This window comes from Poecilia reticulata, chromosome 20 (genome assembly GCF_904066995.2).
Source record: "Poecilia reticulata chromosome 20, P_reticulata-male-v2, whole genome shotgun sequence".
Lineage (NCBI taxonomy): Eukaryota > Metazoa > Chordata > Actinopteri > Cyprinodontiformes > Poeciliidae > Poecilia > Poecilia reticulata.
This window is the reverse complement of record NC_088849.1, coordinates 15,140,851-15,421,551: the sequence shown is the minus strand read 5'-3', so window position 1 is coordinate 15,421,551 and position 280,701 is coordinate 15,140,851. Positions and strand designations below refer to the sequence as shown.

Here is a 280,701-nt window from a genome sequence, read left to right as displayed (position 1 = left end):
TTTTACTTTCTCCTTGCCATACTTTAATAAAGATCAGATTTATAGAGGCACCTCTGATAGTTATCCTCTCAACATAACTGACGACCTCACCTGTCAATCATTCTAGCGGGTTTGTCAGCAACTGACCAATCAGAGGTCGCTATTTGTCACGAAGTGCACAGAGGAGCTTCACTTCCGTCCATGTCGAGGTTTGTCACGCTGCTGTCATAGAGATTTGAGGAAAATAACAAAAAATTATGTTCAAATGTTGCCAGTAGGGAATATGTAATCCCGACAGTTGTTACAGAGGACGGAATACAATTTATTAGATTTTCAAAACTAATGGAGTCGGAATAATGCAAGAAACGGATCAAGGCCTGCAGCTGACCTCATGTCCAGTTGAATGAAACTGTGATCGACGGCAACTGTCGCATGTTCTTCTGTATGAAGGTAACTGGTAGCAAACATCCTTTTTTTGTCATAACAACCTTTATAGTCAAGTTTGTTAATACGTTTAGGTAGTTATGCTTGAATTTATGTGGGTAAATTCCAGTGGTTCCTCTATTTGAGCTTGAAAACATGTGCTATTGTAACTGCGATACTTGCATTTTAGCACCTTTTAATGCTAATGTGTATTTCTAAGTATTTTCCTTAAGGCAGATTTTCACAAGCCTGTATCATTTAAGTCATTACTCACTCACTTTGTACATCCGACACTCACATTCAGTGAAACTTTGTGCCCCATTTTTCCTCTGGCTGCGAAAGACTTTAGCTTTAACGTAGATTTGTCTGTTGTTTGCTGCATATAATCTTACAGACCTAACGTAGGACTCGTTTGAGAATTTTCTTGCCTGTTATTTGCCTCAGTGTTGGCTAATGAGGTAAAAAAAATGTATTGGGTAATGCATTGAGTTCCACTACCTCCATCACTGTTTGCCGGAGGTTTGATCTACTTCCTCATGGAGGCGGATGTTACGTCAATTCTCCCGCCTGAGCTGTAGGTCTCTACTTCTTCAGTTACTTGGTCTTTGTTGCTTTTCTGATTAATGCTCTCCTTGTCCAACCCATCAGCTTTAGTGGACTGGCATTTCTTGGTCGATTTTTAACTTTGCCATATGTTTTTCTTCTTCGTGTCATTGGTTGAACATAGTTCGGTGAGATTTTTATAGCTTGAACTATTGTTTCATAACATAATTCTGCTTTATCTTTCTCAGCAACCTGTCTGCCGTGTATCTCGGTTTTCATAATGCTCTTTGTTCACTTATACTATCTAACTAACCTCAGATAGGTCCAAAGACTTCAATATATTTACTTTGAAGGCAAGAGGTTACAATGGATTTTATTTATAGGTACTAAAATACTGAGGTTTGAATGAAAATGCAAACCTGTGAATAATATTTCAGACTGTGTCAATTGCCATCCACCTCACAATTTCACACTTTTATGTTGGTCTATCACTCAAGCAAACATACATTGAAGTTTGGGGTTGTGACAGGACAAAATGGGAAAAAAATTCATAGGATGTAAATTCTTCAGCAAGGCGCTCTGTTGTTTGGCCAGTTATATTAGACACCTGAAACACATATAGGATCTTTATGACGTCTGCTGTTTCGCTCCCATTTCAGGGTGATTTTATTTAAAAGCTTGCGCTTATCTTTCAGCTCAACGTACACATGTTTCATTACTTTATGTTGGTTGTTACGCTCATTGTCTTGCTGAAACGGAGTTTGCCACCCCCAGCTGCAAACCATGAAATTACACGTAGCTGTGACATTTGAATTACCTTGTTACAGCTCTCATTAAGTAGGTCATACCTGCACCTGGGCTGATAAAGCGCCTTGTATCACAGACAGAAACTGCGCCCCTGTCACGACGCTCTAACTGCACTTCAGTCATTATGTCACACTAATTAGATACAGTGAGGGCAGCGATTGTGATTTCAAGATGAGTTGAGAATATGTTTAGAATACCAATTTCAGGAGCTTCTTCTTTTTTTTGTTGTTGTAATTTGACGGATGGCTGGGGAACTAAAAAGGGTTGAGGTAAGACTTGGATATAAAGGAAAGGGTAAAAACGGAGGCAAAGCAGATTCAGTCGAACGTTTTCCTGCATGTGATCTCTGCTTACTTTCCGACTGCTCCTCAGACGAGTGCAGCAGCCTGCACCCCTTGCAGTCTGTTCAGCCTCAGGGTCGTGGTGTGGCTGGCCAGGTGCCAGAACGCGTGCAGGATGGGGGGGGCTGAAGGGGGCCATGCCATGGCGTTGGCCCTTGCAGGCTGGCAGCATTGAGCAGCATAAAGGCATTCAGTGGTGTGAATGTCTCTTTGTCTCAGAGCAGCATGCCAGGCTAGCTCTAATGAGGCAGCTCTTTGTGGTGGGCCTCTCAACATCAAGTGGGCTGGTGGACTCATTAACCTGACTACTGCAAATAAAGCAGGCAGGCACAAGAGGTGCCTATGATAGCACACTTAAGGCCCAGCTGAATCCCCCACCCCAACACCTCCTCCCTGTCCTCTTTTCCCTGCAGTCTCTCAGGCATCCCAGGACTCCTCTGATAGGAGGAAACCAGCCTCTGGCCTATTTCAGGTGTCCCAAAGAGGGATGGGGAGTGATTTCCTCCTTTTTTATCCAGTCTCCTTCACACCTTGAACTTTAATCAGCTTGACTCTTTATTTTTTATTTTTACTATAATATATGAATGAAGCAGTCTTGCACGTGTAGTGTCTGGGGTTCAACTCCTCATCTCTGTAACTTTTCTGCATGTCTGACCAGCACAGTTAAAGGCTCAAGTTTGATGGATTTAAGTCACAAACAGCCTGAATAATGTCAGTCAGTAGTATTTAGGGTTGTTGAATGATTTGCTCTTGTTAGTTGTATTTTTCTACAAGTCCACATTTTTTTTTTTTAAATAGATTTTTTAAGACCTTCATCTACAAGACCAACCTGAGGCTGTACAGTCATTGCATGGTTGATAGGGGGGAAATGCAAAACCATTGCAATCGTTTATTTTTACGCTTTCCACCAAAATGCATCTTTAAAAAGAAACGACAACATTTTGACAAATATTAGTGAATCTTCAGCAACGTCTTATAAAGACGAGCATCCCATTAAGCACATATCATCACCCCTCTTCCACCAACCTTGAAAGTTGTTTTGGAGTATTTGTATGAATTTCACCCCACATTGTGATCTGGCCAGTTGTGGTTCATTAACTGAGGGGATGTTTTATTTTAGTTTAGAGAACAGAGACTTACTTTGCTCCCTTTCAAAGAGAGTGTTTTGTCTTGTTATTTTGCTTTAATGGAAAAAAAAAAAACCTTTAGTGTCTGAGGTGTAACTTATGTTTTATTAGTTTCTCTCAGCATTTCAGAGTCTGATCTTGTGGGGATTTTCTTGGGGTGTCCACTCCATGGAAGACTGGTAACCTTTTTACACGCATCGTTAATTTCTGTCTTTGGTGTTATAATCCTGCCTACCATTTCTGTGAGTTCGGAAGGCGATTGGCTGCCCTTTAAAATATTTAATGGTGTCAGAGTGAAAGGGGGTGAATATAAATGCAATGCCATGATTGCCAGATTTTAATATGCAAAACATTTTTATAGCCGTGCATCATTTTCATTCCACTTCACAATTAAGCACCACTTTATGTGAAGAAGGTTCACATGTGGAATATATTTTTTTTTTGTTTGCTTTGTTCTCTTGTTTTATTTTATAAATTGCAGCATTCTGCAGTGCCTTGCAGAGCGTACATTTCTTATTCCTTTCACTGTTGTGTTTTCAACCTTTGTAAATATTGGATAAAGCTGCACAATTTCAGCAGATCTTTCCTGTCTGTGCTGTTTTCTGTTGCCGTTTTGATCTTTATTCTTTCATACCAACATATTTTGACTGTCAGGTGATCTTTCTCGGGCGTTATTGCACCTCTTTTCCGAGCGTGCTGAACTGCTGTCAGTCTGATTTTTAATTTAATCATTAATGAGTCCTGTTTGAATGTTTTAAACTCCATAAATCATGCAGCGAGTTGATAAACTTGACTTATTTAGGTCGGGGAGGCTTTTTATGACTTGTTCCCCCAGCTGATGCTGGATTGTTAGCGAGTCTGCTAAAGAAGATTTGCTCGCTCGTTTTGATGAATATTTTTATGGTGGCTTGGAAGTCGTGTCGCTCACCGCTGAATTATGTATCCGAGTGAAAGTGGGTCATGAGCAGCTGCTTCTCGCGCACCGACAAGGACGGGTCAGAGACTCATCTCACATTATGATGGTTTGTTTTATATTTCTCATTTTTATTTATCTCTCATAACCCTGTCGGTTATCAAGTATTATGGCTCATGGGTGTGAACCTCTCTGAAACTGATTCAACGTTAATGTCGTGTACTATTTGATGTATGGGCCCTGGAATTGCTCCGGCATTTGGTCAGATTGCTTGTATGTAGATTAGATTCATTAGATATTCAGCCCCACTATTTTTCATCATGTTTCCCCACACTCATTTTACATCCTCCCATTGTCCTCTCAGCTCAGTAAATGATTTTAATCTGCCGATGCTGTGTACCCTTGATAAGCCGCGCGCGGATCCAGGCAGAGCTGCGAAAAGGCAGGAAGAGGCTAACGGCACAATAGGAGCTAATCGTGCAAGCGCTACATTTTCTGAAAAGGAATATTCATACCAACATCAAAGGGGTTACCACTTCTGACACTGACAAATTGCAGATGAGGTTTCATTAATTAAGTAGGCCACTAATGTTTATTTAAATGAAATTTATGGTTGCATTATTGATCTGACACAAGGCACACAGAGAATCTGAGCAGGGCGACGCTCTGTGAGGCTGTGGATGTGGGGGCAGGGACAGAAACATGAAGGAGGAAGAATCATGGGGGAAGTTCTTGGTGCTAGCAAGTCAAATTTTGCTATATAGATGTTCTGAGTAGCATGAAAGATGTCCTGGATGAGCCCCTGCATAAATACTATGGTTTTTAAGAATCTACTTTCACTTAAGAATCATGTGCACAAGTCAATAAATTGCGGTTTTACCACCTGTTTTAATTTATGGAGGTCCACTAATGATCTGCTTTGAGTCATTGATGTGCTAGAAGATGAACCTCACCCTCTGCAGTGCAGTGTACCACTTTCTTCGACAGAAAGTCACTCCACAGCATGATGCTGCGACCACCATGCTTCACAGTAGCCAGCTGATGACTGTTTTTGTCCAGCCATGAAGTTTAGGCCAGTTTAATTTAATTTAGTTTCTCCTGGTTTCACAATGTGTAAAGTAAATTTTGGCAAAATTTGAGAGAGCTGTCCACTCACTGCACCAAAGGGCTGATTGATGAACTGCTTCTTCTTCCAAAAAAAAGACTGGACGTCCACTTAGTGACTGTTGGGTTCTTGGTTACATCTTTGTCCAAGGTCCTTCATCCCTGATTATTCAGGGTCAGGCAGAAAGTTGAAAGACTTTATCCTTTTCCAAATAATGGAGATCACTGTGCTGTGCATGACGTTAAGTGGTGCAGAAATAATTTTGTCTCCCTTCCCAGATTTGTTCTTCGACTTAATCCAGTATTTGAGTTTTGCAGATAATTTTTTTTTGGCTTCAATTATTGGTTTCTGCACAGATATCTACTCTCAATTGTAAAAAAAATATGTACACCATAAATACAGTTGTTTAATCAATTGGAATATATTTGAAGCTTCAGAAACATCTAAAGTAGGAGCTTTGTGTTTCAGCATCTTTGTAGTGTTCTGGAAGTTTGTTCCAGATTAGTGGAGCATAAAAACCGAATGCTGCTTCTCCATACCTGGTTCTGATTCTGGAACCAGATTCCTAGAAGACCAGGTCTTCTTGGTCAAGAATTAAAAAGAAAACGGTAACACCCGGATTATTTTCTTATCGGAGACGTCTCTTTAAATAAAACAAATGAAAAATCCTTATGTTTTTGATATTCAATCAATTACAAATCCCTTTCCCCCAGATTCATGTCTACTTAATTGTTATGATTATTATATTAAATGATGCAAACAAGAATTGACGGAAAATTTGCTCACTCTAGAATAATTCTGTAACGTAGCAAAACAAAAAGTGACAGAGTGTGAATACTTTCTGGTGGAGCTGTAGTTTTCAAACTGTATTTTTAAAATCTCTGTTCAGTGTAGAACAATCCAATTTTAAGTTTTAACTGCCCATGTAGCTTTTGACGGTGAAATAGGCCTTTAGTTTTCAATCGAGTTGGTCATTTTGAATACCAACTTGGGCATCATTCAGTCAAGGTGCTTTTGTTTGGCACAACATGGAGAACTGGTAGCACAGAAGCAAGAGTTATAATTCCAGTCCACATCTTTTTTGAAGTTCTTGCACCGCCCACAGAAAGAAAGAATGACTCCCTGGGCAGTGGGCCACATTCCTTAGATCATAAACCACCATTGGATCTAAATGTACAATGTTATTGCCTTCTTGGCAACCACAGGCTTAAAATGCACATGCAGTCTCCTGCATTCAGTTCAATGGCAGAGACTCATATCTTCTGCAACAGTTCACTAAAGGTCTGAAATGTATTTACTCCAGTGACTGCAGGGAATTTCTTGCCGGAATCCAGAAAATTCCCATCAAGGAGACAAATCTAACCTGATCGTGTCTGCACGCGTTCATGCACATGCACGCTTTTTTTTTTTTTTTTTACGAGCTGCTCATACATGCTTGGCACTGTTTGTCAACACAACAAATGCAGACGAATTGCTATTGACAAGTGCGCACAATCCACCGAGGGCTACTGAGAAGACTCAATAAAATTGAAGGATAGGCTTGTTGAGATCCAAGGCCGTTCTAATTTCCTATAATAGACTCCTCTATCCTTTGAAATGTGATTTAGGCTGGAGTGGTGGGTTTCAGTGGTCTGTTAGCCTCTCTGTCTATCGCTCTTCTCCGTAATGGACAGAAGCGAAGTCACAGACAGGTTTTTACCAGGCATACACACACACACACACACGCACACACACGCACGCACACACACACACACACACACACACACACACACACACACAGCTTGCTGTCTGAAAAAAAAAAACTCGACTGAAAAAAAAAAGCATCCTAATTAAAAAATCTCTGAGTCTTTTGTTTGTTATAACAATATATACACAAACCATGTTTAATTTGTGCTACCAGTAAAGATGTGTAAAAATTTACCTTGTATACGTTGTAGCGTGATTTCGAAATGAGAGAAATTAAACATTTAATTTTAACACGTAGGAAATAAAAAAATAAATACTGCCCATACTAGCTCTGAAGATTTCTGCCTTTTTTTTTACGACGTCACTGATTTTCACTATTGATATCCAGACCAGCCTGAGGCATAAGCAAGCTTTGCCACGTTGGTACTTGAACTAAACAAGTGAAACTCATGTGGCTTTACTGGAAACAGTGATATATTTCAAGTGTCTATTTCCTGGTTATTGTTAATGATTATGTTTTACAGTGAATTAAAACCTCAATTTTATTGCTTGTACAGTAAAAATATGATGCACAATAATGAAAAACTAATTCTTTCTGCACACATTTCCCTCCTACTCACGTTCCGTTAATCTGCTTTGACTTTGAGTCAACAATCGTCCTATAAATGCCACATCAGGGTCATGAAACATAACTTCTGTTAAAAATACTTTTATTTTTTAGTATGCAATGAATGTTTTTACTAAGATACTGAAATATTAGATTTCCACCAGCTATAAGACCTAATCATCAAACTAAATCACTATGAATGTCATTCACCAGATTTTGAATAAAACTCTGATGGCTCCTTTCAAATCACCAAATTTCCTGCAGAATAATAACAAAATATGACCAAATAAGCACAAAAATATGTCAACAGACAAAAAACAAAATTCTTGCATGTCAAATTTCCAGACCTAAATCCGACTGAAAACTGAGCTATGGGTTTTTTTTTACAATATTTTTTTAATGAGATTTTTTACCCTTATAAATAAACATATGTATATTAAAGGTTGTTCAGAGAGATTATGCTACTTCAGCAGCAGATATATTTATTTTAAGGTTTTTTGCTCAGCTTTCCCAGCATTTGAAGCATAATCCATGCTAATGTGTAACCATTGTGAGTGTGTGTGTATGTTTTAGCATTTCTCACCTTGTAAGGCCCATATTTCCAACAAATACTGTGTTGTGAACCGACTTGTCTTTATGGTAACCAATGCCACATTCGAAGAAGATCTGTTTTGTTGTTAAGGGTTAGGTTATGGTTAGGCATTTGCTGATAGTGGTTAGACTTGGGGTAACGGTTAGGCTATAGAAATGAGTGGAAGTCGATGTAATGTCCCGATGAAGATAGAAAGACATGTTGTGTGTGTTTGTGTGTGGAGAGCAGATGAGGCTGTTTCTGTTCTGCTCTTCCTCTCAGGCGGAGATCTGATGGCAGGTCCAACGGGATGACTGCCCGCCATCTGTCCAGGTATTCCTCTCCGCACGCTTTCGCCACACAGCTCTTTTTAGGTGTCTGAATTTGTGCTAACTGTGTCTGTGTCAGTGTGTGTGTGGGCGTCTGTTAACGTTTATTTTTAGCTTTCGTTGCTCTCTTCTCTCAGAAACGCAAACCAGTGGAGCTTTAGCAAACTTCAAAATCCCTAAAAAAAACAATTCATCTCCCCTATTTTTTATATTTTGTCTCCTTCAAACGCATCCAGCATTAGCATGCACGTGATTTAGCATCACATTTCTAAATGTGAAACAGAACGAGACGTTGCAGAAGTGGAGTTGAGGCGACGATGCAGCGTGGTGTTTTGGTGTGTCAGGTGGTGACTGACGCAGGCTGAGGTCGACCTCACTAGGCAGGAGCCCAAGCTATATTATCAACAGGGTATCTGTCAGCACGCGCTGCTGCAATGTTGTTTATCTCCAAACACACACACACAAGTTCCTAATATATTCAAAAATACATGAGCACACAATTGAAAATTTAGCTTGAGGTCAAAATTTGGGATCCTGATGGACTTCATCCAAAGAAAGCAGAAATTTTTCTGGAAGATGTTTTAATAAAATTTTGGCACAAGGATTGATTTATTTATTTCCCAGTTGAATTGTGCAGAATAAAAATGTCACAGACTCACTTTTTAGGTCTCTAAATTCAGGCATCACAGAGTGCTGATTTTACCAGCCAAATTTAAATCATCTTCACCTTCATTCAGAGAAGCAGCATTTACGTTTTCCTGCACTGTTTTTGCAGCAACGTCACATATAATCCAGACAAATTCAACTAAGGACATTTTCGACATTCGAAATAGATCAAGCACCTTTGTTGAATGACGCTTTGAGTGGCCCTATCTACATCATCTCAAAGCGGAGTAAAAAAAAATCTTCTGGCATGCTTTCTTTCTCTTTTTTTTCCGCAGCAAGTCATGCTTCATCAGAGCGGCGCGCTGGTTGACCCACTTTGCTTCAACATTTCATCCTCCTCTGTCTTCGAGGGAAACGCTGTAACTCGACGCCTTTATGGTCGTTGGAAAAATGAAAGCGAATCGCTCAAATGCTTGTGCAGCAAATGCAACAGTTACATTATAGATTGCAAAATGACGGCGTTTGGATGTACATGGAAGAAACTGCAAATTCCCCACAGGTAAAGCCACTTTAGAGGTGATAAAACGCTTCCTTTAGAGGTGATGTTAAAGACAAATCTGTTGGTTGACATCAGTTATCGCTCTCTTCAGCAGCAATTTGCCTTTTTTTTTTTTTTTCCTTTTTACCCCTGCTGCTACCTCTGTGTACACCAACAGCTCATTGGAAGCATCCCAGATTTATATGTGAGGATGGAAGGATGGATAGAGAGATGCTGAGGAGGAGGAGGGGGATGGGAGAGAGAGGTGGAGGGACGCAGCAGCTGGCTCGTTTTTCCCTGTCATTATCCCCAGTCGCTGTTTCAGAAAGCCCCCGTTTGATGAAAGTCAAATAGTACACTAGCCCTGATTATGTGACAACTGGAATTCGCCTACTTAGTTAATCCTGCGCTGCGGTTTAGATTTCAATTAATTTCTCTGCGGTTTCTCCATCTTCCCCCAAGGGGCACGGTGATGGCGAGGCTGGGTGTGGGGGGGAGGGGATACAGTATGATGGAGAGGGTTGGGGGGGAGGAGACGCCATATGTTGAGACCTGAGATGGCGAAAATGCCTGCACAGCACATTGAGATATACCGACCAAAGCATGGGAGAAGGGATCGGCCTGGTTTTTCTCTCTTTAAAAACGTGAGCCGCTGAATATTTCCACAGCCTTTTTTTTTTTTTGTCTCTCTTGTTGCTGAGGATTTACTGTATATGTATGAGGGCATGTCTTTTTTTTTTTTTTTCTCTGAGGGCATGTCTTAGTGCTCAGAGAGGCATGTAATACTTACCAGAATGTGCACTGAATGTTTTCCCTGATGCGTTTGTGTGTTAATCTGAGCACACGTGACACATTAAAAAAAAAAAAAAAAAAAGGCAGCATATTAATAAAAACCCCGTAGAGAATCAAACCCCCAAGGTTGTGATTTTCCGGCATTAGTTTTACGAGGGGCTGTTTAGGCCCGCTGAGCCTGCTGGGCTGACAGAACAATGCCTCTGCATCGCCACGCTCCTCCCTGCTCCTCCTCACGTCGCCTGGCATTCCTTGACATTATGATGAGGGTTTGAGTTAGAGCCTCCTGGCCGTGTCGCCGTGGTAAATCTGCGGCCATATGGCTTACGGCCAAGCCGGGGGTCTGTGGTGGAGGATGGATGTGTTGGGTGAGCCTGGTGTGATGCTGCCGCTCATCCATTTAAGACCTGGGCGGGTATTTTTTCACGAAGGGTAAAATATGACCTACAACACTAGCATTTACACTTTATCAGGAAGTGCGCCATCGTGTAGGATAACAGACAATTTTTTTTAGTTCTGTCCGCGTGTAGTTCTGCTTGGCTAGGCATTGACGCTCCCCACCACCAACGACGGAGGTGAAACTGTTGTCACTGACTCGCAGTGGATGCTGAGACACTAATGATGGTTGGTTTCCAAGCTCAGCTCTCGGGGTCATTATTCAGAATGCCACTGTGAAGAATAAGGAGAAGCTAAATGGACTCACAATGACAGAACAACAGTTCTGAAAGTAGTTGTAGTATAGTGGTTAGGGCTGCTGCTGTCTGTGCAAGATGTATGCAGTACATGCAATGAAAGTTGTTTACAGCAGCACCTAGCTCACTAATGTGAAGAGGCACCTCATATTGTGAATAAAATGAAAACAAGCACATGACAAAATGTGGAATTAGCTAGGAAGAGTATAAACAATGTTTAAATGTATGCTGACATTATTGGGCATATCTTAAAAACAAAAACTAAATGGAAAATTGCTAAATAATTAAAGAGTAGTTAAAGAGAGACTGTCTAAGCTTCCAGATTCTCATTGCTGTGACAAAGCAACATCTGAAATGACCATGGTATAATTTTGCAGATTTAACCTTCTTATCAAAGCTGTGATGTCTTACGCCTTGAATGATTGTCTTTTCATTGAAACAATGGCAGGAAAACAAAACAAAATGTGCTACTGGTCATTTTTATTTTCTGCTCACTGAATTTTTTATAAAAGTTGGTTCATCAAAGATTGCCTGTGTCGGTGATGTGTGCCCTTTTCCCGAGTGGTTTCCACAGATTATTTGCCGCGTGGCATTGAGTTACAAGCCATCTGTTGTGTCAGGTTTGGTTTTATAGGCTATTTTTATCAAACTTTAGGAGCCCATAAGCAGACCACAGCCACAGTAAAAGATGACATAAAACTCATGTATGAAGATGCAGCCATCAGGGGCGTGTCTTTGGGTGGATGACGAGCCAGGCTGATTTATTGGCGAGACTTTGTTTAGAGCTGTTTAGAGTATCAGTTCTAGCTCTACCTGTTTTCCTAATTATCTAGTCTTAGTAATTTAAAGAACATCTACCAGGTTCATCTGAAGATAAGATGCAATTAATGTCTTTATCCCCTAGAGAGACATGGAGTGAGCTGGACTAGCTTTCTAAAAAAAAAAAAGTATTAACACCTCTTGACATTTTCCATATTTTATCTTGCACAAACCTGCATTTTAATGGGATTTAATGTCAGGCCAACACAAAAGTAGTGCCTAATTGTCAAGAGGAAAAGACACAATTTTCATCATTTTCGAATATTAAAAAAAAGGAAGTCCACACACTTTATTTACACTGGATATGTGAACATTTTAATCAAACACTTGAACACCAATGAGCGTCGCCCATATATAGATACTCCAAAGATGCAACAATATACAACAGAGGTAAATAGAAAAAGTGGAGTATTTGAATTTGCCTTTGCATGTAGGATGTAATATTTTGGTCCAACCTATAAAACCATGCTCTACCTCAGGCCGTCCAGAACCTTAGTGTTGTTCTGGTCCAGATGTCCACCAAGACATCATCTGTGAGCCTCCTTTGATGTCGTCACGGATGAGCACAAGCACGTTTTGAGTTGTGACTAAAGGATTTTATGTTAACTGAAAAAGGATAGCTTATAATACCTGGCAGTTTTATTTTTAATTTGGTGTTTTTAAGCTCAGCCTCTGCAGGTTCATATTTTTATGTGGAAGCCTTTTGCTCCTTAAACTTCCCAGTCCTTGGTGCTAATATGTAGTACTTTTTTTTTTAGTTTTCCAGATCTGATCTTTTTTCAAAGTGTTCCTTTAATTTTTTTAACAGTCCATTGGAGTATCTGGCTATTAAAATCATCAAGGTTTAATCTTTTGTTTGGAAGGCAGTGCATTTATCAGTCAGCTCAGGGTTTATCTTTTCTGACGCACTATAAAGCCAAATGTCAGAAAAATGCTAAGCTACACGGTTGTATCAAATAGATGACAGGTTTTTAATGTATTCTCAGCTTTGTAATGGCAGCTATCCTCCAGCCTTCATCCTCATTCTCCTCAGATCCTCTGCATACAAGCGGCATGCTGTACTCAACATGCATTGCAGTGCGTTTCCTCCTGCAGCAGGATACCTTCTGCACTTCTCCTCATGCTGATTCAAGGAAAGTGCAACCTTTGCCTTGGGCCTTAATTATGTTCAATTTGCCAAGCTGGGCCTGAAACCATTGGGGGGTGGAAAAGCTCTCTGACCTATTTATGAGCGCAGCCTTTTTCTTTTCCTCTGACTGAGACGGAACCCAAAAGACACAAGAAGAAGAAGAAGAAGAAGTGATGGTTCCACAAAAGCAGATTGAATTTAGAGATGAAGTCGAGGAATAGCATTCTTGATTGTTTATTTGCTTCCAAGCTTCCTGTTTAATTTTAGTTTTTTTGCTAAACAGCTACATTAAATCAAAATTTTCAACCTACAGCTCCGCCGTCTCAGGTCTTTGGCTAACTACGTATCCATGCTAGCTCAGCAGCAGCTAGCGATGCTGTTATCTCTGACCCAGACCGTCTCTATCTCAATAGAGACTAAAGAAGCTTTTTCCAAACACATGATTGGAAGTAAACACTGAGGAGGCCATTGACCTTTCATTATGGCTCCTGATAAGGCCAACTATCTCGCCTCTCTACTCTGTGCCCCAAATGTCAAGTCACTGTGTGTGTTATAATTACCCTGAGTTGGTATTTTCCTCTTCTTTACGTTTCAATGTACGGAGGCCAAATTCTGCCAGTCGAGGTTGGTTCAGGAGACGGGATGCCACATGAGACGGGTTCTGCTAATTTAGCTGTTCACATGATTTTTTTGTTTTTGTTTTTCATTTCCATTTCCTCCAGTAACGCAGCATTTTCTGAAGGAGCTTTCTAAATACAAGAGGCAATCTCAGCACTCAGGATTTACCTCCCCAGAGTCAAGAGCTTGTAGTTATATTCTCATTAGGCGTTTTCATGCATGAACAAATAAACAAATGCTAATAAACTCCTAATTATTTTCTCACAGCAGATTTTTAATGGGAGGAGTTTTGAATATTCATGTATGACCAAAAACTAGTGCAATTATTTCCCCCTTTGCTGTGATGTCGGAGCGTATATCATTGTCGTTATTGTTATTTTATTCAAAAAGAAGCATTTTTCCTTGGAATAAAATGTTTTGAGCAAACTCTTGGAGCTCTTGAGAATCGACACGAGCCTCTTGAGGTTAAAAGTTTCGGTTTCTGGAGGTAAATTTTTTTTTTTTTTTAAAGTAAAAAAAAAAATCAGACTGTAGCATGTAACCAGTTTTTGCTGGAGGAACACCCTCTGACTCTGCTGCGTACGGCAGCAACATTCTGACTTTGTTTTCTGGTGAAAAACATGTGCATCACTAATGCAATTTGATGCACTGGTCCAATTGCGTGGAAGAAGGTAGGCCAATTTCCCTGAGTGTCAGACGAGGCTTTTAAAATGTCACCCCGCCTTTTTTCCTCTTCGCTCTTACACAAACCTTTTAGAGGTCCTCTTCGCCGGCTCGGACGATGACGCATCCGCGCTGTTTTCCAGTCCAAGGTGTTGCTGCTGAGACGTTTGGCAGATTGGTGACTGATAGCCTTTCAGACAGCCTGCATGCTTTTGAGGATGTTATGTACATGAGTGGTCACAGTTGATGTAATTGTGCAGGGTTGTGAGTATGTAGTCATCTCGTAGCAGCCATCGAGATGACTACCTAGTTTGGCTTGTTGACAGACTACTGATTCAGATAGCACTTGTCTTGCTGATGTCGTTGCCGTTTCTGCTCTGAGCACTGAGCAACATTTAGAGGCAGGATATTACAATCTACACCGTCTTCCAAGGACTATTCATAGTCTTTGAACTTTTCCACAAATGTTCATGTTATCGCCACAAATTTAATATATTTTGCTGGAATTGAATGTGACAGACAAAGGCAAAGCAGTGCATAACTGTGAACTGAAGTTTTTTTTTTTCAAATAAAAACCCAGACATGCTTGACTGCATTTGTATTCAGCGCCCTTGAGACTTTGCAGAATCATCTTTGACTGCAGCTATAGCTTTGCATGTCTAGAACCTGACAATTTTGCTCTCTTTTCTATGCAAAATATCTAAAGTAAGATTAGATAAAGAGCATTTGTGAAGGCGTCAAATTTTACATTTGGTTTAGATTTTGACTTTTTCAATCCTGCTGGGCGGTAAACTACCACTTTTGCAGCTTGTAGCAGATTTTCTTCCAGTGATCCCTGGAGTTAAACTACACCCATTTTCACATGAGCTCTGATCAGCTTCCCTGTCCCTGCTGAAGAAAGTCACCCCACAGCATAATGCTGCCCTCACTATGTTGTGTTCAGGGTGATGTGCACTGTAAGTTTTTCACCACAAATAAGTGGTAAATTGACTGCATTTTACAGTACAGACTCTCACACTCACAAACATTTCTAAACCATTAGGCAGGTTGGTAGGCAGTCGCCTCCACATAATACTCCACATGTTGCCCCAAACAATGAGTGTGGCCTGCAAGTTTGATCTCAAATGACCAGAGCACATCTTCAAGAAATTACCTGTGTACCCTGATGAGCTTGTGCAAAACTGAAAACACAATGTCTTGTGTCATTCTGCTTTGCATTCTTCCAGAAGACCAGATTTGCAGAGTGCATCACTGACTTGTTGATTGATTCTCCTACCTGAGACATGGATCTCTGCACTTCCTCCAGTTACTACAAGCTTCTTGGTTGCTTCTCTAATGAATTTTCTCCTTGCACAGAATTCGGTTGGCAGGTTCTGCAGTTTGAAGCTTAGGATATCGTCTTATATTCTAATTAAACTTCTCCATAGCTTCTTTTTCTGGTCTGTTTTCTGGGTCCCTTGGTCTTCATTATACCGTTTCTTCTCTAATGTTCTCCAAGAAACATCTGAGTCCTTCACAGAATTACTGGATTTATATTAGAATTAATTTACACTCAGGTTATACTAATAATTAGATTAATTTAAAGGAAATTGACTGCACTGAATTTAATTCAGGGAATTATGTATAAAATGGAGCTGAATAGATATGCATGCCACAATTTTGAGATTTAAATTTGTAAAAAAAAAAAAACCCAAAGTTTATGATGGTCTGTCACATATATTATAAATTAAATGCACTGAAGTTTTGATTGTGCAAAATGTGAAAAAGTAAAAAAAAAAAAAAGTGAATGTGAACGCATAAGACACAGCGTGTCCTGTGTGCGTCCCGTTATATAAAATGACGCCAACAACAAATAGTTTTATTGTACAGACTAGCATACAAGGCATTAAAGGAGGGAAGGAAAAGAAAAATTGCAGAGGAGGGGAAAATAACTGCTCAGATCTTGTCCAGTACAATAACTCGTACATCACATGGGGCGATGTGCAAATTAGGACCGTGGACTCAACGCGCGCACAAATAATTAAGTTGAAATATTAACGACTGGAACGTCCACACAAGTGTGCAGCTTGTGATCAATTTGGGGTTAATGAGTAATTTATCTCAGCCCAATCCCTCCTCTTCTTCTTCTTCGTCTTGCCAGTTCATGCTGCAAGGAAAGTTTTACCTGACGGGATCCTCCATACAGGGTGGATGAATGTGCAGACAATCTCCCCCTTCCCGAAACCAAATTAATTCACCCTGCTCAGACTTTTTGTTATTCCCATCTAGGGATCGGGCTTGAGGAGCTCATTTGGTCTCTTATTTGTGGTTTTAGCTAAAAGCCCACACACAGAAATGACCTCAAAGGAGACCTTAACATTAGTTATTTTATTTTTTGCAGCTGTGGATCATGTTCACTCATTATCTACACCGTTGTTGCTCGGGTGTTATTTTTGTGCAGGGCATGACACCTGTTTACACCGGATGCGCCTTTTTCTCTTTTATTCATTAAGGATCTTCGCCTTTATTCTGAAGCTGATTAGGTCTGACCTAAGCAACCTAGTGCTGCTACATCCAATCAGTTTAATCACTCAAACTCCTGCCTGCCCCCCACCTTCTTTACACTAATGGGCTTTCCCTGCTTCAGTGACTTAGCACTTAAGAGGTGGGAGCAGGAAGGGAGGAGGGAGGGTGTCGCTACTTTAGAAAAACCCTGTTAAAACTTCTTACGAGAGTCAATAATGTCCTTCAGTTTACACACAGCTCATGTATTTATGAAGAAACGCCCAGTGCCATTCACAGTTGCCCATATAACTCAGCTGCCAGCATGTCTTTGTGTGAATTTGCATCCCCCCCCCCAAAGGGCAAGCAAATTAATGAATATTCACACTTAATCTATAGCCCACGGCAGGCAGGCATGCATTATTCATAGGTTGTTGCTGTTTTTTGGAATGGCACACACGCATTGCAGATTTGTCATCACAAATCATAATTTTATTTGCTCCCTGCTTAATTTTTCTGACATGTGCAAGCAATGGTTGCACTTGTTAAGAGGTACCCAGAAAATCACAGGACATTTAGCACCTAAAATGTTGATAATCTAACAACTAAGATGGATGGCAATCTTTAAAAGGTTCGTGCTTCCCAAAAATTATCGTGGCCAATCAACTTTTCAACGTTTTGTCACGTCTCCCATTTTGAACGTCTCCCAGAGCACTGATCAATCCATCATCTGAAAATGGAAAGAGAATGGCAGAACCGCACATCTGCAGAGACATGGCCGACTTCCTAAAGTGACAGTATGAATATTAACTACAAAAGCAGCAAAGAAGTCCAAGTTATCTCTGAAGAAGCTTTAGAGGTCCACAGCTTTGGTAGGAAAGCCTGTCAATAGGAGACCCATTGGTTGTGCACGCCAAAATTAGGCCCTTATGAAGTTTTCGTGAAACCATGTCACACAGTCTGACATTTCCAACATATTTTAATAATGTCCAGCATAAAAGTTGAAACTGTCAGACATGTTGACTATCCTTCTTCCTCTCTTACCTTGCAAATACATTGTCAAAACAAAAAAGGAAGAAAACCATTGTTAGAAGAAAAAACACAAGTTTGTTTTGCGATTTCCCTAAGGCAGTTGAAAACTAGCACCTAGTCAAAGTCTGGCTCTTCAATTTAGACTCTCTGGCTAAGACTTGAAGATGGCTGTACTTTGAAGCTCTCCATACAATCCGACAGAGATTAAGAATTTGGAGAGTATTCGGTACCAGAAAATTCAATGTGCACGTGCACACCTCAAAATCTTCCAGCTGAAAGACTATTGCATGAATGTTGAGAGCGTATTGACTCGGGGGGGCCTTTCATAATGAAATGCACACAGTTTGTGGCTGTAATGTAACAAAAAGTGAAGAAGCTCGGGTGGTATGAATACTTTCACATTTTCAGGCTGTTAAGTTTCATTCATTTGCTTGAAGGGTGTCTGAGGAACGTCGTTAGAGGAGATTTAATTAAAGCGTTTCATCTTCACTGAGGAGTTTATCAGTGGGGTTTATGAAGTTAGCGTTATTTTGGTTTGAAATGTTTGCTCTTTTCCTGCGGTTTGACACATTTCAGCATGCTTCTCGGTGGGGGGAAGGTCTGCTTTGCTTTATTTACCTTCTTCCTTTTTACCGCTGCCACTTGTGCTCTCTGAGATTGGCAGAATCTCTCATTTCCGCTCACATCGTATCTACACACCACCAGGACACGAGGAAGCATTCAGTTTATCTGCACTAAAACACCAGATACTAAAGGGACACGGAAAGCCAGACGGCAGGTGCGCCCTAGATCGTTCAGATCAACAAACCAAACACTTCGCGAGGCCCCGTTCTAGCCATTTGGGCCCCTAGCAGAGATATGACTGATGCATTCCTCTGGCCAAGGTTTGAAAATGGGAGCAGGGCGCCAGATTGAGGGCTGCAGGGATTGGAGGTGAGTGCAAACCTGTGCATCAGCATGTCTTAATCCCAGAGAGCCATAATCTGGGATTAGTGATCCTCTCCTCTCTGGATCCTGATTAGAGCATCTGCTCATGCAGCAGCCTCTGCAGCAATGGCTGGCACAGCCTCCCCAACACCTGTGGGAGGAGCCAAGGGCGGCCCTGATTGGTGGAGATGGCGGATAAACTATGCAGTGACAAGAGTTGCCAAGGCGATCATGCTGGCTTTGCCATGATTGGTTGTGTCAGAGCTCAAGATGTGTGCTTGTCCTCGGAGGAGCATTAGATCTCTCACTTATATAAACAAACCTACAGCATGTGGGAATGATGTTGAACACGCATGTAAGCCAAGAAGCTCTTTACTGGTCGAACCTGCAACGCCAGTCACAAAACACTGTAAACTCATTGGTTGCAGAAGCGGTATTTCATTTGTGCACGTGTGTGTTGATTGCTAGATCTCGTCATTAATATACAGCCGCTCATGGGTTAGTCTCATTCCCCTGCTCACTGGCACATGGTGGAACCATAATCCAAAGGGTCAGAGGTCAGCTGCATGCTGTGTGGCTGGTTAAAAGGGCAGATGGGACACACACAAGCGTGGATGGACACACGCACACATACACACAGGCGCGCGCACGCACACACACACACAGGTCGGCCTCGCGCCGCCGGGTTGGTTTGAAGGGCAGATGGGTGCATTGTTTCATCATAGCTGCAGCTATTGGGGGCGGCCATATTGTCATTGAGAGGACACTCGGTGGGTCAGGCTTACAGAGGGGAACAGCTAGTTCATTAGGAGACTCTTGTTTTTTGAGCTTCCTGGAAACCAGTCAGGCACCATCTACACCATTTAGATCTTAGATTTTTCATTTCTATGTTCTGTTTTTGATTTTTCAAAACTAAATTTGTGCTTTTCTACATATTTACCGCCAGCCACCTTGGATATTTGAGGTGAAAAAGCTCAACCCTGGTCTCATCAAACACACAGTTTCAGTCCCGTAGCTAAGTTTGCATTTTTAAGCAGCAATTCTACAACCAGTTAAAAATTATTCTCCGGATAAGTGCATTTACATAATGTTTGGGACTTATAATGAATATTTCAAAGTAGGATTATGAGGTTACAATAGCGGATAAAGTTATTTCAGAGTTTTTTATGCATCTCTGCAAGAGGTGCCAGCACTCTTATTGTGGGTCTGGCTTTCTTCAATCTGGTCTATCTTTGCTTTTTGGGTGTAAAACCGTAACTCAGCTGAATTGTTCCTCCCCCCCTCTTCATGTTCTCATTTTTGCTGTAATCCACTGGAGGGTTTTGATGAAACACAGAAATCAGTTTCAGTACAGAACCCACTGAAAGTGGCAAAGTGTTATTATATTGATTCAGTACAGTAACATAAGTTAAAAAATCATTTTAGTGCAACTGTTGGGTCAGGCTGTACAATCAATAACACACGCGCACACACACACACACACAGAGGCACGGCAGCTGTTGGCAGAGTCTTTTCTTTGTCCTGTCTCACAAATACAATCCTCATCAGTGGAACAATCTCTTTTCTGCAAACATTGTTTACATGGTTCATTTTTACCCGCAGAGAAAAAAAAACACTTTTGGAGATTTTAAGCTGCTTCCACTGCATTTCGACTGCAAATGTGGTATTAAGAATATTGCAATTTTAAGTAATTTAATACATGCATAATCTGCTTTTGCTGGATTAGTCTTCCACATTAGAACAAATCAGGAAGAACACAAAGGGGCAGCGACTCGGAGGTCTAAAAATATACGCTCTTTTATCTACCGCAACATCAGCCCCAGTTTTTAGGAAGATGCGCTTCGAGTGATGAGGTTCTTGTTTTTAGCGGAGATGCAGGAGAGCCTCGTTAACATACAGAGATAAAACATCTGAAACGGAGAAACGCATTGGATGTACAATGACTTACGAGGCATATGCTTTGAACTTTTCTACACTTAGTCAAAATTATAAACATTAAGGTGTTTTATTGAGATTTTAGGGAATGTTGTTTTATTATAGTTTTTATAAGAAACCTTTAAGGCTTTCACAGAACAAATGGACTTAATCTGAAATGATGTGACACACAGATGGACTCGTTTTACTAATTAGGCGACTACAGAAAGTGATTGGTTGCACTGGGTTTTATTTATTTTTACAATAGGGGCTAAATACATATGCAGACCACTCTTATGAATTTTATTTATAAAAAGCAAACAAAAAAAAACATGTATCTTTTAACTCATTTTCACAATTTCAGCTCTGGGAAAAACGAAGAGCCCGCTGCACTGAACCCCATTGAAAACATCCTGGTTATTCCACCAAATATTTATTTCTGAACCCTTCCTGAGTTAAAACATTAGTATTGTTGTTTCTAAATGAAAATGAAGTTGTTTTCTTTGAATTACTCGAGGTCTGAAAGCACTGCATCTTTTTCGTTATTTTGACCTTTTCTCATTTTCTGCAAATAAATAACACATTTTTCAGAGACATGTTGTCAGTAGTTCATAGAATAAAAGAACAATGTTCATTTTGCTCAAAAATATACCTATAAAGAGGAAAATCAGAGAAACGGATAATTTTGCAGTGCTCTCAATTTTTTTTTCCAGAGCTGTAAATGTAAATTTACAATTTCAAGAAAATGCCTCCTTGTGCCTGGACAAAAATATGGCAGAGTTCAAGGGGCATAAATGCTTTGCAAGGCATTTTACGTCTAATCCAGTTGCAACCGTTAGGGAGAAGTAAATCACGAGGAGCAATATTTTTGCAGAGACAACTCATGTGTGAAGAGGCTGTAAGGGCTGTAAGCAGAGGGTGACAGCCCTCGGTTAGGTCCATCAGAACCACGACTCAGCAAGCTGTCAGTCCCAGGACAGCGAAGGGAAAATGGAATGCATTTTATCCTCAGCCTCCTCCGGGTCAATTGTGACAGGGTTGCCCCTCAATTACCAAGTATCAGCATCTCTTCTTGCCTCCCCTCTCACCTTTCTTCGCCTCTCCTCCTCTCTCTCGCTGCAGATGGTCGGCGTTTCTGCGCGAGAAGCACGCAGGGAAGGAAAAATAAGGACGGGAGAGTGGGGGGCGGGGTGGCGAGCACCTACAATAGGACGATTCTATAGTGCAAGACAAATATCATACGCATTCATTGCCTGGTAGGTTGTGTTGGACGTATCCGCTCATCACAAAGGGTCTGTATGTTTCAATGATTTCACTGGAAACAGCGACTGTCGCCACAGATGTATACCGGCTATTTTCCCTGTCAAGCATCTTCGCTTTAAGCGAATCTGATACAGTTAATGATCCTAAAACTTCATGTTTTATGCATTCACCTTAGCTAATAAGGTCAACTAGCAGTGAAATGGCTGACAGGAATTTATGCATTTTAATGCAGCAGCAGAACAATAGGCACACGTCGAGCACAATGGGGCGGATGGAGAATCAGTCAGGGAGCAGGCAGTGCGACCAGCTGGAGCCCTCTGCCCTCTGACCCCCCGAGGTCACCAACCGCTACACTTCTCTTTCATCCACCTCTTGCCGGTTGACTCATGAAAATGCAAAAAGGAGAAAGTTGCTTTGTCATACAGATAACCTCGACACGTGGAGGTCTGATAGGAAATCACTTCGCCGTGTTTGCAGGGGCGCCATCGCTCACGCCGCTCCTTGACTCGTCGCTCTCGATGCATTTGTGATGGAAAGCAAGGTCAGAGTAACGCAGATGGATGGGGCCGTGTGTGAAAGTCAAAACAATATAACTGGACACCGCTTTTGCTCAACCTTGACCCCCAAGGAAGCCCTAGAGGGAGCTGCCCAGAGGTCGTTAATTTCTTTAATGTTAGAAGAAAAGCGGCGTCCGCAGCAGAAGGGGACTTTAACTGTTACCTATCTGCTAATCCGTTTCCGAGCAGTGACTCGAATGCGGCTCTCATTGCTATCATGACGAACAGACCTGCCTGACACCAGCCCTCAGCATCCTCACCACTGAGTCTCACAGACAACTGAGAAGCATCCAAAAACAGCTGCAAAGCAATTCAAACTGTGCAAGAGCGACTCAGCTGCCACATTTGTCTCCCTCTGCAATTTAATGGTTGTGGGACGTTAGCAGGTGACGGGGCTGTCACAGAAATAGGGCCTCAAGGCTTTTGAACACCAGGACATGCTATTAGCCTGGAAATACAGCTGGATTTTAAACAGGAGAGCTACAATATGCTCATACTTGGTTTGTGAGCTTTTCCCTTCCTCTATTAGACATAGACTAATATGATTTAACATAAATGTATTTTAAATTATAGTTTGGTTGTTTGTTATATTCTCTGATGCTATTATTACGCCACGGGTCCCTTACCAGTAGTGGGAAGATGTCATATTGTGAATTTGTAGAAAAGGCAACACATTGTCAGAGCAGCTATCAGACTGATGTTGGCTAACATTTCTATATCCATTCTATGTACATGAATAATAAGTCATCTACCCTGCTAGTGCCAGCTTTTCTTGCTTGAATACCTTCCTGGGCAAAGTTTCTCCTTTTGTGCTTGAGAATACAGTGAGAGATTTAATTATGGACAGGTAATCCACTGTTGAGAATAAATCATTCTGTGTTTTCCTTCCATTTCTTTTAGCCAGTTGCAAAGCTAAAGATAAAGGAAATGACATTTTTGGAAATGCAAATGAAAGCTGCGGTTAAAGGATATGACACACTAGGGGAACGTCCCTCTTTAGGGTGTAGCTTAGACAGAGGCTAACAAAGGAAGATGCCAAGAGTTGCTTGTTGCCATTTTGTCCTGCTAACTTCTAAAGGTAGCATGAGAAATGGACCATCTGTATTTTGGTATTAATAAATGGAATTCATGAATTCAACTCACTGACTCTTCTTCAATCTCATACATCAAGCATGGAGAACGGATAAATTATCCTCCACACCACATAAAGATTCTAGAGGATTTTTTTAAATTTTAAATCTAAGCCGCCTTTAAAAGTGTCATAAACTAGGTTTTTGACACCCAAATCACCTGAAAATAATTTTGCATGGTAAGTGGGGTACTGTGTACTGGACCTAAGGTTGCTTATATAGGGCTACGTATCACTTTTCTTTTGTTAGGCTCAAGCTGGACTAGATCCTGAACTAAATATCAAAATGGAGAAGGAAATTAAAGTGACTTTGAATGTTGAGTGGTGTTGCTACCATACAGGCTTGTCTGCATATTTAATCCATGACCATTTCTTTGAAATAAGAGAAGCTCCATTGTTTGGCTTTATTTTTGACCGATGCGAATGGGCAGAACTAGTTGACGTGGTGAAACTCTCAGGATTTGTGCGTGTTTGTTTTTTTTTTGTTTTCATTGGTGTTTGTATTCAGATTACTTCGTTGCTTTTTATTTATGTTAGAAAAATCTTGTCCATTCAGTTAATTTCCCTGTGCTCAATATTGTCAGAAATATGTTGCCATATTATTTAGTTTAGTTACTTATTTTTGTGTCGTCTTCTTTGTGCATTTGTATTTGATTATCATCGCCCATTGCTGGATTCTTCTGATTTCCTTGTTCCATGGCCTGATATCTTTGTGCCATGCTGTGCGTCTTCATTTTTGCCTGCCTTAGGTCCAACTAGAAACTACACCGAATAACACAGCGAACAAATTGCAGCTCTTTCCAATGAGGGCATGTGGAAAACCATCTGTGAATTCACGACACATTCTAGTAGTGAAGTGGATGGGGTACGCATTGAGCAAGAAGAAAACTAAGGCTGTGATTTTAAACACCACCGAAATTAGACAGCATAGCTGGAAAACATTGACAGCAGTGACGTTTAGGTTAGAGTCCCAATTTGGCATATAAAGCACACAATGAACGGATTCACCTTGCCCTGCATCAGTGACTCAGGATACTGGTCTGGTAATGGTGTGGGGATATTTTTTCTGCAAATGGTTGTCCAGTCCAATGATAGCAAGTTCTACTGGCTCTGTCATTCTACCCAAAAAGGAGTAAACCCTTGGATTGTGTATCAGGCTGTCAGCTGTCCAAGGGGATTAAACATAGTGCATTAATGGGCTTTTCCAGGTCTTGTAGTGCCAGAGATATGAATATTTTTAATTTCTTAGCCTTTCACTTCCATTTTGTACACTCACAACAATATTGAATCTTTCTCCTACAAATGAGGCACAGTTACTGACAATGTCATTTTAAAAATACAAACTACGCCTTTGAGGTAAGCTATAAGATTTAGCAGCGGCGTTAGCATGAGCTCAGCTGGGTTTCTGTCCTCAACACACACAGAAGAGGTATTGACTCTCTCCAGTGTCGGATTCAATGTCTATCTTTTCAATCTGGTAGCTTGTCCATGAAGCTCAGCCCTGGGTTAGCCAAGCATTGTCAAGCAATTCAGAGAGGATCGGCTTGCTCATGCTCCCTGGAAGGCGGCGGAGACAAGGGAGAGGCGCAGATAACTAACCCAAACATCCATGGATATCTCCGTGGCCGACTTCCCTGGTCTTATATTTCCAAGGTTTAAAAATCAATAGAGCTACTGCTGATGAAATTTGCCGCATGAGTGCACGCCGGGGTCTGGAAAGCAGTCCTGAACCGAGGTGTTTCCACGCACCCCGCCCGTATTCATTTTTGTTCCATTCTGTTTTCAAATGCAAAAGGGATTTCGCTTCTTTTTTTTTCTTTCTTTTTTCAGCAGTTTATTTATTTATTTATTTTTTTTGCTCTAAATCCAGCTTTTTGGACGGCCCAGGGGCTTGAGTAAATGTGATCGATTTCTACAGAGTGTGTCATCCAGGCCGCCCTTTCAGAAGTGGTTTTGTAACAGAGGCACAAAGGCGCGTGGAGCCATCATTCAGCACGGCGCTTTTCATTGTTCGTTTAATTTGTGCTGAAGGATCCAGGTCAGGCCAGAAAGAACCCTTCACAGGTCAGAAGTCGAGACTTCTCTCCCATCAACCACAGGCCTGAGCGGGAAAAAAAAACAAAAAACAGAAGCGCATAGGCGAGACGGGTTATTACGCACTAGATATATAATTCCACAGACGTTTCTCTTCAATTTCTAATGCAACTACGAAACTAATAAGAATTGAATATGGCTGAAATTATATTTGCTCAACAGAGTTTGCAGGAAAGGAGACTGATGTGAGTTTGGATAAGAGCATCCAGCGTGGTTATTGGTCGGACAGACTTTGCCCTAGGAGTTGGTCTGGAATCCGTTTATCGCCGTTTTGTTTTACTTGGCCGTTCTTGCGTTGGAGGAGGATCTTTCAAACCCGAGAAGCTCAAAGTCAACCACAACAGCCACTAAAAGGATGTAGGTAGCTAATTCACTAAGTCTACAACACGGATCGCCTCCTGACTGAGAATATTCTCCTCATCTCTAATGTGCAACAGCACACAGCAGCCTCGCGGCCACCCTCTCCTGTGAAGGAGAATTAATCTGCTCCAAACAACCTTTTATTTTCTCTACACAACTACTTGTCAGCTTCTACTAAAAGCAATTTGTTTTTGGCTCCCTTCTTCTGGCTCATGCAGCAGGACGGAAAGAGCACCGTGGCATGCTGTATGAAAAAAAAAAATAAAAAGAAGGGTGGAGGTGGGGGGGGTGAAAAGCAGGGGGGAGTAACAGTGCTTTAATCTGATTAGACCTGGCTAAAATCCCAAACCGGGACTGAAGTGCAGTGCTTGTGGTTTCTGAACAGCTTACGTTAAGTCTGTACCATGGAAATAATCTACTCTTAAAACCCAGGAAACAAATCAACTATGGTAAGGACATAAGTCGCTGTCATTACGGAGTCATTAGGAAAAAAAACATTTTCTGGTAGCGTGCAGGTCGTCTGGGCAGGCAGAAGGGGGCAGTGTTTTTATTTTTGTGTGTGTGTGTGTGTGTGTGTGTGTGTGCGCATGCACTTTTCATCATGTCTCATGTTTATTTTCCTGATGCCTTAAATGTGCAGCATAAAGCTAGATTGTCAGTGCGTGGGCGTGTGTGTGTGCGTGTGTGCATGTGTGTGTGCGTTTCATTTCTTTTTCACAATTGTTTTTCCGATTTGTGCCCTTGCATTTGCTCTCTGCGGGGCTGAGAGCAGGTCTGTGTTTGCATGTTTCTCCGCGCTGCTGTGGGAATGCAGGATGACTTCTCTGGTGCTGAATAATGAATCAAAGCATGGGAGAGGAGCAAAGTCACACTGCAGCAGCTTTCCTAGCTGCACTGCTTTAGTAGAGCATGATGTGTGAAGCCTGGAGGAGGCTTTCTCTAATAGGCCTGACTATCACGTCCTCAACCACCAAGTACCAAACGGCAAATTCTCTTCAGTATGATATCTAATGCAGGCTCAAAAAGCAGGCGAAAACCAAAACTCCTTTACCAAGCAGTAGCATTTCTTTTTTCAAATACAACTGACTGATGGTTAGAAGTGAAATGATTCTTTTAGGTGACTAAAGACGATGAAATTGGATAGTAGGTTCACAAGAATGATACAAAGCAAGATTATAGCTGAATCCTTTCTGTGGATGCGTGTCAGTGTTTTCAAAAACTTTAGAGCTGTGTCCACCAAACGGGCAGAGATTTTTGAAACACACAGAACAACTTGCTCACATGCTGCGGAATTATATCTATTTAATTGAGAGTATTGTAGTGGCCACTAGCATTTACATATTTCACACTGAACTTTAAACATAATAGATGCAAATTTTATAGATGCGATAAATTGCAGCTGGTGCTCTCATGGTTGCAGCTTCTGAAGAGGACAATGATACGCCTGACAGTACTGATTCTGATGAGGGTGAGAGATTTGATGAACAGTACTTTAAGACCAGCTGTAGTAAATTGGAGGACTGCTTTACTTCTAATTTCAGCAAATTTTTCTACTAAAGTTTTAGAGTAACATCCTACTGTAATGGGATATGTAGTTTTTTTGTTAAAGGTAGCAAACATCTCATTCACTTTCAACTTTTACGCTAATTAGAAGAGATTGAAACCGGAGGGCGAGGCTGATGAGTGGCAGACAGTTCTATGTGTGGGAGCCGAGAACAGATAGAAATTTACTAAAAGTTATGCCTTTATTTCTCACTGTCTTTAGCGTAGAGCCTTTAAAACCATAAAATAAAATCTGAATATTTTTCTACATAAACTCTCGTGCTTTGAGTGTTACATTTAAGTTATGATACCCCCCAGATATTCATTTCTCTCTACCTGTTGGTTCTCCGTCACCCAGGACATGCAAAGATATAATTTAAATAGGCCATAACTTCTGTTGTGAGCTGTTGCAATAAATCAATGTTTATGAGGAATTTTATTAATAGGAGTTACTAATTAAGACTTTTGTATTTAGAAACTTGAACTTTTTGCAAAGGTGTAGCAGAGATCAGATCAGTCAGACTGAAAAAAACTTGCATCTAAGCAACATTTGAATTTTACATGTTGGTGTGCTCTCTGGAATAAATTAAGAAAATACTTATCAGTTTCTCTAATGTTCCTTCTTATAGGTATATGCTTGAGTAAGATGAACATTGTTCTTTTTTTCTGTGAACTAGTAACATGTCTAAGAAATTCCATAAATGTAGTATTTATTTGCAAAAAATTAGAAATGGACAGAATAAAAAGGACGCAGCACTTTCAGGTCTCAATTGATGCAAAGTTCATATTCATTTAGAAACAGCCATACTAATGTTTGAACTCAGGAAATGTTCATAAATGAATATTTGGTGGGGTAACCAGGAGGTTTTCAATGGGGTACAGTGTAGTGGGCTCTTCATTTTTCCAGAGCTGCATATGTAATAGAAAAAAGTCAAATTTATAGTTGGAAGAATAGTTGAGCCAACCATCTTAGTCGACATTCTGTCAATGTAAAGTGGTACAAAAAAGTTAAATTTAGCAAGCAACTATGCATCACCCTTTGACAATGAATTGCACGTTTCATTTCTGTGCTGATTTAAAGTTTGTTTTTGTGAAGAAGAAACACAATTTTCATATTAATACTTTAAAAGTGCGTGTGTGAGTGTGTGTTTACTTGTATGTAGTCTATAGAGGTCTATTATAACCGATTTCATCACCAATTGGGAGATCTTTTGTGGAACGTGAGGGACATTTTTCTGATCTGGGTGAATGGTTTTCCAAGTAGAATGTAATCAAATAAAAACGATTGTTTATTAAAACTGTGGCATGTCTTTAACTTGTCAAGAGTTGCTATGGTTACCAATCATTATCTAGCCGTCTTAAGATTTGTTAGAATTTTGTTAGCAACCAGTAATTCAAGAACAACCAGTTCCTCCAGAACAACCAGGCAAAAGTTTGAACAGACCAACCAGAGGAATTAGAAAATTATTGACTATAATTCAAGAACGACCAGTAATACCAGGACAACCAGTAAAACCAGAACCACCAGTAATGAAGGAGCCAGCACTTAGTGCAGGGGTGCCCAAAGTCGGTCCTGGAGGCTCGGCATCCTGCATGTTTTAGTTCTCTCCCTGGTTTTACACACCTGCATCAAATGATGACTCATTAGAGGCCTAAGCAGAACACTGACTTGAGGAGGAGGTTGTTACAGCCACTAGGGAGAGAACTAAAACATGCAGGATGCCGGCCCTCGAGGACCGACTTTGGACACCCCTGACTTAGAGCAAGCACCAGTTTCACAGACCAACCAGTGGAACTAGTAGATCTATGACGGGACCCAGTATCTCAGAGTTCTACTCTGGTACATGGTCTTTAAAACGATCCCTGCCCATGTACCGACTTTTCTCACAACTGACTGTGGTTACAGGTTCTCCTGGTTCTCCTGTTCCTATTTAGCCAGACTTTCTCGAAGCAGAGCATTTTCTTGAATCAACTCCTTGTACTCTCTGTACAGGTCCTTGATTCTTTGGCGGTTTGTCACCTACTGGCTTCGGAGATTGTCTAGTTCTTTCCAGAGATCGTCCATTTCTCTGGACTGGTTTTATCATATAATTATTAGGAATTATCATGAAACGCCGAAAACATCAGAAATGTTCAGAAAACAGACTAAAAGCTTCCCAAAGCATCATTATGGAAGTTTAATTAGCTGACATGTTGTAGTTTTTATATTAGTGTGCTGAAAAGGCATTGCAAAGGTTTCAGTTTTGGTGTTTTCTTTAATGGAATAAAGGTTTCATGTGTTTACTTAATGTTTTACTAGTAAAAGTGTGGAACTAGAGACGATTAAATTTACTCCTGACTTGTAAAAAATTGAATACCCCTTTAGATTAGAAAGGATAGGGCGTGAGGCTAACGTTTTAGCAGTTAGCCAGTCGTGTTACTCTCATCTTCCCTACAAATCATTTGTAGTTTGTCTTGTCTCTCCATCAAGTACCCAAAGGCAATTCAGAAGGGAGATTCAAGGGCTACTTCCTTCCCTTCTTCATGGTAAGAGTCTCAAAGATACAGAGTGTCGAGCTAAAGCAAACACACACAAATCGTTGGTCTTTGGGAAACAGCTTATACTTACATTGCCACAAAAAAAAAAAAAATCATTGGTTGACAACACAGAACACTACAAATTGATCAATGGGAGTGTCATCCAGTCTGTATGGGCTTTTGGATCTGGAGAACGCTTACTATTAAGTGTAGTTCTTTATGAAACTTGTTACTCTGCTGGAGTCGATTGCCGCTCTAACTCACCAGAAGTCTTCCTCCGACGCTGATTCCCTTGAATCATTGCTTCATGTCTTCCTCTGCAGCTGCTCCTTCAGTGGTGCTTTGACACCGTCACTCTGGTGCCAAATCACCACACAGCCTGTCTGTCATGGAGAACAAAGTGATGAGCCAAAAAAGCAAAAGCTTTTGATCAAATGGTCTGTCTATATTCAAACTCTCACCTACGGTTACGGAACATGAATCAGGACAGAAAACAACGAGATGCGAGTGGCTGAAATGGGCCGACTCCACGGGGGGGAGGGCTGGAATCAGCCCCTTTGAAGGGAAACGCAAAATAGGACCACAGTTCCTTTGCATCAAAAGGAGGCTGTTGAGTTAGTTGAGGTGTCTGATCAAGATGCCCTCCGTACGCCTCCCTTTGGAGGTTTTCAGTGTAATTTGCTGAAAGGACAATACACCTGTTCTGAACGGGAACACTTTGAAATTTGCCAGAATAACCTTGGAGTCTTGTTGGAGAGAGGGATGTCTGTGTTTCCCTTCTAGACAAGAAATATCGTGGTGTTTTATTATTGCATGCTAGTCAACAACAACGACAAGAAAAAAATGCTCATAAAAAAACAGAAAAGAAATTCGGTTTCCGGTCATTTTCTAGTGTAATTTAGAATAGAACCGCAAGTCGGGGATCCACTGCAGCCTTCTCGGCTCGGAGCAGAAGCACAAAGAAGCATCTTCCTAATGACACTATTAAGATGTTTTACTACAGCCCACCATGTTGTCAGCTACTGTGTTTCATTGTCTCATTATTAGCCTCCCAACGCCGGGCAGATTTCAATATCAGTTTGCTCTCATTATCTCTTTTCTCTGATACCGTTTCATTTTGCGCCAGCTAAATTAAATGTAAAAAAAAAAAAAAAAAGCCCATAATGCAATATTGCTGCAGGAGAACATGGCGGCTAATTGTATTAGGCTGAGCTGTCTGCGGAGTTTGCAGTGGCTATAGACCCCCATCACTCTCCTGCAATTAGCTCTGGCTACTCCTCTCAGCAGCAGGTGTTGTGCTGCATGTGCCAGCATTCCAGCTGATTACCTAAGCCAAGCACTGCGCGCCGCTCCCCATCCATCTCGGTTAGTTCGCCACCACAGAGCCGCAGTCACATCACTATGGAAGCTGCAGACGCAAGGTTTTTTTTATTTTTTATTGGAGGGGGGGGCATGCACCTTGCTGTCACACTGGAAGCAGGGAAGGCCGCTGAGTTGCAGAAAGGACTGATATGACGCTGTCATGTTGCGAGCAGAGTGAGACTAGTGAGCTGAAACCTTGGGCTTGAAGGTTGTGGTGTGTCATTGTGACAAGCAAGGGGGAGGATTAGGAAGAGTGGGCTCAGAGCAGTGGAAGTAGAGGCAATGAGTTTGCACACACGCACGCACCCACGCACACACACACACACACACACACACACACACACACGCACAAAGCAGTGGGCTGGCAGCATTCCAGCACACCCTGACAGCGGTTGGACTAACCAAATTGTAAATTTACAAAAACTAAATTACAAAGCTTGTGTACACACACTGCCACATGAGGGACACAGTTTTGCCTTCTACTTGATGTTAATCCCTGCTCCTTTGAACTTTTTTTGCTTGAGTTACCACTGCGTCAGTGTTAAGAGGGAATCCAAATGGCCGACGTGAAAATAAAATCCTGTGCAAACAGGTGAGTTTAGTTTGCTATTTATGCAGCATTTGATGACTTCACAGCATTTAAAAGCAGAAGCAGATTTATTTTGGTCACACTTGAAGAACATTTAAATATTACATCAAGGGAAAACATTAGTGGTCAGTGTTAAATGAGCAACTAATTTGTTTATTATTATTTCCACTATTCGATTCTGAATTCACATCTGTGTCATAGGTTGTGCCTGCGAGTTTCAGCTGACCTTCACTTGCCTTCCAGGAATGGGTTGGTGTTTTATTGACTGTCATGGTGGCCCCGCTGCGCCGCGGCGCTCAGCCCCCAGTGTTAAAGAGACACCGTGTTTCAGACATGGCTCCCTTGCTGAATCGCTCCAGTTTATATGGCCTCAGTGCAGTCGATCCACCAGAGATGTTACATAAGTTAGAGGCAGCGCCACTTGTTTGATGAAGAGTACCAGAGGAGGAAATTAAATAAATGTTCTTAATCACTGTAAATTGTTTCGCTTTCCTCCCAGACACGTTATGTTTTATTGTGTGCTTTGAGAAACTGAAACCTCACCAGGATTTCTGACCGACTCCCACCCAGTCATGCAGTTAAAGCGGCAACAGGGAGCCTCCTTCAGCGACGGGCCGCACAGTTGAAGGGTTGCCCTGTCAGGATTGCTGCCAATTACCCCGCAGAACAAAAGCTACAAAATGAACAAACAGACACAAAATACGCCCAGGCACGTGAGCATGGGCTTAATGTGAACACTTGGTAGTCATACAAGTGATTCCTCCAAGTTCCATTAAGGCTGTAGGCTCTTTGTAAACAAGCTTGGTTAGTCAGACAAAACTTATGGATTGAGATGGGGAGGGTGGATATAAAGGATATGCCTTTCATGCGACTGAAAGGTATATCCATGTGTTGTACCGCATTCTGTCAAGGCTTGATTAGTATGAATTACTGATCTACATTTTTGGATTTGGGATCTCAGGTGACAATAAGGTATATTGTCATCTGGCAACATCCCATTCACTGTTTGTGGAGATTAGGTCACGACTGCTTTCTGGCCAGTCAGACACAGTGATACCACAGTCGTTAAAGTGGGTGGTGGGACTTTTTGCAGTGTGGGCTGGTGCCAAAGTCCTGCTCAAAATAAAATCTGCAAAAAGCCTGCCATCAGAGGGGAAGCGTCAAATACCCAAAGGTTTTCTGGTAGATAAGTGCTCTGACTATGGACTTAATAAAAAAAAAAAATCTAAAGCAGCTTGGAATTTCCCCCTTTTTTTAGCCCATTTACATCAATAATACATTGATATTACAATATACATCAGCACTTTTCATTGGTTGTATGTAATATTTACATTTTCTGATTTACTCTGAAGTCTTGCAACAGAAATGAAAGATCGCTCTGTGTGTAATGGATCTATGTGAATTTCAGTTTTTAAACTGAATTACTGAAATTAATCAACTTTTCCATGATCTTCTCGTAGTATATTGAGGTGGAAGCACGTCGCACAATTATTCATAAACTGAAGCACATATCACATTAAAAACCACCTATGCGAGTTACGTCAGTGGAAGATTTACTGTACCTAAAATGTTCTGCTGTCTTGCAGTCTGGCTCTGCTGTCCAGTCTGCTGTACTTCTCATATTATCATGATAATGTTGCAGCTGGTTGAGTCGCTCCAGCTCACATCCAAAGAGACAAAGCACACTCATCTCTCTCCTGGTTAATTGCTGCGCATGTTAGTCCAAGTAAGGCAACCCTCCCTTTATATTAGCCCTAAACCAATTTCCATCTTATCACGCTCATCTATGCCGAGTCCTAGCATGTGGAATCGAGAGAAAATTACTCTCCGTTCCTGGAGGAAAATAGTGACTCGTCCGTAGACGGCTCAGCATTGAAACGCTCCGTCACCGAGTCAGAGGTGCCTCGGAGGTTATTGTTCGACTTCTGGACAAGAAGTGCAAGCATTGTTCCATAGTTTCACTCCATTATTAAAACCATACAGCCATTAACAAGAGCATGAATAAATAAGGGAAGGATGCAAGCCGAATTGTTCTCCTGCTTCCAAAACCTTGAGTAAATCTGTGTAAATATTTAATGTCAAATCATTTTAGTCTGTTTAATCCAAGCTTATGCAATTAAGTAAATGATGCTGAGGTTCTGCTCGAATCGAGATAGTTTTTGTTTGAAAAACGCGTGGTGTTTTCAGTGCGATTCTGCTGTGTTTTTCTGTGTTTGCTCATTTTATTGGATATACAAATTTTTGCATTTGCATTTAAGTAAGATGTTTGAAACAGAACATGCATTAAATTTTATTCTTGGAAGCTATACTTGGTAAAAAAATGTAACACTTTAAAACGAATGGTTGGAATGAGTGAAGTGGAGTGACTGCAACTTTGGAGATGATTTTGCCATCTTCTCTATTCTTCTCACTATGCATGGTCCTCATGCAGCCAGGCTTGTTGCAGCTCTATTTGTATTAAATGCGTTACCCTAATTATTATTGCTCTAACGGGCAATATTAGCAGGTGGCTGTGCCTTGCAAAATCATTCATAACTCTAAATGTCTGCATATTTTGTCACTTTTAGACTTTTGATATATTTTAATGGGATTTTATGTGTGCAACTGAGAAGTGGGACAAAATGTTTTCAAAATGCTTTACAAAACAAGATGGTCAGAGAAAATGTAAAGAAGAATAAAATTAGAAAACAAAGATTTGAGCTGAATTTTTTTGGGTTCTGTTTGATTTATCATTTAACGATGAAAAGAGCAACAACAACAATCCCAAATACATGTCCGCCAAAATTGACAATTGTAAACGTATATAATTTTTAAACGTATATATATATATATATATTTGAGGTTATGCTTCTGCAATGCCGTTTGTGAGAATGTATTTATCCTCTGCATTCAATTCCTTGATGATTATTGCAAAACTAGACAAAATGTTGTTGGATATCAGTTATTTCTATGCACTAAGTATTAGTCTGTGAGCTTTAGTGATGAAGAGCTGTAATAATAACGTAAGTGAGTGAGGAAAAACCATTTGAAGGGACAATTATTTTTCTTCCAGGCGGTCTGTGAGTGGGAGGACAGCTCAGCTTCCTAGGTTACAGGCACTGAGTGACAAAGCTCGTCTTAGGAGGCTGCTGGAGCCGTACTCAGGTCCATGATTGATCCACTTGCGGTTGCAAAAAAAGAACATAATTCTTCATATACAACTGACACCCTCCCTTTATTTACTTTAGCAACTTACTGTATGATATATTCATTGTGACAGAGATTGTCAAGCGCTTCTTATGGTTACTCTACTGTACAGTGGGACTGCAGAGATTTAATGATACTAATTGGATTAGTTTGGATGTTTAAATATTCATGGGCACGCATCACCTAAATTGGACAAACAAAAACCGAACCACAATGTGAAATCAGGGGGATTAAATGTTTGACTTGACGCAGCACGGAGCTGACTTGATGCGATGCATGGGTGACAAACTGAGACATGCTGGAGAGATGACATTAAACCTCTCAGGTGCAGTCAAAACAGGTACCATGGAGCAACTGCTTCACTCCAGTCACGCCGAAGAGAAACCTCCTCCATGACAGCACAACTCGGTGAGCTTCCTGAAGTCCTGACACTCAGCATGTGTGCGGGGAGCTGTGTTTGCTCTCAGGACGTATATATGTTTGACAGCTCCTATACAGACTAACACAACTTCCAGCATGAAGTCTAAGAGCTGGGAAGGCAGACCTTGAGCTGGTATCGTCAATGGCTGCGAGGGGTCAGTGTCCTACCCGCTTGTAAACCTTAGAGCAAAATTATACAATTTGCAAAAGCGCCGATTGAACCGTTTCACCTTTTGTCACATTACAATGACAAACTTCAATGTAATGTTATTGGGACTTCGTGCTGTAGACCAGCAAAAGTGATGCATTTATAGAGTGTAGGGAAAAGGAAATCTGATTTTTTTTTTTTCTTCATTACTATGAAAAGAATAGCCTGCATTGTTGTTAAACCCCTTTTACTCTTATATCCACGAATAAAATTGTGGGTAATAATTTTCTATCAGAAATCGACTAGTTATAGCATTCTTCTTTGTGTAAATTAAACTCAGTATAAATCCAAAGGTGCAGTTTTTTTTTGTTTTTTTTTAGAGAGCACTAGTGTATAAAGGCACGTAGCCGACAGGTCAGGGTTGCAGTTTTGGAGGTTAGGAAAACATTCATGATTCAAGAAGATCATGATCAATCTGGAAGAGCTGCAGAGAGCCACGGGTCAGCTTGGGGGAATTTCTCAATTGTTGTGCTTTCTACAAATGCTGGATCTCATGGAAGGGCAGACCAAAAAAGTTATAGATTTCTTCAATCTCAAAACTACGCTCTCCTCTGTGTGTCAAAATATGAAAAGGTTAGTGTGGTATGGACACTTTTGCGATGCTCCTTAGAGGACAAAGTGCCCTCACTGACACAAATGATGTCAACACAATGCTGAGAATGATCCAGTCTGGATATAATTTCACCAGGAGGAGATTCAGGAGTAAAGGGCAAGATATTCACAAGTCCAGAGTAATTGTAATTTACGTTCCTTCATACAGTTCAAACACAGTCATCAGCAGAGAGCAGCATAAAGCTCTGTAGATTCCTGCTTCTGGTGACACGAGATATGTGCCACTAACGAGTCATAAATGCTCTCTGACACTATGAGGCATTCAAACAACATAAACTATGAAAACAATCATAGCTTTTTTTTAAATGATAGACCAGCTGTAGGGAATTGGAGGACTGCTGTACTTCTGATTTTCGTGTCTTAATTGACAAAACCAGTATTTTACAGCAACTTCCTACGGTTTGAACTATAATCTGCTAAGAAAAGTGGTAGGACATCACACCTAAATCTTTATTATAAATATGCGTTTAATATTTTGAACCAGGTGAAGAAAAAAATAATGCTTCTCATCGCTAATTTGTGTTTTCCACTGCATCCACTTTGAGGAATTTAAACTTGTCAGAAACGTTTCAAAACATTGAGGCTCTAAGCCAGTCCAATAATTCTTGCTTGAGTTTTAATGTGTGGCTCACAAATTATAACACCACAAACACGGCGCACTATGAAAACGCTGCTCTCTTTACTTGTGGTTGTGTAACTGTGTTAGACTGCAGACTTCATAAAAGCCATTTTCTGTAGCCGTTACTTCCTGCAAAGGTCAATCCATCATAAGGTCAACACCAACACACACAAATCAGCTATGGACTCAGACTCACACGTAACCTGACATGCAGGTATTTGAACTCGGGAAGGAAATCGAAGTAAATAGAGAAAACTCGCATACGAGCAGGAAGAACATGGTGTCTGTACGCGGAAACGTTCCAGGCGAGTTTATAATCGAGCTGTAAACGGTGGCATCTTGGGGTTGCTGCATCCCTGTAACGTTTGATGCTGCATGCCAACTTCTTGGACGTAGACGTGCAAGGCGAAAGTATTTTCTGTCCTAATATGAAAAAAATAAAAAATACACGTGTAGAGTTTAAACTTGTAGGGAACTTAAGCTGCAGTTGTTTGGTCTGATCAGATGATACAAAAATGTAACTTTTAGACAACAAACACATTAGTAAACAACTGCTACATAGTGTCAAAAAGCACCACTGTTAGTGTGCTGGAGGATCTGTGATGCTGTGGGCCAGGTTGACTTCTGAAGGCTAAAGGAACAAATAACAACCCATTGAATCACTGGGTCAAACATATCCTGTCTTCATCTGGTTTGATTAATCTCTATACATCAGCATATTCTTTATTGAATAAATGCACTCAAATTAAAATTAAAGATATTTCAGTATGAGATCATCATACTACCGCAATGAAAAACTGTTAATGTATTTCTGTGCTGTTTATCCATTAGCATACATGCAGTGTGTTCCAACTTTCTAATATATATATTTTTAAGTTTATTGTGTGTGTCTCACCCTAGCGTACTAATTATCCGGATCTGAAAAACAACATAAGTCATCTGAAAAATGTTGTATCTTTATTGACTTTTTAAGTAGCCATTAGCTTGCAGGTATCCTCCCCGGGTCCAGCTCATCTACATGTTCACCTGCGCAGGGGAGGTGAGATCCTCTGATTCAGCAAATCGCGGGTTTCTCCTCCCGTCCATATTATCGACGCTGCCGGAGGGCCGTGGAGGATGCCGGGGCACGAGGCTGCTGGGGGCGGAAAGAGCCGGTGGATCCGTCGGGGGCAGGGCGGGCGGGCTCTCCGGGCTGGAGCCGCAGATTATTCTGGAAATTGCCAGCTGCAGTGTCTGCAATCAGGATCAAACCGGTTCCGGGTGGGGGAGGTGAAAGTCACTGTCGATTTTTGTCAAGCCAGCCTGTGCCTGCGCATCTCCCGACTGAGCGGGATGACATTCACTAAGGCGACGGTGGAAATGTCCCACCACCTCATTCTCTCCTTAATAATTCATCCTCCTGCCTGGGCTCCTCCGGCTGCAGCCGCCCTGCCTGCCTGCCTGCCTGCCTTTAATGGAGCTGGTGGTTACCAGCGCTGACATCTTAACATTCGAATAATACAGAAGACTCCAGGCTGGAGTAAAATCAATGGCAGATCGAGAAAGCATAATGAAAAGCAATGCACATCCTGCAGCCACCTTCCCAGCTGTATTGCTGAAATGCAGCAGCCCATCCAGGATTCCTCCCATTGTCACACAATGATCCTCACTCTCACCCATCTCCTCATCTTCGTCTCCTTCCTGTATCCTCTTCTTTTCTCCTCTTCAGCTCAGAGAATTGTAGCTTTCCTGAAACAAGCAGCAGAGCCATGAGACACACCCTGATTGCACCCTACTACTGGAGCTAACGCTCTATCTCAATCCATATTTCCCCAGTGTATGTACCGGCTCTTTGCCACCAGGAAGAAACACAGAGGCAGCCATTTTGGAACAGCTCTATAGAGGTTTACGTAATGGAGCCCTGCATGGGTCGCCGTAGACAAAACGCGCTGCACCAAATCCATTTCTGTTTGTGCCTGTGATGCACTCTGCTTTTCCTCCCGGGTGAACGTGGCAATTTTAGCAAAATTTCAGTCATTTCTGCACTCGGAGTCTGAGCTAAGCTGATTTTGAATAACCCATGAAGTTACCGCGAGAGCTAAAGAGAAGCTCACCTAAAAGCAAGACTCACGGGCGAACAATGCAGAAGGAAGGTGTGCAGTTTATTTCAGCGCTGATGGTGGGGGCGAGGGGCCGTGTCTGCTTGTCTCCAGTGATGCGGGGTTGATTTCTTTCGGCAGGCCTGTGAATGCCCCGAGGCGACAGGGATAAGAGCCGCAGAGGCAAGAAGGTGCAAGAGAAAGAACCTGGCCTAGGGAGACTCTGAGGCACAAGTGCATGGAAGCCATTAAAAATATAACACGAGATGAGTGAAGCGGTGTATATTTAGCAGCGCAGCCCGCCACGCTGTGCTGTTGCGTTCGTATGCATTTGGTCACCGCAGGAGCTCGAATCAAAGCTGGAAAACGGTGAAGGATGAAAAGGAGCGATGAAGCAAACGGAGGTGTTTATCGGCTGCTGTTGTTGCTGCCGGTGTGTCAAAGAAGAGCGCCACGTCGGCGCGGCGTAGACTTCCAGCGTGATAAGAAGCCGTGCGGTTAGGAAATAAAAGGGGAAGTTGGTTTGGTGCGTAGAATAATAGATGCAGGGAAGATATTCCGAATGTGGGGAAGAAAAGAGGACAAAATTTTAGCACAGGAAATCTATGTGAAGATATGCCGTCGCTCTGCTCTACTGCCTCTATCCCATCACAGTTTAGTTTCATCTTCTCTTCGTTTTGCCCCCATATCAATGTTTCTTTTGTTGGCATCTGTACTTATGCGCCACGTATTATGCCTTATATTTCCAAATGGCAATCTGTAATGGCATCTTGACAGTTATAGTTAAAAAGTGATTTTTTTTTAAAATTGATATGTAATTTATTAGATTTAAAAAGATGGTAAAAAAACATCTATGCATGGACATTTCTCTTGATAACCTAAAGGCAAATCTTTTTGAATTATGTATTGTTATATCCGAGCCACTTTGAATAACCGTGAAGTATGTGAGGGTATGTATGACCAGAGTTATTGGAATATTTCTGCCTATTTAAGCTTTAGCTTTAGCTCCCAAACAGGTAGTTAGCCTGACCAATAATTCTTCTATCTTGAATTTGACACTCCTGATTACTGTGTGCTGTCCTGTTTGTTCCTTCGCTAATAGAAGTTATAAAAAGCTATAAACTTCAGCTAGTTGGTTCCAAAGGTTAAAGTTAATGGCTGGTCAGAAAGCAACCAAGACTAAAGTTGACTACTTCTTCGAAAAACAACACATTCTCAAAAAAAAGAAATGTCGTAGCCAGAAGCCAAACCAGTCAAACCAGGACTGATTCATGTGAAATATAACAGAACATTTTGCTTTTCAGCTAAACACAATTCAAACTCTATTTTTAATCATTGATTGAATTGATTCTTCACCCCGCCTCACTGACATCCTCCCTAAATGTCCCTAACTTAGTAAAAACTGCCACTGACTTTTCCTGGCAGGAAATTTGTAGTGAAACCAGACAAATATTGCACAGTGTGTTCCCAGAATAAATATTGGCTGGATGTTTACATTTAACTGTAAGTCTTATTCTGAGGGGGGTGAAGGTTTGAAGGTACAAAGTTGCAATCCACCCCAAAAAAAAGGCGTACAGTCCCCACCTTTAAACTAAAAAAGAAACAGGAGAATTTGGGGGTTTTGGTAGATGATAAAATACACTGACGCCAGATAAAGATGGCAAGATAAACTCGTTAGAGAAAGGACAAGTTTTATTTCTGTTTCATACTGTCATACAATCTGAAATTTCAGATTGAGTACCGTCTGAAACAAAAATGAAACTGTCAAAAACTAAATTGCAGCTTACAGACAAAAGATAATGTAATTTTATATTTATACTTAATTATTCTGTTTTCACAACATTTTTCTACGCAGGAAGATTAGCATTAACACACCGCTTCCTTCTGTTTCCAGAGTAAATATCTTTCTGTCTAAATAACCATGAGGTGTAAATGTGATGACACATAAAGCAAAATGAAGTTTTTGAAGTTGGGAGTTTTAAACTATCAAAGCTACTGTCAAATTCAGGATATTCTGTAGATGTATAAATAGCCCTGCGATGTATCTAAATGTAATTCAATAGGTAGGAAAATACCAATAATAAATCAAGACTAAATATTAGGTTTGATTCCCCCACCATTTACTGCATGTCTTCCCCTTCTTCCAGTCCAACCACTAATTAATAAAAGCTAAACTTAAATAGAAATAATAAAAAAGAGAGGAAATAAATGAGATCAAGCTGATACAGGCATGTGAATAATCACTGAAATATAAATTATGGATTAATACAAAACGCATTGTGCAGCATCCCAAAGTAAACAGCTTATGGTGGACGTGATACAGCGTCACTCGCTGAAATAGTCAAAACAAGAACTGAGTGCACACTAAAGCAAAAAAAATAAAAAATAAAGGTTTTTATTTAATCTTGAGTTAGAAGTTTTTAAAAACTAGGAGCAAGTTGAGTTTGGAACAAAACATCAATGCTAGAAATAAACGTGTTTAGTCCCACAGCTCAGACTACCTCTCCTCATATGATCTGCGGTCAATGAAAAGATATAAAACGGCTTACCTGACATATAATTTTTTCTTAATCTTAATTAAGAAATTTCTTAATTTGTCATTGTTTTAGCATGTATTCTTCTCCTTCTCGCCATGAAATTTCACTTCCCACTCCCTACACTTTTATGGCCATTGCTTAGAGCGCGACATAGAAATCCATTATGCTCACAGGCATTTCCATTCCGTCTGCTGATGAATAGTAAACGGTGCTGGTAATTACAGGGGGCTTTGCAGAGTGTGATTGCTGCGCAACAAGGGTCAGCAAGAGCAAGGTTTAAGGTTCTTGATATTTGCTAGAGAAATAAATATAACTAAGAGGTGTGACCATTTCCATGAGATTAACAAAGATCAGGCCTGCATTTTAAAGTTAGAGTTAGCCCTGGAGAGTTGAGACAATTACACATCTTTGGGACTGGGAGATATGGAGAGGGGGGGGGGGGGGAGAGAATAGTTCAACTTCGTTAAAGTGAAATGTGTTCCTCCTACTTTAACCAAAACTAGCAGTAACCGCTGTGTGACCAAATGTTTGACAAATGAAGCAAATTGCCTCACAGCATACAAAATAGCTTAGTGGTGATATAATATTCAGCTCACCCCATGTCCTGCACTAAAAGGAAACCCTTATTACTTCAGGAGTTACATTATTCCCTCAACTTAAATGACACTTACAACTGCTTTTGCAAATTCTGCCTTGCCATCAGTAGAGGGACTTGTTAGAGCCTTGCCACGGCAGACAATAGGGGAGAGCATCATCCACAGTGAAATCACCATTTTAACATAAAGTGCAAGTGGATGCCCCTCTTAACAGCAACGGTGGAAACATCAAAAATTGAACTTAAGGATTTGATATTTAAATTGCGCAAAATTTCTCGATGGAGCGAGAAGACAAGTCCTCATCCTGCCTCTTCACATGTGCAATTTAAATCAGCAGCTGCCAGTTCCGACTCTCGACGTGCAATCAGATGTGCTGAGGGGTCATGAAATATTTTCAGCACAAACTTGTCCATTTAAATATGAATAATACACAGGGAGCGCGTTGTAATTATCGCCCTCAATTATACAAGATATCTGCATTTATGGATTTTCTTGTGAAAACCCGAAAGGGAAGAATTAAAAATTGGAGGAGGTGGCAAAGGCAGGAGCACGGCGAGCGTTGGACTGTCATTTCGCTTTACAGCTCGGTTTTAAATCAATATCAATTAATTATCACGGGTACTCCAAGCTGATAAATGCCTTTCATCTATCACTACACAGATCAATGACCTCACTGTTGCTCTGCTTACATTTATTTTATCATGCGGCTCGATCAATTTAAAAGACGGTGTGGACAATTTACGCGGAAGATGTATGATGAAGGAGGATCGATATTATAAGCAGTGAACGTGAAGAATCCACTGTAAAGAATTCGAAAACGAGGGCTGGAACGTCCCGTCTGGTCAGCCATACATCACCGCCAGACTTCGGACTTTGGAAAGTCAGTTGGACAGCATGTGAAGTTTAGAAGTTGATCTTTGCACATTGGCCGTGTTTTCCTGTCTCACAGCAGCTGGAGTTCGTGTCTCATGTGGAGTCATTTTGCACATCAGCATGCAAAGACCTCTGGTGTCGCGCAGCTAAGAACCCGGCGACCTGCCTGTGATGGTATCTAACCCTTTGGGTCACCATCTACTGGCCGAGTCTGACAGGCGGCGCCTCGCCTTGACACTTTACTGTTGACCTCTGACGTTTTATCTGAGAGCCTGGTTTCTAGAGATGTGTCTTAAATCTTTAAAAGAGATGCGAACCTCCCCTAACATTAAAGCTTCGCGTGGATTTGAGGTGAAGCAGGAGAGTGAAAGGTGTTTGGATTAAGGTTGGATTGACATCCCAGTGAAACAAAGTGAGAATAGAAAATGTAACGGGTAAAACTGAGGTTAAAGTACTCAATTAGATGCATTAACTTTCAATTTTTATTTTTATTTTCCATCAGTGTGTATGATTTATTCTGATCAAGGTTTTTCATGAAGTTAGCACATTTAATTTAAATAGCATAACATGGTTGCTTAAAAACGTTCGGGTCTCATTTTTGTTTTTTTGCAGATGACATGATTCTGTTCGTGTCTGCAGGTGATGACCCTCTGCATGGACTGGAGCAATTCGCAGCCAAGAGTGAAGCGACCTGAACGAGAGTGGGCTCCCTCTAGTTTGGAGGAGTCTTGGTGTCTCGGTAACAGGTGGTGGTAGGACAGAAAGGGATATGAACAGACAGGGTGGGGCCTCGTCTGCAGTAACAAGGGCGACGATCCGGTCCGATGTGGAGAAGAACGAGCAGAACCAAAAAGCAAACCTCTCTAAGTGTTCCAGCTCTCATACAAGTTCTTTCATTTGAATTGTGACTGAAAGAACAAGATTCTGAGCAGATAAATGTGAATAGTTTATCCTCAAATGTTTCTCTGGTATGTAGTTTATTTCTTATTGTATTGGAAGCTGATTGAATTTCATTCAGCTGTGAATCGCTGTTCTGACGCCGGGCTACTTACGGTCTGATATAAACAGCATCAAAGAGCCTGCAGAGGAATTTAGACTGAGACGGAGGAAACGTGCATCCAGAACTAAAGTTGAATGATTTACATCATCACATAGTTACATATTAAAATGATCCAGTCAAAGTTCAGGCCTAAACCAAACTGAGAAAACGTGACATGAAAAGGAACGTTCAGAATGTTCTCCATTCAATCTGACTAAGATTGAGATGTCACGTAAAGAAGATAAAAGCATTTTCTGTCTTGAGACAATAATTTTTTTTTTGTCATATTTAATTTTTAACTTTGTGGCAAAGGCTGCGATTAATTATATCAAAGCGATTTCTTGGTTTTCTATTTTTAATAAATTTGTAAGACGCTTCAAAACTTTTTTTCCACATTGTCATGATGGGGGTATTTGTAATATACAATTTGGAAAACGGGTGTAACATAAAAATGTGAAACAAGTGAAGCACTCATTACTTTCCAGGTGTACTAAAGTTTGGTTATGACGCCTGTCAGTATTACTTTTGTGATTTTTTTGTTTTGTTTTTCTGATCAAATTCACTTTTATTTCAAAATGGTTTAAGACACATTGATATGGAGATGCAAATTGTGATATTTATAATAACCTTCCCTACTGTTAGTTTTCTAATTCTTCAAGTCGTCAAGAAAAAAAAAGATTCTTTCAGTTGTATATTTTAATAAATGTCATTACGCCTGAAGCAGTTGGAAGTTTCCAATTTGCTTTTAATGTCAAGAACAAGGTTGTCTCTACACATTCGAGCCAGGAAGCGTTGAGGTCACTTCAGATATTTACTTCATGTGGACATAATGGATTTCTCACAATAGTCTAATAACCATAATTATACAAGTTACTATAGAAACCTCAACTATAAAGGTTTGATTTGTTTTGTTTTAACTCCTTGGCAGTTTTAATTGCTGTGATCTGAGATGAGAAATGACTGCTGGCATTTTGGGAACCACATGGTCAGCCGGCTTTTCAAAGTATGTTTGTATTTAATGCAGCTGAACCCCAGAAAATGCAAATATTTTTCTCTTTCTCTTTAAATAAGATACAAACAACTTGGTTAATCTGCAAAATTAAAAGTTTGTAAATACTAAGTGTGAAAATGAATTAATTAGCTGAACTAAAGCTGGAAACTTTTTTAAATTGTTTTAAATTGAAAAAATAAAAATCAGGGTCATTTTGTGGTCAGTTTAAAAATGAGTCTTTTTTTTTTTAATGTTTTGTTGCTCTTATAACCCTGACCATGAAGGCACCGGGCTTTCACTTGTATATCCTATGAAAGAAGTAAAAAAAAAAAAAAATGATTGAGTGAACAGAGTTTCCGATTAAAAACCTTTTTAATGAAAAAGCAGTAAGTCATTGAAGTGGTTAAATTGAAAATATATCTCACACGGAGTGTTATAATTGCCAGAGTTTCATAACTTTCAGCAGACGGACGGTGTTGTTCCCAGGCGTTTCCTCCACTTTCAGGACTTTCTGTTGGGTTTCAACTCATTTTTCTGCCTCTGAGCCCACAGAGGACACGACTTCCATCCACACATCGGAGGCGGCAGGTCTCAATCGGTCATGGTGGCTGGCCTTCTGGCCCCGACACATCCTTCACTATTACAGAGCTATCGATCGCTTAATTACACAACGTAGGTCAAATTTCCCATGACAGATGATAATGTGAAAAACAAGGCTGGGAACAATACAGAAGGGAGGCAAAAATAAAAATAATTTAAAAAAAACTAGCAAAACTGAGGAAACTTGGGAAAAGCATGTTGGATCACCAGGCTGATTTATTCACATATTTTGGCAAAAGAGTTTTGAGGCTAAGGTTATGTAAAAAGTACAAAAATGCTCCTCCAGAATAATTTTGGATAAAGTTGGTAGAATTTCCAAAAACACAAAATCCTTCAGAGATTGCAACTTTTTTTTAAAGTTACTTCTCTACAACCTTGAATCTCTACTTTAGCTGTTTGAGATTTAGGCTATATTACACAGCAACAACATTTTTCATTAAAGATACAAATACATCTTTACAAAAACACTTTGCTATTTTAAAATGAACATTTAATTAATTCTGTCTGAGCTTTTGGCATCTAAAAGTGATGTCGAGAGCACTGATCTCAAAAAAGCCGTGTCAAGGATTTGTAGCTTCTCTGCAGGACAAAATGTCTCCCCAGATTGCAGCAAAAGCTGCTACTTGCTAAGAAAAACAATAAACCTAATGCACTGTCAAAACGGTGAATGCAGTGATTTATTTTTGTGTGATGGTTTATTTCAGACAAATACAATTTCTAAGTACTTTGAGAGCTAACGATGAGGTGATAAACTGGTGAGAAGAGAAAAAACAATATATGTTTTAACAAGTCTTAAATTATTCCATTAACAAGAGAGAAATCACTAGATTTAACCCTTGTTGGGGGGGGTTTTCTCTAACTGCACCATTCTACTCTTTCCCCACCGGATGTTTTAGAGAGCGTCATTAAATCATAGTCATGTGGGGAGCAAGCGTTTAGGTGCCTCCTAATTGCCACAGGAGATTAAAGGACTCTAGAAAGTCTTGTAACCTGTACTGTCAGCTTCATTCATGTATTTTTTTCTCATTATGTACAAAAATGAGTCAAAATCAAAACGAACAAAGCCAATACAGAGATCCGTATAAATACCAAATTACTCGAGATAAATCTCAAAACCAAAGTGACAAAACACCACTGAACTCTCTTGTTGTTTTAAGGTATTTTATAAAGTCTTCGGAAAACAGTATTGTATTTATTTTAGCATTTTTACGACTATTCGTCCCCGTAATTCATAAAATACTCTGCTACTAAAACAAATTTACAGGCAATGATCTAAGTGGATTTGGATGAAATGTTTTGCTTGGGTGCAGATTAAATAAAATGTCTTTAAAATGGCAACGGGTGTATTTACTTCCTTTGATGCCTACACAAGTAAATAAATTTGTCATTTGCTTAATATCACAGGGAGAAGTGAGGCTTTTATGCTGCAATACCATGTGGTAAAAAGGTCTGTTCGCTGTCAAAACATGTAATTAGCACATGCCTTGATGGCATCCAGAAAAAAAGATACGGGACAGTTTTGTTTTTAAAGGAAGGAAACGTGGAACTTGGAGCACCATCATCAGTGTGAACTTCTGATTTCTGTATGATTGTCAGAAAACATGTCGGCATTCAGAAACTTCAAATATGTTTTGACAAAATATCTTGCATAGGTAAAAACTCGAGGTCAAACGCCGAATTGACCTGAACCGTCTACTACTGAGTAGACTCAGTTTATGAAAAAAATAAATAAAATAAGACAAAAACAAATGTTAGGACACAAAATATTCCAATCTAATCAATAGTGAGGGGATTTGGATGGCAGTGATAGCATGTAATGCTGCTGTGTGTCTCATCACAAGCTTCTTGTACAACCTCACTGTGGCCTTATCAGAAAGTGCCTCCTCATCTGCTGGACCCAAACGATCTGAGATGACACAAATTTGTGTTCACTCGTCATAATGAACCAGACAACTGCACGGTTACTTCCTGTCCGTGTTATTTATGTGTTGGATTTTTTTTTTTTTTTTTTTTTTATGAGCTGAGCTATTTTCTGCTCCCACCCCATTCCCCCTCTCTCTTTCTCTCTCTGGGTGGCGCGGCCATCCGTCAGGCGAGCTGCGGCTCTCCGACTCGCCTGCGCTCGCCCACGTCCTTCAGATGACCTTGCCGCTCCACGGTGCCCCCTTTCTCCGTGCCGCTAACCTCTTCGTACCCACTCACCCCACCCACCCACGGGGCTGTGCAAAAATACACACCACACGCACACACTGTCATCCTGCAAATCAATAGCACGTCAGGCTGCAGGTCAACAGCAGGGAATTTACTGAGCATGCCCAATCACGTGGAGAGGCCCTCTGAGAAAATCCATTGGGCTGGTCACACATACGCTGGGATGTGGGGGAGTTTTCAGCGAGGAGCGGGTTGCGTGCAGTAAACGTGGTATTCCGATGACGCCCTGCACGATTGGGAATGTTTGATCCTGCAGGAGCCTGAACCTATAGAGGCAACACTTGTATCCTCCTCGTCGTCCTCCGTCTCGCTGCTGAAGAGGAGCACCTATAACACTGCAAGTTTGCCTCTGCCCACATTAAATGCAGAAATAATCCAAACGCGAGGCTTCAAAGCTACCTCTGTTTTATTTGTGATTACATCCTGTAATCCGAGTTTTTAGTTTGGGCTTCAAATCGTAATAACCCTGGAGATGTGTGGCCGTTCTCCACGTGTGCATGTGTGGGATTTACAGCGTCAATTCCCCTCATATTTACATGACAGAACATGAGTCTACATTTCACCACAGCTCTTGAGTCTCGATCTGCATCTGTATAAAGGATGACCAGCAAGATAAAAAAACAAACAAAAAAAAAAAGCAGTGCGAGGCATCATCTTTGCTCTATCGGTACCACTCCATTCCACTCATCAGTCCCCGGGGCCAGAGCCGGAGCAGCGGGATCAAAAGTAAAATCAGAGCGGAGAGCTGTATCCAATCATGTCAGCCGACTAGGTCTCTCCCTACACTGTAGTCTGGCAACGTCCGGGGCTGAGGGCGCTGATCTCTATCAACGGGGATAAATTCAGTCAAGCCTCTGAAACGTGTGGCGGTGGACCTCAAGTGATTTAAATCATTAAAATGAGGCCAGCTGCATCATGCACGCATGGCGGCGGTGGCGGGGGATGGGGGGGGACAGGCTGGTGCAGAGAGAAGAGTGCCATCATCTGGCCCCTGCTGATACATCCTTCCTGCTGCGCAGCACCTGAGAGCGGAGAGATGCAGCAGCAGATCTATGTCTGCTGGACTCTGTCGGTATTTGCATGCGAACGCTCTGGTCTTAAAGGTACGACGCGCAACTCTCGCGTTTCAATACGCAACAAGGTCCGGTCTATGAAATCGGCAGAAAAGGACAACTATGAAGGTGCGTCAATGTGTGTAAAATGTCTTGAGGAGAAAAGGCACGCACGCTGACGGTAGTGAAGCAACAATAACATATCAAAGGTACCTTTTTTTTCTTTCTTTTTCTAAATAACAGAGCAGCGTCTGTCTGCAATCGTTATTCAGGCCTCAGAGCAGCTGATGGTGTGTTTGTGTGCCTTGTCGTATAATAGCAGGGTTACAGGCGTGTGTTTGTGTTCATTCAGCTTATTGTAAAAAAGGTTTACCTTTAATTGAAAAAAAAAAATCGTTACAACTCCCTTGCACTCGCCTGCTTTCAAAAGGATTGAGAAATTAATCGACTCAGGTTGGTGTTCAACGTGGAGGTTTCTTGAGCATTTGAACTTGCAAATGTTTCTGTCACACAACAAACACAGATTCTAGCAGAAATACTTGAGGAAGACGCTGTTCAATTTGAGAATAGGGCAGAAAAAATCCCTAGTCAATCGCAGGAGATTGTTTAGTTAAAAAACGACTCCAAGAGGCTCCACAGGAAATTTTTTCCACTCATGGACATAAACTGAATAATGTCTTCCTTTGAACACAAACGTAAGAGCCACATTTGAACGTAGTTGTGAGGTAATGTAACGTTGTTTTATCTGTTTATTGCTGTGTCTAAAATTAACATTCTTGTTACATCCACAGCAGAGTGGAATGTCAAATTCTTCTTCCAGCACAGAATGGGGTTTCTCCCTTTCACTTGGATTGTCTCAAGTCGATTTTTGACTCGGCCAATCAGCAAACAGAAGTTGTGAAAACAATAATGTCGAGTTTCTGCGCTGTTTTAGAATTGTAGTCTGTCTGTAGTTTTAGCAATAGCAGCGGAGGAAGCGAATGAAGCTCTTCAGTCCATGTCTGCCAGATATTTAATTAACGTTACCAGTTAATCAGATCGCCACTTCTCTCTTCGCAGTGGATGATGGTTGTTTGCAGCGCAGGTAATTTCCTGTAGAACCGGCACATTGCAAGCGTCACGGTCAAACGTTAGCAATTGGGTAAAATTAAAAACTTCCAACACAGTCCACGTCTCCAGGAAGCAATCGTTTCTCAACAGCGGAGAGCCACTCCCATTCACAGGTGGACTTCACATTGTACTGCTGTAAAACCCTATGCTCCACGGATATAGTTTATGCTCAGTCTTTACGTTTTCCTGTTATTAAATCAGAAAAAGTGAAAAAAGCAAAGCCTCTAGTAATTTAGATATTGTTTTTTTTTTGTTGTTTTCTGTGACCTCCTAAATTAATCGCTGATTCGTCTCGGAGTAATTTTGCTCGGCTCCTGGGAATCTTCCCCACTGATCCATGTTTTCTGCATCCTTGGATAATGGCTTCCACTGTGGTTCTCAAAGCCTTATGACTTTATATCTTCCTCTCCAAATTAATTGATACGAATGATTTGACTTCCAATAGATTAAACTAATTAAATTGTTAGATGATCTGCAAATACTTTTTCACAGCACTCCCATCTGTTATAAATGATTCTTTCCAGCTTGCACTCATTTCACCGTTGTGATTTTTCCCACCTTTGTTCCTTATAACCCTTTTAGGCTCTTTAATCTCTCTTGTGAGTCACAAACTTTCCTTGCCTTGAAATATAAAGAATGATGTCTATTTAACAGTGTTGTTTCCTCTTAACTCTGACCTACTGTTTGCAGATTTATTTTTTTTGCCTTACTTTGTTGTTTTTTTTCCATTTCTGTTTTTCTGTTTCTAAGACGCACATTTAGACCGTGCAGCTGCAACGACACACGTTTGCTCCGGGATCAGTACAGTGTCCTGATTCCTACAAATATTTCCTACTTTTTTATTTAACTCCTTTTGCATTTATCGGTTTCATAAATCCTCTCACTTTGTAAATTATTGAGCAAATCTGCCTTTCACTGTAACAAACCGCCTCCCTTTGTATCTCCATTAAGCCGTTGTAACACAAACAGGTGTTATCTGCGGCGCAGACAACAAAAACTCACACAGAAGCATCTCGGTCAATCAGCAATCACTGGCTTTTTTTTTTTTTTTTTTTCCCCAGCATAAACACGCCTGTTATACCCGCCAAGTTGTGTCAGTGTAAACAGCCCAGAACAATACACTCTGCATTTCCAGCTGCAGCAGCTCCCCCTGATTGGCTCGATCGATCGTCGGAGGCATTTGATGTTATAGGAGGCGAGGCGAGGAATATTGATCGGAGGATAATCAGAGTCGAGCTGGCTCGGGTCCTCTTCAATAATTCAAGGAAAGGATTTGGGTGAGATTCCCTCAGATCGGAGGTGTGATGTACATTTCATAGCCTGAGAGCTGGGGAGCTGCAGTGAAGCAGGGCGTGTGTGTGTGAGTGAGTGTGTGTGTGTGGAGTTTAGGGCCTTGAGGGGTGGAGATGGAGGTCACATGAGCTCAAACATGAGATACCGTTCAACCAATAAGACGCAGCAGAATTGCAGTCGTCTCAATGTTAGGAATATGAAGGAGAAAAAAAACTGCTCCATAATTTGCATATAATGTCATGTACGTACGTATATGTGTGCTTCTTCTCGTGTGTATAATTGGGCACTTTTTTCTCTTCTGTGGCTTTTTGTGCTGCCTCACCCAGAGGAGCTTACGCTGTAGTCCAAGCATTGATTTTCCTTTTAACACATTTCAGCTTTCTGTCTATGACTGAGCCAGTTTTACTGGCTCTAACGTTGCTGTGAAACACTTACATATTTCACCCTTTTTTTTCTTTCTCTCTGCAGTAATTTTAAATAAAGATTTGGAGCGATGATAGATTTGCACTAGAATCCAGGCAGTTTTACTTGACCATCTGGGTAGGATAGTTAAAAAAAATAATTTTCTTTTATTAGTGAATATATCATAACTGCATGCTGTGTGGTTTAGCCAATTTAAAAACACTCTCCAGTGTGGAAGTTGTTACCGAGTGACGTGAACAATTTTCAGAGTCGGCAAAGTTGTAAAAAGATATTCTAATGTAATATCTTTTCATATCTTTATAAATGTATAAAGAACCAAAAAATAAATAAACTATGCTTTGGATCCATGATATAATATGCATAGAAATAACACGCTTACATTACAAACAAAACAGTTTTCTATTCACAAAAGGGAGAGCATGTTAAGCAGGTTTTTTTTATAGTGTAAATTTCTTACTGAATAATACATTTACACCTATTTTTCTGCAAAAACCTTGACAATCTATGTAAATTACATGCTAAATCTTCTAACGTCGATCTGTGCACATCGATGCCGCGCCGTGTCCACAGAATGTATGTGGAGCTATTGAACAATGGGCTACAAAATAAGCAGTGCGTGTTTTCACAGCAGCGAAATTAATTAGTATACAAAACAGAGGATTGTAGGAGGTGTGTTAAAAAATCCAAGCCAAGAGACTTCACAAAGAACAGACGTGATTTATAGAAAAGGTTTCAGGAGGAGGTGAAAAACGCCCACGCAGAACTTTGTGACCCCCCCACTCCCCTCTCTCCACAGACGAATGTATCACCTTCTGCTAATCATTCTGTTGATCATACCACTTTACTGTGAAAATAGGTTTCGAATGTGCCTTGGGTAGCCACCGTCCACAGATGCTCTTCGCATTCCACTGACCTGTCCTTCGGATGCACACGCTTCTAGTCACTCACGTCTACAATATGGCTGCTGTCGCTGTGCTGCCTCTGCAAAAAAAGGTCACTCGGGCGGGAGGGGGGGGATGCCGCCATAAAGAGCGGTTTTCTGCCCGACGCTTATCTCCTAATCACAGCAATTATCACGGTTTGTTTGTTTGTTTGCTCACTGGACTGGTGCATTAGAGTGTTTGTATCCTGCTGACCGCTGCAGACATGTCAGCAGGCATCTGGGGAGGGACATTGCAGCTGGAGGGCATTCTCACTGCAGTTGTGTACTATCTTACCTTCAGTAGATAGATGGATGGATAGATAATATATACAGCGGTGTAGCACTTTATCAGATAATCACCAGCTTTAATGTCTATTGTCGTGGTTTTATTTGACAGACAAAATGAAGTTGTGTATAAGGAAAAAACATATGTGGTTTTCAAATTCTGTTAGATAAAAAAACTAAAGAATAAAAATGTAGCCTGCTTTTGTAATTGTCCCCCCTTTACTCGATTCCCTAAAATGAAAACCGCAAGTCCAGCTGCAACCAGACATGTGGAAGGAAGGGTCTTTGGTCTTAGTTGCACAAATGCTGAACATTGTGTGTCAGAAAGCACATCACTCTAAACACATCGCCCCTTTAGTAAAACAAGGTGGTGGGAGCATAATGCTGTGGGATGTTTGGAGATTGGGCAGGGGGAAAGAAAATCCGGAAAAATTGTAGAATTAAAATGTTAAAGGTTGAAAAAATGTTGGAACTGAGCCAGAGATTTAACTTCCTGCCAGACAGCAACCCTAAGCATACAGCCAGAGCTACAGTATCATGGAGTGGTGTAGAAAAAAACACATTCATGTATTAAAATGACCCAGTCAGAGTTCAGGTCTCAGTTCAGTTAAGAATCTTAAATATTGTTGTTCACAGATGCTCTCCCTTCGATCCGGCTACGGCTTATATATTCTGTTATCGCCTTTTTAGATTGTCCTAAAAATAACACTGACTAATTTTTATCCATCTGTGTTTCTCTGGCATCTAAGCCTTCTCTTGCTCTTCAGCCCCCTGCCTTTGTCTCCTTCCCCACCTCCAGCCCAGACACCTCTAGAGAGGAGACAAACGTCCTCTTGCGAGCTTTTCTGTCACCTCTTACCAAGAATCATTCCTGCATGCGCAGTCTAATTATCCCACGGCTGCTACAGCGCTGCTGCTGCTGCTGCTCTACAGCCATCTCCAGCGCCAGCAGGTGTAAAAGCAGGGCTTTTTCTCTCTTATTTGTTGTTAGAGCACGAGATCTACCTGGCTAATTATAGCCCCTCGCTGCTGAAACAGGCACGGACTCACCAGGATCATGGAGCACGCGATGAAGGGGAGTCGGGGGGAGGAAGGAGTTTATTGTTAGATATTTAAAAGCCAGATTTCTGCTTTAATCCATCTTTGTTTGTTTTTTTTGTCAGTACTGGAAATGCGGGATGATATTTGAGTCTGAGCTATTTCACTGTTGCTCTAACTGGAGGTTTTATTTCCTAGATCGACAGTATTATACTAACATTACTCCAGCCTACACGGCTAGGTTCAACACAGATTGACCTTGATATGGAAACTGTAGGTGAGCTCCACACTCACTCACACACGCACACGAACACGCACACACACACACTAAACGACTGTGACCCAGCATCTCTTCTTTCTATCATCTCCACCTCTTCTCCCGCCCCCCTTCCTCCATCATCATAACGGTTCTCTGAGAGGAACCTCGACGGTTTCATGCTGCATCATTGACACACACCGTGCAGTTCTGCTCCCCATTGTCGTCCTTCCCCCTCACTCATCCTCCTGCCCTTTTATTCCTCCAAAGTCCTTGATTCACGTATATTCTGCTGAAGAGCTCCTATACATCAGGCCGGCAGCAAGGGAGACAAAGACAGGCCGCAGTTAATTACCTATCATTTAGAGCAGATGGCTGCAGACGATATGTAAATGTGTGTGTGTGCATCTGTGTGTTTGTCTGCAAGTGTGTGCTTATGCGATTGTTTGTATGACTGCATATGTGTTTTCAGATTTGCTTAGCAAAAACCATTAAAATGGTGTGAAGAAGTTTTGCAATTAAAATGATGATGCGGATTGTTTTGCTCCATCAAGACGTGTTAATGACTGAAATCATAATTACGAGTTTTTGTTTTAGGGTTCCTGCATGTTCGTTTGTGCTCAGCGGCCTGTTTACTTCTGAAGAATAAAACCACAAAGTGTGTTTTTATTCAATTTAAAAGAGCCCTTTTTGTGTACGTAAAAAACAAAAAAACAAAAAAAACAAGAATTTGGATTTAAGCTGTCACAACAAAGCAACTTGAATCTAGGCCATGTGAGTCAGCGGAGAGATTCGTGCTTTGGTCTTTGACATGCTCTAGACAGAGACGACAGAAATGTTTCCTACGGTGCGAAACATGCAGAAGTTACAGCGCCTTTCCACAGTTGTTGGCATCAGTTCTAAAAACGTGAAACAGCCTCCAAATTAATTCATATCTAATATCAATAACCTTATCTCGTGGAAAAACCAAACGATTAATTTGAGTAGATTTCTCTTTTGTAATAAGAAATAACTGGGACTTTTTATTTGCTAACTTATTTGTGTCGCAATCAGAATCCGGTTTATTAAAATGAGACACTGACGAGGGATTTGTCTGGTAACTTGGGAAACAAATATATAGAACAACAGACACAGGAAAGATGAACCACACACAAAAATCTTGTGTCTCAATTGCTCACATTTATTTTTGATAAATCAATTCTATTGTTTTTTATTTTTGAAGTTGCTATAAATTGTGTGTAGAAGCGAGAGGATGTTTTTATTTCCTGTCCAACAGAAGCAAAATATGCATGAGTAAAACTGACGTGCATGTTTCTGCATAGTGTCCAAGAAAGCCTTTCACAACCATACGCAAACTATTGCACACTTATTGATTTGCTTAAAATGTACATTTTGAAATGCTTGGATTGTCTAGGAATTTTGGTTTCCTTGGGGAATAAAGTCGATGTGGCACAGGTTCATTTAACCGGGTGATCTATTGAGAACAGATTTGTATTTGCATAAGGCCCCCTTTCTTTTAGCCACTCCTCAAAATGGGAAAAACAACAGAAGATTTCATTCAACTAAGGTAAGATGCATTCTGATCTGCATACGTCACAAAACATCCCTAATTAGTGGGATTATTTCACTTGCCAAATGAAGAATCTAAAACAGCTGGAACTGACTGACAACACCGGTTTATATTTCTGTGCAAGCAAGGCAGAAAATGTAGAAAGTTGTTTTTGAACTGCATGTGATAGCGTGATAGTGTGAGGTTACACCACTGCAAAAATAGATGGATTTATTTGAAAGGTTTTGACATGAATTTAAACTAACCATGGAGGAAGCTGTATAAGTTGTTAATGTTTATTTGCAAAGTTAATGCTTGCTGAATCTGTACTGAATCACAGATTAATGTTACAGTGAACTCAGTGACACAGGAAGGCATGTAACCACAGAGGGAGTGTGTGGTCTTCAGATCAATAGAACTGCATGAAAAAACTATACAAACTATACATTAAACCTCCTCCATGCCAACACGTTCTCACCAAAACCTGCACGGATAGCAGTTGCCTCTGTAACGTGTGTGTGTGTGTGTGTGTGGAAATAATCTGTGTATGTTTATTCTCCACCAACACACTCAGCAGGAGCCTGCGAATATAGCCAGCATGTGTGACTCTAAGTTTTCAGTACTGCAGATGGAGACCCACTAATTTACTCATTATGGAGATTTAATATGGGAGAAAACTGCAAATGTGACCACGTAGCATCGTCCCCCTGTGTGTGTGTGTGTGTGCGCGCACGCATGTGTGTGTGTCAGTTCTTCATTCAGCTTCAGCTCAGATCCATCCGCCCTCTGCCACTTTGCACGTGGAAAATTAAGTGATTACTTTTTTTTATTATCATTATTTGCACAGATTAATTTTCTTCTTGCTGGAGCTCGACTCCATCGGTGCAGCAGCAGCATACAGCAGCAAGTGGAGCTCATTCACATGATGGTTAGTTTTCTATTGGCTCCCTGGTGAGCGGAGCTCTTTCACAGCTCTGAGGAGTTAACGCTGCTTCAGGCCCTTTATGGCATCCTGGGGAAAGAGAGCAGTTTGGCTTGGTGTGAATAAAGATCTATTTACTAATTCAGTCGGGTCCAAGACCGAAGAATGTTCTGTTGAGATCTCCAGTGATAAATCCAGTCATTTTTCCAAGTAATTTATTTTCCAGCAGAAATTTGGTTAAGCAGACGTTTCTAACACAAAACAGCCACATTTGTTGGTATTTTTTTCCTTTTTTTTCTTTTTCGGAAACGTTTCATTTTGATTATCTGATGAGTTTACGACTTCAGTCAGTTACGTATCTGCGTAGAGTTTATTTAGACGAATTACGCAACAATCAGTAATGTATCTAGTTAGGTTTTAGGAGGGTAAAACAGGATAAGAACTGACCATCTTTTAGTCTTAAATTGTAACAGGAGGCCCTCTGCTGGCAAATGGAGTAACTGCAGTAACTGTGCTGTTACTCCATTTACTCCAGTGCAGTTACTCCTGTACATTCATTTTTTTATTTTTATTTATTTTATTTTTTTCAGAGTAACCATCTTACCGGTAATTATGAGAACTACAATAATCGAAAAAGCATGTTTTTAAAAAATTTTTTTAATTATTATTATTTTTAGCCTCATCCTACTTTCCTGAATGCATGTATATGAAACTATGTGATTTGTAGCTGTTAGGTACAAATCACATACCTTAACAGCATTTAAGGTATGGCAGCATTTCTTAACAGCATTAAGAAATGCTGCCAGAAATCCGGCAGCATTTCTGGCAATGCTGCCAGAAAAAGCAGCATTGCTTTGCAAAAACAATATATTTTTATAAATAGAAATCTGCAAAATGTGGCATGTTCTGTTATTTAACCCCCTGGAATTAGAGCAGCACGTCTTCAGGGGTTTGTTTACGTCAACTTTGCACGTACAACTACATTTTTCTTTGCAAAATATGTCAAACTGATGCAGATTAGATAGAAAGAATGTGTGAACGTCACTTCTCTATTTTTGCCAAAGATTTTCAGTGGAATTTAGTTTTGGACTTTGACTAACTCATGATTATGTTTTGATCCAAAGAACAAACATCGCAGATCTGATTGCATGTTTCCCACTATTCTGCTGCTAAAAAGAGAACATTCATCCCTTTTGCTGCAAGGATAGAAAGCTCCATCTACTCCTTCTCCTCTCCCTGCTGAAAAGGAAAGATCACAGAGCATTATTCTGCCCACTGCCACGTTTCATGGTGTGCAGTGTGATATACTGAGGTCAAATATCTAAAGTGAATGTGTGAACCTTCAGGCTGCATGAATACTTTCACAATGCAGTACACCCATTCAACTCTGGTCCAAAAGGAAGCACTTTACAATGGGTAAAAGTAACTATCACTGAAAATTAGTTGCACAGCAATACGAAACAAAAGAGGATCGATTCTGTTTGGCTTTGGTTCAGCAGAGCCCCAGAAGGTTGCAAGCTTATTTATCTGCTATTAAACACCAAACCGACTTCTTATTCTAACCCATTCTTGTGCTCATCATCTCCTTTTCCCCTGATAAATAATAATAATAATAATAATAAACTCACGCACACAGTATCTCTCTCATCCACCTGCAGCATAAAAACTGCGGAGCTTTGATCCGGTCCTGCCTGTGGTCTGCATCTCTCCCGGAGCAGAAAACCATTACATGCACTTTATGTGACAGATGCACTTGTCATGCAGAGGGAAGCTCAGATCCCTGGCAATCAGAGGTGTCGGGAGATGCCTCCAGAAGCTGTATTAATATTCATGAGAGCAGGAGCTGCCCTATGATGTAATTGCGGTAGCAGCGAAGGTCAGCGGCTTCGCCCAGCTTTTGCACAACATCAAACGTATCAAAGCCCAGCTGTCCGGGCTCCACTTTAGGTTTGGTTATGATAATCTCTGTGTATTTCGCAGACGGAGGATGACTGAGATGAGAGTCTGTCATCAATTGTGTTATCTTCAGACTTTTTTTTTTTTTTATGCCATCAGAGAGTCGGATTCTCGCTCAACGACGACTCTCTCCTGTTTTCTCTCGCTGGACACGCATCACAGCAGGCGATCGGGGCTTTTCATCCTCAAAGCAACACTGCTTACAAACCTCAAATACACCCATGTGGTCAGTTTCCAAGAGGGCTGTGCCTTGTATTCATGTTTCCCTCTTGGCTTGAATGTGGCGCTTAACATTTTTGCCTTACATCGTAGCAAAAACATCAAATGTTGATATTTGACAATAAACGCACTTCTTCCTCAAAAATTATAAGCCTCGTCAACAGTCCATGTTGGCCTTTGTTCTCATGGATCATGCTGGCTGGATGTGGTTCCAGTCGTTCTGCTCCCTCTGTGATTCCCTTAGTGTCACAGATGACTGATAGAACCAGTTCAGCTCCTTCCACAAAGGCTGCTGCTAGACCCAAATCTGCCACTCCACGTGACTTTATGCATAATAATGCGTATTTGGAGCATTTAACATCAAACACTTAAAGTCAAACACTTTTATGAGGTAATTAGAGTCATTTCAGTCTGTTTATTCCAACACCCCCAAATGTCAGTTTGTTATAAATGCAAGAGCAAACTTGACTGTAATGTTTCGAAACAAATTCCTGATCTTGAGGACAGCTAAGCAGGTTGTGGTCTTAAATAAGTTCCCTTAGCACATGCTAATAAGAAATGATTATTAGTAGATATCTTTAATATTTTCAGGCCATGTCCACATAAAATAGACACTTTATAAGACAATATTTTCATTTGTTCTTTCTAAGCTGTTCTGCATAATTCCTAGATAAGATTAAATTGATATCTTACGTCATCCACAGCCAGAAATACCTCATCCCAGTTAGTATTGGGGTTCATGTGATGATGTAGTGATAACAAACTTTTACAGGTGCCTCTTATTGTAATTATGATGGTTTTTGAGATAAATTTGAACACTGGCAATTGCTGTGATGTGGCAGTCTGATGTGGAAAGTGCTACATGATGCTTAAAAGTATATTTGACATTCACGTGCTGATTTCTGTCAACATCTGATGGCAAAAAAAGTTATCCCATCTCAGTACATTAAGGTGAAACAAAAGCTCGGATCGTTCACAAAACAATTATCACGTAATTAATCTGGCATTTAATAAACTGCATAAATATTCAAACTCAATCTCACTTGTAAAAACAAAACAAAAAGCACAAATTCAGTAGTGTCATTATTTATTAGAAATATGAAGCCAAAATAGAAAAGTTCCAAACTTTTATGATGATTGTATATTATTCAGAAATTTAATGATATTTGGTTTTAATTGAATAGCTTTGATCATATTCTACATTCTGTTAAAAGTATCTGTAAATAGTCCATTTACCATTCGGTAATCACATTGTTCTGCTCAAATGTTTCTGGGTTAAGATCCAGTTAAATGCTGCTCAGTCCAGCAGTCTGCTTCCTTCTACTCACAAGGCAGCTTTCACCTTAGAAGTTTCTCAAGTTTTGCATTAAAGTGTTTTAAAGAGCAACAATGTGGGAAAAAAATCACCTGAATTGGCAGTGTTATACACTTGCTGTGCAGTATAAACTAACATTTCCATGAGCTCCTGTCAGAGCTAATAACAACATAAGTCGTACGGAGATCTCCCAAAGGGCTGTTTGACTATGCCAGCAAAAAGAAGGGCGGGGGTGTCTTAATGGGTCGGAGGGGTCAGTGGAGTTTGAGCTGGCGGCTCTCTGACTGTCTCATCTAGTTGAGCTCTTTAGGACACGTCCAAGCTTTCCCTCTGATGTAAAGCTTCATCATTAGCGCTGCTGTTTTATAGATCAACATTAGATGAAGATGCGGATAGGATGTCCGGGAGAAAACAGAGTGCAAAAGACAGGAATTGGACGTCCGAGCGAATGCTTAGTGGTGGACCTGTCCCATTGCTGACATCAGCAGAGGCGGGGCAATTCCCTGGGAAAACGATGGAGGCACATAGAGTAGGTGGAGGGAATGAAAGACGGGAGGAGGGAGGAATAAGAATGGGCGTGCAAGGGTTGTAATTGGTTCGCTGGCTGCAGAGGATGGAGGCTCAGAGAGCACCGAGCCTTTAATGTCTCCACCTGGCCTGAACAGTAGGATATGAATATATACATACACCATATATGTTACTGCTGAGCTTGGACTCTCCAGGTCTCAGCAGGCAGCGTGTCCTATTTCATTCCCTCGCACCTTTCCATTTAATTTCAAATGCATTACATCGCAGGCCTTTCCGTTGAGTGCTACCCCCTGCTGTGCACAGCCTCGATGTGAATGCAGCGTAGCGGTTAGGGGACCATTCCTGCCTTTCGGTCCAATAAGCAGTCAGCCTGCAGCCTCTGTCCCCCGACTATCATCTGCAGAACATCAGAGCATGGTCCTGCTATTACTTCAGTCGCACTACAGCTGACCGATTGATATTTATGACGCTTTGGTTACATTATAAGTGAAGCACAATGAAAGTATGGAATATTAGTGGATATAGAATGAGCCGTTATGATCAACTGCGCTACTTTTTTGGTTTCTCGTTCTGTTTTTCGTATTTTAATGCGTTCACTTTTGCTTTTCTGTGCCCCTCATACTTTGTCAAGCTTCATTAAGAGTTTGTATATTTCCACTTAATCAAGCATCCACTTTCTTCTGCAGTCCCTCGGATGCATAGAGACGATATCCAAAAGGCCACTCTTCTCGCAGTTCTCCAGTGACAGCTGTGCAAAAAAAATCTTTCTTCGTTGTAGAACCATGGCTTTGGATTCAGAGGAGCTTTGTCTTGTTTTGGCCACGTTCAGCTCCGCTACGAACTGCTCCGGTGCACGTTGAAGGTCGTAGCTTGAAAATGCCAACAGAACCACATCGTCTGCAAAGAGCCAAGTTGAGACTGTGAGGTTCCTGAAAAAAACACTTTGAGATTTAAAAACTGGATGTGAGAACCTGGCCAAGAACAAATTTGATGGTGTGCTGAGAATGTGGACCCTGCTTTAACTTTTGAGGACTAGATGAACCTTATTGCTAATCTACTCTTAAAGCTTGAAGCACACCTTACAAATTTGTTAATCCCTTCTTGAATCCACTAAATGCATTTTCTGCTGTTTCTTCTTTTTTTATTTATTTATTTTTGGTCCAAACAGATTCACAAGAACTGCAATGCTCCCAAATTGGTACATTTAAAAAAAAATCTATTTGTTTTACAAGGAAAGCCAAAATCTCACATATTACATTTCAAACACATCCATAAGTGAGCATTTAAAATATTTATTTTCAGACAAAAGAAGCCACCTAGATCTCAAACAATGTTGATATTTTCTGTTTTTGGAACAGAATAAATTAGCCTCTAGGCCTTTCCATGTTTCCTCTAATGCTGCTGTTTTGTGAATCATATAAGAATTTCACTTAAAATGATTTTTGAAGAGTGTTTTTGCAGCGGTTGCTGAATACGCCACCTTCTGTTATCAATTGGATTGTATAAATCTTGCTTTTCTCTTGCTCATGCAAATTTTCTCCCATTTGTTGTTTCTGGATCCAGTTGGCTGAATGAGGTATTAGCACAGCGGTCAGTGGAGGGTTGCGCCGAGCAGCCTCTTTGGTTATTATTCATAGAAACACAAATGTTTAGTTGAGAAACTGCTGGCGCAACTTTCTCATGCAAAAGTGGTGAAATTAAAAGAAAATGTTGGGAAAGTTTTGGTTTTTTTTAGAGGTTGGAAGTTCACTCTTATGACGGATTCAAACTTCTCCCTGATTCCCAAAACTGCCATCACTCCGGCCGTTATCTGCAGTTTCAAAATGAACCAAACATTAAAGCTGTGAGCCAACAAGGACAGTACCACTTTATTTATTTATTTATTCATTTGCTTGGACTTTGAGCTTTTAATTTAAAACTTGCAACAGCACAGTCAGATCTCTTTAGTCTGAATGTGCCTCATTTTAGCAAAACTTCATAAACTTTCAAAAACACACATTTATTCTGAGGTGCTGCTTTGGTTTCTAAACGGCATGACGGGTTTTGCTTTTATATTTGCTGCCTCCCTGTGGGCGTTGCACACAATAACGGCAATGCAAAAAAAAAAATTCATAATTTCTCTTTGAACCTGGATTCTTAGCTGAAACTTCACTCAAGTCAATAGCAAAAATACATAAAAGGCCAATTATTTTAACGGACAAGCTACATATACTCACATCAAATATCGTCTTCTTGAAAATTCTTTGCCCTATTCAACACCTCCATTAACTAAATAAAAGAAAAGTGTGCAAATAACTATGCAGTCCTCTTGCATTGTGTGCAGAACAATACATTGTGTACAGATTTGATCTGGAGTATCTCAATGTGTTGGGCAAATGCTCAGTGTCTACTTTCACTTCGCAGATGATGATATCACCATGGAAACCATGGAGACACACAGCAAGAACGCAGAAGCATTGCTGTCGATCAGAATCAGCCTTCCTCAAACTCTGCTCATTATTTTATTTGTCTCAGCGAAGGAGTTAGAACCTTCCCGAATATTCAGAGGAAGCTCTTTTACCTTTAGCACAACGATGTTTAAATAATTTCATATTTAATACTGGCAACAAACTGTCGCTGTAGATCCATTACGGAAGAGAAGACGAGCAAAAATGACACCGCCGACACTGAATCTTCACTCTTTGTTCCCGTTTATCGCCTAAATTAGGAACAGCCTGTTCAAGAGTGCAGCACAGCAGAAAAAACTGTTTCACTGGGTTTAATATGTCTTGGCTGGACTTTAGTATTTCCTTATTATGTTTCAAAAATGTGTTGAAATGCCTTCAGGTAATTCAGACAGCCAGAACTCTAATGAAAAATTAAAGGAGGGATCATATTTCTTCAATTTGAACTTTTATTCAATTTCTCGCTTTTGAACCCAGAAAAGAATAAGGAATGATTCTTTTGACACATAGAGCAATAAATGTCAATGCTGCATCTTTTATTAAAGAACTCCTGGTTGCACTCAGTTTCTTGTGAAAGTGTTCCAATTAAACCTTTTCACTTTTTTTTTCCCCCAAGGAAAATCATACATGCTATTCCAAATGATGCACAATCAAACATGTGAAGTGTGTGACATGCACTTTGTGTTTAGTCCCCTGCAAGCTGAAGAGTTTTGGAGTGTGTCTCCATCAGATTTGTGCAAAGTTACATTTTGTGTCAATTTTCCTTTACAACAAAGGTTAAACTTTGTCAGATTTGTAAAGTAGCTCCTGTAAATATAATGTAAGTATTGACAGTAATTTTCACTTGGATTTAAATTAAGGTTTGTGTTGATCCAGAACTTACAATTCCTGAAAAACGCATTTCTAGTTGTAACATAATAAAATAGGAAAAATATTCATTTTAGCACTTTGGCTCTTTATGCCCTTGCCTCAGAAGAACTAAAAAAATAATAATAATTTCATTGAAACTCTTTCTAAGTTTCTGCTGTTGAAATCTGCTGTGAATGAGAACCTGAAGCAACTTTATCCATACATTGCAGCACTTGTTTTCCTCACACCTGAAATGACTGCCATATACCAGTGCACTGAACACATCAATGTGACAGTTTAGACTAACTGTATTACCCTGAGACTGTCTATGTCATCATAAAGTGGCTTTGTGAGACTGAGCCAAAGCCGCTATAATAATTTAGAACATTGCTTTAGCTAAAATATCCACTCTGACACATTTGTTTTGTTGAGTTATTTAAGTTAAAATGAATTAATATTTAAATGGGAAAGCAAAAAAAAAGTTAGGAAATATAAATGCATTCAATACTTAGACCTGGAAAGTAAAAAAATTACATAAAGCCTCATAAACCCAGCCAGTTACATTAAATTGTTTATGTACAAGTTAATCTTCGTGAGCTAAGCTGCCATGACAGGAAGTCAGGACTGTGAAAGACTAGTTTGGACCGTTCCCACAGCGTTCCCTGAAACACTTGGCCTGTCCGCGGAGACCACTTTAGCATTCGTCCGACTTGCCACCCGTCAGTTAACATGCTCATCAATCGCACCAGCGTCCAGAGAGGACTTCCTGACTGACAAGGCCCAGAGAGCGAAAGCCTTGCGAACACGGAGGAAGTGCCAGCCCAGAGACTGGAGCTCACCTTGCCTTGAGCCAGAGAGTTGATACGTCTTCACTGTGACTGAAACTTCAAAGGCATTTCATCTCCACATGGAAGATGCTTCTTCTCTCATCTTCACTTCACAAAATCTGTCTCAGGAAGGACATGTTGATGCTTTGGAGAGGGTTAGGAGGAGGTGGGGTGGGGGGGATAAAAAAGTTCCCATGAACTCTCTTGAAACATGCTTGACCACATTAACGATACAGAGGCTGTTAAAACATTAATGAGCTCCTTTGATTCCTAAATGTTAAGAAAAACAAGGAGAGTAAAAAAGAAACGGATCAGCGGTGCGTACAACAGAACAACAAACCTTTCTCTGTAGCACTTTTTTTTACATCAATGCACAAGGTCAAATCTACATCACATCAAAGGTCTCTAATTAAATTACTGTTTTGCACATTTGAGAATGAGAGCATTTTCTCGGGATCACACACAACCAGTAATTGCCACGGCATTGTAAGGCGAATAAATGCCAAGTTTCCTTCCCGGTCTCTCTCTCTCTCTCTCTTGTGTTCACAGACAAATGAAAGTGGGAGAAGAGTGGTCTTTTCAAAGGGCGCCTGCCGGAAAAGAAAGAAACAAACCTGACAGATGCACAAATTAACACACAGGAGGGGAAAAGTCGTAATCCAAAGCCTCCGATGTTATAATTACAGCTCTTTCTTGCTCCTTGAGACACATAAAGGAGGATTTCTCTTACTCCCTGCTTGCATTTTCTTTCTTCATCTCCCCTCCACCTCTCACAGCACAGCTTGGCGAGCTGGTATTAATTGCTCCAAAAAAGCTGTGGAAGAACAACAAGTGCTTCTCATCCTGGTATAATTGTGTCTGTAGGAGTTGAGGGGGGGATGGGTGGGGGGGAGGGTGCTAGAGAAGAAAGAAGGCTTCATTGCTTACAGGAAGAAAAAAAGAGATTTGTACTCAGTCTGTGGTTTGGCAGGAAAGAAGAAGAGCATTTGGTACAATGTGATATAATGGCGCACTCTAGTGGACAGAGAGTGAAGGTCTATTATTAACAAGTTATTAACAAGCATGTTGTTGCGTAACTCCTGAAAGCACCTCTTGTGGATTTAGCTGATGAAATTAAGATATTCTACTTTTCAGAAAATCTAGCCACCACTAACATAAGGAATCATTTTTACTTAAAATCATATAAGTTCAGGTGAGCCCCATTTAGCATATTAAAAGTACCTTCAGAAATAAACTTAAGTAGGTTTTTAGCCTATTTTTTTCCATTATACCCATATTTCTGTATTATATAATTGTCTTTTGTCTGATGTTATATTCTGATTTTAGATGTCACGTTTTCATTAGTTGTAAGTGGAAAATCATTGTAGTGGAAAAATAAAGCATCTTAGCTTTATTATTGAAATCAGTTTACGACTTTATTCTGTGGTGTGAAAGAAAAAAGGATCCACCAGCAAAAATAAAACACCTCCAAAACTTCTTTGTATTTTTTTTTTTATGTGAGGTGAGATCAAAATTTCTCAAGCCGTCATCAAACATGGTTAAAGAGTATCAATTCTGGAATAAAAAATGTACATGTAATCGCTTTTTTTATTTTAAAAAGAAAAATGGGTCAGTTATTTATATCATTCTCAATCATGAAAGGAAAAAAAAAATTTTTATTGGCATTAAAGTTATCAAATCCTTATAATTCCTGACCAGATCTTTTGGACGTTTTCACTGTTATTGTGATGATTTACCTTTGGTGACACAGTCAAGTGATTGAGGCTGGAAGGCCTCTTTGCCATCACCCTTATCAGACTGTATTAAATACAGGTTCAGACTCTGCCAGGGCTGCTTCAGTGTTAACTTTACAAGAAACATTTTAAAAGATTAATTTTAATTAGTTTTGAATCTGTCAGAGTGAATAACTTTAGCCTCAACTATGTCCAAGTTCTGTATTAACAGTATGGGGCTTCCCAGACTGGGAGGGTTTTACAGCCTTCCTCTAAAACTCTGGGGTGAGGCAGTTCCAGTAAGCAAGTCGTTTATTTACAGGCACTTACACAAATTGAAATGTATGGATCTGAACTGCAGAATATTTCAAGGAACTAAAATGTGATATCCTCAGAAAGTACACAGTGTAAAAGTTTAAAGTCCGAGGAAAGGAAGTCACAACACAAAGACGTTATCAGCGCTAAACATAATTCATTGTTTTATTTAGCTAGTGAGTTACCAAGAGGAGAAAATAATCACATATTTGCATTTGATGGTTCTTTCTCTTCCTTTTTTGTTTTTGGCTGAATCTCCGTCCGGCCGATTAGCTGACCGCGGAGGTTCTCCCAAAAGTTCCAACGGGTCGTTTAGCACGATCGAACCTGGGGTACAGTTAGAGTACATCCACATCAGAGCAACGACGGTCACCAAGTCTAACTCTGGCAAAGCAGCGGGTTTTCTCCTCGGACAAATGCACTTCAGAATGACAGAACCACAGGAAAGAAAAAAGAAAATAATTAAAAAACAAAAAAGGTGCGTAAGCCGGCGGTTCACCAGCCAGCTGCATAATCGTAAGCTTTTCGTACACAGAAAAAGATGCAGAAAGAAAGGGGGCAAGGTAGGGTAGGCCCTACGATTGGTACGATTGTGGCCGTTTCCTATTTACGTCATCCCACACCCGTCAATTTCCAGACCTCAATCTGGCAGACTGAGTCAATTTCCACATCTTTAATTCTCTTTGAGGCCAGATCAAGCTCACCAATATCCCAACCATTTGAGGCGACAGTAAAAAAAAAAAAAAAAAAAAAAAAAAAAAAGTAAAATCGGTGAAATCAATGTCTTCTCTGGTTAATCTGTTAGAAGCTCACAAACGAAAAATAATCAAAGAACAGAGTTAGCTAGTTAAGGGTATTGGCAGAGGCTGCTTAGAAGGACTGAAAGTGCTTAAAAAGACAGAGTTTCGAACAGATTACGCTCTTTTTCTTGTGAGACAGGAAAACGGGGGTCTGATGCACCAATCAACGGATACAGGATGAGTCCACCTAATGTCGCGCTCAAGTCTTCGGATACGTTGTTGTCTCGGGAGGACAGGCCGCGACAGTCCCTCCACCGTGGGGTTAGGCTAATTTGATTTAAAGGTCCTTCATCGTTAGTGTTGCGGAGGGTCTGCCTCAAGGTCACTGCTTATTCCTGCTGCGCTCCTGGAGGACGAAACACACACAGACCAGCAGTTAGCGAGAGCGGAGAAAGAAAGGTTTCAAAGCCAGCCTCGTCAGTGAGATTGACGCTTTCTGCCTCATTTCATCCAATTAGGATTATTCACAAAGGAAAACACTGAAGAAATTACACATTCGTTAAAACACAGTGATGCGTTTGAAGCAATTTCCTGTTGATTTCAATGGTTCTGAGTTACAGCTAATGAAAACCCAAAATACAGGTTCTCAACTTGGGAGACCCACCAAAAAAGGATCTTTAATACATAAACAACCTACTGAATGTATGTCCATGTACTGCATTATGCATTCAATTATAAATAGAGCTCATTGTGCATTAATTATCAATAAGGTGCGACACAGACCCAGAGTTCATGCTGTTTTAATAGCAACCTTTAGCTCGTATCTTAGTCACAGAAGCGCTCCACTCTTAGTGAATATCCCCCTCAAACTTCTGAAAACACTGCTTCAAAAACCAATCAAAACAACCAATCAGCAACCGTTTCTTCAACACTTTTTTCTTCCACTTAATTTTCCATCGTGCTGCAATAAAGTGCTCTCTGGACAGCTAACTTCTTTAGCAGTGACTGTTTGAGGCTTACCTTATGGTGAGTGTTAGCGACTGTCCGCTGGACATCTGTCATATCAGAAGTCTTTCCCATGATTCAACAGACAATAACCTTTCTGTGCTGAAAATCTTATTTTTTGATTAGTTTTTTTGTAATATAAAAATTTTCTGAGAAGCTGAATTTTGGGTTTACATTAACTCTAAGCCAGAGTCATTGGTATTAACAAAAAATCTATACACAACATATGGAATGAATGCATATAATACTTTAATTTAATTACTAAAATAAACTAATATTTAAATCACATTTTAGCTTGTTTGGCGTTGCTTAAATGCAGAGAAATTATACTGAAGAAACTCATTTTTAATTTGTAAACATATCACCTAAACTAGAAGTAATGAAAAGGTAACACTTCCTTCCATACTCATGTAAAAATTATAAAAAAGCAATTAAGAAGAGAATCAATACCACTATTAGCAAGCAAAGCACCGAATGGAAGTCTGTAACGGCTTAATGTCTTTTTGCGTGACTCATCTATGAATTGTATTACTTTAAGACGTACATTTATGAGTCTATCCTTTTCCTGTGTGCCATTTTAAGGCCGATCTATTTGCAGACATAAAATTCAATCGAAATGGTTTTCATTTGTTTTGAGATGCGTCAAAAAAAAAAAAAAAGTACTGCAATTTTATTAGCATGCAGGGAGCACTTTCTGTTCATCAAACAGCTTTTGCTATATATTGCTCTGGAACAGAAAACTGCTGTTCTTGTTTATTAGGTGTAGGTGGGGTTTAATCAGGCGGGTGTAATTTACGCAGCAAGATTTTACTTCATCAAATACCCGGCACATTAGTGCGGGAACTGGACATTCAGCAGGTTGACCAAGATATTTTGCTAGCTGCAAGTTTTGGTTATGTGTACGCAGGATTTTTTTTTTTAATACCTTAAAGAGCAATAAGAGTGTTTGCATGTAGCCTCCCAGGGAAATATGTTAATATATAAATTTGATAAGCCACAACATCAAAAGCACTTACAGGTGAAGGGAATTAAACTGCTCATCTTGTTTCAGTCTAAAAATTCATACAGGGAAATGTTGGCTCCATGCATTCGTGTGGTTATTACCGCGACACATGCCAGCCAACCAACCAACCAACCAAGCTACACCCCCTCCATGGCAACAGTCTCCCCCGACTCGAGTCTGCAGCATTGCAAAAACTATTCAGGAATGCATGCAGGGAACACAACTAACAGCCCAAGGCGCTGACAGCAACAGATGCACTGGAAGAAGCCAAATCCATGGAGATCCAGAACTGGAACCCAGTGGACCCTGCAGGTCCAATGCCAGCAATTGTCAACAAATCACTACAGGACGTATGAAGATGCCTTCATCTTGAAAATGTGGCACTTACTTTTTTTTTTTTTATTCTGGTTGAGTTCAAACTTGTATTTTATTTTGTTTTTTTTATTATTATTTTAATGTTTAAAAAAAAAAATACCACAACTCTCCATTTAAAAAAATAAACAAGTTTTTAATTTTCAAATTAAACTTTGCAATTGTACATCGCTTCACATGAAGTCTCCACAAAACCGACTAAAGTTTAAAGTTGCCAACATGACAGGATGTGAAAAAGCACAAGGAATCCTGTGCTCTATATTATGTTGAGGACATATTTTACGTTAATTCCAAGTACCTGAATTGAAAAAAGTAATTACTAAGATAAAAATACAAAGCACATGTTTTAAGTTAAAACAACCAGAGAAGGAAACCGACTAGAAAACAGGAGAAAAGAGTTAGATCCCAAGGAATGAACTGACAAAATAATCAGCCATGTTTACACTGTCAGGAGACTGCTGTCATTACTTTCTGCTCGTAGCCCGAAATCTCATGTAGTCAGGGATAAAAGGAGGCGGATATTCTAAACAAAACATCACGCCGTTCCTACAATGTCAAATATTCAATGGCTTGTTACAGATTAAAAGAAGATGAATGCCGTGAAGCGTCATGTGAAGAACAGCACAGGTACAAAACATTTTTTCCCCCTCCCATTTCTCAGACAAAACAGTGCTCTCTTTGAGGTTGACCATATCAGTTCCCTGGGAAAAACGCAGAGAGACCCAGGCCCCGGCAGTAACTCAATCCCCAGATGGCCTGCGACAAAAAGCCTCATGATATTTAGTCTATACAAGGTCTGCAGCTCAAATCAATGTAGTTCTTCAAGTTAAAATATAACCTGACTGAGCAATTCATCACAAAACTCATTATGCAATTCATCTCCTCAAACTAATGAGAAAAATGTACTTTTCATCCAAATAAAGTTACTTCTTAAGATCTTTTCAATTATGAAATCGTGCGCAGTACCAGCTACATATTAAAAATGGACTCGATATTCAATAAAAGCTCCAAATAAAATTTAGACGCAAGGTTATCTTTCCAATCAAAACAAATAACACAAAGAAGAAGAAGAAAAAAGAACACACCTTGAGATGGTGTTGGGAAAAGGTGTTGTTGCACAAGCCTGACATCTTTGAAAGGCTGGGTAGGACAGGCCAAACAACAGGCAACAATTAACCTTGTCAGGTGAAGAAGGGCGAGGCCTCGACCTGCGCCGATCCCGTCATGTAATGAGGGTCAGGGATACAAAAGCAGCACGGCTCGACGCCTGCGTGACGCGGGATGAAACCGGCTTCCTACTGACAGTTTGTTTTCAGGAGCCTGAAAACATTGACTTGAAATATTTATGAGAAAGGAACCGAGTGCATATTAACAAGGTCAACAACGAGGAGTCAATACAGCGTCAGTGCAGCACCAACATTTGGAGAAACAGAGAGGGAGGGGGTCGTGTGTATGTGTGTGTTTTATGGATATAAGAATGGATCCAGAAGGACACTACTGGAGACATAATTCTCTGGGTTTTTTTTTTTTCTTTTTACTTCCATTTGTATTACACCATTATTACCACTATTGGGACATAATTAAATTTCCCCTCTGAGGATGTTAAACTAAGGGTGTTTTTCAGAATGACAGCTCAATGTGATTAAAGAGCTTCATAATATATTATGCAAAATATATATATATAAAACAAAAACTCTGCTAACTGTGCCAGGGCACATTTTAACCACTTTGGAGCCTGGGAGCTTATGCTGTTAAAAGACTAATAAAGCATGAGGAGTCTGTGGATGCCTGGGAGGGCTTGTAGTTCAAAAGTAGATCCAACTTTATGTCTGCCTTTGTCTGGGAAAACAGAATGGCAGGAATGTGGGTTATTTCAGGAAACACGACAGTCACCTAACTCCACTTGGGTGACTCTTAGCAATCTTAACAACGCCAGATGGCTGACGCAGGTTCAGGGTTTCCTGAACTTGGATTGTGAGTAATGGCGAAGCGTCAATCTGCAGACGGGCCTCGGGGAACTTCCATTTATTGCAGACTGTCAATGCAGCCGCTGATGTTACAACCTCACATCAAGTTGAACGACATCGGCTGATTATATTTACAACAACCAGCAGAAATTCAGAAATACTTGGCCAGTTTTATTTGTTTTTTTATAAAATGGCCAACAAGTTACATCAGGAATGTGAAGGAGCCGTTTATAAAAAAGAACACACAGTGGAGACCATCAAAAGATTTTCTACTCAACATCCTACAATGGTGGCGTCTGGTCAGCAGCTGATGCTCCAAGGCATGGCGCCCAGATATTGTTTTGGAAAATAAACGACTGCTTACCCAAACGACTGCTTACTTCTGTCATGGGTACAAATACCCATGACAGAAGTCATGGGTACAAATACCCATGACAGAAGTCATGGGTACAAATACCCATGACAAAAGTCATGGGTACAAATACCCATGACAAAAGTCATGGGTATATATTTGTAATTGATCCCACTTCGTCGTACTTTGCCAGACGGAACCAATCTGTTTGAGGTGCCAATGGAGGCGTGGTAAATGACAAGACCCACCGGAAGTGTGTTCCCTTTTAGGCTCAATAGAAGGTAATTTATCTCACCTTTCTCAAAGCTTCCTCTTCTTCCTGACGTTTCTCATAATGTGCAAAGTCATCAAAGATTGAGGTGGTATGCTTGTAAGTGGCAATAACTTTAAGCACTTGTTTGGCCTTCTCCAGAGGCACTTCCTGAGTGTCCCTGGAGTTGGTCACTGGCTTGTTGTCATTGTTCTCCAGCCGGATGTGACGCAGCTGGTTGTTGGGCACATCCTTGATGAAAATCCACTTCACCTCAAACTTGCCCTTCCACTTGTCCTGAGACCAGACGCCTGCGTAGGCGTTGTAGTCCACTGGCGATCGCATTTCGGCCACACCGCAGAAGTGCCCACTACCGTTGACGCTGAACAACAGGTACAAGGGGCCCTTGTTGCATAGCGAACGGTAAGCACTATCCAGGCGCTTGTTTCCATGTTCTGTACTGCACCAGATAGAGTACTTGATTGAACGGTGGATGTCATCTTCTGAGTAGCTCTTGATAATGAAAACACGTCCATTTTTCAAGTTCCAGTCAAAGTCTTTGGGGTTGTAGTTGTTGACGGTACGGAGTTTCTCCAACACGGGGTGCACTTCTCCAGAGCAAGGGGAGGCACTCAATGGAACTCCGCCACCCAGACTAAAGCCCTCACCACGGTTCCTGGGGGCAATCCAGCGATTGGGGGGTGGGCCAAGCTGCTGAGGTTGTTGTTGATGAAGGTGCTGTGGGAGGCCAGGTTGGGAGGGGAGGTGAAGGTGAGGAGGGCCATGGGACAGAGGCTGGGGGTGCTGGGGTGATTGTATAGACTGGAGCTGGAAAGGCTGGTGTTGATGCTGGGGTTGGTGCGGAGGCTGCGGGGGCAAGGGGTTCTGCAGTAAGGGTTGGGGCTGTGCAAGGAGTGGGGGCTGCACCAGAGATTGTGGGGGCATCATAGTCTGAGCTAACGGCGGTTTGTTTAAAGAGCCCTTATCGTCCCAGGTACCAATGTTCATATTGTGCTTAATTGGGGGTGGGGGAATGGCAGCACCTCCCCCCATCCCCATGTTGGCTTTGGTTTTGACCTTGGGTTGGGGTTTGGCCGGTTTCTTGGCGATTGCTGCCCAAGTGGCAGGTTTAGGTGGTGCAGACGAGTTGACAGATGGAGGGAGATTATTGGCCACTGTGCTGTTCATGCCCACTGTACCCCCTAAAGGTGAGCCAACGGTTTTGGTGACAGCTGCCACCATGTCCGTACCCAGCTTTAGCCCCGTCATACCCTGCTCAATGCTGTTCAGCACTGGGACCTTACCGAGCTGGGTGTCACTTCCAAAGCCCGCCTGTCCGTCTGCGATTGCCCGGCCCAGTGAGCTGGGAGCATAGCCGTAGCTGTTACTGTAGACTGAGCTCTGAGTTGACTGACCCTGAGAGACACTGGTTCCCCAGGTGGAAAAGTCTGCACTGCCAGGAAAGAAGTTGAAGCCATGCTGCCCGAGAAATGGAGGAGTGTTTCCTAGGGCTCCTGGCTGACTGAAAACACCGTCAGGGATAAAGTGCGGCTCCCCATTGCTCATCTGTCCATAGGTGGTAAGGTAGGGCATAGGTGGATCTCCAGCTGTGGACCAAGCAGCCTCTCCCAGAGAATAAGGAAACCCAATGGATGGAGCATAGTAGCTGGGCATGTAAGGATCAGACATTGGTGGATAGCTGTTATTCTGCATGGCACAGAAAGACAAGAAATTGAAAGTATTATTCAAAAAGACAGATGCTTTTGCATTTTATTACTGTTTAAGTATACGTAACAAAATTACATTTTAATACATTTCTTTTTCAACAACTCTGTTTTGTTCTACTGCCTCAGTTTAATGAAAAGCGCTGTTCATATGAATGCATCATAGCATCTGAGTACACAACATTGGAAAACATTTCAAAGAGCATCTATTAATATTACCCTGTCAGATTTATAGGTAAGGCAAACATCAGAGTATCACCAGTCTTTGTATAGTTTTTTTCTTATTTTATTTTTTATTTCACTCACTCTAACTGAGATTAAGCTATTCTGCAATGAATAGTGGAAAAAATTGACCAATTCTAAATTTCACAAATCTGGCTGAGGCTGCTACCCACGCGACCTGACCCCGGATAAGTGGAAGAAGATGGACGGATGGATGGTTGAGGCATACTCCAAAAGAATTGCAGCTTCAATAAAGATGGTTCCAAAAAGCACCGACTCACGGGACTGATTACGGATTCATTTTTTGTTTGAAAAGATTTTCCTTCCACTTCACAATTGTGTGCCATTTTGTCGTAGTCTGATTCAGGGGATATGAATAATATCTCATTGAACTGTATCCTAGCCGTGTACAACAGAAGCTAATAATAACCTATGTTGAGACATTGGAAAATAAAACTCTGAACTTGGAAATAAACATACAGAAGGCACTTTAATTGAAATACAAAAAGGGAACTCGAAGTTGACTTGTGAGTTTGATTTTTTTTTTCTTCTTTTTTTCAGAATAGTGGCAAAATTATTTTGTGAGTTAAGTGTAAAAAAAACTACTACTTATTAAAAATGGCTGTGGCAATCCTTATCCTAATTTAGGCATTGTGTATTTTAAAAAGTACATTACCTGATTTGTCTGGCCGCTTAGGTAAGGCTCAAAATCATCATCATTCACACCATCCTTTTGATGCATGGATCCGTTTTGCACTAAATATAAAAAGGAGGGAAAAAAATCTAATATAAGTAATTAGAAGAAGCTGTAATCCCCAAGCAGCCATGATGTCAGATGGCTACATTTTGATCACAGGTATGCTCTGCTGTGTTGTGTCAACAATGCTCCAGGCTGCAGTTTGGACTACAGTTCAACAACACTGTCAGCAAGTAATAGCACAGAATATCATAACCTGCAGTGGCTAGAACTCCCAGTCAAAGCCTTACCTTTATTTCCTTGTCCTTTGGTTCTCTGAAACAACAAGTGATAAGATATTAAAACACACTGGCAGAGCAGACAGACACTATCCTACAAATATAACACCTAAAGTGAGAGCTTTCGCCCGGATGTTAGCATTTACAGGTTGCTTCGTCTTACTAACCGGATGTCAAACGCTCTGACAACCAGTAAACGGTGCCGCATTGGCAACCGGCTGCAGCCGGTGTAGGTTGGCAGTACAGTTGGCCTACCTTTCAGCTAACAACCACCACATATCAAAGACTTTGTAGCCTGTTTGATTTGGCACAGTAAGCCCGTCAAACAGTGGTCCGTAAAGTTTTATTTCGTCCTCAAAGCTAGCATACAGCGCAGCTACACGAACCTGATCGACTGTGGTCGCAGACATCCTCCAGGAACCGAAACTGCTCGCTGTTTTGTCAGACTGTCCGCGGCTTCTCTCTCCCCCCTCTGCTTGCTCGTCTCTCTGTTTCTGCACTTCGGTGCTGCTTTCCTGGTTCGTCTCTCCTTCTCGTCCAATCACTCCGTGAACGTTACAAGGCGGCGTTTTTTTTTTTTTTGTTTTTTTTCCCCTGCTGGGCTAAGATCTGACGACGACCAGCCTCTTCCAGCTGCTTCAGGCGACTCGGTGTCTGCTAATGAGAAGGCGTCAATCAGCGCGTCAGTGTGACCGAGAATGATGTTTAATCAGTCAATCTGAAAGTGATTGGAATATCCCTTACTATTCCACAATGGCGGATAGGCTCTTTACTCCCGCTTCCGTTCCGTCCTGCTGCTCCGTGACCTTCCGCCTGTGACGCTCTGAGTCATGTTACAAACTAACGCTTCACATGACAGTCACAAACACACAGCAACTTTTCTGCTTATTTTCTTATCTTTACTGTTTCATGCACTCAGTCTACTACCTGCCATGCTAACCGACAGCAAAAACACAGCTTTCTTAGCTTAAAGCATCTGTTTCCCAACCCTCTTGAGAGATTCTGCAATAAAACAGTATAAAACTACAGAATAGTATGGAAAGCCAAATGTGCCAGAATCCAATAAATGATTAGATCATCAAAAGCATATTTTTTTAATAAATATCTAACTTTTACTCAGGATTATTTTAGTTCAAATTAAAATTGAGAATTATAAAAATTTACCAAAAGAATTTAAATGTATTTATTTAGTCAGAATAGAGTGCATTCACCGGTCAATGTAGCAGTAGATTAGCATAAGTAACACTATTTCATTCATATCGTTTTATATAAATCATGTAGCTATATTTCCAGATCTCAAACAAAAGTTCTCAACAAACAGACTGAAATATATTTATGGTGGCAAAAGTTGAGTTTTGGTCAAATACGTTATTGTGACAATTTATTCCATGTCCAAAGATACAACAACTACATATAGTCATTGAGTTTTAGTGTATATACATATATATATATACACTAATCTTTGCAGGGTCTCAAAAGAGATGATGTCGCTCTCCAGCAGTAATTGGGCGACAAGCAATGCAACCTGGACATGCCGCCAGTCCATGACTGGGCAACACAGGGACACTCAGGATAGACAACCATGCACACTCTTATGCCTAAGGGCAATTTAAAGTAACCAATTAACCTAGTGTGTTTTTGAGCTGTGGGAGGAAGCCAGAGTACCCAGAGGACTAACGCATGCACGTGGACTACATGGCATGCAAACTTCATACAGAAACCCCATTCTTATGGAGAAGCATACATACACAGGTTGGTATACTCAGACACACGCAGTGTTTAGATTCAGGTGTTTTCAGACATTCTTGATGTTGGGCTGATATTGCAAGTACACATCTTGCAATGTATCTTTCAGTGATATTGTAACTGTTATTGTTATAAATGTTTATGTTGTCTGTCGATATATATATATATATATATATATATATATATATATATTATTTTTTTTTTTTTTTTTTTTTTTTTTTTTTCTGTGCGGGAGTCATGCGGACAAAATATCTGAGAGGTGCTCATCTTTTCTGGTTGTCAGAGCATATACTGAGAAATGGTTTAACTTGAACTGATTGCCCAGTCTTTGGCATTTTAAGAAGTGGCACACAGAGCCTAATGAGGTAGCCATTAACACTCACACTAAGGATGTCTTCTCTATTGTCTATAAGTTAAATTCAATAAATCATATCATATTGTTGTTATTTTGTTCTGGTGTATATCCAAAACACCTGTGCCCAATCCAAAGAAACTTTCAAAAATCAAAAGTATTTCTCAGCATAAATCAAATATCCAAGATTTGGTGGTGTTGTTATAGAATATAAGAATATAATACTACAAACCTGGTTTAATTTTAAGTTTTTACATCCCATTGTCTCATGTTTATGAATCTCTATAGACATGTCTCTTCATCTTTCTATTGACTCTTTTGCTGTCACTTTTCATTTGAAGTTCTCTTTTGTGTTCCCTTTGTTTCACAGTGCTTTTATCTCTCATTGTCTTTGCTTTGTCTTTTTGTGTGGCACAAGACTTATATCATCCTAGACTGAGAAGATAACCAACAAAGAACCCGCTACTTCAAAATGAACACCTTCAACCTTAGCTAAAATGTTCAGCTTTTTTCACCTGGCAAAGTCGATTGTCTTACAGCGGAGTAAACGAGACAAAAACTGAGCTGAAAAGAAGCTTGTTTAAACGAGCCAAGAATGGTCTACTGTGGATGGCACAATGAAGATGGGAGAGGACCTCTTTCAATTTCACTTTAAATCAGCCTACTAATAACCCCTTGTTCCCCAAGTAAAGGGAACTAGAGGTTAATCCTACTAAAATTAAAAACAGATTAAGGTATCATAGACATAATTATCAGGGTTACACTTAGGGTGCTATATTTAGAACATTGAACTGAAACTTGATCATTTGACAATTTCATCACCCTCTCTATTGGTTATTTATTGGTCATCATACTGGCACATGTTTACAGAAATGGATGGACAATTAGCAAACTGTCTAACCACAAACTCTTGGTTAAAGCAGCAAAAAGCTATAGGACTATTTTTCCACAAGCAGCTTCAGAGCCATGGGGTCACAGACCCCCCATTACTGAAACGTAAACCACTCTCTTAGCAAACGAGAGTTGCTACAGCTTTTCTCGCGATACTTCGTTAGTGTTCGCGGAACAGTATGGCAGCCGTGTCGCTGAGGTCCTGTAGCAGAGGACTTTCACTAATGTTACGAAATGCAAGGGTCGCAGCTCTGCCTTCACAACACCTGCAAGGTTTGTGCAATTCCTTTCTACTTTTAGTATTAAATTTACAACGCTCAAACGTCCGTCAAATTGAAAAATAAGCAAGAGGGGGTGTGGCGATTGTGACGTCCTTAAAAATGTAGGGAATGTGAACTAAAGGCGTGCAATATACCTTCCAACCGTAATCACTGCTATTCTTCATTCTTATAACAGCCTTTAACGTCATCTGAAATTATTATAGTGTTTTTGAACACGTTGTGCATTAATTAGCTTCGACTGGGGGTGATAACGTGCTGAAATGCTGCCATGCTTTAACCAATTTTCATAAAATGTCTGCCAGTTTACGCTTTATCCAACATAGTTTCGTCTTTATGCCATCTTTGTTGCCCTTTGTGTTGACATTTTATTATAAAACGCATTGTTCGGTAACTAATAACCATGTGCTGTACAGCGGACAGACGACACAAATCAACAGTTCAGTATGCATCCAGACCAGACCTTCCAAAGCTAGCTTACAGAAGGGTGAAGGGCAAGAGCCCAGGAGTGGTGTTTCTGCCAGGCTATGGCTCCAACATGAATGGCCAGAAAGCCGAGGCTCTGGAAGAGTTCTGCAGGTCGTTAGGGCACTCATACCTCAGGTAAGTCACCCAGACCCATCACAGAAGACTGCACGTAGACTGCTGAACAGATCTGAACAAAATACATCTGGCACGCTCTCGGATTTAGCACCGCTTTTACAACATTTACTTTTAAACACTAATGTGTAAAGGTTTTCTGGGCACAACTCAAAAGGAGGAGACCCCTTAGAACAGGGGGTACCCAAAGTGGGTCCTCGAGGGCCGGTTTCCTGTATGTTTTAGTTCTCTCCCTGGTTTAACGCACCTGCATCAAATGATGGCTCGTTAGAAGGCCAAAGAGGAACATTGACAAGCTGAAAAAGTTGTTACTACCACCAGGGAGAGAACTAAAGCGTGCAGGATGCCGGCCCTCGAGGACTGACTTTTGGGCACACCTGCCTTAGAAGATCCAGAACTTGCTGGAGGGACTATACACCCCTTTTGACTTGGGGATGTCTTCCACATTAAATTAGATGTTGCTATTGAGGAAAAGTGTGTTTCGTCTCCGCTGGTCATAGGGCAAGAGATGGGGTACGCACTGGGCAGGCTGCCGGTCCATGGCAGGGAAATGTAGAGATGTACAGGAAAGACAACCATGAACTAAGAACAATAAAGAGAGATCAGTTAAGCTAACAGTCGTTATGTTATGGACTTTGGGAGGATTCAGAGTACCCAGGGAGAACCCATGCATGCACAGAGAGAACATGCACAAAGACATCAGACCTGAAGTATCTTCTTGCTGCATTGCAACAGTGCTACCAAATGCAGTATGAGTACTTTTGTGATGAAATACCAAGTATGCTGATTCATTCTTTTTTCCATTACCTTGCTTAACACTCATACGCCGTTTGTCTGGCTTACCTTGTGTCAATCATGGCCAAAGGTTTTGGCAGTGACACACATTCTGTGTTCTTTTTAACAGCTTTGCAGTCAGATGTCTCTGTTAACACAGAAAAAAAAACAATTTATGTAAATATGTAACATTTATTTGAAGAATTAATATTTAGCATCAACCTTCTTCTGAAATTCACTTTGACATTCAGAAATTCTAAAGAGTTTAGTTCTTGGGCTTGATCACAATTTGTTAGTTTCTGAAGTGCGCATGGCTTCTCACAGGTAGATCCGGGAAGTTTCTTCTTCTAGTTGTTCTCGGAGGATCTGATCACAAATTTTTTTAAATAAATAGGAGGTATCAGGAAAAAAACTGTGAATGTGAATCTATGAATGGCTTGCCATGATCTTATTTTCTACTTCTCACAGGCATCTCTTGTTCTGCTTCTGTTCTTTCAGGTTTGACTACACGGGACACGGTGCTTCAGAGGGAGCGCTAGCTGACGGAACAGTTGGTATCTGGAAAAAAGATGTTCTTTATGTGTTAGATGAGTTAACAGAGGGACCGCAGGTACATATTGTTCATCCTTTGATTTTTTTTTTTGTTTGTTTTGTTTCAATTTTTACTTTTGGACAATTTAAGCAACATCTAGCTTCATAAGTTTTGTTTGACTCTTGAGAAAAACAATATAGTAAGGATTTCAAACAGCTTTAGACTCATAAAGGAAAACCCTTCTGTCTTCTAACTCTAGGTTACATCTCAACACAAATACATTTCAAATTGTAAACTTTTCAGCTTACCCCGTAAACGGAAACGGTATTTTTTAGTTGGATAATGGGGATTATTGGTTTGAAAGACCTCCTGAAAGCAAGAAAAAACATAAAAAACACACATAAAAGGAATTGGAATCTAGTAAAAATCCTCACTCCTCTTGAACTTTTCCTAATTTTGCCATCTTATAACCACAAACAATATTTTTGGGGGGAGATTCTGTGTCATAGTCTACAAACGCTAGTGAGATATTTAAAAAAAAAATCTTTTGTTGTTTTTACCACTTCTCCAGAAGATGGCGCTGTTTGGTCACATATTGGATTAGTATTCTGTCACCATTGGCTTCTGTTTGTTTTCTTTGCCTAATTTATTTATTTATTTTTACTTTGTGCTTTCAAATGTTTTTTTTCTCTCATATAACTCATTTTGTGGTGTTTTTTGCTTCTTCTTTGCAGGTCCTGGTGGGATCCAGTTTGGGCGGTTGGCTCATGCTGCTGGCCGCCATCGCAAGACCAGAGAAAACCGCTGCACTGGTCGGCATCGCTTCTGCTGCTGACCACTTAGTTACGGCGTTCAACTCTCTTCCATTAGAGGTGAGACCATGTTGGATCACGCTGTACATCAGCTGTGTTTCACAATCAGATTATTTTTTCTTTCTTTCTTTCAACGTTTTGTGTGATCTCCATATTTAAAACCCACAGACTCGCAAGGAGCTAGAGGCCAAAGGCGAGTGGTCACTGCCCAGCAAACACACAGAGGAAGGTTTGTACAAGTTCAGCATGGACTTCTTGCGTGAGGCGGAAAACCACTGTGTGCTTCAGAGCCCCATCCCCATCACCTGCCCCGTACGGCTCATTCACGGCCTCAAAGACGAGGACGTGCCCTGGCACATCTCCATGCAGGTCGCGGAGCGCGTCCTCAGCCCCGACGTGGACATCATTCTGAGGCGGAACGGCCAGCACCGCATGTCCGAGAAGGACGACATCAAGCTCATGGTCTACACTATTGATGATCTGATAGACAAGCTGACCACCATGGTCTGAAGAAGGGAGAGAGGAGATGTTCAGGATTTGACTGCTAGCTGGGAAGTCTGCCCTCAAGGAAAAATAACCAAACAACGGCATGTTGCTCTGCCAAACGTCACCTATGATGCATCAGTTGTTTGTTTTTTTTTTTTGTCCTATTTTTGTCTGTCATCTCATTATGTTGCAAACAGTAATGAACCCTAAAATGTTCAGGTTGCATTTTCATGTTTCTGGTTGTTGTATTGAGAATTATGATTAGCCGTCTTTGTTGTCATTCTTACTGTTACACTGTTTCCCCTCTATCTCCTAGCATACACAGTTTTCCTGTGCCTTTATATCCAGTTTTCACCTATTTTTTGCCAATAAAACCTCTGCACACCAGAGTGCAGGTCGTAAGTTTCTGAAAGTCGACACACTCTTCACGAAGCCGAGTTAAAGCAGAGTAAACATAATTGACAGAGGGAGCATTTTCTAAACTTTGACCTCTATTGTAGAAAGAATAAAGGGAATATTCTTTTAGTTCTATATTATGAATACTACGCCAAGAACGTTTTTCCCCTAGGTCTAAAATTTTAAACAAACTAACAAGAATTTCTGACCAATTTCATCTTGATGGTGTTAAACAGAATAAATGCAGGTAAAGAAGAGGGAAAGGACCCAAACTTGTTAAACTGGTTTATTTTTCTCATGAAACAAATAACTTTTGTTTTCGTTTTTTTACATTCAAACTGAGCCTTTTAGAGTCTGACATCAACTACACAGTTTGGAAGTTTACATACATTCATCAGTGACATGAATGTCATTCATTTGGAGATTTTGCAGATGCATAATGTTGCATTTGATACACATTCGTAAATGTATGCACATACCCCCACTAATATCAGCTGAATATAAACATTTATTTGCAGAAATAATAGAACTCCTTTAAATTATTGGGATATCATGAACCTGGCTTCTATTTGTAGTTTATAACTTTCTTAGGAAGGTTTTGGTAGGTTCGATCTCACTCTGCTGCATCCATTCCAACACTAGTTCTGGTTCGGGTTTTGAGTCCTTGTCCAGTTGGAAAACTAAGTTGTGTTCAAATAGCCATATTGGAGTAGATTTGAAATTGAGCTTAAAAAGTGCAACATACCAGCTGCACTGACAGTAAAACATGAGCATGACACTTTTACCGCCATGCTTGACACTTGGTACAGTGCTTCTGACTTTAAAACCTCACCTTGACTCCTCCAAACGTTGTCGTTGCAGCAAAGTAGCTCAATCTTTGTCTCTGCTGACAGTAAAACATTTTTCTTTCTTGTTTGACACTTTCTCTGTGTCTGTAAATGTAAAGTTCACTACATCCTGGAAAGTTAAGATAGGCATGACCTTTGTGGCTCCCGGACATTAAGATCAATTTCTTTTTATCAGAGAATGACAGTTTGGTTCAGATGCGGGAAACTTGGACACATTTGAGTGTCTCCACATGATGATAATCCCAAACGAGGCTGATATTAAGAAAATCAATCTTTGCATAGATTAACCTTAGTGTTTATTTCCAAGAACATCAGCTCCTTAGACGATTATCAGATGTCAATGTTTCCTGCACTTGCTGTCGGATGATAGTTTATCGTGTGATACACAAATATTGGCTCTTCAGTCTCATTTAAAATCTTGCAGAAGCAGCACAAATGAAGTTGCAGCAATCATTTTGGATTAGCTATGTTTCAGATTTCACATGGACTTTTTGATATCAGTTGTATTTTGGATCATATGACAAGTGTTGTTTGTTTTTTTTACATCATCCTTATGAGAAATGAAACAGAATTTAGAAATCTTATACAGTTACTGGAGAAACAACAAAAACTCAAAACAGTGTTACTGCAAAACAACTAAATCAGGACATTTTTGTCTCATTTACATGATCACTGAACAATAACATAAAGTGCAAAGCATTTATCCTGACAGCCCTGTGAATCCTGGCTCTGAGCTTTTACTATTTGCGGTTTTCTGTTGCGGCCATCACAGGTTTTATTTTATTCTTTTTCTCCACATCCATCTGAAGCCTGCTGTCCTCTAGTCACTGAGCGGAGCAGCTGAACAGTTGATTATTAATATGTAATTGTCCACTAGCTGCTCTGTGTTTAATGGGGCAAATCAACCACTTTCTCTCAGCTCCTCTCGACTGCACCGCTGACCTTTAAGTTATGACTGAACTCTGTAGTTGGTCATTTTTTATGCTCATGTCTAAATGTCATTTTACAGAAGGACGCTAAGGGAAAGGATGAGAGTGTTTTTGGGAAGAAGCTACTGTGCCATCCTCATGTACTGGAACTCCTGGTAAGGATGTGTAAATAAAAAAATATATATTATACGGAAGCAGCATATTAAACAAACATCCCATGATAAGAAATAACTATTTTACAAAAACGGTTATCAAACGTTTTGTTTTACATTGCTCTTAATTTTTTAGGAACTTCTAATTGGTAATCTTTAACTCACTGTTTCCAGGGTAACGCAAAGAACTATTAGTTTTAACCACTTTAACTGGGTTGAATGAGGATCAAGGCTTGTCTTGCCTCAGTGACGAGGATGCTAAGGGGAGTAAAAACGCCCACAAAGCTCAGAATTAAAGAACTCAGCACAGAGTGGGATCCTGGAGTCAGATTTCCATAACAACCATAAGGAGTTGTGTCCATGCCAACCAGTTGTTTGTGGTTGGAAGAAGATGCCTTCTCTCCTGCTATCACAAGGAGTTTGCCAAACTCTCCTTGTACTGTGCTTTGAACTGTGTGCTTTGGTCATTTAAGACAAACACTCTATTTTGGCTCAGAGTCAAACAAAAAAAATATGAATATTTTAGAAAAAGATGTTACAGCTTCTGTTGAGCATGGTGGCGGATGCTGTGATGCTGTGGGCCTGTTGTTGAGTGCAGACATCATGACTGTCTTTGAAGTATCAGGACGTTCAAAGAAAAAGGTCTGGTGGAACTACAACAGATCATCATTAGATCTTTCAGTGGGACAAAAATCCAAAACTGCATGACAAAACTGACGCAAGGTGGTGGGGTTAGTGAAAGAGAAGACTGGAGAAAAGAACCCAGAACTCTGAACTTAGAGATTGTTCAACAGGAGAAGTAGTCAAAATCTCTCCCTCTCTCTGCTCTGATTTTGAAATGTGTGCAATCTGTGGCTCTATAGGTCCTCCACATGGGCTCTTATCACGGTGAACTTTTTTCACCGTGATACTTCTTTGCATCATTCTTTCCTTCCTGTCTTCCTTCGTACTCTGAAAGGCTCGGGCTTTTCAGTTTTTTTACATTAAAAAATGAGTTCAGAGTTTTTCAGTTTACTGTAATAAAATAAAACATTTCTTTCAATCATTATTTTTTTTAGCACTTGTGCAAATAAATGTGAGCGAGGAGCCAGTGATCAAATCACTGAACTGAATTTAGCTGACTCTGAGGACAAGATCATTTTGTGGGGGTTGTTTTGGACACAGAGCCGATCAGTATTGGCTTGCAGACAATTGATTTGACGCATTCATGTGGCCTTGCTTGCTGAGGGGCTGAGGGATGGAGGGGGTCACTTTGCACACAGCTGAGCAGGCACTAACACACTGACCGCCATCCGGGACAGAGGAGTCACGTCGCATTCCGCTGCTGAGCGTCCGCAGGGACCCCTCCACCCCTCGTCCCCCTCTTGGTGGAGCTGGTGCATATAAAACCCAGCGAGTCGACCCCTCCCGGACAGAGTGAGGTCCAGTCTGGCCCGGAGGCGCGCTCGTCCTGCGCTTTATGGATGCTTCAGCACTTCAGCATCATCGTCCTCTGCTCTGAATAAGCTCAGTGTTGGGATACGGGACACCAGTGATCGCGCTTTCCTTTTGCAGTAAGTGACACATTTCATCCTTGAAAACTACTGACAGCGTGTTTGCCATATGTGAGGCGTCAATGTTTATGCAATCGATGCAATATGTCGCAGCTTTGTGTGCGCAGCAGTTTTTCTTTTTCTTTTTTTTTCTTCTTCTTTTAATTCAAACAGTTCGAAGAAACGGCAAGAATGCGTTGCAAAGACTTAAAATGGAAGGTGAGACGTTTTAGAAGAAAACCTTTATTAACTTGGAAAAACTGCTCATTTCTGAAGACTCAGAAAAGATCACGTTTACGTCACAGCGGATCTGACATGATTTTGCAAAACACAGTTGCACGCTGTGATGCGTGTGATCAGCTGTGAACATGGCTGTTCTGTGCGATTGTGAAGTTTCTGCATACATTCAGTGATTTAATTTGCGTCACTGTCCACTGTAGGTCATATGAAGCAGCATCACTGAGCCCAGCCAGCCGGAAGCAGGTTGTTGTCATAGCAATAAGAGAGCTTGTCCTCGCTCGGGACGGCAGCCAGCAGACCACACCCTTCTTTTTTTCAATGCCTCCACAGATTTGCAGCAGATTTCGTGCAAAGCATAGTAGTAAAAATATTCAATTAAAAGAATTACACGAGTGATAAAGCTCAGCTTAATCACTGAAGTGATTGCTAAATTATTCACTACTTTCATTTAGTTTTATTACAGTCATAAATTCGAGGTTTTCTAGCGGGTGTTTAAGTGACAGAACAACATAAAAAAGAGCATGAATGTAAACTCAAAGGAAAAATATGGTTTTCAGTTTAACAAAAATAAATAAAATCCAGTGCAACCAGTAGCATTTAGAATAAGAAATAGTTTTTCCTGTGAAATCTTATTTCAGTACGAATATAGCTGTTCTGTTTCGTGGCCACCAGGCTCCATCCCCATGATGAAGCATGGTGGGGGCATCAGCATGCTGTGAGTAAGCTTTTCTTCAATATGGAAAGGGAGGCTGCTGGAGGTTGCAAAAAAGGTGAGACTGGGTTCAGAGGTCCTTCTAGCAGGACAACCCGAAACATGCAGCCAAAGCTTTGACTTTGACTGTAATGGTCCAGTCAAAATTCAGAGATTCTAGAAATTCTCAAACAGCAGGTAAAAACTTTTGTCAACAATCTTTATACAATCTCATGGACTTTGAGCTATTTTTAAATATTTTTTCTTAATTTTAGTCTTTTGATTAGTAAAGCTAGTACAGACAAACCCACACAACAAAAGATAAGCAAAGTTGTTTCTGTTTTTATTCTCACTTAACTCAGTCTGTAACATCTACTTCCTTCAGGACAGCTGGACGTCCACACGTTGTTCACTATAGATTCTAAGGAAGGCCTGCCATGGCGAACCGAGGGCCCAGTTACGGACTGAGCCGCGAGGTGCAGGAGAAGATCGAACAGAAGTACGATCCTGACCTGGAGCAGCGCCTGGTGGACTGGATAGTCGCACAGAGTGGAGGAAACCTGGAGAAACCGCAGCCGGGAAAGCAGAACTTCCAGACGTGGCTGATGGACGGAACGGTGAGCGGCTGCAGTCCCTAAAATAGATATACTTTGAATTATTTAAGATACAACATAATAGCGCTGACAGATATGAAATGGCTGCCACATGATGCCCAATTTATGTGCCCTCTTACTTATTGCGCTTAATAAAAATTGTTCTCAAGGTAGAGATTTAGAAAAACTGTTTTACTCACTAGTTTTATTCAAAAAGTAAAAAACCAGACGTAAAATTTTAACCTGCTATCTGCTAAGTCTTTCTGTGCACATTCTTAGGGATTTTCAGCATCTTAAGTGAAAAACATTATTGTTGCAAAGACTTTTTTCTGAACTCCACAACAGGCTGTGTGCTGCTGTGACTTTTAGCTAAATGCTGCAGATAAACCTGCTAAGACAAATTTTTCAGAAAAATCCATGAAAGCAAAAACCAGGGGGAAATTGGTTGATTTCTTCACAAAAATGCAGCTGCTTAGATAAAAATGCATCCTTCTTACAAGTTAATTTAAGGTAGCATTATTTTATTTTTTTACATTTTTATGAGAATTTTAAATACATTTCAGTTTTAAAAGCCAAATTTAATGTCTTTTGTGCTCTTTCCTGAGGAGCAATAAGTAAGTAAAACTTTATTTATAAACCACCATTCAGGGTAAGACTCACAAAATAAATCCAAATTTATACAAAGGTAGATTTAAAAATATAGTTTTTTTTAGCTCTCTTTTATATGCATGTTATTCTGGCAGAGATTTTAAATGTCAAGTAGCAAAAGTAGAAACTCTGTGAATCGCATTAGATACCAGCAAATACTGAGAGTCTCATCGTGGCTTGGCGCCGAAGGTTCTGTTCGCAGGATGACTAAGGCAGACTTCTGTCCTTCCTCTGTAACAGATTCTCTGTCGACTCATAAACAGTCTTTATCCGCGGGGCAAAGAACCCATCAAAAAGATTCCTGAGACTCAAATGGCCTTCAAACAGATGGAGAAGATCTCCCAGTTCCTGCAAGCAGCAGAAGCTTATGGAGTCACAACCACAGATATTTTTCAAACCGTGGACCTCTGGGAAGGTGAGGACATATATGTAGCTTAATTTTTTTTTATGTATCTTTACAAAAAGCCCAATTTCACTTAGATTGGATGGAGAGGTCCGAACTTTAACTGGGCCGCTTTAATACAGTAGTCTCTGAGCTGTCCTGCTGGAAGGCGGATCTCTATTCCTAACAGTTGTCAGGTTTTCCTACCAGGACTGTCCTGCATTTAGCTTCATCGATCTTCCTAACAGTTTGGGTCAGCATTCCTGACCCTGCAGAAGAGAAACATCCCCACATCATGATGCTGCCACCACCATATTCCACAGTGGAGATGGCATTTTCAAATATCTAAGGGCTTCACAGAACAGCTGTACTTATGTTAATATTAAATTACACACGCTAAGACTCTTGTTTACTAATTGGACGACTTCTGAAGGAAGTTGTTTGGAATAACTCCAAATGCATGCAACATTTTTCATTACTGAAAAACTGAAAACTCTGCCTCCTTTCCCTTCATTCATCTTGGCTCATCTTTGTTTTGGTATGTCATGTAAAGATTTAACAAAATATCAACAAAATACACTGAAAGTGTTTGAAAAATAATTGTACCTATGGACCCAATTTCCCCCAAAACTCTGATCATCTTCTCTATTTCTATTAACGAAAATCATTCCCACATGATGTTGCTGCAACCATATTTTATTATGCACGTTTTCTGTTAATTTATCTTCACATTTGGTGTTTTGCATGTTGGGCTTTTTTTTTTTTTTTTTTAGCTTTTCTGTTATCTGACCAGAACATTTTCTTCCACATGTTTGCTGGTTATAGGAAAAGACATGGCAGCAGTGCAAAGAACCCTGATGGCTCTGGGAAGTTTGGCTGTCACAAAGGACGACGGCCAATACAAAGGTGACCGAGACTGGTTCCACAGGTACGGAATAAAAAAATAAAAAAACTCTGAAAACATCAAAAACTCACCTTCAGAGACCTCACACATGTACAACCCTCTTGTTGTACACGCACAGGAAAGCCCAGGGGTACAGACGAGAGTTTACTGAAGAGCAGCTGCGCCAAGGACAGAGTTTGATCGGCCTGCAGATGGGCAGCAACCGTGGCGCTTCCCAGGCCGGCATGACGGGCTACGGTATGCACCGTCAGATCATGTAGACCCCCCACCCCCTCTAATCCTTGATCTCAGACTTTGTTTTTCTACTAATCCCACAAATGCGGTAGCCCTAAAATAAAACTCTCCTAAGCTTTGCCACACCTGCCATCTTAACCTCAACTTCCCTGTAATTGCTGCTTTTGCCCAACACTGTTTTCCTTCACTTCTTAATAAAATGATGTCAACTACACTGCAGATTTATGTCTTCATGCTTCTTCTGTATTATTCTCTCTTTTCTTTTGCCTTCTTACCTCCGTATTATACTATTTGTTTACACAATGTGTATTTTGTTTTTATTTAATTAACTACAATAAAAGCCATCTGTACTGTACACTTGTTTACAGAGATACTCAAAGTGACTGTTAAGGCATGGTGTATTGTTATTTATACATATTTCCTATATTTTGATGATCATAGACTATTCTGTTCCTGTGTGATTCTTTAGCCTTAATCCTAACAAGGCTCAATCAATGACAAAGTCTCTGCGGTTCTGCCTGAAGACTTGTTGCTGTTTCTTCTGTAACCAAATCAACCTCACGTTGTGCCTGGTTATGGGACTTCAAAGGCTGGTTCCTTGATCTGCTGGTATTAAATTATAGATGAGCGTCATTTGTTCTGAGCCATGCCCTCGTTTGTTATCTGTTCCATATTTGTTCATGCTGTGTCTAATATGTGCACGGTGCAACATGTGAATGTGCAGTAGCCAACACGTTTGACAATAAAAGGTTCATGGTGCCAGGTAAACATGTTGCTTGAATGTGCACTGTTTATGTGTGTTCTGTTTGTATTTTGGAAACCTATTTATATGTGGATGTGTGTAAAAAGGATTACTGGAAAAATAAAGTATGAATAAGCATTTTTGTCTTCCCTGAGGAGAGGTGAATGCCGTGTGCTCACTGCAGGCACTGAGTGTTTTTTCTCCTATCTTGGCTTTATGTTCCCGCTCCTCCTTTGCCGCCATCCTTATTGTCTCTGCTCACTGTGCACAATCTAATAAAGTGTCTGCACAATTATTTGGATGCTGGTTTCTGATCCGAGCCAGAATAACAGTAACCTTTTGTTTAGCAGCATGAGTAGGAAATCAAATCTCTCAATGCTCTTCTAATGATGTTGAAGGCTCATCTTTCCTTACTTAAGGGGAAGGAATTGAATCATTTGAGTGTATATGTTGCCAAAATCAAAATTACACTGATCAAAGACCTGGTTTAGAATTTTTTTAAATTAATTTATAGAACTGGACGCTTTAATTGCAGGCCTCTGAGCTTAAAAGGTACGCAAACATTTAATTCTAATTTGGAGAAAGAAAAGGAGGATGTTGTCCAAAAAAATCTCAACTTACGGGGGTCAGTAATCAAAAATCTTTATCAGTCATTCATAAATCAACCAAGGAACACAGCAGACAGGTCAGGGTTTAAAGCACCTCTAGGTTATAAAACAATATCTTATCTCAGACGATCAGGAAATGGAACAAGTATGACACAAATACTTGTTCCTTTGGCGTGAAATATTTTCACGCCAAAGGACGTGAAAATATTTCAGCCTATACAAAGATAGTAGAGATACAATATACCCTGAAGTACTACCAGCTGTGAAATCAGGATGTGGTGGTTCTGTACATGGTACTAGCTCAGAGGGTCTGAATAAAGGTGCAGGCTGCACTTTTCAGATTTTAGATATAAAAAAGTGTAAAAACCATGCATAATTTTTCTTTCATCACCTTCATACAGAACATAAAATTAAGGTTTGTGGTTGTATTGTGAAAAAACTGAAACATTTTAACTGCATACTTATTTTTGTACACCATGTAAACACATGAACTGAACAACACCATAATTAAATGTAATTGGGGGAAGGTGAACACAAAGTAAGTGAAACCCATTGACACATGGTGCCATGATTATTCGAGATCAACAGGGAAAAACAGCTTTAAATTAATTAGAAAAGCCAGGATGTTCAGGATGTTTTGACTATTCATAGTTGAATGCCTCTGATCAGGTTCATGCCAGCTGATCTTCTTTGTGTTGCTCCTTCTTAATGGTACATATGAAACCAAAACCCTGCTAGCGCTGGACGAATAAACGAAGTCCAATCAGTGTGGGCCATCAAGCCAAAAGGCAACAGCCTTTTAATCCAAAGGTCACTTCATACATCAGATTATTTTTACTGAGCAATAAATTAATATGAAATCTGCCAGTGACATGTCAAAGCGTGTAACTACTCGCCCAGGGATAATGTCTTATTTTCTCCTCTGCACAGACAGGCAGCTCAAGTGAAACTATTTGGTCCTCTCTATCTTCCTATTCTCAGACACTGTGAGTCTGAGCTTATTATTAGCCTCAGACGGACTAGAGAAGCATCTGAAGGGACACAGGCCATGCATAACTGATGGAGCACAGTCAATAACTAAACCATATACAGTGACCAATGAGGATGCATTTGTTAAGCTTTGCCCTGCCTGTGAGTCGTTGGCTTCTCTCATGCACGTTGCCACTGTTGCATGTAGGATCTCGGGGGTCAGCCTTTTGGGTAATAGAAGTTACTCCGTGCCATGCTTGAGCTTCTAAAAGTCTAAAGGTACAGGTACAGTATGTGCAATGTCGCAGATAAGCTTTAGGGTTGCTCTCCTGCTCCTGCTCTTGGTCGTCAGATGCGTTGCAGAGGAAACAACACCAAGTAAAGGCTGCATTTGTGGGTATCCTGGAATACCAGGCGATCCTGGGCACAATGGTTCACCAGGGAGAGACGGTAGAGATGGACTCAGAGGGGACAAAGGAGACCAAGGCAAGTTCAGAAGAAGACTTTTTAAAGGCTTGACTGTAATGCGACTTGAGCCATATTTAATAAAGTGTAATATGTGTTTCAATATATTATCATCAAAGTGTTGATTGCAAACATTTAAAAACAATTTTGTATTGATGTTTCGCGTAAAGGTGAAGTTGGCCCTTCGGGACCAGCCGGTACCGATGGCCTAAAAGGAATCAATGGAGACACAGGTATGTATTCAAAATAACAACATTGCAATAAAAAACAAAACAAAAAAAAACCAATATATTTCTGCTTACTTTAAAGCATTACATTGAAGTATCTACCATTTACTTGCAAAAGTATTCATGTCCCTTGAAGAACAATTAGAAACTTTAATGTATGTCATCGTAATTTTATGTGGCAGACCATTTTGAAGCAGAGTCTAAATATCTCATGGCTTTCAACATTTCTTATTATAAAAATCTAAAAGTGTGTCATCAACACCTTCACAACATTTACTATTGAGGTAACCTGATTAGTGAACTGCCAACACTTTACAGTACTGCCTTTCACTGCAAATACAGCTGTATGTTTCTAACCAGTGTTGCACACCGAGGGATGTCTGCCAACAGCACCTTTCAAGTTTTGAAACAGATTCTCAGTGAGAGTAAAGTCTGGACTTTGACTGGGCCGTTCTAACACATGCACTTGCAGTGATCCACACCCATGTTTAGTCTTTTATAACCTCAAACAGCTTTTACAGGATTGCTCTGTATTTAACTAACATGCATCTTCCCATCAATTCTCACCACTTTCCCTGTCTCTGCTGTAAAAAAAAAAAAATACTTCCCCTCAGCATGACACAGCCACCATCATTTTCCACATGGTGTACCCAGGGTGCTATGTTTTTCTGACATAAACACCATCTCCTCTTGCCACTCTACCCTGAAGTCCAGATTAGTCAGGTTCATGGCTAATGGTTGTCTATAAATTATTCCACCAGAACTGGTGTAAAAATTTTGAAAACGATGCTCCTGTTTAAAAGTTACGTACGGCATTGTATCGATTTGTCATGTAAAACAAAATGACAATAAAATACACATAGGCTTGTAATGAGTGTCGGTTTTCACTCCTATTTTTATTTATTTCTTTATTCAATCTCTCCAGGTGCTATTGGTAATGTTGGGCCTAAAGGGAAAAAAGGAGAAAATGGAGAAAAGGGATCTCCTGGAAAAATGGGGCCCCAAGGAATACAGGGACCAATCGGCATAAAAGGAAGCAAGGGAGAACTTGGCTTGCCAGGACCCCAAGGACTTAAAGGAGATTTAGGCCCGCCAGGACCACATGGTCCAAAGGGGGAAATTGGCCTCAGAGGTGACAGAGGTATTCAGGGGCCACTGGGACCTCCTGGTAAGCCAGGGCCTAAGGGAGAATTGGGTGTGCCGGGTCACAAAGGCAACATTGGTTACCGTGGCGAAAGGGGTTCTCGGGGTGAGAAGGGTGAAAGCGGCGAAAAGGGAGAGTCTCCTGTCATCCCCAAAAGCGCCTTCTCCGTGGGACTCACAGCGCGTAGTAAACTTCCACCAGCCAACTTTCCGATCCGGTTCGACAAGATTATTTACAACCAACAGAACCACTACGACTCACAGACAGGGAGATACACGTGCCCCGTAGCAGGCGCCTACTTCTTTACCTACCACATCACCGTCTTCTCCAGAAACGTGAAAGTGGCCCTAATGAAGAATGGGGTCAAAATCATCCACACCACGGACAACTACCAGACCAGCGAGGACCAGGCAGCAGGGGGCGCTGTGCTGCACCTGGACGTGGGGGACAAAGTGTGGCTGCAGGTGGTTGGAGGAGAGCTGTTCAACGGGCTGTATGCTGATGAAGATGACGACACCACCTTCTCTGGGTTCATAATCTTTGGGTCTTAATTGAAGATTTTCAACAAAAATCTAAGATAAAACAAAATTTAGTGTTACTTCGATCTAATTGTGATCCAATGAAATTAATTTCATTCAAAAATTCAAAAATGGAGAAAAAGGGTCTCCTGGAAAAATGGAAATTATATTTCAAAGTAATTACATTAAAATTAATTTGCATTTTGTTTCCATTATTTCAGACAGTAAACAGCTACATTATCTACATATCTTCTGCTAAATAAAGTTGAAAGGATTTTCCAAATAAGATGAAAGTTATACAAGTGTAACTATTAGTAATTGTCTCACCTGAAGTTGCAAATAAGATATTTCCATTGTACAGAAAAGTTTATGTATGTTTGTAAAATATGCATTTAATTAATTACCAAAATGAGTTTTCATCAAGTGATGATCTGTTAAATCCTACAAAATTACATCAACCTGTTCAGGAACTGTAAATGGAAATTGGCGTTTTTACTTTAAGCTTGTATCATGCATGTGTCCTTTCAAAAGGTTAATGAAGTGTTGTGCATTGTCTCTGTGCAAATAAATTAAAAACCGTATAAAGAGTTTACACGTTTATTTCAGAAATACTGGACAGACAAAGCGTATCAAAAATGTGCGAGCCTATGAAATTTCCAAATTGAAATCTTTAATATTGTCCTGTGATTGTTTTAAGAATTGCTTTGATGTCCCCAGGACAAGAAGGTACTCTCAGAATCCGCCAAAAAGATGTTGGACTTGTGGCCAGTTCAGTCACATGCTGCCTGTTGAACTAAGCTGGGCACCAGTGTTGCAAAAAAATTGCGCAAAAGGGTTTTTTATTTTTATTATTCTAAGTAAAATAGAGATAAGTCACAATCTCTAACAATGAATTTTAGACCTTGGAAACCAAAACAAAGCTGGTTGGGAAGGCAAACATTACATGTACATTATGAAATGAAACCCATCAGGAACAGAACATGCTGACTTTGTGGATTTAATGCCTCTGTTAAACAGTGTCATTGTATAAAGGACAGTGACATTTTTCCTTTTGTATATGGAAAACTTCTGAATTATCTGAATCATAACTGGATCACAACACTGGAACATTATATGTCATTTTTGCTATCAAAGAAATAGACAGAGTAGCTATGTTAAGCCTTTTGTTTCTTCTTTCAATTGATTTTATTATTATACATTTATTTATTTGCATTTGTTTAATATTTTACTAGGTTTTATTTTGGTGCCAGTGATGTCTCATTTTGGCTCTTTATCAAACTATTTCCAGTGGAATTGTTTTGTATAGGTTTTCTCGTGTTGCATATAGATTTGGAGTTTAAAAAAAAGTAAACATGAGTTTATTAAATGATTAATCAGACGACAGGAATGTCTGGATTGTATCTTTTGTCTCACCTTTTCGTTGTCTTACAATATAGAACAATCACTTTGTTTCTCTCTGTGGAATTTAGGGATGGGCATGGAACAGAAATGTCCATGAATTTAAATTCCACTGGTGTGATTCAGTGACATGACGCGAGAAAGCCAGGACAAAACCAACTGGAAAGCCTAGTCTTTTTTTGTCCTACTCGTGTGCAGGAATTGTGGAGTACCAAAAATGCCCCAGTTTAATAAATTGGTCATTTGTAACATTTTGCTTACATACTCCTAAAATATGTCAAAATCTATACATTAAATAAACAGTTTAATTTATTCATTTTTGCTTAAATACACTTATAGTGTGACACAAATCTAATTCTGTGAAACATGCAATTTGTGTTTTACAATTTTGCCTGTGAAACTAGTTTCCAAAATCACATCAAAGAAAAAACAAATAACAACAAAAAACAAAGAGCTTTTATATGTTGTCATTTGTACTATTACACAGTGAATTACAGATAAAAAATTGAATTCATACTGATAAATATTACAACTTTAGTGGGACACATCTGTTTGATGTGATTATCATGATTTCAAAAACAAAATATGAAATTTAATATTAAGTTTTGAACCGCACAAATTTTCTTAAATTAGATTTTTCTAAAAAAAAAAAAAAAAAATTATATTAAATATTTTTGAATTTCCTGAATTGTGGCACTTTTGGTCTTCCACAAGGAAGGCGTAGCATTGCGTTTCGAAGTGGGCGTGGCTGTCTGATTTACTATTGGCTGTCAGCCGGACGGTCGCACTGTGGTCAACCAGTAACCTCCATCGTAACCTCTCAACGCCCCGCCCCCTGCAAACACAGCAACAAGTGCACTGAGGATGCTCTCGAGCTCAAATCCTCTAAAGACTCACTGGAGCTGGACTCCCCATTGAAATAACGAGCTGCATCTCAGTAACGTCTAGCTTTAACACGCCGCATGATTCTTATCAGTGCCCATCACTGTTTTACTTTGTTTCGAACGAGTTTTACCGGTTCGCGAAAGTGAAATTAGAAACTGCGTCGCTTACGCAACTCTGAAGAAGTTTATGAGTTAGTTAGCTTCAACTGCTAGCTCAAGAAGTCAAGGAGCCGTTTGTCTTCGGTATGCTGCAGGGTGACTGAAGAGAGGGGAGAAGAAGAGGGAGAGCGCTTGTTGGGCTTTTTCTGTGCCCGACATGAGCCTAGCAGAAGCCAGCGACCAACCCGCTAGGAGATACAGTCTGCTTCGGTATGGATAAATAGCAAAACAGCTGCTCTGTCTTATGTGAGAAGAAGAAGAAAGGTGGAGGACATCAGCGACTATGAGCAGGGTATGTTTTTATTGTTTCTATTCACCAAGACTTCAACAGCGTTAAGGCTAAAACACTTTAATTGAAAGTATCTGTATTGTTTCACCCGTCGGCTGCAGTGATTTCACCCTCTGCCTGAAAAGGGACCTGTGGGGGTTATTGTGGTGCATTACAGGGGTGGTTGTTATAGTGATGTGGGAGATGCCAGGGTGTGCAGGGAGTTAGTTAGTGAGCAAAGGAGGGAGTGGGCTGAGGGCCTGCAAATACAAAGAGCTCAACCGTTCAAGTCTGTAAATTAATTCACATGTGAAAAAAAAGCACTTAGGGTCTGAATTTTTATGAGCTTGAGGAAACTTTTCAGTGTAATCCACACTCATGCTTCCAAGACTTTAAGTTTATAATTAATTGAAAAGTTTGATCAGTAAGTTAACTTTTGTCGTTTTTTGTATTGCAAAGTGTTGATGAGTTAGATAAAAAAACACACATTTTTATGCATGCCTGGTTGCATGTAATCCTCTCATCTTCTGTTGGATTAAAACCTGAAACTTCTATAAAAAAAAAACTCAGCATAGTTTTCTCCCCCAAAACTCCTTCTTTAAAAAAAGAAACACAAGATTAAAGTGGAAATTGTAAATCCATCTCCAGTTAACCTTTTAGACATAAACATCAAAAATAAATTCCTTCTTCTTCTGAAATATTATAACATAACTGTTAAAGTTGCAATACTGTTATTGTAAATATGTGACTTATTGTTATTTCATTTGAACTTCTTACAAAAACTCGGGAGAAATGAGTGAATAAAAGCATAGTGGTTTAAAGTGCAGGGGCTTACTGTGTAAAATATTATTCTTTTTAGTTGCAGCAATTAAAATTCAATGGCAAAAATTGCTTTGACCTGCCAACAAAGATTTTTTGCTGATTCCAATTCCATTTAGAAAAATAATGTCAAAGGATATTGGAACAACATTCAGATATTTTTCCGGACCTTCTGATGGAGTAGTCACTATGAAACAGTAACGATGTCCACAGCAAAAACTCTTGCTTTCAACACAAACTGGTAACACTAAGTGTAATGCATTCAATAATAATAATAAAAAAGAAAATTAAACTTGAGGGGTTTTTTCACCTAGCCAAAAATCAGGGCGAAGCAACTTGAAAATTGTCTAATTTCTGGCACTTCTTTACCTTTTTTGTCAATATACTCTTTATAGAATAACAGCGTACAACAGCTAATATTAGCATACAATGTTTTTAACAGATAAACTAGTTTGCAAATTATCATTTTGGGCTGATCTTGTCCTATCAAGAGACATGGGTGGCGCTACTTTAGTTTCCCTGGGCTTTTTGCAACCAGAAAACTAAATTTGCCTTCTTTATAGATGAGGGAAAGCGTAGTAGCCTTCTTTAGGCCAGCTGACCTGTAGTGTTCAGCAAGAAGTCGGAGAGGGAGCCATGCACTACAGTTCTTTCTGGCACTTTTCTTAAAAGGACTTTGAACCTTATGAATGTTATCAAACATTGTTTTTGTGGTCTTTAAACCACAGAAACTCAAAACCCTTGGTTTAGCTTGACTCTAAGAACCATCCCTCGCCTAGTAAAATTCAGCAAAATGCTATAAAAACTCAAAATAAAAGTCAAATTTAAATGGGCAAACACATGATAAGGTGTAGAACTCTACTACTGAGGGTAGACTAGAATCAAATGTCAATAAAAAGGGTGGATTTTCAGTGGCTCTTTCAGACTTTCCAATTCAGTAAAGTTGTTTCATAGAATGGGAGTGACTGCTACAAAGGATCAGTCACTTCTGTTTTCTTTGAGTTTGACTCATGGAGCACTTAAAAGCACTTAATATTTGAGCCAGGAGTTCTTACTGGAGGATATGAAAAGTTCCTTTAGATAAACTGAGATCAGCTTGATCCCTATGAACTACCAATAAACCCTTTATACCAGTAAAATCAAAGGTCAAAGTCCTTATGCCATGAGTTTTAATACAAGACTTAACAACTACAATATAATTTTAGTGTGGGCTGATTTCTCTATTTGTAATTTAGCATTAACTAATCAAAACTGATACGTCAATCCGTCTTTCTGTTGCTTCCTCATCGGAAACATTTAGTCTGAAATGCTTTCGTGGAGCTACTGTCAGGTGGCCAATGATAGCAAGGTTTGGTGGGGTGTTCTCCTCTCCAAGCCCTGTACATTGTGTGGTTTTGGATTTCTGCTCGTCTGTCTCTGCGACAGTCCTCTGCGGATCAGGTGAAGTGTTTGGCTCCCTAAGTGAGAGTGGAGGCACTCCCTGGCTTGGCCTCCACCTGTACTTCCCACGCTATAGAAGAAGAGGCGTGGTGTTTCCTGAGCTACGGGGGTTTGCCAGATCAAAACTCAGAAACTGGGTCATGCACAAATATGACACTGTTATTTGTGGCAAATTGATGTTGATTGATCCAGACGGAACATATTTTAGGATCGTGTTTCTGTAGATTGTAATAAAAATATGCAAGTCCGCCTACATGTTTGGCCCCAAAATGAAAATCAGAAACCAAGTGGGTTATCTTGTAGCCTTTATCTCCTTCTTTTATTAGTATTTTATCGCGTAGAAAGCACACAGGCCAAGTCGCCCCCTGCAGTCAAGCCCTTTTAGCTCATTCAAGATCCTTGGGTTGCACTAAATAACTAAGTGATTCACCTGATTATACCGTCGTGTCGATCAAACAAGTCCTGCACACACACTGGTAAAGCTTCTCTAATGAGATTCAGTGGAATAGAGAAGGATGAGGATAGACACACTCCCAGCTGTGTACACTGCACGCTCACACGGTCGATTTCTACTCGCTGACACATCTCATTCCAACCAGAGGCGGGCTTAAAGGTTGATTTCCAAGCATGAACACTAAAAAAGATTTTAATGTGGACTCACATCAGCACTCAGAGCAATACAGTGTTGCCTAATCCACCAGGATACTTGAGCAATCCGAAAATGTGAACTCATGCGCTTGGAAGATGAAATAAAGCATTTATTTCTTTCTACTCAGCATACTGTAAAAGGATCTTAACTCACACCAACTCCTGTTTGCGCACAGTGATTAGCTAATCATCCAGCCTGCTGAGGCGACTGTCTTCCTCACTGCTTTGATTCATTATGACAAACATAAATGGAGACAGGAATGCTGACATCTGACCAGAAAATGCTGGTGCTCCAGGGGTGGTTGTGTCTGTCTGAGAGCTAAGACGGCAATGAAAAGTCCTTAGTGCCCCTTAATGCTTAGTGTCTGGTGTATTTTTTTTTCTCTCTCTCTCTCTAAATCTGTAGCTCAGTTAATTTTGACTTAATGAGTTTGAGTCGCTCCTGAAGCGAGACATACCTCTGCAGAGCTGAACTTTGTTTTAACAGGGTCACTTAACGTTACGCATTTATGATTCCTTACATAACTGCCTGCCTGGATCCTCTGGTCAAACAGGAAGGGAGGAGAGTCCTTCTAAATGCTTTCCTCCCACAGCTACATGGGTGTAGGCAGCACCGCACGATGCAAGGAGATGCTCTGAGTAATTGCTTATCTTTTTTTTTTTTTTTTTGGAATGCAGTTTTAGCTTTTCGACTTCTGTGTGTATGTTTACATTTCTGTGTACGTGTACTTCCTCTTCTCTGAGAGTCTAATCTCAGGGTGGCTCCAGCTGGTTCCTGCCGTGTGGGTGTTTGTATGTGAGGAGAGATGTCGTGGTGGTAGAAGGGAGGGGGGGATCCTCCCTGAGCTCTTAATTAACTCTGGACCCAGGCCTGCAGCGTACCGCTCCCATCGGCAGATTAGGGAGGAGAAGCCAAGGAGAAGCATGTTAGCATTGCTTTAAAGTAATGTAGAAATAGACAGTGGCTGTGAGAACAGTGCCTTGCAAAAGTATTCATACCCATGAGCAACCACAAGTTTCAATGTGTTTTATGATTTGCCCATTTTTCTTAGCCAGATTGGATGAAATGCATCATTTTAAAGAATCTGAAAAGTGTTTAGGTTCGGGCTTGGAGGGGACCGTTTAAATTCATGTGTACATTACTTCTAAATCCTTCCTCTGTAGCTCTGACTGTATGTTCAGAGTCCCTGTTGCACTGGAAGGAGAACCCTCACCCCAATCTCCAGCTTCTGAGCGTTTGCTTCCCTGTAGCAGAAAGGTTTCCTGCAGCATGATGCTGCCAGCATCATGTTTCTCTACTGCGATGGTGCTTCCTGAGTTATGTAGAGTTTTAGTTTTGCTTCAGACAATGTTTTTGCTCGTAGGCCAGAAAGGTTCATTTTAGTCTCACCTGAGCAGAGCTTCTGTAAACAAACTGTAAACAATGTATCTCATGACTTTCTTTCAACTATGACTTCCTTTTTGCCATTAATGCTTTCAGCCACACACCAGGTGTGTGGCTGAAAGGATTAATCGGATTAATTGTGATAAATTGATTACTGAAATAATCAACTAATTAAGTAATCAAATAATTGTTAACTTTAGTAATGCAAACTCAAAAAAGGCCATTTGCTGAAAGAACACCACACTCAGAACGGTAATTAGGCCAGAACTGTACAACAATGTATACATTTTACATTTACAATAAAAAAAATATCTTTGTCTATAAATATGTTCTACCCATTAATCCTCAAGTGGCATTTTTAGCTTCACCTAGTATAAATTCGGTTAAAAATATATTTTCTCTTCAATTATTAATCTGTTAATCCAAAAAATAGTAAACAGGTCAGACTTGCACTGCTCTGATGTTGATGCAGGAAGAAAGGGCTGAGCTTACCACATGTTGATGTTGGAAGTATTTTTAGCTCCAGAATCATCTTTTGCTACAAATTATCAAACATTCACTAAAGGAATACTTTATTGCATTTTGGGCAATAAAATGCACACTATCTTATTTTAAAAATGAATTTAATTATTTGTTTATTTATATTTTTTTAAATGTATTTATAAAATTATATAAAATATAGTGTAGCAATAATCTTTTTTTTATTGACTAATAATTAAATAGCAAAAGAGTAATGAGTAGGACTTATTTACAGACTAAGATAAAAAAAACTGATGCAAATGTTTTTCTTTCAACAGGCATCTTTTTGCATTTGTTTACTCCAGTTAACAATTAATTCATTGCTAAGTTAGTTGACAATTATTTCTATAATTGATTCATTATGATTAATCCAATTAATTGTTTCAGCCCTACATGAAAGTAACAAAATCAGACAACTTGCAGGACGAGTTTGATAGAAAACCATCTTGCTTTTCTTTTATTATTAAAAGGTGACCACCTGTCTCACCTTCATTCCTCTAAGCAACGCTGCCAAGAATTAGTGGATGCCAGCTGGCGTGTGACAGTTGGCGCCTGCCGCAGGAAAGAAACGCATCACAGGCACTGCAGGACGGAGCATGTGGTAGAACGGCTGAGTTCTCAAAACAAAAACATGCTACTCAAGCTGTGGGCATTCTTTCCCTATCTTCCCACTATCTTTCAGCTTGGGAGCCAGATGGACGTATTGATCCTCTATTTTTCCAGTTGCAACTCAGCATGATTCCTTTGCAGGCGGAGTGGGTGAGTGAGAGCACAAGGAGACAATTCAGCGTAGTTTTGAAAGCAGCACATTGTTGGTTGGAGGGTGTTCAGTGTCTGTCAGCAGCAGTGCTTGGCAGCGGTGGCTCTGTGTTTACATAAGTGTTCAGTGTGATGGGGGAAACTTGGTTGAAGTGACAGCAGATTCCACAGAGAGGTTGATTGAGAAAGCTCATCTGCTGCTAAACATGCAGAGGAATGCAACTATGAAATGACACACGGAAAAGATTAAATCGGGTCCTTTCCTCCAAATCTGACAGAGTTTGGTTGTTTACATGAACGCCATTTTAAAGATCCTTTCTACAATAAACAACTCTCTTCTCTTTCAGTATCTTTAAAATTTCAGACCTGGGTTATGCTGATAAATTTGCATAGTTTGTTGCTCAAGATGCATTTCAACGTATCTCTGTCTAGGAGAGAAACATCCCTAAAATCTCAGATTAACTTTCTTTAGATGCAAGTCATAGACAGCTCAGTTACATGCTACTTGACTCTTTTGAATGTGTTAACTGAGCTAAGCTAATAGCTAACCTACAGAAGGAGGTATTACACTCATTCACAGTGTCTGTGCTGTCACAAGGTGCTGGCTAATTCTAGATCCCTGCAGAGACCCATCTGTGCTAAACTAGAGCTTTTACTAGAGCCGGTTCTTAGCACAAAGAGCCATTTCATTACATCCCTAAAACATTTAGGTGATGTAATGGCATGTCTCTGAGCTGCTTCTCTTGACTCTGACAAAAGATGAAATTTAGCTGTTGTGCTAATCATTGTGTACTGTCCTAATCAAATAATTAAAATGATGAATCAGACTTAGTCTTAAATGTTTTGTAAGAAGCAGCTAGCACCTATTCTTGCTCTGGAGCTTCTTATATTGGGTGTTAGGGGTGATCTCCATTCCCTCACGAAGCCACTTTTTTTACTCTGACCACGTAAAGAGTTTGTTTCATATTGGGATCACAACACACTGCTGGAGCCAATAGGGACAGAACTGCTAATTAAGCGTTTGCGCTTTTTAAAAGGGCACACACCTTTATACCCTGCAGTCAACTGGGGGTTAAGTGCATTGCCATGTGACAGGAGGAAGCTGAAATCAACCCTACAACCTTTTGATCACAAGACGACGACTATACAGAGCCACAGTCGCCCCTGAGGACCCACCATCAGTCATGAGTCACCAAGCAGTTGTGTTGAAATGATGATTAGCAGTAAAATATTAGATCTAAACTGTGGACAGCATATTATTGGCATAACTCATAAAGGATGTAAGAGCCATGGTAATTAAAAGTTAAAAATAGTCTTATGGTAAATGAGCTACTTGGGTTTCATTAATCCTTTGTTTAGCTGGTTTGTTAAGTGTCTGCATTCCTAAGTGTTAGTCGGTGGACTAGTGAATGAAATGTTTGCTACGAACTTCTAAAGCATTTCCTCGTACAGACAGCTCAGCGCTTCCACTTTAGAAGAGCAGGTTCTAAAGTTTTACTCATACTAATGCTGGTGTAATTAACACAGATGTCTTAGAATTTAAGTATATTAGAAAGTAAACAAGTGACAATTGGAGGCATTGATAAATGCTTTCTAGTGTGATGTGGTTATAAACGCATCACACTAAGAAACGGGCAACATTCAAAAGTAGGGCTATTTATCACTTTCATAAAAATGGAAACATATGTGCATGTAGAAGTATTAATTTCCCTTAAACATTTTTACACAAACCAAAGTACTTTATTAGACCTGAACAAAGTAGTGCTTAATTGTAAAGAAGATTGAAAATTATACCTAATATTCAAAATGTTTTACAGATACTTACAACGATCTGCAACAAGATACTGTTCTCAGAGTAATGTACAGTGTGCACCTCTTTTCGCTTTGCATTTTTGTCAAAAAGTGTTCAGAGCACCCGCTCCCAACTCACCTGAACCAAATATCTGAAGTACCTTGACAGCACGCCATTCAGGTCTGCAGAGGCCTGATAACAAGTCATTCACTTGATTTATATTGTTGGAGAAGGGCTTCATCTAAAGTTGCAGGATATTTTCTCTCGCTGACTGCAGTCTGGTAACGGATGGCCTTGTCTTAGTAGGTCTGGTCCTGATGATGTGTTTTTTTCCACTAACAACCTCTTACCAACCTTGGGTTAATGCAGTGCATTGTGGGATTAATTGTTCTTATGCTGGCCTCTGTAGTCAGTCCAACAATCTTTTTATTCCTTGAGTTTTCTTTTCTTTTCTTTTTTTTTACTCATGATATGAAACACATTAATTATTGGAAAAATTATGGTATGGTGTCTTAATTCCTGGGGTCAATATAATTTGTTTTTGTAAATGTTTATTTATTGATACTGTAAGTATTTGTTTTTATTTTTAAAATAGTCATTATATTGTTGTAGATGGTGGTGGGATGTTAAAGTAAAAGAATGGTCGCTGAAACAGATTGTGAAATTATTCCATTATGTTCATTAATCTCTCACTAGAAACACATCCTGCTATTTTATTAGAAAAAGCTTTAAATAGTTTAACACCATGTAGGAAACACAAACCATGGTGTTGACACGAAAAGTGAAGAAATGTATGAAAACCTTTTTGAAAATGTAATTTTGCGGACCATTCAACCTTTCCCTTCACCTTTACCTAATCTTCTGTGAAATCTGGAGCAAAAAAAAGGGCAATTTATTGCATTAATCACAATGGATTAGCAGTTTTCATTGCTTAGTCACGCTGCACTTCAAAGCCACAGCATTAGCCACTGCCCTGAATCAGACGCACGTAAAGCTGTACAACCCCCCAGCCTGGGCCTCTGCACTCCTGGGACATTGAAATGCAGCACCAAGGACAAATCCATGTTGTGTTCTTAGTAAAATGGCTTTCACTTCTGGAGCCTGTCCACACTGTGGGACACTCACCCCTCTGTCTCTCTGTTTCTCCTCATCTCTACTCATCCATGACAAACGAGGAAGATTCTAGACAAATTTTTATGCTGCAGTTAGGGTGACGTTATTTCAGTCATATTTTTTTTATTGCATGTGGCTATTTCAATCGTAACACTTGTCACACTTTAGATGACTGTAATATCAAACATGGATAATTACTTACCAATAAATGTGTATTTTATCTGAAAGCCTGCCTCAAACATTTCCATGGAGTTTTTAGCATTTGTACTGTTTAATGGAGAATAAATTATTTTTAGTGTTTTAGATTTGCCATATTTTTCTGACTATAAACTGCATCAGTCAAAAAGTACGTTGATGGAGAGGGAAAAAAATCATAAGTCTCTGGTTAACATGGTATATGAAAAAATAAACACATAGAATCCAACAACAAGCAAAGATTATTGGGGGAAATGTCACATTAATATTAGAGTCTACATTTAAATAAGTAAAATAAAACAAGTCTAAAACAAATATGCTAATAATAAACATAATTAGCAAGACATGTCACACTACACACTGGGGGTAGACTGAGCTCTCTCTCTCTCTCTAAAAGTATTGAAGTCCTAACTAGGATATTTAATGACTGAACCGTGATTTCAAAGGAGAACTGTGAACAGGGAAGAAAAGGCAGAGATTTACTCAAAAATTAAGAACTTGGGATGAGATGTGGAGTGTATGATGGTAAACAAATAAAGGTGTTACCGTGTTTCCCCAAAAGTAAGACAGTGTCTTATTTTCTTTTTATCCCCAAAAGCCCCACTATGTCTTACTTTCGGGGTATGTCTTATATTGGAAAAAATTTTTCGAATTTTTTGTTTTAACCATAAAATTAACATTTATTAACAACCTGAACAGTATTGTATTACCGTATTTTAAGCAGGAGGCGGCAGTGACAAGTGCAGGGGACGGCGCGGTGACGTATGGAGATGGGGACGGTGCGGACGTGGGCAGGAGGCGGCGCGCAGCTAGATGAGAGGGAGGCGGCAATACCCCCATGTAATATAAGTACGGCTTATATTAGCCGACCCCCCTGAAACCCCTGATACGTCTTACAATCGGGGGGTGTCTTACTATCGGGGAAACACGGTAGCAGGACTGCTCACACTTTTTGCTGTAGTGCCGTCTGTATGCTCCAGGTTCGTATTGCAAAACACTTGTTGAAATGGAATAATTGCTGGAATAATATGTCGCCACTAACATTTCCTTGCAGTATTTTCTCATTTCCTGGAGTCCTCATTAACATGGTTGGGTTCAGCTTTGTTGTTTGATGAAGGCTTTCTTCCTTTTTTATTGCTCTGCTGCGAGGAACACCTTTCCTTGCAGCTGGCCTCGCACTTCCACTCGGACCATGTCAGTTTGCCCTAATCAACCAAAGGGAAACAGTGTTGCATATATTTTTAGGCAAAGCATAAAAGGGAGTTTAAAGTTAGGCAGCAAAAGAAACTTCAGAGATTAGACCCTTAAAAATGTTTCTGTTTTTACCCCAAACACTGGCTGTTAACAGTTGTTTGGCATTTTAAAAAGATTCACCACTTTAACCTTACAGAAGAAGAGTTACAGAAGAAAGTGCTCCAAATAATGTTCTTTCCTTCAAAACGAGTCCATTGCAGCTCTTGGTTCATTTATATAAAGACAATCTAAAGTGTAATATTCTGAGTATGATAATGTACTACATTTAGACTATGGGTTATTTTTGCCTCAATAAACAGAATCTATCAAGCTCTTTGGGTATGAAATGTCCAAGCCTAAATATCAGTTTATGCTAAACACGTTTTTTAGATGTGCTCTAGTTGGCGAGAAAATACAATTGTTGTTTTTTCATTCTCCATTGTCCCTCAGTTGATAACTTTTGTTTGTTTTGTAGGCAGAACAGAAGGACAAGGTCTTGTCCCGAAGTGAAGACCCTCTCCAGTGTCTGCACCGCCCAAACCCCAACCCCCTGATCCGGAGCAGACCTCTGAGTGACGTTTATCCATCGCAGGTCGTCGTTGACAGGAGCTCTGTCCCCTACCTGCTGTCTGGGTGTGGTGCCCAGGTACAGCCGGTGGGTGCTGCTCCGATCTCTGACGAGAGCAGGATAAACGGCATCAGCCCCTCTGCCTGGTCCAACCCTGTGATAGGTCAAGCAGAAGTAAGGCCTCATAACTCAAGAATTATGAGGCTGTTTTCAAACTCCAGGAAGGGCGTCATCCCTCCTAGTAGTCCTACTGCCGACTGTCCAAACAATGACAGCAACGGCGGCCCCCAGCCGTGGACCGGGCTTTCAGGGCTGGGTGTGGTGGACTCCTTCAAGAAGCTACGATCGTCTGTACTGCAAGGAATTCAGAGTAAAGGGGCAGCAACAAGCAGCCTTGGACAGAATGTACCATTAGCGGATGTGGAAATGCCAAATGGATCAGCTGGGAGCAGCTCAGAACGTGAGCCAGCTGACGCTGCTCATCTTTTAACGACTGCAGAAGGAAATCTTGTATCAAATGGAAGTTTAGCTGACCAAAAATCTGCAACGATTGAGCAGTACGGCTCAGATATTGAGGACTATGATGATGAGGAAGCTGAAAGTGGTATCACACGCAATTCCCGGTTTTCCAGAAGCATGAGGAAAGCATACGGGGCAGGAAGAATCACGTTACTTGATACAAAAAATGGAAGAAGTGACAAAAATGACACTACAAGCAGCACGCAAATACCAAATCCTTCATTAAAGGTGGACGTCCAGACAGAAACCCAGAAGGAAAACATTAATGTGAATGTTCTGAGCAGATTCAGTAAAAGTGCAGATAACCTGCATATATTTAGACGTAAAAACCATTGTCCAGGTCCTCCATCCCCACAGGAAGACCCTCAGAGGATCACATTGTCAAATGGGACCCCAAGCATTCAAAGAACTGCCAGCACTTCCTCAGTGGACCTCCGAGGCAGGAGGAGCCCGACGAAGAACAAGGGGCCAATGGTCAAGCTAATCGGCAGCATGACTGACCTAACCGGCCGACGAAAGCAAAGTCCGTCCCCAAGTCCCACGTCTCCATCTCCCATCTCCCCTTTGAGCCGTCTCCACGATGACTACTCTCGCCGTTTGCCTTGCCTGCAGAGCAGCGAGCGACAGCGCCGGCCCGTAGCCGTCACCGCTCAGGTCAGCTCTGTCAGATGTACTCCCCTCATTCACGCCCAGCCTGAAGACAGCGCAGACCTGCAGTCGCATCAGGGTGTCGCCGACCCACTTTCCTCAGGGCCCAGAGAATCACCAGAGCAGATTTCAGCTGATATCTCTGCTCAGCATGAGCTGCTGCCTGCTTCAACTACCAGTAATGCTAAACAGATGGTCGAATGTGTTTCACCCCCACTCAGCGAGAGAGAGGCATTGCAACAACAACCTGACTTTGCCTCGATACCAAATGAGGTAAGATCTGCAAACTTTATAAATCACCCTGGGTGATGAATGTGATATGAAATCATTTTAACTTCATGACTCTTTCTGTGCAACTTTATCTCTTCCTGGCTCCAGAAAACGTGTCTTTATGATGAGAACTTTTGTGTTGACTGAGTTTTTCACTCCTGATGGGGTTACAGCAAAACTTCCAGTTCCAAAAAAAACTATTGAGTTTAAGCTTTTATCTTAAAGTACAGTGATCCTAATGTTACACTGCAATCAGAATCAATTCAGCAAGATATAGGAGCTTGTTTTAGTTACAATTCCTTAATATTGTAAGTTAGTTTTGTCTTATTTCAAATGCACTTAAGATATCTGCACCAGAAACTAGGCCAAAATATATGGTAACATTTTTTGATTTTGCAGTATGGAAAAAAAAATTTTTTTTATCTGTGCTTGTTTTTTTTTGTGTGTGTGTGTGTTTGTTTTTTTTTTAAATATGATTACAATTCTTTGAATTTCTCTATAGAAGAGAATGTCCCTTTTGTTTTGTGTTGAATTGGCTGGTCGATGTGTAAGGAAGGCCATACTTTTTTTAGAGTGTCTGGAGATCATTCAGGTTTTGTCTCACAGGGGAATTCAAAAGGCTGCCACACAAATGATTCAATGTTTATTCCACCAAATGAGAGGAGGTAGATGGCACTTCAATTTATCTTCAAAGTGGCACATCTGGAGCAGACGCTACTTTCTAATATTACGTCCTCTTAGTCCATCTTTATGTAACTCCACAGCAGGTTACGATGGGCTTCAGCAGTGAATTTTCTTTTAAACCTTCCTTTATCACAGCATATATTTTTAGGGAGTGGACAGAGCTGGGCGTTCCTCCTGGACGTTGATCTCAAACACAGATGTAAGCTGATTGTGCAAAAATGGATAAATTATGCTAAGATTTAACTTCTCATCTGTATTGAAAATGTATTTCGCATTGTTGAAAGCTGGGTTCATAGCAGAAAATTAAGCAGTTCTATCAGCTGTGCTATGAAGAGTGGTCAGATATCCAGCCAGGTATGCAAGAAGATTGGAAAGAAAAGTTAAATGATGATTCATGTATAGATTTGAGCCTATTTACATAATAAAATATGCTTGGCTTAGAAATGTATTGAAGTTATTGTTTTATAGGACTGAAAAACATGGTTCAAAGGGAAAATTACAGCTACAAAATTAGTAAGAATTTATTTTTTTTAGAGAGTGGGAGTGTGTGTATTTCTGGTTTTGTGTGGGGAGGGGTAAAAGGAGACTCTCCCAAGGAGGCATTTATGCAAGAACTTCCTCTGCCTCAATTTTCCATCCGTCCGTCCGTCCGTCCATCCGTCCGTCCGTCCGTCCATCCATCCATCCGTCCGTCCGTCCATCCATCCATCCATTTTCTTTACACCCTTGTCCCTTAGTGGGGTCGGGAGGGTTGCTGGTGCCTACCTCCAGCTAACGTTCTGGGCAAGAGCCTGGTTCACCCTGGACAGATCTTGTCCCAGAAAATCATCCCATTCATTATACATATTTTCACTCCAGATTGTGTAATCCAGTCAGGTCTCCAACTGATTTTTGAAGCAGTGAAGGAGCGCACTTCAGCACCTAATCCACTCTGTTAAAAATTTTATATTTCTTAGCTTCTGAAGAAATATTTAGATTTACAGTGCATCCGGAAAGTATTCACAGCTTCTTACTTTTTTCACATTTTGTTACAGCCTTCTCACAAATTGTGTGCAGAATTAAAAATTCTGTGTATATTTTCCAGAGGTACTCTGAAAACCTGCCCTTATACATTTTATAATAGTAAAAAAAATACACGTATGCCATTTAAAACAGAAAGGAAATTTATTTTTGACACATTGTCATAACCCATCTACGTTTGTTTAACCCCAAAGCTAAAATAATGTGTATTTTGCATGACCTCTAATGGATTTGTTATTCTGCTTATAATCAATTAAATGTAAACAAACACTCTTTCTTACATTTCAAAGAGGAAAGCACTAAAATCTTCTTTATTGTTATAGTATATTCTGATCATGAATGACCTTTCTCATCAGAATGGCTGTGACCCTTATCTTAAGTAAAGAAACCTCACTCATCTAAGTGTGAAGTGATCTTTGATATATTCTCATGGTGATGTAATACTTCTGGGTTTACTGCACGTACACTTAAAAAGGGAAAAGTCCAAAGTCCTTATTGATGTCAGATAAATAAGAGCGAGGGCACAACATGGACTGTTCTTGTTAGACTTGTTTGATTCCTGCAGCAGAGTCACATGCTGACGTTGGACCCTTGGTGCTGCCAGGCGCTGTGAGGGAGCAGGGGGAGTTAATGATTAGGCTTTGTTTATGATTAGTGGCCATTGCGCAAAAAAAAAAAAAAGAAATCTCTTTGTGGTTCTGTTTCAGTGGGAGGGTTTGGAGGCTATGACTGAGCAAAGGCTTTCCGTTAGCTGTTGCTCCATATCAAAGTACAACGACATGAACGCGAGGCCTTTGACAGCTGACAGCTCCCCCAAGTAAGCAGGCCGTTAAATGCAGGAGTTTAGCAGAATAATTCTCTGAAGTCGGGATTTTGTTTTTAACGATGGGTTGGAAAACCACATTCGTGTTCTTTAGACATCAAGGGGCTTCTGAAAGGAATTTAGGGATTTGGCCTTGAGGAGCACCGGTTTCCTAGTTCGGCAATGGTGCTGGTGCTATGTGTGCCATTCCAGTGTATATGCCGAGGTCCGGACCCAGACCGGGAAAAACCAGAGGTGAGGTTCAGTTGTACTGGAAGCGTTGTCGTTTTACCTGCTGAGAAATCTCACATGATGAGTGTTAAAGGAGTACATTAGAAATTTTTGTTTTAAGCTTAAAAAGAGCTTAAGATGCTTCTGATAAGCAAATAATTCACTTTAAAAATGTTACAGACGTTATAAAGGTCATTGAATTAAATCTTTGTTCTGCTTTGAGATCCAGTAAAGTTTGTAATTGCTTTGTTTTACCTTAGCAGCTTCATGTTTCTGATTAACTAATGTTCCAGGTTTCCAGGTAGTTTGATCCAAATCTGTCCAAATTCAAAGTACAACTGGTCAATCTATTGTTGGAGGAGTTCTTGTTAATGATCACATTCTGTGTTTTGCAGTCCGGTGCTCTTTCTCAGACACATTTTAATTCCCTCCTTGTCATGAAGCTACATAATAGAGCTTTAACACAGTTGGGATGAAATAGTTTTGTGGAAATATGCTGATAGTAATACAGCTTTAAATTAAATTGACCAGTTCTGATGCTATTAGAAGACGTTTGATTGTCAAATGCAGCCACAAACAAAAGCAGAAGGCACTACATTTTAAATCTAGCTGTATTTTTAGAGGATGTTTGAACATGTTTCTCCCCTTGGTAATGCAGAAGGAAACATAAGTTTCCCTTTATTTGTCCTTAGGCTAAACGTGTAAACTTCAGATTGTATGGTTTTGGTCTTTTTGTGGTTTAGTTTGTCTCTTTAAGTCGTTACCAGTATTTCATGTTTTGTCAACTTCCAGCATTGCACCCCAAGGTCTGCTAGTAATAATAGTACTACTAACAGAATCATAATCCTTTTCTTTTTTTTTTTACTTGAGGCTTTTCAGCATTTATCTGTTTGGCACAGACATAGCTTCCCTCAAATCTTCATAATAATGGTCTTAGTATCTGAATCTCAGATGATAAGCTCATCTGATTTCTCCTTGTAAGATGAGCATGAAGGCTGGGTATGTGTTTGTTTGAAAATGTAATTCAGTTGTGACTGAAGTAATGTAACACAGAAGACATTGTGTGTGTGGGATAGTTGATAAAAAGTGAAAAGATAAATCATATACATGATAAACTGAAACTGATCATTAAGCTGCATCACAATGAGAAACAAAAACGTCTGTCGAACAAAAACTGTGTTGTAAACTTGTTCAGAAATTGTCCTTGGCCTAACAACTGTTATGTCAGAGTTAGAGTTATGCTTTTATTTAAAGTTATCATAATTTTACTAAAACTAAATTGTATTTTGGTAAAGCCCAATAAAAAAGATTATCGAGAAGGAGAGATGCTGTTTCTTGATCCTTGTTTGGTTTTAAGATTATTGTTTTTTTGTTTTTTTTCAGGTGAAATCCCACCTTCAAGAACAAGAGTCAATTCTCCAAACAGACAAAGTCTCCCCAGCGGGCAGCAGCCCACCTCTTGACCCCCCAGCATGCCTCTCCAGCACACCCGTATCCCCCACACCTCCCACAGACGGAGCTGCAGCTTCCACAGAATCCGCCTCTGTCAAGCCCAGACAGAGGAGCGGGCGGCCCAGACCTCGGCCGATCTCCGACTACGCCCAGCTCGTTTCCAGGAAGCACTGCATCCCCGAGGAAGTAGCAGAGACAAACTACGAGGAAAGGACACAAGATGCGCAGCTGCAGGAAGATTGCAGGTCCAGTGGGAACGTCAGCAACCCTGACAACTGTAGCCTTAACGGGGAGGTTCAGAGACATCGGCCCGTCTCGGTGATCGGGGCCGTGGATCTGTTCGCTGCAGATACTGAGCTAAAGGAGGATCGCCTTCCTTCTGTAAGCTTTCACAACTTGTCCCCAGCAAATGGTTTTCTTGTTGTACATTTGGGATTAAGCTATCTGTCCAAAAGATTAAAATGATTAAATCATGCTCTGATCTAGATGCCAGTATAAAATGCAGTGCATTAAGCGACATTGGGCTTCATTTTGAAGGCGTGTTTTTTAGATACAATATAACATTTCTATATATTTTATTTCTATTGGCTACTTTACAGCGATTAAAACCTTTAGACAAAGCAAGAACTCATTCAGACTCCCCTCTTTCAGGGAGGCCATGTTTTCACAGCAGCCCAAAACAGATCATACACACTGGATTTAGTTATGTTCTTTTGCACTGTTTACATTTTTTACATCAATGATAGTTTTCTCCTAAATCGCAAAGAGTGCGGGCTGAGGCTGATTGTAATCTTTTTGTTCTAATCAGCAGCTTTGTGACTTGATCTCTTTAAATCCTCCATGCTGCTTCGTTAAGTTCCAGGTTGCATTGAGCATGTTGGAACCAAAAACTTTGAGATGTAATACATCTCATAAAAATAAGTGTCTAGAGGAGTGTGGCTTACACTGCTGCAAATATATTTTTCATTCATGCAAGCATTACACTGAGATACAATACAAAACAATGAAATGCAGCAAATTAGACACATGAAGCACAAAACCATAAGGATAACAGCTAAACATAACATAACATAACACCTTGGAGCTGACACAGAAAAACAAGTGTGAGGAGCACGATAACAAAAAGCAGAACATCCCTGCTCTGTGAAGGTTTTTGGAACTTGTAAAGTGAGCCATGATTACTAACATTCAAGAAAGTAGGTCTGATAAACAGAGAGATAGCTTTTGCGGAATGGCTTTGTATGTAAATAATACAAAGCTTCTCGTGTTACAGAAAGTTCAGTTTTTAAAATATGGAACACAGTGGTTTGTTTGATTACAGATTATTCTTAAAGTGGTGTAATGATGAGAATCAAGGGGTTTGTGAGTGGAGGATGCTGCTGTACCAAAAGTGAAATCAGTCAAAAACATGGTGGAAAATTCCTGAGATGAATCTTTTCCCTGAAACAGTGGAAAGTTTGAAATATTTTAAAGCAAATCCGGTTTCTGTCAGCTATGTTAACAAAGAATCAACTCTCTTTTCAAAGTTTAGTTTTTCATCAAGCCAGAGGCCCAGATATTTGTAGTCTGACACTCTCAATTATTGCTGTCAATAAAAATGACTCGTTCACTTTCATAGAAAATCTTTCTGGTGCTTGTAGAAAACCGCTGTCAAATGAAGGAGCATTTCTTCAATCAAATCACGTAATTCCCGAAGATTTAAATAGTTGTTAAATAGAAAAAAACAGCAGAAAAATACAAGACTTTATCATCAAAATGACAACAGAATCAACAATCATGCTATAAGATGTAATGTTGATTTAAGCAGAGGACAGAACGAAGGAGAACACCCAGAAACTGGGAGAAAATAACCCTGAACACTTTCTATTCTATTTTAACACGTTATCTACCAGGGAGAGAGATAGGAAAGTTATTTTAACCATAGGGAGCTATTTTTGTGAAAGTGATAAACACCATTCAGATCCACTGTATGAAAGAAAGCAGCAAAGTATGCTGTGTGAAACCGAAGCAATGTCATTTAAAACTGGGATGCCATGTTATTTTTGCATTTCATTCTCTAAGAGACACGAGGTTTAGAGACGACTGAGATAATGCAAAGCAGGACCTGATTGTTTCATCAACTCCATGTGGTTGTGAAACTTTGCACTCAGACGTAGTTCTTGCTCAACTCAAAAAGTGTAAACAAAACCAAATGAATTGACGTAATTAACAGTAAAATCAGCATTCTACATATCTTTTGCTCTGATAAACTTTAATAGAATGACGTCAAAAAGTATTTGCCTCCCTTAAATGCTTCACGTCAAACGAATTTTGTAGTCCAAGACAACAAAATTCCTGCTCAGTCTGCTTTGGTGTGCATTCCTGTTTAGTCTGCTTTGGGGAACATTCCTGTTTAGTCTGCTTTAATCAAACTATGGCTTGTTTGTCTAGAAACTCCGGTTCGTTTAGGGAAGTGTTAATGCGTAATCAAATGCTGATGCGGAGCAAAATAACGAACTCTCAGCCGCCTAAAAACATAGATCTCTGTTTGGTTGAAGTTAACTCTGGTGCAGTTCAAATGCATATGTGAATGTAGGCAGATCGGAGGACTCTCCAAAAGCAGGAAGTGGACTATTGCGCAGGGCATTTTGGGTAAATTCAACCAAAACAAACCCACTTTTCTATCGCTAGAGGGAGAAATGGCTTGTGGTCTATAACCAAAAAGAAATCCTCCAATTGCTAAAATCTGACTCCACTTTATTTTTGTTTACTTTCATAAAGAAGGAAGTTGCATTCGGTCTTCTTTAGAGGTTTTCGCCTTGTTTCCTTCAGCAGGTCTTGGTGCAGCACCACCACAGGTGAGAGGGAGAACAGATTTTTCAAAGGAAAGTGTGAAAGAGAACTACACCAGCTGAAAATATAACAAATGTTGCAGTTTTGGTTCCCAAAACAACAGAGTATACCGGACTATCAGATGAAAACAACCAAACAAATCCCATCAAGAATTTATAGAGTAACCAAATATGAGTAATATTCAGTGTTTCATATGCCCACTCTTCTTTGCAGCTATCAATTCAGTCCTTTGTTAAGAAGCAAATACTTTTTCACGGCGTGTCCAGTATTAAAGGAGCCAAAGAATTACTGTAGCAAATACACAAGAAGCCCAAAGTGAGCAGCCTGACTCTGTATAGGAATGCTAACACAGGCTGTGTTATGTGTGTGTGTGTGTGTGTGTGTGTGTGTGTGTGTGTGTGTGTGTGTGTGTGTGTGTGTGTGTGTGTGTGTGTGTGTGTGTGTGTGTGTGTGTGTGTGTGTGTGTGTGTGTGTGTGTGTGTGTGTGTGTGTGTGTGTGTGTGTGTGCGTGCGTGTGTGTGATGATGATTTATGGGAGTAGCTGGTGAAAGCCAGAGAAAGTGAGCTCTTCCTAAATCCCTGGACTTTTCCTCTTGTTATTACTGCAGCCTTTGTCGCGACCACCAATCCCCTCCCACAAGGTGCCCCCCTACAGAGGAGTGTCTGCCAGATTCCGACCCTGCGCTCTCTCCCAGAGCACCCCGATCGGACTGGACCGCGTGGGGCGGCGCAGACTCCACCGAGTGCTCAGCGGTGAGAACCGGGCTTGTTTTTGAGAAGATTTAACAAAAAGTTACTCTGTGGGTGGGGGGGGGGAGGGACAAAAAACAAAAAAGCAAAAAACTGGGGCTGAGGAATGTCAGCAAGTATGTTGGAGGAGAAAAGCTGATAGAGATAGATATGTTGCTTGTTTCCCACACGTGTTCTCATTATCTCTGGATCCGCGTTGCAGCTGGTGTGTCTGAGTGTTCGGCGACGCTGGATGACAGCGTGAGCGAGGAGGAGGAGGAGGAGAGCAGCTTCGAAGAGCTCGCTGATGGAACACCCTACCTCCAGCCTGGGGTGGAGCTCTCCGTGCTCAACGAGGTGACGCAAAAACCCCCCACCAATTTCTGCTTGTCTCGTTTCCAGTATTTGGACATGTTTCTAAGATGTTTGGCCTCCTCACCGTCCACATGTCAAGAAGTAATCTTACATGTCGGACACAGGCTCAGCCTCCGTGTAATTGTACGCTCCTGTCTACCCGTGTCCTGTGCAGTGGATAATCTCGGGCCATGCCGTGTACGCCGAGGCTCTCTGGGACCATGTGACCATGGAGGAGCAGGAGCTGGCCTTCAAGGCCGGCGATGTGATCCGCCTCCTGGACGCCTCTCACAAGGACTGGTGGTGGGGCAGAGGAGGCGACAGGGAGGCCTGGTTCCCGTCCAGCTTTGTGAGGGTAAGTGGACTTTCTGAACCTGCCCCCTTTGACATGTTTGCAGAGAAAAAAAAGACTCTCAACCCGGCTTAGGCCCAAACAAACAGCTGAAGGACCGGAACATAAGAGGGTCCAGCTGGTTTCTGTGGCGATGGGAAGTGACTGACAGCTCGGTCTTAATTAGTGAGGCTGTGGTAACCATGGCGAAGTTGTGATTGGCCGACAGTCGTCTGCTGCGCAATGTCTTGTTCCTGAATCAATGTTGTTGCCATAATAAAGTAGTCACTGTTCCCCTTTTAATTGTTCAAAACCTGTGGAGACAAATATGAGTGAGAGATAATTTCTGTTTTTAGCTCTAATCCTGACTTAAGTTTGCTCTCAAATAGATTTATTTGATTTTGGTTCTCAGGAGGTTTAGTTGCGTTTGCGTTGGATGCGTTTCAGGTCCGTGTGAACCAGGAGGACTCGAGCACTGAGAGCGTGGAGAGCGTGGCGGACCAGGAAGAGCCGGCCCCCAGGGATAAACCCAGCACTCAGCACAGGGAGCAGATGAGAACCAACGTGGTTCAGGAAATCATGAACACTGAACGCATCTACATCAAACACTTAAAAGACATCTGTGAGGTATTGTGGTTTTTAATTCATATCATCATTAAGATTTTAATAACACAAGTGCAGTTTTCAAATGATGACCACCTGTGAGTGACCGGTATTTGGAATGTTGGTCTGACAACACGAAGTAGGTTAAAAAGATCTAGAAAATGCCTTGTAGTGCAGATATCACTGCTGTCTGTCTGACAAGGTTTCCAAAGTTATTTCTACGACTTTGGGACATCAGTGAAACACAGTGAGAGCCATAATGCAATACCGGATAAAAGATGCTGCAATGGTCAACTTTCTCAGGATTGTTACCAGAATTAGTCCAAGAGAGCATCAACAACTCATCCATGAGGATGAGCAGACTGACTGAGCAGAAACAGCGTCAATGGGGGAGATCCACAGTGAAAACCACTTCCTATTAAAAATGAACACAAACGTCATCTCATGTTTTCCTAAAAAAAAAACCTTGATCTCTTTATAGCTTTTGGGACAATATTCTGTGGATTGACGAGACAAAAGTGGAAACATTTGGAAAGTTTGTGTTAGATCTGTTGTTAAGACGGCATCCTTTCAGAAAAAGTACATCAGTCAGTTTTGTAATCTTCAGCTTAAGCTTATGCAGCAGGAGAATGATCTGAAGCACACTAACAAGTCCTCTTAGCGACTTGGAAAAATAAGCTAAATGAAGATTTTGTCTTGGCTTAGTCAAAGTCCGGACTGATTTAGATTTTGTGGGATGACTGTAAGTAGGCATTTACTTTTCACATAGGATGAGCTCGGTTTGGATATTTTTTTTTAGATATAATCATTTTTAAAAATGCATTTTGTTTTAACTCAGATTGAATCCGTTTGATTATCTAAAACCTTTAAGTGTAACATGAAAACAAAAAACATCTAGAGTACACATACTTTCTTAACAGCATCATCTTTGGTTGCTGCAACCTGTGAAAGTAAATCTTCTTCAGTAAAAGCATGGGGTACTTTTCTAGCACCCCCTGTTGGTCAGAACTAAAACATTTTTAAGGCGCTCTGTCAGTTTAAATACAGGGTTGGTGTTTGTGTTTCAGGGTTACATCCGTCAGTGCCGGAAAAACTCCAGCATGTTCACAGAGCTGCAGCTGAAGACGATTTTCAGCAACATAGAAGACATCTACAGATTCCAGAGGCAGTTCGTCAGGGAACTGGAGAAGAAGTACAATAAGGAAGAACCGCATCTCAGTGAAATCGGCTCCTGCTTCCTCATGCAGGTTGTGACCATACATGTGAGAAGCACATCTCGGTAGATCGTGTCACAGAATCACTTTTAGTCATCCTGGACTGTTTCTCTGCTTCTCTGAAGGGCGAGGGCTTTTCGATCTACTCCGAGTACTGCAACACTCATCCTGCTGCCTGCGCTGAGCTGCAGCGTCTCATGAAGATGGGCAAATATAAGCATTTCTTTGAGGCCTGCCGCCTCCTCCAGCAGATGATCGACATCTCCATCGCTGGTTTCTTGCTCACACCTGTCCAGAAGATCTGCAAATACCCGCTGCAGCTGGGGGAGCTGCTCAAGTACACACCCAAAGACCACAGGTAGCATATATGGAAATTAGATAGTATGCATAACTTCAGCTCATCAGTTACAAAGAGAAGCTGTTTCCCTACCTCACCACCGGTTTTTGAGTAGATGTTTACTCCTCTTGTCATTGCAGGGACCACGCCGGTGTCAGCGAAGCGTACGAGGCTATGAAGAAGGTGGCCAGTTTAATCAATGAGAGGAAGCGGCGGCTGGAGAGCATCGACACCATCGCTCACTGGCAGGTCGCCATTCTGCACTGGGAGGTCAGACTTACCACTTCAGATGTCATTTCAGTTATATCCTGTCAACTTTGTGTAAGGAATACGTCCGGCTGTGGTGCAAACGTTTTGACTCGCTGCAGGGCCCTGACGTGCTGGAGCGCAGCTCGGAGCTGATCCACTCCGGCGAGCTGACCCGCGCCGTCCGGCAGGGTAAACCGCAGCAGCGCAGCTTCTTCCTGTTCGACCACCAGCTTGTCTACTGCAAAAAGGACGTCCTGCGCAGAGACCTGCTGCACTACCGAGGACGTCTGGATATGGACGAGATCGAAGTGGTGGACGTCGCCGACGGGCGGGACCCGGACCTGGGCCTGACCCTGAAAAACGCCCTGCGGCTGCGGAACGCCTCCACCCTGGAGTTCATGTGCATGATGTGCTGCAGGAAGGTGGAGGACAAGCAGAGGTGGCTGGAGGCCTTTGCCAAGGAGAGACAGAGGGTGAAGGAGGACCAGGAGATGGGTGAGTTATTCGGCGCAGGCGGCGAAACGTCGCTTCTGCGTCACAGCGACGCAGCGGATGTTTGGATCTGAAGGTGTGTTTTGTGTGCAGGAATAGACATCAGCGACGAGCAAAGAAAACAGGCCATCGCTAATGCCAGAAGACCAAAACATGGAAAGATCAAAAGTAAGGAAAATTGTTTCTACAAGCTGTCAAACTTCAACTTGTTTTAATGTTTTTATTTAAATTTTTTCCTATTTTAGCCGTAGGCTACGCCGACTCTGTCCCGCCACACCAAAACCTGCCCCCCCTCCAGCAGCGCCACATCACCATTCCCACCAGCGTGCCTCAGCAGCAGGTGTTTTCTCTGGCCGAGCCCCCCAGACGAAAGCCTTACCACCTGCTGTACAGCATCACTCGCAGCGCCTTATTCAGGAAATGAGGCTCTCTTGCGCTAAACCGTCCCAAAAACTCAATGAACATTTTTTATTTTTTTTTCTAATTTGTGTCAACTGTTGTTTTAGTGCCTGTTTTTCCTAATGTGTTTGTTTTTATTGCTGAGTGCCTAAAATTTAAAGAGGCATCATAAAAGTGTTAAAACTGTCTGTACTCGTGTTTTTGTTTTGTTTTGTTTTTTTGTTAAAAATGCTGCTTTTTCCAAAACAAAAGAAAAAAAAACCCAACCTGTTGTTTTAATAATTCCAGCTCACAGATATATACTTTAAATTAATGACAACGACGTTTTGTCTGCTTTTATTTCCAGGAACAAGGTTTTAGTTTGTTGCACAAGGGCTGGGACGTTTTTTTTTTTATTTGCCGAGTTTGTCAACTCCGAGCACAGGAGGATAAATGAACTCCTCGCATTCATATAACTGTGTAATATTGTAAATAAAACTGATGTACAAACACAACTGATGTGAATGGATGTCATTCTGATTGCTTATAAAGATGATAGCAGGTGAATGTTGGCAAGATGATGAATGAAATCTTAGCCACACCAAACCGGAGTGGAGGTGGGACCTTGTTAAGTTCACCTCAGCGTCACTCAGATCTGGTTTCAGACACCTGCTGGCTGAGGATCCCAACTGTTTCGCAGTTTGCCCTCGGCCCTTTGTCCTAAAATAAAGAGAAAAACAAACAATGAAGAAACAAAAATCGTGCGTTGGATGATGATGGCTTGATGGGATATCTGTGCCATGAGCACGAAGGGGAAGGAGACGGAGCAGACAAAAGGGAACGATGGTGACAGACCACACCAGGACTCGGCGAGTGTAAGTTGGCAAACAGTTTTATTTTAATTCAGTCCAGTTGGAACTAGAGAGAGAGTCTGGTTAACTGTGGCTTTAAGCTGACAGGAGGAAGGATTCTGCCTGAAATGTTTGAATGAACACCTGTTTCATTAGAGAAAATATTTGTTCTTAATGATAAGTCATAAAAACTGCAAAACCCTCTTAAATTATTAGGCACTGGGTTTCCATCTTTTTATTTCTCTGTTACTCTGTACCTGATCATCTATGATTTAAGACGGTAGAGAACTGTAGCTTCTAATTGTTTCTTTGCACATTTATCCCAGCTAGAATAATAATTATTTAAGTTTAAACTCATTGGGGGTTTTCTTCAAGAATTAAACGTTGCTGCTCTGATCTATTCTCACACTTCCACAATTACTTGCATTAATGTTCATGTTCTGCAAGTTACAGAAGAACCTCACAACCATCAACAACCTGCTGGTGTATTTCTGGCTAAATGTTCAATCAAATTTCCAATATGAAAAGTTAAGAATTCAGTTAACTTTGTTGTTTTGGCTTCATTGTCCTGTTTGAAAACCCAGTTGTGTTGGAGTTTCAACCACCTTGCTGTTTATTTAATGTAGTTCTCTTATTATTCAATAATCTTTGTGCAGTTCACCAGTGCCACTGGCAACAAGAGAGGCCCTCAACATCATGCTGCCACCATCGTGCTTGACTGTTTGCTCAGTTTTCATAGATTTGAAAGCCTTTTTCATGCCCCCTTATACACACTTATTGTGGCTAAGCAGCTCAATCTTTGTCTCCTCAGGATAAAACATTTCACATGTCAATGTGGGCAGCAACAAATTTCAGCTGAGCTTGAAGGTCGGTTATGGAGCATGGGCGTCTTTCCTGGACAGCAACTTTTTAGTGTCTATTGATGTAAAACTGACCCATCCGCAGACAGTGACACTGCTCCAGCATCTTCACTGTCAGGCTTGATTCTTTATGCTGTTTGAGTCAGATAGTTTTAACTTGCAGACGTTGATCTAACAAAACAATGATCCCAAAGAGACGCAATTATTCCAAACCAGGGAAGCTAATTTCTGACTGGAAGCGTATCTTTACGATTCAGTGTCTGTTTGGGTCTTCACTGTGTAATAGTTTTCCAACTCATGGTAAGTTTTATCACTGCAAGAACAGCTTGGTGTAAAATGCCAAATGCCACTCATTTAATGAACTCCAGATGTATTTCCAGAGAAAGTGCTCATAATCTTTTTTTTTACCAAAATAGGCTCATGTTTTGAAAAAGTCGTTGCTGGTACTGGTGTACTTGATAAATTTTATATCATAAAGTTTCTTACAGATCGTCTTGGAGGAGTTGTAGCACACAAAATAGTCAAATAAGTACAAAAAAAAAATCCTAATTTTAGGCTAGATCAAGGTGGAACTTCATCTTTTGTAAAGGTAGAGAAGCTTATTTAGGTTTTCAGGTTATCAAAGTTGAATATTTACAATTTTACTGAATATGAGAAAATGTATCAACTAATTACAAGAGTTCAAGTGAAGTGGAGTAAGCTAAAACACTCTAAATGACCTTTATCTAAATAGTTAAATTATATACACTTCTTATAAGATTCGATGTTGTTTTGCTTATAGCTTTTCACCAGAATTTTGATCAGCGTTAAAAGTTAATCCAGCTTGCTTTCTTAGAAATATCTCAGATAATTGAACTTGTGTTGTTCGGCTGTGAGAATCTATACTCTTGTGATGGATTAAGTACCAGCTGCACCGTATGGGATGACAGTGAATGAATAATTCATTTGCACTGGGTAACTCAATGAGTGCTGAGTGTTACATCTGATGGCGATTGTGTTGCGTTCAGATATTTCTCCTCCCTAGCATCATTTTCAGCCGACACAAGTCTACATCACTGCTGATGCACAGTGTGCTCTGATGAGCCATAATTCAGGGCGGAGTCATGTGAACATCTTTCTCTAACTCTCGTCAAGAGGCACTTTTATGTTCATTGTGTCATTTCAGCTCCATCTACCGTCTTCTAATTAGGATCAGGCCTTACATGAGTGACCACTGAAAGGTCAACACGAATGGATTGCTGCAGTCGAAGCGGTTTGGGATTAATTGGATGTGACTGTGTGCCGTCCCTCCCCCCTCTTTCCCTGCTTCAGATTGCGGATGTGTCCGTGGAAGTGGCCACTGTGGACCACACCCTCCGGAAGCTGTGCAGGATGTACAGGAAGTCGAGGCGGAAGCCCAAAGGACTCAAGAGGCTGTGGGCGTACCTGCTGAACGTGCCTCACATCACAACGATCACCGCGGCCGTGCTGTTTGTGGTGGTGGTGATCATATGGTCACTGCTCTGGGTCTTTATCTGTAAGTGAAATGATTCACAAAGGCGTGGTGCAAAAATCTTGAGCCGTCAGTCATTTTTACAAACAGTGTCTAAATTTACGTCCAATGACTGGCAGAAGTATTCAGGGTTTTGTTTTCTTTCTTAACTCTGTTGCATTTTGTCACATTAAAGACACAAGTATTTTATTAGGCCAGACCACCATATAATACTGTGTGACATGTAGGAAAATAATGTGACAAAATGTGACAATTTTGGCATGTCTTCGTTTTTCAGCTTTACTCTGATAACCCTAAATAACACGTTTTGAATCTAATTGCCTGCAGAAGTCACCTAAATAGTGAATAAAGTCCGCTTATGTGTAATGTAAAGTAAGGTCACAACTCAATATTATGAGCAAAACAACAAAAAACATGAAAGGCCTTCAGAAAACTACTAAAATTTGAGGCGGTTTGACACATTTCCTGATGTGACCTGTTTGTTCCAAACTTCTACAGATGGACTTTAATCTGATTTGCTCAGTCCGCAGGGAAAGCTACAGCGGAGCGTATTTTGCCGGGATGTTCCGTGTTGCCAACGTGGAGTTCATCCCAGAGTACCGCCAGGCGGAGTCCCATGAGTTTGTCTCTATGGCAACCAAAATTCAACAAGTGGTAGGTGACTCTAAACAGCTGGTGCTGATGTAAGGGGGGGAATGCACAGCTAAAATGCCGGTGTCTCTCAGGTGAGCTCTGTGTACAGGACGTCCTCAGTGGCCAGACTCTACAAGCAAGTGGTCATTTCAGACCTCAGGTACGGGAGGACTGTCGGTCATCGGCACTGTGAGCCGTAAAGACGTCCTCTGCAGGTGTCTGCAGCTCATATCTGAGTCTTCTCCCCCTAGTAACAACAACAAGGGCGGAGTGTTGGTGCATTTCTGGATGGTGTTCATCGTCCCCCAGATGAAGACCACAGCGATGCGAGAAGATTTCATAGAGGCCATTCTCAGAGACTCAATCAACACCAACCTGAAGAACCGGTCTTCTGTGGGCTTCCTGCATGAACTTCCAGTTGACATGGACTCCATCCTCATCAACGGTGTGTTTAAGTCTCACTCTGAATGTTTGTGTTTAGATGGGCCACGCATTGGTACTGGTACTGAACCGATCTGTATTTTTGCAGGAGTTCAGCGTTCAGATTACTCATCAAACACAGCAGGTAGGGAGCAGCACCTCAGGTATGTGGGGTTCCTACACAGTCTGGAAAACATGGAATTTGATTTAGGAATTTTACATGAAACTAGATAAAAGAAAATTACTGCATTTGCAGACGTTTATCCCCTTATCTTCAAGAGGACCCATCATGCAAAATTCACATTTTGCACTTCCATTTTGGGTGTTTACGGCTTCTAAAAACAGTCCAAGCTTAAAAACAACAACAAAAAAAACCAGATGTTTTTTCTTTTTTTTGTTCTTTTTTTTTTTTACCGAAAAGATAATGTTTTTTGGTGTCTAGAAAATTAGCCATTTCGAAAACTTTCCGCATGCAACTCCTCAAATCAGCAGGCCCTGCACAGTTACCTAGCAAGTCAAGCTGAGCTTCAGCACTTTTGGTTTACCACTATATGAGCTGTATAATGGCTGCTGGAAAAGACAAGTATTTTGTTATTGAATTTCCAAGTTCAAGTTTACGTTTGTTTGTTGTTGTTTTTTTAATGGGACGATGTACATTTACATGCACAGATGTAAATATTTGTACATTTACAATGAGTTTTTGCAGAAAATGTAATGAACATGTTTTGTATGGATCATAAACCTATCATAAAATGTTCAGAAAAAAAAAAGTAACATTTAAAGCTGGGCACGTCTTCCTTCCTTCCAACCAACCTCTGACGTTTTCATTTTTTCTAATCTTGACCTCCTGCCATACAATCACCAAAAGGTGCCACATTCATGCTTTCAAAATTGAAATCAAGCCCTGAAAACTTTGGACTTTTAAGTCTTGAAATGTATCTAGTTCAGAAATGAATCGTAAATGGAACCCTGGTCGCATGAATTAAAAATGTACTGCAGGTCATTTTTTATCTCTCTCAGACTCGCAGTGCGTTGATAAGCTGTACGCCAACCTCCCCGGAGCCAGCGTCCCGCTAAACGTCTACTCATCGTGGGGAGGCGTGAACTGCCACGTGAAGCTGACTGCAGTGCCCAGCTCTCTGATCCGCCTGACCGTCACCTCGTTCCTCATTGAGCCCACTGACTGTGTGAACGACGCCCTGACCGTGTACGACGCTCTGCTGCCCATGAGAGGGCGCATTCTGCACAGGTGAGACTGCAGCAGAGGCATACTAAGATTTATTTTACCTCTGGTGATTAAAAACAGCTCAACACACTTAAAATATGTGTTCATGTAAATGTTTTTTTTTAAATAATCTCATCTTCCTTTGTTGGTAGCTCCATATTCATCATCCTTTGCCAAACATATTCACTCTTCCTCCATCTTATATTTTAACTGTTATTGATGTTTATTTTTTTCCAAGCTTTCGTGAAGACATGCAATGTTCTTATGAGAAACGCAGATATGTCATTTTTCGGAAATGAAGATCAGGTTCCATCCTTTGTGCAACTGTGCATTTCTTGTTTTTCATCAATTCCTTGGTGGTTAAGCAACCCATGCCATCTGTTCTGAAAGTAAATTTTTCACGGGTTTTCATGTGTTTGTGCCTCAGGCTGTGTGAGCCGGTGTCCAGCTCCTTCTCCATCGTCTCTACCTCCAACGTCATGCTGCTGTCCTTCAGGATGACCAGTGACAGCAAGAGCTTTAACGGACACTTTGAAGCCGTTGCTGAGCAAAGTATGACACCTTACTCATAACAGGGGATGTTTTATTGGGATTCTAATAACATGTCTGAAGCAAATCGAATTAAACATTTGAATCTGACAATTAATGATCAAACCAAATACACAAAAGTAAAAAAAAATTGAACCTGAGATCCAGCAATTGTAAGTACAACTGGAAGTAGACTGCAAGGAATCTTAAACCAAGGAATGAACTGAATCTGAAAGGCAAAGACTTAAATTCACAATAAATAAATATACTTAAATCGAAGGTCTGACTTTTCTACTAATTTTCAGTGTTTAGTTATGCCACTGCTGTAAAATGTTAATTTATTTTAAGGCTTTTTACCCTTCTCAGAGTTGTGAATAAATGTTCTGTAAAATGTTATAATTTTTAAGCATCTCCATCAAGCCATTTCTGTGTAAGACACAGAAAGTGTTATATTTAGATAAAGCTCAATGAAATTGGTCATTTGGACACTTTTTCCACATTAACCTTTGCAAAATATATACAAAGTCTTTTGGATTCACTAGAGGGGGAAAAAAGATTTTGAGTCAGTTTTAAATAATATCGATTCTCCTGTGTCTTTTTCAGTTTGTATGTCTCAAATTGAGACCAAGTTGGAGCCTGATATCAGTGGTCGAATCTACAGCCCGTTCTACCCGAGCCTGCTGCCTCCACAGTGTTCCTGTAGCTGGAGGTTTAAGGTGGACTTTCTCATTAACTGGCATTTAAACAAATGCATGTTTATTGCTTCTTTTTCAGTAAGTGCATTCTACACTTTTTTTTTTTTACAGACTCCAAACTCTAAATTAGGCGTAGCTCTGCTGTTCGAGAACTACGCGTTGAAACCTGAGGACATAAAAGGCTGCGATAGTGGCTGGTGGAGGGTCAACGAAGTCATGTATGTGACTGCAGCTGCACCACAGAGAGCATTTGGCCGTCCTGAACCTGGCTTGATGCTTTTCTGGAAACCTGCTTCCTCCTCTGCAGATTCTGCGGCATGTACGTAGGACACCACACCGTGTTTCGGATCCCTGACCACAGTCCACAGATGGAGTTTCGCTGCAGCTCACCCAACTCTGCTCAACCTTTCCAGGCTTCATACTACAGTTACAACATCAGCCAGCGTAAGCACTGCACAGCACAAACCTGATTCACTGGAACGACTAAAATAAACACCAGAACATGTTTATTCGCTGAGTATTTAGCGAATAATTAAATCTGTGCATATATCTGTGTGTCCACCAGCGTGTCAAGAGGGCCAGTTCTTGTGCACCACTGGACTCTGCGTGGAGAAGAGTCGACTCTGCGACGGCCTGGATGACTGCCAGGATGAGAGCGATGAGGTCTTCTGCCGTAAGTCGTTTATGGGTTACAGGGAAAGAAATTGGGCATTTTTAGCAAAACAATTTTTATTTGCCTGGATTAACTGTAAGAAAAATTGTGCATTTCTTCACAGCGAGGCCCCCAATAACCTGCAGCACCAAAATCCCTCCACATCCTTTGTTTGTATGTAATGGAGAGATGGACTGCTCTGATGGAGTAGATGAGATAAACTGCACAAAGGGTGAGTGTTCTCCATTGATTGTTTTTTTGAAGAGAAGCCACCTTGCCTTTATGTCCTGCAGACCTTTGACCTGTGGGATCGCGAAATTTCAGAAACGAGCTGCTCGGCGATCAGATACCGGTGCAGGAGCGGATCCTGCATCCTGAAGAAAAATGCAAAATGTGACGACATCCCCGACTGTCGGGACAACAGCGACGAGGACGACTGTGGTGAGAACGTTATTCTTGTAAATGAGAATGCACTGTTATAAAGTATTCAACCTATGAACGTGTTGGTGGCACAGCACCGATACGTCAGACTGCAAAAGCATTCAAACCCGTTGAGCTTTTCTCACTCTCTTCCCCACAACCACGAACTTTGCCGTATTTTATTGGTGTTTTATTTTGGCTGCACAAAATAGCCCACAATTGTGAAATGGAACTGACTCATGAAAGGAGCATCGACCTGAAAACATTCGATTACATGGACAATGGTTGTAAATAAACATCATGCTGTGGCAAAGCTTTTCCAAAGCAGGGAAACTGTTTGATGGCAATTTTTGAAGAAATCCTGTCAGATGCTGCAAAAGGCATGAGATTTGTACCGAAGCTCACCTTCCAGTTGGAGAACGAACCTTTTTGTGACTGAGATTATGTTATTTGGGAAAGATGAATCAGCAAAAATGTCAGTGGATGAGGAAGTCTGGGAGAGACAAGTACCAAAAGACTTGCAGCTATAATTGCAACACAAGGTGCTTCGACTCAAGGAGCTTGAATGCAAATGCAGCCATCACAAAGTTTAAAAAACATTTATCATGCTTATGATTTTACTGAAAACACTAACGTCTGCTGACACAGGCTTGAATAAAAAGCTAAGCCCATCTGTTCGTCCCTCTCAGCCTGTGGCCTCCCCTCCCCGCTGAGGAAGGTGGACTCTACGTCAGGCCTCGATAGGATTGTGGGCGGGGTTAACTCACACGAGGGGGAGTGGCCTTGGCAGGTCAGCCTTCACTTTGCAGGCAGCTTGTACTGCGGCGCTTCTGTCCTCTCCTCTGATTGGCTCGTCTCAGCTGCCCACTGCTTCAGAAAAGAAAGGTCAGTCCCCCCTCGTCGCCGATGAAGCAAAACCGTTTCCTTACGTGTCTTCTTTGCATATAAAGTGGCCTCACGAGAGCTTCTGAAGTGACCCCTGACCTGTGTCCCTGCAGCCTCTCTGACCCTCGCTCCTGGAGTGCCCACCTCGGCATGCTGACGCAGGGCAGTGCCAAACACGTTGCAGAGATCCAGAGGATCGTGGTGCATGAGTACTACAATGCGTACACTTTTGACTATGACATTGCCCTTCTGCAGCTGAAGAGGCCCTGGCCTCCCTCCCTCTGGCCGCTGGTCCAGCCTGTGTGCCTGCCCCCCTCGTCCCACACAGTCACAGACACACACCGCTGCTTGGTGACCGGGTGGGGATACCGATCTGAGGAAGGTTGGTGACATGACTTTGTTAGTGCTAAAAAAAAAAAAAAAACTAAAACAAAAACATACCATTATTGATAGAAATTCATGTTATTTTTAAATTTTTACACTCAAATATTTTTGTGATCAAATGTCTTAAACAGTGTCTCTAGAAAGTGTAAGTAACCCTGAAGAAATGCAAGGACTTTCTGAAATAACATACCAAAAGAAAATAAATAAAGAACATATTTAGGGAAAACACACAAAAATGCAGCTTTTTTTTAAAGCCACTTTGCAGAGAGGTTCTCCTTGCATGAAGGCATCAGTCAGAGGAAAAGTTTTCCACGATGTGTGGAAATATTTCCTTTATTTTCCATATGTATGTTTAAGATGAGTTCTGCCTCATCTCAAAGAAATGCTCCATTTTCAGCTGCTTTTCTGTGGCCAAAAGCTTTGAGACAGGCTGAAATTTTTATTGTTCACAAACTTTCAGTGTGTTTAGATGTTTTAATAAGATGACTGTGTGATTCCATAAAGAGATTTTATACGTTATATTATTGGGAAATGGACGAATTTTATAAGAGTTCAAGGGTTCTCGGTTAGATTAGGATTTAAGGCAGCTTCTTGATCATTAATCCAAAATATTGTTACATAATAATCATGCTTACCTTGTCAGATGGTCCTTCATCATGCTGGTAAAAACATTATTTAATACTCATCATGGCTTTCACTGTTTGTTTTTTTCCCACGTCCTTCAGAAAACTTTCTGAATGGGGCTAAATCAGAGAAAATAGCTTTACAAGTAATTACGGTCCAATCATGGTACTTCATTTCAACATTTTTTTGGAGACAAGTGTCTTCAGTTCTTTTTAACACCAGAGTGACCAGGAATCCACCTCACTCTGCACGCAGAAACCCTCACACCTGGCTGCTGCCTTTCCTGATCAAGCTCTTTACTGGTGGCTACACAATCTCTTTTTGATTGAATCCTCTTTAGGATACTTGTCGGACTTTATTTGGCAGCCTGAAATTTATTCACAGCAGATATTTCACAGATGACAGTAAAATACTTTTCTAATGTGGGGTTTGTGTTTAAAATATTCTTTGTGTTTTGAAATTTACTTCTGACATCAGACAAGCTGTAATGCTGATAAATCAACAACATTTCTGTGAGTCTTAAAAACCTTTTGGGTACAACTGTAAAGTGTAAGTAAATCCTGCAGAGTCTAACTCGACATCTTATCCCTCTTTTCTCAGATAAGGTGCTGCCCTCTGTGCTCCAAAAGGCAGAGGTGTCCATAATGAGTCAGACCGAGTGCAAAAAGAGCTACAGTCCAATCACCCCGCGAATGCTGTGCGCCGGCCTCCCCTCCGGAGAGAGGGACGCCTGCAGGGTAAGGTGGCATTTCATCACCTGCGGCTCCATTGAAACCTCTTCGTTACTCATCTTGTAGATTTTTGTAGAGTCTTTTCTTGTTTCCCAGGGGGATTCGGGTGGTCCTCTGTCCTGCCAGGCCTCAGACGGGGGTCGCTGGTTCCTCATAGGGATTGTGAGCTGGGGGTCCGGCTGCGGCAGACCAAACCTGCCTGGGGTCTACACCAGGGTCACCAAGTTCACCTCCTGGATCTACAGCCATATCAGCTGACATGATCAAACCCATGTGTCCTGCTCATTCATTAATAAAAAAACATACATATAACACCCTCCCTGTGCGTGATGCTTCTGTTGTTGTTGTTGTGTTCCTTCTGTTGGGTTGGATGCAGCTCTGCAGCCTGCGGAGCGTTCATGGGCTCCAATTGTAATATCTCCCACACGTTCTCCTCAAGCTCTCTTTTGTCCCTCTGATCTGAGACCTTTGCATACACAGAGAGCAAGTTTGCCCACAATATCTGTCCAACGGATGGTTGCTCGGATAGTAGCCTTTCATAGTGGCCCCATTGTCCCTCGCACTGCATTCTGGGGCTCCGTGTGACACCTGCCGCCCTGTTCAGGTAAACGGGAGGCGGTGAATGCACCTGCGTGTCTGAGCTCCTCAGCTCAGATTTCTGCTCCTTCTTTTTCCTCCGTTTTTTTTTTTTTTTTTTTGGTCAGAGGAAGCAACAGTGGGGATTTCCTCTCTTTCCCTCCCTCTCTCCATCGTTTCTATGTCCGAGGTATTGTTGCGAGTCACCTCTCTTGGAGCTAAACTGGACTGTGCTATGTGGACTCTGCCCCAAAGCAAAACTTGTGAGGTGTACTGTGTCTCCGCACACGGACACTCTGGCTGTCCAGCTATACAGGTAAGTCATCACTAAGAACCTTTCTCTGCAGATTAAAAAGCTTCCAAAGACATTTTGTACTCTCGATGTCTTCACTTATTCTCATTCAACAGCCTGCTGTTGATATTTAACGTTGCATTGGAAAGGGAATCATATTTACAACCCGTCAAACTAATTGAACTGCATTTAATTGTGAAATCCACAGGGGTCTCTGCCTGTGACACTTGGACTGAGTGCTGACATTGCAGGCCGTGGGAAACAGAACCATTCAGGCATGCTTTCCTTCCCCCAGAGAACCAACTCTAAAATGTTTTAGGGAATCATTAGAGTGTAGACATCGACATCATTGCAGTCAGTAAATCACTCCCTGTACGGTTATAAAATCTAGTTCACATTGATTTTGAGGTTCCTTTTTATCCACCTCTCTCCTGCTGTGCTCAGATGTCAATAAGAAGCAACATGAGTGGATATTAATGCTGGTGTCTAAACATTAGCAAAGTTGTAAACTGATTACAGGAGTGAACGACGAGAATAGTCGTCGTCGTTGCACAACAACTGACAACTTCAGGAGCAATTTAAGTGTCTCTAATTTAAGTCTTGCATGTCTTCATCCTCAACATGCAAGACTGTTTGGATGTTTTTCTAAAACTGGGAAAACGTTAGAAAAGACCCTAATATTTTGGTGCAGGCAAAAAAGAAAAAAAAATGTTGGAAATATTGCTGTTCAATTGTCTAAGTGTAATAATAGTCCCATAACCTGGTGTCCAGCATCATGCTTAGTAACTGGATGAAACTGAATCTAGTCAGCCTTAAATACAAAATAAGGGCTCAAGTCAGAAAAGACAAAACAGACTGTCACTGATCCAGTTTTGAAAAAAAGATGTAATTCAAAGTATCATCTGGATACAAACAGAAGTGAGTATTTAATGCCCTACACCAGGTGTCAACGTAGTGAATGTCATTTTACCTGCTCACTGTGATGTATGAGTGGCCCTAGAATTGATCTCTCAACATCTTTAGGTTCATGTAGAAATGTAGAGGAGATACTTTCAGCTTTTCTTGGCAAGTCTAACAATTTGTGAACAGTTTGTTCACAGTTGGAGTCTGACCAGTTGTTTTCTTTCTTTTTTGTTTTTTCAAAGACGCAACCAAATGCTTTTGAGAGTTTAGTGAAATTAGTTTTTTGTTGTCCAGAGCAGCAGTTCTGCATGTTTTATGTTTATGCCTTATGCTGCAGTCGGGGCTTAAATGGATGGTCGACTGACAGGCTTCTGCAGCACTTGGTGGCATGTAATCATTTGAATTACAGTAGGTCCAACCTGAGGACCAGTGTTGAGAAAGCCTAGAATCATTCAGATCATTAATTAATTTTATGGATGCTGTAGTTATATTCTGTAGATCTATTGTATGAGATCTCATTTTCTTTCATATCTTTTGCCCTAAAAGAGAGATGGAGAGTTAAAGCAGTCCACCGGCTCACTTGACCCCTCCTTGCCAAAGTCTGAGGGTCCGGTGGGACAGAAGACAGAGAGCCAGGCAGCGTCATCGTGCTGCTCCTGGAGGAGGCTTGTGTTAGGCCTCCTACCATTTTTACCTTTCACTGTTGCCATTACACTGACTCTCAACTATTTAACATGTGAGTTTAGATTCTGACGTTTAGTCAGACCTCTCCTGCATCCTTGAACTGTATTTATTTTTAATCTCGCTCCATGTAAGTCTCATATCTCCGGCGTTCCTGTCTCCCCAGCTCCGTCTTGCTCGGTGTTCTTCCTGGGCAGCAGCGTAGAGTTCCCAAACCTGACCTTCTCATTAGAGCTGACCGACCCCGCCTCCCCTCAGTTCCGCCTGCAGGCTCAGGCTTTGGACCATTATGTAAGTGGAAATGCTGAGCTGGTCTGTTGTTGCATTCCCTCCGAATCACATGCGGTTCTTCTTCTTTTAATATGCCTCGTTACAACACAGCACCAGTGTTTTAATGTCACTTTCAAAAACACTGCTGCCCTCTTCCTCTCCTCTCTCCTCACATTCTTGCCTGTGTGTCTCCTCCTTATCTCCTCCATCCTCCCATGTCTGTTTTTTTGTACTCTTCCCTCTTCTGCCTCGCTCTGTCTCTCTCTCTGTGTCTCTTTCTGGTGGTGTTAAATGTAAAGCTGAAACAGGAGCTGCGCATAGTGTGTGTGAGTCAACGGCACCCCGAGGGACCGGGTCCTTTCAGGGGCCGAGGACAAGCCTGGCATTTGTGAGGCCTGCGAGGCCCGGGCAGCGAGAGTGAGAGGAAGAGCAGTCCTTCAATAAAAACATTGTCTGTGAAGCTTTCAGACAATTGGCCACTATGTGTGCAGCACACTACAGAGAGCGGATGAACCAACCAGGGCAGGGCAGTAGGGCAAGGTGGGATGACAGGAGGACAAAGATAACATCCGGGGGCCAGGGGCTGATTTTTGGAGCAAAAGGTCAAGTTGATAGAAGGGAATTCCCAAACTCTGAATCAGCCTAGTTTGGTACTTATGTAACCTCTTGTGAAGCGAGGTGACGTCTCAATTGTGTTTACAGGGTACTGTCACTTATTATGCTGTCATTGTGTCAGATTTCTCAGACCTTCTGGTTGTGATCTGCTCTGCATCCCCAGAACCAGAACCAAACACAGAGAAGCAGAACTCAGCGTTTATGCTAAACTAATCTGGAACAAACTTCCAGAAAACTGCAAAACAGCCAAAACACTGAGTTCCTTTAAATCAAGCCTAAACATCCACCTGCTTCCTTTGATTAATAATAACTGGAACATTGATCAATATATTTGCTTGATGATTTTTGTGATAGGATTTGACACAATGTAATGTTTATTGCTGGTCTTATGTTTTTAAAGTGTAAAGCACTTCGAACCGCACTGTTGTGAATATGCTCTTCAAATAAACTTAACTTGTAGTACCTTACAATGAAAACCTGAAAAGGTACTGTGGAAATGTATTCAGTCCCCTTCACTCTGATACCATTAAATAAAATCCAGGTGAAAGATCCTTGTTTGACTGTAAGTGTAACGATGTGGAGCAACACAAAAAGGTAAAAATGTGAAACAAGAAAAGGAGACACAGTGAACATATAGAAGGGTGGAGACCAAAAATTAACCTTTTGAAATAAGTGCAAAACACCATGTGTCATTTTCTCTCCACTTCACAAGAAGACACTTCTTTGTACACACAATTAGAGGATTGTGTTTGAAGCTACAGAAACTGTGAAAAAGTTGCATGACCACTTCTCTGTGTTTCCCTAAAACAGTTCTCAAAACTCTACGACTCGACCCCGTGGAGTTCTTACTACCTGCGCTCAGGAATCACTGCCTTCAGGTGAGCCGAGTCTAAAATAAGTCCAAGAAAGAATGAAAGTGCCCTCCTTGTCTAGAGCATCAATCGTCTTACTTCCTTTTTGTGTGACAGTGAAGGAGAGGAGGGGCTTGGTGTTTTCTACTGGAGTAAATTTTCAGCCCCACACAATGTGGCCCTGGAAATCCAGAGCTCCAGCCCAGAGAGGCTGCAGCGGAGGCTCCCCGGTACCAACAAGGTGGTGCGGTACAGCCGCAACGAGCAGCACTACTACATGGAGCAGGAGGACGACACGCTCCCCCTACTGGGTACAGCTCGTTACTGCATGTTGTAATAAAACTTTTTGCTTTGTTCTTTTTAGATTGCTTTATGTGTCTTTGCAGATTTGGACTCTGATGATTCTGATTCAGAAGACAGAATAGACAAAATGAAAAATCCAAATAGCATCCAGGGAGGAAAATGGCAGCTTGGGTTTCAAGGTGAGGAGTGTATAGATTTCCTGTGGAAAAATGACAGGAAGTCATCTTTGCATCCTTTTACATCTTTTTTTTTTCAATTAAACATTCACCATCACGTCACCAGTTGGGTTTCATCTGGTTAATTTCATCCTTCTGTCACTTTCTAGCAATATCTTTTGATCTCTACGCTAAATACGGGAACAACCGAACCTTGAGTCTTGTGAGTCCCAAGAAGCCATACTACCAGTGGCGCCTGCGTGTGCCCTCGGGTCACGTTGTACGTCTGGTTGTCCTGACGCTTCAGGGTGCCACGCCTGGAAGCTGCACAGCCCACAAGCTCTCTGCCTATGACTTCCTGCTTCCTTTGCAGAACAAGATCATTGCCAGGTTTGGAGCGTTTTGTGAATTTGAACATGTGTTTTGTCAGACTGCATTTTCCTTGAAACCGTCACGGTTAAATATTGAACTGTTTCAGATGGTGCGGGCTGCCGGTGTCAGGCTCATCTCCGGTCATGAAGCTGACCTCCTCGGGGAATGTGATGTTGGTCACCTTCTCCTTTAGCAGGCTGAAAGATGGAGCAATCTTCAAAGCCTACTTTCAAGCCATCCCGAAAGCAGGTAGGGCAGGTAGCTCAAAATGAGACCACACTACCTGATGTTTCAGGGCTACCTTATCTATTATTTCATTCCCACTTTTAGAATAGTATTTGATATTGATGTTGCTGTTAATTTGGTGAACTTCCTCATGTTAACGTCGCCCCCTGCAGGCTGTGGAGGCTCGATTTCTTCATGGAACGGCTCCATTTCCTCACCTTACTACCCCTCCTTCTATCCTCCTAACATAGACTGCACATGGACTCTACGGGTGAGCTGGACATCACCGCTAACGCATTCGAGTTTCAGCATTTATTAATAGAAGAAGCAGAGAGGGAGGAAACCCTCCCTTAGTCTGGCAGCTCACACACATTCCAACCTCTGAATTTTAAAGTTTGGACTTTGCTGTTTACTTTACCAGGTGCCTGTGCCAGGATATCTGATTTCGATGACAATCGTGACTTTGGACATTCAAGATTCCCCGTCGTCTGACGGCTGTGAGAAGGACTGGCTGGACATTGCAGGGGTCAAGTGAGTTGTGAAACTTGAGCACTTTGAAAATGTTAACTTGTTAAACATTTTTTATATTTTGTCACATTACAGACACAAAATTCAATATAGTAGATTAATTTATTGTACTGCGGAAGTGGAAGAATATTGATGCACAATTTTTTTAAGAAACTGGTTTACATTTTTATTCAACCCCTTTTACTCTAATAGCTCTAAATAAAAATCACAAAAGTCTCTACTAACGTCCTTCTGTGTGTAATTTAATCCCAGTAAAGACAGGAATTAAATGCTTTGTGAAGACGTTTTGTTAGAGGACATTAGTAGAAAAATAACAGAAGTTTTTAACACCAATCAGTCACTTGAAAATGAGAAGGATGTAATAGCAAAGTTACCAAAACATGGCAACAAACCTAAACCAGTAAAACAAAGAAAACACAGATCAGAGAAGTAGCCAAAATATCTGTAGCAACTCTGAAGGAGTTGAGGAGCACGACAGCTCAGGTACAACAATTTGTTGGCAGGGAAATAAAAAATAAATAAAATACACCACACTTTTCAGATATTTGCATACAAATTTAAACCACACTGTGAAAACATCCTTCCACTACACAAATACTTACCACTTTTTAAATAACCTTAATGTGACAAAATGTGGAAATGTTTGAGGAGTGTCGTTCTGTAACTGCCTTTAAAATGTTTTATGTACTTCATGCTTTTCGTGTCTGATGAACATCTTACTGTTCACATCCAGGCTGTGTAATCCCCTGTCAGAGAGCAGCAGAAAGAGAGTGTACTCCTCTCCTCTCTCCATCCACTTCCACTCTGATGAATCTCTCACCAACCAGGGATTCTACTTGCTGTACCGAGCTTTCTCTCCAGAGGGCAGTAAGTCGGACCGAACCCGTTCACTCCACTATACACATTTTAATACATTTTGCACAAACAAAATATTAAGACCTTATTTTCACCTTGTTATAGTTATTTATGAATAATAATTGTTTCATTTTCATCAGTTTAGAAGAGTAAAAAAACAGAAAAAACACTTCTCAAGTTTCACTTGGTGTTTTTCCAAGCGTGCCCTCGCCAGTTTCGCTGTGGAGACGGACGCTGTATCCCTCTGAGGAAGGTCTGTGATGGAGTGAAGGACTGCTCAGATGGACGGGATGAAGCTAAATGCTGTGAGTGTCACTGGGAGAAAAGAAAAGAAAAGTTCTTTGAACAGTTCTTTTCTGTTCAAAGAACTACACTTTGAACAGAAAAAATGTTACCTTATTGTGCGTCAAAATTTTGGTCCCAAACTCCAGTCCTCCAGGGCCGGTGTCCTGCAACTTTTAAATGGCTCCAATATGAATTCTGTGGAGCTTAACTGCTTTACATCCCTAAAATATGTGTTTTATTCATAATTAATGTACATAAATTCTTGTGTTTAACTGAAAAACACATTTTTACATTGTAAAGTCTCATGAAAATGTGTCTGGCTTTTGTTTCTGCACCTTAATGTGAAACAATCAGCATCCTGCAGGCCTGGGGAAGTGCTCTGTGGGAACGGTCAGTGCAAACCTCAGAGCAGCCAGTGTGTTGGTCAGAGCAGCTGTGCAGACAGCAGTGAGGAAGGCAGCTGTGGTGAGTAGGCAGCACACTTATAATGTACCAAAGAGAGCAGGCACTTGTTTTGTTTGACTGGTTGTGCTTTTTGTTTTCTTTTTTTGTGCTTTGCAGGAGTTAAATGCTTCCACGTTTGTCCCAACAAGGTGTGTTTACCAAAGTCATCTGTGTGTGATGGTGTGATCGACTGCAAAGACCGCAGTGATGAACTGAACTGCACCAGAGCATGTGAGCGTTTATGTCAGCGCTGCTGTTTGACACCGGCCGTATTTCTAGAGGAATAAACTTACTCATTCTCTTCAGATCTCAAGAGTTGCTCCGTGGCGTCCTACAAATGTGCCAATGGAAAATGTGTCAGCAAGGTCAACCCTGAGTGTGACGGAGTTAAAGACTGCTTCGACGGCTCTGACGAACTGCGCTGTGGTACATCTCGGGACTTCCCACTTTTTTTCAGCTTTGTCATTGTAAAAGGTGAAGTTCTTATTGATTATTCTGTTTGTTTTGTTTTGTTTTTGATAGGATGTGGCACCAGGCCTAAGAAGCGGACTAAGATAGTCGGGGGGTCTGACGCTGTGTTGGGGTCGTGGCCCTGGCAGGTCAGCCTACAGATGGAGCGCTATGGCCACGTCTGTGGAGCCACGCTGGTTTCCAGTCGCTGGCTCATCTCTGCAGCGCACTGCTTCCAAGACTCTGACGCCATTAAGTGAGAAAGACGACAGAAACCCCCTCGCCTCATCTTCCTGCCTCACGTCTACATGCTGCATTCCCGCTCGTTGTGTCTGCAGGTACTCTGACGCTCGTGCGTGGCGGGCTTACCTCGGCATGCGTGTGATGACCAGGGGAAACCACGGAGGAGCGACCAGACTCATCCGTCGGATCCTGCTCCACCCCCAGTACGACCAGTTCACGTCTGACTACGACATCGCCCTTCTCGAGCTCAGCGCTCCAGTTTTCTTTAATGACTTGGTGCAGCCGGTGTGTGTTCCTGCTTCCTCACACACCTTCACCACCGGGACGAGCTGCTTTGTCACAGGATGGGGCGTTCTCATGGAGGACGGTAAGAGCTGCTCAGCAACTGAACTTTAAGTTGACGGTTTCAGGGCATCCTGAACATCTTACTTTTGTTTTTTTGGGGGTTTTTTTATTCCAAGGTGAACTGGCGTCTCGTTTACAAGAAGCTTCAGTGAAAATTATTAATAGAAAAGTCTGCAACAAGTTGTACGATGATGCTGTTACTCCCAGGATGCTGTGTGCAGGAAACCTGCAGGGAGGTGTGGACGCCTGCCAGGTTGGTCAATTTAATAAAAGGATCTGAGAACATACCCTTGATCCTGACAAATCTGATTATTTACATTTTGGTGACACAATGCATTGTCTTAAGCTGCTCTTTTACATGACATAGATTGTACAGGGTTATCTCTTTATGGATATTAAAACTCTGTGCATTGTGTCTTTGACTATGTTCCCAGTAAACATCTTTTTCCTAAGAGCTTTTGGCAAGAAACTGATCAAATCACTGGAATTGTATATTTTTCTGATCAAGTCAAATGCCTAATATACTATGATTTATCAGAAAGCGACCTTACCTCTTAATCAATTTGTCAAACATCAATAAAACATGTTTGTTATAAATCAGGAGTGAAGCAGGATATTTTCACCAATTACACCAAGGTGTATTTTATTTTGACTTTTTATCACTAAACATCACTCTGTAATTGTAATTGACCGTGTGATCCGTCTCTAGATATTGCCATAATAAACCATTTTATATGTGAATCACTTTTAAAAACAGCAGTCGCAGCTGATCAAAGTGATGCACAACAAAAACAACATAAAATAGGGAGAAGATAAGAAAATAAAATTATAGATCAAAGCAAAGTGAGCACATTCATAAGCAGCTCAAACAGTGTAATAACCCGGTGGATTTTTTTTTTTTTAACAAGATGTGAAAAGTTAATATTGTCACCTTGACACGTTTTTTTGATGATTCCTCAGGGGGATTCAGGCGGTCCGCTGGTGTGTCTGGAGCGAGGAAGACGGTGGTTCTTGGCAGGGATTGTCAGCTGGGGCGAAGGCTGCGCGAGGCAGAACCGCCCCGGCGTCTATACCCAGGTGGTCAAATTCACCGACTGGATCCGCCAGCAGACCAAAGGTCAGGTCTGACAAAACATGAGACTCTGACGAGGAAATAACTTCAGCAGGCAGTGGTTTGAGTACTGACCGCCACATTTTTGTTCAGTCACTTTTTGGGAATTTGTTCAGTGCCACAAACCAACCAGCATCGTCACAATCTGCAAGAAACAAAATGTTGACATGCACAAACATTTATTTTATACTTGATTAGATTGGCAAATGAACTTCAAGCGTAAACACAACATCAAAATGTTACAGCTAGTTTGTTTTTTTTGTTTGTTTTTTTTAATGGGGTTCTGTGGAGAGGCTAAAGTAGTCAGTATCTTACTTGCAGATAATTTTCTCAACAACCCTGAGTTTGCAGAAACTTTACTGCAAAGTTGCAAAGGAGTTTCTACTGTATGTCTTTGTTGTTTAGTTTATATGAAAAAAGAGTGCTATGTCTGAATACGGAAGAAATTTCTCACTACTCAACTTGTTTGTAAAAGTCCATGTTGTCTTGTTTCTTATTAAAACATTACACCTCTGCTCCTCCTGCTACAGTTGCTGATATTTTTCCTTATCATGTAAACTAGTCTCTGCCAAACTTGAATGATCAGGATAGATATTTACCATCTACATTGTTTCTAACAAAATCTCATTGAAGCCTATTGTAATGATCGTCCTCAATTCTCATCTTGTCAATATTCAAGACATGTTTTTTTCCACCAAATTAAAGGTAATGTCTTGTATTTAATGTGAAAAGTCATCACCAGATGTTCATCTATCGATTCGTGTGTGTACTGTAATGTTACTGCGATAACTGATTTACTGTTTTCTTCTGGATTTTTATTTTTGTTTGTTTGTTTGTGAATTTGCAGAAACTTGAAAAACTCTAACAACTACTTTAAATTCAATTTCTTCTGTCTCACCCTTGATTGGAAAGAAATTCAAAATTCAGCACTTCGTGGAAGCATTATTTTATTATTTATTTGCATGTCTTGAAAATGAATATGTTGATAATAATTATGAAACTTTGTTGTTGCAATTGACAGTTTTTACTCCAGCAGAAGCCTGTGATGACCTCCCCACAGAACCCCACATCAAATAGTCCCTTAAACTTTGAATGTGGAGTGTATTATTACCGATTACACTGCTGGTCAATATTGTAGCTATCATAAAGAAATTAATTTAAAGTTATATGCTAAAACATACGTAGCTTTCCATATTTCAACAAGGAGGTTGTGACAAAACCTCAAATATATTGGAATACATGGATGTAATAAATAGTAGCTTTAAATTACTTTATTACACAATAGCCAAGATGCTCAGTTTGTATGTTTTTTATTGCTTAGTTTATATAATATGAAGCTACCTTTGCCATATTTGTAATTAAAGTGCAGAAGCAAACAGCTTGAGAAGGAAACAAAAACCCCAGCAGGCGCTCGGCTCTTATTTGGAAGAGATTTATCACCACTCAGCTTGTTTGTAATGCTCCGCTGTCTGTTCCTTCTTAAAACATTTACACCTCACTGTCCCTCTGATATTTTGCAATTGGCACCTGAAGTAGCGTCTGCCGAGAGTGAATCATCAGGGCAGATGTTTTCCAGTAAAATCTCTACTCTCCATTACTTTCGATTCTGTCAAAATTATTATTTTTTTTATTACAAATTGTTTATTCACTTGTATGTGGAAAAAGTCGTCTCCAGATGTGTTTAATCTACTTGTCTGCGTACTGTAATATTACTGTGTACTGATAACTTCCTGTATTGTATATTTGTTTTGTTTGTGCATTGTGTATATGTGTACCTGAGCCATAGCTACATGTTGAATATACTCTGTAAATGCAGGAGGAACTCAATAAGAAGAGCACATCTGCCATCCTGTAACTTATTTTATCTTTTAAAACAACAATTAGTTGCTGCTTAAAATGAAGTAAAATCATAAGTGAAACTTGTCTTTTGCAGGAAAATGTTTTAATTTGCCTTTTCTTCTTCTCTGGTGTTTCAGCTCGTATCTAAAGTGATTTCTCAATTAATTAAAACTTAATTCAAGCTGATTTGTATAATTTAGTTCAAAAACTCAAACTAATATAGATCCCTTCCCTGTAGATTGATGTATTCCATGCATTTGTTGTTGTTGTTTTCTTTTTTATGAATGTAGTGTATGAACCCAAATGTTAACATACATTTATGAAATGTTATGATAAGGCATGCAAGACGGCTAACTTCACAAATGTCAAGCAGACAGTCACGAGGAGTTCAAACCTCACAAGTTCATTGCTAAAGAAGCTGGCAGTTCAGAGAGCTGTCTCTAAATGCATTCATAGAAAGCTAAGTGGAAGGAAAAAATTTGTTTACAACCAACAGGTTCAATTCAAGAGTTTGGGGGAGATTTAGAAATATTCTGCAGCAGCTGGAGTCACAACTTGACTCACACAGGACATCGGCTGTCAAATTCCTGGAATTAAAAGACTTCTGATAATCTGAACCATCAAAAAAAAAAAACATATCACACTCAGTACACGTATTTTCACCTCAATTTTTCATAAAATATGTAATGACACTATGCTGTTTTTTTTTATATTTTGCTTTTGACTTGTTTTTAAATACATTTTTAAAAAATTCTGTAAGCATTTCTACTCCAAGACAGCTGCTTATCAGAATGCAGAGCCATCTTGGATGTGAATCTCACACCAGGGACAGGATTTGCCTTCAAGCTTTTAAGGAAATGTCTGTTTAGTTAGAGGTTTGAGAAATACTTCCCTGTTTGTCATATGAGTTAATCAGTCTGCGCAGGATGATCACATTCCAGGTCAGGGTAGTGATGACCTGGAAAAAGAGCTGCAACCAAGCATTTTGTGCATATATGCCGCAGCTGCTTCTTAAAGTTTTTGATGATAAAAACTGATTCTGCAGAAAGACGGATGCAGGATTTGACTAAAACATTTTGCTTTTTATTCTCTGTTAAAAACAATCCATTTTTACTGAAACATCCTCTTGTCCGCATTTACCAATTTACACAAATCTCCTCCTTTACTTTTAGGCCCATTATTGATTTTTTGATTTTGTTTCTTCCTGCTCAGTTTTAATCTGAATTGTCCTTTTAGTGAGACTGAATAAAGTCAGCCGTCTGAACTGACCTGTGATGACATCAGTGTTTGCAGAACCATGTACGTGCAATTCGCGCTTGCATGTGGCACTGTTTTTTTTTTCTTTTGTTTTTTTTAAAGGCATTTTCCGTTTGCAATGTGAGAAACTCATCTGTCAGTTTGATGATTGAGGAAGCGAATCGCAAATTCCCAGTGCCTACGTGCTGCTCAGCCCGTCTACCAATCAAGGGAGCAAGATGGGAGCGCAGAGCAGGTTCATGATGCAACCTGCATGCTTTTATAATAATGATAATCATCATCGTCAGGTTCCCTAATACAGACTGGGCAGAATGCAACTTTAACAGTTAGTTCAATAAAACTGACTCATTTAGATGCCATAATATTTTCTCATCAGCACCACACTGATCACTTGACCACTCAGGACTGGGAGGATACTCCTTTTACGCACAGTGGGTGTGTCAGTGGACGTAACACAAGTCCGCCATCCGGTGACCGCAGTGTGGGAACAATATAAAGTGGCAACACGATCCAGAACGATGGGAAAAAGTTGCACTGGAGTTAAAGCTTGGCGTCCTGTGATTTTCCACAGCCAGCCTCAGGAAACTCACCGTCTCCATTCACTGACCCAACAGTCCTGCATGAGCGCAACAGCCCGCAGCGCTGCGCCACCGTGGAGGGAGGGTAACACCAGCAGCAGCGAGGATAAAACGTCTTTTGTGTTTTATATTTGAGAGACTGCTGCGTCGGATTCAACAGAAATGATGCATTTTATTCTTGTCTGCCTGTTTTGTGGATTTTACGGCGCTTTTGGAAAAGGTGAGAGAATTCTTCACTTCATGTTTTAAGAAGTAAGCAGGGGAACCACTGGTTATTATGACATAAGCACGATACATCTACATAAAGTCAGAACGTGTCTAACGAAGCTTTACGCACAAGTTTAATTGAAAACAAACAACGAGAACAAGGCAGAAAACAACATGCTCACTAATGGAATAATCATTTGCAACACTGGTTGTTCAGTCTGAGTAGATCTGCTGTGCACGCAGCGTTTTGAGGGACATGACCGCTCTCCAGTGTGAAGGAGTGTTTGGATAACGTGGACCCCTGCGCTCCGGCTCCTTGTGCGCTTGGCCCCAACTGAATGGAAACAAAAGAGCGTTATTTCCTGAGTCTATTGGTTTTGATATAAAGGAAAGAGGGGTCACGATCACCAGGAGGTAAATAATTACAGTAGAGGAAATGGGGGTTAATTTCATGCAATTTGCCAAAAAGCCGATGGGTTGTTTCTGCGCTCAGAGGATCTCTGGAAGATTTTTCGAAGCATTTGGAGAATGAAAAAGTTAATATAGCCTAATAGATATATAAATGATTATAGAAAATGCTAAATAAATTTGTTTTTATATATATTTTAATAATAAGATGCACATTTTACGCACATATTTGGGCGTTAAGAACGTTTCTTGAAGTTGATGTAGATGCACAGATAATGCCATATTTCACTACAAATGCCAACTCCGGACACTTTACAAGACAGCAAGTCCAAATAATGTCTGGATACGGAATCTAATCAATCAACACAATCCAGTAGAGACAAAATCAACTGATTTAAATATAAGAAATATGTAGAGTAATCATTTATCATTGATTTGTTCAATATTATTAATTTTATGTTTTGTTGTCTTTATATTTTTTAAAGGCTTTTAAATAGATTCAGCTCTTCTGTTAATATATGTACATATTTTTAAAGGACCTGATTACGTGTCCACAGTTATGCTAATTTATCAAGATTTCCCAATTCTACGCATAATATTACATTCCCAAAAAGTTTCATAATGACTTGCACATTTAACACAAAATTCAATACATTCAAAAATGACGCAAATACGTGCAATATAAAGATGAGTAGCGAGCAATTTTCTTTGAAGCCTTAATTTTACATGTAGACAGATGGGAAAAGAAGTTTGGAGCCTTATTGGTCGATTATTAACGTTGTGAGCTTAATTAAAAAAGGAAGCAACTGCATGTTTCAGATTCCTCTAATGGGGACTTTCCAGCTGAAAGTGCTAGGAAGCCTAACACCGTGTTTATTCTTATCCAATCATTTCCCTTTTCTTGTAGGCTTGTTATACATCAAATGTAACGTTTCATAAATCTATTAAAGCTCTTAACAAAAGGTGATGCCATTCTCGTTTGCATCAATATTTTCAACAGTTACCTGTCCCCGCAGAGGCATAGGTAACTAGTAAGGCGCATCCTCCAAAAAGATCTCTGTGATTGGCCAGTTTCAGTGGTCTGAGCACTGAGCAGACTCATTGCCTTGACTCATGACAGTCTAACGCCCCCTCATTGGGAAAATGAATGCCGAATTAATCATTAGTGGGTTTTCTTATCTTCTTTGGTCTGGATGCAGCAGCCGCATGTTAAGTGTATGCAAAGATATTTAAGATTTAATAGAAAATCTGAAGTATGAATATAACTGCCAACAAGCCTCCCCCCCCACACCCCCACACAAGAAAAAGAAAAAGAAAAGAAAACAGGTAGGAAATTACTAACTTCCCCTTCATCGTCCTCTGTGTCATTGTTTGCTGCCCTCTCACACTCATCCCACTCAGAAACCCAAGGAAATAGTACAGGAAGTGCTTGCATTGTGAGTAACACTAAAATGGAGCATCCACTGGGAACAATTGGCAAGTAATAACTCAACTAACTGCCTTAGCAGCCATTTGACCACTAACAGAGTTACAAGATGTTTGGGATTTGGGCCAGAGACGGGAGTCATCTATTTCCGAGTGAAGGATGGATGTTTCCCATGTTCTGAGGAAGGAAGGGCGGACAGATGAGTGTCTTCAACTCTAATGAATGAGATCAAGTGGAGAAAATGCTGCAGTCGATAAACAAGAGGGACACTGCTTACGCATTTCCACATGACCTGGTTGATTGGAGAGCAGAGAATCAATGCTTCTCTCGTTTCTCTCTACAACCTCTGCAGGTAATGAGCAAAAGGTGAGGTTCGGCGTCCCGGTCCTGGATGTCAACAGTACACAGGTGGTTCTGGAGGCCAACAAAACTTTGGAGCTCAAATGCAGGTGAGTTTCAGGTATCAGAAGCAAAAAAAAAAAAAAATAACCTGGTAACTGATGTGGAAAAAAATTATCTCAACGTCACCAACAAAACTCCGACCTGGATAAATAAACATGATCTCTCTTTTAAGACTTTAGATTCAGGAGAACCTTTGAAACCAACTTTTTTGAATTTTTGTTTATTGGGTACATTTTTAGACCTTTTCCTGAATCTCTCTGAATTACTGCAATTTTTGTTCTCCATGATTGAAGACGAAAGAAACCGGAAATTTGATCTTAAAGAAATGCTTTAAGAGTTTTGAAGCGAGGTCTTGATGTCTCTCTAGGCAATGATCTCTCTGCACCTTCATTTAGTGTAAGAAGTAAACCAAATGAAGCCACCAACAAATTTGAGGTGTCGACCATCTTAGCACAACTCCAACCTCAAAGGAAGTGATGCTTTGCATTTGACGTTTATTTAAACTGAAGCTGATGATTGCTATCCAAAGAAAGAAGATCATCAGTGGTACCTGGCTACTTCCTCCGTTTATCATTTGAATAACAACCAAATTTAGACATGGCAACACTATCTTGGTACCATCATTTTAGTGCAAATTCAGATTAGTTGGTTCTCGATGCTGAAGATGATAGTTTGTATATAAGAGACTTTTATCGTCTTAAAGCAAGTTTTAAGCTGTAGGTACTTTAAGCTGCCTTCATGTTTGCATAGGATAGTTATTTACATTGAAGTTAAAAATGCAAATAAAGTGAGGTTAGAAGTTCTCATTAGAAGAACAAGCAGCACCCCCTAAAAGATAAGGTCAGGTCTCTGTTCCATATCCAAAATGGCTGTATTATGTGTAATGTTGCAACTGTAGCTAATTTGTTAGCTTATCTCATTATTTGTTTCTTGTAAGGGTAGTAGTACACAGTACTTCCAAACATCTGTTTGTGAAGTTGTTTCTTTGGCGTTTTAAGACATAAAGTGGAGCAAAGGCTTCCCAGACAGAGGGAACAATCCACACTGCATAGGAAACGGGGGGCAGTTGTGGTGCATCATCAGTAATGAGCTTCCTGAACCGATTCAACTGTTTGGGAACGACAGCAAGGATACAATCTAAATGTTACTCTGGATTTCTTCTAATTTATCTCTTAAATATCTGCATATAAAGAAAGAACAAAGAAAAAAGCTGGAAATCAACTGCCAAGGCAATGACGAGAACAGAAAATAAACCGTTTTTTAGCCGTTTTCCTTCAGTTTTTACTGTTAGAAAGCATCATTGCAGCTTCGGGTGAGTCTTCTGCATTCAGTCTGATTTAGAAATAGCTACAAAAACTGAAAAATAATGAAAGTTCAAAGCTTCCTCAGGTATTAGTTTCTTACTTCAGCTGTATGAAACCTGACAAACGGAACTTGGATTGTGTTTATAGTCAAAGCAGCTAATATACAAGTGAGGCAATGAAAAGAGTAATGTCTTTTTTTACTTTGTCAAAAAACAAAAACCCACAACATTTTCTGCTGTCAGTAAATTTTTCCTGTAGATTATCGGTGGTGCCACAGCTAAAACCTGTGTGAAAGTGGTCCAGTAGTTTGCATGAACCTCTCTGTTTTTCAGACCCGACTGGTTTTAAGATGGTAAAAGTTCAGTTTGGCCTCTCAGAGTAGCCATAGACTTCAGCGTCATATTGAAGCTAATTTGTTTTTCTTCCAAATAAAGACACGCAGAGAGTTGCTTACAGTCCAACTGAACCTCTCTTCAAAAATCCCAAACTACCTCCAAGCCTCACATTAATTTCAAGCCCACTGAATGCAGATGTTCCTCCTTGCCGGTTCTGAATGGTGAACCATCCTTAGAACGTTTTCAGGGACAAGATGAAAGTGTTTTCTCAGCAAAAACTGACCTCGGTGTAACGTCTGTCCAGGGGTGACCGGGAGCTGTCCTGGGCGTTCCCCGGAGGCTTGGGCCGAGATCAAGTGAAAGTGGTTAACTCTCGTTGTGGGAAGACGCGCCAGCACTTCTGCAGCAACCTGCGGGTCAGCCGCAGCCAGGCCTGGCACACCGGACTGTATCGCTGCCGCTACAGGCACCAGACCCAGAAACAGCAGTCCCTCTATGTATATGTCACAGGTAAGACAGGAGGTGTCCATGATTTCATATTTAGCAGCTTTTCACCATCTCGAGGAAACCCCTCGCCTCCTCTGGCCCATTGTGTATTCCCTCAGGTTAAACAGGATGCAGTGTGTGCTAAATACAGACCAATGCCAGAGAATCAATTATATCTAAACACTGTTTGTCTCAACAATACATCCTCCGAGATGGCTCTGGCGCAGTTTCACCCCCGTTCCTCCTCCCCGGCCGTTCCTCTCTCCTCACAGGCCCGGCTCCCTAACAGCTATATATAAAATCTTTTTTACTTTCGTTTCCGTGCTACCTCGCGGCCAGGAATAGCCCAGCTGCTGAAAGGCTCGGGCCCTGGGCAGAGTTTCCCAGGGCATCAGCCTTATCTGCTCTGCTCAGCCTTGCTTGGAGCATCCTGTGCTTTGGGGAGGAGGGAAAAGGGCTCAGAGGGGGAGGGTTGTACTGGGAGGAGATGTTGCTGTGTCTCTCCAAGGTGGCTGTGTGTGTGTGTGTGTGCGCGTGTGTGTGTGTGTGTGTGAGGGTATGTGTGCGTGTGTGGGGAACTGAGCGGGATGAGATGGATGCCAGTGATTCAGTGGTATGCAGGGGCAGAGGAGGCACGATGTCTGCCCCGGCCCGCTCCTCCCTGTCCTGGAAGGTGACGCTGCTCAGCTCGAGCTGGGCTCGATGCCAGGGTCACGGGGCATGCTACTGTTTGGCCAAAAGGACTCTTGGGGGTCATCAATCGCTCGGGTCACCATGTCCATTAAGCTTCAGACTTGGCCTGCCGCTCCGCTCAGACGTTGCCTCCCTCCTCGAGCCTTCTATTAGGAATCAAAGCGGGAGAAGGAAGCGTTCAGTCTTACTAGTCCTTGGGGTACTTTTGTTCGAAGGTTCAGAGATTTGCTTTCCTTGAATAACACCCTACGGTCACAAACAATGCAGCAAGTAACACCCACACCTTTGAATGGCAAAGAACTGCGACTGCAGGCGAGCTGAGAGAAGCGGAGCAAACACAGACAGGCTGTTTGATTGCTTCTAAACAATCTGCATGTTTATTGTTGACAGCATGCAGTCGTTTTTCAGAATGGGGTTTCGATTGAATGGGTGTGGGGGACCGAGTGTCTGCTTGTTTGTTTTCAGTTATTGTTAAAATACTTGGAAGTCCATGTGTGATTGTTTGTGTGTCTCAGCTATTTTTTGCCCTGCATGACAACAGGGCTTCATTTTATGAGAAATCAGAAAATCTTTCACATTTCCAGGTACTCAGGGAGTTCGAGGGATACTTCAGAGGTTCTCTGTCGAGGTTACAACCTTATTTCTGCAATAGATGGGTCTCTTGGGATGCCTAAAATTAACATCTAGTTCAAGAGCATCCATGCCAAAAAAATAGCACAACTCCAATCACAAAATTACCTTCGTAGTTTGTGATTATTTTCCTGTATGAAGCAAATGGAACATGTAAAATGTTTGCAGTTAAAAATATTGTCAAATGGAAAAGGAAAGTGGTGTAAAAAGCAAAAATGTCAGGTTTTCAGCTTTTGTTTTCAGCACATGTGTCACACAGGAAAATGTGCGCACCACCTCCACCTGTGATGCAATTGCAAAATTATCAGGATAAGTGTTGTGACTGTTTTTACAGCTTCTTAAGTAGCATCTTCTTGCTCTATGAAAAAAATAGGCAAGTTTTCCACAAATAATCTGGAGCTGTGTTGCACAGAAAAAGAAATTAATATTTGAACAGGTGAATTTGTGAATACTGAGATAAATAGGTAGTGGGGCACCATACCTTAAAAAAATTTGACATTTCTTCAAAAATATGGCATACATATATACTCAGCCCTCTTTACTCTTCTGCCATCCATTGAATTCAGCCTAAACGATTCACCCTGTGCATTACTGAATCTCAGTAAAAAGGAAACTTTTCTGTTAAGGTTTGTTAGAAGCTTTTACTGCTGCTTAGAATCAAGTGCCATGTCATTTTAGCGGCCTGCTGCTGATGCTTTGAATTTAGCTTGTTTTTGACGCTGTGGAAGAAAAATGCTTTTGTGCTCGTTTTGTGAGTTTCTCATGTGTGTTCCTGACCGCAGTGTTTGGGTTTCAGACAGCCGGCAGCCGTTTGTGGAGCACACTGACATGAGCCCGACCGTGTTGTACATGAAGGTGAGGGAGCCGCTGGTCATCCCTTGCAGAGTCACCAACCCCAACATCACCGCCACTCTGGTTAAGGTCAGTCACCTCAGTATGTGGACATTTTGCCAAGTTGGACTCTCTTTTTAAGTCCCTTTCATCTCACGTCACACTTTGTCCTCCTCTGCTCTATCACGCCCATCACGCTGTGTGAACATCTCATCCATCAGGGTTTACATTTACACATACACACACACACACACACACAAACACACAATACACTATCCAGTTGTTTCTCCTCGTCCAGATCATTCACCACATTGTTCTGGTCTTGGCAGCCAGTTACTATCAGGCTTGCGTGTCCATTTGTTTTCGTGCATTTGCGGATATGTGTGAAAGTGTGTGCCGATATGTTTGTGAGTGTTGGCACTTGACTGCTGAGTGAAGAGCGGAGAGGGGGTGGGGGTTGTAGAGAGAATTGCTCAGAGTGCTTGTTGTCTGCATGAGTGGGTCGTTTTTTTGTGCCCCTTGCCCGGTTTTCACCGATGACTTCCGATCAAGCAAGAAGCGCAGTTAGCAGGGGGGTTTTTTACCTCTGGAAACAGGATGTTGGCTTCGGGGTTGTAGTAGGGATGAGAGCTGATGACTTTCTCCATCTGATGCCTTAAACAGATGGCAGGACTGGCAGAGGAAGCTGAGGTGGCTACTGTTGACCCAAGAATGCAGGCTATTCTCTTCAAGCACGGCACGGCACTAAATGTAGTGAGGAGCAATAATGTTCAGCAGAAGGTTAAGGCAGCTTTGAACATTAGCATGCGAACGGTTTAATCTTCTATCTGAAAAATGGCAAGAGTTCCCATTGGCTTTATGGTTGTGCTCAGGTGGAGACAACTATTAGTCATGCATTACACAACTGCAACTTTAATGGAAGAGATGCAAGAAAGCGAATCTGATCAGAGCACTTTGCAAAACAAGGTGCTCTGATCAGACCTAAAATGTAACTATTTAGAATTGTGGAAAAACTCCACAGGCCTCTGGAGATGCAGAGCAGACCAGAACCAGAAGACCTGAGTGTCTGGAAGGTTGACATGACAACAACATCTTTTATTTTGTGCTGTCATTGAAGGACCAGAGAAACGTCTAGGATTTGGTTTGCAGGAAATGCAGCATCGGTCCTTGCATGTCACATTCACAAATACACCCCCACACACACACACACACGCACACGCACAAACACACACACACACACACACACGTTTTTGTCCTGTCTCCATCTCCTGACAAAGTATTTGAAACCACAAAGTAATTTGTCTAAAAATAACTTTCCCTGCCTCCCCTGCGCTTCGCCAGTCCGAACCAGGAATGTCTTTCCCTGTCGCAGCTTCTGGAGTGTTTTTTTCCTGAAAGGACTTTGCACTCTGCCTGCACCTCTGCTGTGACCCTTCTCAGCGTGAACAATGCCCAGGAGGCTCTGCTCTCTCACTTAAGCCGTGAAAGCCGGGCCTGGGACATTGGGGTTGAACCGGGGTTCCAGTCCAAATGTCTATATCCTGTAGTAACAGGATGCAAGGAGATGGACTGGAGTCACGTTTCACATATCCTGACGCCTTTTGCTCCTCCTCGCCATCCCACCGCTCCAATCTCCATCCTCCCTTCTGTGATGTACAGTACGGGTGAGAAAGACGGATGTGAAAGGGGCACAGAGGGCACCAGGGTGCCTAGACGGGGAGTCACTGGGTTCAGAGAGAGGATGTAGAGGGAAGCATCGACTTCACAGGACAGAGAGGAGAGGGCACAGAGGTCAGCGGCGTCTTAAAGGGTCGCCTCTCTCTGTTGGAGGGGGGATATCAGCTAGTTCACACTGCTGATCCAAGAATGGGGAAAGTGTGTGTGTGATGGTTCTGGTGACGGGGGGTCCAGTCCCTTGAGAGAGGGTGGGAAGCTTCCACTATGTCACAGAAAAAAAAAAAAACATTTCCTTGTAGCTGCCTCAAAGAAAACAACAAGGTTGTCCAGTTACACAAGTGTCCATGGTGAAGACTTACAAAACCAACATTGAGCCTGATGCCAGATTTGTTCTCCCAGATGGGGGAGACCAAAGGGGCCAATTATGAAACCAAAGATTTGAGTTTTTCAAATGAGGCGACCATCACAGATCAGCTGCAAACTAAAGAGAAATTAAAATAAAGGTAAAACCTGAATCAATTCAAAAGGAGTTATTTTTTTCCCTTTCCAAGTAAGTTGTGAGGGATGCAGTGAACATGCGGAAGAAACTACTTTTTTGGCCTTGATGCAAATCACACCCATCCCATCATGAAGCACAGCAGTGGCAACATTAGGCTGTGGGACAAGATGGGAAGTGGAATGGAGATAAAAGGAGGACAATTTAGACTGAATGAAAACAGAAGGACAAACATACAGCGATGGAAAGATAAGGACAAAACATGTCCATGTGTTAGAATGGCCTAGTCAAAGTACAAGCCAAAACGCATACGTTCTCCATCCATTCTGACTAAGCTTGAGGGTTTTTTTTGTTTGTTTGTTTGGTTTTTTGTACCTAAGAATTAACCTAAATTTTAATATCAGTCTTTTATTTGTAAAATATTTTAAAATCAAGGGGTTGTTTTCATTCCACATTCCAACTTGTTTTGGTTTATCACATAAAATATAAATAAAATGAAGAAATGTTTCTGGTCGAGTCAAAGTGCATACTTTTGACAGACACTGGATAAAAGCCCAAATTTCTTGTAGCAAAAATTACAACCTTTTTTGTCTTTACATAAAATAGGTGATTGTATAAATATTCACCCACTTTAAAGTGACTGACCTAACTCAACAGAGGTCCAGTCAGTGGGTGTTAGCAGTCTCAGCATATGTGGAATAAACAGAGCGCGTCTTAAGTGAACATTTATGCAGTCGCTTATTTTACGTTAAATGTTTTTATTTGTCATTCTTTTGCAGAAATCAATTTTCTCTTTGACTGAATTCTTTTTCATACATCATTGTTTATGATTGGTTTTGTGAAACCAAGAAAAAAAGGGTAAAATATCCAGGGGAGTGAATACTATTTGCAAGCACGGTTTTCGTACATAAATACCACAAAACCACAGAATTTCATTCTGCAGTGACTCGACTTCTCCCTTTACCTCATGTCTTTGTGAGAAATCAGATTTACTCAATGACAGTGTGTCACTGTGGCGAAGTAACACATGCGATTGATCCCTCGCTCGGTTTGCCTCCTCCGCAGTATTACGGCAGGCCGCTGAGTCAAGACCAGAGAAATATTCTCTGGAACAGCAGGAAGGGTTTCACCATCCAGACGCCCAACTTATCCTACATCGGCCTCTTCCACTGCGAGGCCGTCGTTGATGGAGTCAAGCACAACTCACGTGTGTACTTTGTGCACAGAACAGGTCAGCTTCTGCAACACTCTTTTCTAAACATAATTCATGTTCCAAAAGTTTGTTCTCTAAACTATTCTCTGTTTTTTTTTTTTGCTTGTTTTTTTTCCCCCTCATTGCTCTCAGTGAGTAACATCACAGAGGTTTACCTGAACACCAGCGGATCTGTGCAGGCCCTGAAGGGGGAGAGGCTGGCTCTGAACTGCACTGCCACTGCAGAGCTGAACACCAGAGTCAACATCACCTGGGACTATCCCGGAAAGGTCAGAGCTGCTTTCAGCCGCCCGCAAGCGGGAAACAATAGAGCTTTTGGTTGGGACTCGGCAGAAACTGGGATCCTCCTTCTCAGTCTGTGGGACCTAAAATGTGACAGACAAACTGTGTGAGGTTTATTGATTGTTTACATGCAGAATAAAGAATAAAACACAAGAAAAATATAAATTTTTACGTGTTTGTGTGCGACACTTATGAGTAGTCACTATCTTACCTGGAGTTCAGAACAATCTCAATTTTTATTGAGATCTTTAAAGTGCCAACAAAATCAATAAAAACCCAGAAAACATCCACAAAAGTATTACATTTAATACAGATTTGTGTCTAAAGTTTACCTTTAAAACACGAAACAATATGAACTAAAATCAGTTATTTGCTTTTTGTAGTAATTTAAAAATGACTTTGCACTTCATGAAAACTGTTGTTTATATTTCTCGCTCTTAGCTCCTCCCACAGAGGGCACATCCCACCACTTTTCTCTCCTATCAGCTAAATTCAAGTTAATATAGTTTGCTTAAAGGTTGCAATTAATAGTTTGAACAGGGATTAGCAACATTTAATTCCAGTGATGCTAAAGTAAATGAAGAACAGGGAATAAAAACCTTTTTATTAATTTATCAAATCAGCCAGGGATTTATTTTATTAGACAGTTTAGCCTTGTTTCGTTCTGCTTAGATTACTAATCTGAGTTGAACTGAGCATTTATACACATGTGTAGTTTTTTTATAAGTAGTACAGCATTTGTGCATGAAAATAAAAACTCCTTAAAAACTAAACTTGACTGCACGGCACTTGGTTTGGATGAGCAGCATGTTAATTTTGATACTGTTCAACCTCCAGAGAAACAATGCGGGCTCCAGCTTTAAAAGGCTGGTGAGGCACCCGATGCACATGCTGTTCTACAACATCCTGACCATCCCGAAGCTCCGGCGGTCGGACCGCGGCGTCTACACATGCCGGGTCACCAGCGGTGAGCAAAGCAAGCAGCAGAAAGCCGTGGTCACAGTCTACAGTAAGTCCCTCTTTATCTCCTGACATTTTGATGATCTGACCTCCCACTCATGTGTTCAAATTCTCCAAAAAGAGTTGCAGTTTGAGCTTCCCTTCTGCTTTCTGGGTGAGTCACCCACGAATGAATGGGGTTTCATCGTGTCTCTGCAATTTCAGATCGCCCATTCATCCGTCTGAAGCCTAGAAATGGATCAGTGGTGGAAGTACAAGCGGGACAGAAATCCTACAAACTTTCCCCAAAACTTCGGGCATTCCCTTCCCCCGAGGTTGTATGGTAAGGATGATTTTTAGCTTTCATTATGTGGATCAGCCAGGCTTCCTTCTCGAGTTAAACATGCAACTCTGGAATCCTTAAAAATCCTGCAATTGTACTTTTCTTACTTTGAATTAAGATGTTTTTTTTTATTATTATTTTGTCTGAAAATTTTTGGAGCGCAGCTGTATTCAATCCTCGTTGGTTTGAAACCTTTAAAAATAAATTACCTTCAGAATTTGCCAAATTAATAAAGAGTTTGTTTACTAATTAAACCTTCCAGCTAGTCAAATTGAAAGGTTGGAACATCTTGGAAGAAGGTGCTCTGGTCAGAAAAGAACAAATTAGTAAAGAGTGGGCTGTATGCAAACATCTCTCCCACATGATATCAGCCTCACATATGGTGGTGGCAGTGTAATGCTGTGGGAAAGCTAATTGACAAGCAAAGTGGAGCTGCTCAGAAGTTCTCCATCAATCAGGATAACAACTCTAAACACACAGCCAGAGGTACAGAGAAATGGGTTGAGATCAACTATGGTTGATCTATTAACTGTGATTTTGGGTTAACTCATTAATGATTGAACAGCAAATGTGCTTAACAGATTTTTCTTTGTTTTGTTTTAATATAACTTGAACCAGGTGAAGCTAAAACTATCGATTACTGAGCTGGTTGACTATTATTAGTAATACAATAATATAATAATTAATTCATCAGGATTAATCTGATTAATCATTTCAACCCTATTATTTAGTTGGATATGACATAAATGTCTAATAAAATACATTTGCTGGTTGTAAAGCAGAATAATGTTAAAAGTGCAATAAGCATAAATATTAAGGAAAAACTGTGTTTTTAGCTTCCAAATGATGTCTTTCCATGAACTCTGACATGTAATGACACGCAGGTTGTCATGGAGCACTTTGAGACGCCTCACAGCTTGTTTCTGTCAGGTTGAAGGACGGCCGGGTGGCAGCGGAGCAGTGCTCCAGATACCACATGGACGGGACTTCCCTGGTCATCCGGGATGTTGCAGAGGAGGACGCGGGGAAATACACCGTCCTCGTGCGGATCCAGCAGCACGCTCTCTATCAGAATCTCACTCTCACGCTTCTAGTCAATGGTGAGGTCCGAGAAATTCACTGGAACATGAGAGCGAACGTCGTTCTTGCACCTATTAAACCGCTTTTTTTTCGTTTTGTTTTATTTCCTCTCTTTCTTTCTCTCTCTCTTGACGTTTGCTTCTTGTTGTACAGTGAGTCCTGAGATTGGTGAGAAAGCAGTGTCGTTGCAGGACCCGGGCTCTGTACCACGGGGGAGCAAGAAATTGCTCCACTGCACATCCCACGGAGTCCCCCCTCCGCACATTCAGTGGCTCTGGCATCCGTGCCCATCCAAAGGCCTGTGAGTAGCCCAGCAGAGCAAACTTAGCTGAAAGTCCAGATTATCATCTGAAATATGTTAAAACGAGCTCAACTTGAACCAGTAGACATTTAAGCTGAGCTCTACCCAGTCGTGATTTGACACAGTGGACTTATAACTAAACAAGAAATGAACCACAGAAAATGGATAAGATTTTATGTGATAGTCCAACACAAAGCGGTGAATAATTCTCTGTCCTGTTGTAAAGTGAAGAACAGATTGTCTTCCCATCTATTCCTGCTGCAGAAACGTATTGCCATAGCATGACGCTGCCACTGCTGTGTTTCCTAATGGAGAGCTCTGCAGCTGCTCCAAAATTACCACAGAATATTGTTTTATAACCTAACTCTGCTTCAAACTTCTCAACATCTTTCTCTCTGACCCTCCTCCTGCGTTCTTTGGTCTCCATCGTGACGGTTGTTCACTATTTTCTAACAAATCTTAGAAGTCTTCAGAGAGCAACTAGATTTATATTGAGATTTAAATCTCTATTTACTAATCATGTGACTTATAAGCACAGTTAGCCTGAATCTTAGGGTATCAGAGTAAACAGGGGCTGAGTACAAACGCACACCACATTTATCAGATTTTCCCTCCACTTCATAATCGGCTTTGTGTTGGTCTATCACATGAAAACGGCAATAAAATGCGCTGAAGTTTATGTGAGTTAAAAAGTGTGGAGAAAGTATAAATACTTCTATAAGTCACTGTCGATGTGTAATGCGTCTACATTTTGACAACAAAAGCAAAAAGTAACGCTAAGAATTGTTCTACTGTAAGCTAGTTAGCGTAAGTGGGACCGTTTTTGATAAACGAGACATGTTTTGTCTAAGTCAGCATGTGCTCAGACGCCGCTTCCTCTTTGTAACCAGAACAGATGCCTTTTAGGGCCTTTTAAGTGCTGGAATGTGCCAAAATGTGTGTGTGTGTGTGTATGCGTGTGCGCGTGTGTGTGTTAGCTTGTTTGTTTGCGTGCATGTTCCTACATGTATGCCTGGGTGTTGTCATGCTTGTGTTTGCATGTTTGTTTGCTCATGCTGCTCTTTTCCCATATGTTACGTTTCTGTTGCTTTCCAGTCTGTTCTTTTCCATATGTTTGTTTAAAGTGCACCTACACATGCAGCCATTCATACGTGTGTGAATGCGTGTGTGCGCCTACACTCACAAAACACGGTACACAGTGTATCTCAGACTTGAAAGGACAGGGAAGAAAAAACACACTTCAATGGAGGCCAGTTCCGTGCTCTCAGTCACGATTTGTTGGTTTCCAAATCAAACGCTATGATTTAATGAATTTCCTGCGCAGGACGCAGAGTGAGAGGCCTGTTTATTATTGTGATTGCACACTGCATCCTGTGATGCTTTTTTCTTATATCTGACACACACTCTCATACACAAAGTTCTCATGAGAAATGGCCCGGCCCGCTGACGGGGAGAGACAGCCACTGAGTCAACACTGAGTGTTAAAGCAGCCACCTTGGCAGGAACACTGATTAAATCGTTCTTGGAGGTCAGAGGCTCATTGTGTTCCTAACGACCCAGTCAGAAAGGTTAAGTATTACCTGAGAGCTTCGCAGCAGCCGCCCACAGTCTCTTCCCTCCTCTGAGACACACTGACATCATCAGTGTACTTGACCTGTGACCCTGGCACTCTCAAGTGGCGCCACACCACGATGCCTTCACTTTTCTTCCAGAGGAACTCAGATTAGAGACATGCAGGTTTTATTTTCAAACCCAGTGACAGTAAATGGCAATAAAACATCACTGCTGCGCTAAGTCTCACTTAAACAATGTAAAGTTTTTGTTCTCTTCACCTCAACTTTGAAGACTCATTAAAAACATATTAAAAACCCACAATAGAAACAGAGTTTGAGATTGAAATAATCCAGCGTTTGTTGTGTATTTTGGATGTAAAAGTGAGTGTCTTTGTTTTTTTTTAAGATGTCAAATGCAATCTGTTTTATGTGAAACTTAAAAAAAACCCATTTGGTTAGAATTAATCCCATTTTTTACCACTTTTAAAATCATCATCACTTTGCAATTAAAGGAACAGTTAAGAGTTTTTGACACGAGGTTCAATTAAAAGGTTAAACAGTTAATATTTTACTTACAGGAAATGACTCTCCTGGAGTTTTAATTTCAAATTAATTTAGATTTGTTGGACCAGAAGGCTAAAGGGGCCAAATCCTTAGAAGACCTCATTAAATCTGTTAAAGGTCATGGAAGTTTAAGCTAATGTTAATTTCTAAACTTTAAACCTGTCGTTAAGTTTTCATTGGGTTATATTGTTATCTACAAAGAGAAAGATAAATATTTAGACAGAAGAATGAAGCTAGGTGGTGTATCACCAATGCTGTTCCTGTATAAAACTTATACTGGAAACATAACATTTAGAGCACTTCCAACCAGTAAAAATGTTTAATTTCAACCGAAGGTGAAATAAAAAGCAAAAATACCAGTGGATTTTTTTTTTTTCAGTTTTATTAAGTGGTAATGCTAACCAGAAAACCTTCACATGTGTTGCTAACAGGAAGTTCTTTGCCTCTTAGCTACATTTGCTATGTAACTCACACGACATCATAATTATTTTTAACCACTCTGCTTGTTTTTAGATTGGAGAAGTCTAAGTCTAATAAATCTGACTTTTTGACTTGAAGAACTCCAAATGTCACAAGAACTTATGGAAAACAGAATTTTATTAACATGTTTCATTAGACAGTTAACCACACAGAAATCGGAAATGGCGAAAAAGAGCAGTGCGTTATGAACGATCTTCTTGTCTTAAATATGCACCCTGACTGGAAAAAGTCAACCATTTCTGTTCAACTATCTGACATAAAAGTAGAGCGACAAATAGAAATGCATATTTAGCAGTTTGAATAAATGCAATTTCGTTGGTTCAAAGACGGCCTTATTTTTTTGTGTCATGTTTGTTCTCAACAAGTTTCATACAGGAAGGTCGCCATTCCCCAACTAAATTATCATTGAGTCCAGAGTAAAATGATTAACTGCAAAACGCAATAAAATTTAGCTCTTTAAGCTACTTAGATGTTTTTGTCACAGGAGGTAAGATATAAACCGTATTGAACCTTTTAATAGAACCTCACTTTTAAATTAACCTCGAAATAAATTAAACAATGTAAATTAAACAATTTTCATAAATTAAAATAGTTGAATGTCTCAGTTTTCATTTGGCCTCAGCTAATTTAAGGTCCTTTGTGAAAGCTCTGTTCTGGTTCTGCTTCAGTGTTTTGCATTCAGTGTGTCTCTAGATTATTAGTGTTGGTTGGATCCTCACAAGGCCCCTTGTTCTTTGCAGCCCCGCTGCACCACGAGCCTGACGCCGTGCTGGAGGAAGCCCGGGGACCGTGGGCCAGGCTGGGCCAGACTGATGGGTGGCCTCTCGCCTGGGTCCTGAGTCCACTCCTGGGTCTGGCCCTGGGAACCTCGGCGCTCTTATCTGGCCCTGGCAGGAGGCGCACTGGGCTTCCTGTGCAAAAATCAGAGCGCTTTTCCTCTCGTTGTTTGGCTTCCGCTCCGACGTGAGACGCTTCCCAGCGGCGTGATTGTCCCTTCGTCTTCAAACGTGGCACAGTCCGCTTCCTCAAGAGCTTGATCTATTCTTGAGTGCTCCCACCCCACCCCCAGACCCCTTCCCCCGAAACGTTGCTGCCCCCCCACATACCTCTCCAGCCTCCTTCCCTCACCAGCTCTGCCCTCCACAGCAACCCGGCATCCTCCACCTCCACCGAGGAACAACTCCCCAACCACTTCCCACACAGGACCTTTCCACCTCCTCACACATCTCCACTACTGCCTGAACCCTCAGTGACAATACCACCTCGTGATTATCCTGCTGAACTGTAAACCGAGGAAAGAGACTTGAAACACTGCTGAGCAGTGAAGACCAGGAAACACAGGAGGATGACGTTAAGCAAGCCATAACATTAAGGATATATGGACACCTGCTTTACTAGTTATTTATTTATTTACATGATTTGCCAAATCTAAGTCCCTCCCCTTTGTCCGCCTGCCCTGTAGTTTAATGCTTCTTACATTTTACACACTATGAGCCAGAATAAGTGCAATTCCATCTATCCACCAGCTGCATTTCTCAGAGCTGCTTTGCTTTTTTTTTTGTGTCCTAGAGTGGTACTATATTGGGTGCACGAACAATGCTTGCAAGACCCTGATCTGATTCTGACATCCACAAAAGCTGTGAGTTTCTGTCTCGATTTGTAGCAGCCCCCGTCGACGGTTTAAACACGTTTTGCCTTCAACGGGTGAAACAGGGGAGAGGACAAAGCTTTGTGTCGTTCACTACGGGCTGCCTTCAGTTCTCTTTCAAACAAAAAGACTGACGATCTGCAGAAGCCTACCATGTAGGAGGTCTGCACAGACCAGAGACTATCCTGTGTTATCCCACCCCATGTTAAAATGTTTCCTTTTTTTTTTTTTCTATATCAAACGGTGTCAGTATAGCATCCCTGTTGCATTTGTAATGGAAGTTAAATAAAACCTACGTGTATGAGTGGATCCTGCAAACCAGTTTGAGAGGATGATGAGTGTCGTGAAGCTTTCAGCGTGTCCATCTGCGTCCATTTGCGTAAAGTTTTGTCAGTGTGCCTGTGCCGTATGCATGTGTACCATTTTACGGGTGTCTGCCAATGTGATTCATTCTCTGTATACAGATGTTTCTATGAGTAATATATGAATCTAATATTTAATAATTTTATACAACTAACTTACGTAAGACAAATGTCAATATTTGCCATCTCTGTATGAATCTGTTAAAGCGTATTGAAGTGTTATATCATTTATTTGTGGTGTTTTGTTTTGCATTAAAACATGCTCATATTTGTGTACTGGTTTATTTTGCTGGTGTGGTTATTTTTGGATTGAGACGGGAACATCCAGGGACATTCAAGTGTATTTCAGGCTGCAGGTTAGGACAGGAAGAAAGGACAGGAGATGACCACACACACACACACACACAAATACGCATCACTCTCACACGCAACTTGGACTAGAGTCCATTCATGTTTTCAAGCAGCGGCTTCTCACCCTGTTGGCAGGCACATACTGTATGAATGTGGTATGTCTGCATCACTTTCTGCGTCTAAAACTCATCCATCCGACTAATTTTACTTTTCAGCGCTAACTTTGAGAGTGGATGCTTCTCCTGTGAAGTGTGGGAGAGTAAGCTGGTGAGACTGGTGAGGTGCGTTTCCTCATGCGTGCACGATGTCATGCACAGGGTGGGTCGTTTGTGCAGCCACACACACTATCTTGATGCCAAAAGGAAGAGCAATCAGGGAGCAGAGAGGAGCCAAGCTTAGGGAGGAGCTCAGGGCAGACGGAGCAGAATGACGACAAAGATCCAGGAAGAGACAGAGAGCAGTGACATATCCCTAAACAGGCAGAGGATCAGCGAACAAAGTGGAAGTGATGGTTTACAGTGAGGATGTCTAAATACAGAAGGTCGAGTTATTTTAGGCTTTCGCATCTCCAGGGGTTCTGATTATTGCGGCTCTTCTGTGACACTTGGTGCGGAAACCCCTATCATTTTTTTAATGATATGAAAACAAGGATTTAGTGACGTATCCCGGGTGTAAAATACTTAATTTAATTTTACATTAAAACGGCATCATTTACCATTCAATGATTTTGAAAAATATTTTAATTTTATTACATTTATTCAGCCAGGTGACAAATAGCAATTGTTTCTAACAGAAAATCTGTTTAATTGACACCAAAGACAATTTGTATCCAAAGCAGTTCTGTCAATTTTTTATTATTATTTTTGAAAGTCTGTGAAATTTAAATTTTAATCTATGACTTTCCTGGGGTTTTAATATATTATTATAAAACACAGAGAGCCTCCTTTCACTTAGCCACTCCGCAAAATGGGAAAGACAAGAAGACACACAAAACTATACAGTTTGAAAGATGTTTTCTGGAGAGACAATTTGATTATTTATCTTACTGAACCAACAACTATTATGTGTGCTGGAAAATTATTTGGTGAAAATCTACTCAAGTACTGAGTAACTGATCAATATTTAAAAATAAAATATTTAAAAATCAGTCAAGTGAACATTTTGGTAAAAAGACAATAATTCATATAAGTAACAAAAAATAAAATCCAAATCTGTTTCTTTCAATATAAAATTTATGAAACTTTAACAAAAGCTGCTGGTGTGTGACTGGCAAATTTTTGGTTAAAACATGTTTGTTTTTTATTCAGTGGTTAGAGAATCCAGAAATTTTACACAATTAAGAGTAGAGATACTTCATAATAAAATTACTCAAGTAAAAGAACAAAGTACAATATAGTAAAAATACTCCTTTTTCAAAAGTCACTCAAATGTAATTTATTCGATATAACTAGTTGCTATCACAAGGTTAATACATCAGTAGTAACGATCTACTAGGATAAAGCTAATAATTAGTTAAATCTGGATGTGTTTTATTATAAATATTAACTAATGTCATTAGAAATAATAACCTGTGAAATTGGACCTAAACAGAACTCAAAAAGCAATGTTGAAATGAGACGTCTGGTTTTAAACAGCCAAGTTGTCACTAAGCATATTTTCAAAAATTTGGAAGAAGAGTTTTATGTCAAAACAATTTTGTTAGTGGAAAATGTTTACAATAAACTTACTATCAAATTAAAGTGTTTGAGTCATAGCATTAAAATCATGTAAAATCAATTTTACCTATTGCTAAAAAAAAAGGCATTTAAAAATTAGACTATTGGACTTAAATTTTGGAGCTCCATCACATTAGCATATTTTAACAATAAGCAGCCTGCTTTTAGTTAAGCGCCAATACCTATTTATTTTATTTGCCTAAAAGTCAAGAAAGACATGCAGTTTGTCTTTTTATGTTACGTTATTTGGTTTAGATAAATAAAACTGGCCACCCCTTTAATCACATTGTCACATTTTCCATGTCAAGAACAGAACACGTACGTTTCCAGCATCGACTAAGCTTAATGGGAATTTTTACGGTTCTTCCCTTGTTCCTGGGCCATTTGGTGAATTTTCCTCATCATCGTGAGTCGATATGCGTAAAATGGGCGCAGCAGCGCTTCTTGCGTAAGCACCGGTTTCCACCGGTAGGATGGTGCGCAATCTATGGATTTAGACGTGTGGGAGTCATTGAGGGACAGGAACTCCTGTCCTGGAAATGTGGGATGATTCTTTTTTTTTTTAAGAATGGAAGGAAGCTTAATGGCGGAATGACAATACCAGCCCGCATCCTTCACAGTTGAACTGGTGTTACCTCAGAGTTCACAGCACCAGCTTGCCGAACGGAGAGAGAGAGAGAGCACTCTACTCTGTGCTATTAATAAAAAAACGGCTTGGTGATGTTGGATCTCATCAAGGCATTTCCCCCCTGCTGAGCACAGCTGGGAAAAATACACCCACTCACACACATGGAATTATCATATAATGTCTTCTGTCAACACAGCTGAGTCTGTGTGCTTCTCCTGCTCTTCCTTCAAGGTGTCCGACATCCTCCTCCTCGCAGTGGAGCCCCGTGACGGAGAGTCTCCCTGCTGCATCTGCGTACAACCACATCCTGAGTGTTACTCACACGCAGGAAGTCCTTCAGGGGAACAAGAAGGTAGGAGAAGCCCTAAAAAAAATCCCAACACGCTGGAGAAATACGGCTGCAGTTTGTTTACGTTAAATAGAGTACATATTTGTGTTGTAATTTAAACAATACATATATTCTGAGTTTTATATACGCTTACAGGTGCACCTCGAGAAATAAGAAAATCAAAATGTTAATTTGTTTCACATATTCTATTGAAACACTAAAACGCATACAGGTACATCTCCAAAAATTGGAATATTGTGTTTTATGTTTAAATATCACTTAATTCAGAAAGTGAAAATCATAGTCTATAGTTATAGTACAAACTGTGACATAAGGCTTAACACTTTTTTCTTCCACTCAACTTTCCATTGCATTGATACAGCACAATGTGAACAGCCAGCTTCTTTGACAAATTACCTCATGTGGTTCTTTTTGGGGTCTTATGAAATCTTCACATTTTCTGAGAAAAGGAATATTTTTCAATTTTCATCATCGTCAACACTAACAGAAATATACACTCTAATTTCATCACTCTGGATGTGATAAATCTATAATTGTCTCCACTACCCTAAGTTAATCAAATAAATAATCCCTCCAGGTGTTAGACGATGACTATAAGTCGGACAGGAAGTCCAGCCCTGTTTCTCAGGTCATTCCACGGAAAAATAGGCCACAAAAAGAGAAACAAGTCTGGGTATTTCAGCATGAACGTTCCTTATAACAGCAACATGTTCATGAGGATGTTTGGTCTCCGACAGACAGTGGGGGTCCTGACTGTTGCAGAGGCCTCGGTGTCTGGAGTGTACCGCTGCCTCGCCTCCAACTCTGCGGGAACAGACCAGCTGGATGTTCCCTTCTACGTCACAGGTGACTGAGACAAAACTTATCACGATGTAGCTGTGGTATTTTTACTTGTAGTGCACATGCAGAAGGCCTTTAAGCTCTTTTCTTACTGTCCTTGTAGAAAAATCCAATTAAAGATGTTAAACTTTGTTTCCATTTACTCTCCTCAATTATGTCTAAGAACATGAATGGTGTTTTTGAGAGCGTTTCACCACGATGTCAACTCAAAAAGGCGATGTATGTCACTGCAAGTGTGATTTTTTTATTTATTTATTTTTTTAATGAATCGAACAGGTAAAATAGGAATTAAAGCGACGTGAAACTGAAAGAAAACTGCTCACAGATTTGGGGAGGAACAGACCGACTGCAGCGAAACACTAAAGATCAGAGATCTTAAAATAAGCAGGTATATGTGGCGTACATGCATCACTGCACTTTGCAGGGTTGTTTGTACTGAAAACTACATTTGGGTCAAGCAATGCAGGTCAAACTGTTTTCTGTCTTTTTTTTTTTTTGAGTGTTTTAATGGACTGTGTCTAAGTCTGGAGGCCAGACTGCCTAAATGTGAGCAAGAGCGCAACAGGAACCAGTGGCTCTTATCGTTCCACTTCCCCGCACAGCGAACTTCCTTGGACTGGCAGGTCCGCTTTATTTCGGGAGGCCTTGGGGTGTTCGGTAAAGATAAACACTATCTGCCATCAGGAAACTCTCAGGCCGTTTCCACGGGAAGTTTCAAATGGCTAAAGTAAATAAAAAGCCTTTTCACTGTATTCCACTTGCTGTTTTTGCTCACAATAGCCATTCAACATTGTCATCAAAGGTAAGGAGAGCGGAGGAATCTGCTCCGCTGGTGTCAGGAGTCATGACAAGAAACTGAGAAGGCTTTTTCCCGTCAAACAGCAGATCTGTAAACTTTCCTCACCAAGCCGCGCTCCTTTTTCCACAGACGTCCCAGAGGGCTTCAGTGTGAGCCAGCTGGAGCCGGCCAGGGAGGGTGGGGACCTTCACCTCGCCTGTTCTGCAAATAAGTACCTGTACACAGCGTTGTCATGGCGAAAGCTGAATGACACAGGTGAACCCCGCACTCCGGCCTGGAACGTCCGTCACCTGGAACCGGGGGAGTTCTCCAACACTGTGGTCCTGATTTTGACGAACCTGACGGGCGGGGACTCTGGGGCCTACAGATGCTCCGCCCAACATGTCGTCAGTGGGCAGGAGAAGCACCTGGACACCCAGGTGGAGGTCACAAGTGAGTCATTGTTTCCTCACGTTCTTTTGCCAAAACATTGCCGGTGACTTACATCAAAACCTGAAATTTTCTGCCATTCAAATTCATGTTCAGTTTTAGAAAAGCAAAAAGAGAAGCAGTGAAATGTGACACCTGAGGAATAAATACAAAGCTGCTTCTAAATCAATGCTCAGCAGAATTAAAGCTGTAAGTTGTTCAGTCAGGCTTGTCTTTCAAAGTCTGACTGCTTAGCACTAAGCATTTCACTTTGTATTCCCTTAAAAATATAATTTAAACACAATACTAAAAGCATATTAGTGGTATATATAATGTACATTTGCAGCACAGGAGGCTCCATTTTATAGCTAATAGCAGCTATGGCTTTATAGCTTCTAATGTGTTTTTCTAATATGTTGCCAATTAAGCAGATTTGAGTGATCATACATTTTTACTATTTTTTAAGAGGTTTTTTTTGTGGCTCTAGTGGCCTTTATTTGAAAGTTCTAGGACAGGGAATTGGGTAATGAGAGAGAGGGAAAACGTTGCATGTCTTTCCTGCCGGGATTCGAACCGCATCGAGGACTAAGGCCTCCTTAAGGGGGTTGTTGGAACTTAAATCCTATGCCACCACCGCACCCCTACTTTTACTATCTTAAAACAAAGATAAAATAATTACAGTGCTAACATTGTAAACTGCTATTATTCTTCAAATGAGTGGTTACAATTATAAAAACAATAGTTCACCAAAGTTCTCCGAGAGGTTGCCAAGATTTCCCCCAATAACTTACGTGAAAACCTGAGGTCAAGATTACAAAAAACTTTGATTTCACTCTTTAGTGAAATCATGAAATAAATCTTTTGCTCTCTCTCACTCCTAAAAATATATAGAGGACATGTTACTATACATCTAATAATTAATATAATACATTATTTTTACAACAGTAGAAATATTTGTCGCTTTATTGGTGAAATTGCAGTTTCACCTCTAGTTCCTGAACCTTAATCTTCTAGTGAGAGCTAGAAGGTGGATAAATGGGGTTGAAGAAAGGCTCTTGTGCATTTTGCTGTGTGTTATTTTTATTGCGTCCCTCTAAATCAGTTTAATATTCTCTGTTTAGAATAATAGGTAGTGTACTTTTTGTTTTATAAGATCAGACCCTTGCATGCAATCAACCTCCACACTCTCCACTCTCGTGCAATGATCTTGTTTCTTGGGAATCGGGTTCACCTCAGCTTCCTGGGGCCCCACCCAGACGTAGCTTTGCTCCTGCGCTCCAGCTAAGCACCTCTTTCACGTGGGAATGAGCTTTTGTGCGGAGGAAGAGCACACAATGGCACTTCCCACAATGCCACATTTACAGGCCCCTGCACAGAGCTGGAGGAACAATCAGCCAATCAGACACTGTCAGGCTCCCCCGGCCCCCGCTGACAATCATCAATTGTTGTCCAGGAGGAAGATAGGGGAAACAACAATCAGTCGCAGTGGTTAAGTGACTTTTCTCCATGTCTTTTACTGCTGTTCTCTACACAATCAGGGTAAACACGTCAGCTTCCTCCCTCAGGACCCCCACAAGGGAATTACTAGAGAGGCAGAGGGTGACCAAAAAAAAAAAAAAGTAAAAAAAGAAGAAGAAAAAGCGGGCCGCTGGGGGTGGAAAGAGGAAAAGGGGGGGGGGGGGGATAAAACCATGGGGATGAAAACATTTTGGGAACAACTAGTGGTGTGTGCATTGTGGTTTAATTATAGTGCAGGACAAGCTGCATTCAAGTCACCGTGAGCCCCATCCTTATGCTGAAATAATGCATTGTTGTGTCTCTGGAAAAAAAAAAAATCCCATTTTAAAATAAAATTGCCCAGGAGGACTGAAACTGCAGCTGACTCACAGGTCAAAACCAAGGTTACTTTTGATTGTGCAGCAGAGGACAATTATTATGAAAAAGTGGCTCACGTCCAGGAAAGAGTGGGGTGGGGGAAATAACATGAGTCTTATTTAATACCAGTTGGCATTTATTCTATGAATAACTCAGTCAGTTCTAATATAACTAATATATTAAAAATCATTTAAGATCAAATTAAATGCACCAGAAGACAAGCTTAGACTTGCAGTTCACTTATTCTCACTAAGTCCTACTGTAAATAAAGCAGTTAATGAAACATGTTCTGTTGTCACTGCTTTCTCAGAAACCCATTAAAATACATGTTTTCTAACATCTAAATTAGCTTCCCTAATTTTGTGACTGCAGTTTAAATAAGTCAAATACTTGTTTTAGTTGCCTTGCAGATTTGAAAAAGATTTAAAAAACTCTTATATTGAGTTACTTAATTGTGAAGTGGAAGGAACGTATAAATGTCAGCTGAAACTTCTGCCTATAACCGTTTTAATGGCATCTCGCTCTTCTTTCAGCTCTGGAGCCTCCTGTGCTGCTCAGTAATTTGACAGACCGCACCGTGAACGCCAGCAGCTCCGTGGTTCTCAGCTGTGAGTCTGAAGGAATCCCTCCGCCAACCATCACCTGGTACAAAGACGAACAGGTTCTGCAGCAGGGGTCAGGTAGGAAGAACATCTCAGACACGTACATTTGTGGGCTGTAGTTTTTAAGACGTTTCCTTCCCACTTCCTTTATCAGGCATCGTCTTGTCAGAAGGAGATGGGACTCTCCACATAGACAGAATAACGGTCGACGACCAGGGTCTGTACACGTGCCTGGCCACTAACGACAGGGGGTCTGCACAGAGCTCTGCCTTCATTCGGGTCAACAGTAAGTGAAGAATGTGTTTCCTTCGATGACTGGCCGCTTGCTGAAACGTAAAGCTAGCGCACCTCCTTATATGAGCATTTCTTATTGTGCATTGTTCCCAGCAGTATAAAAAAAAAAAAGTCGCACAGTCTCGATTTGCACACACAGTGCAGAACACAACATCGTTTCATGTAAAACTTAGACTCAGAGGTGAGTCGTGTCAGTTCTATTAATGGGACATGATGAATGTCATGTTTCTGAGTAAACATTGATCAAAGTAGGTTCTAACATAAACGCATTCTGCCTTTTGTTCGGTTTTCCTTATTCACACACATATGGGCACACACGCACACACACACACACACACACACACACACACACACACACCCACACAAACACACACACACGTATCCGGAGGTGGGAGAGGAGATGGAGCTTGCTGGAAGCACTAGTGGCGGACTCACTTCCCAGTCCAGGTTTAGATAGGGAAGTGGTGTGCGTGTGCATGTGTGCGTGTGTGTGTAGGTGTGTGTGCGTGTGTGTAGGTGTGTGTGTGTGTTGTGTCCTGATGAGCCAGGAAGGAAGCTGTCTCCCGTTTTCATTTCCTCCGGAAGGGCCCGGCCCGCATCTCACAGAGTCGCCATGCTGGACTGAGCTGGGCATTTCTTCACCCTCCCATTAAAAAAGTCACAATAATAAACTGGGCGAGTTAATGGGAAGAATGGATGGAGGTTTTACAGATTACAGCTTGATGGTGAAAATGGCAATAAAATCAGGAAGAAAGATATGATCGTCCAGGGGTTATGTGAAAGGATTTGTCTTCTCTCTCTTTATAATCTGCTGTGATAGGAAAAAATATATTTTTGGTTTGTAGTTTACACTCGTTATAGGCATGAATTTGTGCTAATTTGGGTCTTTTCAATGCTCAAATGGCCGAATTACATTCTCAACATGTAAAGGTCAACAGTGGAAATGTTAAAAAAATTTTATTTTTGTGTGCACAGGCGTATCAGAAGTCTCTTTTCTGGAAATTCCCACACTAACATGTACGTGTGTGGTGGCCACTCTCTTCTGGCTCTTGCTCACGCTCTTCATCCGGAAACTGAAACAGGTGAGGGGCAACAAAAACATTGCTTACAATTACGACAACTTTTTTAGGGTGGATCTGTCATGGACGCGTTCCACTTTTTATTATTATTACTATTACTATTATTATTATTGTTGTTGTTGTTGTTATTATTATGCAAAGCTTTCGTATCAGTTGATCCTTTTCATATTTTGCTAAGCGTTACAACAAACTTGTATTTTCCTAGAATGGGGCAGTTTTGCATTTTGTGCTGCAAAGCAAAAATGAATAAAGGTATAAGTCAGAATTTTACTCTGCTTTGGTCTTGGTCTCACTCAAGCCAAGCTAAACTGGAGACTAGCGTTAGTCTCCAGCTAAGCTAACCGCTTAGCTTATCTGGAGCGATTAGACTCCAGCGATAGCTTTAGTTTAACCTCTAGATCAGTGGTCCCCAAACTTTGTCCTGTGAGGGCCACATAACTTTTCCCTTTTCTGGTGGGGGGCTGGAGTCAGTTTGTAACAGAAAAAGTGTGACAATTGCAGGAGTGCCTAAATGTAAAAAATTATTGTTTTCCAGAAAGCACAATCAAATAACCCTCTCTGGATTCTTCACAGGACAAAAGTCAAGAAATAAATAATAACACTATTAATGAACTAAATGATTATTAAACAACCCTCTCTGGGTTCTTCACAGAAAAAATCCAAGAAATAACATTATTTATGAAATATATAAACTATAAGCTGAAACCCCAAAGTTTTTTAAAAAAAAACCAGTAAACATACACATATAAGCCGCACCGGACTATAAGCCGCAGATATTTCTGCCGCTCCAGGTTTTCCGCAGCGATGCAGCAGAAGCAGAGGGGGGCGGACACCCAAAATTTGAGTAATAACAGGTCAATTGAATATCACATTTATTACGGTTGAAAAAGAAAAAGTTGCCAAGTTTAGATGTAACTGAACTGATTACGGTAGTTTCCAAACGGCAACTGTAACAGTAAAAGTGCTGATTCTTTGTGTCTGCTACTAGCATGTGCTAAATAAAAATAGGCGCTTTCTTCTTCTTCTTTAGATTTCAACGGCAGCTTGCATCCATTATTGTTGCACTACTGCCATCTATTGAATCCTAATATCTATGCCTCATTTAATGATCCCAGTATTATTTAAAAAAAACTACAAATCTTCTTTTTCCCCTCAATGCTATTTAACTGATCAACAACATTCTCAAATTTCAATTCCCTATTAAAACCTAATTCCATTTTAATGGGCGCTTTCTTCTTTTATTTCCAATTTTGACTTCAAATGATTCACTTCCTGCTAAAGAGCCTCAGGGTGTTTGAAGAAAAATCTTCATATAGCCGCACTGGGCTATAAGTCGCAAGGTTTAAAGCTTAGGAAAAAAGTAGCGGCTTATAGTCTGAAAAATACGGTAAATGAAAAAAAATCTAAAAGCTCTCTGGTATTGTTCAGGGAGCCGGACCAAATGTGGAGGCGGGCCGGATCCGGCCCGCGAGCCGTAGTTTAGGGACCACTGCTCTAGACTAAAGCTAGCGGTTAGCTTTAGTCTCCAGTGAAATCTAATCTAATCTAACGTGAGCTGCATGATTTTTTTTTCTCCTGTGAATATCTTATTCATCAGAACGTGGTTTTGTTTCTCTTTTTGCTCCAAAGCCCAACATTTCCGACCACAAAGCAGACTACTTATCAATCATAGTGGACACCGGAGAGGGGCCCATAGAGGAGCAATGTGACCGCCTGCAGTATGACCCCAACCAATGGGAGTTCCCCCGGGAGCGTCTCAAATTAGGTACGCTTCTTTAATCTATCAAAGATGTATATTTATTTCTGTGTCGTAGTCTTCTGTGGGATCAGAGCGATGTTTGGAGCTCAGTGGGGAAACGAGGAAGGTGTTTGTGATCACACAACTGATAGAAGGATTTTCTCATCGGTCTTATCTGGTTATTATTGGGAGTGACTCTCATTCCACTAATCAGACTCTGCGTCTGTGTCGTCTGTGTTGGGCTAATCAGCTGCAGCGTGGAGTATTCAACTGGTGTTTACTGGGAATAATCAACTCCCTCCGCGATCAGGGAGGGACCCGGTTAGTCCAGACGGTTGATGAGGTCTCCTATCAGCGCCTCCCATCTGGAATGGATGTGATTATTAGTAATTAATTGACACACCTCTTGTTTCCGGGTCTCTCGCACGACCCCCTCTTCAACAGGGAAACCTCTCGGCCGCGGAGCCTTTGGTAAAGTGATCCAGGCGTCCGCGTTTGGTATCGACAGCTCTACCAGCTGCAGGACTGTGGCGGTGAAGATGCTCAAAGGTGCTCACCTCATCTTTTTTTTTTTTCTTGATCTTGACTTCAACTGAAAAAAAAAAAAAAAATCTGTCTTGTTTTACTGTTCTACCTTTTGTCCACCAGAGGGAGCCACAAGCAGCGAACACAAGGCCCTGATGACTGAGCTGAAGATCCTCAATCACATTGGAAACCATCTGAATGTGGTTAACCTGCTGGGGGCCTGCACCAAACCAGGAGGTGCTTTGTTTCGTCCAGCTTCTATGCATGCTTATTTCTAAGTGCACAGGTCAGGATTTCAGCTGGCAGCTTCTAACTAAAGGTTGACGCGTTGCTTTTGCATGCAGGACCACTGATGGTCATCGTCGAGTACTGTCGCTTCGGAAACCTCTCTGCTTTCTTAAAGAGCAAGAGGGACGTGTATGTGCACGGCCGGGTAAGTGTGAACAGCTCTGCAGCTATTTTCTGTGGTTTCGAGAGATACCTCAATGCCTCTTCTGGTGTGCATAATTGCAAAATCCGACCCCTAAAAAACTCACTTCTGCAATTTGTTTGAAGTATGAAAATGTTATCGCGCAGAACATGAGTTTCCTTAATTACTGCACACATTTCCGGATAAGTCAAATAGCGCTTGTTACCCGAAATGTCCAAAAACAACTCTAGTTTCTTTTAAATCAGGTATAATAAAACTGAAATTTGATCATATGAACTGTCTGTTTCTCCTCCTTTAGCAGGCAGGTGGGACAGAGGCACCGCTCAGTTTTGTTTCAACCCTCTTTGACAGCCAGAGCAGCATCAGTGCTGAGTTTGGTGATACAGAAGAAAAATGTCCCGGTAGGACCAAAACTTTCCAGACATCTTCCTAAATGTATACTTAATCAGATTGGTTTTCATCCCAGTTTTTTTCTCCTATAGATCCCAAATCCCTGTCCTCCTCCTCTCCTCTCTTCCTCGAGGATCTCATTTCCTTCAGCTTTCAGGTGGCGAGAGGAATGGAGTTTCTGGCGTCCCGCAAGGTTTGATGTCGCACAAACTTCAGTTTAATGAAGTTAAACTTCTCACAGTAGTTTGCTGAAGTTCTGTGACAGAACTGGTTCAGCCGAGTCCGGCTTATAGACTGCCTAGCTCTCACACCACCTTTTCAGTTCTGCACACACATTTTCTATATATAAGATCGGAACTTAGTGAAGGTTCCAAAAGAAACACTGACTTTATTTCCCTTTTCTGATTTGCACTTTACTGCACGATACTTTGACATACTGCTTTAATGTTCCCACATGATGTTCTTTTCTCATAAAAAACATCTACTTTGTGAAGTCCACCAGTCCCTCCTGCAGCAAAAAAGCATCTCAACATGGAGTTACTGCCCCCATACTTCACTGTCGTAATGGTGTGATGGTTTCAGCAAGATATAGGAGCAAGTAAATAATTCCTTAATGGTGACTTTTAAAAAGTACTAGCTCCTCTTGCAGATTATTTCACGTATAAAAAGGCATTTCTCCTGTAAGTTGAATAATGTGCCAGTCAAACTAGTACTTCTTTGTCAATATTAAGGAATTATCAACTTAAAAGAAGCTGGAAAGTCACTTGTATGTTAGTTGTGTCTTATCAAGTGTACCAAGGTATTTTCACTAGAAACTAGACCAAACACGCTTGACGAGATTTTGTGCTTTTGCGATCGTTTTTCAGCGCCACAGGATCAATTTCAGTGTTGACATTCTCTCCCCAGTGTCAACCAGCCACTTCACAGGATCTGTGTTTTTTTCCTTTCTGGGATCGGCTTACACGTTTTGCACCAAAACATGTTTATCTCGTCTTCTCCTGAATGAACATTCCCCTTGTGCTTCTACTAGAATGAAATAACCCTTAATGTGTGCAAACATCTGACTCTGGAAAAACGACATTTCTCTCATTATTTCGGAGACGTTGATGATATTCGATGACCTAACACTGCATGATGTGGTTTGTATTTTTACTGGAGTGCTTTCTGTGTGCCTTCATCAGTGCATCCACAGAGATCTGGCTGCCAGGAACATTTTGTTGACCGACAATAAGGTGGTGAAGATCTGCGACTTCGGCCTGGCCAGAGACATCTACAAAGACCCGGACTACGTCAGGAAAGGAGATGTGAGTAGAGGAACGCTTCTATGATACACCTGTTCTTCTTCTCTGTTTGGCTCTTGCAAAATCGGACGCAGTTTTCATTTTCTCTCGCGCTGCACTGTTTAAAAGCATTCACACCTGAAGCGCAATGATCGAGTGCAGCTTGAAAACAAGAAATGAAAGTTTTGTGACAGTTTTATCAGTGACGACTTCCGTGTAAGTGTTAGTTTTAGTTTAGTTTTATCACGTACACAAAATCAATGCATTACATCAAGACAATCGACAATTGAAAGCCCAGACTATCAGGCAAGACGACATTTCAAAGAATGTTGCTTTGCTTTGGTGAAAAAAGAGTCACATTTTAAAAATCTGAATTTTAAACCCTTGTAATGCCCGAATTTGATACAAATTTTGACACAAGTTCAAATTGGGGTCAAGTTTGACGCAATAGTTAAATTTTTTTAAAGTGATTTTCACTTTAAAACTGACTTCTAAGATGAACACTGTTTAAAATGTTATTTCTTTTCACCATCAGATATTTCACCTGATACTCAATTTCAATGAAAGCAAAGATTTTGTTTGCATTTTTGAGTTTTAAACTCCGTTTCTTTCTAGGTAGTTGCTTAATCGTTGGTTTCTTCATATGTAACGTTGCACTGCAGACATAACTTTGGCTCAGCACCATTACAACGCTTTTTTTTTTTTTTTTTTTTTAGAAAGGATTTGTTTTAAGCCATAGACGTCTGCCTTGGCTTTGGTCTCACTCAGGCCAGCCAGCGGTTAGCTTTAGCCTCCAGTGAAATCTAATCTCTATGCTACATCAAGATGCCTTGCCAGCTGCCGTAGGGCAAAATGTTAACTTCTTATGACCTTTTGAAGACGTGTGCGGCCTTTTAAACACTTAAAATAAAATGTGATTGGCTCACAGGCCCGTCTCCCTCTGAAGTGGATGTCTCCTGAGTCCATCTTTGACAAAGTTTTCACCACACAGAGCGATGTGTGGTCCTACGGCATCCTGCTGTGGGAGATCTTCTCTTTAGGTAAGATGCCTGTGGCTGTGCGAATCCACAGCTCTTTCTGTTGCGTTGTAATCACAGGATTTATTTTAAAGTTGTTCTTAATGTGTGTGTTTTTGTCCAAAAGGAGCCTCTCCTTACCCCGGTCTTCAGATCGATGAGGAGTTTTGCCACCGGCTGAAGAGCGGAACGAGGATGCGAGCGCCAGATTACAGCACACCTGAAATGTTTGTAATTTTCTTTTTTTCTTCTTCTTCTTTTTTTTTTTTTATATGCAACCAATAAAAACTAAATGATGAGTGATTTGAATGACTATAGAATGGTTATTTCATATTTCTGGGATCAAAATTAGGTTTTCTACATATTTATTTTGCCAGACATTAATTTTCCTCTCATGTCTCCTGAGACATGAGAGGAACACAAATCAAAACACAAATGGAAACATTTAAGACACTAATTATCAGATGAGTTCCATGGCTCTAATGAGAATGTAGTTTTCCATGGATTGTTGACAAGGGTATGCATATTTTTTAACATTACAATTTAAAGATAAATGTAGAAAAAAATGATCATACTTTTACAATGTCTTATCTTTTGAGAGAAACTGGTTTCATTTCCTGTCAGAAACTTCTTCTGATAGGAAATATTTTAATTCACTATTTTAATATTGAATTAAATATAGATCTGAGTGGGGTGAGAATAATTTTTTACGCTCTGTGCTCTTTACCTCACTGATACCTTTCTGTAAACCTGAGATAAGCGAATATAAGTTAATTTTTACTAGGAAGGCCGAACATCTTTTCAGGCTCAGCTCAGCAGATCTGATATTAATAAAACTCCATACTGAAACTGCAACAAAAAATGTTATTCCAGCATAAAACGTTTTTATTTTATTCTGCTAAAAAAATTGTTTATTTTACTGTTGAATGATTCAAAGAGTAATTTTTTTTAAAGTACCAAACACCTGGCATTTTAAAAGTGCTTTAACAGAACTTTATCATTTTTATTGTACTTCAGAGACTTCTTCCTCTAACAAATTTAGTGCATTCTTTAAAAAAGGAAGAAAAAAAAGAAGACACAGTAGGTGTGTCGAGTAAATATGTTGCTAAATATAATTTACACAATGTCAGTAAAATACAAAAATGTAATCAGTTCAGTTTTAAAAATCTAGGGTTAACGTGTTAGGCGTCCTCAATCCAGATTTCTGAACTGTCCGTTTAAAATTTGAAATGTTTAACATGAGCAACAAACACAGAAGATTCAATCAGATTTACAGCATAATTAGCTAAACATGTTTTTGTTTCTTCAGTGTAAAAGGAAAAGTGTGTTTTTGTGTGCAGCTACAGCACAATGTTGGCATGCTGGGAGGCGAATCCTTCAGAGCGACCCACCTTCACCAACCTGGTGGAGATACTGGGAGACCTGCTACAAGCCAGAGTCCAGGAGGTCAAGCATTAAACATTTTCTGTCTTTTTCTTTCTTTTTGCTGCAACCCCCCCCCCCCAAACATTTCTAAAGTTTAACAAACGTCCTGTTCTCCAGCAGGATGGGAAAGACTACATTCCTCTGGAAACTTTTGTGAATGGAGATCGCTGTGAGGCCTTTAAGGAAAACTCAAATGCTGTCACAAACCTGAGGTAAGCTAATGTGGTGAAAATGCCAGAAATGCAGGTGAAATGTTGGGGTAGGGAAAAATGCAGAAAAGGAAGTAAAGTGAATGAAGTGGCTGTGAGGTAAACAAAACTGAACAAACAGAGATGTTGAGAAAGTAGAGAAAAATTCAAACCCTGTTTTTGACGTCAAACCTCCAATTTCACCCAGCTACATGAGGGGCATGGCCACACTTCAGACTTTTGAGGAATTACCCTGTGAGGAGCAAGACGGCCGTGATGTAAGACAACACTTTCACATCTGCTCAAGCTCTTTCCTGGAAACACAGACACCAGTCCGATGAGCTACATGTTTGAATCTGTTCGATTTAGGAGGAGCAGAGCGACAGCGGGATGGTCCTTCCTTCAGAGGAGCTGAAGCACATGACGGAGAGTAACGCCAAGAACAAGAAACTCAGCAGGTGAACATCACAAAAAGCATCTGCACACCTTTTCCCGTATATAGAGTAAACGGAGTCCGGCTGTGTGTAATTTAAACCCGGAAAATTTACATTCATTCTGTGAAAACATTATAGATTTGCTATAGAACAATAGCGAACAAACAGCATCACAGAGATGGGAAGAAAGATGGCGCTAAATGCAGGGCAAACAACCCAAAACGTTCAGTGCTAAATTCAATTGGTGGAACGTGGCAAGACTTGGAAATTGCAAATTTTGCAAAGAAGGACGAGTAAAGATTTGAGTCGCCACAATCAGAAAGTTGGTAGAGAGGAACCCCAAAAGACTTGCAGCTGTAAACGCAGTGAAAGTGGTGAAAGGTCTTTAATTCAGAAGGTTGGATCCAAATGAAAGCATATGCTCATGCATATGTTCTCCTTAGTAATAATATACATTGTGTTGGTATGTTAATAAATAATTCAATAAGCTAGATTCAGTAGTCTGTGGCTGCAACTGTTGAAGGAACAGGTCACACATGTGTGACTCAGCAGATTGAAACCAAGCGCACAAGAAAATTCAAACTTGCATAACATTAACACACATGAAGTCATCGATATATGTGTGTGTGTGTTTTTGCTTTAGGTTCTTCATGTTTTCCAAGTGCAGAGACAACCATCCGTCCTTCCTGCGCGGCAACTTCTCCGGCCTCCGTGAAGACGAGCCCGCCATCTTGCCCGCTGACTGGGACTCAGACGAGGGCTGCTCTCCTCCTCCGGACTACAACTCTGCCTTCCTCTACCCTTCCCTTTAGCTTCGGATGTGTAATCCTCCGACATCCTCCAACAGAGTCCATGCATCAATAACCAGCCATCCAAGAAACTTGGTCTGCTTTCACACTTTGCTGTTTGCGTCCTCTACCTCATAGTAACGCCTGCTGGTATTCCCATAACGTCCTCTTCTTTACGTCTGAAAAAAAAATCTAGAGCAAGCTTCTTTTTTTTTAAAACCAGAAACAAAAGGAAAAAAAATCTCCATACGCATTAAGTTTCACACCAGTTGTTTTCTCTGAGCAGCTAATCTTCCAGATCTTACGTAGAGCTTATTGTATTGGTACCTCCTGCTTTGTGAAGAGGAGCATTGCTGTATTAAATAACAGTTCCTCTTGCACAACTGCTATATGCTGGAAAAAAAAAAATATTGTATTCATATAAGACAGAATGAATATCTGTATTTATTTCTACTTTGTAGAAAGCATTAAACATTTATGGGTGTATTATTTTTATTATTTAACCCAGAATTTACACTGGATTATGTTAATGTGCCTCTATATCTATCAGTTCAACAATAAAAATCTACTTTCGGTGAGGTCAGAAACTGAAATACAGATAATTTTTAATCTGAAACAGTCGCCATGACATTTAATTCATTTCAGGAAAGTGCCATGAATAAACTGCCAACTGAGATAGAAATTAAGATTAAGGATTATAAAGATGCTATTAGTTGTTGTAAAATTTCAAATGTCTCACGTTTTTATAGCTTCATTCACAGATATTAAATAAATGTATAAAATGCCATTCTTTTCAGCTTGTTGGTTTCATTTTCCTACAGCTGTCAGTAAGATATGAGCATTCATGTATTATCAACTGGGGGATTTTTTTTTATGGTGTATTTTGACCATAAGTCTCCCAGTTATGAAGCAAACAATGTTCACCGTCTTAGAAAACAAGGACTAGAAGCACAAGTTTGGGTTTATGGAGGATTTTCTTAAGTTATGCAAAAAGGGTTAAGATATATAAATAAACTCCTGCTGATATTTGGTTAAAAATCAAAATAAGTTCCATATTGATCCCCAAGCTTCTGGTCTAATTCTGATATTTGATTGCTCTTCCTATTAGAAATGTCAGAGCTTGTTTAAAGAGGTTAGTTTCCTGACTTGGCTTTTCAGCCGGGTACCTGAACATGAATTGTGGTTGTGGTCATGGCGTAAGAAAATAATTTATTCAAAGTGCCAAACGTCAGCCTGATTCGTGAACTTTTTAACCACATTCGATGAACCAGATCAGTCTATCAAACTCCTCGGTGGTTGAAGTACGGAGTACAGTGGAGCGTTAAACAAAAGTGGTTCTGAACCAGATAAAAGATTTTACTGTCTATTATTCTTGCAATGTTTGTGTCAGGAATTCAGCCAATTAAAAGGAGCGTTTTTGTTTGGGATAAGAATTAAAATGTTAGTTATCCTGGATGGGCAGTACAGTTGATCTTCTTCTATAAGAGCATGCATGTAATATTTTTAACCTTGAGAAGCCACAAGAAATTCAAACCTTTGCACAAAGTTCTTCAAAACAATCATTGAAGTTGTTTGAAATAATAATGTTGCACATCAATATTACATTTGGTATTGGTTTTATGAAGTTTCCCTATTTGAACTTGGATTTACTTTCATGGCAATAGTCACATTTGATAATTATTGTCTGATTTACTTTCGGTGTCAGTTTGTGTGAATCGTTTCAGGAGTGTTCAGGTTTCTTCTTGCAGATAAGTCAGTTTAACTACATAGTGTAAAACTATATTATTGTATCACGAAGAATTATGTCTTTTTGCTCCATACTGTATTAAGTTCAGCGATAAAGTTGCCTAAATGAATAATCAGTGACTGGTCTGGGATTTTGTCCAGTTCATAAACAATATATAAGGTTTCAAAACGTTCTCCCTACTCTTCTAAACGTGTTGCACATGTTGAAATTATTTTCCAACTTGTGACTTAATACATAAAAAAATATTGGTGCAAAATTTGTCATCCGTAAAGATTTATCCAACTACAACTCCTGAATTACCTTTGAAAGTCAAATAATTATGAATTCAAACTGAATTCATCTCCTGAATGCGTCTCACTCGTCACAGACTGTCCACACTGATGAGGAACAAGTTTTAGTTTTAACTTATCAGATGATGTGAGAAAAGAGGCAACGCTCATGTTGCGACAGTGAGTCATGAAAGTCTACGGCTACAGCACAGACGGCGTGAGAACAATAACCGTACTTCTAAAATACTAAGAGCCTGCTTTTCCAACAAGTTTGTAATTTTAAACACAAGGTCTGTCTTCTACAAAATATTTGTTCTACAAAACTTGGTTGCTGTTGAGCAAAAATAGAAAAGATTACTTATGCATAGACGGACAAAACTGCAATTAATTTCCATTAAAATAGCCCCTTATATGCAAAAATGTTTTTTATTAAAACCCATCAAGTCCTCCACACTTGAGAATAATACACTGTAAAAACCTATTTCCTACACCTGGTTCATCCTTCTATAAAAACAGCATTTTACATCATCACACACTGCACTTATTCACATTAAATCCCATGACAACCACACTCATTGAGCGCTTTTAAAAAATCTGAAAAGTGTGGTGTGCCTTTCCATTCACTTTCCTTAAATCCGATTAGCAGAGTTGAAATCCATTGCAGCCAATTTCCTCTAAAAGACAGCTAGTTGGTAAATAAAGTCCACCTTTAACTACACTAACCTCAGTATTAATCCAGGTGTTCTGTGAAGGTTTAAACATGGTGCTTGTAACAACAAAATGTCTAAAAGGAACCAGCAGAAAAAAACAGAAGAGCTCTCCGATCAGCATCAGTTTTGGTATTCTTTATTAAAATACTGCTGTACACACAAATATTGCAAAATATTTGAGACAAGAACACAAGAGGGGCATAAAACATACTAAGATGGTGACTGTAGGTGTGTTGCTGTGAGGGGAACTGGTGGGGGGGGGGGGTTTGACCCTAAAGGTAAATGGAGTGTGGTATAATGTGGAGTACAGTGATTAAACACTGACATCACGTTGGCTGAGTCCAAAGGTATATGGGTGTGTTTGTAAGCCTGTGTGAGGGATTTCTAAAGCACCACATTCACCAAATTTGTTTTATTCTTTTTCCGTTCATTGATTTCACTAAGAGAGGAAGTAGTTCATGATCCAACACAGCTCCCTGCGCATCTGTTGCCCCCCAAGAACAGATCATTTCATATTTTCCTTAATATTTAGAGAAAATGACAACAATACAACAATGGTAGCGTAATTCGTGTTTGTTGACTATTGTGTAATAAAACAACGGTGTAAAAGAAAAAATCTAATCATTGGTTTTAAATGAGACTGGATTAAGCTTCAACAGCGTTTTTTTTGTTTGTTTGTTTTTTTCACCTCCGAATTAAAGTAAAAATGAAAACTGATCTGTGCTTCGGGGCAACATGAACCGCCTGACGGCATGATCCCGACAATCAACAAAACTTTTAACAACCTAAAACCTCCATCTGAAGACGTCCCGCCCAATGACAGCCAAAGACATTCAATCATCAGGGCTGGGAGTGAGGGAGGGAGGGGGCTCCGGCCGCTTGTCATCCTGAGAGAAAATCCGAGTGCGAAAGCTGCATCTCCAGCCTGTTCGTATCTCATGATCCTAAAAAAAGTCAAATAAAACTAAAAGTCGGTGTGTCCCCCGCACACCCCGTCCTCCTTCGCCTCCTTTCACCTAAAAACCCCAGCTGGAATTGGTCCACAGAGTATTAAAGAGCAACAGTGAGGCGAAACCTGATTGGCCTCCTGTGCAATCTTGCACAACAGCTGAGCAGAGAGAAAAAAGCAGCTGGTTAAAAAGTCGCAAAGTATCAATTTTCTTCCAAAACTAGACCCCCCACCACCCCGCCCCCAGCCGAGGGTCGAGTGAAGTTTGGGATTATAGCACAAAAAAATAAGGAAGATAAAGACAGAGATCGGGGACACTGGGGGGTGAGGAGACCAAAGGAGGGGGGGACAAATTAAGGACATTCCATGAAGAGGCAGCTGTGGCTCGCTGACCTGAAACAGCCACAGCAGAGTCCGATAGCCACAAGGTGGCTGCTGCATATGTAACATTTGAGCCTCAGGAGAAGACATGTCTTCCTCAGATCCTGGTCCCAAGCCCACCTATGTCCGCCCTCTCACATACCCGCGAGTATGAGCCTCACGGTCTGCTGTAGAAAAACATCTGAAATCCATTCTACTCCCCCACCCCCAGTTTCGCAACCCTTCCCAGCTTCCCAAGTGGTTAGTCCTTTCAAACAGGGAACCGGCAGTCGAGGCTGAGCTGGGCTGGCCCGTCGCAGCGGAAGCCTCGAGTGGCGTGTCCTCTGAGTGCGTCAGAATGAAGGGGTGTGGTCTCCAACCGGCAGAGAGGGATGTTTCCGTGTCCATGTGTGTGTGTGTGTGTGTGTGTGTGTGTGTGTGTGTGTGACCTTTAGCTCTCTGTGCACCCAGGAGGCCACTCACGATTTCATAAAAATAACAAAAATTTAAATCTTAGTGCATCCTCCTCCACAAAAAACGAAAAAAAAAAAAAAAAAAACATCCCCAGCTGTAGAAATAAACAATAAAAGCAGGAAAAAATGTTTCTCGTTTTGTTCCCCAAAATTTTTTTTAAAAAAAATGTCATTCATCACAGCTTCCATGTTAGTCTTATTTTCCTCTTCTTTTTTTTGTTTGTTTGTTTTTTGTTGTTTTGTTTTTTTCCAATTTTCAGCCACAAAAAAAATATATATATGCTTTACAAAAGTGGTTCCTGGTGGACAGGAATCAGTGTATGTGACTGAGGTTCACGAAGCCCCGCCTCGCTGCCTTCGCTGTGCTGATGTCTGAGAGCCTGGTCCTCCGCTGTAGTGCAATGGTGCGCTCCAGGTCTGGGCCCCATAGGGGGCGCTACAGAGAGCCAGCGGCTGCGGCCTGCAGCTCCTGGAAGGTGCTGTCGAAACAGCGCTTCAGGTCCGAATAGGTGACCACCAGGACGCTCTTCTCATCCCGGGACACCAAGCTGATCTTCTCAGGAACACCCGCGTCCAGCTGGACACACACACACACACACACACACACACACACACACGCTAAGTAACAGAAAGCATGACAGGAGCGGACACGTGATCTGTGCTCAGGGACTGAACATGCAGAATGTTTGGTGAGAACACATGAGTACTTCTATATTCAGACAAACATTGAGCTGAAAGTGTGATTTTGTCAAGTACTTTAAGTATAGGTGTAAACAGATATGGTTAAAAAAGAGGAACAACAAGATCTAGTGATAAATCTCATTCTTATATTTCAGAATTTAGAAGTAGCTATTCATGAGAATCACTGAACAAGCCAAGCTTAAACACTTGTTCGCTATGTAGGACCAAAGAAGTAAAACGGCGAGGTTTGTGATTTTTGTCAAAGAAAATCAAGTAAATATAGTGTTTGACTAAAAAAGTCTTTTTTATTTCCAGTCTTCTGCCACTGCTTGTTGGCTTTAATTGCGTTTCTTATTTAATGGAAACGCGGCAATTGTGAAATTGCATTTTTTTCGACATTTGCAGAATATTTTTTTCCTTTCTTAAATCCATGTTTTGGGTTCAGCATCAGAATCATCTGAGCATTGAAACCTCAAACTTTACACAAAGCCAATTTGGTAAAGCTAAGTGTCAAAATGTCATGAATATACATTTATTTCTAGACACTATTCAGACAAGTTATCACACCATCTTAAAAAAAAAATCAGAAGCCTCTCGTTCGATTGTCAAGACTGTCTAAATTGTAGCAAGTCTGACTTTTGAGAAAAAAGATGTCTCACGTCTGGTTTGGCCTTTTTGTTTTAATTTTTAAACATCTTAGAGACAAGAACTTAAAGCTTATTTTGTTTTATTTTGGAGCGATAACTACTGTTAGGACTGGACAAAAAAAAAAAAAAAAAAAACATTCTACAAGTTTAATATTAATTTAATCTGAATTCATGTGACTGAATTGAAATCTGACTCGATTTTATTTTGATTTTTAAAATGGAAATATAGAGACCTGGAACTTATTTGACCTCAGATTTCAGTATCTTATACTGTTTTAGTAACCGCACTTTGCCGCCGTTGAATTAAAAACACAAACGTATTCGATGTATTCAGCTGCTGAATTGCAAAGGAGAAGTTTTCACTGACTTTGTTGAGGCAGGAGACAATATGGCTGAGGTCAATCCACGGCGTCCCCGCCTCCGTCACCTGGTGGAACAGGTGATCCCGGAAAAGCTTCAGCAGGTAGCGGTCGCCGGTCTCCGACCACGCCGGGTCCTTCTGAAACCTGATCACACAGCACAAGATTTACGGAGCAGAAAAAAAATAAACAAACACCAAGAGGTTCAACATCATCCAGAAAAAGAGGTCATGATCCTTACTCAGGCCGTTCGTTGATGGTTCCCAGTTTGGCAAGCAGGCGGAAAAGGCGACCATTTTGCACCTCCTGGAAACCAAAACCAGACGTTCTGTATTAGTCGACAGCTTCTATGACAATTATTGAATGTCAAGTTTTAACATAAACGAAATCTTTGAAAATTATTAAACAAAATGGACGTTAATAGAAATGGAGAAGTCCAGTGAACTAATTAGAGTGCCTTCTGGTTTAATAAATATAAACGTATGATACTAAAAACAGGAACTGCTCCACATTTATAAGTAAATTATACTTTTGCACAGTGAGCAATGCTGGAGCGCAAGTGAGGAATAACTGCCCAAAGAGAGAACAACGTATGAATAAATAATTGTGGTCTTCATGAAGAAAGCACGTGCAGGCCCTAAAAAAAACTGAAATGTTCCCAGAAACTGAAAGTCCCATCGTTTGACTTTCTGTCCAAACAAGGTGTAAAGTCCCCGCTTCTAGCAGCTCCCACAAGATACTTCCTTTTTACTAAAAACAGAGCAGAAGTCACCGCAACATACTTCATCATTCATGCAGCCTCATCTCAAAACCAAGACAACAGTGACAGAGTAGTTTTGATGCAGGTTAATTATCCAGAATGAAAACTCTGTTACTTTTCCCCCTAATGCTCGGCTTGAGTTTCCATCGGTGCAGATCCGGGCCTTCATAAGCTGTTTAAAAATCAAAGGTTAATGCTGAGAATGCCGTTTGCTAAAGATGCAAACAAGATGTTGACAAAACCCTGTTTCACCATGAGGATGATGTGGATGTAGGGTGAGAAGCACTGATGTGTTTATATGTAGGTCAAAAGTGTAATTTTCCTCTGGTTATTTTATATAAAATTAAAAAAAAATGTTGTACTCCACAAAGTGGATTTTTATGTGTGTATATATATATATATATATATATATATATATATATATATATATATATATATATATATATATATATACACACATATATATATATATATATATATATATATATATATATATACATACATACACATAAAAATCCACTTTGTGGAGTACAACATTTTTGTACTTTTTCACTTTACAATTACATCCTACTTTGTGGTGTTGTATCACATTAAAAATAGTTTTTTCTGTTATATAGTAATAAAGAGCTAAAATATTTAGTAGTTTTGCAAAGCACGGGCGCAATAAATTATTACTATTGCCAAGAATAAGTTCCCTGAAAACTTCACGACATAATTTGCATAGCCGGCGTATTGCAATTAACAGATGTGAAACTAAAAAGATTGCAGGAAAATGCAGATATTAGATCAATGGTTCAAATTAGCCAATCAGTACTGAGAATTATGCAAACGTTCGTGTTGCTTGGTTTTTAAAAGTTTCTCAAAAACGACCAGCCTTAAAAACTGCTACATTCCCAACCACAGCTTCAAGAGTGACCCAACAGCAGTGTGGCAATGGCCCACAAAACACAATTTGAAAAGGAGCAGAAGTAAAGAGAGGCATGTGAACCCCAGTGAGTTGTTGGTATTGATGCATGCAAGCAGTCTACAACTTCCAACAATATATAGGAAACCACATGTTCATTTTTCACGCTATAGCTCCTGAATGTTTTGAGTCCTTCTTAGTTAGGTTCTTAGTCACCTCTGAAGACTCAGTGGAAAGAAAGCTAAATGTGCTAAAAATATCTGCTGCCATGATTAAAAACTTATTTTCCCATCCAAGACACAAGACATATATGTGGCACATAAAGAGGTTTTACAAAAGGAGCTATGGCTTTCATCTATTTGAACCGTTTGGAGCGCTGCGCGCATCCAACGCTCTCCACATGGACACTGAATTTAAACCAGACACGCCTGACGCTCAAAATGTGTTTGGTGTGGACACACCAAAAGCGCACACACGTCGAACTTGAAGCATCAGACGTGTTTTTGACACGCATAACGCATTTGGTGTGAACGGGCCGCAAGTGTCCTTCTGACAGAAGCCGCCCAAAATTTCCCCTCAGCTGAACTGAGCAGTTAAACTGTGGGAGCTGCATGAGCCTCAACGTTAATGCTAATTTGCTCAAATTTCCATATTTAAAAACGTGGATGGTTTCCCTTCAAACGATGGCTTTGCTCTTTTTTCATTGGACTGAATCAATTAATCAAGACTGTGAGGATTTACTAAAGCTTAAAGTGCCACAGCAAATTAAAATCCCGCTGTGATGAAAATGCGGAATTGCTAATAAATTAGGAAATGACTTATCTCCTTCTCTATGCAAGAGCTGCATTCATCAAAACAATACACTTCTGATGTTGTCAACACCAAAGACCTTTGTTAACAAAAGCCCTCCCAAGGCAAATAAACAGTACACCTAGTTTTATAGGAGGAGACATTGAGCTAACAAAGTTGAGCTGATAAACAGGAAACCCTCCCCACCGTCATAGAAACCAGCAGATTACAAGCAGGTTTTAGCAGTAGCAGGCGCAACAGATTACACATGTTAAGAGGGGTGCTTAAATGTGCAAAACTCTACGTATCTGTTCAACAACATGGTTAAAGCAAAGCCAGAACCCAAAATGCATAAATGTAGGTTAGAGTACACAAAGAAGCTGGGTGGATCCGCATTAAACCAGAGTCCAGGAAGGGAAGAGGAACTTGAGGCATGAAGGGGGAGAAACATGCAAAAGTTTCAGGGCAGTTATTTCACACATTCACACTAACATGGGGAAACTAACTTTTAGCAAAGATGTCAAAACCTTTTAATAAACTGTACAACATCCTGTATTCACAATCTTCCCTCTTTGCTTATTAAGCTCTTTCCTTGCACAGCGAGCATCATCCATTCACCAAGTTTCACGTTACCTTGGCAAGGTCCTCCTCGATGACGTCATTTCGCATCTGCGATGCATCGAGTTGCGTGTAGAATCGTGCCCCAATCATGGGCATGATGTCATTGACGCTGCGCAGCCGAGACTGATCAGTCAGCAGATACCTGCGTTCACAGGACAGCAGGTCAATGCTCGAAAATTAGGCGAGCTCTGTTCTCTAAAAATTTTAATATCAAACACTATTTTTACACGTTTGTGTGATGAGTCGTTACTCTGCTACAAAGACATCTGGCACCTCAAACAAAACATGGCAAAATGAAAGTTAGGAGGTTTTTCACTGTAATGGTCCGGTACCTGCGTAAACTGGGTTTTTATGATTTGTTTTAATATTCCAGCAGAACATGGAGGAAATAAACGTTGACCTTAATGCACTTTGTAATTAGGAAAAATTGATGTGAACATGTTGTTCTCCTCTTCAAAATGCAGAAGAACAGAATGTGACACTTGGGTTTCCTCAACTCCCACAGCGTTGCGCATTACGCCTGTACATTTCTAGTGGAGTCTTTCTACAATAGCCGTTTCATATTGTGATTTTATTCACTCAGTCGCTGCAGTTTTAAGTAAGCCATTGTTTACCTGCTTTGTTTTATCCCTAAAGTTATTGTTTGAGGAAAAAGACCAGACATTTCTTTTTCAAAACTAGGTGATTTGTAAAGGTTATTTTCTGAAAGGTGTGGTGGGCATTTGCTTTAGCAGCAGCTCAAAGAGTTTTGGGTTATCCCTCCACCAGACGTTCACCTCTACAGACTGAACCTGTGGCTTATTCGTTTTTCCAAAATGGCCCAACCCGACGAGGATAGTATGAAAAGCATTACATCAGTTTCTGTTTTGCAACAGATTCTCAGTTGTAGTGAAGTCAGGAATTTGACTGAGCCGTTAAAAGTTTTCTTTAGCAGCTCCAGGCCTGTGTCTAGCATAGAAGCTAAAAAAGAAGATTATGTAGAAGACTATATATGATTAAAGACTTTTACTTTGCTTTAGATTCAATGGCCAATAGAGGACCGTAGTTTATTTATGAAAATATGACAAAGGCCTCCATTTCCTGACCCTTTTTAGATGCGAGGCTCTCTGCTTTCAGTCATAGGTTCTTCTGGGAACCTAAACATGAAAACTGTACAAAAACATTGCTTCTTGGAAATATTTTTCTTTTTATTCCAACTGATTTCTACGCTTGTTTTTTGTTTTTTTCCCCTGCGGTGGTAATTGTTTGGAAGCGTCTCTAAAAAGTGGTTTCGTGTGACCTACAGTGTTCATGCACACCCTCTTACAGAATAAGGTTCTTGAGGTCTGAAGAGTAGTTTATAGAAACCAGCTCCATGGCCTTCTGCAGGTTCTCCCTCTGGATTCCAGCCAGCGAATTACAGGCCAAAGCCAGCACCACCTTGCCCAGGGAAACTAGATCTGCTTGCTGCGTGGCAAAGACACACAGATACATCAATGTTGATACAGCGTGACACTTAAGATTTTTCAACACTAAATCCGGATGTTGTTTATATCACGGGGTAAACCCGGTTGTTGCATAAGTACCTGGTATTGCGGCATCAGGGCAAGATGATTGGTCTGACTGTTGTCAAATGTTAAGACATCAAACACCCCGACGCAGTTCACCCGTAACCTTAAGATAAAAGACCTTCATTAGTTTGCCTGCGTGTCTTGTGCCGAGTGATTGACACGACTCGGTGGTAAAAAAAAAAAAAAAAAAAAAAAGGAAGTCAAAAGTAAGCATCTCTGTTTAACATATTACTTTACAGGAAGCCTGATTTTAAATAACATAACTGATGCGGCTGGGTTAAAAGCCATCTAAGGTGAGCAGAATCAGGCTTTAATAATAACACAAGCGGACGATTGATGTAGACTAAAAGTGTCAATACCTGGTTTTACCAGTGATGAGTATTTTGCTGGGGTCCATGACCCGACAGGCAAGACCGGCCGTGTGGATGGTCCGCAAGGCCGAGCTTAGCTGGACGATGTAGGCCCAGATCAGCGACTCCGGCAGAAGGCCTGCATGCTGCCGCGGTGGCGGAGGTTCATGTTGCCCTGTGCAAGATTAAAAAGAAGAAGAAGAAAAAAAAAACTGCTTTATCACACAGAAACAGATCTTTGAGGTAGACATTTCTGATGAACTAAACCTCAAACTGTCAGCTTCCTCTGTGATAATCAACAGATCTGTCTGGCAGATGTAATATCAGTGGTGTTAGAAAAACACAGAGAAACATTTAGATCAGTTCAATTTAAATTTAGGGGTTAAAATTGATCTAAACTATTACTTGCAAGCAGCTACCAGTTTAGCCGAGTGTGAACAGAGGTAGACATATTTAACAGAAGATTATGATTTATTTAACTTTATTTTATTTTCTATCAGTGGAAAGTTTTTCCTTCAAATCTAGCCAGCAGCTGTGTGCAACGGCAGCAGCTGAGAAAGCGAAAGGGTGTGAGCTGTAAGAAATATCACAGTGTGATGCATATGGCTGAAAAGGAGTTGGGCAGTTTTACACTTCATGCTGGGAGTTATTTTTTAGCATTTTCTCCTCGTGTTTGTTCCCTACAGAGCGCATAGAGGTTTCTTATCAGTTTCTGCTGCAGACTAGATCTACGTGAGCGTGGTTTTGCTTCCTCTCTTCAGTCATTCCTGTAGGCAGTCTGATCAGCAGCGCCTGCCCGGGATCACTTTCAGCCACAGTTTCCTCCAGATCCACAAGTCTTTAAAAGAAACTTGGCAGCCAACTGTCAAACTGGAACTACAAACAGCTCCCTCAAAGAGATCGTTTGGGTTTTATGGCGTAAAGCTCGCTGGCAATATCATCAGTAACAGTTCCCGTACCTGTGGTGGAGAGAAGCGCTAGCTGCAATGAGTTACTAGAAATGTGAAGAAATACCTCAGAGCGGTGGATGGCTAGCGCCTACTTAGACAGTGACATTTTTAATGATTTTCTCAGAAATTAAGTTGATGTTACTTAATTTCTGTGAATATATTCATATATTCACAGTTTTTATTTTTTTATTTTTGGTACACCTCAAACACAGAAATGTGCCATTTCACATGGTCAATAAATAAAAGCGATATGCCACCAAATATATGAGAAACAAAGCTCAAATTTTCTTTTGTATGTTAGATTATTACACTAATTTATTATAACTATGATGAAGCCTTCGCTAATCTTTCTGTCATGACAGATTATTGATAAACTGTGGACATCGAGAGAAGTGGAAATGTTCCGAGAGACCAAAATTATCATTACAATGTGCATCTATGGCACTAGAAAATCATCAAATGATCATTAGAAAGTAACCCATCAATCAGTTCCTTGCCATTGTGCTTTGCACACATTAATATAGCAATGACGTGTACAGATGTGTGGCGTGTCTAATGACTTAAATATTAGAACCAGAAGAGATGTCACACTGTGTGCAACAGAAATCAGTGTTGCCAAGTTGTGCAGAGAAAATAGGCTTTAATTACTTTTACAAAGCATCCTAAATTAGCATAATATCACAGTTCCTGTTTATTGCCTTTACAGTAAGCAGACCTTCACCTTACCAACCGCCACTTCTGAGTCAAGACAAACATAATTAGATCTTTAAAGCGTGCAACAGAATTACTTTGATGCAATACCGTCAGCTTCCTAAAATCTTCTGACATCTCAAGAGCATGAACGTAAAAGCCAACACGCCATCATAGAGTCGCTTCTTTCTGGAGCGTCTTGGATAACTCCTGCCACTTCCAACTTTAATTTTAAACACCACACCAGGTCTGAGAACAGCCAACCTGTCCCTCGTTCAGTAACAACAGCCACACTGAACAGCATTGCTGTTTTGCAGCTTTACTGTCAGCTGCATCAAGCTGCCTTGCCCAAATCGTTTCAGGGAAAATGGTTGCAGTGGATAATGCAGTCAGGCGCCTCAATTGACCTGATTTAGCAGAGTTGCACGGCCGTTCTTAAGCTGAGTTAACTATCTGTTTTTGTTTTTTGGCAAAAGTCTTAACTTATTATGCTGTTTACCTTCCCCTGCTGAGGATTCATTTACCTTTTCACAATCTGAATGAGGTCTATGACATCTGTCCACCTGAGGTTAAAAACGTCACATCCAAACTGTCCCTTTAAGACTCAAATAAAACATTACATACATGTTTGGTATGAGCTGGTCTAGATGCAACACCTCCGAGACAAAAACACACATCTAAATAGATGCATAGCAATTACCTCATTATCAAACAAGTCAACAAAAGCTGAATGTGAGAAGCAGAGCGATGATGTGTGGTGCCTGAGGTGAAGCTGATTCTATTTCAGAGCAAAGAGAAAAAAAATATATGAAAAAAAAAAAAAAAAAAAAAAAAAAAAACTCACCCCACTTCCTCTTTGTGAAGTATGAGTCCGCCGCTGGGTCATTAAAATGCCTGCTGAACATCGTTTCTGCACCTGCATGGAAGTCGTATGAGAAGACCAGTGCTGGGGAGACAAAAAGAAAGGAGGGGAGCACAAAAGTAAGAAGTCAATAATAACAACAGAACTAGATAAATAAGGTTCTTCAGCTGACCTGAAAACACATAAGCCCAGAATTTTACAACAGAGCTCCACATTTATGACCACAATCAACATCAGCCTGAAACACGTTCACAAAAACATTTATAAAAAAAAAAAGGTAAACAGACAGACACAGGATGTGCACTGCAAACTAATAGCACACACTCACAGTGGTCTCCAAAGGCCTTTGTGGTGAAGACCTCTCTAAGTGTCACCGTGTTTGAGTGCTGAATCTTCTTCCACATGTCTACCAGCATCATACACTTTGTATTAACAAGGCGGAAACCTGGTCGGTTGAAAGAACAAGAAAAAAACAACAAGACATTTAACATGTGTGAACAAATGTGTGACAGCACACCTACATGAAGAGAGTTTGTTACTGTAAAGAAAGAGAAGAAACTCCAGCAGCTTATGGCTCATAGCTTCATGCTTGATATTTTGGGGGCACTTTATGAAAAGGCTGTCATGAGCTACTCATATAAAAAAAATAAAAAGATCAATATTCTGTCAGTGCTTCACGTTCTGTGTAAAATGTACACATTTATTACCGTGTATCCTCCTCAGGCAGTATGGCAGGTCATCCTTGCTGTTGACCGCCTTGTAGCAGGAGGTGATGTAGCTGAAGTTGCTGGTTTTCTGCATGCGGTTCGGCGGGGGGAGAGGCTCGAGGGGAAACAGGCTGTGGTAGCTGTCCACTTCAGACGGTACGTCTAAAGGAAGCAGTTACCAAAAGAAGTCAGGACACTGATTACGCACATACAGACACACAGTAATGCCACAAAAAAAAAAACATTCATATCTCTTGGAACGTCACGTTTTGTCACATTAAAATCAGACTTCAATGTATTTCAACCAGATTGTAAGTGATTAGATCGGTACAAAGTGGTACTTATCGAGAAGGTTAAAGGATAATGTCAGATGGTTTTGATTTTTCTGGTTCCAGATCGAAGGTTTTGACACTTCGATCGTAGCTCAGGCTGTATGTTTAGGGACGTCGTCCTTCTATCTTTCCATCACCCAACATTTTCATTTAGGTGGATGGCCACGTATCGTTACGTTTTCAAGATTCATTTCATGTTTTTTAAAGACGACTTAAAAGAGTTCTTTGAGAAGTCTGAAGCTTAGTTAATTTTTTATACCCTGGCCATGTTATAAACATCCCGTGAATTATATCCTTCATCTCCATGCTTGGTCCTCATGATGTTGTTTGCTCACAAACGTAATCCTGCTTTTGGAGCGCTCTCCGGCCCACTTGGCGGTACATCATCGTTCATTTCAACTCAACCAAGACCAAGGCTTTTAGGTAGACCAGAGTTTGTCACTTGGTCCGCATCAGACATCAAACTGTTTGATTAAAGTGGATTAAACCAGGTTGGTGTGAATGCACCCAAAGTCCATGCCACACTCCTCAGATTTTTACCAGAAATAATTTCAGAAATCTATAAAGGTGCCTTTTCCTGCCGATTTGGACATACACTTTTTGGTGTGGCTCTATCTCATAAAGTTCAAAAAGAAAAACACATCAAGGTTTGTGGTCAAAGCTTTTTAAGGTGCAGCAATTAGAAATAAAATATTGAAGAACAATCATATTTTAATCCTTAGAATCGTCAATTGCATATTTTATAATAGGGAGGAGGAAAAAAAAAAACTGTGATTCATCATGTTTTAGCAACCACCAGCGACGAGACAGTCTACCTGGGTTCTCTGAGTGGTCGATTTGGGCCATGGTTATCAGGTGCCTGTGAATCAGCTCCTGATTGTCGAAACAAAACGGGAATTTTCACCAAAGATCTCCAACACAAAACAGAAGACAGATGCTGCTCGGTGAAACTGCGAGGAGGACAACTTAGCGATCGATACCTGTCGGAGCTCATCAGCCATGAAGAAGGACGGGGCATTGGCTTTCGGCTGCATGTAAGCCACATGAGGGGCAGTGGGGGGGTAGATGTGGAAGGTAGGAAACACCTGCAAGAAACCAGACATACCAGCTTCCCATTTATCAAGAAATGAAAACCGTGCAGATGATGATATGAACTTTGTTGGGGGTTTTGTTTTTCCAATATGAACTTCTAAGACGATGTGAAAGGAGGAGGAAACAAAACTTTGTCTGCATTAGGTGTCAAACTGTAAGCTCATTAAAGAAATAACGCGTTAAAACCTAGTAGACCATAACAAAATGAAACGAAGTGTCAGAAAAAGAGAGTTTGGGACTTTTAATGTGTCATGTTGCGTCTTTGAGATTGCTTAAAACTTGTATTTCAGCGTGCGTTGTGCTTTTCGTACCATCCCTGCCATTGGCACTGGGGTGTTATCTGTGTAGAAGTACGTTGTCCCGCCTACGGTCTCTTTCTGGATGATGTGGGCGCCCTGGTCGGCCGCAGTGGTGGGCACCATGTAGTTGGCGGGGTTTGGGGTATGACTCCGTCGACGAGGGGCAGGTGAGGTGTGAGGTGTGATCTTTGGGGAGTGGAGAGGAGATGATCCAGCAGACAAAGACATACCTAAAAATAAAAAATAAAAAAATATGAGTCTTACAAAATACTGGCCAAAACAGGTAGAATAGTCACAGTTTAAGGAAGTTAACATGCAGGTCAAATGATAAAATTACAGATAAGCACATCCTACGTGGTATTTAACAGAAATATACCCTCACCTGGCGCCAAAGCAGCTGTGGAGCCACCGAGGCCAGGATGAGCAAAGAGCGGAGAAGGGAAGGGCTGAACCGCAGACTGCGTCATGGCAGCCATTCGCGGAGCGCCCTTAGGGATGAACTCACTTGCAGCGGGGTTAGGAGCCTATTGGTATGAGTCAAATATAGAAGAATTACGTGAACAAAAATAGAGACGATGTGAGGCTCAGGCTCCAAGAGCCGCTTCATGTAAACACACAGCTTCGTTTTCTCACCTTTCTCCTCTGGGAAATGCTAAGAGCACCAAAATCACTGAACAGTGACGAAGTCGAGGAGTTTACCGGATCTGTCGGGGATCGAGAATTACAAGCTGAGCTTTCAGTCATCTCAAGACAAATGTTATCTGGTCTGTTCAGGGAGTCTGTTCGTTTTAGACCAGCTTTCATGGCCAAAGGCACAGACATCCAAGATACCCATAAAATCTCATTACTGGCAATTTGCAGTCAGAAACTGAACAAAATAAAGACACAACGCTAAACTGTTAAAGCTGGATACAGAAGATTACGTCATTATGACTATTATCAGGTATTCAGAGAAATTTATTTTCATTACATTTTGGAGGCAAAATGCGAGCACTTTCTGGTTTGTTCAGATAAATCTTCAATGATCGCATTAACTCAAAGCACCAAGTTTTTTCACTTGTTTTGTTGTAATAACGGTTTCATTATCTCTATATCTTGAAAAAACTTCATGTTGCGCTAACTTGACAGGATAACCAAATATTTCCTTTATATTCAGATTTAAAAAATCTCAAGTTTTCCCCAAAGACAACGTGCTCTAGAGCTCCTTTTGATATGATAAAGGCATCAGTTACAATACCAAGACCTCAGACTTTTGTCATTTTCATCTTTTCGTTATCTCCTTAAAACTCTTACACACAATTGGTGGAAAAGTATACATTTATAAAGTCATGAAAGTTTCTCCATACATAAAAATGACAAAAGGTAATTTCCACATATTTCCATACGTTGCAGGAACTTTGTGAGGGAGCCTTACCATGAGTGCTGTGGCTGAAATTCTTGGTACCATCATTGAGAAGACTGGGAGAGCTGCTGCTGGTAGTCATTCGCTAAACACAAAAACAATTGTCACAACAACAAAAAGTATTTATATAACCCACATTTATGTGCATCATGAATCCTAAATACTAACCGGTTTCAATTACTGTCCAAAACTCACCTAAAATGCATGCAAACCATTTATTTGTAACTCTGTGTAATGCAATATTTATGCTGTAACATACAAATGTAACAAACTTTTTTAGGATGGAGGTAATTATTTCAAATATTTGTGTTTCATATTATAGCAACAATCTACAGTTAAGATATTGTATTACACTGCCATGTAAAAAAAATATGAACATATACTTTCATACTTTTCTAAGGTTAAACAAAAACATCAGATGTTTCTAGCAAAGCCTTAAAACTAAGTAAATTAAACATAAAACATCTTTCTTTTAATGACATAATGGCTATTGAATTGAATTTGTATAAAACTTCAACTGAAGTGAAATATGTTTTTCTTTACATGCACAAATATATTTTTTTGTACATTTTTTTAGATTGTTATATTCAGCCAGTTTTCCTCAAAGCAAAATTATTAACTTTAACTAACCTGGGAAAAAATTTATAGGTCTTTCTAAATTTCGAGAGTGCCTCAATTATTTGCTTAACTAAAAGAGATTTGCTGATCTCTTTTAGTTAAGACACACCTGAAAGCAACTAACTGCGACATAATTGCCATGGGAATCATAAGGGCGCGTCTACTTTTAGGAAGCTCTTGTTGAGCCTTAGTTCAATAATCATGACACCATCTGTTATGTTTTGCCTTTCAAAAGCATAATACCCATTAAAAAACTAATTTACACTTACTCATTTCATGATTTCAGCCTTCATATTTGGTTGGGATTTTTTGTGATGGATCATCACAAATTGTGACGCAGAAGGAAAATTACAATTACTTTTCTTTATTTTTTTATTGAAACTGAAAAGTGTGGATGTTCTGGTTTGGGCAACTTGACTGTGAGAGCAAAATGTTTTAGCTTCTGATCCCAAAGAAAAAAAAAACATCTTCAAGGTAAACTTGCTTAAACTAGTTGACGGTTAGACTCAAGATTTGCACGACATCCTGATTTGTTGAGTATATATAAATAAATAGATGCCCAGGCACTTCACGTGCTATTGATCTTACAATTCTCATCTCAACCAGGATAATAACTTCCCAATATTGGAAACCTAAATAACAACCCCAATGTCGATAAAATAAAGTCAGATTTGACAGGACAGAATATAATGTGCCAATTAAAGAGTTCAAAGGCTACAGGTAGTCAAACCATAAGTCTTGTATTTGTCTGAAACGATACCAAGACGAAATTAAGACTTTTATAGATTCTTGCAAAGTAGACATCATGCGATAAAGAAGGTAGCTGTGTCAGCTGTTCTGGAGGTTTGTCATATAAATCAACTTCATGAATTAGATACATTTCTGAAATACACAGGGCTTAAAAGATCTGAAGGGGAAAATGCACTGTCTACAAAGGATAAACAGAGGGCAATTTCAAAATGGAACTGGAAACATGTGAAAACACAATGAAGCACCAGAGGAAATGTACCCTTTCTGGGTGGAAAATTTGCTGAGATTTTTCAGAAGTCTTCTGCAATGTAAGTTTCTACACAGAAAATTGCTGTGTTGAGGCAAAAGGGGGAAAAAATGCAAATTACATCCAAATGTTTGGTCTTGCCCACTGATCCTCCAGTTCTGGACTGACAGAAATGAAGGATTAGGGGGGGAAAAAATAAATTAACCATTTCATTTATATTCAAAACCTTAGATTCCAAACCTTCAACTCTAAACGGTGAGGAGAAAAAGTGTTTTGTTTCATTGGAAGCCTGTAAGACAGCACTTACCAGGAAGTGGCTAACTCCCTCCCTTCAACTGAAGACTGGACTGATGTGATTTACCTTTTTTTTTGTGATGAAGAAGCTGTCCGTTTTCAGACAAGAGGTGGAAAAATTCACACTCTTCTGGGAACTTTGGACTCAGTATATAACCTGTAAGATCAGATTTTTCATAACTAGGCTGTTTTTTTGGGGGGGGGGGGTTACTATTAACCAACTTTCTACCTGTGTAAGATGCTACTCTCTGTTCTAGTAGTTCAGTAGTTTTGTGGGGTTTTTTTTAAGTTTTAAGAAAACTGTAGAGTGCATTCAGCCAAAATGTAATGCCCACAATTTCCGAATAAAAACTGCATATTAAAAAAACCTGAAAAGGATGGCATGCATGTGCCATTTTTTTGTCTAAATAAAACCCAGTGAAACTAATTGCTTTCAGAAGTCGCACAAATAGTAAATACATTCCACCTGAGTGTAGTTGGATCTCTGAAAACAACTGCTCTGTGAAGGCCTTAGACATTTTTAAAAAATATTAGCAAACATCACAAAAACCAAGGAATACAGGGATAAAGTTGTGGGAAAATATCAAGAACGGTTTGGTGAGAAAACAACAGCTCAAGCCATTCAATCCATCGTCTGAGAACAGGAAAAGTATGGCACACCTACAAAGCTACAACGAACTACCAAAGACATGGCCGCATTAATCAGAAAAGCAGCCAAGAGCTCACAGTAACTCAGGAGAGCTCAGATGGTCGAGAATCTTCAGACAGAGTAATTAGTTGTACACTCCCCAAATCTGCTGTTTATGGCAAAGTGGAAGGTCACTGAACAAGTTGAAACAAAGATAGAAGAAGTTCATTCTGAAGATGGACACAGCAACAGGTGGAAGACAATGCTCTGGACAGATAAAAATAAGGGAGACTTTTTTTTTTATTTACACGCAAAACAGCATGTGTTTCGGGAAACCAAAACCATGTAAACACCCTCCCTAATGTAGAAGAATGACATCGTCATCATGAGGGGATGCTTTAATTTAATGACAGGGAAGCTGGTCAGACTTTATGGGAAGATGGATGGAGATAAAAGCAGGACAATCCTGGAAGAAAACATGTTATAAGCTGCAAATGAGCTGCATCTAGGGCAGAAGTTTAGTCTTGCAGGAAAACAACCTCAAAGTGGGTGCAAATATCTGCATGCCATTCTTCTCGGTTTTTCTTTTGAATCTGTATATCTTAAAAAAAAACAGTAAAATCCTATATGAGTTTTTCCCTTTGCTTCACAATTCTGCGTTACTGTGTGTTCCTTTAATAGACCAGAAATTCCAGTAAGGTATCCTGAAGCATGTGGTTGTTTTCTGCAAGATTTTTTATTTATTTTTTTTAATCGGATTAAGCGGATATCAACACTTTTGAAAGGTACGGGATTCTCGGTTTTTAGACTTAAATAAATTCTATTTAAAAAACATCTCAAAATGAGTTTAACTTTGTATTGTTGTCTTTTTTATTATTTTCTTAGTGGGTATTTCTTAATCCAAGTAATCCACGATAATTGGGAAAATTTCTGATTTTAAAATTCATTAAAACACTGACTTACTAGATGTGATAATAAGTGTTGTAGTAGAGTCACATTTGGTATCCTCAGCTGACACCGGAGGTGTCTTTAAATGTGTTTTAGTCGCCTCTAGTAGCAGCTCCATAAACTAAATAACCCCAACAAAAAACAACAAGAGCCTTTGGTGTCTTAAATACCTTCAGTTGATTTTTTTTAAAGATGGGTGTGTCAATATGTTGTTTTATTGATATACTGACGTATATCTTGTACCTGCATCATTGTATATTTCGACTCTGCAGGGCTTCCAAACCCATTGACGCCAATGAAGCTGCTGCTGAAATAAGAGTTGGTGAGATTGGCGTCGCTAAGGGCTGGACCCTCCATCCCTGGGACTGTGGACGACAAAACATAAAATAAGAGTCAATACTGACTGAAACCAGATTAATGTAACATGTAGTTACTTCTGCGCAGAGGTCCCAACAGTGATTACTATGAAAATGTGTAATTACCCAATTACAGGGCTAATTATAATGCATGTAAACACTGTAGACTCTTTCGGAGACAGCCACAAGGCGATATGCAGTAGATGTCTAAAAAGTTTTTATCACTGGGGGTTACTGATTTCCGTGTCCTTAAGTGTAAGTCGACCTACACAGTAACTACTGCACACCGAAACGTTTAAGTAAGTGTTAATTACAGTGTTTACCCCGAGAAAAGGGGCCACCAAAGAGCAAAAACAATGACAGCTAGCACTGCCATGCTAATGATGGCAAACGTAAGAGTTTTATCATCTATAAATGCACATAACTTTTAAAAAAAACCTGAATGATAACTAATATCGCAAGTACTAACATTTATTTACACATTGGAACCGAAGTCAGAAGTGAAAAAAGTTTGAGAAACAATCAAAGCAGCTAGCTTAGCTGATGCTAACTAGCCCACCCAGCTGTCATACAAAAACAACAGGCCTCACTCTGAGCTCCAGAAGTATATTTTTTCTTAAGCCTGTAATAACGGAGCCAGCGATCAAAGCATGTAAGCAAGTCAGAACTTTTCACAACACAGCCGAATAATACAGAAGCAGCTATGTACATAGCAAAGGGTTTCTATGTGCAAGTTAAATGTCAAGCACGCTGTTGTGAAGTAAAAAGGCCCAACTGAATCCTCGGACTAAATTTGAACATAGATCCGGAAGGCCCTTTGGAAAAGTCTGGCTCAATCAGCCCACCCTTGTGTTGCTTTGCTTAGTCTACTCACTGGTTAGCAGCTGCCCCTCCAAAGCCGTGCCTGTAGGCCCGAGTGCTTCGCTTTTCTTGGACACTCCAGTCCCTCCACCGCCTGGGCAGACCGTCGCCGTACCACCGAGGGAATACCCCGCTGGCGTCCCGCCACCTCCGGCCATGGGCAGCGGGACGGGGCTGCCGCCACCTCCGTGCAGCGACATGCTTCCCATGGAGGGATCCTCGTGCAGGAACTGGCACTCATCTCCGTAAAAGCAGGTTTTGTCTTTCGCGTAGTATCGGCAAAACTTCACCTTGACACTGGGTATCCCGGCACCCCCGAGCGGAGCAGCGGAAGGTGGAAGTCCGCTGTTCATGGCACCGCTGCTGCCGCCGCTGCTGCCGGAAGATACTCAACCATAGAGAAGAAGCGGGGAGCTAGCCTGCTAGCCAGCTACTTTACAAACACTTTCCCCTCAAAGTAACGGATCGAAATCAGTACAGCTCACGGAGAACACCGAGTTCCTCGCATTATGAATATAAAATGCATTTTGTTTTAAGTAAATATGACGGCATACATGAGGTCCTGCTCGTCGTTGGTGTCGCTATCCATGCAGCTGCCTTCCTTGCAGAGTAGCCTGTTGTTGTTTTCTGCTCGCACTCTGGCTGCTGAGCTACAGAGCAGTGAGTATGGCTCTGCATCCTGGGTACACCAGCGCTCACCTGCTGCTAGCACAACTTGCAGCAGTTATATTCATAACAACTAATGGGATTTACTGTTTTATTTTTATTGGATAATGGAAAAAGAAAAGAACAGGAATGAAGAGGAAAAAAAGAAGAAGAAAAGCGATGCGTTTTAAACACTTCAATAAAATGTGATGCAGACATGTTTCAAGAAAAAAACAAATATATTAAAAGTAACTGGATAGATTATATTACGGTCAGAACCAGCCCAATGCATACTAAAACTAAGCTTAAGCTTGGCAGCGTTACCAGTCAGTAAATGCAGCAGGTTTGGTTTCCTAAAAGCATCATGAGAGAAACAAAAATGATTCCAAAAACGTCTTCAATCTGGTCAGATGTATAGTTGCTTTTATTCCACAATCTAGTCCATTTTCTTTTATTTGGGCTTGAGCTCCAGAGCGAGATCCGCCATTCCAGTTGATTTTTCCTACTAGGAAATAGGACAAATCCAAATGTGTACTATTTGTAGTTCCCAATAACGCAGCATAATTCTGCTCTGGGCCTAAACCTTTTTGAGCCAGTTCTAGTGGCGCATGTAGTGCTTCATTGCAGAAACAAGCGTATTGGCTCTCAGATAAGTTGAAAAGTGCTAATATGGATTCTTCATTCTATTTTTTCCACATTTTCTTCTTAAAATCGAGGGTTGTTTTTTGTATTTTTACAAAAAAAATACATATTCACAGGTTTATCATATCCTGTGAATATGATAAACTAGGCATTATAATAATCATTTGTCCCATCAGGAATATTTTCTGTGGTTTCAATGTTTAGATATGTTTTTCATTCTGCTTTTTGAATATTCCGGATATGTGACAGAAGTCAAGGCGGAAGTCTTTGCAGTAGTGCATTACTTCCTCTTTCAAAACATACTGGTTCACATCCCGCACAGCAGAGTGTCACAGTGCCGTCTAAGGCGGAGTATGTAACTCAGACTGCCGGAAAGCTTCATGATGCGGAGAAAGAGATACACGATTGCAGGTAAGAGGAGGCATTTAAGTCTTTTACTAATGATGCAAAACTCATGTACATATTTGGTCTAATTTGTAAATATTTATGGGTTTTTTTCCCCCCAACAGTTTAAAAATGACCATATATGTAAAATTCAGACTTGACTTGACTGAAATGTGTAAATATTGGAAGTTTTATTTGAAGCTTAAGCAATGCAATGAAAAGAATAATACATTAAAAAATGTAAAACTTGTTTAATGTGAATGCAATTTATTTGCATTCACTTAGCAGAATTGGGTAGTAATACATGCAGGCAATTACAAAAATAAGGAACTCTACTTAGTCCACTAAAAAATTATATGTACTTGGTAACATAAATTATTAATCCTGTTAATATTATCATTAACACAATAAGACATTTTGAAATGTTCAATAGTCAGATGACTGTATTTTAACTTTTTTTTTGTAAGTTGCTGTTTTCTATGCACAAACACACATCTTGTAAAAAAAAAATTGTTGAAGTCGCACATTTATTTTTTTAAGTATGCAATTTTCAATAACTGCAGTATTTTTTATGTTGTAAGTTTTCCATAAAAAATACATATATATATATTTTTTTATTTTTTTAATCTATTACCTTAGTTTAAATCTGCTGTCTTCTATTTAACTTTAGCTTGCTGCTGGCACATCTGAGTTTTTCCACTGTGGGACAATTAGGGATAGTTCTATTTTTTTTTTTTACATGATTTTTATTATTATTTTATTTTAGCGGACATCTGACGTTACCTGATATATAAAAGTGCTAAAGTTACATCCTCAATGTTGATGAAAGTACATTGCTGTTTTGACTGTGCTATTTTTATTGGACTATTTTGGTTTGACTGACTGTAAGTCCCAAACATGCAGAATGCATTATGTCTTATTTAAAATACTGCAAAGTTAAAAAAGAAAAAGTTAGTTCACAAACATTACAACTGTGAATGCTTGTTTAAAAGGAACAGTTATGTTAATAGTTTTTTTTCAAGTACTAGAACTTGATTAATTTATTTTTATTCCAATGTATATCATAAATGACTAGAAAGAGGCATAAGCCAGAGTTGTTTATATGAACTGCATTTTGGTCAAAGTTCAATCTTTGTGCCAATTTTAAAATTATTTCACTCAGATCACAAATATTAGATTTTTTTAGTTGTGTTTTTGTTTTGGGGGGAGTTGCCAAAGAACATTATGTGTTAACTTTTAAGTTATGAATTTCATAAAACTGCAACCAATTTGAAAAAAATAAAAAATAAAAGGTAACAGTGGTGAGCGGTCTACCCAGATAAGTCCGAGTTCTGCTTTGTGGGTTGCAGGTAGTTGGGTAATGTTAGAGTCACTCTGCTGGACAGACGACATGATGGCACCATCATGTCTGCAACTCACAACATTACCTGACCCAAGTCTGTTCAGATTTCCCATATCATATGAAAATGTAATGAATATGTTCAATAATGAATACCGTTTTTTTTTTTCATGTGTTAAACTGGTTGGAGTGATTTGAAAATCATTCTTCACAGTGCCTGGCAAAACTGTTCCCAGCCTTTGGACCTTTTCATATTTTGTCAAATTACACGCTTAAGTGTATTTTATTGGATTTTCTTGTGACAGACCAAAACTAAACCTGATTGCGAAGTGGAAGGAAAGTAAAAATAAAAAGACTGATAAATGTGGCGTATATTCAGGACCCTTGAGTCAACTCTTTGCTGTTCACTTTTGGATATAAAATTATGTGCAAAATGGTGCAAGTTTGCTGTTGTATGATCTCTGCAGCTCGCCCAGCGTTACAAGGCCGCTTTTCTGATGAATCGGTCGCACTAGTTTTAGTGATTAAGAGATTAAGAGAGGAATGAATAAAACATTTAAGGTTAAAAACTACATGTTCTTTCCTTTCTACTTCGCAACTACGCACTACTTTGCATTTGTGCCGACATGACTTTCCGACACTTCGGACATTTATTGTGAATTGGCGCTATGTACAGAAACTGAGCTGAATCGGATTAATTAAATACATACTGAAAACTTACCGAGTTTTATTGGTTTCAACTCTAACTTAATGTTATTTCTGTTTGTCGTTTCAGCTGCTCTCCTGCTGTGTGCTGTTAACGCGCTCTGCTCTGACGGTGATGCAAATCAGAAATGTGTGTCGAGCTGGGAGGTAAAAGAAAAAGCTTGTCAACATTAAAATGGGGCGTTGATGTTTTAAAAGTGACACAAATCAAGGAAAATGTTTTGATTTTCTTCAGAAATAATACATAAATTTTGAAATATCATTGATTTTTTTTCTCCTCAACAAACTGAGAAAAATGACAAACATCATTTGCTGGCTTTGCAGATTAAATTGTAAGTTAATACTTACAATTCTGGGGGAATTGTAAGTCTTAACTATTTTCCCCCCACAAAACCATATGTGTTTTAGCTACTGCAGCATATCCTTTAAACATTATTATTAAACAGGGCTAAAGATTACATTAAACAAGATGCTTGTGGGACTGAAACCAAACTGTTTTGCAGAGAAGTGTGTGCAAATTTCCATTACAGAAATATAACAGGCTCATTACCAACAGTTACTTCAAAAGACTGAGGGTAGTTATTCCCACGAAGGGGCCAAAACCAATTATGAAGTTTAGGGAACAATTGATTTTTTATATAGGGCCATGACAGTTTGTATGGATCGTTTTCTCAAGAAATGAAATCATAATTTTAAACGGAAAACTCATTTTCATCCTGGTCATCCTGGTGTGATATAAAAATTAGTTTAACCTAAAACATCTAAGCAAAAACTCTCTGAGGGGCAAATACTTTATCGCAACATAACGAGACGTTGTTGCAAGATTTACCACTGAACCCAACAATTTTCTAAGAGTGACATGTTTGGAGCTTCTGTTTAAGGGGATAAAACGCTGAGTTTTGCCTTCCAGGCGGATTGCTTTCAGCCAGCTGACCACCTGAATGATCCTGATCCTGTCAGCCTGAAGTTGTCAGCCGGTAAGAAACTCCTCATCTCTCTAGAGGGCCTTCCTGATGATCCTGTCTGCCAGTGGGGGAAAGAACAAGGCCCACTGTGAGTGTGTTTTAGGTCAATGCACTTGTTGATGGGTCTGCTTCCTTCCTTTATGTGTGTAAAGTTTGATGTTTTCTTAAACCTCTTCAGAAACAAGTGTGTCTCCATGGTTACACCAAGACTTTCAAGGACTGATTCTGGGATGTACAACCTGACCTGTAAAAGTCAAGAGAAGACCATTTTCTCAAAAACTGTTGATCTTCGTGTTGTTGGTGAGTCGCAGTTTCATCACTTCTCATCTTCATTAAGACTCAACTAAAAAGAGAAGCATAAAACTACCTTAATACAGATAATTACTGGATTTAAAATTATGTTAATCAATTTTAATCACACGCTTCCTAGAACGTCCCTCAAAACCAAAGATGTCTCTGGATCGTATGAATGATCAATACACGTCTCCTTATTTTAAATGCATCTCTGAGGGTTCTCCAAGGCCCAGTATTGAATGGTCTCGGTAAGACAACTAGATGATCTGTTCATACATGCATAGTTTTATCATTTCACTCTCTGACTATCAATGTTTCTTCTCAGTCCATCCTCAAGGGGAAGCAGAAAAGATATTGGTGATTGGACAGCAGAGAGCTCAGCCACAACTTCAAACTATGCGGAGAGTGGAGCGATGTGTTGTGCCAAAAATGATGAAGGACAAGAATGCACCCAGCTGTATGACTTTGGTAATTACAATAAAAACAGACACACATTAGGAAATGTTTTAACTCAGAGTTAGCCTGACCAGAGAAGAAAAACAGCTCTCATCTCAGGATTATTCTCAAATTAAGTTAGAAAAATATAAATAAACACATTAAATAACTTGAAGTGTTTTATGTTTCAGACTTAAATACTGCTTCAATGAAACCAGACGAGGTTTCTAGTGTGACCATAAGTCCCGGTGAGCCTTTGGTACTTCGCTGCAGAAAAAATTATGATTCTAGTTCTATCTGGGAACATGATGGCAAGGTTTTGGCGGAAACCTGTGCAGGGAATGAGGTACAGTGATGAAAACTGTGATTTTTGTTTTATTGAGACCCAAATACAACCACATTAACCACAGATTTCATCTCATTTCAAAAAAATTGTACTACATGATTATGATTTCAATGTTTTTCTTCCAGATCTGTATTAAAAAGTGCAAATATGTGGAGAGCCACATGCTGTATGCCTTCATTAGATCAGTTTCCTCACAACACAACGGCACATACACCTGCAAAAACTCAGGCGGAAGTAAATCTGTGGATGTTCATGTTATGGGTCAGTATCAGTACTTTACATGAACTATAACTGTTATCTTGTAATAACTACCATTTTATATTTTAATTAATAATATGCATCTGTTGAACATTTTATTTTCTTGTCTCCTCAGCTGAGAGCTTCCTCTCCTCCCAGCTGCCTGATCAGTTTGTGACAACTCAGAATATCTCCTGTTTGGCAGCAAATGTTTCCTACCACCCAGTGCTGCAGCTCTGCTACTGGGAAGATCCTGATGGGAGTTTCACTAAATGCATCAGAGACAAGACAGCAACAAAGCACAGGTAGTTTTATAAAGCAATGCCTCATCATCTCAGAATAATCATTTTTCTAAGATAATTATACTGTAATATGAAGTTTATCATTAAAATATTTCTAAATGTTGTTTTTCTGTTGAGGATTTAACGTACAGTGACATCATAAAAAAATGTTGGTCTTTGCCAAGGGCTGTGTTTTTTTTTTTTTCAGTCTGAAATGTGCCGTGTAGATTCACATCCAACCCCTTTTCTCAGATAAGTCTAAACCAAATGCTTCTGAATTTGGTTTAGACTAAAGTCCACCTGTGTGTAATCTATCATCAGAATAAATTTGTATCTATTTGTTAGAGAACATTAATAAACAAACAGCATCATGAAGACCAAGCAACCCTTTCAACCCCTTGCTTTAAAGTATAAGGCTGTTTAGAAGGTTGTAAAGCCTTTTTTCCCTAAGTGGAATAAACATAACTTATAGTCTGTCGATGCTGTGGTTCTATAAAGTACATAAAATGTACTACAAATCAGATTTTTTTTATTAGTACAAAAATTAGAAAATGAAACGTCCCAACCCGTTCACTTCACAAGACCTCCTGTGCAGCGTCACACAAAATTCTAATAAATATATTAAAGTATTTATTTAAGTGTGGAGTTGAAGAAGTTCAGTGGATATGAATACTGTTGCAGCAAACCTGTAGCAAGCATGTCTTGAAGGGAAGGATGGGCTTGATGTTAGCGAAAACAGCTCAAAGCAACTGGTAACCATTGGGGTTGAGGGCAGGCAATCTGGACCTATCTTAAAATATGCATTGTGTCGACCCAGAGCTCCTCTGTTTATAAGTGTATTAGACTTTAAAATAAGATGTAAGCAATGTTTTAAAGAAAAGCTGGTCAAAAACCCTCCGCAGTGATTTGAGAAACTTATACAGACATAGTTAAGGCTGCTAAAACTGGTTCTACAAGGATGTACTTTGTTTATTCCACTTTTCACTGTTTATTATCACTGGATGGTAATCAACTTTCGAAACCTCATACTGGTTATGTTGCAAACCCCAAAAGGGAAATTGTTCAGCTTTCCTTTTACCATATTAATCTGTTGGATGTCACTATTTTCTTAGGACTGTGAAGTATTGTGGACCATTAAAGTTTGGAGTGTATAAACTACACCTGGAGGCTGGAGGCAAAACGGAAACAAAGAAAACAAGTGTTTGTGTTGTAGGTAGGTAACTTGTGTGTCATTGTTAAAACGCAAATAAATACAGCATCACCTGTAATTTAAAATTTCCCTTTTAGAGAAACAAGAGCCATCAATTAAGAGCACAGATAATTACCTTTTTGTTGAGACTGTGAGTGTCTTGCCTGCTAACTCTACATGGTCAAGTTTATCATCCAGCAACAGGTGAGTAATACGCAGCAGCTCTGGCCATGAGACATCAGTAGGCCTGATTGTTGAAGCTCAGTGATCTTTGTCTGACTGCAGCTCTGAAACAAACCCATCCTGGGAAGTGATTGAGAGTAATAATCACTCAGTTTCTGATGGCTTCTGTAACCAGAAACTCACCAGCAACATGAGCACAATAAATGTAACGGTTCCAACAAAATTTAAGTTTTGCTTGACGGACCGAGCTGGGTCCAGGTGCAGTGAGGAACGTTATGTGTTTCCAACCCCCAAATTCCAAGCCTCCACAGGTAAGACAAGATCATTCACCCTCGACATTCATTCAATAATGTTGCTATAGCTGCCTTCTGCCATGTTTACATATTTTTAGCTCATCAATCTTCTGATGGTCACTTAATAATGCCACTGAAAATCGGCATATTGGCTCTGCTCCTGGCTCTGGCATTAGTCTCATTTATGCTCGTGTACTACATCAAGAAAAAGGTATGTGTCGTCGCACACAGCATCAACACAAACACAGGTAAAACCATAGAAGACTCTAAATCATTTTGGTTTTCAATAGAAACCCCAATATCAGCCTCAGCTTCAGATGATCCAGATGGTTGGGCCTAACGACAACGACTACATCTACATCAATTTCAAGGACTTTAATTACGACAAGAAATGGGAGTTTCCTCGGGAGAACCTGGAGCTTGGTAGGAGTCAGACTAAACAGAATACTGCAAATACTGTGATAATCAACTCAAAAACAGTTCACTACAGTTCTATCCAATCAAATGCAGTCAAATATGGTGGATTTGTTATTATGAAATTTATGTTGTGGACACGATGACATGAGAAATGTGATTTCATTTTTTTCCACAAAGTGTGATGAATGTTTATCATGGGTAAAAATAATGTCGGTCTTGTCTGAAATGTAAATTTTTGCTTCAAAAAACTAAATTACATCTGTTTGGTTCAAAAATCAATCCCTAGCTACTAAATGTTAAAATGTCTTGCTGTAAGTGAGGCATCAAGCTACCAGTATGTAGCTCTGCATGCATGAACCGAACGCAACAGTACAGAAAAAAGTGAGACTACAACATGCTGCTGTGGTTACACAGAGAGTTCTCATACCAAATATACATCTGTGAATCATACAAATAAAAGACATCACTTCCTCTCATGGATTTATTTTCTCTCTTTGTTTACTGGATACTCTGTTTACCGCTGTAATCAAACCACACCAGGTGTCACTTGTGAATAACAATAATCTTAACATCAGTTTTCAGAGCATTTCTGTGTTCCTCCCTCAGGAAAAGAGCTGGGCTCTGGAGCTTTTGGCATGGTGGTTCAGGCTACAGCTTATGGCATCAACAAACCTGGAGTCTCGCAGCAGGTGGCCGTCAAGATGCTGAAAGGTCAGCAGGGTTTTTTTGGGTTTTTTTCACAAGCCAGTTTCAGAGAGCCACAGATGCTTCTTCGGCCGCTGATATCTATCTTCACTCTGCAGAAAAACACGAGTCTGTGGAGAAGGAAGCTCTCATGTCTGAGCTCAAGATGCTGACTCACATCGGTCAGCATGCCAACATTGTTAACCTGCTCGGTGCATGCACAGAGACGGGTATGTTTGCAGTCTTCTGATGAGTTGAATAGCAATTAGATACATGCAATGCAACTTTATGGTAATTAAAAAAAAAACTCTCTGTAGGACCCGTATACCTGATTTTCCAATATTGCTGTTATGGAGACCTGCTGAACTACCTGAAGAAGAGCGGTGATCGTTACCACAAGTCTGTGACTGATGCCTTCAGCAGGGACCGTTTCAGCAGCCTGTACAGCAACCTGCAGCCCAAGAAAAACTCCAAGTAAGAATAAAAAAAAATAAACAGGAGGAAGTTTGTATTATTTATTTTATGTACATGCTTTTTTTCTTTTTGGCAAGTCAAAGCCTCACTGGATAAAGTGCATCAGCATTATATCATTTAATGTTTGTTTTCAGTGAGCTGGTAACAACGGATAACTACATGCCCATGCATGGCTTCGCCACCAGGGGGCAGGAGGACATCGCTCTCATCACCATCAGCTCCAACGACATGGAAGGTGAAATGCCACATCAAGAAACAGAGTGGATAACTAAGAATGTGTCGTTATTTAAATGGATTTGTAATTAAAACGAGGTTTTGCCAAATCCAGAATTGTGCGAGAGTGAAGATGATCAGATGGAGCAGCAGGCCCTCACCTTTGACGATCTGCTCAGTTTTGCCTTTCAAGTGGCCAAAGGGATGGAGTTCCTCTCCGCCAAGAATGTAAGAGACAAACTCTTCACTTGACTCAGTGAAATTAGATGCAAGCCACACTTCTCAGATTGGTACTTGTAAAGGACGTTAACGTTACTGTTATTATTATTATTAAAAGGATCAGTGGTGTGTAAATTCAACAACCGCTTCATAAGAACAAAACTCAATTTCATCTGGTTTGGTGAGTGATGTAAAAGCCAAGTTAACGATTGCTGCATGCCGTCTGTTTTTAGTGCATCCACCGAGATCTAGCGGCTCGAAACGTGTTGGTTACAAAAGGCCGGCTGGTGAAAATTGGAGACTTTGGGCTGGCTCGAGACATCGACAATGATTCCAACTATGTTGTGAGAGGAAACGTATGTGATCTGATATTAATCTTACTTTATAACATCAGTGTGTCCAGTCTTGTTTCTATTTACTTTATAATGGTGGTGTTTTTTTATTGTTCTTTTTATAGGTCCGTTTGCCAGTTAAGTGGATGGCTCCAGAGAGCATGTTTCAGGGGATGTACACCATGAAGAGTGACGTCTGGGCTTACGGCATTCTGCTCTGGGAGATTTTCTCACTCGGTACTTTTCACAGAAGATCACTGAAGCAATACATTTTGACCGCACGTAAAGCTTTTATATTGTATTCAAAATACACTCTTTTCTTCCAGGCGTCACTCCTTATCCAGGTGTCAAAGTGGATCACAAGTTCTACTCAATGATTGAGAGAGGATTTAAGATGGAGTGTCCATATTATGCCAATGATTCTGTGTAAGTGTCTTTACGCTGGGCGCTGTCTATCTGTCAGTCAGCCATGATAGCTGATTTTATAATCTAAGGTTCAGAGCTTTTCCTTCCAGTTAAATTCTTTTCTTTCCCATATGCAGATATGGTATCATGTGCAAGTGCTGGGCTCTGGATCCTAACAACCGGCCATCTTTCTCCAAGTTAGTGGACTTCATGAGTGGCCAGCTGATGGACATGGAGGAAAAGGTATGAAGCAGCAGAGAACAATCAAGTGATTTTCACTTGATTTCCCTTTTATTGTCAACAATTTTATGCTTCTGAGCAATCTCCCTTTGTGCTTTTTTTTTTTTTTTTTTTTTTTAGCTCTACCAGATCATGCAAGGCCATGATTTCAGCGACTATCAGAATGCATCGACCATTGGGGACATTTCAGCACTGGTAAAAGAAAGCGAAACCAAGACGGTAGCAACCAATGACTACTGCAAAGCCAACCAGAGAGAGGAAAGCCAAGCTGAGGCATTACAGTCAGAGGATGCAGGCGAAGACGAGGAGAAGGAGCCTCTGAAGCCGTCTAATGGAGAGTGACCTCCAACTCAAGCTATTTTATCTACACCATATATATAACAATCTACCTATTCTGCTCATCATATTACTTTTTATTAAAGTAATACACTGGCTTTATATTCTTTCACAAATATTATGAGCATTTTAGATTTAGATTTGCTTGATTGAGCATTAATATATGTACATAAAAGATTGTAAGTGTCCTCAGTGCAAAACTGCATCACACAACATGATGCTGCCACCACCGTGTTTCACAAGCGGGGATGGTGTGTTCAGGGTTATACTTAGTGTTGGTTTTTTTTGCCACATTAAATACTGTGGAAGTAGTTCAAAATGTTCATGATGTTCTGTTCATCAAAATGATCAAAATAACATACTGGTTTTGTTATTACTATTTTCCACATGAGCATTTTCTCCTTGTCTTTATGTTGAGTTACACTTGTTTTATGTAGAATTTAATATATTGTTTTGTTTTTTTGTACTAACACCTGCATTTACAAGGATGCTTATATGAACAAGGAGATTTCAATGGTGCAGCTAAAACTGAAATGCACTTCTCAGTATGAATAAAGCGTTGTCAGTGATATACCGTAAATTACAGACATACATGTTGTGATTATAATGAAAAAATAAAAGAAAACATTAATACTGATCAAATGTTGATGTTAGGTTCACTTGTATATCCTTACTCCTGTCAGTTTTAATATTTGGATTGAGAAGCACCGTTAACTATTACAAGCATCTTAAGCTCATTATAATCGCACATATATATCAGTTTATCATATTATTTTATTAACTCTACTGTACTTTAAAATATCACATGTTACTGCACTGAAATATGTTTCATATAATAAAGACAGATTATCTGGAGTAAAGATGTTTTCTTTTTTTTTTTTTCCATAGAGTTTGCAGATCTCAAATGATTTCATTTTATTTAAAAAATGAACTTATTTAAAGTAATATCCAAGAGATGGCAGAAGTGCAGCACTGCTGGATGCAAGCTGCCGTTAAGAATGCAAGAAGAAGAAAAAGTATGAATGCTCACAGTCAGGGGCGCCGCCAGGAAGCATGGGCCTCCTGACAAAGAAATTGTTTGGGCCCCCCCCCCCGACCAGCTGCTGTTACAATTTTTTGAGTCTATTTGACCCATAAAAAGAGTCACAATTTTAAAAGCTTGCATCTGCCTTGCTTTCTTTGGTTCAATACTGAAAATTTGCACAATATTTACTGCTCATGAATTTAACATCCAACAGTCCGCATCCAGTATGCAAGTAGGTTGCTTAAATTTTTTCTATTAGTTTTAGATACAGAAATGTCTCCCCATGAGCAACAGTCAAAAGCAACAAGCAACTACACATAAAGCAATTCAGACTTTTTAAAAATGCTATGTAGTTGCATTTTATTCAAGCTGCAGTACATAACTAATAAAAACAATGTTTTCTCCATATTTGTTAAAGTTATCAAGATGTCATAGCGGTTTGGTATGAGACAGATAATTTCTGAAAACAATCTCCTCCATCTCCTTCCTGAATTACTATTACTGATTAAAGTAATGCACCGGGCTGACCGAAACAACCAATCAGAACTAGTAGGACGCTCTTAGCGCTGTCAATTAGCCTCATAGGAAATAGATTTTTCACAGATTACCTCTCATACCATACTGTCGCAACATAATGACAGTTTTTAAAAAATATGTAAAAAAAAAAAAAAAAACATTTTATATAAAAGTGACATACTGCAGCTTTAATTTCACTCAGTAGAGGACGGGTCAGGAGGGACGTGGGTCAGAGCTGTTGCTGACTGACTCATCTGTTGTTAAGTGGTAAAAGGTACAAGGGACAAGTTAAATATTTGAATATGTTGGTAATTTTTTCCATAATTCATTGAAAGCTAGTGAAAAGGAGGCAAACAGTAGTTTGTAGCTAAGCTAATTATGCTAAATGTTTGATAATCTCACACAGTCTACTCACCTCTCTTGGAGAAAAACTGGATTATAATTTAATTAAATTAAAACCTGATTTCATAACTTTTCTTAGCAGCATAGTAACAGCCACAATCGTTCGTGTCTTCCACTGGCTGCTGCTAACAGCGTCACTCTGAAGCTCTCCAAGGAGGAATGAACCATTTAACGCATTTAAATTTTTACTGCTATAAACAATCTTTGAAAAAAACAATATGATTAATTTTCTAACTGACAGGGCCCCGATTTTTCTTTTTTATTTATTTCTATGAACAAAAGATAAATAATTAAATTGTGGAGGGCCCCCTGTTGGTCAGGGCCCTTAGAATTGTCATCACTTCACCCCGCCCCTCCTCACAGTCTTTACTTGCCCACATTCTCTACAGCAGGATACGGGAGCTTCACAGCGCTATCTGATGCGGACTTTTGTAAACCAGATGCCAGGAAGTCTCAAAATGCAGAGAAAGAAACTTACACTGGCAGGTAAGAGGCAGCATTCAAGTATTTTACTTACACCAAAACGTAAGTAAAAGATTTACTTTTTACTTACACCCAGTTTCGCAGGGGCGGTCAGACGCCCCAGGCACCCCGTCTTTTTGGTCGGGCTGTATTGAAACGAAATGTTGTTGTGCTTCTGTACAGTAACAATGAAAGCATTCTGATTCCGATAGAGCAAAAACGATTCAATTATTTGGTGAGTGCAATAAAAAGAATGACAAAGTAACAGATCAATATCAGTTAAGCTCACGGGGAACATCTTGAAGAGGAAATGCATTTGTTCGAAGTAAATGCGGCATACGTAATACCTGCAGCTGCCGAGCCTTTTTCAGAGTAGCCTGCTGTTTTCCGTTTTTCTGCCTGCGGAGCTACAGAGCAGCGAACATGTCTCTGCATGCTGGGCACACATATTCAGAACTGTCATCTTATTCGTTCCGCCATAACTTTAAAACTTTTTGTGCAACAATCAGAAATGTACTGAATTTGTCTGTCTTGAAAACAAAATATAGCAAATTCACGTAAAGTCAGACAATACTTTGGAAACATTTTTTTTTTACTTCTCATAAAATTTCAAACCTAATTTAAGTGTAATTTTTTTTGTCTTTTCAGCTGTTCTCCTGCTGTGTGCTGTTAACGCACTCTGCTCTGATGATGTTGATAATCAGAAATGTGTGTCCAGCTGGGAGGTAAAAGAAAACGCTTTTTAAACTTAAAATATGATGCTGATATCTTCAAAGTGATAGGAATGAAAACATTTTTTTTTCCCTCCAGGGATAACAAAATGTATCTTGAAATATTGGTTTATTTGTTTTTTCAGCACAAAAACTAAATGCATATTGTTGTTTTGGTTTTTGCTGAGCAAATAACATTTAATACAACTTTTGCTATTATTGTCTGATTACAATTATGAGGAGTTTGTACATATTTAGCTAAAATGTGTACTTTAGTTATCATAACCTGGTATTTCAAAATTATCATTGCACAAGCTAAGCAGCTTAAAATAAATGTGACACCAAAGACTCTTCTCTTCAGAAATGTTCTAATCGTCAATGTTTTGTTTTGTTTTTAATTGTTCTAGGCAGGGCCTCATGTTGACAGGGACAATGGGACAAGTGGTTTTTCACATAGGGCAAGGATAGCTTGATATTTGATTATTTTCTTAATAAATCAAATCATCATTTTAAACAGCAAATTTGTTTTTATCCTGGTTATCCTTGTTCATACTTTATCACAATATAAAGCAACACCATTGAAAGAATCACAAGAAGCACAATAATATTCTCTGTCAAGGAGGATTAAATGCTGAGTTTTGCCTTCCAGGCGGATTGCTTTCAGCCAGCTGACCACCTGAATGATCCTGATCCTGTCAGCCTGAAGTTGTCAGCCGGTAAGAAACTCCTCATCTCTCTAGAGGGCCTTCCTGATGATCCTGTCTGCCAGTGGGGGAGAGAACAAGGCCCACTGATGAACATGTGAGTGTATTTTTAGGTCAATGTGCTTGTTGATGGGTTTGCTTCTTTCCTTCAGCTGTGTAAATTTGACATTTCCTTAAACCTCTCCAGAAATGGAAGGGTCTCCATGGTTACACCAAGACTTTCAAGGACTGATTCTGGGATGTACAACCTGACCTGTAAAAGTCAAGAGAAGACCATTTTCTCAAAAACTGTTGATCTTCGTATTGTTGGTGAGTCGCAGTTTCATCATTTCTCATCATCATTAAGACTCAACTAAACAGAGAAGCATAAAACTACCTTAATACAGATAATTAGTGGATTTGAAATGATGTTAATCAATTTTATTCACACGCTTCCTAGAACGTCCCTCAAAACCAAAGATGTCTCTGGATCGTATGAATGATCAATACACGTCTCCTTATTTTAAATGCATCTCTGAGGGTTCTCCAAGGCCCAGTATTGAATGGTCTCGGTAAGACAACTAGATGCTCTGTTCATACATACATAGTTTTATCATTTCACTCTCTGACTATCAATGTTTCTTCTCAGTCCATCCTCACAGGATGAGAAAAAAGATATTGGTGATTGGACAGCAGAGAGCTCAGCCACAACTTCAAACTATGCGGAGAGTGGAGCGATGTGTTGTGCCACCAATGATGAAGGACAAGAATGCACCCAGTTGTATGACTTTGGTAATTACATTAATAACAGACACACATTAGGAAATGTTTTAACTCAGAGTTAGCCTGACCAGAGAAGAAAAACAGCTCTCGTCTCAGGATTATTCTCAAATAATCCTGCGATTATTAGTTAGAAAAATATAAACGCATTAAATAACTTGAAGTGTTTTATGTTTCAGACTTAAATACTGCTTCAATGAAACCAGACGAGGTTTCTAGTGTGACCATAAGTCCCGGTGAGCCTTTGGTACTTCGCTGCAGAAAATTGTTAGATTGTAGTTCTATCTGGGAACATGATGGCAAGGTTTTGGCGGAAACCTGTGCAGGAAATGAGGTACAGTGATGAAAACTGTGATATTTGTTTTATTGAGATCCAAATACAACCACATTAACTACAGATTTAATCTCATTTCAAAAATATTGTACTACATGATTATGATTTCAATGTTTTTCTTCCAGATCTGTATTAAAAAGGGCAGACAACAGAAGAGTTGCATGCTGTATGCCTTTATTAGATCACCTACCTCACAACACAACGGCACATACACCTGCAAAAACTCAGGCGGAAGTAAATCTGTGGATGTTCATGTTACTGGTCAGTATCAGCACTTTACATGAACTGTGACTGTTATCTTGCAATAACTACCATTTTATATTTTAATTAATAATATACATCTGTTGAACATTTTATTTTCTTGTCTCCTCAGCTGAGAGCTTCCTCTCCTCCCAGCTGCCTGATCAGTTTGTGACAACTCAGAATATCTCCTGTTTGGCAGCAAATGTTTCCTACCACCCAGTGCTGCAGCTCTGCTACTGGGAAGATCCTGATGGGAGTTTCACTAAATGCATCAGAGACAAGACAGCAACAAAGCACAGGTAGTTATATAAAGCAATGCCAAGTTCTCAGGCAGCTTAATGAAAGGTCATGTCACAAGACAAATTTTTTCTTTTTCAAAGTGGAGTGGAGAAATGCGCTACAGATCAGGTTTATTGTGTTTGTAAAAAAAAAAATACTATAACAAAACCAAATGTCTTTGTGTTTTCACTTCACAGTTATACAAGTCTTTCTAGTGTGGTGTCACACAAAATCCTAATTAAAGCTTTAAAGTGTGGGGTTGTATCATGAAGAAGTTCTTCTAGCTAAACTGAATGAACAACAATATTCTGACAACCAAAGACTTGCATGTTAGCAAAAGCAGCTCAAAACAACTTGCAACCAGTCAATCTTTGGGCCTGTCCTGCAGGCATGGCGGCGACCCAAAGCTCCTCTGTATATAAGTATATTAGACCTTAAAGTGAGATCAGTCTGGTCAGTGGGACACAACCCCTCTACAATGATGTGAGAAACTTATACAGAAAACATACTTATTGCTGCTAAAACTGATACAACAATCTCTTAAATTATAGGATGTACTCTGTTTTTCACACACAGCTTCCCCACTTTTCATTTTTTATTACCATTGGCTGGTAATCTACTTTTAAAGCCTCATAAAGACCAGATATTTCCCAAGAAGGGAAATTGTTCAGCTTTCCTTTTACCATATTAATCTGTTGGATGTGTCGATATTTTCTCAGGACTGTGAAGTATTGTGGACCATTAAAGTCTGGAGTGTATAAACTACACCTGGAGGCTGGAGGCAAAACGGAAACAAAGAAAACAAGTGTTTGTGTTGTAGGTAGGTAACTTGTGTGTCATTGTTAAAACGCAAATAAATACAGCATCACCTGTAATTTAAAATTTCCCTTCTAGACAAACAAGAGCCATCATTTAAGAAAACAGATAATTACCTTTTTGTTGAGACTGTGAGTGTCTTGCCTGCTAACTCTACATGGTCAAGTTTATCATCCGGCAACAGGTGAGTAATACGCAGCAGCTCTGGCCATGAGACATCAGTAGGCCTGATTGTTGAAGCTCAGTGATCTTTGTCTGACTGCAGCTCTGAAACAAACCCATCCTGGGAAGTGATTGAGAGTAATAATCACTCGGTTTCTGATGGCTTCTGTAACCAGAAAGTCACCAGCAGCGTGAGCACAATAAATGTAACGGTTGCAACAAAATTTAAGTTTTGCTTGACGGACCGAGCTGGGTCCAGGTGCAGTGAGGAATTCCAAGCCTCCACAGGTAAGACAAGATCATTCACCCTCGACATTCATTCAATAATGTTGCTATAGATGACTTCTGCCATGTTTACATATTTTTAGCTCATCAATCTTCTGACGGTCACTTACTAATGCCACTGAGAATCAGCATATCGGCTCTGCTCTTGGCTCTGACAATAATCTAATTTGCGCTCGTGTACTACATCAAGAAAAAGGTATGTGTTGCACATGGCATCAACACAGACACAGGTAAAACCATAGAAGACATTAAATCATTTTGGCTTTCAACAGAAACCCCAACATCAGCCTCAGCTTCAGATGGTCCAGATGGTTGGGCCTAATGACAGCAACCTGTACGGAGCAGAAAGAAGTTCCTGGGGAAGAAAAATTCCCCAATAGCGCTGTAAAATTTCAGTTGTTTGCCAAAATAAATAAATAAAAATATAACCATTTTATTTCTACACCCCAATGATGTGCTGTTTTGTACTAAAATATTGGAATCCCAATAAAATACATTAAGGCTTGTAATTTGAACTTGAGTAGACATTGAAGTTTACAGGTGAATAGTTGTGCAAGGCCCTATCGTAGACGACGTCCTGTTCTTTGCTTTACAGCCGCTAGGTGTCGCCAGACATCAGATGTTTGCCAGTTGAATGCCAGCAGTGCGTTAACCTGTTTTCAAAAGTGTTGTCCGAAGGTCATTAAACACTACCCGTACAACCAAAAAACTGTTCCCATGGACATATCGGCAGTAAATGCTCTTCCTTATGAAGATTTTGTAAATATTTTCGGTAATGTAGTGGAGAAATGTCCTCTTATAACAGCCGCTGTGTGGACCCGTCGTCCCTTTACGAGCTTACATGCTTTAGAAGCTGCGATTAATGAATTCATCGATGCTCTCCCAGAGTCAGGTGAGGTTAAAGGATTTTTGCTGTTTCATGCATCTTGTACTTTTATTTATCATATCCATATTGGGAGCAGTAAAATGAATCACCAGTTGTGTCCAGGTAAGGAGGGGATCCTCAGGTGTCACCCGGACCTCGCGGGCAAGCATCTCCACAGCGGTGCATTGACCCGGGAGTCCCAGGAAGAGCAGACCCGAGCCGGGATGGACGCGCTGAGCTCGGCGGAGGCCTCGCAGATGGCGCGGCTGAACGAGGAGTACAAGGAATGACAAGGTGGCCATCTTGCGCGAGCCAGGGCGGCAGGGGCGGATCTAGAAAAATATTTATGGGGTGGCTAGAGGGGGGCAGGGATTTTTTTCAGGGATGGCAGCATATGCCAGTGTGTATATATACTGCTCAAAAAAATAAAGGGAACACTTAAACAACACAATATAACTCCAAGTAAATCAAACTTCTGTGAAATCAAACTGTCCACTTAGGAAGCAACACTGATTGACCCGACCCATTTCACAAATCCCAAACATGGTTGTAAATATTCTGCTATTAGAGCAGAATAATTTAGTCCAGGTTTGAAGTGTCTAGGTGTAGTAGTTTTGAAGCTGGAGCCTTTCTAGTGCAATCCAGATGCAAAAAAGTGGTAAAATCAACCTTCATTGAAGTTTGACAAATTAGATAAAAGTTTCACAAATCACAAACATGGTTCTAAATATTCTTCTATTAGAGCAGAATAATCCAGTCCAGGTTGAAGAGTCTAGGTGTTGTAGTTTTAAACTAGAGTCGATTAAAGATGCGAAAGGTAGTGAAAAATTAGGTGGAATCGCCCTTTAGCCATTTTCCGAATCGGAAACCAACTTCAGTTTACTTGCCCACATTCCCTACAGCAGGATACGGGAGCTTCACAGCGCTATCTGATGCAAACTTTGTAAACCAGATGCCAGGAAGTCTCAAAATGCAAAGAAAGAAACTTACAGTTGCAGGTAAGAGGCAGCATTCAAGTTTTTTACTTACACCAAAACGTAAGTAAAAGATTTACTTTTTAATTCCACCCAGTTTCGCAGGGGCGGTCAGACGCCCCAGGCACCCCGTCTTTTTGGTCGGGCTGTATTGAAACGAAATGTTGTTGTGCTTCTGTACAGTAACAATGAAAGCATTCTGATTCCGATAGAGCAAAAACGATTCAATTATTTGGTGAGTGCAATAAAAAGAATAAGAAAGGAACAGCTCAAGATCATTAAAGCTCACGGGGAACATCTTGAAGAGGAAATGCATTTGTTCGAAGTAAATGCGGCATACGTAATACCTGCAGCTGCCGAGCCTTTTTCAGAGTAGCCTGCTGTTTTCCGTTTTTCTGCCTGCTGAGCTACAGAGCAGCGAACATGTCTCTGCATGCTGGGCACACATATTCAGAACTGTCATCTTATTCGTTCCGCCATAACTTTAAAACTTTTTGTGCAACAATCAAAAAATGAGCTGAATTTGTCCGTCTTGAAAGCAAAATATAGCAAATTCACGTAACGTCAGAAAATGCTGTTGAAAATAGTTTTTTTTTTTTTTTTTACTTTTCATTGTAAAATTTCAAACCTAATTTAAGTGTAATTTTTTTTGTCTTTTCAGCTGTTCTCCTGCTGTGTGCTGTTAACGCACTCTGCTCTGATGATGTTGATAATCAGAAATGTGTGTCCAGCTGGGAGGTAAAAGAAAACGCTTTTTAAACTTAAAATATGATGCTGATATCTTCAAAGTGATAGGAATGAAAACATTTTTTTTTCCTCCAGGGATAACAAAATGTATCTTGAAATATTTATTTTTTCAGCACAATAACTAAATGCATATTGTTGTTTTGGTTTTGCTGAGCAAATAACGTAATACAACTTTTGCTATTATTGTCTGATTACAATTATGAGGAGTTTGTACATATTTAGGAAAAGCTATTTAGCTTTAGTTATCATAACCTGGTCTTTCAAAATTATCATTACACAAGCTAAACAGCTTAAAATCAATGTGACACCAAAGACTATATCTTCTGAAAGTTTCTAATTGTCAATGTTTTTTTTGTTTTTTTTTTTAAATTGTTCTAGGCAGGGCCTCATGTTGACTGGGACAATGGGACAATTGGTTTTTCACATAGGGCAATAATAGCTTGATAGTTGATTCTTTCTTAATAAATCAAGTCATCATTTCAAACAGCAAATTTGTTTTTATCCTGGTTATCCTTGTTCATACTTTATCACAATATAAAGCAACACCATTGAAAGAATCACAAGAAGCACAATAATATTCTCTGTCAAGGAGGATTAAATGCTGAGTTTTGCCTTCCAGGCGGATTGCTTTCAGCCAGCTGACCACCTGAATGATCCTGATCCTGTCAGCCTGAAGTTGTCAGCCGGTAAGAAACTCCTCATCTCTCTAGAGGGCCTTCCTGATGATCCTGTCTGCCAGTGGGGGAGAGAACAAGGCCCACTGATGAACATGTGAGTGTATTTTTAGGTCAATGTGCTTGTTGATGGGTTTGCTTCTTTCCTTCATCTGTGTAAATTTGACATTTCCTTAAACCTCTCCAGAAATGGAAGGGTCTCCATGGTTACACCAAGACTTTCAAGGACTGATTCTGGGATGTACAACCTGACCTGTAAAAGTCAAGAGAAGACCATTTTCTCAAAAACTGTTGATCTTCGTGTTGTTGGTGAGTCGCAGTTTCATCATTTCTCATCTTCATTAAGACTCAACTAAACAGAGAAGCATAAAACTACCTTAATACAGATAATTAGTGGATTTAAAATTATGTTAATCAATTTTAATCACACGCTTCCTAGAACGTCCCTCAAAACCAAAGATGTCTCTGGATCGTATGAATGATCAATACACGTCTCCTTATTTTAAATGCATCTCTGAGAGTTCTCCCAGGCCCAGTATTGAATGGTCTCGGTAAGACAACTAGATGCTCTGTTCATACATACATAGTTTTATCATTTCACTCTCTGACTATCAATGTTTCTTCTCAGTCCATTCTCAAGGGGAAGCAGAAAAGATATTGGTGATTGGACAGCAGAGAGCTCAGCCACAACTTCAAACTATGCGGAGAGTGGAGCGATGTGTTGTGCCACCAATGATGAAGGACAAGAATGCACCCAGCTGTATGACTTTGGTAATTACAATAAAAACAGACACACATTAGGAAATGTTTTAACTCAGAGTTAGCCTGACCAGAGAAGAAAAACAGCTCTCATCTCAGGATTATTCTCAAATTAAGTTAGAAAAATATAAATAAACACATTAAATAACTTGAAGTGTTTTATGTTTCAGACTTAAATACTGCTTCAATGAAACCAGACGAGGTTTCTAGTGTGACCATAAGTCCCGGTGAGCCTTTGGTACTTCGCTGCAGAAAAAATTATGATTCTAGTTCTATCTGGGAACATGATGGCAAGGTTTTGGCGGAAACCTGTGCAGGGAATGAGGTACAGTGATGAAAACTGTGATTTTTGTTTTATTGAGACCCAAATACAACCACATTAACCACAGATTTCATCTCATTTCAAAAAAATTGTACTACATGATTATGATTTCAATGTTTTTCTTCCAGATCTGTATTAAAAAGTGCAAATATGTGGAGAGCCACATGCTGTATGCCTTCATTAGATCAGTTTCCTCACAACACAACGGCACATACACCTGCAAAAACTCAGGCGGAAGTAAATCTGTGGATGTTCATGTTATGGGTCAGTATCAGTACTTTACATGAACTATAACTGTTATCTTGTAATAACTACCATTTTATATTTTAATTAATAATATACATCTGTTGAACATTTTCTTTTCTTGTCTCCTCAGCTGAGAGCTTCCTCTCCTCCCAGCTGCCTGATCAGTTTGTGACAACTCAGAATATCTCCTGTTTGGCAGCAAATGTTTCCTACCACCCAGTGCTGCAGCTCTGCTACTGGGAAGATCCTGATGGGAGTTTCACTAAATGCATCAGAGACAAGACAGCAACAAAGCACAGGTAGTTTTATAAAGCAATGCCTCATCATCTCAGAATAATCATTTTTCTAAGATAATTATACTGTAATATGAAGTTTATCATTAAAATATTTCTAAATGTTGTTTTTCTGTTGAGGATTTAACGTACAGTGACATCATAAAAAAATGTTGGACTTTGCCAAGGGCTGTGTTTTTTTTTATTTCAGTCTGAAATGTGCCGTGTAGATTCACATCCAACACCTTTTCTCAGATAAGTCTAAACCAAATGCTTCTGAATTTGGTTTAGACTAAAGTCCACCTGTGTGTAATCTATCATCAGAATAAATTTGTATCTATTTGTTAGAGAACATTAATAAACAAACAGCATCATGAAGACCAAGCAACCCTTTCAACCCCTTGCTTTAAAGTATAAGGCTGTTTAGAAGGTTGTAAAGCCTTTTTTCCCTAAGTGGAATAAACATAACTTATAGTCTGTCGATGCTGTGGTTCTATAAAGTACATAAAATGTACTACAAATCAGATTTTTTTTATTAGTACAAAAATTAGAAAATGAAACGTCCCAACCCGTTCACTTCACAAGTCCTCCTGTGCAGCGTCACACAAAATTCTAATAAATATATTAAAGTATTTATTTAAGTGTGGAGTTGAAGAAGTTCAGTGGATATGAATACTGTTGCAGCAAACCTGTAGCAAGCATGTCTTGAAGGGAAGGATGGGCTTGATGTTAGCGAAAACAGCTCAAAGCAACTGGTAACCATTGGGGTTGAGGGCAGGCAATCTGGACCTATCTTAAAATATGCATTGTGTCGACCCAGAGCTCCTCTGTTTATAAGTGTATTAGACTTTAAAATAAGATGTAAGCAATGTTTTAAAGAAAAGCTGGTCAAAAACCCTCCGCAGTGATTTGAGAAACTTATACAGACATAGTTAAGGCTGCTAAAACTGGTTCTACAAGGATGTACTTTGTTTATTCCACTTTTCACTGTTTATTATCACTGGATGGTAATCAACTTTCGAAACCTCATACTGGTTATGTTGCAAACTCCAAAAGGGAAATTGTTCAGCTTTCCTTTTACCATATTAATCTGTTGGATGTCACTATTTTCTCAGGACTGTGAAGTATTGTGGACCATTAAAGTTTGGAGTGTATAAACTACACCTGGAGGCTGGAGGCAAAACGGAAACAAAGAAAACAAGTGTTTGTGTTGTAGGTAGGTAACTTGTGTGTCATTGTTAAAACGCAAATAAATACAGCATCACCTGTAATTTAAAATTTCCCTTTTAGAGAAACAAGAGCCATCATTTAAGAAAACAGATAATTACTTATTTGTTGAGACTGTGAGTGTCTTGCCTGCTAACTCTACATGGTCAAGTTTATCATCCAGCAACAGGTGAGTAATACGCAGCAGCTCTGGCCATGAGACATCAGTAGGCCTGATTGTTGAAGCTCAGTGATCTTTGTCTGACTGCAGCTCTGAAACAAACCCATCCTGGGAAGTGATTGAGAGTAATAATCACTCAGTTTCTGATGGCTTCTGTAACCAGAAACTCACCAGCAACATGAGCACAATAAATGTAATGGTTCCAACAAAATTTAAGTTTTGCTTGACGGACCAAGCTGGGTCCAGGTGCAGTGAGGAACGTTATGTGCTTCCAACCCCCAAATTCCAAGCCTCCACAGGTAAGACAAGATCATTCACCCTCGACATTCATTCAATAATGTTGCTATAGCTGCCTTCTGCCATGTTTACATATTTTTAGCTCATCAATCTTCTGACGGTCACTTACTAATGCCACTGAGAATCAGCATATCGGCTCTGCTCTTAGCTCTGACAATAATCTAATTTGCGCTCGTGTACTACATCAAGAAAAAGGTATGTGTTGCACATGGCATCAACACAGACACAGGTAAACCCATAGAAGACACCAAATCATGTTTTTTTTTTTTCCAACAGGAACCCCAATATCAGCCTCAGCTTCAGATGGTCCAGATGGTTGAGCCTAACGACAACGACCTGTACGGAGCAGAAAGAAGTTCCTGGAGAAGAAAAATTCCCCAACACTCAAAAAAATGAACTTAGGGGGTTATTATATTAACAAAAGAATATATCCTTTTAACACAATAATTTCATGTTTCAAACGAAAACGTGATAAAATCATGTTTGATAAACAAATCTAATCATGTTGACATAACATGATTCATTATAGTCAGACTCATCTTGTGCAGAAGACGACGAGCGAGATCACGGGAGATCACGCGAGATTATGGGAATTCACATCGGGCCACGCGGGAGAATCTTTTTGCGTGCCCGGGAAAACTCCAGCGGCAGTTATGAGAAGACAAAATTTTCCTGGCAGCGTTGTGCATATACATATCCACAGTGTTATATGTTAGATCACGTTTCTATGTAATTGATGTCCTCAAGTCAGTGGCTAACATGTGTTAACATCACATGAAGTGATCGTTAGCTGGCTATTAATCAGCGTTTCTCTAACATTTGCACCGTTTCCTGCTTGCTCCATGCTTGTGTCAAAATATTGAATTAAGGTGGTCATTGCATTTATAAAAAAAAATAACATGTTTTAACAAAATTATTTTATGTTTCAAAGGCAAATGTGATAAAATCACGTCAAATAAAAATAACATTCAACAACCTCGCGTTAATAAAATCTATTCAAATTGAGACAACTTGATTCAGTCAGACTGATCTCACGCCGAAGAGGGTCTGTCGAAACCAGGAGATCACGCGAGATGACGGAAGATCACGCGAGATAACTGTCTTACACCTGAGAAAACTTCAGTGTTTTTTCAAGAGAAGCCGAAGATTCCTGGTGTGCATCGGCTTAATTTGAAAAAACGTAAGATTCAATCTATTTTCAGCCGTCTAAAACAAAATAAAAAGATGTAAATTAAAATCATCAGACTTTTAAAAAAACATTTTTGCTATGTTTGATCAGGTTTATATGTAATTGTTTACTGACTCAAGTCAGTGGCTAACATGTGCTAACATCACATGAAGTGATGGTTAGCTGGCAATTAATCAGGATTAAAAGTGTTGGTAGTAAAACACTTTTACAACACGAACGGTGATTTTAGAAAGGATTTCAATTTCAGCAAAAATGATTCTGACTATTGGTTGGGGCCTTGGTTATCTGGCCACAAAGGGTCTTGAAAAATTACTTGGAAATAGTATTGCACAAGAAGAAGATGACACCGACACAGAGAGGTCATCTGACGAGAGTTTTGAGAATGGCTTTGATGAAGAATCCGAAGAGTACAAGAGGTGGAAATACTTTGATTTTGAGGAACTTATTCCTCAAGAACTTGAGGAAGAACCGGTTTCTGAAGAGAAAAACAGCATGGACACTACCTCAGAAGTTGCCAGTACCACTTCAGGTGTCTTGACTGATTTGACAGTAATGACTCCTGAATATACTGTTGCTTTGAATAGCAACAGTTTTTTTGATCATGTTTTGGAGCTCCTCTAGGAAACTGACTCTGGGGATAGTGGAAGTCTTGATATTTCCCTGGAACAAAGGGATCTGGCTGTTGACGCGAGCTGTGACAGCAAGCAAAATAATGCAGATCATTTTTCTGGCATGGACGCTGAAGATAACGTTTCAAGGAAGAAAGTCCATTTTGAAAACTCGCATGCTGAGAATGTTGTGGAACATTTGGAAGTCTTTTCTGAGCGTTTTCTTCCAAAAATATGGTCTTCTGAAGAAGAATACGCAGAAGACAACATTGAGTTCTCAGAGAATTTTGACAGGAGGGATTTTTCCAGTCAGTCTCTGAGCATAACTCCTCCGACATATTCGTCCTATTTTCATAAAGTTTCTGTGTGTTCTACTTCAGTAGAAACTTTTTCGGAAGAATGCTCAAAATGTGACGTTCAAACTGAGCCACAACATTGTGACGGCATGACTGGATATTTCTTTCATGGAAGTTCATTCTGACAGCAGAAATGCCAGAAAAGTGAGGTCACAAGTTTCCAAGTGGTTTCGCCAGCTAGGGAATAGGTTGGCTAACCTCCGACCAAGGAGAAAGAACTAACTATTCTCTTTCATGGCGAAGAAAAGTTTGAGAAGCTCATCAATGACCTGATTTCACCTCTAGAAGAGCTTCAAACACATTTCGGAGAAAGTGGATGGAACATGGCCCGCACAGAGTCGTTCCCCAACTCCATTGTCAATGCGGCTTATCGGAGTTATGGCCACAAGGTTTCCAGTGCCTGTTTTGGTGTGCTTCAAGGGTGGACTATGACTATGGACTATGCTGGAGAGTGTCCCTCCTAGAGACTTCTTTGTTCTGCTGGGGGATTTCAACGCTCACACAAGCAATTACAGTGAGACCTGGAGGCTTGTGGTTGAGAGGATTGGCCACCCTGATCTAAACTTGAGTAGTTTACTGTTATTGGACTTTGGGCTCATCATGGATTGTACACCTTGTCCAAGCATAAGTGTTATAAATTCAAGTACTTCAATGACTCAAGTCTATGCTTTTATTTTGAAGTGGTTCCTTTTATTGGAAGGAGGTTTGTTCCATTTATTTCTTCTTGACGTTCAGTTGATCTGTTTGCTGTTTACTGTTGAGACTGGTGCCACAGTCATTGATGATGTAAGTTGTGGTGTTAGTCATGTGTCATGAATGGGTAGATGTTGGTTGTCACTTCTGACAACACTTCTTGGTTACAAGTGTGTTTCTATAGTTTTTGAAAGTCTGTTTTGCTCTTAATGGTTGTGATTTAGTGTTGAAACTATCTTTGTATTTGGCTGTTGGTCTTGAGATTTGGGCAGTTGGAAATAGATTGATTCCTCTGCTATTCTGCATCATTAAAATTTAAACAGTGCATTAGAAAGGGAATTAATGCTGATATTTAAGGTTTATTTGCTCACTGATGTTAATTTTAAATGGTAATTTGAATCTGTATTATTGTATTTTCAGAAACTGCTTCAATTTATTTGCACCGCCCTGTTAGTAATTCTTCAGTAAACCATTTAAACACCCTGATGACCAGCGTGCTTTCTGACCGAAGCCCTATTGATCAGTTAAAAAAATCCAGCAAGAGAGGTCAAAATCCTCAACAATAAGGGTGTCCATATGTGCTTGTAGCACCAGGACACCCTTGTCACATTTCTATGGTAGACTTTGTTGTTTTCCCATCTAATCTGTGGCTCCATGTCTTGGACTGTTGGGTGAAGACAGGGGCAGAGCTGTCCACTGAACGAATGGTCAGTGGAGTGACCGAATGGTTCATTAACAAATACAATACACTTCTAACTGCTGACAAGCGCTCCATTACTAAAGCTTATAAATGATCGATGCAAATCTTCTGTATGCGTTAAATAATATCATATACTCAGGTTAAATAAAATATCATTAAACTCAAAGCAATCAAAAATATTTGTTTTCTGTAACAGGTAATTTCTCCTTTTCAGGGAGCCTAAACTGTTTGAACGGAATGTTTGAAATATACTATGAAAATATTTAATTAGCAGAATCCTGATAATAAATTTTAGTTGTGAACTGAATGGTTAGATTGGCTCTAGACACAAAAGAATTGGTAATTAGTAATCATACTATGGAACTTGATTACGTCAAGAGATTTCTCACGTTAGAGAATGAACCGTTTGATTTTCTTTAGCTGACTAAATTTAACCTTACCAAAGTTTTTCCTTAGAGCAAGCAGGTACTGAGTTTGAAGCGTGGGTCAGATGCATGGACTCAATTTAAATAGGTTAACTTATAAAGCATTATAAATTAATCAAAATTATAATACCAGAGTCTAGCTTTAGCAGATGGCTGAAGGCATCTGACCTGGCTATTTAATTTTTTTATTTATTTTATTTCAGTAATGTTACTATGGAGGTAAATGCGGAGTGGACATTGGATACACACATACTTTGTACCATTCTGTCATGATACAGATTCTTAATTTATTAGTAATAAAAAGTCTTAAATTTGAGTCGGTGAAACCAGAAACCTTTGCTGTCAGAGCTTTAAATGTGCCCGCAATGTCCACATAAATATACCTACTAGCTATGGATTTCTAGTATTTTTTTTCTGGCTGAAACACTCAGTGGATTGTCCATTATTCCTACTACTCCATGAACAGACTTGATCTGTCTTTTTATAAATATTCCTCTGCTCTAAAGATGTCTTCTGTTATTGTACTTGTTTTCCCCCAAATAATTGTAGTTCAGAAACAATTTTGAAGTCCATTGGTTTAATTTTGAAATGTTGAGGGTTTTTTTAATTTTATTTTATGTGCTCATTTTGGCCTACGTTACTATTGCTTTTTACCAGTGGTGGGAAGTAACGAAGTACTTAAGTACTTCGTTACTGTACTTAAGTGCAATTTTTGTCTATCTGCGGAGTTTCTAACTTTTGATGTGATTGTCTAACTGTTTTGGGTCATTTCTGAATAAAGAGTACAATGTTTTATTTGATAGAAATGATTCTGACAATTTTTATATTAACATTGATGAAGACACACTTTTACAGTTTTATTAAAGAACATAATTACATAATTCTATAATTTAGTGTACATTTAACATTTCACGACAAGAAACGAATTATTGTATTTTAATTATTGTATTTATATTTTATACATTGATAAATTACTTTTGATTTATAAATCAGTCATTGTCGAACATTAAACTACATATTTTTCTTACTTTTTCCAGAGAAGAAATATTTATTACAGTATGTCAACTCTGCTAACAGCAAAGAGTGAAAATAATTCTAACAGAGTAAATTATTTTTATTTCATTACATAAGTTGTATTAATACACTAATACTTCAGATTGAGATATTTAAACAAAAAAAAGTGAGAAAGAGAAAGAATAGAACATTTATTTATATTATACTGGGAACACTGGTCACAGGCAGGGCTCAGTCTGCTGGTCACACTGGGAGAACTCCAATGACTTCTGGTTGACAGGCAAAAGCCAAGGATAAAAGAGAAATTATCCAAAAGTGAAATAGAAAATACATAAAGGTTTTCTTCACATTCAGAAAAATACATTTTCAGCATGTTGGGCTCTGACTCGTAGCATCTTTATAACTAAATACCTACATGGTGAAGCTGAGCTGGGAAACAGACTGAAGAACAGCAGCTCCAGCTCTGATCCTGACTGACCTTTCCTCACAAAATCCACTGGTTTTTTAATGAACTTCTCTAACATCGGTTTTTCATCAGCTCTCTCTCATTAGAAAACAGTGGGAAAACGTTAGCTGCTACGTATCAGCGGTTATTTCGGGCCAATTTAGCTACTTAGGAAATATTTCTCGTTTGTTTAGAAGCGAATTTCTGGCTGCAAAGTCAAGTAATTCTTATCTTTCATCCCTACCTGTGAAAGGTAATGCCAATGAATCCAGTTTGTTTCGTAAAACGGTTGAAACAAGTTCACACAGCACAGTACTTAGCTCCGATCGCCCTGCTGCCACATATAGAAGATGGCGGACGCTGTTACGTACGACTCAGCGCTCCATTAGGCGTCTAGGTATAATGTCTATGATTACGTCCAAGTCGCATTGCGCTTTTTTTTCCGTTAAAATATGACGTTCAGGGACTTATGGTGGCGCCGTAAAATCCAAGCAATAACGTGACTTACGTGTCTGTTGTCAGCCTTTGCCTCCTCCTTTACTCGCACGCGGAGCTCCAAGAAATGTGCAGTGGTTTCCTCTGAGCGGGAGAAGATATCCGTCTAATCGTCAGTAATATAATAGCGCTGCATTATATTACAGCACTATTATGTAGCGCTGTAGCAGCTGGCTTTCACAGACGGTGGGGACTTCGTCCAACTTTTAGCGTCACTTCGAAAGAAAGGTAAGCTCCGTGGACGTGATGCTAGCAAAGCTAGCTGTACAAAGACACATGTTGCATCTACAATAATGAAGATGCAGCATCTTGCATCTTCCTTATTGTAGATAAGGAAGATGTTGCATCAGCGCAACAATAATTCATGCGCTGAATTATTGTGTGGAGGTGTTGACTGAGGTGTCGCATATATGGGACAACGCTGTGACCAAAGTCTGCATTATAGTGATATGACATTCAGGAACGATCCGATTCTTCTGGACGGATCTTTACTAAAGTTGACAGGATTGAAGCTTCACTGAGAGCCGTTCTTTGTTCTTGTAATGCTCTGCGTACTGCTATTATTTTATTTCATAAAAAATATATAATTGGCGAATAAATAAAACAAGAACACAAAGCATGCTCATTGCTCTTTGTTTTCGTCACCTGTCATGGTGGCAGACGTTGCAGCAGGAGGGATCAGATGAAAACAGTCACGGTGCTCCTTCTGCTTGGTTACTTCTTGCTTATTGCGCATTGGACAGTGTTCATAGTTGAGCGTTGCTTACCGTTAATTGCTATATTTAATGGTGCAGACAGTTGTGGTTTCTGACATTGGCAATATGGGCAACCGCCCAGGGCGTTGTTTTTTTTAGGGATGGCAGGAGTCCTCTGCGGATTGTATAACAAAGATGAAAGCAAAACAGAATGAAGAAGAGTTTGAATTGATACTGGTTAAATTTATTTAAGCTCTTAAGTATTTAATATCTAGGTGTTTTTATGGGAATGTGGATCTTTCAGATCAATTTGAGAAGCAATTTTGATAGGTAAACTTAATTTTATTGTGTCATGTAGAGCAGGGTGCCGAGATTTGGTCTCGGGTTCGGTGGTCTAACTCTGCTACATGGCTCCTTGGTTCCATGTCCTCCCTTGCCCACTCTTTCAGTTGGATTTCTTTCAAAAAAAAAAAGTGAAGTTCATGCTATGTTAGGACAGGAGACAAGATGTTTCCATTCCTGAAATTATGATGCATAGAATCAAATATCTAAGTTTAAACTATGTTACAGAGAGTAAACACAATAAAAACATGCTTTATCTGTGGCATTGTTCATTAAAATGGCACATTTCTGATGTATTAAAATTAAATGATTGGTACACTTAATGATATTAGCGATTAGGTAATGCATTCAGCAAGTACTTTTACTTTTAATACGTATTTTTAAAAGCCAGTACTTTTTTTTTACTTAAGTAAAATGTTAATGTGGTACTATTACTTGAGTACATTTTTGTCTGTGTATTTGTACTTTTTCTTCAGTAAACTTTTTGAGTACTTTCTCCACCACTGCTTATTACCATGTTCAATTCACCATTGTTCTGCACATGCTTGCATGGGCCCAGTGGTTATATTCATGATGCATTCATGTTTGAAAATGTATCTGATCTCTTTCAGAACATCACCTGTCTGTTATCCACCTGGATGACCACTGGTGAAGGGGGTCATCGGCCATCAAGTTTTACATTTCAGTGGTTTTACATTTCGCTTTGCCAGATCTAAAGCGACTGAATCTAGTGTAAGAGCGCTTATAAAGCTAGGGTTCCTCTAAACTAGCGTTTGGCCAGTCTGTTTTATTTGTCTTTATTTGCTTGGGGATGTGGAACTGTAAGGAGTGTAGTCTCTCTCTGTCTAGTGGACATGAGCTGCTAAAACATTTTAGACTTCAACACCAGCAACGTTACCCCATGCCCACACATAGACTGTCCATGTACTTTTAAGACATGGAATGCTTTGTATATTAATTTCAGTAGAGTCCATCCTAAACAAAGCACTCAGGAGCTACAAGAATTATTAACATACAGTCGTCATTTGTGCACATGTATTGATCTAACTACAGAGACGAACTATTTCTCACACATTAACAGACATTTGAAAAGTAATGAAACAGTCGGTTGTATGGTTTGGGGGCTGTAAAATACAGCACCTTTTCTAAATGGAAAATATTAACACTGGACTCACACTTAACGCAGACAGTTCCATGGTGGACCTTAGTTGTTGGAAGTATTTTACCATGAGTCAGCCAAACAATTTTAACGTTAATTTTTTTTATTTAATGAGATGTGAAATCTCCCTCCCCCCACCCCCCAATATATCCCACCCTAACTCCCATAGGACGTTGATCAAGGTGCACAAATGGCCATAGCCGAGACTCTTTGGAATCATCGTTATTCGACCGGAGGGTGCAGAGCCTAGTGATGCCAATGAGGATGTTGGGATTGTCCTGGAGGGGGTGGAAGTAATGAACAACTTGGGCAATGTGCTGTGTTGAAATCCACATAGATTTCCACATGATTAAATAGCTTTCTTTCAGCATAAAGCATATTTGTTGAGCGAACTTAATTTTCATGAGTTGGATGAACTTAAGTAGTGTGAAGGTACCACTGTAATGTAAGTTGGTTTCAACTAAATTTTCTTTCATCTTAATCAAGTAAAGTCAATTATTTGGTCCTAAACATTGCAAATTAGTTGGGCTGGCTTTATTAAATTACATTGGGTCCAACTAAAGTAAATGAGTTGAATCAACCTTAAAAAATAAGTTGAGCAAAAACATTTGCTTTAAATTGGAGTAACAGAATTACACAGTGCTGAAATAAAGCAAAGTAATCAGGTGGAACATTTTCCATGATTTTTTTTATGTTCATCCAAAGAGTTATTTTTTGAGTAAATAGCGCTGTAGAATTTTAGTTTGCCAAAATAAATAAATAAAAATATAACCTTTTTATTTCTACACCCCAATGATGTGCTGTTTTGTACTAAAATATTGGAATCCCAATAAAATACATTAAGGCTTGTAATTTGATCTTGAGTAGACATTGAAGTTTACAGGTGAATAGTTGTGCAAGGCCCTATCGTAGACGATGTCCTGTTCTTTGCTTTACAGCCGCTAGGTGTCGCCAGACATCAGATGTTTGCCAGTTGAATGTCCAGCAGTGCGTTAACCTGTTTTCAAAAGTGTTGTCCGAAGGTCATTAAACACTACCCGTACAACCAAAAAACTGTTCCCATGGACATATCGGCAGTAAATGCTCTTCCTTATGAAGATTTTGTAAATATTTTCGGTAATGTAGTGGAGAAATGTCCTCTTATAACAGCCGCTGTGTGGACCCGTCGTCCCTTTACGAGCTTAAATGCTTTAGAAGCTGCGATTAATGAATTCATCGATGCTCTCCCAGAGTCAGGTGAGGTTAAAGGATTTTTGCTGTTTCATGCATCTTGCACTTTTATTTATCATATCCATATTGGGAGCAGTATAATGAATGACCAGTTGTGTCCAGGTAAGGAGGGGATCCTCAGGTGTCACCCGGACCTCGCGGGCAAGCATCTCCACAGCGGTGCATTGACCCGGGAGTCCCAGGAAGAGCAGACCCGAGCCGGGATGGACGCGCTGAGCTCGGCGGAGGCCTCGCAGATGGCGCGGCTGAACGAGGAGTACAAGGGGCGTTTCGGCTTCCCGTTTGTCATCTGCGCGCGGATGAATGACAAGGTGGCCATCTTGCGCGAGCTCTCTGAGCGCTGCCAGAACGAGCGCGCGACGGAAAGGGCGCGCGGCATTGGGGAGGTGAAGAAGATCTGCCGCCTGCGTCTCCAAGGTCTCGTGCTCTCTGACGCAACAAACAAGTTATAAAGCCTAGAGCTCTGTTCCAGTGTAACCACATTTAACAGGGAGCTGCAATACTTGTATATGTTTTTATTTCAAAGTTAGCATATACACTTTTAAACAGTGTAATTAATAAACCATGTGATTTAAACTTTTATACACAGGTGGATGCTGATATATGGAACGTACACAATAGTAAAACCTGTTGCCTACTTGTTTTCTGTCCGAAATGTAACTTTGAATTGACTTGTGCATTGATTGATTGATTGATTGATTGATTGATTGATTGATTGATTGATTGATTTCTGCTCCCTGGATGAATGGCGCCCTGGGCGGTGAGCCACATTTCCCATGTAAAAAAAAACAACAAAAAAAACACTGGAATGTATCAGGGGATCTTGACAGGTCCTTTAACTTGCTGTAAGAACAGCTTAATCTTTGTGCAACAAAAACTATATATTTCCTATATAATCCAATTAAAGAGCGAGTGCTCTCCACGTCTATGCTGGTTCTCTGGACCCCGACGCGGACAACGTGTGGCCATGCAGTGGGGAAAGAGGGGGCGTGCTGGTGTGAGGTCCATTCGAGGAAGACACCCCTGCCCCCGCAGTCTCTCCCTGATCCCCAGAGGTGATGGAAGAGTCCTGGTCCGGCTCAGACCCCCGGGCCCTCCTCCGGTCCTCCTCCTTCTTCCACTTCATGCGCCGGTTCTGGAACCAGATTTTGATGTGGCGCTCGGTGAGGCTCAGGGTCAGCGCCAGCTCCACGCGCCGCGGCCTCGAGATGTAGCGGTTGAAGAGGAACTCCTTCTCGAGCTCCAGCAGCTGGGCGCGCGTGTACGCGGTCCGCGTGCGCTTGTTTTCCTCTGCTTCGGTCATCACGTAAGATCCTGGAAAACAAAATCACATTCCGAGTCTTTTATATGATGTAATTCTGTTATTCATTCTTTAAGACACTTTAATAAAAAATTTTTTATTGGGATTGTGGCAAAACTTAGAGCAGAGCCAAATAACTGATGATACCTTCAGAAATAAGTTGGTCGTGCAACAGAAACAATAAATGTATTATTTATGTCCAGGCCAAATAACATCTGATTTATTCAAAACTAGTTCAATTGAAAATGGGAACTATTGTAACATCTTGATAATTTAAGCTTTAATGTTATTTTAGTTCAGTTTATTACTAACCTAAATCAAAGTGATTATTTAATCGTTTAGCAGTTTGTTTTTTCCTCTCTTTTTCTCCTCCTGTCTCTATGTAAAAGGCACTTTTTCTGCTCGTTTTGACTAATAACCAATGAGTCAAAATATATTTTATACACAACCAAATATACTTACCAAAGCAATCAAACGTGCATTTATTTAATCATCTTAAGTATGGATAGTTTGTAAGTTAAATTAAATTAAAAAAAAAAAAACAGTTTCTGCTAATATTGTTAAATTTTTCTAATATATGTATGTTTTATATATATATATATATATATATTTGGAAAGTCATACACATAACTTTACAAATAATTTCAAATCCATGATGGGTGAAAAAAGCGTTTGTGCATTTTTACTTCAATTATTCTGGTCTTTTATTAGGGTGAGAAATCATATCATGTTTTGGCAGCATTTACGTATCAGCCTAAAGATTATACACCACATTAATAATCTAGCCTATATATTTTTTAATGGATATAATTTCCTTATTAAGTTATAAATCTTGCTACAGGTTTAAGTTTCAGAATCTACGCGCTGCAGTATCAAGTTGTGGCGCTAAAGCTAGCGCTGACCTTTTATTCCAAATGCAGTAAAGTCAAGCCCTTTTCTAAGAGATGTCAATAAAGGCCTCAGAAGATCAAATAGAGCTCAGATTTCTTAATTGATTCCGCATTGTGGGTCCTTAAAAAAAAATCATGCACATTTATTTTCCTTCCTCGATTTATGTGCGGGTTTTCTGTACCTGTCCATTGGCCCTTCCAGGTGTGCGAGTGGGATTTGGTGGTCTTCATCCAGGGAAAAGGGAGGTGATATCTGTTCTGCTCTCCTGCCTCTATATAACCCGGAGGCTGGAGTGTTGGCTGCTGCTGGAGGCCCTGCGGGTGGTGGAGCGGTGGCACGCCCGGATCCTCCCGCATGCCGGGCATGGTGAAAGCGGCAGGAGCGATGTCGGGAAGGCTGGCCTGCTCCAGGGTCCCCAGGGACGGCGGCGTGTACACGGAGTGCACCTGCCTGCTCATGTAGAGGCAGGGCGGCGGACTGTAGTCATCTCCCAGGGATCTCTGGTAGGCGCAGGAGTCTTTAAAAACCTGAGAGGGATAGAAGGGCTCTTCCCGATTCATGGCTGGAGAGGACCCGAGGCCGAGTGCCTGCGATCCTGCCTCGGCGTGGACCTTCAGCTCTTACGCACCTGTGGCGCAACTGCAAGGCCCCCGCGGGCTCCGCACAGGTGTGTCCCTCTTGACACCATGTGACCCTGCGGCGCACCAAGCCATTGGTTTCACTGTTTGCACAAAACGGGAGAGCTACACAGCGGCCGGTTTCCAGGAGATTCTGAACAGAGCGCGTAAATCAGTGCCGCTCTGCAAATACAACAACGTTCACCTGCGTCCGCCTGTTTATTTCCCCCCCAGACAAGAGGGCGAGTGAAAATGTAGCATCGGCAATTGTCAGAACAGAAAACCACATTTTTAGGCCTGCATGCGTGCAGTTTAGAAGTGACCGAAATCTTGGGTGCATTGAAGCTCTCTTCCCAGCAAATGAATTTCTTCACTTAAACTGAAAGTCTTTTGGTGCAATTCAGCCAAAAATGGCTGTGATATCTACTGTCCTGGGTAACTAAGCTAACTATAAGGTCATTGAAATTATGTTGGCAAGTTATTTTGTGGAAGGGCTTAGTTCATTTTTCACTAACCGCCATTAACTTTGCAAATTCGTCGTTGTTTCATTTGATTCTTTCTTCATGGCGATCGAGACTAAATGCAAAGTGTAAAAATTGAAGCAGTAAAGTATATAGACAGTAGGTCACCGAGTCTCAAAGCTTTTGCCAATCACTGAAATGTTGCTTCGTTGATTTTATTCTTTAAAAAATATTACAAAGATTCATTATAGATATATATTGTTTGTATCTGGAGAATGTTAAGTTTCTGTGGATATACTTTACGGGAACACCTCAAACATGCTGCTTCCAGATGGCAGCAAAAATAGAAATCAGGCAAGATATTATGGTTGGTACCCATCTAGCATAACTCGTGGATAACGGCCTTACTTTGGGAGAAATGTCTTGGGGGCTGATGGAAATAAAACTGAAATGTCTGAGCATTCGGTAGTTAAAAGAGGACAACTGGAATCTGGAGAACACCATCCCAGCTGCGAAGCACGAGGGAGGTGGCATTATGTTGTGTGTTTTACAAAGAGTACTAATAATCACAAAATGTGATGTATTATGGGTTCAATAACTGAATAGCTGATTTTTCTGCTAGTTTTTGACATAATAAAATGTAAACCAAAGTCAGCTAATAACTAGTTTATTAGTTGGCCACGAGTGAAAACAAAAGCCTCCCTCAACCTTTTAACATAATTGTAGCAAATCACTCAGCATAATAAACAAATACATAAAAATTCAATGAATACTATTGGAAACTATTTTTTTTGACCAGATAATTAATAGAATTCAATTTCTATAACCTTTTGCAGGAAACGTTATTGTTATGAAATGAATTGTATTAATTTATTCGGAAAAGGAGCTGAGGAAGGGAGCTTCTTCAGAGCTCTCTCCTGCATGGGATTAATCCAGATGTCAAACTCTGAAATCAGGGAGATTTTCGGGACGGCAGAGTATCATTAACTCCTGATCTTATGCTGTTTATATCTTGTCCATCCATCTGTCTTTTTATTGTCCCACGGATTTACAGGCATGGAAAGTGGTCACTCTCTGCTATCACAGTTCCCCATCTCACCTCCCTATACTTAAGTCTCATCATCCCTCCTGTCGCCCCCTTGAAATTGCTTGGAAAGTTATCTAAAATGCATTCAAGGCACATCATGCTTCATAAACCACATAGTGGAGTAAAGTGAGTTAACAGTTTCCTTCCTCTTTGCAACAATGATCAAATATAAATACCATTAAGCCATAATGCAGGTGGGTGTTGTGTATAGAACTGGTTTACTTGAACTTTATTGCGCCGCAGAGTGCCCCCATTAAGATACCGTGGAAAGTGCCATAATTGCATTTGAAGATCTCATTGCAAATAGTCCATTGATGCTGCACACACCATCAGAGTCGAAGGAGGTTCATTCAGGAAGGTTCTGCGTGTAAATGAACGCGTCTTATAGTCGCTGCGACGTCGCGGGTTTTGAAGTCCGCCGTTTGCGGAGTCACGCTCCAGACACTCTGCGGTTAATTGAGTTCAGTCGCTCTCTCCAGCTTAATTGGCTTACCGCGAGCGCCGATGTTTAATGGGGCGGACTCTCACGCGCGCACGCAGGGCCGCGAGAGGCTAATGGCTAGCAAACACGGCGAGAGTGCGGCGGCCGCAGCAGCCCTGTTTGTTGTCGCCAAGGGCTCTTGTCCGTGTGGAGCTGCTGGGTGAAAATGGTGTTAAATGATGCATCTAGAAAAGTGTAATGGATACATGTTGAACGCAAGACAGGGGTGACAAAACGGTGGTGGAAAATAGGACATCCCCGTGTCCGAGCTTTCCACTGCGCGTTTCCAAGACAACTGCGGCTGCTTTACCCTTTATCTCGCAGGTCAAGCAGTGTTTGCACCCATACACATCTATTTATCAGGCTTATTGTGCAGACAGGATATATATACAGATTAATTAGAGTATCACTGAAAAGTTCATTTATGTCACTATTAAGAAAAGTGATACTCTGGATTTTTTTCCCCACCTGTGTGGTTTTATTTTAAGCATTTATTTTATGGTAAATTGGAAGATTACAGGTTACAGCTAATGACAAACAAAAATCAAGGTTTTTTGAAAATTAGAATGTTGTGTCCTACAAAATTATGTGGAAAACTGCTTTCTGCATCAGCTGACTCTATTTAATGTCTACAAGGAGTGTAAGCTTGGTCACTGCTAAAGAACCTGGCTGTTCACGGAGTTCTGTATCCAACCATATAAAAAAGGAGGCTTAGTGAAAGTAAAAGGTGCTGTAGAAAAAAAGCAACAGCAGTAACCGAAGCCTGCAGCTTGAGTCTGAGTTTTAAGAGTCACCACACTGGGGTTATAACCTAACCCTCAGGGTGAGAGTTGTTGCATTCTTTGTTGTCAAATCTACTCCAGGACAGAATCATCTGTAGGATTTTGGGGAGCCATTTCACCCGAAATTGTGTTTTATCAAGTCTTACGTTTATGGAGATTCTGATTTAATTTTTCAGCAGAACTTGGTACATGTAAACACTGTGAAAAGTACCATACCTGCTTTAATAGCCCTAGTGTCATTGTTCAAAAATATTTCCTGACCTAAAATCCAAAGAGAATCCATGGAGTATTGCTCAGATGACGATGAGAGTCATGAGAACCAAAATTGCAGACGGGCTGATAGTCTTCTTTAAAGCAGCCTGGGCTTCCTTAACACATCAATAGAGCCACATGTTGATTGTCTCCATGGTGAAAAGCACATAAATATATATTTCAGTAGATGGTAAAAGACTTGGGATTGGGGCAGAGGTCTTCCAGATGGGCACAACTCTACAACACCACACACTGCGATGTTCAAGAAACAAGGCTGAGATTATTTGAGCTATGGTGTTTTAGAAATAAGGCAAATCTGAGATCACTTGGACCAGAGAGTAAAGGTGTGTCAGGAAAACATGTTCTTTTTTTAAAATCTGCTTTAACAAACAAAACACTTCCAGATAGCCTGACAAAAACTTGGACATGCGATAAAACTGAGCTTACCCTGTGGCGACAGCAGCCTGGGCTGTGTCAACACCATGACGTGTGAATAGCGGCTGAAGAATAGTAATGGCATTATAATGGAGGTTCGGTGAAACACAGCTAGACCTGAGCGCGAGTCAAGTGAGAAGGGAGGAGGAGAAAATGTTTGCTGAAGAGAGATTTCCGGGGAGATGCCAACGTAACGGCAGCTTGAGCTTTTATTAGGTCACATTTTAGTGAAGAAGAACCAAAAAGAACAATAAATACACATTAATCTCACCAAAATCTTGAATAAAAAATAATCAGTAAAACACACTTTACTTTTTAAACCTAAATTATGTCTGATAAATCGCAACCTTCTACATAACACCAGTTCTGAAAGCCTGAGATGGTTCCGAGTGTGGTGAACCGCCACCTCTCCCCAGACAGAGCCAGTCCGCTTATGAAGTCTGTATCCGTCTGCTTCTGCCTCCATTTCGCCCATCGTCGTGTCTTTTGTTTCTGTCGTCTCTGTGCCTGCGCTGCTGGTCCTTATCTCTGTCCAGCCTCTTATCTTGACTCGTGCGGCCGTCCCTTCGAGGAGGAGAAGGAGAGCGTTTACGGTCTGTGCGGCCTCCGTTACTCCTGTGATCCGCTGGCGGTGATCTGCTGCGGTCACGGCGCTTGTCTGGGGACTCGCTCCTCATGCGTCCTCTCGTGTTGCTGGAGCGGCTAATTCTGGACACGTCGGAGTGGCGCTGCAGGTCTGTGGAGCGAAGCGTGTTGAGGAGAAAACGCTTATTGGTGCCCTGCAGGGGGCATTTCAACCTGTTAGGGAACACAGAGGGTCAATCCAGCCATTAGAACGTCACTCAGAGAAGGAGATGGATGTGATATAAAGGAGTCGAATGATCATAACTCACATGGCACCAGGGATAGACTTTGCTTTAAGATGACTTCATTCTGCCTTTTGCTATGTTACAATCACAGACTCTTATAGTATGTTACTGGGATTTTTTTTTTTTACACTAACACAAACTATAAGATAATTTGAAAAAAGAAAAAAAAGATAAAGATACAAAAACATTTTACAAGTAAAAACCTGAAAGGTGTGGCATGAACATGTCTTCAGCCCCCTTTATTTTAGATATATTCAACCTATAATTTCAGTATAACCCATTTCTTTTATGAAGGCTTCAGAAGTTTGTTAGAAAACAAATAGCATCAGGGGGATCAAGGGACAGAAGACAGGTTTAAAGCCGTATTGGGATATAAAGTAGGGATGCATGATGTATCGGCATGTCTATTGGTATCGGCTGCTGTCATTTTTAACATATCGCTACTGGCCTGATAAGTAAAACTAGGAAGATATCAACAACCCTTGTTTAATTATATCTTGCTAGGATTTGTGTATGTGTTTCAAAAGGGGAAAGTCATATGACGGTTTTACTGATGCACTTCAGGATTATGGAGTGTTTAACTGAAGCAGAGAGGCAAAGAAGGCAGCGCAGTCAAAGATGTATGGAAATAAATAATATGTATGATATTGTTAAATTACATAAGTATTAATATTGTATAACAATATTTGCCCAAATTCTCATCCCTAATATAAAGCAATATCCCAAACTAATAATTCTTCAATCTATTATTTTAAAATGCTCCACATATGGCACAAGAAAACGAGCAACATGGCCGCCCACCTGTTGGTCGTAAAATCTTACTAAAAACAGGCTAAAAATTCCACATTTGGAAGAGCATAGTGAGTTTGGATACTTTAGTGAGAGATGGGGAATTAGAAAGTTTAACTGTAACTAAAAAAAGACATATACCTCTTCAAAAACCATCAGAAATACATTCAACACAAGAATCCCAGCTCACCATCCTGCGGGGCCCATGGTCTCTGCTCTCAGCCGGGCTCTGTCCGTCTCCCTCAGGAGCTCCTCTACAGCGCGCCTGCATGGACAGATGGATCCACAGGAAAGTTGCGTAATGTAGAAATGGACATGAAACTGAGCTCAAACAAGACGTAAGCACTCAAGGTAGAGCCAAAGGGATACGAAGAGGTGAGAGAAAACTGCAGAAGTGAATCATATGACAGCGGGCTGTGTCCCCGTTTAACCCGAGCTGCTGATCATGAGCTTCACCGAATCGGCCGAGTTTTAATCACACGGCGCAGGCATCTTGAAGCAGGCTAGTCCATGGACGCATTTTTATAAATATTACACATAAAGAGAAGTGAACATGTTGCTAATGGACTGGAGGTACAGTTTGGAAGTGAAATAAGCGCGGACACTGTCCGTTTTACGTTGACTGGGGAAAAAAAAAAAAACATCGATTAAGTTACTCACTTTTCCAGATCGTTATCTTCTGCCATTATCTTCCGGCTTAAAACAAACAGTTATGAGCTGTTATGCAAAGAGATACATCATCTTTAAATCAATATCTGCAGTGTTAATGTTGCATTCCCGTCTGTTTACTTCCCCGAGAGGGCCTCTCACCAAGGACCCTGTTCTTTTGGCAGCCGTGAAGAATGCCTGATTCGTGAGTTTCTGACTATATCTGAGTAATTTGGAGAGCTGCTGATGTTTTCCTGAACTGTTTGACATGCTAAATTTCTGTTTTAAATGAATATTTAATCTTAATTAAAACAAAAAAATTTGATTAGAAGTCATGTTTCATGTCCGTTTTATTTTATCTTTTATGCAAATTTCTCAAAAGCTCATCTACCTGAGCTGTGGCCCCAAAATCCAGGAGTTGGAAAGGAGCATGGCAGATCAGAGAGCAGAGAAAGAAGAGGGACGTTCAAATCATACCTGTAAATCATATTGGGTAAGGATCATATCACTGACTTCAACATCGTTTGCCTTGCCTAACCATGCGGCGAGACACAAATTGAAAGAGGAGCACCATAAGCAAAAGAGGCATAAGAAACAATTGATGGGGTCCTCCAGGACATCTGAGTGTAAAATATCAGATAGGCAGACAGACTGACAGACAAACAGATAGGTAAAACTGTAGTAAAGGCAAAATAAAATATGTTCTTTCTTTGAGTTCTTTTTCCACTCCCTAAATGGATGGTGCCCTGGGCGAAGAGCCACAAGTCCCATATTAAAAACTACTGAAATGCATGAGAGAATCTTGAGAAAGACATAAGCCGCCCCCCTTACAATGTTGCATGAATATGAAAATTACATGCGTTTATATAAATAAATTAAACTCAAGACAACCAAGGTTTTTAAAAGTAGGTTTTTGTACAGGCAGATCACAAGCCACCTCTACCTCAGCTGGCTCACTCATACCCCGCCCACTCCCACTTTGATTGACACAAGTAGGCGGAGCCAGCGTCGGCAAAGGCACGGGGGCGTTTTCGTGCGGGTTTGCGGTCCGCTCGGTTGCGGCGAATGCGTGATCGAAGTCCCGCCGCTGACAATTGTCCGCCTCCTCCCCCCCTCCCACCACCCCTGTTCGGGGCCCGAGCGCTCAGCGCGGAGGAGCCGCCGGCGATAAAGGTAGCTATCATCCCTCACATCTGCATGCATGAGTGGTGGTGTCAGTGTGTGGCTGGCTTTGCATTGGTACTGTCGCTTCTTCTGTCCTTCTGTCCTCGCTCTGCCGCTCCTGGAAGGAGGGTGGGATGGAGTCAGACAGATGGAGAGGTGTGGGGGGGCCGGAGGGGGGGGGGGGGGGTAATTTCAACATCGTTCCTGTCTAAACAATCGGAAATTATGACGCTGCAGTTTGTGCGTTGCCCAGAAAAAAATGAGGATAATGACAGCGAGAGGGGGGTAAATAAACAAACAGACAAAAAAAAAAAGGGGGGGGGGGATGCAATTTCCAATTAAACCAGAGACAGTTTTTGTTATCATCAGCGCTTGTCTGTCTCGTAGTTGTGTGGAGAAAAAAGCAGGCAGTTGCCACAGACCTTGCAGAACAGCAGCAGGCCTCCTTCTTTTCATCTCCCCCCCAGGATGAGGGGTTTTATCAAAATGTAGGCTAAACCGAAAGGACTCGAGTTTTGAGATCTGTGGCCTTAAACATCATGCCATGTTTGAATAAGTAACTCCTTTATGTATCACTGTGGTATTTGATTATGCCTTGTAAAAAAACAAAAAAAAAAAAAAACAACACAGCACAGGTTTAGTCCTGTCATTTATTAATAGGTTATATAAAGGATTGCTGTAATGATTTACAATCTTCAAGTTTACTTCTAGGTTGCAACAGAGTCCTGCTCTGTTTAAAATGGATCTCGGTGTTTTCATAATTAGGACATCTGAAGTCTTTACTTATTGACAAGGTTAGTTTCTCAGGGACTGCTGCCTAAAAAAAAGGCTCCTGTGCTTGACATGTGCTTGTTTGCTTTTTTTGCTTGCATGCCTGCGTGTTTTGTGGTGATGTCACAGCTTTGTTATAGAAACAGAGAAGCCTTGTGTCTTCATGATTAATTCATGTCCAGCTACGGGATGGGGACAGAAGCGTTCCAGTCACACATAAAGGAAGGAGACGTACATGTAGGTAACTGCTGGGTACGGGTGTAGATTTAAAAGACGGGGGGGGGGCAAAATGTAGCTAAAAAACAAAAGGCAAATCAAACGGGGAGGGGGGTGTCTGATCACCATGTGACGAGCTTTCGTGGCTGTAGTGGGGAGGAGTAGAGAGCATCCTGCTGGGAGAAGTGCATCTGCTGTGTGCCTCAGTCCCCTGCATCCTTCGCTGGCTTCACTCTGAATGTCAAGCCCCAGTGAGCAGAACAGGATCCAGGTCGTCATGGAGACAGGAACAGAGGCAGGTAGTCACTGTGGCTTGGCCGGGCCAGCTGAGGGGAGAAGCACGCCCTCTGTCGTCAGCTGATGGCATCAAGCCCACACAGGAAGGGGAGTGTGTGGTGATGATGAGGTTTAGATACGGTGGATCACAAGTACACCCCTCCTGTCAAATTGTTTTTGTAAGGTAAATAAACTTGACTATCAAAATAATGTAAAAAAGTGATACACATTCTGAATAATGAAATCCTAATCAAATTTATTAGTGGAAATACCACACCATGGCAAAGAAAAATTTGTAACTTATTTCTCACTTGGGCCCTGAAAAGGATTTCTATTGCTTTTATGCATGTAGTTAATGGGTTGAGAAGGAATTTACTGGTTAGTACTGAGGATTAGAAGACTATAGCCTATGTGCTTTGGAATGAGGGGTATACGAATAGCAGAACCAACACTGAGGAGGCATCTGCAGGTTTTGGATCCAAAATTACCAGAATTTGAAACTCTTCATAATTTCATCAACCAACTACCACCATGCCTTGTGTTCCAATGGTGATCTTTAGTGTTATTTATATACCAAAAATGCCTTTGGGTTGTGTGGTTTTGTTTATTCGGACAATGACACCGTCTCTCACAAAACATTTGAAGACTGTAGCTGCCTGGTGTCACTGGAAGAAAAGAGTAATCTGCAATGCTATTCCTTAATCAGGATGTGTGGAAAACAGTAGAGATAGTTACAAAAAGTCCTACAACATGGCTTTATTTCAGGTTAATTCGACTCACAATAAATGCTGAAATTAAATCAAAAGTTGCTTAAACAAATTAATCAGTCTACATTAATGCAACCAGGTTGGTGTGCCTTTATTTATCTTTTTGGACTTTTCCACCTAACTTATATTTTTAGTTTAATTGTTCAACAACAAATATGTAACATTGAAGGTAGAAAAAGTTTCGAAATTATTTATGGTGTATTTTATTATTTTTTTTTTACATTTGAACAGGGTTGTGTAAACTATTTAGAGGCAGTGGAGAGCTGCTGTAGATCTGAGTAGACTCTCCCCTTTGGCTTCAGGGAGCCCCAATGCTCAGCTTAGTGCTTTATTTCAGGATCTTGCTTGAGGCAAGTCCTTAGTGCCTCCACTGAACATTGAGTGTGTATAAATCCAGCCTGTCACTTTCCTTTGTTCTCCCCTCTCAGCATTTGCAGCCTCCGTCCCTCCCTCCTGTTTGCCGGTTGCTTTGTGTCTGTTTACACATCCCCGTTGATCTCTTTCACCGTTCTTCAAATCTCTTTCTCTGCCTCCGCTGCTCCCTGCCTCCTGCTGACTTTGCCTCTGCTTTTGTCAATCCCACTTTCTCTGATCTGAGTCCTCTCTCTGCCTCAATCCCATATAATTCCCTCTCTGTGGAATTGGAAGATTGGAGCAGGCGAGAGCAAAAGAGAGATTATACCGTCAGATTAGCGGACAGGAGCCGCAATACATAATCTCGGCAGGCTCTCACGCACGCACGCACTTAGCGCAGACACGTGCACAAGGCATTTGCCACACGCATAATTTCGCAAGCGCATAATGAGATGCTCGTTTTCCTGAAACAGCTGTTGAGCATTTCTGCTGTGCCCTTTGACCTGCAGGGCTATGTGCCATCAGCCGCTGGAGGGCTTCTGTCCTCTCTGCAACCTATTCAACATCTGAGGCCTATGGGATAGGAGTGTGTGCCCCTTCCCGTCCCTGCAGCCCAACTGGAGTCATTTGTGCCAAAGCTGAGCTGCGCCGAAGGAGAAGCGATGGGCAGCCCCGGCTGCGACGTAGACGCAGTCAAGCCCTCGGAGCCGCCCCTGGAGGCCGCGTGTCCAGAGTGCGGCCAGATCCACCGCAGCTGGGAGAACCACCTTTACAATTACCGCCTGGAGGTGGACGACGACCTTGTGTGCCACATCTGCCTGCAGCCGCTGGTGCAGCCGCTCGACACACCGTGCGGACACACCTTCTGCGCCCGCTGCCTGCGCAGCTTCCTCCAGGATAGGGATTTCTGCCCTCTGGACCGGACAAGGCTGCAGCTGCAGGCATGCCGCAGATCCAGCATCCTGGTGCACAAGCTGCTAGACAAGCTGTCCGTGACCTGCCCTTTGAGTCCCGTCTGCTCCCTCAGCATGCCTCGATGTGACCTGGAGGCGCACCTCAAGCACAGGTAATAAAGCTGATGTAATTAACTTATAAATCAAGTGACGGATTGATGCAAGCTGTGTACACATAGGTCAGACATTATGTATGCCTGTCAATTGGTATTTCATAAACAATTTGGAGATAAGGAGACTTCTGTTTTATGGCAGTCTGTAAGATATCTACAAAATACTTTACTGGTTTGGCAGTTAAGTGCTTGCTAAGCGCCGACAGCAGAGATACCATAATTATATTTTCTTTTGAGTAAAAATTTGCCAAAGCTATCAACAGAAGTATTTTTTTATCCTCTGGGATCATGGTGACCCTGCCCTGAATTTAGTACCTCACACAGGTTAAACAAAGCCCTCTATGCAATAAGTCTGTACAATAATTTACCCTCATTAGGTCAGTCAAATGGTGGTATACATCAAGAAGTAGTCCTTGGTCCCAAAAATATTCACTATCTATCTGCATGCATTTCTTTTGGATAACCTCTTCACTGCAATGATAATAATTTCCTTTTCTATGCAGATGATATCCATCCATCCATCCATCCATCCATCCATCCATCCATCCATCCATCCATCCATCCATCCATCCATCCATTTTCTTCCACTTATCCGGGGTCGTGCCTAAAAAAAAAAAGACTCCATGTCCCAGACGCCTCAGTGATCATGCAGCCTCTTTTTCTGATAAGTTGGTCAACCTGGGATTTTTTTCTAAACTGACCATGATTAGTCATGATCAGATTCTTGCACATGGAGATTATTGTGTGCGGGGCTCCCCACAAGGACCCCAGCAGCGGAAAGGCGCACACATCTCCAAACTCCGCATTGGATGGTTGCTTGGAGACTGGAGGAAGCTGTGAATTCATCTGGTTGCAGATCAAGCTGCTGATAAGCAGCTGAACATACTGACAGTATTTGCTTCTCTGCAGCAAAGCTAAAACTGGTTCAGAAACCTCCCACATATACTTAGGAAAAAGATGGAGATTGTGAGGAATTTTTCTAGTGCAGATCTGACACGTTTAGTGGTGGTGGTGCAGTAGACGGCTTAGAAAGCAGTATGGAAGATTAGATTAGGTTATTATACCGGCACTCGACTCGACATACCGAAAAACCTCATCCTTTCTTGTGAAAGCTCATTGTTGTTGTCGAAATAAAACTCGTCTACCAATAAAAAAATAAAATGATTTTAATGTTGCAAACTGCCTGCCTGAACTATTCAGTCTTCATTGTCTTTTTTTTTACCAGTATCTAAGAATCAGATAGATTTACCCACGTTACCTTTAACTTCTACACACTTTGGCTGTCAGCCCATTTGGACCAGGTGCTGTCAGACCCAGAAGGGATTATTGAGCTGCGGGTCATGTGATGGAGGATTAGTGGTTCCCTACCGCAGTCATAGGTTGGCTGGCCAGCAGGTTCATGTTCTCATTTCACAACTATGCTGGGCAACTTCAACACCAGAGATCTTTTCAACCACTTCTTCTGTGAAACGGCCAAGGGCAACCCAGGCCTGTGGTGAGTTGCACACGGTAGTGACGTGATGACAGTTCTGGGGATGTAACAGAATCTGTTTCTTCCTGGTGTCGGCTTGAGTTTACTCTCTTTTTTTTTTTTTGTACTTGGTTTGACTGTTTTAATTGATTATTCCATTTTTCTATAGGACACAGGTTGGTATGTGTTTGCCAGTTTCCTTAATCCATCTAGTTTGCTGTAGGATATTCAGGTGTGAAAATAGGTAATGTAAGTTATGCAAATATGTAAATATCCTGTTAAAATATAACGATTTTGTATTTAAGGATAGGAGTAGACTTAATCAATGGTGTATGCATGAGTGTTTGACACCGGATTACCACTGGCTATCCACTGCCAGCCTAACGCCACACTGAAGTTGAGGATGTGTTCCTTAAGAAGCTTAGCGTGCCGTCTATACCAGTATGATAGAAGCGGCTGTGAGACAGGTGCTTTAATAGGAGAGATGTTGATTTTTCTTTTAACTAAGACTGTGCCCTGTTGTGCCATCTCCTGCATTCAGAAACTAGCATGGCCTGCATTTCTCAGGTGTGACTTTGAAACAGTCTTCAAATCTTAAGTGTTCTGATCTTTAATGTTCTAGTTTGGTGATTGAATTGGTCATTTCAACAGCTGAACTTTCTTTCCCTGAAACCAAATGAGGGTTTCCTTGGGATCATTGTCACGCACAAAGTTACGCCCTCGTTTCATCTTTAGATTCTAGTTAAGAATATCTCGGTAAATATGCAAATACGTCATCCCTTCAGTTACACGGTCCTCGTCACATCATGAGGTTCACACCTTCAAGACTCACTTTTAGTGTGGCTTTTGTTTTGGTGATGTCCAGTGACATCAAAATATTTTAACTTTGGTCACGTTTGACCAGACCATACTCCCCCTGCTTGTCCAATACTCTCCAGCAAGCGTTAAGAAAACTTCAATTATTTTTTTTCATTAGTGGAGCATTGTGCTGTGAGTGTGTAATGTGGAATTTGAGTGCATTACTTCTTGTTTCCCTTACTTTTTGACTCTTTAGACAGAGGAGCAACTAGTTGTTTTATGGTGAAATTATGTTAGTTCCACTTCTGGATTATGGCTTCAACTGTGGTCAATGGAATATTGAGAAGTTCAGAAAAGATTATCGCTTCGGTATGTTTCGCAACAATAAGGTTGCAGACTATCAATTACTACCAAACTAGCCATTCTGCCCTGATTGCTTTCCAAATATTGATAGAACTAATTTTCCTGTTTGTTTTTTTTTTCCTGTGGTTTTTAAAGACCATTTTGACTAGGTATTCAATAACTATTCGCTGTATGACTCTCGTTTAACACCTTCACCCTAATCATGGACCCGGTGAGAATTTTATGACATTTATCCAAAAAGTCGACGTGTTCAATACTTATTTTCCCTTTTGCATGTTGAGATGTCAAGAAGGGATGATGTAAGACAGATCAAATGAGTTTAACAAGCTGACATTTTTAAGTAAAGATTACTCTCTGGCCCCACGTGGGTTCCACACACGCTTACCCTGCTGCAGTAAGAAGCTAATCGGAGCCAAGGGTCTGCAGTCCACATGTGACATTGAGAGTCAATGTTGTTTATGTTGCGGATTAGAACACAGGACAACAGGGCAAAAGATCTGCCAAAATGCAACGTTTTATTTGTGGGCTTGTTCGTTATTGGTACCAAAGAAGTGTCTTCTGTAAGGTTTTCTTTATTATTATCTGACCAGTGCATCTTTTGATTGAAAACAGAGCCTTTAGTGCTTTTTCCTACTATCCTTGCACAAAGTTCCTTTGAATGTTTCTCAGCAGACCTTTGTTATGTTGCATTACCCACCTCCTGTATACCGCTTGAAGTAAAGACTGCAGGGTCAAACAAGGATGTGAACGGTCTAATCCTTTGAGTCCATTTGTTGGTGTGTATTTTTAAAGAAGGGTCTCTCCTTACATTAGCAGCTTTGATCTTTTCATATTCAACCTTTTCAAGCACATAAAGCAGTTGTCTGCATATATGGGGACGGATGCAATTCAACAGCTTTTATTTTTATTATCGAATCCAAATGAATTGCATATCTCACCTCTTTCTGGTTCTTTATTGTCATCAAGAAGTTTCTACCAGCTAGCCACAAACTTTGACATCTCACTTACAATTATTCCGACTTTGTGCATCATAAGCAGTGAGTCAGGTTTTTGCAAACAGCGTGCAAATGCATCACACTTGAAATATTGCTGTACCAAATATCGCATCCAGAGAGTCCTTTGCTGTTGCACGTGATAATATTATGACAACTGTGATTCGATGCGAGAGCTCCAACCCAGAACCATTTTTAAATGTACCCATGTATGTCACAGGGTTTATTTAGCATCCCTATTTAAAATGAATCACAATTGAATGTGATTGAACTTTATTAAGACAAACATTTACAGTTTTTCTAAAGTAAAAAAAAAAAGGCACAATCCATTAGTGATAACTATAGAGTGATTATAATCCAGCTTCACAGTGTAAATGCTGCGAGTCGTCTACAAATTTATGGCTAGAATACTAAGTTTGACCACAGATGTCACTTCTCTTCAGGATAACACAACATGGAAGATTGTTTTGAAATATCTTTAAACTTTGTTTGAGTTACGCCATTTTTCTTACTTTTGTTGTGACTCTACACGCCACTGTTGCCAGAATTATCAAAAATAGTTTCATCTTGCTCCCATCTTGCAATTGAAGTTACAAGAGTGGAGTCTGAGGTAAAGCTTAGAAGAATGGACATGCATTATGAACTGTATTGTCTAGAAAACACTGACTTATAAAGAACAAGTCAGTGTAATGGAGATTTTACATAAAATTTTCCAAGGACAAAATATACAATGCTTTGAAAATGCTGTAAACTTTGCCCTTTTCACACCTGACCAAAACCATTACAAAGAAAACATGAATCGACCAAAACATGAACAGATGAAGGATCTCGCCAAACAATTGAAGCAAACCATTTGGCATTTCCAAGAAGACAAGAAAACAACCCACCCCATGAAGCTGATATTTGCAGAGAGAAAGCATCCATAACTCCAAATTGTGCAGAATCTATTTCAGGAAAGAAGCAGAAAAAAAAAATGTGTTGGTTAGAATGGGTCATAGTAATGCTTGTCTTCACTCTGAAATAGGTCCAGCTTTTCAGCATAGAAACTGATGCAGAATTCAACATCAATTTGTTGGGAAAGGATTTCTCAGTCTATGCTTTACTTTAATTTAGGTCCATGCAGTTTTACTTAAAATGGCGTCAAATTACAACAAGTCCCAAAGAACCTACCAAGTAAAATAAGTCCAACTCATAACCAATTATATAGTTGTCAAAAAATCTGTTGCAAATAGAGGAATCTGATGGCGTAACAGACCTGTTTCTCGGTGAAAGGTGTCCTGGGACTCGGTGTCAGCAGACAACTGTGGACGGGCCACGGTGTGAGAGCGGCGATGAGCGAGCCATGGTGACCACGCCTCCCACGTCGCCTCACTCCCCGCAGACAGACCTGAGAGACCGCTCGCCTTCGCCGCACTCAGGCCCCACTACCGCCTGCAGCAATGGATCTACGTGGACCGACGACGCCGGCCTCGACAACCCTGCGTTTGAAGAAAGCAATGAAGAAGACAGTGAGCTGATCCTCCAGGCTCCCTCTGAGTGAAGGCGGATGACATGCTAAGACTTAACTCTTTGTGTTCCTGCCCGTTTCCAGGTGTGGTGGGGTTGGAGTGTGTGGTCCCCAGGGTGAAGCGGCCCCTCAGTAACCCCTGCATCCATCTCCTCCGCTCCGTCAGCTCCACCTCCTCCGGCTGGGACTGCCCCGAGTCTCCACCTCTGTCTGCAGAGGAAGGTAGGTCATCCTTCATTTCTCTGCGCACGCTTGTCTCTGGTGAAAGCGACCTAAAGCTGTTTGGTTTGTCTTTTAGGGTGTGTGAAGTTGCCCTCCCTTCCCGAAGGAGAGATAACCACCATAGAGGTCCACAGAGCCAACCCGTACGTTGAGCTGGGAATCAGCATCGTCGGCGGAAACGAGACGCCTCTCATCAACATAGTGATTCAGGAGGTGTACCGAGACGGGGTCATTGCACGAGACGGGAGACTGCTGGCTGGAGATCAGATACTGCAGGTGAGGGATCAGCTTCTGCTCATCATTTATAAAACATTCACTTTTTCTATTAAAAAAAATAAAAGGAGGCATGTCTCACTTAAACTCAGAAATAAGTTAACTTCAGATAGTGGCAGTGATTTTAAAGAGGCAATATCATGAAGTTTGTAGGCACATAATTCAATTTTATTGCACAATAAAGTAACTGTGTTACCTTCAGTTGTCAATGAAATTGCGCTTCTGTCTCTTTAAGAAGCTTTTGCTCTGACACTCCGCCTTCAGCTCGTCGTCACAACAGTCCTCCTCCATGATGCCGTTTACAACGTTTCTAGGAGTGCTGCACTAAGATGTAGTTCGTATGATAAGCTCAGCAGAGGCGCAATCCAATCAGGTGTTTGCTGATTGCTGCTGCTGCTAGTCTGGAGGAGCTGACAGCTCCACAAAGCTCCAAAGAGGAGATGTGTATAAATAATCAGCACTTTGTGAGAGCAGGCATTTGGGCACACTGGATGGCTGCCAGGGGAGATTAAAGTACTTTTCAAATATGCATGAAAGAATAAAGGCAACAAATACATGTCAAAAAAAGTTTAAAAACTTAAAGGATGTATTCATTGTTTAGGAGCAGAGATAAAAGATAGCATATTAATCATTAATTTCTATTGAGAATAAAAACGTGTTTATATTAACGCACATCTGCTCTGATGAATTTGTTTCCAAGGTGAACAACGTGGACATCAGTAACGTCCCACACAGTTTTGCCCGCTCCACCCTGGCGCGGCCCTGCACCACCCTGCAGCTGACCGTGCTGAGGGAGCGCCGCTGTGCCTCCAGGGCTCCTCCCTCCTCCTCCTCCTCGTCCTCCACCACCCCGGCTGTGCCCCACGCCCCCTGCTCCACGCCCGAGGGCGCCCCCTCCAGCCCCGCCACCCTGAGAATCACGCTTCACAAGCGTGACTCCACAGAGCAGCTCGGCATAAAGCTGGTCCGTCGAACGGACGAGTCAGGGGTGTTTGTGTTGGACCTCTTGGAAGGAGGCTTGGCCGCGAAGGACGGCAGACTGCGCAGCAACGACAGAGTGCTGGCTGTCAACGATCAGGACCTTTGCCACGGCACGCCTGAACAGGCGGCTCAGATCATACAGGTGTGGATGCAGGTTGTTGTGATGGTTAGATTATTTAGGTATATTCAGAGGAGGAGTAGATTCACAGTACTGTGCAAAAGTCTTGCGATTCCTTGAACAGGTTAGAATAGGTCTATGGGCTATGCAAAACATGCTCATTACATTTTGCTCACAAAATCATTCTTAGACAATGAGATTTCAGTCTGTTCAGTTCTGCTGATTTTGAGCTCCTTTCAGAATCAGCTGTTTTAGGGCCTCTTGTCTTTTTAAATCCAAATAGCTGCTGCTGGCCACGCCCACAACTCAATGTTTACACTCTCACGTGAAAATGGCTGCAAACAGATGCACAATTATGCAATCGTACATCTTTGAAAAGCAGAAGAAGAGCCTTCTGCACAACGAACAAGAATGTAGGAAGTGATTCCTGGGTGCTAAGTCAATAACAAAACACTTGTTTTCCAGGAGCCATTGTACAGCGCATACAGTGGTAAAACCAGCTGACCAAATGTACTTTTGTTGTTAGGTGATGGGCTTCTCTGGGGTTGCTAGGTAACAGCACAGTGTGACTCAACAATTGGGAGGTTTTTGAAATGGCTCATTTTCCAAATATATACATACAAAAAAAACAAAAAAACGTTTTGCTAAAAGGAGCTGGATGGTTTTGTAAGAGCTTGGGCTATTTTAGAAGCAACTGAGACCCAAAAGGAAGTATAAAAATATGCAAAAATTAAGTTTTGCAAAATAAATCATAGGTAAAATAAATACAAAAAAAAATCAAAAATAAATAATTTCTACATATATTTAAATAAAACAGAATTTCTATTAAAATATTGTAAAGCAACTGGTAGTATTTTTCTACAAACTCACATTAGATACAATTTGTCACCATTTATTCTGTAAGTTTCGATTTAATCAAGATACTTATGTAGAAAATTTTTTGTTTCAAACAAAGTTCTGATGTATGAGAGGATTGAAACACCATCTCTGTGCTTCTGCAGGCAAGCGGAGAGAGAGTCCACCTCCTGATCGGCCGACCTAACAAACCAACCCCACCCCCGCCGCCAAAATCAAGCTCAACCAGAGACCTGTACTGCCTTGATCACTTCCTGCCAAATCACAGCTCTACTCCAAGCCCTGTGCCCGTACACCTGTCCCGCACCAGCACTCACAGAGTAAGGTTTTGTGTGTGTGTGTGTGTGTGTGTGTGTGCGCACGCGAGTTTTCCCATCTGCACACTGCATAACTGTATTTTTAGCTTGGAGTCTTCAGAGAAGGATGCGTCTTGGGATGAACTAGAAACGTTTGACTGTGGTTTCTGACGTCTCCCAGGATCTGTCCCAGTGTGTGACATGTAAGGAGAAACACATCACCGTGAAGAAGGAACCCCTGGAGTCCCTTGGCATGACCGTGGCAGGAGGCCGGGGCAGCAAGAGCGGGGAGCTGCCGATCTTCGTGACAAGCGTTCAGCCACACGGCTGCTTGTCCCGGGACGGACGAATCAAAAGAGGTGCACCCTCGTTTTCAGCGGCCAGGAGTCAGGTACACCTGAGCGTTACCCGAAAAACTCTTTTCTTGTTTTTTGCTTCCTTCCCATCAGGTGATGTCCTGCTAAGCATCAACGGTCAGGACCTGACATACCTGAGCCACAGCGAGGCTGTCGGGACGTTGAAGGCCAGCGCCGCTTCGCCCTCAGTGCAGCTGAGAGTGCTGGAGGTCACCATGGTGGAGGAGCACGACCATGACGAGTTGTTGCCTCACGGCCACGACAGCGACTTTGATGCAAACTGGTCTCCCTCGTGGGTCATGTGGCTGGGCCTGCCCAGGTGAGAAAGACCAGCTCAAGCTCTGCCTGTCGATGTTTATCACATAAAATGCCAATAGAATACATTCAGGTTTGTTGTTGTAACAAATGTGGGAAAAGTACCAGGGTCCTTTCAACTCTCAACTTTAAAGTAATGCAGCATTTTAAAAGTGTGAGTAGATGACTTTATTCTACATACTTGCGCTTTTCTGTTCTTGCAGCTACCTGCACAGTAGCCATGAGATTGTGTTGCGGAGGAGCCATCCCGGAAGCTGGGGCTTCAGCATCGTTGGGGGCTACGAGGAAAGCCACGGCAACCAGGCATTTTTCATCAAGACCATCGTCCTCGGCACGCCTGCATACTACGATGGCCGCCTTAAGTGAGCAATCAGCGATTATTACGCAACTGTTACATAGTTTCCCAGAAATTGTAAGTTAGTTTCAGGAACTTCCAAATTACTTTACAAAATATATTGCATACTTATTGTGTAGTTTCTGGAAATTAGAGCCCATTTTCCTGAAACTCTCATGGATTTTACCGGTTACTTTCTTTGATACTTACATGGTTATTTAAAAATATATATATTTTGTATTTTCCGCAAATTTAACTAGTAAGATCCATAAAAGTTTCAGAAAAGTTGAATATTTCTGTTATTTTGAGACTATTTTCAATTAATGTATTGATAATGGAATAATACTGCATGTTTGCCATCTCAAAGACCTTAATCACAACTAAAATAAATAAAATAAAATAAAAATATATACACATATATATATACACATATATATATATATAACAGAAACCATAAATAAACAAAATTATCCCTACAAAAATGGATCAGAATGGAAATTATTCAACTAATTGCAATTTATCTTAAGATCGATTGCTTATCGCGACAGGCTTAGCTGAACGAAGACGCGCGTTTAGTTTGCCACATTATGGTGAAGAAGGTAAATAACTTTGCTCTGTTCGAAAACTAATTTTTGCCGCAGTGTAAAGTCCACTTCTCAAACTGTGTTGCTCTAGGTGTGGAGACATGATAGTTGCAGTAAACGGCCTGTCCACAGCAGGAATGAGCCACTCAGCTCTGGTGCCGATGTTAAAGGAGCAGCGCAGCCGGGTGGCGCTGACCGTGGTCTCCTGGCCCGGCAGCCTGGTGTAACCAGGACAAAAGTCAGCGGGCTTCACCCAGAATGTTCTAAATCGGGAACAACCTCGGCCAAAGTGAACTACTGTACATCGCTCCATACCGGGCTTAAATCCAGGACCAAACACATCCAGGACTGTTGTAGACCCAGCAGGACCAAGCGGGGTGGGGGGTGGGGGGGGAGGGAGGGGGGGACGATCCAGATTGTCACTCGACAGACTGCACTCCTGAACAGACACTGCTGTGTTTCATATGGTCATGTTGTCTTCACTCCCGCGGGGAGAGCCGTGCTGCAACTGTTAACATGCAGTCTGTGCTGTATTCACCTCACTGAGCAGTGGTAGAACCTCAGGGTTTTATTCAGGTGGAGGCATCGTTGCAAGTCCGAAGTGTTTCAGATGAACGTGATCTGATCCTCTGCCGTCCTAGATGAGAAAAATACAAAATAAGAAACACAAATCCCCTTCATCGAATTGTTCTGCTGCGCCAGCGATGTTTCCATCTGAATGAACCCAAGGCCTTATTAGAAACCTGCCGCATCCTGAGGGAGGTCAGCCCTCAGGTATCATCACCATACAACCAGCTGACCTTTTATACATGTGTGAATGTGTGTTTTGTTTAATAAACATTTCCTTTTAAGGATTGACGTCTCCATGTCTTTGATTCTCTAGAAAGGCTCTTCAAAGAAATCACTGCCAAAAATGGTTCAACTCACCAAATATCCATCAACCGGTCACTTCACTGCAATTTTTAATCTGAACACAAAATGGCTACATTTAATTTCTGAAGCACCTTTTGTATCAGATTCAAATGCAGAACAATTAAGACTGAATAAAAATGTTTCATAAAGTACGTTCAACACGTGGACAACGGAAGGGTCAGAGCCCTGCAAATCATCCCTCTAATGAAACATGGTGGCAGCATTTTGCAGTGGGAATGATTTAATAGAGGGCAATACTGAAAGAATCTTATTGGCCGCAGTGAGATTTACCCCCAGGACGGCCTTAAATGACCTCTTCAAGCTTGTCCTGCAGAGGTTTTTGCAGGACAACTTGAAATATACAAACTGCAATACAATGGTCTTGGAATGGTGCCGTTTCAGCTCATCGTCATTTGAGAGTCTGTGGTGAGACAGAAATGGCTCAGATTGATACGCGTGTCAAATAATTGTTGGCAGATTTGTCTAGAATGTGCTGGTAGATTTGTAACCCAGGAGACTTGGTGAAAGGTGATAAAGTATTTAACCTCAGTGACCAAATGCACTTCACAGTATGCTACTCGTATGTCCACTAAAATGCATCCAGTTGAACTTTGTGATTGCAACTTGATGAGAAGTTGAAGCAACTTTTTCCTTAATCGCTTTAAAGAGTTAAATGAAAATTGAAGTCCATCTTCCTTTGCCCTCCCAGAAAATCAAAAAAAAAATAAAAATGCATTTAAACAAGCTGCTGTGCCTCAGATGCACTGAAGATCATTACATGTCATTGTAACAACTACCCCCCCAACCCGTTTAATTTTGACCTTTTTATTCTCAGCAAGAGCATAAAAAAAAATATAAAATTATACAATAGTAGCAATAGCTACCCATACACTAACTTGAACTAGTAGCTTTAGCACAAAAGAAGTGTAGAAAGTCTGCTTGTGTTGTGCTTTGAATGGGGGTTTATTCACACTTTCAGAATCGGTAGGAAGTGTACGAATGCTCCCCAATTAAAGGTCACGCCTAGACTGACGAGTAAGATTCAAGATACGTTTTCCTCCAGAGTTGTGCTGTGCAGCTTTGCAGCAAGCTCGCTGGTTTCTTCTTGATCATCTGCAGCCGGCCGGGTGGCCTCCTGTGCAACCTGCGAGGGCTTGTCCGTTTTAGGCTTCCATTTCTGAAAGGAGCACAGAGAAATGTAAACCTAATGATGATGATAATAATAATAATAATAATAATAATATGAACAAGAAATTGAGGACAGCATGCATAATTTACCTTCAGCTTTCTTTTTGCAGGGCTGTGAACCACACCATGTCTCCTTAAGCTTTCCTGTTGCGCAGGAAGTGTGGAATATCATTTTGTTCAAAAATAATCCATTCATGTAATGTTTATGAACAAGTCAGAAAGCTAAGGGTTTCTCCAGGACTTCAAAAAGAGTAACCTGTATTAGAGCAATAATACAGGTGAATTTACTGAAACCTGTGGATCTTTGAAAGGGCTAAGAGTTTGCACTCGACCTGCTAAATCAAACGAAAGGCAAAAACTGATCCCCCTTTGAAAGAGTGGCTCTAAAAAGAGCTTCAAGTTAAGATATTTTGCTTCATTGTCCCTTACCTTCAAGGCAAAGCTCTTCCCACAGCCAGCATGTGCACAGGAGAAGGGTTTCTTCCCTTCATGGTCTCCCAGTACGTGACTCTCCAGTGTAACGCGACGGGTGAACTTCCTGTCGCAGCCCTCTCTGGGGCACAGGAAGTACCTCTTCTCCCCAGAGTGAGCACGCAGCTCGTGCAGGCGCAAAAACCAGGTGGTGTTGAAGAGTTTATTGCACTTTTCACACACAATCTTCTCTGAGAAGAAACTTTTTTTAATAATTGAAGTTCAGGAAAAAAAAAAGGCACAAGTATAGCAAGGCGTACAAACCTCTGTGTTGGGCTCTGTGCTTCAGATATTCAGTCCATGTTTTACTCAGTGTAGGACACAGGTCAAAGCTGCAGGGGTAACCTGCAAAACGAGAGGCAGCAGCTTCAGAGAGTAACTGAAAAAAAAAAAAAAAAAAAAAGAAAAAAGAAATTCGGCCACGAACCTTGATGAACTTTCTCGTGATGCTTCAGTTTGTCTCGACTGGGAAAGTCTTTCCCACATCCGTTGAATGTGCAGCTGTAAGAGGAGAAGCTTTTATGCAGAGAGAAAAATATTGGCAGTTTTTTTTTTTTATATTTTGAATGTTTCTAATATCCACTTACTGAAAAGCCAATGGTTCTCCATGCTCACATTTGTGAGCTTTTAGTTGTTTCTTCTTGCTGAAATCCTTTTCACAGCCTTCATAGTCACACTACAGCGGGGAAAAAACGTACATGTGCAAAACAGAAAATTTAATTTTCAGCTTAACCAATAGGGTGAACAGCTGTACTTTATATCTGTCTTCCTGGTGCTGGTGGTCTCGAGCTACGTGGTTCTTCATTGTGGCGTTTTTCCCAAAGGCCTCCAAACATCCATCCATGGGACACCTGCAAACCAGGCAGGTAACTAATAACACCCGGAAGGTGACTTTTCTAATTTTAAACAACAATCGTGGGTCTTACTTATGTGGTTTTTCACCGCTGTGCACTCGTTCATGCCTGGTGAGCTCATAGCGAGCGCAGAAACTCTTCTCACAGCTCTCACAGGAAAACGGTTTCTAAGACAAACCCACAAGCTTCAGTTGAGGACGCAGGAAGAACAGGAGGCGGCGTCATGCAGTCAGTCTTACCAATCCAGTGTGTTTGCACAGATGAGCCTCCAACTTCCACGGCTTCCTAAACGTGGCGTTGCAATCAGAAAAAGAGCAAACGTATGTGTTTTGACTTTGCAACCGTTCACCCATCTTTAATAAAAGATGCCAGGTATTTTTTGTTGTTGTTTTCTCAAACAAGGGTTTGTGAAAACTGGCAGGACACTCAATGACCCACAACCACCAGCTCCACCTGGGCTTCATTTATCTAATTGGGATGTACCATTCCATTCAGAAAAGGAGTGTCCTGCCATGTTTAAGCCAAACAAACAGGAGGAGATGTTTCAGAAGACCCTCTAATCAGATTTACTGATGTAAATATCTACCCTTTTTTGTCTGCTTCCACTCAATCTTTGGAGAAATGTCAGCCAGGCTTCCTGCTGGATGTGCCCTGAACTTCTGATCCATGTGGTGACAGGCAGGAGGAAAAAAAGGCGTCTGATTGTCTGCATCTGTATGACACATTCAGATTTTACTGCCCTAATCTTAATCTTATCTCTCTATTAATAGCATCTCCTTTGAAGGTGTGATTTACTGCTATGAAAAAAGAGTTCCTACCAAGATTCTGTGTAGTGTTGCCCATAAGTAAAAATACACGAATAAATTAATATTAATTACAAATAATAAAATAAAAGTAATATTTCTAAAATTGCCAAACAGAGCAAATTACTCTTCACTTACAAATGAAATAAATTTTTTAACTTTTTTTATTTGAGTGTGTCTTTATTCATTTATTTCTTTATTGTAAAGAACCAGGAGTTTCTTTTGTTTTTTTTTTTTAATTTTGGTTCTGTCTTTTCCTGGGTTTATGAGACTTTTTGAGCATGCATTTCTTTTTTATAATTTTCTACATTTTCAAAACTGGCTGTTTTTGTCAGTTTTGCACGTCTTTTTTATTATTTAGGGTGTTTTATTGGTACATGCTTTTACAGAAGTTATAATTGTATTTCTGGAAATGTTTACTTCTGATTTATGCTATTGGATAGTGTGTTAAATATTTTCTGATTCATTTTCTATTTTGTCTCTTTGCCAATTGTTTTGTTGATTTTCAGACTTTTCTAATATGTTTCATTTTTCACACATAGAGGAGCATTTTTTTTGTGCCTTTTTTATTTGTTTTGTAGATTTTTTCTTGTTGCATTTGTATAAGTCTATTAGTTTTCTGTTACTCTACAGAATTTGTCAATATTACAAAGATTTATTAAGGATTTCAGGTCTTTCTTATTTTCCAGTATCTAAAATCTTTTTGTAGATTTTTTGTTTTGTTTTCAATATTTTGCATTTATAGGTGCTTTTATATACGAATTGTATTTTCTGAACCGTTTCCTCTCTCATAAAATAGTTCTGATCCTTTTCAGTTTTCCCTGCACAATCAAATGCAGATACTTGGTTGAATTAGCCACCAGATTAGAACTGTAGCTGCAAAGTATAAACCACATTTATATTTTTTTCCTCATTATGATCAAACAAACACACACGTTTTTTTCTACTAAACAACATAATGTGCGTATGTCATTTTAATCCTTTCAAAAAAAAAAAAAGGTGCTGGACAATCCAGAGACGCTATCTACTTGTCCAAACATTCCAGATCGCCGTATGCGCCCATGCTCTGCCCTCATGTGAAACCTTTGACTGACTTTTGTGAATGAGGCCTATTGAGTGCGCGTTGGGCGTTAGCTCAGCGCCCTCCCACGCTCTCAGGTAAGCATGCCTGGATCCAGTAAACTCTGTTATCAGCCTCCTCCTCCTCTCCTCATCCGGCGCCCCCACTACCACCACCGCAGCCGGCAGGGAGTGGATCAATACAGCTGGCCCGATAGCCACATATACCCCTGCGCCCACACCTGGCTGCCCCCTGATAACCACAGAGTCTCGCCCCACCTATCGCACACAGAGATACAGCATGCGGCAGCTCTGTGGGATTTTCCTGCATCCTTGAGCGCATCCCAAACATCAGAGCGACTGCTGATGCTCTGTTTCATGGAGCAATTAGGTCAGACTATGTTAACTTCTTTATTTTCTCACTTAGGCCTCTATGTTGTTTCCTTTTAACATGTCACATTCTAACTCGGACTAGTCCAGGTAATCTGAAATGGTGTGAGCTCATATTGGGATATCACGCTATGCAGCAGCTCCACAAAACAAACCGTGTGCATGTCCTACTATCTACTGTTTGCCTGTGTGTGTGTATGTGTGTGTTGTTAATGTGTAACGACCCGGGTCGATACAGCTGCTCTGAGCTGCTGGCTGAGCTGACAGACTCAATCTGTGTGTGTCAAACGTGTGTGATTAAGGAGTTCATAGTGCTCCGCAGCTTTTATCCACAGGCCTGGTCTCTCTCTCTCTCTCAGCCCCACCTACCAACTGGCTTTGCGTTCTCCCTCTCCCCTCGGTCTGCGTGCTTTTTCGTCTTTCAATCAGTAACTTCCATGAGTCAGTGAGAATTTGAAAGAGCCCATGAAAAACAGGAAGAAAGTAACTGATCATGTTGATAGAAAACAAAAGGAGGGGATTTATGTTAGAGAGAATGAAACGATTGCTTTGAAATGTGTTTTCATAATCTGACAAAACTTTGCAGATTACAATATCTGAATACTACGAGCTGGATCCAAACCGTGCCGATCAATACCAAGGGCTTTGGCTGCCAGCCTGCTCATTGATTGATTGCATCTTGTTTTTCTATCTGCTTTTCCTGGTTTTATCTCTTTGGGTTGTTGGACACTTATTACTCTGTACTGATAAGGCTGGTGTCTGAATCCTCTGACCTCAGGCCGAGCAGGACGGAAAGGGTTAGGGTGGGTTCAAATATAGGAGCACCTTAATTCGTCACACATTAGAAGATTCATCATCCACTTGCAAATATAATGCCTTGTAAGGTGTTTGTAACCCTTAAAGTATTTCACAGTTTATGTGACAACCACAGATGTCAGTGATTTATTTATTTTTTCCCTGGTATTTCATGTGAAAGACAAACAGAAAGTTGCAAATAATTGCAGGGTAGAAGGACATGGATGCGCTCTGAAAAGTGTGGCATGAATTTGTATTTAGCCTCTTTTCCACTGATCCCCTTAAATGAAATCCAACACCAACAGTCATTTTCAGAAGTTGTCAAGATGCTAGGGTCTTCCTCTATAATTTAATCTGAAAATAATAATATATTGTGGAAGTTGATCCACCTTAACTGGCCATTTGCATGGAAAGATATGGTGGTGGCAGCATCAGGATGTGGGGAATGCTTTTCATCATCAGGGACAGGGAAGCTGATGACAAAAGACTTGAGTTGGAAGTGGACACTAAAAATACAGCCAGAGCTATAAGTAAATAGCTTAGCTCAAAACTTATTTGGTAAGGCCTAGCCAAAGCACAGACCTAAACTGATTTGTCAAGACTACATCTGTAGTAAGACTAGAAAATAAAATGCATGTTCACAAACACACTTCAATCATTTTCTTTGCACTTTGAAAATAAACCTGTCACATAAAATTTGAAAATGTTTAAGGGGTGTCAATACTTTGGCAACTGTAAACCTACTTTTTACTTTTAAAAAAATGTAAAAAACACCCAAATAATTGCAGAGCATAAGGAAAAGGATGTTAGTGTTTGCCACAAGAATCCTTTGCTCCTCTCCTCCTTCCTAAGCTGCCTTATCTCAGCAAACTGTTCCTAATTTGTGTCAATATTGGGTAAAGTACTGAGATGGGGTTAGATAACCTATTTGTCACATAACCAACCAGCCATTCAGCCTCCACTGATTAAACAGCACACATCAAGTGGCCCACACCAACAGAGACGTGGCTCTTTATTATACTATTTCCGTTTATTAAACGGAGCAAGACACACAAAGAAGAAATGATAACCCAAATATTTTTGCATCAACTAGGAAAACACACTTCAAATTTAATGTGATTAAATACGAAAGTTTAACTCGAGCATTAAACTCAAACATGGATTAGATTATTCTATAACCAACACTATCTGAATGGTCAAGACAGAGAGCAATAATCGTTCATATCAATAATACTAAAGCTGCAGGTGGACCTCTTGGCTCAAAACAAGAAGTTGGTGCACACTGCCCCCTGCTGGACAAACAAGAAAAGCTAAGTGAAGCAATGGCTTCCAACGACGTAAACTGTCCGGTTTGGAGCGTCAGTATTAAATCATCTGAACCTCCAGTTTCCCGAACAGCTGCAATTATTGCAAGCTACATATATTCTCAGGTTAGGTCCTGAGAAAGCGCATGACTTACATTTGCTCAGTTACATTTAGTTGACCAGCTTTATGACAATGTAAGTGATTCTAAAACTATTTTTTACTGCACTATGCAACTCTTGCTTGCACAGAAGCAATCTTTATAAAGATATTTATTTTTGCTTTTAATATTTTAAAAACAGACAATATTTGAAGATTTTATCATTTGCTTTTCCAATTACAGCAAAAAAAAATTTACCTCAGTGAATTTTGCCAAACGTAACACTGAAAAATTGCTTTTCAGGATTTATGGTTTTCGCTTTTATTGTGAAGGTTTAGGAGAGAATTATTTGGAGTAAATGTACAACTAAAGTGCTTTTCTGAGCCAGTTAAGAAGTTACTTCATCTCAAAATATTTCACAACACCTCAAAGTTGAGACGTTTACAGAAAGTTATAACTTCTACACGTCTCTCCTCCGAATAGCTTTTGTTTTAACTTTCATCTCTAACGGTTGTCCGACTCCAGACCTCAAGGACCAGTGTCCTCCATGTTTGAGGTGCTTCACAGCTAAATATCTTCACAGTATTTCAACAAGTGCAGCAGGGAATTCGAAATACACAATTCATCTAATTCAAGCGAACATCTAACATATGCAGAACTCTTAAAGCCCTAGGACTGAAGCCGGCCACCACAGTGCTGCTCTGACCAATGAGAGAACTGCAGTCTGGAGCAATAGCTGGACCTCTAAAGGCATTCGCCCTGTCTGTTTGTGGTTGGTGCAAACAATATGAAATGCTTGTGACATAGGCCCATCACTCTCAGTTCGCCGGTGAAATAAGGTGCGTTTGATTTCATTTTTTGGAAATCAAAGGAGGAGAATCATCACTGAGTGAGGGCGCGTCACAGCTGTTTCACATTTAAAAAAGGGGTGCACAAGGACGACAACATGTCAAATGGGATGTGTACAAATATCTTTATTAATTTGAGCACTTTATGCCATGAACTCGTAGGGGATTGGCTCCAGCAGCTGGGGCTCGTTCTTCTTGGTGCTGACAAAGTGAGCCTCACGAGGAGGAGCGGGCTGAGGAGGAAAACAAAAATAAAGTCAATAATACTTAACATACCAAGTGTGAAATCTCTGTGGAGGAAATGAAATGCAGTTGTTTGGTGCTTTGAATACATTTCTGTTACATATATTGTTCTCTGCTTGAACCTCTCAGGATCAGATCATACCTGGCGTTTCAGTTCCACCCAGGTGCCTTTCTGCTTGGCCTCCAGCTTTTTGCGCTCGTTCTCTCTGACGCGCTGCAGGAAGCTGTCCCTGCTCTTCGAATGCTTTACGTGCTCAATGCGCACGTTAATCCTCTTGGCCAGAATCTTGCCCCTGAAAAGAAAAGTGTACACAAACACAGGTATTAAAGCATTGCCTCAGTTGAGCGGCTTCAGCTTCGACTCGTCTGCAATGCCCTGCAAAGCTGCGGACCTGTGATGTCTCCTCAAAACAACCCGAAGCCCAAACACCAGCTTTAGACTGGGGTGCCTTGAGGATGAGCTATTCTCCCCCACATGAATGACCACTGAGGACATACAGGCTCCAGGTGGCAAAGTGAAGATGGGGGGTTTTAGAAAGTTAAAAACAAACACACCAGAGGTTCAGGCAAACTTTCATCCCTCAGAGCAAAGAACAAGAGTTCCCCTTCTTCAGAGTCCAAAGTAAAACAGAACTTACTTGACCTGCTTGTTGACAATAATGCCGACAGCATGTTGAGTCACATTGTAGACGCGTCCTGTTTTCCCGTGGTAGCACTTATGAGGCATACCTTTCTGAATGGTACCGGTGCCCTGGAAAAACGTCCACATGACGATCAATCCACCATCACAACATGGAGTCCATTAGCTAGGGCTCAAACATCACCTCATATAAGCCAATTATATTTTTTCATCCTTTTTAAAATTCCACACTTTTAACACCAACAAACTGTAGATGTTTGCTTCGTCCATCCTCAGCGTTATATATACCTACACTGTTGGTTTTTGTTGATGTGTGTTGCTTTAATTAAAGCACCATCGTGGTGAAATTGGGTTGCAGATCGGCTAAATGCAAAAGGCCATTTCACTGCTTCATGGAGCTGCTTAAATATGCTGTAAAAGAGCCTGGAGCATTGTGCACGTTGTAGTTCTCAAACCCTTTTGTGCTTTTTTTTTGGGAAAATTCATAAGTACTAAAATTATCTATATGACTACACTGAAGATTTTTCTAGATGTTAATGTTTTAAATATATATAATACAGAAGAAAAAAAGCATGCAATATCCCACCTTGATGTCTACGATGTCTCCTTTCTTGTAGATGCGCATGTATGTGGACAGAGGGACTGGGCCTGCAGAGTAGGGAAAAAAAGATCAACATTTTAAATAATGGAAACATTTAGAATAATGATTGACTTTTTTTTAAATGCTCATTTTCATCTATTCAAGCGTGTGTACAGGTCCCCATAATGCTGAACAATTAAAATGCTAAACAGTTTTTGGTTATTACTGAAACAATAAAATTTCAGCTTGGCAGTATTTCATTACCTCGTTTCAAGACTCCATAGAGGCTAAACATGTGGCTTAGGTTAGACAAATGTATAAACATACAATTTGATTATTGAAAGAAATAAAAACACAAATATAACACAAACTCTCTGCATGGTTTTTGAACGTTTTCCAAGGTAAAAATATTTTATTCTTTAAGCTTCTTTTTGAAGATACAAACATGAATCAGTCCTCAGTGTCCTGCTTCAACACAACTGAATTAAATGTTTGCGTTATTAGAGAGTCAGTAGATGTTTAGGAGTCGATTCAGGTGTGAATCACACATCTGTCTTGAATAGCCAACATTGCAGGACAGTGGCCCTTTAGGACCGGAGTTTGACAGACCAGTAATGAACACGGAAACTAAGATATTTCACTGGCACTTTTACCATATAACATGTATTAACCAGCTACTCACCATGTTTGCGGAAGGGCCTGCTAAACATGTACCTGGTCCCCCTCCTCTTGCCTCTGGTGTTCGTCATGATGCCTGATAACTGAGGAAAAATAAAGCCTTTAATAACCCACGAAATATACTGTCTACAACAAACGTGTCACCAAAAGTCAATGTTTATTTATGTAGATTTCACCTAAATAGCAATATAGTTGTGTCTTCCCACCAACGAAAAACACACTACAGTATCTAATTTAGTGCTACATTATAAAATTATAATTTCGAAATTATTTTCTTTTAACAAATTGCCATTTTAACCAAAGATGCGTATACTGCGTTGCAGAAAAATAAAACAATGTGGAGTTTACAGAGACAATCAATTCCTCGCCGTAGTCCATACCTCTAATTGTGTCTTATGACAACAAAAGTGCTACAACACCGTTAACTGTATTTACTATGTATTTAATGTATTTCAAAAGGATAGTGAGCCTTCTATCCAGTGTTTCTGAAATAGACAGGGCCGCATGGAGAGCCACGCTGCTGCTCATGATCACAATTAGCGAACAAAACTACACTTGGCGATTATTTTCCACCCAATAACACTTCAGAAGCGTGTAAATACACATCTCCGGCGCGCGTACTGACATAACTATGTATAAATCAGGTAATAATAAAGAGGAAAATAACAATTTAAACGGAGAACATCTTACCCCCGGTCTCTACAAGATGGCGGGTACGGCGGAAAGAGAGATTAAAGGCCCCCAAACTCCGCCTTGTGAAGTAGGATTCAGGTAGAAAGTTCGATTGCCTGAACTAAAACAAAGAAATTTTATTATTTTAATAAGAAAATAAGTGTTTCGTGTGTGTTTCTTTAAAAAAAAATTAAAATATACAGTAAGTATAGGTATGCATTTCACATGAAGTTGGGTGGAGCAATGATTTACTTGAGCAAGTCTTTGAAATTATTTTACAACCAATCTCAAAGGGTGGTCGCAACACTGCACCACTGTGGAAAATATTTGATACATTTGTTCGTACAGTACAGTTAGTAAATTGGCTAGTTGGAATAAATAAATAAACAAACAAATAAATAAATAATCACGGAAATATCCGAACAATATCCGGAGACTAATGACACAGCGGGGAATCTGCAAGTTACATTACCGCAATAAAAAAACACACACACAAAAACCCACAATGATCATTTTCAGGAAGAAGATATTTCTCACTTATTTTGGTTCTAACCTTTCTCTCGCTTGTAAAAAAAACTATTGTTTAGCTTTTTAGTTATTTATATAAGCATATAAAAGTAAAAAAAAGTTTGCGTTGATGTTTAGTACTACTGTCCGAATGTGTGAGGAGCCTATGGTCGTAATAATTAAACGAAGACGGAAGCAGCTAGCAGTGAATGCTCTTGTCTTCTTCAGGCTGTTTGTCCGCAGCAGTCGCGAGCTCAGCAGCGTCTCCTCACGAGGACATCCAGCCCAGTCCTGTCAGCGCGCGGCTGTATATTGGAAGATGGCGCTAGCCGAATGGAAATCCTAATGACAGTCTCAAAATTTGCCTCTTTTTGTACCATGGTGAGTGCACAGCGGCCACATGCTGGCATTATTTAGATTATTTGCTGATTCAGAAACCACCACTATACCATTATCATCTATTTAAGCCCTGGAAATAGAAATGAAAGCAGTTTATGTTGGTGTGCTAGGCAAGCAGTATTCGGTATGTAGCCACCCACCGCCTTCTCCTCCGCACTCTTTTTTTTTTCGTTAAAGGCTAAATACGGACATTTTCGAGTGTTTGTGGTTTCTTTGCTTAAGCTTTGCGTCTTAATTAGGTCATGTCTGTCGAAACTTAATGTGCAGACGGTGACAGTGCACCTGCTGACGTTGGGATTCAAAGCTAACCAGCTAATCTGTAGCTAAAATCAGTGTTTCTGCTTGTCAACAACTGGAGCAGCTGGGTAATGGATGACTTAAGGGAGACAAACACTTAACCTATATTATTTTTAGGGGAAACAATGAACACGGAAACTAAGATATTACACTGGCCTTTAACTATATAACATATATTAAGAAGGTGGGCAATGACGACATTTGCGGCGTAGTTGTGTTTTCCGTCTCTAGTTTTATTTCTTCTCTTCCTTCTGCGGCTTGACTTTGTGCTCCAATCAGATCATTCAAACCTTTATAATCTCCTTGGTATGAAAACTCACAAAAAAATCACCCAGACGGTTTTGCATTTAAATCCCTCCGGGAATAGTGGGGGTGCAGACATGTCTACCTTTACTGTCAGGTGAAAATTATGCATCATTTGCTCTAGTGACAAAAGAGGAATGCCAAATATTTGCGTTTTTTATCTTCTTTTATTTGAACAAAAGTTGTATTGAAAGGTTCGATTCAAATCCATTGTCAGCGTAATGTGTGTTTTATTTTTTAAGTCGTAGATCAACTTTAAACTGATTAAGAGTTGGTGAAATTTACATGTGTGTGTGTCGCACTTTTTACAGGGCGCCAATGCCTCTGCTCTGGAGAAAGAGATTGGATCTGAGCAGTTTCCGGTGAATGAGCACTACTTTGGCCTGGTCAATGTAAGTGAATAACAAAGTGGTTGTCAGATCATGTGACTTTATTTAAAGCTGACTTAATTTCCTCCCATTAAAACACATATGCAATGTCCCTGGAGTCGACTCTCCTCGCAGCAACACGTGCTTTTAGTTTAGAAGTTGTCACAAGAGGAAATGCCATTTTAAAAAGACAAGGAAAAGGAGATTGTATATAGATTTATTTTTTGTTGCTGTTGCTAAGCTACATTCTCTAGAGAAATGCCAAAAATGTTTCTACCACTGTGGATAAAATACAGCCTCTTCACTGGAACAATTTTCTTTTACATTTAAGTTTTTAAATACTTATTTATTCAAAATGTTTACTTATAAATACACATTTGAAAGGAATTAATTATGCTTTACTTTAAAAACATTTCTGAATTGCTTAATTAGTTAATGTCAGAGAACTTTGATGTATACTGACAAACAATAAAACAAAGCATTTTTATTGATATGCTGGAGATTCAGTGATTGTTGAGTAAAACTCGAAATGTGGAACACGTTTCTACCAATTTCAGAAAAAAAATAGTCACAAATAACCACTGAAAGCAAGTTTTCTTCCTCAGTAAACTCAGAAAAGCTCTGCTTCAATAAAAAAGTCAATTATTGGTTGATGATCTCTTTCGGTGCTGTTAAGCTGCACTCTGAAGGAAAAGCTGTCGTCCAGGCAAATAGCCTTAATATTTGTAAAATTATATTTGCTCAATAAGCTTCTTCTCCTGGGGGAAAATATTGAGATCATCTATGATGTTTTGGTTAAACCATGACTTTAGTTTGGTTCTTAAAAGGAACGTATATTTTACACAAGAGCTGAACAACTAACTCTTGAATCTGTTTATATTTAAGTATGTATCAAAATCAAATGAACTATAAATAAATGTTAGAACATTTTCCTACCGTATATTATTTTAGCAACAGTAGGAATAAATATTGCTTCTGCCTTTTAAATAAAAACTCATTAAGTACATTTTTTTGTATGTTTTCATGTTGATACTGTGAAATTGTGGCATTTCTACTAGAGGTTTTCTGTGAGAATCTCATAGCAGCCCATACCTAGTCTGTTTGTTTAAGACAAAAACAATAAAAATGCAGAACCCTAACATGAGGAAGATGGATTCATGATGGTGTTTTATGCATTTATGTGACTCAGATGCTGGAACACATCGTGACACAGTGGAATTGTGTGTTTTCTCAGACCATAAATATCTACTGGTAATTTCTTAGAAACCTTTTTATGTAAATATTACTGCTAGTGAGCCAAGAAACCTGGGACATTTGAGTCAAAAGGGAAATTGTCGACTGCATTACTCCCTCCTGTTCTAAAAGTAATGTGTTTTATGGGCTTCCTATGCAGTTTTAACAAGTAGAGACTCTTTTATTTTTACATTTTCCATGTCTAGATAAGCATGAAAAATAAAACCTGAGAGTGAGTTGTAGAGGCTCAGTCTTGCATCGACATAATGGAAATTGCTTTAGATGAGATAAAATCTCAATCTGATCTTTATTTTTCTCAAAATGCTGTAACTCTGGATGTTAAACTGGACAAGATTTCTGAACTGATTTCAGATTAAAACTTTTTTTGTGTTGTGGAGGTTTTACTGACAAATTAGGTTATAGAGTATCTGTATTTATGTAGAATAGTCTAGTCAGGAATTTGTTAAAGATTTGAACTTATGTTAGTTTTGTCCAGATGGCGAAAAAAAATTTCGACCCTGGAAAATTGTAAGCCAGCTTCAGTGCTCTGATGCTTACTTGAAAACTCACTCTGCTAAAAGCCTACGGTCCTGCTAATATCATTGCTTACATGTTTGTTTTTTGTAAAGTCGGGATTCCTGTGGCTTTGCTGGTGGCTGAATTTAATCTGAATTTAATTGCATATTTGAACTTGGCTTTTCCAAACTTCCAGAAGGGGAAAATCCAAGCTTGAACAAGAGCTCTGTTTTCGTTCTTTGGTTCTGCCGTTGTTTCATTGATGACTGTAGCTTATTATTCTCCTGAGGAAAGTAAGCTGTAAAACTGTTTATGACATTTTGCCATTGATAAAATGAAAAACAAGAGCAAGAGAGGCATAGCCGCTCAGTTCCTCGGTGCAGTCAGGGAAACGCACTAGAAGGATCGCTTCACCACCTGCTGGAGCTTTTAACGCAAATTAGGCCAAAGTATCATTAGGATTCAATCATTAGTTCTCGTTCTCTGACGTTGACTTGCAAAATAAAGTGGATGTGATGCTTTAATGCGATGTATATTTTTACATTAGACTGCTGTAGATAAATTAATGCTGCAGTTTAGATGCAAACTTACTGCAGAGCAGTGAAGCGGCTTCATGGTCCAGTGTTCAGCTGGAAGATAACTGCTTGCATTGCACACCTTCGGTGTTACTCGTTAGTATTAAGATGAACATTATTAATTTGTTGTAAACTATAAGGAAACAACTGAATGTTTCAAGAAATATAACAAATCTTTAAAGCATTTTATTCTTTGTATTAGTGGTTTACCTTGTCACTATATTCTCCACTGAAAAATGTCCAGATTGCATGCACAGCAGCTGCTGCACCAGGTTTCTCTGCTGTTGTTTTTTTGATGCTGACTGCAGGAAACCAGTTTTGCAGGAATTTAAAAAAAAATGGAACAGGTTTGTGCTTCTTCAAGCTTTTTACACTCAAAGTATGTTGTGATCAGTTTGAGAAAAAGTGTTTTTTTTGGGGTTGTTTTTTTTTTTTTTACCGTTGTGACGCTCTGTGCTTAAAATGATCAGAAGCAAATTGATTTATTTTGGAATTCTAGGAGTTAAAGATGAACAATGCATGAGCAGGATGGATTTACTTTGTTATAAATATAACATAACAGGTAGCGATGGATGATTCAAACAGAGGACACATACTTAAAAAAAAAAAAGAAACCTGTGATTTACGTCATTTGCTCTTGAGTTTGCTCTTTTATGTTGTAAGAGGCAGCAAAGCTTTGATGTAGAAATCTGCCTTTTAAAAATCACAATGATTGTTGTGTGCTTACCGTACGTCTACCATCTGGCTCTGGAGCGCTCTGATGGAGCAGAGGCTGCTGGCACACACTCAATCTAAACTACATTTTTTTTAAAAAAGGGTCAGCAATCAAAGTGAAGAGGTGGATATGTTATCTGGTTGTAATTGCAGCTCAGCTGTGGCTATAGGATTTTTCTAATTGCTCATTTCTGTTTTGTGATTTTTAATTTTTTTTTTTTAGTTTGGGAACACCTGCTACTGCAACTCGGTGCTGCAGGCTCTCTACTTCTGCCGGCCGTTTCGGGAGAAGATCCTGGCGTACCGCAGTCAGCCTCGGCGGAAGGAGAACCTGCTCACCTGCCTGGCTGACTTGTTCCACAGCATCGCCAACCAAAAGAGAAAAGTGGGGGTCATACCACCCAAGAAGTTCATCACACGGCTACGCAAGGAGAATGGTGAGTGGGGAAGGAAATGCAAATAAAACAACCTGTTTCAGATGAAGATCCAGAGCATCTTGCTCGTTGTCGCTGAAGTGCTGACTCTCCTCTCCTCTCCTCTCCTCTCCTCTCCTCTCCTCTCCTCTCCTCTCCTCTCCTCTCCTCTCCTCTCCTCTCCTCTCCTCTCCTCTCCTCTCCTCTCCTCTCCTCTCCTCTCCTCTCCTCTCCTCTCCTCTCCTCTCCTCTCCTCTCCTCTCCTCTCCTCTCCTCAGAGCTGTTTGACAACTACATGCAGCAGGATGCCCACGAGTTCCTGAACTACCTGCTCAACACCATCGCAGATCTGCTGCAGGAGGAGAGGAAGCAGGAGAAGTCTAACGGTCGCCTAGCCAACGGCACATTGGACTCCCAGAACAACAACAGCAACGCCACGCCTGCTCCCACCTGGGTCCACGAGATCTTCCAAGGCACTCTGACCAATGAGACGCGTTGTCTCACGTGTGAAACGGTGAGATCGCGTCGTACATTTTCACTGACATAAACGTTATTTTTCTGGGGGGTCTGAAAAGTTGGAGTCCTATTTAAAAAAAAAAAAAAAAAAAAAGTCTGACATTTTAACATGTTTTTTTCCCTCTCCAGATAAGCAGCAAAGATGAAGACTTTCTGGACCTTTCTGTGGACGTGGAACAGAATACCTCCATCACACACTGCCTCAGGTAAAACTACGCCACTATTTAACTGAAGCGTCCTGAAACGGACTCATGAATTTTAATTAAAGCTTCTTCCATTTTGAAATGATTAATTTATTGAGCATCGCTGTATGGTTGTGTGTCAACAGAGTTTATTAATGTGATGTCATTTTTAGAAGTCTGCGTTTGTCATTTCCTGCAGAACAGGAACCTGTGGTAAAACAGCATGTATGCTGAACCAACCCCGATTTCTTGTAATTTTTACCGTTTAAAAAATTAAATCTAATGTATAATAAACGATAATACTGCAGGAATCTGTTTCCTCATCAGTGTGGCAGGAAGGTTTGAGTTCGACAGCCGTAGGCCTCGCTCTTTCTTTCGTTTATGCTGCAGGGGTGCGTGACTGCTGGTTCTGCTCACTTCTGTGTTTGTACGTCTTGCATGCAGCGTAGCGGAGTCAAGCTGGCAGTTCCCTCCAACGCAACAAGAAAAAAATAAATCAATAATTTATTTTAACGAATCAGCTGAATGCATTGCTGTAAGCAAGATGAGACCACAGTGAGGCGTGCTTTTTCTGTCTAGAGGCAGAAACTTCTGTCAGGTGCTGAACGTTTAAGCAGCCGTTTTCAAAGTCCGGACCAACGGAAAATGCAGGTCAAGTTACAGAATTAAGAATGTGGAATATTGTCAAATTTGTGCATTAAATATAAAAGATCTCTCAAACTGTCTTAGTGTACCCTTACACCAACGTTCAGTGACGGAGAGTAAATCTTTTCTGCTGCTACCTCACAACTGTAAACCTGTTAAGCAAAGGAAGTGATACTAAATTGACAGGAACTTGCTTGGAGGCTACAGACTTTAGCAACGCAGCTTGGGTTTGTCCAAAAACACATTTTCAACAACAATAGGTTTTGTATCGCTTGTCAATTAAATATATAGATGTTCTTCCTCAAGTGTTTTTTTCTAACGTCAGCAGTGCTGTAGTCTGCTATAGGTTTATTTCTGATTTTATCAGTTCAAAGAAAGGAAACAGCTGTTTCCCCCCCACTAACTTGAAGTCCACTTCAAGGTTGTTCTTTGACCCAGCCAGAGTCCAAGTTGGCCAAGTCAGTAGTTTCCTGCACGCTGGTTAAGCTGCTCCTTTGCCACTTCTTCATATTTTTCACAGCAGACATGTTGGTATAAGCTTCCTAAAAAACCTTTTTTGGACTTAAAGTTGTAACAAAAAAACAAAAAATAAATAATAGATTAAAATCTACTTAACGTAATAGCAGCTAAAATGCTTTATTTGGGAACACAAATGGCACCAGGAAGATGTGAGATTATTTTTGTAAGCATGGACCCTGGATTAACTGTTTTTTCTTTTGTTTCCTCTCAGAGGGTTCAGTAACACGGAGACTCTGTGCAGTGAGTACAAATACTACTGTGAGGAATGTAGAAGCAAGCAGGAGGCGCACAAGAGGTCAGTGGAGCAGATTCTTTTGGGTCCAATGTCCTGCAAAAATATTTATACCCCTCAAGTTTTTCACATTTTGTTCCACTGAATCCACAAACTTTAATGACTTTTACTGGGATTTTATGTGAGAGATCAACACAAAGTGGCGTGAGATAATTGGAGGAAAATACCACATCTAGTATGCTCTCCATCCAGTGTGACTGAATTTGAGCTGTTTTGCAAAGAGTAGGCCAGATTCTTAACCTTTTAGATGTGTAAATCTGGTGGAGCTCAAAAGGAAAAACCTCTAAAGATTTTATTTTTTTTTGTCAAAGAAAAACCTTGGAGCCTTTTCCTTCCACCTCAAAATTATTCAGAGCTTCATGTTGAAATCCCAGTTAAACACATTGAAGTTTCTGGTGAAAGTCACTGTAAATTGTCCCATCGTCTCGGTTAATTTCATTCGTCTCCGGCCCTTCAGGATGCGTGTGAAGAAGCTGCCGATGATTCTGGCTCTGCACCTGAAGCGCTTTAAGTACATGGAGCAGCTCCAGCGATACACCAAGCTGTCCTATCGCGTTGTCTTCCCTCTGGAGCTCCGTCTCTTCAACACCTCTGGAGACGCCACCAATCCCGAGAGGCTATACGACCTGGTTGCTGTGGTAGTGCATTGTGGGAGGTGAGCATGTGAACGAGCAACCGGTGTTGAAACATCTCTTCTCCTTTTGACTCTGAGAGTGGGAGTTTGGGTGTCTGTGTTTATTTAAGGTGTTCCCTGCTTGTTTTTCAGTAAGTGCGTGCTGGAACAGACTTGAGCTCTGCACGAAACAAACAATAACGGAGGAAAAAAGGTTGAACTTTAGAGTGGGATAAGAGCCCTGCATGTGTAAAATGCCATCTCTAATTCGAGCTAGCTCCAGTCTAAACCCCTTAGTGATTTAAGAGCCATCCATATCAGTCAAGAAGTGGCTCAATAGAGTGAGCATCAGACTGCTCGAGGGGGGAAGTAGGTTCGACATTCATCTGCATTTAAATGGAGTAGAATCCATTATTTACAAAGCATAGTTCCCAGTGATAAAAAGGTGCAGGGAAAAAAACAAAAGGCCCAAGAATAGAGCTTCAGCCGACATGTTGGGTCAGCAGTGGAGGAGGAAGAGACGCCAATCCTCACAGAAAAACCTCCGTCATGGAGCTGAGCTTGTGATTCCCACACATTGCTCCAGCTGTCTGCCTCAAAGGCAGCAGTAATGGTCTAACAGTGGAAACGATACACATTTTCCACATTCAGTTGCTATAAAAAAGAAGTTGACACTGAAGGAGCTACAGGGATTTCTGGCAACTTCTGGATTTATTCTCTACATGTGGCAACAATTTCTTATTTTCTCTGCAACTCTTCACCGGTTGTAAAACAGAAGGTGTTAAAACCTCCATAAATTGTGTTGGAGAATGTCTTGTAGTATGTATTTACCCTTTTGGCCACAAATGAAGCACCAAAAGTGAAGCAAGGTGGTGAAGCATCATGGTTGATGGAATTATGCAAATCTGAGTTTTGACCCAAACCTTCAATTATCTGCCAGGTGGTTGAAGAAGGATTTCATTTTCTGTTTAGTTCAAAATTAAATCCAACAGAAGATCTGCAGATTTGCCTGTTCAGGCCTGCAGACTTCTAACACGGATTAAATCTGGGAAGAGAAATGTCACTAAATTGGGATGAATAGGTTTCTGCAGAAACTGAATCAAAGGATGGTTCAACAAAATATTGGAGAATTAAGACTGTTGGAGCTTTTTGTCTTGCATATCCCCTCTAAAATGTATTTTTTTTGTTTTGTTTTTGAAGCATACAGAATGGATGCAGCATGTAATGTAATCGTTGTGATGTAATTATTGTATAGGACAAAAACCTTGCATTACAAGTTTTGAAACACTTGAGGGAAATACATTCTCCTCTAATATGTCCTGAATGTTTTAAAACTACCTGAAAACCTCAGAAATTTAAAGCTGAATCTGTAAATCGTACCTCTAAAGGATAAACTCTGTTTTTTTTTTCAGTGGTCCAAACAGGGGTCACTACATCGCCATTGTAAAAAGTCATGACTTCTGGTTGCTGTTTGATGACGACATTGTAGAGGTAAGCAGGTTGTGTTGCGTTTAGGAACCATGTCTGTCTGTCCTGAAACTGAGCCGTCCGTCTCGCTTCTGCTCTTGTAGAAAATCGACGCCCAGGCCATCGAAGAGTTCTACGGTCTCACCTCCGAGATCTCCAAGAACTCCGAGTCGGGCTACATCCTCTTTTACCAGTCCAGAGACTAAACCAGATGTGGACCGCAGCGCTTTGCCACATCATCCCAGAGAGACGCTCTCTTCTAACTTTGTGGGTGGGGGGAGGGGAGCAGCAGATTGTAAACTTGCACGGCGTCATACCTGCTTCTACCTGAGGGTTCTACGCACCTCAGCGCTGCAGCTCAGCCATGGCAGTCCCCCCTACTTACCAGCTGCCCCCCCCCCTCCTCCTATGCCCTTACTGCTCCCCTTCATCCACCGCCGCCTCCGCTGCTGCTGCGAGGACAGAGAGAGATGACGACAAATGAAACTGTGTCATGATTGTTTGCAGAAGAAGGGACTGAGGGTTGTACAGATTTTGACTGGCTGTATGAGTGCTGTTCTAGTTTTTGCCTTGGGTGTGGGGTGAGTGGGTATTTAATTCATATGATGTAATATCGGCCTGGAGTCTTCACCTCCCACAATGTTAACCTAAACTGTGACAGAAGTTTTTGCTTGTTTTTTTTTTTTTTGGTCATGGACGTGACGGAGGACGGACAGGAGGTGGGTGCCCCGCTTACAGGGAGCACTGGGCTGTGTATTTCTAGTGTACAGAATGGTATTTGTATAAATATTTCATTAAGATATTATCATTGGAAAATGTTAGACTCGGAGAAGATGTATTAACACTATGGTGCACTTTTGATACTGTTTTGTAGGTGTTGGCAAGCTTAATGTGAGGGTGGGGGGTTGCTTGAAAAGGCCTGTTGTGAAGCGATCATTTTCTGTTTTAAAGAAAAAGAAATAAAGCCAATAAGATTGAGGGACCGTCTGCTCCACTTTCTGCGTCCCACAGGTGCCACTGATGACTCATGGGGGGGACTCGACGTCGCCATCTACTGGTGTGCTTCGGTACTCCTTTTTTTTTTTTTTTTTTTTTATTCCATCCGGAGTTATTTTTAATCCATTCAGAGCCAGTAAACAGCGCAGCCGAAAGATCGCACACCGATGCATCTCAATAAATTTGGATGTTGTTGCATATGCTTAATTTTTTTTTTATTTTGTTTATGACCAATGACTCTCCACCCCTCCGAAAATGTATTATGAAATCAATCAAGATTATTCTATAAATAAATGTATTTATGACTGTATAATATGGAATGCTTTTCCATAATAAACTGTACCAAACTTAAGGTCTTCGGACCACCATAACTCTTTATGTGGCCCTCTAAAATAGAAAGACTTTTAAATGGAGAATTCAAGAAAACGTGTTCCTAAATATTTTTATCAAATCAAAGCCGTTTTTGTATTCTGCTAAAATAAGTTCAGTATTTAACTTTAAGACGTGGTCTTTTAAAGTGCTGAACTGTTGCTCGCTGGTCTAAAGTCCTCTTTTGTGATGAAATGAAATTCATTTGGAAATCAAATTGTGTTAAGTATGTTGGTGTCGGTGTCGCGTCATCTGCTGATGGTTGTCTATCGTCTTTTACCTAAAGTTTGCACAGCCAAGCATCTTTTAGTGCATGTCATTAGACAAGTTTTTATTTATTTCAGTTCTTTAATCTCCCCCGACATAAATCCCAAAGTAAAGCTGCAGGTTGTTAAGAGGAAAATTTGAATGTTTGAATCTGATCCTCTCCATGTCACAC

At 40.5% G+C, this 280,701-nt stretch overlaps 19 protein-coding genes and 1 long non-coding RNA gene across 33 annotated transcripts in view; 14 read left to right on the top strand and 6 right to left on the bottom strand.

Annotated features, from left to right (window-relative positions):
• LOC145549315 (uncharacterized) overlaps positions 1 to 47,152 on the top strand; it is a 55,864-nt gene extending 8,712 nt beyond the window's left edge. For 4 of the 5 annotated variants that reach the window (XR_014085227.1, XR_014085226.1, XR_014085225.1 and 1 more), the window contains 3 exons: positions 1 to 8,435; positions 9,373 to 9,596; positions 43,824 to 47,152. The exon at positions 1 to 8,435 is cut by the window's left edge. This is a non-coding gene — a long non-coding RNA (uncharacterized LOC145549315). The remainder of the gene's footprint in view (positions 8,436 to 9,372; positions 9,597 to 43,823) is intronic. The other variant, XR_014085224.1, reaches the window with a different exon arrangement.
• Positions 47,153 to 67,177: 20,025 nt separating this feature from the next.
• ythdf3 (YTH N6-methyladenosine RNA binding protein F3) lies at positions 67,178 to 76,632 on the bottom strand. 2 transcript variants are annotated; one of them, XM_008396266.3, is made up of 6 exons: positions 76,395 to 76,632; positions 76,037 to 76,307; positions 75,663 to 75,687; positions 75,352 to 75,431; positions 72,775 to 74,436; positions 67,178 to 68,186 (listed from the first exon to the last, which is right to left on the bottom strand). In XM_008396266.3, the coding sequence occupies exons 2-6, from the start codon at positions 76,058 to 76,060 to the stop codon at positions 68,163 to 68,165; spliced, it is 1,815 nt and encodes a 604-aa protein (XP_008394488.1). In that variant the 5' UTR covers positions 76,061 to 76,307; positions 76,395 to 76,632; the 3' UTR covers positions 67,178 to 68,162. The 2 variants fall into 2 exon arrangements, with proteins under 2 accessions (XP_008394488.1, XP_008394489.1); XM_008396267.3 differs by having other exon boundaries at positions 76,037 to 76,304.
• Positions 76,633 to 78,752: 2,120 nt separating this feature from the next.
• abhd10b (abhydrolase domain containing 10, depalmitoylase b) lies at positions 78,753 to 82,510 on the top strand. Its single transcript, XM_008396268.3, has 5 exons — positions 78,753 to 78,912; positions 79,334 to 79,520; positions 80,790 to 80,901; positions 81,558 to 81,695; positions 81,804 to 82,510. Exons 1-5 carry the CDS (start codon positions 78,819 to 78,821, stop codon positions 82,143 to 82,145), a joined length of 873 nt encoding a protein of 290 aa, XP_008394490.1. The 5' UTR covers positions 78,753 to 78,818; the 3' UTR covers positions 82,146 to 82,510.
• Positions 82,511 to 85,613: 3,103 nt separating this feature from the next.
• Positions 85,614 to 90,550, top strand: tagln3b (transgelin 3b). Its single transcript, XM_008396269.3, has 5 exons — positions 85,614 to 85,999; positions 87,295 to 87,526; positions 88,391 to 88,565; positions 89,358 to 89,460; positions 89,555 to 90,550. The coding sequence occupies exons 2-5, from the start codon at positions 87,347 to 87,349 to the stop codon at positions 89,694 to 89,696; spliced, it is 600 nt and encodes a 199-aa protein (XP_008394491.1). The 5' UTR covers positions 85,614 to 85,999; positions 87,295 to 87,346; the 3' UTR covers positions 89,697 to 90,550.
• A 289-nt stretch (positions 90,551 to 90,839) lies between these two features.
• On the top strand, positions 90,840 to 95,726 carry c1qtnf9 (C1q and TNF related 9). The gene is made up of 3 exons (XM_008396270.3): positions 90,840 to 92,475; positions 92,625 to 92,687; positions 93,607 to 95,726. The coding sequence occupies exons 1-3, from the start codon at positions 92,289 to 92,291 to the stop codon at positions 94,374 to 94,376; spliced, it is 1,020 nt and encodes a 339-aa protein (XP_008394492.2). The 5' UTR covers positions 90,840 to 92,288; the 3' UTR covers positions 94,377 to 95,726.
• A 745-nt stretch (positions 95,727 to 96,471) lies between these two features.
• On the top strand, positions 96,472 to 121,182 carry spata13 (spermatogenesis associated 13). Of its 3 annotated transcripts, none has more exons than XM_008396273.3 (13): positions 96,472 to 97,076; positions 107,430 to 108,962; positions 113,080 to 113,529; positions 116,589 to 116,733; positions 116,933 to 117,066; positions 117,239 to 117,418; positions 117,842 to 118,021; positions 119,065 to 119,244; positions 119,337 to 119,569; positions 119,689 to 119,818; positions 119,917 to 120,292; positions 120,383 to 120,457; positions 120,535 to 121,182. In XM_008396273.3, exons 1-13 carry the CDS (start codon positions 97,068 to 97,070, stop codon positions 120,711 to 120,713), a joined length of 3,804 nt encoding a protein of 1,267 aa, XP_008394495.2. In that variant the 5' UTR covers positions 96,472 to 97,067; the 3' UTR covers positions 120,714 to 121,182. The 3 variants fall into 3 exon arrangements, with proteins under 3 accessions (XP_008394495.2, XP_081457415.1, XP_008394496.2); XM_081601289.1 differs by lacking the exon at positions 96,472 to 97,076 and adding an exon at positions 102,457 to 102,621; XM_008396274.3 differs by lacking the exons at positions 96,472 to 97,076; positions 107,430 to 108,962 and adding an exon at positions 111,386 to 111,720.
• Positions 121,183 to 121,284: 102 nt separating this feature from the next.
• tmprss7 (transmembrane serine protease 7) lies at positions 121,285 to 131,338 on the top strand. The gene is made up of 18 exons (XM_081601291.1): positions 121,285 to 121,542; positions 123,690 to 123,894; positions 124,394 to 124,524; positions 124,596 to 124,663; positions 124,755 to 124,948; positions 125,033 to 125,068; positions 125,944 to 126,172; positions 126,576 to 126,700; positions 127,280 to 127,392; positions 127,483 to 127,589; positions 127,679 to 127,815; positions 127,937 to 128,044; positions 128,148 to 128,255; positions 128,348 to 128,464; positions 129,133 to 129,328; positions 129,442 to 129,710; positions 130,937 to 131,073; positions 131,164 to 131,338. Exons 1-18 carry the CDS (start codon positions 121,468 to 121,470, stop codon positions 131,323 to 131,325), a joined length of 2,517 nt encoding a protein of 838 aa, XP_081457417.1. The 5' UTR covers positions 121,285 to 121,467; the 3' UTR covers positions 131,326 to 131,338.
• Positions 131,339 to 131,824: 486 nt separating this feature from the next.
• On the top strand, positions 131,825 to 143,674 carry LOC103456618 (transmembrane serine protease 7). Its single transcript, XM_008396276.3, has 19 exons — positions 131,825 to 131,959; positions 133,385 to 133,574; positions 133,686 to 133,810; positions 135,215 to 135,282; positions 135,373 to 135,566; positions 135,642 to 135,737; positions 135,884 to 136,103; positions 136,192 to 136,334; positions 136,484 to 136,581; positions 136,732 to 136,841; positions 137,572 to 137,705; positions 137,894 to 137,998; positions 138,333 to 138,443; positions 138,540 to 138,653; positions 138,729 to 138,848; positions 138,945 to 139,128; positions 139,211 to 139,482; positions 139,577 to 139,713; positions 140,421 to 143,674. Exons 1-19 carry the CDS (start codon positions 131,825 to 131,827, stop codon positions 140,586 to 140,588), a joined length of 2,724 nt encoding a protein of 907 aa, XP_008394498.3. The 3' UTR covers positions 140,589 to 143,674.
• A 139-nt stretch (positions 143,675 to 143,813) lies between these two features.
• Positions 143,814 to 179,846, top strand: flt1 (fms related receptor tyrosine kinase 1). 5 transcript variants are annotated; one of them, XM_081601287.1, is made up of 30 exons: positions 143,814 to 144,465; positions 146,639 to 146,735; positions 148,632 to 148,837; positions 150,933 to 151,057; positions 154,206 to 154,371; positions 154,486 to 154,622; positions 155,473 to 155,644; positions 155,800 to 155,917; positions 156,848 to 157,017; positions 157,151 to 157,298; positions 164,831 to 164,951; positions 165,686 to 165,794; positions 166,717 to 167,019; positions 169,404 to 169,550; positions 169,627 to 169,758; positions 170,742 to 170,848; positions 172,475 to 172,610; positions 173,028 to 173,132; positions 173,232 to 173,345; positions 173,453 to 173,541; positions 173,840 to 173,939; positions 174,021 to 174,121; positions 175,110 to 175,232; positions 176,137 to 176,248; positions 176,352 to 176,451; positions 177,565 to 177,670; positions 177,770 to 177,861; positions 178,046 to 178,115; positions 178,207 to 178,295; positions 178,915 to 179,846. In XM_081601287.1, the coding sequence occupies exons 1-30, from the start codon at positions 144,408 to 144,410 to the stop codon at positions 179,081 to 179,083; spliced, it is 3,822 nt and encodes a 1,273-aa protein (XP_081457413.1). In that variant the 5' UTR covers positions 143,814 to 144,407; the 3' UTR covers positions 179,084 to 179,846. The 5 variants fall into 5 exon arrangements, with proteins under 5 accessions (XP_081457413.1, XP_008394499.1, XP_008394500.1 ...); XM_008396277.3 differs by having other exon boundaries at positions 143,816 to 144,465; positions 173,837 to 173,939; XM_081601288.1 differs by lacking the exons at positions 143,814 to 144,465; positions 146,639 to 146,735; positions 148,632 to 148,837; ... (12 more) ...; positions 170,742 to 170,848; positions 172,475 to 172,610 and adding an exon at positions 172,632 to 172,904 and having other exon boundaries at positions 173,837 to 173,939.
• A 2,059-nt stretch (positions 179,847 to 181,905) lies between these two features.
• pan3 (poly(A) specific ribonuclease subunit PAN3) lies at positions 181,906 to 201,951 on the bottom strand. Its single transcript, XM_008396280.3, has 18 exons — positions 201,278 to 201,951; positions 200,291 to 200,412; positions 196,575 to 196,647; positions 195,794 to 195,864; positions 195,543 to 195,684; positions 195,173 to 195,390; positions 194,750 to 194,854; positions 194,585 to 194,642; positions 193,438 to 193,599; positions 193,059 to 193,175; positions 192,713 to 192,814; positions 190,238 to 190,403; positions 189,894 to 189,981; positions 189,635 to 189,774; positions 188,341 to 188,470; positions 185,496 to 185,560; positions 185,263 to 185,401; positions 181,906 to 184,144 (listed from the first exon to the last, which is right to left on the bottom strand). Exons 1-18 carry the CDS (start codon positions 201,615 to 201,617, stop codon positions 184,004 to 184,006), a joined length of 2,379 nt encoding a protein of 792 aa, XP_008394502.1. The 5' UTR covers positions 201,618 to 201,951; the 3' UTR covers positions 181,906 to 184,003.
• Positions 201,952 to 202,760: 809 nt separating this feature from the next.
• On the top strand, positions 202,761 to 213,394 carry LOC103456624 (fms related receptor tyrosine kinase 3). Its single transcript, XM_081601290.1, has 24 exons — positions 202,761 to 202,962; positions 205,050 to 205,126; positions 205,890 to 206,032; positions 206,123 to 206,244; positions 206,375 to 206,486; positions 206,564 to 206,706; positions 206,865 to 207,019; positions 207,145 to 207,280; positions 207,393 to 207,561; positions 208,650 to 208,750; positions 208,825 to 208,930; positions 209,012 to 209,220; positions 209,301 to 209,413; positions 209,493 to 209,625; positions 210,226 to 210,330; positions 210,423 to 210,533; positions 210,621 to 210,777; positions 210,912 to 211,012; positions 211,106 to 211,218; positions 211,443 to 211,565; positions 211,667 to 211,778; positions 211,868 to 211,967; positions 212,084 to 212,189; positions 212,307 to 213,394. The coding sequence occupies exons 1-24, from the start codon at positions 202,932 to 202,934 to the stop codon at positions 212,526 to 212,528; spliced, it is 3,000 nt and encodes a 999-aa protein (XP_081457416.1). The 5' UTR covers positions 202,761 to 202,931; the 3' UTR covers positions 212,529 to 213,394.
• Positions 213,395 to 214,819: 1,425 nt separating this feature from the next.
• On the top strand, positions 214,820 to 219,668 carry LOC145549313 (receptor-type tyrosine-protein kinase FLT3-like). Of its 2 annotated transcripts, XM_081601294.1 has the most exons (14): positions 214,820 to 214,950; positions 215,575 to 215,651; positions 216,286 to 216,437; positions 216,528 to 216,649; positions 216,780 to 216,891; positions 216,969 to 217,111; positions 217,279 to 217,433; positions 217,559 to 217,694; positions 217,807 to 217,975; positions 218,675 to 218,775; positions 218,850 to 218,955; positions 219,037 to 219,221; positions 219,302 to 219,414; positions 219,491 to 219,668. In XM_081601294.1, exons 1-13 carry the CDS (start codon positions 214,884 to 214,886, stop codon positions 219,382 to 219,384), a joined length of 1,608 nt encoding a protein of 535 aa, XP_081457420.1. In that variant the 5' UTR covers positions 214,820 to 214,883; the 3' UTR covers positions 219,385 to 219,414; positions 219,491 to 219,668. The 2 variants fall into 2 exon arrangements, with proteins under 2 accessions (XP_081457420.1, XP_081457421.1); XM_081601295.1 differs by lacking the exon at positions 215,575 to 215,651 and having other exon boundaries at positions 214,824 to 214,950.
• A 1,205-nt stretch (positions 219,669 to 220,873) lies between these two features.
• On the top strand, positions 220,874 to 229,093 carry LOC108165677 (receptor-type tyrosine-protein kinase FLT3-like). Its single transcript, XM_081601293.1, has 14 exons — positions 220,874 to 221,081; positions 221,719 to 221,795; positions 222,424 to 222,575; positions 222,666 to 222,787; positions 222,918 to 223,029; positions 223,107 to 223,249; positions 223,408 to 223,562; positions 223,688 to 223,823; positions 223,936 to 224,104; positions 225,193 to 225,293; positions 225,368 to 225,473; positions 225,555 to 225,763; positions 225,844 to 225,956; positions 226,038 to 229,093. Exons 1-13 carry the CDS (start codon positions 221,036 to 221,038, stop codon positions 225,924 to 225,926), a joined length of 1,611 nt encoding a protein of 536 aa, XP_081457419.1. The 5' UTR covers positions 220,874 to 221,035; the 3' UTR covers positions 225,927 to 225,956; positions 226,038 to 229,093.
• A 1,867-nt stretch (positions 229,094 to 230,960) lies between these two features.
• Positions 230,961 to 235,694, top strand: urad (ureidoimidazoline (2-oxo-4-hydroxy-4-carboxy-5-) decarboxylase). Its single transcript, XM_081601941.1, has 2 exons — positions 230,961 to 235,118; positions 235,215 to 235,694. Exons 1-2 carry the CDS (start codon positions 234,860 to 234,862, stop codon positions 235,562 to 235,564), a joined length of 609 nt encoding a protein of 202 aa, XP_081458067.1. The 5' UTR covers positions 230,961 to 234,859; the 3' UTR covers positions 235,565 to 235,694.
• Positions 235,695 to 235,856: 162 nt separating this feature from the next.
• Positions 235,857 to 238,546, bottom strand: pdx1 (pancreatic and duodenal homeobox 1). The gene is made up of 2 exons (XM_008396285.2): positions 237,485 to 238,546; positions 235,857 to 236,426 (listed from the first exon to the last, which is right to left on the bottom strand). The coding sequence occupies exons 1-2, from the start codon at positions 237,861 to 237,863 to the stop codon at positions 236,038 to 236,040; spliced, it is 768 nt and encodes a 255-aa protein (XP_008394507.1). The 5' UTR covers positions 237,864 to 238,546; the 3' UTR covers positions 235,857 to 236,037.
• Positions 238,547 to 241,589: 3,043 nt separating this feature from the next.
• Positions 241,590 to 243,902, bottom strand: si:ch211-140b10.6 (uncharacterized LOC103456628). The gene is made up of 3 exons (XM_008396290.3): positions 243,737 to 243,902; positions 243,267 to 243,341; positions 241,590 to 242,216 (listed from the first exon to the last, which is right to left on the bottom strand). The coding sequence occupies exons 1-3, from the start codon at positions 243,760 to 243,762 to the stop codon at positions 241,850 to 241,852; spliced, it is 468 nt and encodes a 155-aa protein (XP_008394512.1). The 5' UTR covers positions 243,763 to 243,902; the 3' UTR covers positions 241,590 to 241,849.
• A 732-nt stretch (positions 243,903 to 244,634) lies between these two features.
• Positions 244,635 to 258,657, top strand: lnx2a (ligand of numb-protein X 2a). The gene is made up of 11 exons (XM_017301981.2): positions 244,635 to 244,897; positions 247,782 to 248,338; positions 253,235 to 253,470; positions 253,554 to 253,691; positions 253,768 to 253,967; positions 254,665 to 255,087; positions 256,065 to 256,238; positions 256,396 to 256,573; positions 256,664 to 256,889; positions 257,089 to 257,247; positions 257,895 to 258,657. The coding sequence occupies exons 2-11, from the start codon at positions 247,935 to 247,937 to the stop codon at positions 258,028 to 258,030; spliced, it is 2,274 nt and encodes a 757-aa protein (XP_017157470.1). The 5' UTR covers positions 244,635 to 244,897; positions 247,782 to 247,934; the 3' UTR covers positions 258,031 to 258,657.
• Positions 258,658 to 259,289: 632 nt separating this feature from the next.
• gtf3ab (general transcription factor IIIA, b) lies at positions 259,290 to 266,557 on the bottom strand. 2 transcript variants are annotated; one of them, XM_008396291.3, is made up of 9 exons: positions 261,468 to 266,557; positions 261,301 to 261,395; positions 261,129 to 261,225; positions 260,962 to 261,050; positions 260,802 to 260,875; positions 260,639 to 260,719; positions 260,333 to 260,565; positions 259,994 to 260,047; positions 259,290 to 259,892 (listed from the first exon to the last, which is right to left on the bottom strand). In XM_008396291.3, exons 1-9 carry the CDS (start codon positions 261,690 to 261,692, stop codon positions 259,758 to 259,760), a joined length of 1,083 nt encoding a protein of 360 aa, XP_008394513.3. In that variant the 5' UTR covers positions 261,693 to 266,557; the 3' UTR covers positions 259,290 to 259,757. The 2 variants fall into 2 exon arrangements, with proteins under 2 accessions (XP_008394513.3, XP_017157321.2); XM_017301832.2 differs by lacking the exon at positions 259,290 to 259,892 and having other exon boundaries at positions 260,022 to 260,159.
• Positions 266,558 to 266,631: 74 nt separating this feature from the next.
• On the bottom strand, positions 266,632 to 269,459 carry rpl21 (ribosomal protein L21). The gene is made up of 6 exons (XM_008396292.1): positions 269,357 to 269,459; positions 268,671 to 268,749; positions 267,995 to 268,056; positions 267,407 to 267,519; positions 266,911 to 267,061; positions 266,632 to 266,758 (listed from the first exon to the last, which is right to left on the bottom strand). Exons 2-6 carry the CDS (start codon positions 268,735 to 268,737, stop codon positions 266,669 to 266,671), a joined length of 483 nt encoding a protein of 160 aa, XP_008394514.1. The 5' UTR covers positions 268,738 to 268,749; positions 269,357 to 269,459; the 3' UTR covers positions 266,632 to 266,668.
• A 602-nt stretch (positions 269,460 to 270,061) lies between these two features.
• On the top strand, positions 270,062 to 279,875 carry usp12a (ubiquitin specific peptidase 12a). The gene is made up of 9 exons (XM_008396293.3): positions 270,062 to 270,226; positions 271,156 to 271,236; positions 274,474 to 274,687; positions 274,942 to 275,177; positions 275,309 to 275,385; positions 276,737 to 276,820; positions 277,275 to 277,472; positions 278,843 to 278,921; positions 279,002 to 279,875. The coding sequence occupies exons 1-9, from the start codon at positions 270,179 to 270,181 to the stop codon at positions 279,101 to 279,103; spliced, it is 1,119 nt and encodes a 372-aa protein (XP_008394515.1). The 5' UTR covers positions 270,062 to 270,178; the 3' UTR covers positions 279,104 to 279,875.
• The last annotated feature ends 826 nt before the right edge of the window (positions 279,876 to 280,701 follow it).

What these genes read in the sequence shown, in the direction of transcription:
- ythdf3 (XM_008396266.3), bottom strand. Translation starts at nt 76,060, where the DNA reads ATGTCTGCGACCACAGTCGATCAG. An exon ending in TAAGCGGCCAGACAAATCAG is followed by an intron (nt 74,437 to 75,351) that starts GTAATGTACTTT and finishes TGTGCCATGCAG; the next exon opens with AATAACAGCTATCCACCAAT. An exon ending in AAGAGGAAGCTTTGAGAAAG is followed by an intron (nt 68,187 to 72,774) that starts GTGAGATAAATT and finishes TTCGTCCTCCAG; the next exon opens with GAGCGCAGCAGGAATAAGCA.
- abhd10b (XM_008396268.3), top strand. Translation starts at nt 78,819, where the DNA reads ATGGCAGCCGTGTCGCTGAGGTCCTGTAGCAGAGGACTTTCACTAATG. An exon ending in AGTTAACAGAGGGACCGCAG is followed by an intron (nt 80,902 to 81,557) that starts GTACATATTGTT and finishes TCTTCTTTGCAG; the next exon opens with GTCCTGGTGGGATCCAGTTT. An exon ending in TCAACTCTCTTCCATTAGAG is followed by an intron (nt 81,696 to 81,803) that starts GTGAGACCATGT and finishes TAAAACCCACAG; the next exon opens with ACTCGCAAGGAGCTAGAGGC.
- tagln3b (XM_008396269.3), top strand. Translation starts at nt 87,347, where the DNA reads ATGGCGAACCGAGGGCCCAGTTACGGACTGAGCCGCGAGGTGCAGGAG. An exon ending in CGTGGCTGATGGACGGAACG is followed by an intron (nt 87,527 to 88,390) that starts GTGAGCGGCTGC and finishes CCTCTGTAACAG; the next exon opens with ATTCTCTGTCGACTCATAAA. An exon ending in GACCGAGACTGGTTCCACAG is followed by an intron (nt 89,461 to 89,554) that starts GTACGGAATAAA and finishes GTACACGCACAG; the next exon opens with GAAAGCCCAGGGGTACAGAC.
- c1qtnf9 (XM_008396270.3), top strand. Translation starts at nt 92,289, where the DNA reads ATGTCGCAGATAAGCTTTAGGGTTGCTCTCCTGCTCCTGCTCTTGGTC. An exon ending in AGGGGACAAAGGAGACCAAG is followed by an intron (nt 92,476 to 92,624) that starts GCAAGTTCAGAA and finishes TTTCGCGTAAAG; the next exon opens with GTGAAGTTGGCCCTTCGGGA. An exon ending in AGGAATCAATGGAGACACAG is followed by an intron (nt 92,688 to 93,606) that starts GTATGTATTCAA and finishes CAATCTCTCCAG; the next exon opens with GTGCTATTGGTAATGTTGGG.
- spata13 (XM_081601289.1), top strand. Translation starts at nt 102,598, where the DNA reads ATGATTCCTTTGCAGGCGGAGTGG. An exon ending in TCCCGTCCAGCTTTGTGAGG is followed by an intron (nt 117,419 to 117,841) that starts GTAAGTGGACTT and finishes GATGCGTTTCAG; the next exon opens with GTCCGTGTGAACCAGGAGGA. An exon ending in TCGCCATTCTGCACTGGGAG is followed by an intron (nt 119,819 to 119,916) that starts GTCAGACTTACC and finishes GACTCGCTGCAG; the next exon opens with GGCCCTGACGTGCTGGAGCG.
- tmprss7 (XM_081601291.1), top strand. Translation starts at nt 121,468, where the DNA reads ATGAGCACGAAGGGGAAGGAGACGGAGCAGACAAAAGGGAACGATGGT. An exon ending in ACTGCTCTGGGTCTTTATCT is followed by an intron (nt 123,895 to 124,393) that starts GTAAGTGAAATG and finishes TGATTTGCTCAG; the next exon opens with TCCGCAGGGAAAGCTACAGC. An exon ending in CAACCAAAATTCAACAAGTG is followed by an intron (nt 124,525 to 124,595) that starts GTAGGTGACTCT and finishes GGTGTCTCTCAG; the next exon opens with GTGAGCTCTGTGTACAGGAC.
- LOC103456618 (XM_008396276.3), top strand. Translation starts at nt 131,825, where the DNA reads ATGTCCGAGGTATTGTTGCGAGTCACCTCTCTTGGAGCTAAACTGGAC. An exon ending in TCAAGCCATCCCGAAAGCAG is followed by an intron (nt 136,335 to 136,483) that starts GTAGGGCAGGTA and finishes CGCCCCCTGCAG; the next exon opens with GCTGTGGAGGCTCGATTTCT. An exon ending in CTCTGACGAACTGCGCTGTG is followed by an intron (nt 138,849 to 138,944) that starts GTACATCTCGGG and finishes TGTTTTTGATAG; the next exon opens with GATGTGGCACCAGGCCTAAG.
- flt1 (XM_008396277.3), top strand. Translation starts at nt 144,408, where the DNA reads ATGATGCATTTTATTCTTGTCTGCCTGTTTTGTGGATTTTACGGCGCT. An exon ending in CCGGGAGCGTCTCAAATTAG is followed by an intron (nt 172,611 to 173,027) that starts GTACGCTTCTTT and finishes CCTCTTCAACAG; the next exon opens with GGAAACCTCTCGGCCGCGGA. An exon ending in ACTACGTCAGGAAAGGAGAT is followed by an intron (nt 175,233 to 176,136) that starts GTGAGTAGAGGA and finishes ATTGGCTCACAG; the next exon opens with GCCCGTCTCCCTCTGAAGTG.
- pan3 (XM_008396280.3), bottom strand. Translation starts at nt 201,617, where the DNA reads ATGAACAGCGGACTTCCACCTTCCGCTGCTCCGCTCGGGGGTGCCGGG. An exon ending in CACAGCTGCTTTGGCGCCAG is followed by an intron (nt 195,391 to 195,542) that starts GTGAGGGTATAT and finishes TTTTATTTTTAG; the next exon opens with GTATGTCTTTGTCTGCTGGA. An exon ending in CCCTGATGCCGCAATACCAG is followed by an intron (nt 189,775 to 189,893) that starts GTACTTATGCAA and finishes TTTGCCACGCAG; the next exon opens with CAAGCAGATCTAGTTTCCCT.
- LOC103456624 (XM_081601290.1), top strand. Translation starts at nt 202,932, where the DNA reads ATGATGCGGAGAAAGAGATACACGATTGCAG. An exon ending in TGTTGATCTTCGTGTTGTTG is followed by an intron (nt 206,245 to 206,374) that starts GTGAGTCGCAGT and finishes CACGCTTCCTAG; the next exon opens with AACGTCCCTCAAAACCAAAG. An exon ending in TGATGGACATGGAGGAAAAG is followed by an intron (nt 212,190 to 212,306) that starts GTATGAAGCAGC and finishes TTTTTTTTTTAG; the next exon opens with CTCTACCAGATCATGCAAGG.
- LOC145549313 (XM_081601294.1), top strand. Translation starts at nt 214,884, where the DNA reads ATGCGGACTTTTGTAAACCAGATGCCAGGAAGTCTCAAAATGCAGAGA. An exon ending in CCCAGTATTGAATGGTCTCG is followed by an intron (nt 216,892 to 216,968) that starts GTAAGACAACTA and finishes GTTTCTTCTCAG; the next exon opens with TCCATCCTCACAGGATGAGA. An exon ending in AAGACAGCAACAAAGCACAG is followed by an intron (nt 217,976 to 218,674) that starts GTAGTTATATAA and finishes ATATTTTCTCAG; the next exon opens with GACTGTGAAGTATTGTGGAC.
- LOC108165677 (XM_081601293.1), top strand. Translation starts at nt 221,036, where the DNA reads ATGCCAGGAAGTCTCAAAATGCAAAGAAAGAAACTTACAGTTGCAG. An exon ending in CCCAGTATTGAATGGTCTCG is followed by an intron (nt 223,030 to 223,106) that starts GTAAGACAACTA and finishes GTTTCTTCTCAG; the next exon opens with TCCATTCTCAAGGGGAAGCA. An exon ending in CACCCAGCTGTATGACTTTG is followed by an intron (nt 223,250 to 223,407) that starts GTAATTACAATA and finishes TTTATGTTTCAG; the next exon opens with ACTTAAATACTGCTTCAATG.
- urad (XM_081601941.1), top strand. Translation starts at nt 234,860, where the DNA reads ATGTCCAGCAGTGCGTTAACCTGTTTTCAAAAGTGTTGTCCGAAGGTC. An exon ending in CGATGCTCTCCCAGAGTCAG is followed by an intron (nt 235,119 to 235,214) that starts GTGAGGTTAAAG and finishes AGTTGTGTCCAG; the next exon opens with GTAAGGAGGGGATCCTCAGG.
- pdx1 (XM_008396285.2), bottom strand. Translation starts at nt 237,863, where the DNA reads ATGAATCGGGAAGAGCCCTTCTATCCCTCTCAGGTTTTTAAAGACTCC. An exon ending in CTGGAAGGGCCAATGGACAG is followed by an intron (nt 236,427 to 237,484) that starts GTACAGAAAACC and finishes TTTGTTTTCCAG; the next exon opens with GATCTTACGTGATGACCGAA.
- si:ch211-140b10.6 (XM_008396290.3), bottom strand. Translation starts at nt 243,762, where the DNA reads ATGGCAGAAGATAACGATCTGGAAAA. An exon ending in GAAGATAACGATCTGGAAAA is followed by an intron (nt 243,342 to 243,736) that starts GTGAGTAACTTA and finishes CTGTCCATGCAG; the next exon opens with GCGCGCTGTAGAGGAGCTCC. An exon ending in ACCATGGGCCCCGCAGGATG is followed by an intron (nt 242,217 to 243,266) that starts GTGAGCTGGGAT and finishes GTTCCCTAACAG; the next exon opens with GTTGAAATGCCCCCTGCAGG.
- lnx2a (XM_017301981.2), top strand. Translation starts at nt 247,935, where the DNA reads ATGGGCAGCCCCGGCTGCGACGTAGACGCAGTCAAGCCCTCGGAGCCG. An exon ending in CTGGAGATCAGATACTGCAG is followed by an intron (nt 253,968 to 254,664) that starts GTGAGGGATCAG and finishes TTTGTTTCCAAG; the next exon opens with GTGAACAACGTGGACATCAG. An exon ending in ATGTGGCTGGGCCTGCCCAG is followed by an intron (nt 256,890 to 257,088) that starts GTGAGAAAGACC and finishes CTGTTCTTGCAG; the next exon opens with CTACCTGCACAGTAGCCATG.
- gtf3ab (XM_008396291.3), bottom strand. Translation starts at nt 261,692, where the DNA reads ATGAAGCCCAGGTGGAGCTGGTGGTTGTGGGTCATTGAGTGTCCTGCC. An exon ending in GGAGAACCATTGGCTTTTCA is followed by an intron (nt 260,876 to 260,961) that starts GTAAGTGGATAT and finishes CTCCTCTTACAG; the next exon opens with CTGCACATTCAACGGATGTG. An exon ending in CTGCAAAAAGAAAGCTGAAG is followed by an intron (nt 259,893 to 259,993) that starts GTAAATTATGCA and finishes TGCTCCTTTCAG; the next exon opens with AAATGGAAGCCTAAAACGGA.
- rpl21 (XM_008396292.1), bottom strand. Translation starts at nt 268,737, where the DNA reads ATGACGAACACCAGAGGCAAGAGGAGGGGGACCAGGTACATGTTTAGC. An exon ending in GAGACATCGTAGACATCAAG is followed by an intron (nt 267,520 to 267,994) that starts GTGGGATATTGC and finishes ACGTTTTTCCAG; the next exon opens with GGCACCGGTACCATTCAGAA. An exon ending in ATTGTCAACAAGCAGGTCAA is followed by an intron (nt 267,062 to 267,406) that starts GTAAGTTCTGTT and finishes TTTTCTTTTCAG; the next exon opens with GGGCAAGATTCTGGCCAAGA.
- usp12a (XM_008396293.3), top strand. Translation starts at nt 270,179, where the DNA reads ATGGAAATCCTAATGACAGTCTCAAAATTTGCCTCTTTTTGTACCATG. An exon ending in ACTACTTTGGCCTGGTCAAT is followed by an intron (nt 271,237 to 274,473) that starts GTAAGTGAATAA and finishes TTTTTTTTTTAG; the next exon opens with TTTGGGAACACCTGCTACTG. An exon ending in TTGATGACGACATTGTAGAG is followed by an intron (nt 278,922 to 279,001) that starts GTAAGCAGGTTG and finishes CTGCTCTTGTAG; the next exon opens with AAAATCGACGCCCAGGCCAT.